Here is a 262,096-nt window from a genome sequence, read left to right as displayed (position 1 = left end):
CAAGCGTGCTGTCCTTAATGCATGTGATAACATTTTGTTTAAAGTCAGCATGAAAAGGAAGTTGCGATAGTCTTGTAGATCAGGACATGATTTTGTCCATCAGAAATTGATTGGATTGTTGGATAATTGTGGTTTACTATTGCAATAGACAATAGACTATTGACTATACTACAGTATATATATCTGTAGACTATACTACAGATAAACAATAGACTTACTGCAAATAACTCTGCTTTTTACTTAATAACTTTTGCAACTTTTATAAGGAATTATCTATATTTAATTTATACAGTGAATACTATGCAGTGTTATTTTACATTTGTATATTACATTTTCAAATGGTTCAAGTCTTACCTTTCAGGTAGGTCCTTTAGAGTGTCGTGGAGGGGTGAGGTGTCGAAGTTACAACATCTATTAACTGGGGTGCCTCAGGGCTCGGTGCTTGGACCACTTCTCTTCTCCATCTACATGACATCAGGATCTGTCATTCAGAAACATGTTTTTTTCCTATTACTGTTATGCTGACGACACACAACTCTACCTCTCATTCCAACCAGAGGATCTGACGATAGCTGCTCGCATCTCAGCCTGCCTGACAGACATTTCTTGCTGGATGAAGGACCACCACCTTCAACTAAACCTTGCAAAGACAGAGCTGATTGTGGTTCCCGGCCAACCCAACACTACACCACAACTTCTCCATTCAGCTTGGTTCGTCATCCAGAACTCCATTGTGAGTTGTGATTGATGATCAATTGAATTTCACAGACCACACTACTAGAACTGCCCGGTCCTGCAGAATTGCCTTATACAACATTAGGAGGATCAGGCACTTCCTATAGGAGCATGCTGCACAACTCCTTGTCCAAACACTTGTTCTATTCAGACTGGACTACTGTAATGCTCTCTTCCAGCATGCACTGTCAAACCTCTGCAACTGATCCAGAATGCTGCAGCTAGAGTGGTCTTTAATGAGCCGAAGAGAGCACACGTCACACCCCTCCTCACAAAATTGCACTGGTTGCCAATTGCAGCTCGCATCAAATTCAGGCACTGATGCTTGCCTACAGAACCACTGGCTCTGCTCCCTTTTACCTAAACTAGACTTAAGTATCATCCAGAAGGTGGATCTGCTGGTGGAATGACCTGCCTATGTCAATCCGAGCTGCTGAGTCCATAGCCATTTTCAAGAAACTGCTGAAGACACATCTTTTTCGGCAACACTTGATCCATTAATACTAACACTTTCTTTTCTTTTATCTTCTACTCTATCAATTTTAAAAAATGGATACTGCGTTAGACTAAACTGGGAGGGGTCACAGCACTTGCATATTGTTGTCCTATTGTTAGTTTAATTGCTTGTATTAATTATCGCGTTGTTTATCCAATGGATCCTGGGATTTACGAAGAATGTTTTTCCTACAAGTCCCATGGGACATACCCTAATGGGTTGAGCAAGACAAAAAAAAAAAAAAAAAACACTGCGAAAAAAATCGCACAACTTTGAGATTGAAGGTAATATGTTTTTATTTATTGAAATTTTAACTTGTGATGTGATTTGTGTGTATGTATATATATATATATATATATATATATATATATATATAGATATATCATAAAATGTTTCATATAAATTTACATTGGCTTCACCCATTCAATATAGGCCTACCGTACACTTTATAGCCTACAGCTCATACACACCGCGTTATCAGGATTTAGTTCAATTATTTAATAGAACAGAATAACAGAATTAAGCTATAATAAAGAATACATAATTTTACTAGTTTTACTTCTAATACACACAACAAAATATTTTTAAATTATATTTTGTTTAAAATTCAGTAGGCTACTGCAGTGTTTAAAGTTCCAAGTTTCCCAATTTATGTGAATGTTTATTTACAGATATGCATATGCAGGGGCGGATATACCAGTGGTCAGGGGCCCATATACCAGTGGTCAGGGGCCCCTAGGCTGCTCTTTGTGCAAAAAAAAAACAAAACAAAAAAAAACTTTTTATATATTCTAATTTTGTCAAGAATTATAAAAAAATCGTCAATAACCTCATAATTTGTGCTAAAATAGTCTAAATGTTTAGTTTTAAAAACGGGTTTGTTCCGATCAGAGCTCGTGAGTGGAGAGCGCATTTCTGAATATTCCGCTCGCTCATTCCGCTCAGGGTCTCGCTCAGCCCGGAATGGCCTGCTGCCTGGTTCGAAAATATGTGGAATAAGGGCTACCTCCGACAAACATTTTTTCTAGTCGATTAGTAGTTGTTCATTTAAGCCATTCGTGGACAAATCGCCTCTAGCCGCACTCAAGCGTACGAACCAGTGGCGGAGCCAGAGCACTGGACACCCCTGACATGCGATTGGCCACCCCGGGTGCCACCCCAAAATTTTATTTGCTACTGGCAGTTGCTGATGCTGATTTTTTTTTAAAAAAAAAATACGTTCGCCGCGCAGTTTTCAAACGGACGAGCAGAGGACGAGAGATGGTTGCAAGATACCGAACTTCACCGAATAAGAAAACATATCATATTTGAAGTAAGTTTTTAAGGTTTAGCATCAGGGTGGTTTGCTCCGAATAGCCTACATTAGGCCTAATACACGCATATGCAGTACCTTGCCGTGTGTACGTTACAGTATACAAATGTTCTAGCTAATGTGAGGATAGGAGATCAAAACGCAGGCAAAGAAGAGCAGAAACAAGTGATATCATAATGCGATCACTATAGGACTATGAAGCTTTATGGGTGTAGGGTGTTGATGGACTCGATCTACTGTGTTTTGATCATCATTATGAATCTGATCTAGATGTAGTCTTTGATAAAAATGCGATTTTCTCAGCTTTTTGCTCATGTTGCTTTTTATGAAACTTGCCAACATTCAAGTGTTGATAAAAAAAGACGCACAAAGCTAGAATAAAACAATTTTTTGTCTGTCCATTCTTTTGGTATGTTCAGATATTCATACAACAAAATATTCTGGGGTGCCATGAAATTGTGAAAATTACCAAAAACACCATTTTTTTTTATAGGCTACTGCGAGAAAGAGTTAAGATAAAAATGTTGGTAATTGGATGATGATTAGAATATAAATATGATTGGAATCATATTTTAAATTTGTCATATTTTTGAACAGGGTCAATTAAACATGAAAAGAAAGGGAGAGATATCAGAGTACTTTTTAAATAAGCACAAACATAGTCCAGTCATTTTATGAAAAAAGGTTGAACAAATTGCAACAGAAGCAAACTCAAATAATTTTGTATCCTCAATATGTCCTGAGTAAGGAAAAAAAGTCTAGAAGAATCCCATTAGGGGAAAGTTTCGAAAACTGTTTCTGGGGATTCACTTTTTATTTTACCTTTTGTCCTTTGCATTCTCCTTACCATTGTCTCCTGTTCTTCCCTCAGACTCGTCCCCCAGACCCAGTCCCAAACCCAATCTCTTGCTTCTGTTGAGTTTGCTTCTGTTGCAATTTGTTCAAGGTTGACCCCCATTTTGGCTTAAAATGACTAACAGGCAGATCAGGTGCAAACAGACCCCAGCCCTTGCATCACCACTGGCTAGTCAGAGTCAGTGTGGTCAGACTTCAGGACCAGCAACAGGTCAGAGCATCTACCAGACACAGGCAGTCAATCACATACCCAATTCAGGAATTTAAGTTGAGATGATTTTGCCAGATTAAAAGGATAGTTCACCCAAAAATGAACACAAAAAAAATAATTTAGAAAGAATAATTATAAATTATTATAAAGAAATAATTATGTTGTATTAAATCTTCCTAGGATAAGATTTTATATTGATGGGCAATACAATTGTTTAAATTTTTCAAGTACAATTAAAAAAACAGTTTTTTTTTTTGCAAATGTGAGTTTTTTTGTAAATAAACGCAGCAGTACATAACAGACACATGCTACGGTATCTTATCTCCTTGGTGCTTAAGCTTTGTTTTCTGCAAATATTTTGGATGTTCAACACTTATAGACACAAACAGAGTGACCCAATTCCTTCCATAAGCTTTTCCACTGTGTGTGTGTGTGTGTACTGTGTACCCCCGAAAGTAGCAGTGGCCACCCCCTGGCCACCCCATGTATAAAACTCTAGTTCCGCCACTGGTACGAACGCATGCATAAAGCTTGCCACAAAGAACCGGTAAAAGTAATGATTATGAATGTGTCTAAAATAGCAAGGAGACATTTAATTGTTTATTAATAAACTGGTGTTTTCTGTGTCGCTGCAAAGATGAAGTTGATGATGCGGATTTGCCATAAACGCCAGAGAGAAATGCATATTTCATACGGATTACATATTCAGAGAGTAGCCTATTTCTTTTGGTTCTTTTAAAAGTAAACATTTCAAGCTTTCTATAATAGATAGCCTATATTTCTCAAATCTGTGAGGCACAAGCTGAGTTTTGGCGCCCTCCAGTTCACGTGCAATGCAAGTGATCGTGTCGGCGCCTTATTACATTGTCTGCTATATATTTGCTTCTTATTTATTAAATGCAGGCAATTGGTTGAAACATTGATCAAAATTAAGATACAATTTATACAAAACGAAAATCTTTTAAAAAGAGACTTTCTACAAAACAAAACTCAATGAAGAGGTCAAAAAGTGATCATGTTTTACCCACTCCATGTCTCCAAGATATATTGCGCATCTCAAAATGTATAATATATTTCTGATGCTGCATGCTCATTTTCATAATCAACATTGATTAAATTAAAAAAACAATGACGTCACATATTTTCTAACCCAGCCCTCAGCCCTGTCGCAACCGTCATTGTTTAGGTACCTTAAACGTGCACGTCCACTCTCGGAGTCATCACTGCAACCAGGAGATGAAGAGAACTGAGATCCACATCACCCAGCACATCTTCATCTCTGCCACCCCAGGATGATAGCGCGGCTAGTGCAGTTGCTAGGAGGGCGTCAGCGCCTCTGCCTCTCAGCGCCTCTGCCTCGCGAGTGGATGATAGCCTAGCAATGGTATACCTTTAGTGGTAGAATAGCTTTAGTTAAGTTATACCTTAAGAGTCTTCGTAGCGCGCTAAGAGACAACGTTATCGGGAAATGCAGCCCAGGTATGATGCGATGCGTAATGGAGATTCCAAAGCGCTCTTCTTTGGTCAGAACCATTGCGCTCTTCTTTGGTCAGGACCTATCCGAACGCGGATAGGTCCGTCCTATGCACCGAAACTTTTTACAATGCAACAAAATATTTAAAGAGTATCAAGCTATTAACATATGTATTATGTATACGCACAGATAATATAACAGTAGGCCTATATTAGTCCGTAATTTTTAATAGGTTAAACAGAGATTGGATAACGTTTTTAATTTAGTGTATAATAAGCGTTAAAATAACTATTAATTAAAAAAAAATGTCTAAGGTTTCTTTACATTCTTAGCTTTAAGTGTCAATTATCACTAATAATTTGTTTTATTTCTATTTTTAAGACGCAATTAAGCAAAAAACAAACAAAAAGACAGGTATTTGCCTCATATATATAGAGAATATGTATTTGATGAACTCTTAAAGCCTATCTTCGTGAAAAAAGGTTAAATATTATTATTTTTAATAGCATTCATGTGCAATGGGGAGAGTAATACAATATTTTCCTATGAACCACAGCGTGTTTAACACACAAACGATAAGTTCAGTTAAATTAAGTGAAATTAACAGTTTTGTTTTGATAGCTGGTAGCTTTATTCCTTACCCGTCGAAGTTTATAGTTTGAATCGCTCTGCCATGTTTTTTTGTGTTTGTTTTTTGCATCTTTTATCCACACTAGTTCATTTTCTGTTAATTTATTTAAGTGTAGACAAAGCTTCCATGCAGGATCTGAGTGCTTGCTGTGTGAAAAATTGATCGATAAACGGATATAGCAAAGGAAGTGCATTTAAACTCGCTTGTGCGTGCACCCGAAAGGGAGTGCGATTTTTCCGGGGAGTCGGATTTCGGTACAACACCTGCAACGGTAAATGGCAGTGAGCCCAGCCCACCCATTCAAGAAGTGTCAGCTCTTATTTTGAAAAGGGCTTATTGAGGGGACGTGACATCACATTGAAGCAATACCCCTGATTGGCTGACGTAGTCACACACACTGCGGAAAGATAGTGCCAAAAAGATCTGTAGACGTGTGCAGAGGGATTTGTGAATGCCCTGTGATCTGCAAACGCAGATTCAACACTTGCATGCTGAGCTTTGCACAGAATGTGTAAAAATGTCTTTTTACAGTGGTTTGAAAATACAAGTTAGACTGTGTGTGTTTGCAAATGGTGAAGGAGGGCATTTGTAGATTTTTAATGGGAAAAAACAGCGAAACAGTTGTGCCAAAATTCTGAAAACAAATGCAACACAATCTACAAACATATAATGACCCTCATGCGCAGACAAATCACTTAGCATTCATTCAAATTCTGGTTGTCAAGTACAAGTCCCTGATTTCTATTTGTGAATCATAAAGAGTTTGTTTGCGGATTTTAAATCTATTTGTAGATCTTGTTTTACATTTGTGGATCATGAGGAGTTTGTTTGCATATTTGGAATCTATTTACAGATTGTGTTTTACATTTGCAGATTATGAGTTTGTTTGCAGATTTTAAATTTATTTGTAGATCTTGTTTTGTGTTTACAAATTGTAATATGCATTTTTGACTCGTAGTCTCTTCATTTTCAATGATTATGGCATTATTTTGTCACAACAGCGATACAATAGTGTCAGAATTCTGAAAACAAATGTGACAATCTACAAACAGAACATGATCTTCACCTGCAAACAAGTCACTTTACATTCATTCAAATTCTGGTTTTCAAGTACAAGTCACTGATTTCTATTTGTGAATCAGGATGTGTTTATTTGTGGATTTTTAATCTTTTTGTAGATCATGCTTTATATTTGTGGATCACAAAGAGTTTGTTTGAGGACTTTGTATCTATTTGTAGATCTTGTTTTACATTTGCGGATCATGAGGACTTTGTTTGCAGATTTTTAATCTATTTGTAGATTGTGTTTTGTGTTTACAAGTTGTAATATCTATTTGTGAATTTTAGTCTGTCCATTTTCAATGGTTTTGGCATCAATTTATCCCCATAGATATGATGTTGTATTCTGCAAAAAATAAATTATGTTTTATAAACAAAGTTCGGGAGGAGCACGTTCAGATAATCAATCCAATCTACTTGTCATCAAACAATTACGTCTACCCTAATCAGCATGACAAGATCCACTCTGTCAACTCACCTAACATTCCTTGACAGTTTTCCAGCATTTGGTCCCGCCCATTGAGATCGAAGTCGAACTCTTCCCGTCTGACGACGACGCCCTCGCTACCCAGGATCCATCGCAGTTTCTCAGCACTGCAACGAGCTCCCATGCTCAACAGGACACCACAACTGAACCTCCAGCAACACCTCGAGGCCGCCGGCCTAGCTGAGCCACTTCCCGTACCCCAAGGCGCCGTGGCTTGCCCTCACCACCACCATCAAGATTTCCACCACCATCTCCAGCTTCATCCTACACTTCAGCACAACCGACCATTCCTGCAATAGAAAAATGGACAGTATTGGGATTGAGACAAGCGCTAATCAGCGCTGATTTTTCCAGGAGAATGAATAAAGCACAACTGTACAACCTGTATGTTTCACTCCAGTCAGCTTTCCCGTCTCCAAAATCCACTCCACCTGCAAAATCCGCAAAAAAGGCAAGTAATGACAAAGCCCCGAACTCACGTTCCCAGAAAGCTCCTACCCCCTCTCGCGCAGGGCCCAGTTTTCCGCGAGCGTCAGGCCGCAGCAGACCTTCAGCTAGCCTTGAGCCGCGCTCCAGATTCCGCCGCTGCTGCCAGGCCCCAGTCTCCTCTCCGCTCCGCCGAGCTACAGACCGCAGCTTTCTCAAGCACCGCGCCCCACGTCTCAATGCCATTTCTAAGCGAAACAGTCTGCCCTTTCAGCGTGAGTATGCCTCCACCAACGGCACAGGCTCAGCTACCATATAATTTTCCTGCCACTTTTTCCAACTCGTTCCCCTGTCCGTGGCCTGCAGCCCCACCTCCAGACTCTAGCGCGAGGCTGCCTCAGCTAGAGACGTAGGCCCAGACACCATTTCTACCTCCCCAGCTCCCTTCCTTTCCCACTTTTTCTGTTCCTCCACAAGCTCCAGGGGTCGACCCAAGTGTGAGGTTGCCTCCACAAACGGCCCCGGCCCCGGGTTTTTTTCCTCATAACACTTTTTCTCAAAATCGTTCTCCTTTCACTCTGTTTTCCGCAACGCCGATGCCCATCCCGCCGAACGCTACAGCTATGGAACTGCCCCCTGTTGCCAGTAACATCAGAGCCCAGATCCTCACAGGTGCGGACATCGATTTATCTTCCCTTCTCTCTTTACTTCCTCCCTCTGTCTCAAACCGTCAAATCGACTGCGGCGATTTTGAAGTCACCCTCAAAAACCCAGTTCACAATTCATCCCGCATTCTTTCGTCCTCTGAATTTGCTATTGCTTTCAGCCGTTATAGCGAAATAATTTGCGCCGCACTACCCCACAGGAGAAGAGAGTTAAACGATTATCTCGCGATAATTGCAGAACTCGCGCTATCATACGGAGGAACCCATTTCTATACTTACCATAAATTGTTCTCTGCAAAGTGTGCCGTCCGCGTAGCCCAGTGGAACCAGTGCCCTTACTGGGGCGCCCTAGACACAGAACTACACAATAGAGTGTTCCTAGGCTGCCGTAACATATCCTGCGCTGTTTGCAGATCCGTTTCTCACTCCACCACAGCTTGTCCCTTGATTAACCCTCCAAATCCTCCCCGCCCAGATTCATCACCAGCTGAAAAATCAACCAGTTACGTCCCGCGGCCAGCAAACATAAATTTCAATGACTCAGATTCCAAAAGAAGAAATTTCCCATCCAACAGCCAAGTTTGCAATAACTTCAACTCAGGACGTTGCTCACGGCAACGCTGCCGTTATTTACACATTTGCAGCTATTGTGGCGGCGCTCACGCCCGCACTATATGCCCTGTAAAAAGGTCCGTAAATAAAGATTCAAAAAATTACTTGTCGACTCCTGTGAATATTTCTCGTCTGTCTAATGAATTGTCCCACCACCCCAACACTGACTTTACCAACTATTTACTGTCTGGTCTCGAGCACGGCTTCAAACCCGGCGTTGAAAGCCTCCCCACTCAAAGTATCATATGTGATAATCTCCAGTCCGCGCTCGCTGAACCCGACACAGTCGACATCCTGATTAAAAAAGAAATCGAATCAGGCTTTATGATTGGTCCTTTCAACAATCCTCCTTTCGAGTGTTTCCGCATCAGTCCCATTGGAGTGGCTACCAGGAAATTTTCAGGCAAAAAACGCTTAATAATCGATCTCTCAGCCCCACACAATTCCCCGTTTCCAAGCATAAACAGCCTTATTTCGCTTGAACAATTTTCTCTTAATTACCACACCATCGACCAAGCTATAACCTTGATTAAAGATGCAGGTTACGGCGCTTGGCTTGCTAAAGTCGACATCACCTCTGCTTTTAAAGTGATGCCCATTCACCCAGATTCATGGCATTTGTTCGGCGTACGCTGGCAAGGAAAATTTTACTTTTCCGTCCGTTTAACTTTTGGCTGCAAAAGCAGCCCCAAAATTTTCGACATGCTATCAGAAGCCATTTGTTGGATCCTTTCCAATAACTACTCAATACCCTACTTAATCCACCTGTTAGATGATTTCCTTATCATCTCACCGCCCGACATAGTCCCAGCCACGCATCTTCTCACAGTCCAAAAAGTCTTCGCTGAGCTCGGGATTCCAATTGCCCAAGACAAAACCTTGGGTCCAGCCACATCCATCGAATTTCTGGGCATTAATTTGGACTCAGTTAACTTCCAGGCCTCACTACCCAAGGAGAAAATCGACAGGATTATTCTGGTCGCATCCACCCTCCTAGAAAATCCAAATTGTTCTAAACGAGAGCTACTATCTCTGCTCGGCCACTTAAACTTTGCGATGCGCATCATCCTGCAAGGCCACCCTTTCATCTCACATCTCCTCTTCCTCGCATCATCAGTGCACGCGCTAGAGGACCAAATCTCCCTAACTACTTCATGTTGCAACGAGCTCAGTTTATGGATAACCTTCCTTAAACAATGGAACGGCCTGTCATTTTTCTATAATGATTTGATTTCTCTCCCCGAGGATATCCAACTGTTTACTGACGCAGCTCCCTCCATTGGTTTCGGGGGGTATTACCAAGGCCGTTGGTTCGCGTCTACATGGCCCGCCCAGCTGTTAGACTCACCGCAGTCACTAACATCCTCAGCGCTGTTTGAGTTGAATCCTCTAGTGGTAGCAGCTTTCCTGTGGGGTAAAGAATGGTCAACTAACAGCATAATGGTACACTGCGACAACGAAGCAACCGTGCATTGCATCAATAAAGGCCGCTCAAATTCCCCCGCACTAATGCCTCTCCTAAGACGCCTCATTTGGATCGCAGCTTGCGATCAGTTCATTTTAACTGCAAAACATGTTCCAGGTTCCAGGAATCAAATAGCTGACTCTCTCTCTCTCGTTTTGCTTTCCAGAAATTCAGGCTGCTGGCACCAGATGCGGACCCATTTCCAACCCCAGTGCCTCACTATTCAGAGCTGATATTCCCATAAACCACCCATTGGAACCACTTCTTGACGCCTCTCTCAATTCCATTCTTCAAGCCGTTTCACCCAGCACCCTCCAATCCTACTTAACCGCATGGAAGTGTTTTAAGTCTTTTCACTTCACATACAACCTGCCTTTTCCCGATTTTTCTTTGCTCACCATCACTTCATTCATATCCTATCTCAACAGCATCAAGAACCTCAAAGCCTGCTCCATCAAGGTTTATCTAAGCGGAATCCAATTCTTCCACAAACTCCTTGTTGGTTCACCTTCCACAGATATAGCAAATTCTCAGACATCAATGCTCATCAAAGGCATCCAAAAAACCCAACCCACCCGCCCAGATGCCAGACAACCAATAACGTTAGACATACTAACTAAATGCATCTCCACCCTCCGCAGAGGTTACCACTCCACTAACACTGCCCGCACACTGGATGCAATGTTCATATTGGCTTTTTTCAGTTTTCTAAGATGCTCAGAACTCACCATCACTTCCAGCTTTAACCCAAAAATCCACCCCACAATCACAGATCTATCAGTGCTAGACAACAAAACCATCTCCTACTTCATTAAGCAAAGTAAGACAGATCAAACCAGGAAAGGCCATTTCATATATATTTTCAATCTCTCATCACCAATCCAACCATACCAAACTCTCTCAGCCTACTTGCTTTTCAGAAATTCACAGACTAAATCTCCTTCCGACCCACTTTTCGCAGACGACTCCAACCGTCCTGTCACACGTTTCTGGTTCCAAAAACACCTAAAATCCATTTTGCTCCATTCAGGCATCCCAGCAGAACACTTTTCCAGCCATTCATTCCGCATAGGCGCAGCTCAAAAGGGCCTCTCTCAGCAGCAAATCCAATCACTTGGCCGATGGTCATCGGAAGCTTTCAAGAGTTACATCCGCTCAAACCGCTTCCATATCGAACAAGCCCAACGAACCCTCATCAGCTAATTATTTTGCCAACTCTTCTTACACCCAACCCTACAGACCACCACTCCTGCAGGAGCCACGTTCCCCACCCTACCTCGCTTTCTACCACAGCAATGCTATTACCGTTCCAGCCGGAGCTCAGATCTCCGCCCCACTCACCTCTCAGATCACAGTTTGAAAGCAAGTTATTTCCAACACCACAGCAGCACCACCTCTTCATCTAACAGGAGCCCTTTCTTGACCCAAATGGCTCTCCAGTCAGTTAAAAGCAAGTCAACAAAGTTCTTCTTCTACAGCTAAACTACTCCTCTACCACAGAAGTTCCGTCACTCCGTCTAAACTTGTTCCACTTCCACAGCAGTATCATCTACTCCGCTCCCGCAGGAGCTCCGTTACTCCGTCCAAACTTGCTCCACTGCCGCAGCAGTGTCATCTACTCCGCTCCCGCAGGAGCTCCGTTACTCCGTCCAAACTTGCTCCACTGCCGCAGCAGTGTCATCTACTCCGCTCCTGCAGGAGCTCCGTTACTCTGTCCAAAATAGTTTGGATATTTGAAAGCAAGTTTGGTCCACTGCCGCAGCAGTGTCAGCTACTCCGCTCCCTCTGGAGCTCCGTTACTCCGTCCAAACTTGCTCCACTGCCGCAGCAGTGTCATCTACTCCACTCCCGCAGGAGCTCAATTCTATGTCCAAAATTGTTTTGGATATTTAAAAGCAAGTTGAAAGCAAGTTTGGTCCACTGCCGCAGCAGTGTCAGCTACTCCGCTCCCTCTGGAGCTCCATTACTCCGTCCAAACTTGCTCCACTGCCGCAGCAGTGTCATCTACTCCGCTCCCGCAGGAGCTCCGTTACTCCGTCCAAACTTGTCCACTGCAGCAGCAGTGTCATCTACTCCACTCCCACAGGAGCTCAGTTACTCCATCTAAACTTGTCCACTGCCGCAGCAGTGTCATCTACTCCGCTCCCGCAGGAGCTCAGTTCAGTTCTAAATAGTTTTGGATACTTAAAAGCTAATTGAAAAGCAAGTTTGGTCCACTGTAGTGTCATCTCCTCCACTCCCGCAGGAGCTCCGTTCCCCGCAGCAGTGTTTACTCTTCCGTTCCCACAAGTACTCTATTATCCATCCTTTGTCATCAGATAGTTGAAAAGCAAGCCAAAGCAAGTTTGATCCAAGGCCGCAGCAGGTTCATCTCTAGAGCTAGTTCTCCATCAAACTTGCTTCCACTGCAGCAGTTATACCATTTCTTCTCCGCTTCCGCAGAAGTACATCACATGTGACCATCCCCAGCCTACCACCTTAGAGGCACACCCATCTGACGTCATGACAACCAACTCCCGTCTGATGTCACAAGAAGCCTTCCAGCGACTTACCCCTTTCCACTTCTGATACCTTAAGCTTTGCACTCTGCAAGTTTTTGGGGGGGTCATCAACATCATCATGGCGGCTGTCCTGCATTTATTTGCAGCTTTTGGGGGGAGTACTCTGGGTTCGGGCCGAATACCGAGCCCGGAGCCCTCTCCTCGGACAGCACGCCAAATACGCATTTATTCTATCTGACTTATTTGTAAGTGTGAACTCGTGAAATGATGTTTTATAAACAAAGTTCGGGAGGAGCACGTTCAGATGATCAATCCAATCTACTTGTCATCAAACAATTACGTCTACCCTAATCAGCATGACAAGAAGTATATATATACCCACTCTGTCCACTCACCTAACATTCCTTGACAGTTTTCCAGCATCCCTCCACCACCCCGACTCATCACTCTTGGCTCTTTCTTCATAGCCAGGAATACGGGGGGAGTACTCTGTGTTCGGGCTGAATACCGAGCCCGGAGCCCTCTCCTCGGACAGCACGCCAAATATGCATTTATTCTATCTGACTTATTTGTAAGTGTGAACTCGTGAAATAAAAAATAAATAAAAAGATAACGATATGAACAGTTTTTCAAAGGTGACAGCAGAGCCATTTCAGAGACTCCATAACAAAGGAGTTGTAAGTTTAAGAATGTACTCCATCTTTTAAATTGAACCACAATGACATGTTAACTTGGGCTCCATATGCATGCATGCAAGTTGATTTTAAATTGATGAGCCTGTATCTCCCAACGGATTTTATAATCTTACCTCTTTGTTCATGGATCTTTCTCAGTTCTTCTAGAAATAAAAAAAAATTAAAATAAAATAAAGTTCATCTACAGGTACATTTGTCAATTAAGATTCAAATCAACAAACTACAAATTACTTATAAATAGTCAACGTCATTCGCACAACTTTACAAAAAAAAACATTTATACAAGAAATTGTACAACCCTCTACGCTACGGACATAATGAAGCTCGAGTCGCCATTGGCTAGTACATTTTTTTATTTTACTCGCCAGACGTTTTACATGGAATGCAAGAACAATGCAAATGAAAAAAAAAAGTAAACAGCAATAAACTAACAATCAAACTACAAGCAATAGCACAAATAAACAAAATAACAAAAATGCTAATTAAATAAACTGTGCTTTTCAGATTTTTCAGGTAGATCTAACAGTAGCCTAATTAGAAACAGATTAGGTACAACCAAGCAGCCAATGTTGTCCGCACACTGAAAAAATGCAATCAGACCAAAAAAAGTCTATCAAAAATGTATATTTAATTTTACTTATGCATGTGAAAAAAGTGCAGTGTCTTAAAACAGACCAGAGAGCAGCCCATGCCCACGCTTTCTTTAGTTTCTCATATGACAAACAGCAACATCACTCTTTCGTGCACAATTAAAAATTGTCACCAGCTGAGCTTTATCAATGAGGGGGAATTACAAAGAACAATTCTATGAATACAAATGAAAAAGAAAGTATTTCACTGAACAAAACAAAAACAGCACAAAAAACAACACATTACAGAAAACAGGCATGATGATAATGGTTTGCCAATTAAGTTCATTTGTGATATGGCTGAACTGATGATTTTATTTTATTTACAATTCGAGGGCACAGCCATGGGTGCCACTATATGGCCTCTGATTATGCAAACCTGTATCTTGGTTATCTTGAAGATTAAGACCAATACATCTGGAATAATAATCATTTTATTGAAAATTTGATTTTGTTTAAAAGAAACACTGATGATTGTTTTGTTACATAAGCTCTGTTAGTGATTAGGAATTGTTGCCTTATATATGAATTGCAACATATATAAATGTATTGGATACAAACATTTCATTTATGGTCAACTTGTCTCTTCTTTGTATAGAAACGAAACAGCTTAAAATAGTCTTTTACATGCGACGAGTGCTTGAAATGTCTTTGAAATGTGGCTTACCTTACAGTCAGTTCATGAGATTTTATCGTATCTGCTCCAATAAGGATGATGTTGATGTTAAAGCCCAGAGTTTACACAGATCACGGGGATATTCAACCAAGTGGTTAGACACTGCATTAAATATAATTTGGTCTTTGTCAGGTAACACCAATTTGATCTCCAAAAATAAGAAGTTCTCTTGTGTTTTTAAATCTACATCCAGTCCCTTGAGTTCAGAAATGGAAAATGTAGCCTAATCAACATCCACTGGCATATCATGCAAAGTGATTGTGAATTGTCAGGTTTGTTTACTGATCCAACTCTCCGTGTCTACTCTAGGAATCCAAACAGATGCAGATACCTTCATCTCCACTCTTAGGACCCTCACAGATGCCCAGGGAAACTTTACGTATAAAGATTTTACTTCATGTTTTTATTATTTAAAATGCAAATCTTTCACACATCCACTTTCTGGCAAAACCAAATTCACAAAAACAATTGGTTTCACCAACCACTCAAAACCAAAACAAATAATATTCCAACAAATCACCGACAGGGGGAGGGTGTTGTGAGGTTTTGTGCTCATGCACGGCTGCACGCGAAGTCGGAGCTGAAGAAGAAGCTGGCTCAAAACCTCACAACACCCTCCCCCGAGCGTGCCCTCGGTCAGGGAATAAAACAGGTCGCAGTGGGACGAGTCGTGGGAGGCAAACAGGTCTACCTGAGTGTCCCCGAACTGGCCCCAAATCAGCTGTACCGACTGGGGATGGAGTGTCCATTCTCCAGCGAGAGGCCGAATCCGAGACAGCTCGTCGGCTGCGAGTTGCGACATACGGCGGGAGCGCAAACCACCCTGATGGTTGATGTACGCTACTGTCGCGGTATTGTCTGATCGGACTAGTACGTGCTGGCCCCTGAGCAACGCACGGAAGCGGTGCAGGGCGAGACGTACAGCCAGCAACTCGAGGCAATTGACATGGCGCCCCAGCCCGTGGAGGAGGCATCTGTTGACACAACAACATGCCGGGAAACTCGTTCCAAGGGCACTCCTGCCCGAAGGAAACTGAGGTTCGTCCACGGGGTGAAGGTACGACGGCAGGCCGGAGTTACTGGGACCCGGAGCGTGCCGTGATGCCATGCCCACCTCGGGACTCGATCGCGAAGCCAGAGCTGAAGCGGTCTCATATGAAGCAATCCGAGCGGCGTAACTGCGGCTGCGGATGCCATATGCCCCAGGAGCCTCTGAAAAAGTTTCAGTGGAACCGCGCTCTTGTCTTCGAACTGGCGAAGACAAGTCAGCAGTGACTGGGCGCTCGCTCGTAAGCTGCGCGCACATGGCGACCGAGTCGATATCCATACCGAGAAAAGAGATCCTCTGCACGGGGCAGAGTTTGCTCTTCTCCCAGTTGACCCGAAGGCCCAGACGAGCTAGGTGCCGGAGCACTAAGTCCCTGTGTTCGCAAACCTGGTCTCGAGAGTGAGCTAGGATCAGCCAGTCGACGATGTAATTCAGGATGCGAACCCCGTGATCCCGAAGGGGAACAAGGGCTGCCTCGACGACCTTCGTGAAGACGCGAGGCGACAGGGCTAGCCCGAAGGGGAGAACCGCGTACTGGTATGCCTGCCCCTCGAAGGCAAACCGTAAGAACGGTCTGTGTCGAGGAAGAATGGAGACATGGAAGTAGGCGTCCTTCAGGTCGATCGCTGCAAACCAATCCTGTGGCCGTACGCACTCGAAAAGGCGTGTGGCTGTGAGCATCTTGAACGGCATCCTGTGGAGGGAGCGGTTCAAGACGCGCAGATCCAGGATCGGTCGTAACCCACCGGACTTCTTCGGTACAATGAAGTACGGGCTGTAGAAGCCGGACCTCATTTCGGCTGGAGGGGCATTGCCACCGACCATAGTGAAGCGGACTCCCCTGAAGCGGGGAGGAGCCCGCGCAAACTGAATCGCGTAGCCGAGCCTGATGGTCCTCGCGACCCAGCGGGACAGTCTAGGAAGCTCTAACCAGGCCTCCAGAACTGTACCAGCGGGGTCATGCGGACCTCGGTGGAGCAGTGAGGCGGAATGACCGGCCCAGGCGTGGGTAGCATAGCGGCCCGGTGCGGGGGCACGGTCATTAGCCGCGTCCTGCCAGAGGAGGCCAGGGGAGGACCAGCGTCCCACTGGGGCATGCTCTGGCAGGGGTCTGGTGACAGAGGGGGACGAGAGTGGCAAGGCTCGAGAACGGCGCGCACCGTCATCCGAGAACTCTGTGTGCTCAGAGATGGGGGTGTTAGTTCTTTCTTTGACCACATTAGGGTGCTGCCCGTCCGGAGAGGAGCAGCGGGAATGGGACAACCAAGGATTCTCTCCCCGCCCCTCCACCAGGGGAAAGGAGCGGCCCTGCTACCGGCTCCTGGAAAGAACTCAACGCCATCTCTGAGCAGCCCGTCTCAGGAGCGCCGCTTTGCCTGGCGTTTAGCGGGGCACGGGGCTGGAGAGGGCTGTGGCGCCTTCCTACGGTTTCCTCTGCGCCGCGGCCCGGATGGAGGCTGCTGCTGGGGCCGGGCGGCAGGGAGGGGAACCGCGGGAGGGCGCCCTCGGCGGCGAGCAGACTGAGGCGCCTGTACCGACGGCTGGGTGGAGGCAGCAGCTGGCCGTCGGGGCAGGACATGTTTGAGAGCCTCAGTCTGCTTCTGGGCAGCCGAGAACTGCTGGGCAAAGTCCTCAACTGCCCCGCCGAAGAGGCCAGCCTGGGATATGGGGGTGTCGAGGAACCGGGTCCGCTCGACCTCCCGCATATCGGCCAGGTTGAGCCACAGGTGTCTCTCCTGGACCACGCAAGTGGACATCACCTGACCCAGGGAGTGTGCGGTCACTTTAGTCGCTCGGAGAGCGAGGTCGGTGGCGGCACGCAGCTGATCAAAGAGCCCTGGGTCAGTCCTCCCCTCGTGCATGTCACGCAACAACTGGGCCTGGTAGACCTGCAGCGTCGCCATGGCATGCAGAGAGGAGGCTGCCTGCCCCGCAGCTCTGTAGGCCTTCGCCACAAGCGTGGAGGAGAACCTACAGGCCTTGGAGGGGTGCTTAGGATCACCGCGAGAAGAGGCACTCTGAGGACACAGTTGCATGGCAACAGAGCGCTCAACTCGGGGAACCCCAGTGTACCCTTTAGCAGCCCCCTGGTCGAGAGGAGGAAAGGCGGAGGAGGTCGCCGAGCGATCACAGGAAGACAAGGGTGCCTTCCAGGACCTCGAGACCTCCTCATGCACGTCCGGGAAGAAAGGCATTGAGGTTGGACACCGACGAGGGTCAGCGGCCGCGCCCAAAAACCAATCGTCCAGCCGCAAGCGCACTGGACCAGGTGGCGGGGACCACTCAAGTCCAATGGCCGCGGCTGCCCGGGAAAGCATAGCAGTCAGTTCGGGATCTGACTCGGACAATGCTGGCACACCCGAGGGTGGCAACACAGCCGAATCATCACTTCCCACTGACTCTTGGCCACCTTGTGATGCTGCTATCGACATCTCGTCTTCCTCTGGGGCGCCGAATGAGACCCGCGGTACCTGTGACGGCATTGCGGGCTCATGCGGCACACACACGGGTTGCACAGAAGTAGAGGGAGGGGTGGAGCGTGGAATAGTCGGCGCTTTGTTCCACACCGTAACCCTCAGATCACCCTGGCCGCCAGCCGAAGTACCAGCCCTAGAAGAACTGGTAGATCGGGGTGCGGATGAGGGGACTCTACCACTTACGAGGTCATTGAGTCTCGATCGCAACTGCGCGATGGTCATGTTCCCGCAATGGGAACATGAGTCATCCACAAACGCTGTCTTAGCGTGGTCAACACCCAAACACACAAGACAGCGATTGTGCCCATCAGAGTCAGACAAAATCTGACCGCAGCCAGAAGTGCACGGGCGAGACATCTTTAAAAAGACGTGCCACACGCAAGCTCTTTTGTGAAAGGAGAAGCTCTACAAGTGCTGAAGCGACCAGGGAGATGAACACACAAACACTGGCAAATCACTGCACAGATAAGCAGGGAATGTGCACTCGCTGGAACTCGTTGTCACACCAACACCTGGAGAGAAGCTCGTCTCGAAGAGTGAAGAGATGAAACTCAGGATTTGGCTGGGAGTGAAGTACATCAACTTGGCTCCGAAGCGAAAACATATCTGCATGTTGCGGCGTACTTCCTTTTATACCCACGCGCTGGGGCGGAGTTACGCTATGCAAATTTCGCAGACCCATGGCATTTCTTTGCCATTGGCTCGTTTTATATACTCGAAGGTGATAGGATTTCTAAGCGAAACCCCATTCGTCCTCATCCGACGTAACTCGGAGTGACAACGAAAGGGAACTACAATTTACCTCAACAAGGCGACATATAATGAACAACACTTGTCTCATTCGTGGAGGTGGAAAAACAAGTTCTTTGTGTCATGCAAGATTTATTGTATTAAAATTTAAATGCAAAAGAAAAGGCATGAGAGTCGGCTGTTTTTGTACGCAGCATTTCTCAGCAGTTCAGAAGTATACTCTACCACCGCAGTCGTTGCGGGCCAGTCTGCTCATCTCAAAGGATGCCCCCCTGATAGAAGCACTCCGTCCCGACTGGACTTGCTGTGCAATTGTGGTGAATGGCAAAAAGGACACTAATGTACAAATAGAGCAAGATAAAGAGCAGACTACACCACCCCGTTTCTATGACCGGGGAAATTTCTACCCAAAATAGGGCACACAGGTTCGTTACCACGGAAAACAGGAGACGTAGATATAAATACAAAATACTTTTATTTCACAACAACAACTATATAAAATGTAGAAAACTGCTGACTCAGAGCAAGAGTTTATACACAACTTCAGTGTGCACCATACAAAAATGAAGAAAGAAAGACAAAAAGAACTTTCAGGCTGAGGCTTACCAGTAGGGCGGCTAGCTGAGCAGTGAGTACCACACCACTCACCCAATTATACTCCACACAAACACACTCTCACGCACACAAAGTGAGGGAGATGCAGTTGCCAATGGCAAAACACACAGGTTCGTTACCACGGAAAACAGGAGACGTAGATATAAATACAAAATACTTTTATTTCACAACAACAACTATATAAAATGTAGAAAACTGCTGACTCAGAGCAAGAGTTTATACACAACTTCAGTGTGCACCAGACAAAAATGAAGAAAGAAAGACAAAAAGAACTTTCAGGCTGAGGCTTACCAGTAGGGCGGCTTGCTGAGCAGTGAGTACCACACCACTCACCCAATTATACTCCACACAAACACACTCTCACGCACACAAAGTGAGGGAGACGCAGTTGCCAATGGCAAAACACTCTGTGAGAGAAACACCACCACCAAAAGGGCAAGGACAGCTAGCTTCCCTACACCGGGGGCCTTCAGCTCCTGAAATAAATATAAATAAAAAAAGAAAATATATTCACAATTAGTCAATAGACATTCATCAACAAATTATAATAGAATAAGTTCAAACCATAAAGGAGGTCAATAATTGGCGATTTACTGGCCACAGGAGTCAGACAGAACTGGTGTAGCCCAATAGGTTTACACCAAATTGCAAGTAAAACCTAGACAGTGGGGAAACCAACTGCTAAAAAAAGGAACAAACAAAATGTGATAACTTGAAAATGTTGATTCAACACTAATGCAGCAAGCTTCCCTTTAAAGATAACAAGGCAAGGCAAGTTTATTTATATAGCACATTTCATACACAATGGTAATTCAAAGTGCTTTACAGAGAAGACATTTAAATAATCAAAAGAAATAAGAATAATTAAAACAGTTTAGAATAAAAAATAAAATAAAACAGTACAAATAGTTAATCATTTCAGTAAATGCACAGCTAAACAGATGTGTTTTGAGCCTGGATTTGAATGTGACTACTGTAGGAGAACATCTGATCTCTTCTGGAAGGTGGTTCCAGCTGCGGCTGGCATAGTAGCTAAAAGCAGACTCACCATGCTTAGAGTGAACCCTTGGTATTTCTCGCTGATGTGATCCTAATGATCTGTTGATCTGTTTATAGTCAGTGAGCATATCTGCAATGTATTGAGGTCCTAGGCCATTGAATGATTTATATACCAGTAATAATACTTTAAAATCAATCCTAAATGTAACTGGGAGCCAGTGTAAAGATCTGAGGACTGGTGTGATATTTTCATATTTTCTGGTTCTGCTCAGAATCCTGGCAGCAGCGTTCTGTATGAGCTGCAACTGTCTTATGATCTTTTTGGGAAGGCCAGTGAGGAGTCCATTACAATAATCCACCCTGCTGGTGATAAAAGCATGCACAAGTTTCTCTAAGTCTTGACTGGAAACAAAGCATCTAATTCTTGCAATATTTTTCAGATGATAGTATGCTGATTTAGTTATTGCTTTGACATGACTACTGAAACTAAGGTCTGACTCTAGAGTCACACCAAGATTCCTGACTTGATTTTTAGTTGTTTGACCCCGAGAGTGAAGGTATGCATTCACCTTGAGAGCGTCATCTTTGTTTCCAAATGCAATGACTTCAGTTTTGTCTTTGTTTAACAACCCCCCTAACAGTAATGATGGAGGATGCGCGGGCAATGATTCAGAATGGGATCCTTACCAGTCCAGCTGCAAACTTTCCCGCCTGATACCAAGGGAATGTCCTCCATCATTAGTATTCTGTCCTCTGAACATGTTTCTGTGGAAATGTCGGGCCACTGGACATCTGAAACAGTACAGTACTGGACACCTGGACACCTACTCAAGGCATCAGCATTTACATGCTCCTTTCCAGGCCTATAAACAATAGTATATTCATACGCCTGCGACATAACTGCCCACCTCTGAATTCGCAGTGACCCAAATTGTGGAACAGCTTTCATCTCACCCAAGAGGGCTAACAGCGGTTTGTGATCTGTGCAAATTGTGAACTTTCTGCCAAACAGATACTTGTGGAAACACTGAATTCCAAAAATCACAGAGAGCCCCTTTTTGTCGAGCTGTGAGTAATTGCGTTCTGCTGGAGTGAGAGTTCTGGACATGAAACTGATGGGTCTCTCTTTACCATCCTCCATTTGATTTGACAAAACAGCTCCCACCCCATAGGGTGACGCATCACAGGCCATGATGAGGTCTTTTTGAGTATCGTAATGCACAAGCACCTCAGAAGACTGAATGAGTTGTTTGGATTTCTCAAATGGCTCGCATTGTTCACTACCCCAATGCCATTTCATGCTTTTTCTCTAGAGGCAATGTAAGGGGGCCAGCAAGGTTGATAGGTTTGGCAGGAACTTGTGATAGTAGTTAAGCAACCTCAAATTCGCTTTCAATTCGGTCACATTTCGGGGAGCTGGTGCTTTGTGAAGAGCTTCCACCTTGTTTGATAGTGGACGAAGACCTGTAGAGTCCACTCGGTGGCCCAAGAACTCTCTCTTTTAGCCTCATTCCGCCATCCTTAAGCCGCTTCAGAACTTCACTCAGCGTGTGCAGATGTTCTTGATCATTCCTACCCATTATGAGAATGTCATCTAGGTATATCGCCACCCAAGGGATACCCTGCAGTAACCCCTCCATGATTCGTTGAAAAATGGCAGGACTGGAAGCCACACCAAAAGGCAATCTATTGACTGTGAATAATCCCTTGTGAGTGTTCAGTGTTACATATCTTTTAGACTCCTCATACAAGATCACTTGCTGATATGCATGACTGAGATCCAGCTTACTGTATTTTTCACCCCCTGCTAACTTTTCCAACAGGTCTCAAGTTTGGGAATTGGATACTGTTCCAGTTTGGATGACCGATTCACAGTAAGCTTGTAATCTCCACAGATCCTCACTGAATTATCTGGCTTAAGGACAGGTACAATTGGTGCAGCCCACTCTGAAAATTTTACAGTTTCCAACATTTTTTCATTGAGTAAGCGCTCTAACTCCACTTCCACTTCGCATAAGGTACCGGCCTGGGCTTATAGTACCTTGGCACCGCATCCTTGTCAACATAAACTTTCGCTGGAGGACCTGTCCATGTCCCTAAACCCTCTTTGAACACAGCTTCATGTCTGGACAACACCTCCTGAAGGGTCAAAGTTTCTGTGTTTACTTGATTCACCGCACTCCAGCATATGTCCAGCTCTTTAATCCATCCCATTCCCAGAAGATTTGGTCATTCGGTGGATACCACCACCACAGGAAGCTCTCTGAACTGATTACCATGCCGAACGATCACATCTGTGGCCCCCATTATCCTTACAGACTCACCTGTATATGTTTTCAGGTTAAGAGAACAATCATTCAAGTCGGGGACTTTGCCCACACTCCATAACTTGGCGTATTCTGTATTTGATATAATAGTGACACTGCAACCCGTGAACCCAACTTCAAAATTTGCCTCCGTGTCATTCACTTTTAAAAGCATAGTAATAGGAGAAACTTTTGGAATTTGAGTTTCTACCACACTATACATAGTGAAGACTTCTTGCCTGTCACTGGCAGCATGTCCAGCACGTCTTTATTTGCAGATAGATCGCCAAACCCACAGATTATTCAGTTACTTTGTCTATAATAGGCAAACCACAAATATGCAGGTGTTCCATCTGAGCATACACATAAGATGTAATACGATAGAAAGTTGCCGGGGGTCACACCAAAACAACCATTAATCCGCTGGAATTGACATGCTGGAGTGTAAGACAGCCAGGACCCAACAGCAAAGTCGCACCAATCCTGACCATAACCTGGCTACAAAGAATACATACACACTCAAAGAGTGCATAATGCACTAGCAGCAACATTAGCCAAACAGCTAGGTACGTACCTCCTGCAGAGCTGCACGCACACACACAAAAGCGATTGTAACAATGATGCGTACCCAGGTGGCATAAACTCCGCCTTAAATAGGCCAGGAACGGCCACCACTAGGCTGTCACACCGTCATTTATGTGACAACAATTAATAGGGCGGGATCTAACCTGCCCTGCTACACAATAATGATTTTACACCCTCAATTTCTTACTCAACTTTTCAGGACAGCTTTGTTCCCTACCGTAACTCAAAGCTCACGCACCTCCTCCAGAACTGCCTCAGAGTAGAATACATGTTTTATAGCCTGTGATGTATTTTTTTTTGCAGTTTTGCAGAATATAATTCTTTTTTTGTTGTTGTTTTTAGAAACATGTCTTATTTCTTTACCTCTGTACAGTTTGATGTTTGTGAATATATCACCTGAGGAGGAAAGCTTCAATGAATCACTCAATTCTCTACGCTTTGCCAGCAAGGTGAGTAATCTCATGCAATCACGTCAATGTTTTTATTTTATAAGAATACAGAACACAGTCTGTAACTCATGTCTGCAGACTGTGTCATCGGAATATCAAATGCTTATTGTACTTTAACTTGTAAGAGAGAACAATACATTTTTCATTTTGACAAAATTGAAGTGCAGTTGTGAGCCTGATTATGATGACATGAGACAGTTTGGACAATTTTGTTCTTGTGAATGCTTAATTTGTTTGCTGTGAAAATGCAAATGAGTTGTTTCTCTTACAAACTAATTACCATAGTAAATATGGTTTGTCAAAATACTTGTTACTACAAGAAAACAGGTAATTTAGCCACTATTATCATTAGAAATTCTGATGTTTTAAAGAGATCCTAAGGGTAATTTTGATAAAACATTGATAATATTAAGACCAAGGAACCAAAACTCCATAAGTTGACAGAATGGAGAAGAATAAAAAACCTTGGGAGATACCAGGCTCAGTCAGGGGGTCAGTTCTCCTCTGGCCAATGAACAAACAGTGTATGATTATGATTCAGGCAGCATTACAGGTCAGAAGTCATTGCATCACATTTTGCATCACTTCTGGCCACAGTACCTCTTGTTGTCTGGACATGTGCCACATAGGATTCTAACCCACGACCTGAAAGGTTTGGGGCTTGTGGCATTACTGATTGTGCCAATCAGTTGACGCTGGTTCACCAGGCTGCTGAGGAGAGCCTTCAATGTGAGAAAGAGCATGCAAGAGCATTACTTAATATTTTAACCAGTTTAAATCAAATCAAATCAAATCAAGTATATTTGTATAGCGCTTTTCACAATACAAATTGTATCAAAGCAGCTTCACAGTATTAAATTAAAATAAAATAATACAACAAGGTTTGTTTCTAGTGGAATTTATTGATTGATAAAATAAAATTAAATATCCCCAAAATATCCCCAACTGAGCAAGCCAAAGGCAACAGTGGCAAGGAACTGAAAAAACTCCATCAAGTGACCTAATGGTGTCCTAAAACTCCATCAGGTGACCTAATGGAGAAAAAAAAAAAAAAAAAAAACCTTGGGAGAACCCAGGCTCAGTCGGGGCCAGTTCTCCTCTGGCATTTATGAACTGGATTGTACTGGAGGCCGGATTGTAGTTTGAACTGTAAGATTAAAAATATTATATGAATGCCTGGCCGAAAAGATGCGTCTTTAATCTAGTTTTAAACTGGGAGAGCGAGTCCGAGCAACGAACAGTATCAGGAAGACTATTCCAGAGTTTCGGAGCCAAATGTGAAAATGCTCTCCCTCCTTTGGTTGATCTGGATATCCTAGGTATGACCAAAAGCCTCGAATTTATTGATCTTAAAGAGCGCGATGGATTATAGGGCGATAGAAGATCCGTTAAATAGACTGGAGCTAAGCCGTTTAGGGCTTTATAAGTCAGTAGCAATACCTTGTAATTAATACGGAACTTTATAGGTAACCAATGCAGTGATGATAAAATCGGTGTTATATGATCATATTTTCTTGATCTAGTAAGAACTCTAGCGGCTGCATTTTGGACTAACTGTAGCTTGTTTATTGAGGATGCAGGACAACCAGCTAATAAAGCATTACAGTAATCTAGTCTCGAGGTCATGAATGCATGAACTAACTTTTCTGCATCAGAAACTGATAGCATATTACGTAGCTTAGCAATGTTTCTAAGGTGGAAAAAGGCTGTTTTTGTAACATGAAATATGATTTTCAAAAGACAGGTTACAATCGAGTATAACACCCAGGTCTTTTACTGTAGAGGATAAAGTAACAGAACATCCTACGATGTCAAAGTTGTATTGTGAGAGGTTCTGTGGGCGGTTTTTTGAACCGATAAGTATTACCTCTGTCTTGTCTGGATTTAATAAAAGAAAATTACGCGTCATCCAATCTTTTATATCTTTAACACACTCTGTCAATTTGGATAATTTAGCGTTTTCATCCGGCCCTGATGAAATATATATTTGAGTGTCATCAGCATAACAATGGAAACTAATTCCATGTTTCCTTATAATATTTCCAAGTGGCATCATATATATTGAGAATAATAGAGGGCCCAACACAGATCCCTGCGGCACTCCATAGTTTACTGAAGTTATGATCGATTTTTCTCCATTCAAATAGACAAAATGGTAGCGGTCAGATAAGTATGATCTAAACCAGCTTAATGCTTGTCCTTAAACACCAGTATAATTTTGTAGTCGATCTAAGAGTATTGTGTGATCTATAGTATCGAACGCAGCACTTAGATCAAGTAAAACTAGTATTGAGATACAGCCTTGGTCAGAAGCTAAAAGTAAATCATTTGTGATTTTAACGAGCGCAGTTTCAGTGAGCCCAGTTGAGCGGACACAACTTTTTCTAGTATTTTAGACATAAATGGAAGATTTGAAATGGGTCTATAATTTGCTAGATTATTATGATCTAATTGTGGTTTCTTAAAGGGTTAGTTCACCCAAAAATTTAAATTCTGTCAGTAATTACTCACCCTCATGTTGTTCCAACCGCGTAAGACCTTCGTTCATCTTCGGAACACAAATTAAGCTATTTTTGATGAAATCTAAGCAATGTTTCACTCCTCCATAGGCTTCTATGTGACCGAAACTTGCTGGCCCAGAAAAGTTATTAAAGAGATCGTTAATATAGTCCAAGTGACTCCAGTGGCTCAATCTTAAGTTTATCAAGCGACGAGAATACTTTTTGTGCGCAAAAACAAACAAAAATAACGACTTTATTCCACTATTCATTTCCTTCTCTCTCGACCTCTAGTTGGTTCGCGTAGTGTTTTTGCGCAGCGCGTCTGTTACACGTCACCACGTAGGCTCACTATTGGTCGACGCCGGTCATGTGTGTGTTGCGTGATGACGTGCAACACAGACGCGCAGCGCAAAAACACTACGAGGCCCAGAGAGAAGGAAATGAAAAGTGGAATAAAGTCGTTATTTTTGTTTGTTTTTGTGCACAAAAAGTATTCTCGTCGCATGATAAACTTAATGTAGTGCCACTGTAGTTACTTGGACTATTTTAACGATGTTTTAATAACTATTCTGGGCCGGTGAGTTTCGGTCACACTGGAAGCCTATGGAGGAGTCAAAATTCTGTCAGATTTCATCAAAAATATCTTAATTTGTGTTCCGAAGATGAACGAAAGACTTACATGGTTGGAACAACATGAGGGTGAGTAATTACTGACAGAATTTTCATTTTTGGGTGAACTAACCCTTTAATGAGAGGTTTTATAACTGCCAGTTTAAATGTTCTTGGAACATGACCTAAAGATAAAGATGAGTTAATAATATTGAGGAGAGGCTCTTCCACTACAGGTAACACTTCTTTCAGTAGTTTAGTTGGTATAGGATCTAATAAACATGTTGTTGTTTTAGATGAAGTGATAAGTTTATTTAACTCTTTTTGTTCTATAGTTGTAAAGCACTGTAATTGTTCTTGCGGGGGGATAATTGAGGCTGAATTATAAGGCGCGATTGAGGATTGAACGTTTACAATTGTGGTTCTGATGTTTTCTATTTTTTCAGTGAAGAAGTTCATGAAATCATTACTACTAAACTGTAACGGGATATTTTGTTCGGGTGACGTCTGTTTATTTGTTAGTCTAGCCACAGTGTTAAATAAAAACCTTGGATTGTTTTGGTTATTTTCTACTAGGTGCTCGGCCCAGGCCGCTTTTAGGGCCTTTTTATAACGTGACATACTGTCTTTCCACGCGATTCTAAAGATTCTAAATGAGTTTGTTTCCATTTACGCTCTAAATTACGGGTTTCTCTCTTTAGAACATGCGTAGTATTATTGTACCATGGTGCTTTAATTTTCTCTCTGACCTTTTTTTAATTTAATGGGTGCAACAACATCCAATGTTCTAGAGAGAATGGTGCTCATAGTGCTAGTTAGTTCTTCTAGTTCATCTGTTTGTTTGGGTTCAGGCAGCAGCTGAGACAGATTAGATAAGCAATTTGAGAAATTATCTATGGTGGATGGAAGGATTGATCTGCCTGGTCGATAACGCGGCGCAGCATGACAAATTACAGCAGTACGTAATATGCAAGTTACCAAGTAATGGTCAGTGACATCATCACTTTGTGGAATGATATCTATATCGGTTGGATCGGTTCCATATGATATAATTAAATCGAGTGTATGATTAAGACGATGAGTTGGTCCGGTGACGTTTTGCTTGACCCCAAAGGAATTTAATAAATCTATAAACGCAGCCCCTAACGCATCATTTGAATTATCTACGTGTATGTTAAAATCTCCAACAATTAATGCTTTATCGACATTGACCAATAGATCTGAGAGAAAATCTGCAAACTCTTTTAGGAAATCAGCGTAAGGCCCAGGCGGTCTATATATGGTAGACAAGGCTAGAGATAATATGGATTTTTTTTCTAACATCTAAGAGCGTAACATTTAGTACAAGTACTTCAAACGAAATAAACTTATAACCCGTTTTCTGAGTAACATTGAGAATATCTCTATAGATTGTTGCAACACCGCCGCCACGACCAATCAGACGGGGCTCATGCTTATAGGAGTATACAGATGGAGTAGACTCATTTAGACCGAAATAATCATTTGGTTTAAGCCAGGTTTCAGTAAGGCAAAGTACATCGAAGCTATTATCTGTGACTATTTCATTTACAATAACTGCCTTAGGTGTGAGTGATCTAATGTTTAGAAGACCTAGCTTTAAAAATTGTTTTTGTTTACTAATAGCAACATTTTCTGTTTTAATAACAATTAGATTTTTCCTAGATCCTGCAGTAGAATTATTATTTGATCTCACTAAACGAGGAATAGACACAGTTTCTATGCAATGTTCTACACTAGTATTTATATCATTTAAATTGGTGCAGGAGAGACTATGATTTGGACTTTTGGTTACTAGTCATCTAATGGTATTTAACATTTTGGAGATGTTATCCGACAGAAGATCCACTCCGAATCTGCTTGGGTGTAAGCCATCGGCACGGAAAAGCCTAGGACGCTCCCAAAACAGATTCCAATTATTTACAAAGAGCAGTTTCTGCTCATTGCACCATGACATTAACCATTCATTTAGCGCGAATAGTCTACTAAACTTTTCATGTCCTAGTCGGTACGTGGGAAGCGGTCCTGACACAATGATCGTTATTTCAGGCGATGTGCTGCGTACCGTATCGATCAGATTCCTGAAGTCTTTCTTCAGAACCTCCGTCTGGCGCAGCCTGATGTCGTTCACTCCCGCGTGCAGGACCACAGTTCCGACGCGCTCGTCACCGTTCAGAATCTCGGGAACGCGAGCAGCGATTTCAGAAACACGAGCACCAGGAAAGCAGTGACTGTGCACCTTACTTTTACCTAACGTAGCGTGTATGTGCCGAACGATGGAATCGCCGATGATCACAGCATCGCGTTCGGTTTCGCGAAGAGGGGAGAAGCGGTTTTGTGTGGATAACTCGAAAACCGGGAGGGTCGGAGAGAGTCTTGGTCTAGACCTGACTCGCGTCTTCCGCTGCGGAACCATCCAGGCTTCGTGGTGGCGTGTTGGAGCCGGAGTGAACGAGACCATGGCTGATCGCGACCTCGGCGCTCGGGACCGATGCTGAGTAACGCACGGAGTAGACGAGGTCGGAGTCAGCGGGTTAGTAACGTTAATCACTGATTTGTGTGCATCGGCGCGTGATGTTTCAAGAGCTAACCGCCGGTCTATCAGCTCGGCCTGTCTCACTAAAAGGTTGTGGATCTGTTTCTCAACAGCTTCCAGCTCAGACTGCAATGCGTGCAGCTCAAATGTGTCCTCACCTGCACCAAGAGGTAGACTACTTACATCTGATATATTCGCCATGTTTGTTTGTAAGTGAGTGTGGAGAAGACGCGTTCAGCCGTGATTCACGGACGTAACCTATAAGAGTATCCGGCGTTGGATCACTAATAGGCTAGAGACGCGTCTGCTCAACAGTCCGCGTTGTAACTATGAGGTTTGAGCAGTAGTGCTTCTCAGTGAGGAAAAGTAGAAAATGTTCGTTGTAAGTGAGTTTAAAGGGAAAATCAAGAATTATAAATCAAATCGAACAGGAAGTGAAAACATTAGAGAAAATCCATATAGATCTGAAGTTTAGCATGCTAAGCTAACGTAATGCTAATGTAGCTTATTAACCTAATAGCTGAAGACCCATATTAGAAAGAATAGCAACTGGTTAGCATGCTAACCAATTAGCATTCCCAAATTTGGCATGGACTCTCAGATCATAGTTCCGATGAAGCGTCCCAATTTTCTTTTCGATTGATCGAGGTTTGGCCAGATACAGCCTCTGAAACAATTTTGGGTCAACCTTGTTAAGTTCGTGACATCATAACTTAATAAAAGCAAATCTGTTCAGTCATTTCTATGTGGCTCAGTCCAAAGATAATCTGAGCCAATTTTCGTAAGAATTGGACAAAATTTGAAAGAGAAGCTTAAAAACTGAAAACTGTACTTTTCAAAATGGCCACTACTGTAATGGGTGGAGTCTTAATGTAAGATGTTGAATATGGTCAGCATGAAGAGAGGAATCAGGTGTAGTTGGTCAGATTACAGATACAATCACTACAAGTGTGCCAAATTTAATCATTTTCCTACTTCAGGGCTTGGCCCCTAATTTTACCAACATGAGACAAATTCTAGGTAAAATAGTTTTAGATGAAGTATAGTTACTGTGACATGTCATATAAACTGCTCGAATGTTGCTCTAGGCAAATATGGTTACCATGGCAATTTTTGGTGGTACATGTTTAGATATTCTATTGTTTCTGGTTCTTTGAAACAGCAGTTGTTGCCATGACAATAGAAAATGGGATCCAGTGTTTGGTTCCTTTTTTTTTTTAGTCGGCCGAGTCTAGAGCAGCTGTCTGGGATTACTTAAAGGTAAAACCCAAACCAGATGTCAGTCCACGGGTGAAAGTACAAACTGATATGAATAAATGATAACTAAACAATTACACTTAAAACAATTAGACTTGCAGAAATCACATACTTTGTGCTCAAAATGAGACTAGAATGTAAAATAAGCCTGATTAGGAATAGTGAACATTCCAAAAAAGACACAAAAAATAAATGCGATTAGAAAAATTTAAATTTATATGTTCTCGTATTTATTTTTGTTTTATTTATTTTTGTAATTTATTTGTTTTATTTTTGTGTTTTTGAAAAATTAGGCTATTTGAATTGTATTAAAGGTGCCCTAGAATTTGAAATTGAATTTATCTTGGCATAGTTAAATAACAAGAGTTCAGTACATGTACATGACATACAGTGAGTCTCAAACACCATTGTTTTCTCCTTCTTATTTAAATCTCGTTTTTGAAAAACACCCCTGAAAAATAGGCTAATCTCCACATAACACCGACTGTGACGCAACAGTCGGGATCATTAATATGTACGCCTCCAAAAATGTGCATATGCCAGCCCATGTTCAAGCCAAGGCCAGGCGGAACTGCGCAGACGAATCATCGTTCGAATCATTTTTCTTCGAGAGACTGTCGGTACACGATCCGTTCCACCTGCACGATCCGTTCTACGCATGCGTATAATGGGATTTTAGCAATATTGCGATTATGCTTTACCTCATGTAAACACAATACTTAATAATGTGATAAGCTCATAATCGCATCAACTATAATCGTATTAAAACAGGTGGGGTACGCCGTTTTTAACCATGTAAACACTTGAATCTCACTAACTGAAGTGCGCGTGTGTTTTTGTCACGCACCTTAAGCGCGTATTCATTTTAAACTTGACATTAGGAAGTTTTCCCTGAACTCTGTCAACACGACTCACTGTCAGCAGTCTACCTTCATCCAGAAACAGCTCAAACAACGTGACAGCGGTGTATAAAACTGTTACAGGCACCGACATAATATTTCTGTCTTCATCACGGCACAGAATAACAAAATACGTCCATAATAACCCGTTTGTTATTTAACGTACGTAATTACACGCATGCGTGAAACGGATCGTGTAGGTGGAACGGATCGTGTACCGACAAACGAGCATAGCATGGCAGTTGCTCAGTGTTTGGATGTACAAATGAACACAAAGGTATTTTTTTAGTTCCTTCATCCGAGCCTCTGAAGAACCAGTGGGTTATGTGAATGTCTGATGTGTAATTGTTCAAGTTCAGACAAGATATATCTTCTTTCTCTCAAAGTCGTTCAATACTGTTTATACATCAGTAAATCAAGCCAGTGACTAAACGATAAACTTCACGTCGTTTCTCTTAGTAGGATGAAAATAATCTTACTTAAACTGTGATTAATATACAGATAGCGATCAAAGAACAATCCCTTTCCAGTCGCCCCAGCTGTCAATCACACAATCACACAGCACCAGTTTATCTGGACACTTGCCAAAACTCGTTATGAAATCAATGACGCTGTTACACTGCACAACGAAGCTCTTACTGTACATACATCATGTTTGCATTGGTGAAATCATTAGTGAGAGTGCAGAAATTCACGTGATCAACAGGCTTACACTGAAGTCTCACAGCAGCCAATCACAGCAGTGGGCGTTTACACTGAAGTCTCACAGCAGACACGCCCCTTTAAACAGACTGTTCAAATCAGAGGCTAAAATCAGGCTAGGAAAAATGCCTTTTATTTCTAAATTATAACAAATTTTGCTCTAAAAAACATACATTATAAGGGCACCCCAGGAAACATTCTAAAATAATAAAATAATCCATGCAAGGGCACCTTTAAAACCAGTTAGGATCAGTTTGACCTGCAAACAGTAGGCCTATATTGTTAATTATAATAATAGTACAAGGAACCCACAACAATTAAAAAAAATAAAAACATACAAAAATGTATTGTCTTTGTTTTGTTTTTATAGATAATGGTGAGATTTCAATGATTTATTGACAACTGAACTAGGAAATGTCCCTGTTTGCCATTTTAGAAATCTAGCAACTTATTACGAGGTCAAAACATATCCACAAATGAATTATTCACAATAAGATGGCGAAAAGAGGGTGAATTTCCAATTAATGCCAACTTTAGTTACTGTGTGATGTGAGTTTTAATGTGTGTAAATGTGATTGCAATGCTATATGGTGTCATATTACACTAAACACCATCAAACATGATAAGTGGATTATAGTTGGCCAGCTTGAAGAGGGATTTGCTTTAGTGCCTGCCCCTGCCACAGTGTGATGAATTGATTGACATCTTCATTCTGTCGTGGTTGTTCATCTGTTCACTCTCTAGGCAGCAAGTGGTCCGTTAACAGAAAGTGCTTGTTTTTGACCTCACTCTGTCAGTGCCACTGAACAGAGAAAGGGCATTGCTGCATGGTGCCGTTTGCTAATATGATGATTTGAAGGTTGAGGGATAAATTTGGTGGTCACTGGCTCATTTCAATGAAATTTAAATTTAATGAAATAAAATCTATATGAATTTAATTTGTAACTGCTAGTGACTTCTGCAATAATTTCAGGCAACACTGGGTGTGGTTATTAAGATATTGGTTGTTTGTGGGTGATAAATATTAGGGGGAAACATACTGTTATTAATTCAGAGAAATGGTTTTGACTATTGGGAATAAAAGCTCATCTACATCCATAAATCTGACAGGAGTTAATAGTATAGTGAGCTGACATTGCTTTCATGTGCAAGGCTCTTTGGTGCCCTAATGTAAACACTGTCCGGATGCCCAATTTTAGAGACAGCAGCAGGCGAAATGACTTATGAAAAGTGGCATTAAATATTGAAAACTGTGCTAGCATGTCAGCTTTCGTTTTCTACTTCATTTGTTTCAGAGTGAAAATCCCATACTGTTCCCAGCCGCCTCCTGAACATTTTCAGAAGTGCCATACTGAGCTTCATTACTCTCTTATCTAATGGGTCTCTGCACCAGCCCAATAACTTCACTTATCAATTACCACGAGATCCCTCAGCAAAACAAACAACTTATTTCTGAGGCAAACTGCTTTTAAATGCAACCAAATATTGGACGTCTAGTAGTATTTCTTCTCACTCAGGCAACTGCAATATCACACAAAGTGTGTTGTACAGCATGCTGCTTTCATACAGTTCTGTAAACATTAATAAGTTAATTGATAATTAACCTGTCAACTGTCAACCCCCTTTTTGAGCATAAACGTGAAAATGCATTATCCAAACTTAAATGCTTGTAGTTCATGAATGCTTTGGAAGGTCGGTCTCTTTTTAAAGAAGACACTCAGCAGATTATTGCCAAAATTGAAAGTCTAAGGGAGTTATATAAGTTTTATGTGTATGTATGGCATAACTGCCCAGCGAGCAAAAAGTCGTCCAGAAGACGTCTAAAAGACGTCATTCTTAGACATCCAGAAGACGTCCTCACAGGAGCCAGAATGAAAGTTTTTTTGACGTCTTTTCTGGACATTGTATAGACGTCAATTAAAGACGTGCTAAAGACGTCATTCTTAGACATCCAGAAGACGTCCTCACAGAAGCCAGAATGAAAGTTTTTTTGACGTCTTTTCTGGACATTGTATAGACGTCAATTAAAGACGTGCTAAAGACGTCATTCTTAGACATCCAGAAGACGTCCTCACAGAAGCCAGAATGAAAGTTTTTTTGACGTCTTTTCTGGACATTGTATAGACGTCAATTAAAGACGTGCTACAGACGTCATTCTTAGACATCCAGAAGACGTCCTCTCAGGAGCCAGAATGAAAGTTTTTTTGACGTCTTTTCTGGACATTGTATAGACGTCAATTAAAGACGTGCTAAAGACGTCATTCTTAGACATCCAGAAGACGTCCTCACAGAAGCCAGAATGAAAGTTTTTTTTACGTCTTTTCTGGACATTGTATAGACGTCAATTAAAGACGTGCTAAAGACGTCATTCTTAGACATCCAGAAGACGTCCTCACAGAAGCCAGAATTAAAGTTTTTTTGACGTCTTTTCTGGACATTGTATAGATGTAAATTAAAGACGTGCTACAGACGTCATTCTTAGACATCCAGAAGACGTCCTCACAGAAGCCAGAATGAACGTTTTTTTTGCGTCTTTTCTGGACATTGTATAGACGTCAATTAAAGACGTGCTAAAGACGTCATTCTTAGACATCCAGAAGACGTCCTCACAGAAGCCAGAATGAAAGTTTTTTTTACGTCTTTTCTGGACATTGTATAGACGTCAATTAAAGACGTGCTAAAGACGTCATTCTTAGACATCCAGAAGACGTCCTCACAGAAGCCAGAATTAAAGTTTTTTTGACGTCTTTTCTGGACATTGTATAGATGTAAATTAAAGACGTGCTACAGACGTCATTCTTAGACATCCAGAAGACATCCTCACAGAAGCCAGAATGAACGTTTTTTTTGCGTCTTTTCTGGACATTGTATAGACGTCAATTAAAGACGTGCTACAGACGTCATTCTTAGACATCCAGAAGACGTCCTCACAGGAGCCAGAATGAAAGTTTTTTTTACGTCTTTTCTGGACATTGTATAGATGTCAAGTAAAGACGTGCTACAGACGTAATTGTTAGACATCTAAAGGCAGCCAGAATAAAAGTTGTATTAGACGTGTTTTCTGTAGTAGAAATGTCAAAGACTGTTAAAGACCCATACTGACATGGAAATCCCATATGTGCATTTTGCAAGGATCCAACTTTAAAAAATATTTACTTACAAATATTTATAAAACAGTGGTTGAACTTGTGAGTGAGCTAGTTCTCACTGAGAAAAACCCAGTTACTCCTTGTTAATGGTTGTCGTGTCATGAAACTGCAGACACACAGACCATAGACCTAAATAAGATTTTAAAGAATATTGATAATATTGTATATTCAATTGAATAACTGTGGTGTATATACTTGCATTTGTATATCTTAACAATATAACTGTAATAAACTGCTTACCATTTTCCTGTAAACCAAACTAATCACTCCAAGAAATCAACTATTTAAATCTCAAGATATATTTTTATTACTATTTTAAATCTTAACAGCCGAAAGAGTAAAGTATAAATTAACACAATAAAACTTAAAAGACAGAACAGTAAAGTTGTAAATTAACACAATTTCCCTTTAAATAATCTATAAAATGTTGTTAAAAAAATATAACATAACAGTTAACAAAATATGGCTGCTATAAGGTTCACAAGCTTCATTTATAGCAGCAAGCAGTTCCAGATGATCGGCTACAGACTTTCTTTGGGCCTCTGTTGCAGCTGGGTCCCATTTCATGACAGCAGCTACAATCAAAGCAAAAAAATCCACATGTAAAATAAATAAATACAAATGCCACTGTTGTGGTTTAGCTTATAGCAGAGATGCATAGTTGAACATTTGAGTACTCGAATCAATTAAATGAAATAAATCACAAATCAAGTAAAATTACATCAAGCCTGATATAAGGCATTCCACACACACACACACACACACACACACACACACACAGGGGCCATTTACAACTTCATGCGATTTTAGTGATCGGATTGCTATATGATCTTGAAAAGACCAGGTGTAAATGCCCTCCGAAACGCATTCGTGACGCATTTGAATCTGAATGCTCAAACCACTTCAGGAGGTGGTCTGGGTCGCATTCCAGAAGAAACTGGACATGCATCTGGTTGTTGAAACCACATATGTAAATTTTACTCCTCCCAAAAACGCTCTAAAATAAAGGTGTGAGAGCGTGTTATAGGCTATATGTCATGTTATAGCCAGTTATGACGACGCTACTGCCGCATCGCCGCTGACCATCTAACGTTATTCATCAAGCCAACGTGCAAACTATCGCAAATCAAAGTGAAAGTAAGTCCCAGATTCTTAACACACAGTTATCATCATTAAAAGTAAAGAAACGAAATGATCTTACCAGGGCTGTTGCGCTCTCTCCTATTGCGGTCTTTGATTTAGAAATTTTAACGGATGATCAATAAAATGCAGCTCATATCTGTTGCTTTCGGTGACGTGAACGCCATTAAATTTGCATAGCGAGGGAATCGAGGGAATTATGTGACCAGGTGTAAATGGAATTGTTGTGATAAAACAGATAGCTATCCGATCTGAGAAAACGCATCAAGTGGCCAGGTTTAAACAGCCCCATATACACACACACACACGCACATATTAGGGGTGTAAGTTAACGGTTCACAAAATCCATGGTTCGGTTCAGTTCAATACGATACACTTGTGTCACGGTTCGGTACGTTTTCGATACAGGAAAAAGAAAGAAATACCAGAGAAATTTCCTTGTTTTAATATTTTTAACTTTTTTTTTGTATTAAACCTAACATCATAAAGTATGATTTTTTTTTTTTACTTTGAGGAATGATGAAGCTATAATTGACTCTTAGAAGCATGTAAAACAGCTCCTTGAAAAAAATGAAATGTAATATTGTAGTTATAAACAAAGGTTTATTTTAGTTCAGATTAACATTTGAGGGCAGTAATTTTATTTATGTCAAAAAAATAAAACCAACGTAATGTAACTTGAAAGCATTATAGCCTACTATTCCTGCCAAACTTCCATGGTTACAGTTAGTGTTACTACAGTAAATCCATGGTGAATGTTGCTGATCTGTGGACACTGGATTGTTCATTCATGGCACAATGTTTCTACGTCAGCGCTGTTTGATCCGTTAATAACAGAGAAATATGAATGCTTCTCACTAGATCTCGCAGCGATGTTATTACTTCAGTGGGGATCTATTAGCGCCGTGTAGTAACAGTGTCGCTTGATCAAGATCGGCTCGCGCTGCACTGGTCCAAACTGATAAACGGCCCGTGAAACACATAATAACAGCACCTGCTTTCTGGTCAGTTAGCCTACAGTACCTGCTTTTTTTGTGGAAACCAAAACTTTTGATTGTGAGAGAGCCATGTGTTAAAAGTCAGATGGCACTTAAGCTACTTTATGATTTGCCCTATGTCTGAACAAAAGAAATAAAAGTTAACTATCTATACCATATTGAATTGCATAGCATCATATTTTTGCAATACGTTGAATCGAAATCGAATCGCACCGGATCGTAATAATAGTGAATCGTATTGCATTGCATTGGTAGCTGGCAGCTGCTTATATGTATCATTAATGTATTGTATCGTTGGCTATGCATCGAGATGCGCATCGTATCAGCCTCAGTTATGGAGATGCACATCCCTAATACCTACATAGGAAAAGTAACTACATTTACATACTGTGAATCGTTTTTTTATTTATCGAGAATCGTTTTTGAATCGAAAATCGCAATTGTATCGAATTATGACATTTTCTTAATCTTACACCCCTAATATAAACATACATATAGTACTTTGGAGACCAATTGTGTTGAAATAACATTGAGACAAAGGAGGTAGAGGACGAATACTCACTTCTCTTGGTAGCTGTTCCGATGAATGACGGATCCTGGCCACAGAAAGATAAAAGAGAGAGGTAAAAGGGGGGAATAAATTAGCATGGGTCACATTTCATCTGTTTTGTCTGGTATCTAAAACTTATGTCTGATAGAAAAATGTGCATCACCAAAAGAAGGAACATGTAGATTAACACAGTGGATCTGTCCAAATGGTAATCGTTTTAATAACGTTGTCATCTGAACAAAGAAAGAACTCTTCCGTTTTTGGTACATTGTTGTTGAGTAAAAGTTCCTTAAGTTTGTGTGTTCTTGACGTCTTTTCTTTTAACCCTGCAGGTAGTTACATTAACGCATCTATTAATAAAAGTTTTACCTATGGAACTTCGGTATGATGAAAATGTGTGTAATATAGCAAACCCAAACAAATGTTAAATGGAACTCTTCCACCATATCTAGTTTTAAAATGAATCACAGGAACTTGCCATCCTAGGTCACATTACCATAAATATAATATAAAATTACTATAAGATAAAATTACTTCAGTTAATTTACCATCGCATGCATGTCCCCCTTTGCTAACCCTTTTGTGGAAGGGCTCTTTGTGAAGGGATTTAGATGTTTGCTTGGAACACCCCTTTAATTGTACATTTATTAAATCACATGTAAGGTTTATAAATAATACTAGGTAAAGGAGAGCAAACTGATTCCCCCTTCATTTTATCTACCTTATGCCGACCGAAAGGTATATGATTTTCTTTCTTCAGATGAAAACACATATTTTAGAAAAAATAAACTAGACTTTTAGAAATATTATCCATCTCTTGTGTTTGTGTGTCAAATAATGCAAGTGAATAGACACCAAAATGCTGAAGGTCGAAAAAGTCCAAGAGCATTGCTCACATGATAAGTGCAGAAAACATCTTGTGTGAACAACACAGCAAGCTGTGAGTAGGCTGTATGAAGTTTCTGGCATATGCACTTGCATTATATTGGCTTAGAATAATGGATAATTAAAAAATATATATTTGTGGAAAGAAAGTCAGATATACATCTGGAATGGCACGAGTGAAGAAAAAAAAGAGATCATTTTTTTAATTTCGGAGTGCATTGTGCCTTTAAAATTGACTGCGGATTTAGATACTGGGTAACACTTTATTTCGATAGTCCACTTTAGACATTCTACTAACTATAAGTAACTTTGCAACTACGTGTCAACTATCTGTCATTAGAGTATTAGTAGACTGTCTGCTTAATATTTGCTAACACTCTGTTTTGTTGGTCCCCTAACAGACATTCTACTGACTATAAGTTACTTGGCAACTACAAGTCAACTTATTCTCCTAACCCATTTCCTAACATCTAAACTTAACCTACCAGTCTATTGACTGTCTGCTACAGCCTACTAATACTCTAATGAGAGTTAGTTGACATGTAGTTGAAAAGTTATAGTTAGTAAAATTTCTAAAGTGGACTATCGAAATAAAGTGTAACCAGACACTGCAGTGGATACTTACTAGTGATGGACTTGTTTCTCTGTTGGTGCCTATTCTGCTCCGTAAGTCCAATGCTTGATCTAAAAAATTTTTTTTTTTTTAAAAGAGTGTTAATAGGATTATTGATCGGGTAACATAGGACCATTTTTTTAATGTTCCATAAGTGTTATATAAATCTGGAGAACCCTTACTAAAAATTAACACTGTTTTGCGACACTAACCAAATGGTAATAAATTATTGTAATACGTAAAATAGGAAAGAGGCCGCACTATGCATAAACTTTTATTTGCAAAAACACGTTTCGGCGTGTGCCTTCATCAGTTTGCACGCGCCGAAACGCATTTTTGCAAATATAAGTTTATGCATAGTGTGGCCTCTTTCCTATTTTACGTATTACAATTATCCAGGCCAGCACTCTAAAACTTTATTAATATATGCAGTGAAGCCTGCTCCTATACTTACTTAATAAATTGTTGTATTAAATCCACCATAAAAACATGGTTTCTACACTATAATAAATAAAACATGGTTAATTTAGCAAATGTCCTTAAATGATTAGTTCACCTCAAAGTTGAAAATTGTGTCATCATTTACTCACCCAAGTTGATTTAAACCTGTATGAATTTCTTTCTTCTGCTGTACACAAAGAAAGATATTTTGAAGAATGTCGGTAAACAGACAGACTTGGGTCCCATTGACTTCCATAGTAGGAAAAAAAAATACTATGGAAGTCAATGGGACCCAAGTTACAGACATTCTTCAAAATATCTTTCTTTGTGTTCAGCAGAAGAAAGAAAGAAAGAAATTCATACAGATTTGAAACAACTTGAGGGTGAGTAAATGATGACACAATTTTTAACTTTGAGGTAAACTAATCCTTTAAAAGAACAGCTCATCCAAAAAAAAAAAAAAAAAAAATAGAGTTTAAAAATAGAACACTCACCCTGGTGTTGAAATTTTATGAGTTTAATTTTTAAAATTTTAAATTTTATCAATTTCTTGTGTAGAACCATAATTAAGATATCTTGAAAAATGCCTTTTATTTTTGTCATACAATGAATATAGGCCTAGTTGTTTTATTCCCAAAATTCTTGTGTTTCACAAAAGTAAGTTATAGAGGTTTGAAAAAAATACTTTCATTTTGAAAGACATTTATTTTTGGGTCAGCTAGGCCTGTAAACTCAAGAAGATAAAGCTTGTCTGGAGGGTTTGAACCAGTGCATTTGAGCAGAGTTTACATGTTCTGCCTCTATTTCACGTGTATTTTATGACAATACTCACCGCATCTGAACATCGTGTGGCTGGATAATATTTATTCCCAAAATGCCTGGATCATGAAGGAAACACACACATACACATCAATATTAGTTATTTGTTTTACTTACTAACGGAGACATTTGCAAAAGCTTGCAAAATTGACTCACCAGCTCCAAAACATATTATTACGACTCGTTAATTTAACTGATCGGTTAGCCATCCCGCGATCAACAATATAAAAGCCTAGTTTGCAGATTCTTATAGTAAGACTGTGACAGTTCCTTTCTGTCTAAAGATACAATATTCTCAGTTCACTCGTTGTAAAGCATTATCATAAAGTTAGACAAGTTAACGTTACACATCCTAGCAGCACATAACATTAATACATTGGGAATACCGTATGCACTAATAATATTGCTCTAATCGCGTTTAGATTCTCAATTTAATACACTATATCTTGATGTAGCAGAATTTGTATAAAATAAAGTTATTTACCTTCCGTAGATTGCAATATGTCCGTTGTTAAAATTCTTTGTCCATTTCCTTGTTTGTTCTTCATTTACACCCAGCAACACCCAGCAACTCGCTCAAAATAAACATTTAGCAGTCCGATGTAAAATAATCCATGTTTTAAACGATGTAAAACCCACAGAATAGGCTAATATTGAAGATCCCGCGCAGCAGCAAAGCAAACACCGACTCGCTCAACTGACGTTTATTCAAACTTGACTCATAAAGGCGCGCTTAGTTGTCATTGGCTAGATTCCTGGATGACAGTCAGAATAAACAGAGAATAACCAATCATGCTCAAAACAGCTAGGAGAGACAGCCAATAGTGTGGCAACATTGCAATTACAGGAAAATATGAATATATATATATATATATATATATATATATATATATATATATATATATATATATGTTTTTTCATTGCAGTGCATGATTAAAAATTAAAGATTAAAAATTAAAGATTAAAAATACTGTAAGAACTTACAGTAACTGACCATATATAATATGTATTTACCACTGTTCTTATAAAGCGCAATTTAATAGAGCAAACAGTATATTAAACAGAGCAAACACTGCATATATTCATATACAATTCTGTATAGATCTATATGAAAATCTAATGAATTGGTATCATGGTGGTGACAGTTACATTCATGTGACCCATAATGACCCTTTTACACTTTCACAAATTCTTGACCTTTCCTTTAGAAACACTCTTATGCCTAATAATGTCAACATCCTTTTTCACCCTGTGTGGCACTGGTACACAACCTGTTGGTTTAGGGTTAATCCTCTGTCCAACGCAACACTTTGGTAACATTGGCATAATTATATACAAGTTACAACATAATACCCCGGGTTTCACACTTTCACAGGCAAGACTTAAGCCTGTAGTCCCAGACTAAAATGCATGTTTGAGCAGTATTACCTGAAAGCAACTTGTACTGACATATCTTATGGCAGTGCCATTGTTTTGTCTCAAGATGCACACCAGTAATGTTTTTTTTTTTCTAAGGCACATTTTTAAAAGCTATAATTAAATACCCAAATTGAACTAAGGACAAATCCTGGCTTTATCTAAACCATGTCTGTGAAACTGGGTCTGGGTTAGAAATTAAGGGTTAAGGTTAACCCTAACCCTAACCTTAAGACTTGCCTACAGACTTTTATTTAACAGCTTGGTGTTAACTGCAGTGGTTAGGCCTTTAGCATTGATAAAGGACAAAAATCTTCTCACTGTGACAGTCTGTTTAGTAAAGATTGTTTGTATGGATTGTCCCTAAACTAGAGCTATTGATGCATTCAAAACATACCTGTATCATAAAGATCGTATTTACAAATTGAACATACATGAACGCCGCCACAATGATGAAAATATGAGTAGGAAGCTTGGGATTTTCTTTTAGCCCGATCTTGAAGAGTTATGAGTGTGTCAGTGAGAAACATGTAATACCACAATACTTTGGTATTTAGCAGTTACATTGTCAGGCTTTTCTATTTACGATGAAGTAAGCTAATGCCTGCACAAAATATGACAGTAGTATTACAATATAACATGTAATGATACATTTTACAGTGGCTTCATAAATTAATTTCAACATAAATAGTAAAATAGTAAAACCTCATGAATACAAACTTCCCAGGAGGACTTAAAAGCATCATGTGTGCATCATGAACCCTGTTGGTGTCTGATCAGCAAGATCAATTTAACAGTTAATGATATAGTCCGTAAATTAACAGTCAGTTAATTAATTTACAGATATTGTTTGTCATTTTGTTCTGAACTAGTTCTGGCTGTCAGTGGACGTTTAGATTATGGCTGGATTGGACATCTTTATTCACGTCATTTATGGACTGTTTCTGGATGTCAACGGACGTCCAGATTATAGTCAGTATGAACGTCTTTTCTGAACTAGTTCTGGCTGTCAGTGGACGTTTAGATTATGGCTGGATTGGACATCTTTATTCACGTCATTTATGGACTGTTTCTGGATGTCAACGGACGTCCAGATTATAGCCAGTATGAACGTCTTTTCTGAACTAGTTCTGGCTGTCAGTGGACGTTTAGATTATGGCTGGATTGGACATCTTTATTCACGTCATTTATGGACTGTTTCTGGATGTCAACGGACGTTCAGATTATAGCCAGTATGAACGTCTTTTCTGAACTAGTTCTGGCTGTCAGTGGACGTTTAGATTATGGCTGGATTGGACATCTTTATTCACGTCATTTATGGACTGTTTCTGGATGTCAAAGGACGTCCAGATTATAGTCTGTATGAACGTCTTTTCTGAACTAGTTCTGGCTGTCAGTGGACGTTTAGATTATGGCTGGATTGGACATCTTTATTCACGTCATTTATGGACTGTTTCTGGATGTCAAAGGACGTCCAGATTATAGTCTGTATGAACGTCTTTTCTGAACTAGTTCTGGCTGTCAGTGGACGTTTAGATTATGGCTGGATTGGACATCTTTATTCACGTCATTTATGGACTGTTTCTGGATGTCAACGGACGTTCAGATTATAGCCAGTATGAACGTCTTTTCTGAACTAGTTCTGGCTGTCAGTGGACGTTTAGATTATGGCTGGATTGGACATCTTTATTCACGTCATTTATGGACTGTTTCTGGATGTCAACGGACGTCCAGATTATAGTCAGTATGAACGTCTTTTCTGAACTAGTTCTGGCTGTCAGTGGACGTTTAGATTATGGCCGGATTGGACATCTTTATTCACGTAATTTATGGACTGTTTCTGGATGTCAACGGACGTCCAGATTATAGTCAGTATGAACGTCTTTTCTTAACTAGTTCTGGCTGTCAGTGGACGTTTAGATTATGGCCGGATTGAACATCTTTATTCACGTCATTTATGGACTGTTTCTGGATGTCAACGGACGTCCAGATTATAGTCAGTATGAACGTCTTTTCTGAACTAGTTCTGGCTGTCAGTGGACGTTTAGATTATGGCTGGATTGGACATCTTTATTCACGTCATTTATGGACTGTTTCTGGATGTCAACGGACGTCCAGATTATAGTCAGTATGAACGTCTTTTCTGAACTAGTTCTGGCTGTCAGTGGACGTTTAGATTATGGCTGGATTGGACATCTTTATTCACGTCATTTATGGACTGTTTCTGGATGTCAACGGACGTCCAGATTATAGCCAGTATGAACGTCTTTTCTGAACTAGTTCTGGCTGTCAGTAGACGTTTAGATTATGGCCAGATTGGACAAAATTACTCCGTGTCATTAATCGACTAATTCTGGCTGTCAATGGACGTTCAGATCATGGCCTGGACGGGCGGACTTGATATCAACCTGTTTTGTACGTCCACAGACGTCGCTTGCTCAGTGGGTGATTATGTATTTTGTCAAGATTAGAAAAAGATTTGATTATAAAAGAGTGCAGTAAGTTTTGTAAACATTTGAATTGTGAGACTGCCCTATGGAGCCAGCATCTGTTTCCATGGTAATGCAATTTCCAATTTTAAAATGTTGTCACAGGATGATTTTTTTAGTGTTCTAAAATATGTGATAGGCAAAAATGCAATAAAAAAGCATGGCAAGTGTCCTGCTATAGCGCTTTGAAACAGTCTGTATTGCATAAATCCCTATGTAAATAAAGGTGACTTGACTTAAAAAAAAATAAAAAAAATCAACATTTCATTGGAAACAGCTATTTGCCCACTGATATGAATGCAGTCTACTAGTGTGAGTGTACTTAATTAAAAAAAATTCTAAATATTTATTTTTATTTGTGTAAAATATTTTTAATACCATTTTTGGTAAAACTTTACGTAAAGCCTTTGTATAATGCATTATAAAGGTATTCATAACATTAAAATGCATTATAATATTTTCAGATTCCATTATAGTTACATCTGAAATTGGTTGTTTGTCTCGTGTTTTTAATGCATCACTCTTTTATAAAGTGTAAAAATTAATAGATTAAGTATTAGCCTATAATGTATTATAACTGTGATAACAATTATTCATGAGACCATATAGTTATTTGTATTAACTCTTTCCCCGCCAGCATTTTTTTTAAAGTTGCCAGCCACTGCCAGCATTTTCAATCATTTCCACAAAAATTTCATGGCCCCCAGAATATTTTGTTGTATGAATATCTGAACATGCAATATATCAAAAGAAAGAACAGACCATCTGCTTTTAAACAAACAAAAGTTTGGCGATCTATTAGAAAAGTTAAATCTAGCTTCATGCAAAATTTTTTATCAACACTTGACTGTAAGTTTAAAAAAAAAAAAAAAAAAAAAGCAATATTTTGAGCAAAAAGCTGAAAAAATCATGTTTTTGTAAAAAAACTACATCCAGATCGAATCCAGAACGATGATCAAAATGTCTCGGTCACGTATGTAACCCTAGTTCCCTGAAGAGGGAACGAGACGCTGCGTTGAAATGCTGTGGGAACGCCCCTGCGTGATTGCGTCATGAAGCACATATGGAATCAGTCCAATGGCGAGACGGAACGCCATAGGCGGGTGACGTCATCGACCAGGAAACTATAAAGCACCCCTGAATCATAATAGTGCCAGCTTCTGATAGGCTGAAGCAAGTCGATCACGGGCATGCTGGGAGTATGGCAGGGCGATGCAGAGTCTTGGGTTCTTCTTCAGGGAACTAGGGTTACATACATAACCAAGACATTCCCTTTCAAGGGAACACGAGCTGCATCAAAACGCTGTGGGAACGCTAATACCCACATCGCCATAAGAGCAAGTGTCCGTCCATGTGAAGTCAGTGTGCACATTCAGACCAAAGCACCTGCACCCCTGGTGTTGGAGGGGGATAACCCTGCGGAGAAGAGCTTCTGCAGGAACTCCAGCAACACACCCACTGGGCAGTTAACTGGGTCCAGCTGGTGCTCTCCACAACCAGGAAGTGAATAATCTCCACTTCAAGAACTTATGAGGTCTACACCATAGCGTCCAAACCCAGAGGGACTGGATGGCTGAGAGAGAACCATAGTGGACATTGTGTTGTCTCCTTGGAAGCGAATAGGTCGACCTCGGCATGACCGAAGTTCTTCCACAGAAGCTCCATCACCATGGGGTGGAGTCTCCATTCCCCGGGCCTCGGCCCCTGCCTCGACAGGATGTCTGCCCCCTGATTTAGATACCTTGGTATATAAATCACCCTCAATGAAAGTAGCTTCCCCTGGGCCCACAGGAGGATCTGGTGAGCCAGCTTGTGTAAGAGGCGCGATTGCAGACCCCCCTGATGGTTTATATAAGAGACCACCGATGTGTTGTCTGACCGAACAAGCACATGGTGGCCCCTCAGGTCTGGGAGGAAGTGTTTCAGAGCCTGGAACACCGCCAACATTTCTAGACAATTTATATCCCACGAGAGATGATGGTAAACCCCTTGGTCCTGAGCCACCACTGCAACAGTCTCATGTACAACAGGCCGCAAGGTATAACATTGGACGCTGCTGCCATCAGACCTAACATTCTTTGAAACTGCTTTACACTGAGCAGCTGGCCTAGCTTCACATGTTTCACGGCTGAGAGAATCGAAGCAATACGAGCAGGAGACAGGTGTGCCTGCATTGTTGTTGAATCCCATACCACACTCAGAAAAGTGGTCCTCTGTAGTGGAGATAGCACACTTTTCTTGGTATTCAACCTCAACTTTTTTATGTGAGCCAGAAAGACATCTCGATGCCGAACCGCCTGATGCTCCGATTGAGCTAGAATAAACCAATCGATATAAGAACGGAGAACGAAAGAACGGCAAGCACTAGCATGGAGGCTGCATGCGGGAAGGCCGAAAGCGTTCATCTAACTTGTTTTTCTGCCTTGACTCTTGTTTGTCCGCTGGCCACTCAACACTTAATTTTTATACAGCACAAGTGAGCACCTCCACAAGCTCCTCAAATGCAGGAGACTGAAGTGACGAGTTTTCAGTATCTCCTGTGCCGATACTAACAACATCCAGCTCCTCAGAACTGGATAATTGCAGTACTGGGGCCTCAGCCTGGGCGGAAGTAACTGCAGTGCGTGCTTCCAAACCCTGAACTGAGGCACTGGATCTGACAGGTAAAGGCTGAGAAAGTGCTGGGCCCGTCTCAAACCCCTCTGTCAGATCCATTTGCGAACCCCACGTCTGAAGTCTCTCTGTTTCAGCAGAAGCGGGACCCAAGCCGCGAGAAGCGCGAAACGAACCGCCCTCCTCGAAGAGCGATCAGCGGGAGCGCAGTGTTCTTAATGGTAAATGCTCACAATGCTCACAACAACGACTTGGCATGCTGCACTCCCCAACAAACAACACATAGTTGGTGTGTGTCCCCACCCATAAGATATCGAGGGCAGGGATGAACACACTTCCTATAGTGCTGTTTCCTCACCATAATATATTTTTTTATATATAGAGATATATATATATGTGAAAAACTGCTGCCTTGTAACTTCTAAGGACAGACAAAAACACTTTCAGACAATTATTCACACAGAGTGCTTGCTGAAGGCACAGAAGCTGTTATGATCCAGGGGTGCTTTATAGTTTCTTGGTTGATGACGTCACCCAGAGGTGTAAAGTCCGGGTTCAGGAAGTAAAAGTCCTCCTCAGTATTTTGTTCCAATTACCTGGATTTGCTAATTAGCACAGTTTTTCAGCCAGGAGATAGAACTAATTAGTAAAATCAGCTGGCTGAGTTCATGGGTGGAATAAACATATGGCAGGACTTTTACTTTCTGACCCCTGGACTTTATACCTATGACGTCACCTGCCTATGACGTTCCGTCTCGCCATTGGAGTAATTTCATACGTGCTTCATGATGCAATCACACAGGGGCGTTCCCACAGCGTTTCAACACAGCTCGAGTTCCCTCTTCAGGAACATAGATGGAGTAGACTGAGTCCATCAACATAATCTTGCACAGTTCTAAAGCTCGTCCTGGGTTGACATAAATCAGCAGTTTTGATTTATATGCTGTCTCATGTTGATGATCGTGTTATTTTACATATGCATATGATTACAAATGATATCGCTTGTTTTCACACAAATGGCAGGGAAAGAGATAAAAAAAATTGTTTTTATGATGCATTATGTATAAAGGCTTTAAGTAAAATGTTGCCAAGTTTTCCTTTGTAGAATGGAGAGAAGTGGCCTGTTTGGTGGTTGTGGAAAGGTAAGACATGGCGCAATTATTGTGGTGAGGGTGACCTTAATGTTGTGATTTACAAGAGCTTGGATGAGCATAGTGGGACTCAAAATATGTCTCCAAATGTAATACACTATAATTCAGGAACACTATTTCTGTGATTAATGTGGCACTAGGGCTGTTTTAGCCCAAGTGCTTGAAAAACTGTTGCCCACAGGAATGAATTTCATCCTTACTTCTTATAAACCATTACTGGAATTATCTAGTTTTTTAGAAGACAGTTGAAGCATCATGGGCCTGATTCCATAAATATTTGCCTGTATTGAAACGTTTTTGTTGATGTTTTTGTTTTTTAGTGATGGCCTTGTTACTGAGAATTAGTTTTGCAACCTCTGATGTCAACACATCACCTCTCTAAAACAGCTGAGACAGCAGGCACCAAGGTTTTTTTTCTGAATTCCAGAAAGAAATATATTTAATCAGTTTCATTATGTTTTTGGTTCAACCATTGGCCATTTGAAATGGGGGTCTCAGCACTGCAGGGTAATTGATTTAATTTTAATAGAAACAGTTTCACATTCATTAAGCTGCTGCACAATCAGTGAACCACCATTAACCTATTTTTTTCCCCTCATAATTACCAATCCAAATTAATCAACTACCTTTCTGCAATAAAAACCTCTGATGAAACGGAGCTAGTTACAAATCACAGCATATAAATAAAGTGATTTTAAAAAATTTATCTCTGGCATTGCCTAATTTATTTCTTAGAGTGCACCAGTCTTGCATTAACTTGCCGTCTGCCTTTGCTGAAGTTCAGAGATTGACTTACATAAGCATCTATGAATAATTTTTGAGCATCGCAGTACATGACTGTGATTCTTGCCATGAGGTCCATCCTATTTAGATGTAAAATACAGCGAGAGAGGATTGTTTGACCCAAAGCTTCGGTCAGGATGCTGGGAGGTTTCAAATTAAAATAAAATCTTGCTTGAAGCAAGACATTTTTTTGCATATTGCGAACAAAAATATCCTCTGATTTCGAGTGTGTTTTGTCATCAGGGAGCTTAATGTGATGGAATTCTCAAATGAGATGTAACCTTGAAAAGACAAAGGCAACTGTGTCATTTGATTGCAATTTGCACCCTGTGTTTCAGGTTGGCGCCCAATACGTTCTGTCTTCGATCATCCCTCTCACACATATAAACAAAGACAACCTGCAAGGATAAATTATGAGTTACGGGGTTCCTTGTGTTACATGTATGATCTGTGTTTCCCCCCTTCATTGTGTTTTTGGTTCAGTCCTGTGTCCTAGTGTTCCATGATTGTTCTAATTAGTCATGTCTATCACCTGTGCATTGTCAATCACCTCATTAGTTATCTTGTTAGTCCCTGTGTATTTATACCTTGTGTTCTCGTTCAGTCTTGGTCCGTTATTGTCAATGTTAGCGTGAGTGTTTGGTGTTTCCCCAGAGAGTTTGGTTATTCAATTTTATTTCTACGTATTCCTCGTCTCCATGAGCTTTGTCCTACACATAATGTGACCCCTTGTTTACCAAAAGAAACAAAGCCAAGGTGGATTTCAATGATAGTTATTTAGTCCCACGTTGATTGATTATAGATTGAGTCTCACTGAAGTAATATATTGAACACATAGAAAGCTTGTAAGATGAGCTCTGTAGAATTTATGTCACTCCTGGGCTTCATTGAAATACATGATAAGAATAAATACTCTGAGGAATTCCAATTTAGACAATAAACCTGACACCTGACATTCTGTCCAGAAACCCTTGGCACATTGCTGCCTGATGAAGGGTCCTTGAAAAGTGTTTCCCTGGTGGATAACTGTATGTCAGCAGAAGGGTACGCTCTGCACGTTTATTATTGGCTAAAGTGAAATGCAAGTTCTAAGGTTACATGTACACTAAAACTTGAATTTGTCACCCAGGCCTTAAGTTTTAAGTAAAACCGCAGTTATTTGAATTTAGAATCTAAGAATAGTTTACGATTAATGCATGCAAGTTGTTTATCTATAAATTGTTTACTTATTCCAAAGAATTTAGTATTTATTCATTACAAAAAAGTATTTTTAAACCTTAAACAAAATGGTCAATTTAACAATTGCAATTGCTTGATCAAAAAAAAATTTTTTTGGTAACACTTTAGTTTAGGGTCCAATTCTCACTTTTAATTAGTTTCTTATTAGCTTGCATATCACAAGGATATTGGCTGTTTATTAGTACTTATAAAGCACACATTAATGCCTTATTCTGCATGACCATATTCTATATCCCTTAATCCTACCCAATACCTAAACTTAACAACTACCTTACTAACTATTAATAAGCAGTAATTAGGAGTTTATTGAGGCAAAAGTCGTATAATTAATAGTTAGTAAATAGTGATAATTCGACCCTAATCTAAAGTGTGACCGAATATTTTTTGTGGAACCCACATATTGATCATGATAAGCCACATATTTTGCTCTATATGAATATAAATGGTGTGCCATTCAGTCATGTTAAATAAGAAATGTTTACTCCGCATATCATGTGTGATAGAGTAGCTGTTTCTCAAGGTTCACTGAAGAGTTAGATTAATGCAATGGCAGCCAGCTTCTCAAAAAAACAAAACCAAAAAAAAAAACATGTAAGTGAGAAAAAATATAGAAGTTTAGTTTACTGTAAAGTAAATGTAATGAACTAAAAAAAAAAATCATACAAAATATATTTTTTACAAAATAATTTGGACTCTAAAATCAAAGCCACGCTAACCAAGTTGTGTTCCAAATTTGAAGTTGATATCACAAAAATGTAGCTATCTGTTGTACTGTTTCTATGGTAACACAATGTCCAATTTCAAATCAGTTTTCACATTATGAATCTATTCAAACTCAAAGTAGTATCCACACATCTAAACATCACTCAAGCTGGTGCTCGATCCAAAAAAAAACTTAGCTGAAATGTAAAAGAACCAGCACAAGATGACCACAAGCGGTCTTTGTCAGGCTGTTCAAAGCCATTTCCACATGCAGTTAAGCCTAAATTTTTTCTTTACTTTTTTCCTACAGCTCCTATCCAGTTCCTGTGACATTCCCATTGGGAACATTTAAACAGTTCACAGTAGCTAGTGAATTAACAGCATAAAACAGCTGAACAAATCAATCAGCATCTACAGAGGTTGTCCTCTCTCTTTCATACCTGTTCCTAATTGATGTCATCCATTAATCCCTGACTTCTTGTTAGTAATGATACCGCTGTGGAGAAATCTCTGAGGTGTTATTCCTGACCGATTGTGAAGTTCTGTTAATGATGTAGTCTGATTCTATCAAAGGGCAATACTTTAACAGCCAGGACAGCTGGCCAATTACAGCTCCTTATCAAGGAAGGAGAAGTTCAGGCTCCTGGAAATAGATCCTCCATGTCAGGCACTATAACTTTTACGGCCATATTTTTACAAACGTCCAACGTGCATAGAGTGCTTAATGAGAATTTTATGTTAGCCTGCATACGTCCAGTTTGTGTGCCAGAGCCCCGATGATGTTGGGCTAATAATATCGCCTCCTCTCGCTTTCAGTGCGTTTGGGACTGTCCTTCAGGACTGTGTGATTTATTAGTCTTGAGACTTCTTTGTTTCAGAGGTAGCGGCAGAGAGCATGTTCACATGGAGTGGCGTATTGTGTGGAATCTGCTTGGGGCCTGCGGTGTATTGAAGAACAACAGACGGGAGGTCCGAGCACTGACAGGGTCATTCTGACTTTCCTTTGTAAGTTTAGACTGCAATTATAGTGATGCCAGGTGGAATTAGTGTCATTAAACTAGTATTTAAAGACATCTGGCTGATGGAGCGACAAGCGTGCTTATGTTTTATATATGATAAAACAAACCAAAAGTAGCAAAGATAGTGTGAACTTCTGTTTGATCAGCAGGATGTAAAGCAAGAAGAATGTAGCTTCCACAGCTTGATAGCCATATAGAAGATCAGTATCTGGAGTATCTTTTCAGGCTGGAAAACATCACTCTTCCATCCTTTGTACATGGTGTAGGTTTAAGGACGTGTCTCTGATTGAACCGATATGTGTGCCGGTGCTTCTGAAACTGCTAGCAATAGATTCACCTTGAAATCTTCCCTGCATTTGGGGTGTTGGAATAGAATCCTGAAATATTTATTTAGATATTTGCAGATAACCTAATTTAAAACAGGGTGACTCAGAGTGATTGTTAAGTATTCTTGTTAGATTCTTTAAAAAAAGATAACACTGTCAGCCACAGATGAAAAAAAACATACAATAATTTATAAGTTTTGTAATTAATAATAGATTAATAGAGTTATTAGTCAAGTCATGCTTTACAGTGATAAACAGGAAAATGATTCAATGACGCAAACAGAATTCAATTCTGCTGAAAAGCAGCTCTAAAAGACAATAGTGTCATTATTCAGCTGTCAGTTCAATGTTGATTCAGTTCAATTCAATAACTGTGTAAAGTTCATCAATTATGGAATGGGTTCAATTCAGCTATTAAGCAGCTCTGCATAAAACACTGATGTCATCATCCAGTAGTGTCAGTGCAGGGGGGAACCTTGGGAGAAACCATGTTCAGTCTGGGGGCCAGTTCTTATCTAGCCAAACGAACAAACATAATGTGATTATGATTCCAGGCATCATCTCAAGTCAGATTGTGGATTGATACCATTCAGAATAATCTCATCCTGCTCCTTCTGCTTGAAGAATCAAGATACAGTATGCCAGCATATGGAGGGGATTTGGTTCTCATGGTCTTAGCTGAGGATCTGTGTCAAGGGCTATCTAGTCAATGAGGTATTTGCAGGGAATCTGTCTTTAAGGCTCATCTAGTTGTTGTGGTCTCCACTAATATTCAGGGCTACGTTGTGGTTGTCTCTATGTGCAGGTGTATCATCTGGTCTGTATATGGACCGGATCTGGCTGACCACGGTTACATCAGGATAAGACAGACTAATATTAGCGTAGATGCCATTCCTCTTACCGATGTAACAAGTACATAGGGTGTTGTAGGAAGTGCTGCCTGCTCTGGTTGACTTTATGCAGTCTAACAATCCTTTAAGGGATTTGAATGATAGAAATGTGTTAGTGTGTTATGTTCATGCTTGGTTAATGAGATGGGCCTTTAACCTAGATTTAAACCGATAGAGTGTGTCGGCCTCCCGAGCAATGCCAGGAAGACTGTTCCAGAGTTTTGGTGCTAAATAGGAAAAGAATCTACCGCCCACAGTCGATTTTGATATTCTAGGTATTATCAACTGGCCAGAATTTTGAGACCCTAGAGGGCATGAAGGAATATAATGCGATAGGAGCTTGCTCAAATAATAAGCTAATTTATTCAGTGCTTTATAAGTAATGAGCAAGATTTTAAAGTGTATACAATGTTTAATAGGGAGCCAAAGCAGTGTTGACAGAACTGGGCATTTTGGACCAGCTGGAGTTTGTTTATTAAGCCTGTAGAGCAACCACCCAGTAAAGCATTACAATAATCTAGCATTGAGATCATGAATGCATGAATTAACTTTTCTGCATTTGTCATAATTTAGAAATATTTTTAAGATGGAAAAATGCGGTTTTACAAATGCCATGTGGCTTTCAAAAGAAAGATTGCTATCGAAAAGCACACCCAGGTTCCTAACTAAAGACTAAAGGCCCGTTCACACCAAACACGATAACTATAAAGATAACGATAAAGATAACTATATATGCGTCCACACCAACGACCGATAACGGTCTTTTTATTCTAAGCACGCGCGCGCCCGGATGATCCAGATCCATTTTAAATGCGCGAGACCTTTAAATTAGAATGGATTCTGATTGGCTGTCAGTGTTTTATCGTTCGACAGCTGGAAAAAAATCGTTCTGAAAGTGATCCCAACGATATCGTTCCTCATATCTTTATCGTTATAGTTGTGGTGTGAACTCTGTTATTCTTTAATATGGAGAACGATTTTTAGAATTATATCTTTATCGTTATCTTTATAGTTATCGTCCTTGGTGTGAACGGGCCTTAAGACTTGACAGAGCAGCCATCACGTGTTAAACAGTTTTCTAGGTTATTATGGAGGTTTTTGGTCCAATTATTAAAACCTGTTTTTTGTTTTGTTTTTTTGAAGTAGGAAATTACAAGTCATCCATTTTTTATAGCAAATGCATTCTGTTAGTTTTTATTGGGCCTCAAAGAAACAGAGCTGAGTAACAGTGTAACAGTCATCAGCGTAACAGTGAAAACAGATGCCATGAATTCTAATGATATCTCCCATGTGTAACGTGTAGAGTGTAAAAAGCAGCGGTCCTAGTACTGAGCCTTGCAGTGCTGAACTTGTATGATAGCTCATCATTTACTGCTACAAATTGATGATAGTCAGATAAGTACAATTTGAACCATGCCAGAACAAATCCACTAATGTCAACCTCATTTTCAAATCTATTCAAAAGAATGTTGTGGTCGATACTATCAAATGCAGCACTAAGATCCAATAAGAGAGATACAGTACAACCTTGATCAGATGATAAGAGCAAGTCATTTGTAACTCTGATGAGAACAGTCTCAGTTAGTCTAAATCCTGATTGGAAATCCTTGCCGTCTTTTTTAAGTTTAGTCATTTCTTCCTCTCCTATAGCAAAGAAAGACTGGAATTGTTCCTCAGGAGGTCTATGGTGCACTGTCCAATGCAACACTAGCAGACGGTTGCACAGTTATAATTTTCTTTCTGATAGTATCAATCTTATAATCTCATAAATTCATTATAAGTCTAAAGTATAAAAAAGAACATTTCTGTTGGTAAATGTCTGAACTTGTTGACGCTTTATTTATTGTTAATTTAGCCACTGTATCAAATAAATACCTAGGGTGTTTGTTAGTCAAAGAGTATGCAGATCTAGCAGTTTTAAGGCCTTTCTGTAGGTAGATATACTATACTTCCATGTGATGCAAAATTGCTCTAGTTTTGTTTTCTTCTAGTTGCACTCCATTTTTCAGGTTGTCTCTTGAGGGTGCAAGTGTGCTTGTTACACAGGGCCGGACTTCTTAATTTTCTTTAAGTGCAAAGGAACAACTGTGTCTAAAGTGCTAGAAAACAGAGAGTCCAGATAATAATCTGAGATGTCATCACTCTGCTGCAAAATTTCAATGCCATCAACATTGATTTCATGTGACAATATTAAATCTAAAGTATGATTACAACAAACCCTAGTGAAAAAAAAATTATACTTTATTGTTTTTGAAATATATTCCCTTTTTCAATAGTAGGCTACATTGCAAATATACAAAAACCCTTTTTTACTATCTTTAAATATATTACAAGTATAAAAAGTACCTATTTTCACAATACAGCTTTTAACACAATTTAAAAAAATATTTTAGAAAAATATACTTGAAGTGAAAATTCTGTTTATTTTTGACATTTTTATTTATTTGCACTTTACTTAAAAATATATTTTAGGTGTATTTTTAACTGTGTGCCGGAAATGATCATTGTAACAATGCATTGAAAGTATACTTTCAAAATATATTATAGTACACAATAGTATATTGTACAAAGTACAGCTAAGTAATATTTGTTTATTAATGTGCATTTGTTATTGAAGACGCAGTGTGCAATTTGTAGTATTTGGAATAAGCCAAAGGTATTACTGAGCATATACTTTTTACTATATACTAAATATAATACACTTATGGTATATTGCTTGTATGTTTCAAAGACATGATGTAATGATCGTAATCAATTCGTATTTGTAATGAATTTGTAATATACTTGTAACACAAAGTATACTTTAATATCACTAATCAAGCATGCAATTAGTCACTACACAGGCATCTACGTAAAGTATACTAAGTATACTTGAAGTTGTTCCAATTTACTCTAAAGTACACAAAATACACTTAAAGTTATCTCTTACTACAATTTAATCACAACTAAAATATACTTAGTACAAAATGAGTTGGTCCAAAATAGCACACTTCAAGTTAAATCATTAACACAGTTGAAGTATACTGAATTAGTTTGGCTGCAAGTATACTTAGCATTTTATTTTATTTTTTTCACCAGGGAAGAGTGGATCCTTATTAGTAAGTAAATCTACTTTGACTTCACTCATTACCAACATATTTTTAAACTGTCAGTATTTGGATTTCATGTTTGATAATCTGTAAATCTGGGGCAAGAAAAATATAAACCTCGCCACAAAATTATGTTTAATACTGTTTACTAATAATGTTTACTGCAAAATGACATACATTTGGCATACATTTTAATTGCTTATTTGAACTAGATTTTCATTTCCCAAAGTAAATACAAGTGCTTGCAAGGCAGCAAATGTGTTAACAGTGTTAAAGGTTTAAATAATGTTAGGTTTTAGGCTTAGTTTTTGTTATGCTATTTTTATGACACTCAGAGTCACTCGTACATAGTGCAAATCATCCTTTACTTGGCAAGAAATTATTAAAAGTAGGCAAGGAAGATGACAAAAGAAATTAATTAATTCAGTATATGCAATTATTACAAAGGCACCATTGCTGTAAGTTACTATTTGAATTCTGTGGCCAATTGCATAAACTTTAAGACTGTGTCTCAAGTACTAGTTTGACACACTTGCAGTTAGACAAGAGGTAACCAGTCTTACTTTTCTGTTTCAAATTAGATCTACCTTTTTATGTAACTGACTTTAAAAAGTTAGGACCAGTCTTGAAGAAAAAAACTTGCCTAAGAACATATAAATGAAAGTCAATGCTTAAATTTTAAGATTTGCTTAAATATATATATTTTTTAAATATCTTACATTTAAGATTTGTAAAAAAAAAAAAAAAAAGGTAAAAAGAAAAAAAGGTAAATCTGCCTTGCAAACACTGTTATTGTTCTGTTAACCAGCCATTTTTTGCCAGACTGCATGGAGAACATATCATTGAAAGTGAAAATTACCATTTCAGAATGATGCTACATATCTAGAATTAAACTACAGGAATACAATCTTTAACTTAATTATTTACAATATTAAACTGACAGGTATACTCTGTTAATAAAGTACACACCTATTTCTTATCACATTGAAGCCTTAATTCAGAATATTTTTGCAGGTACAATGATTCCAAAAAGCCCCCAGGGAAATGGACAGGAAGCAGCCCTCATGCTGTGCTGCCGTAGATGGAAAAACAAGACTGAAAGACTCACACAGAGCATGTCACTGTCACAGAATTCAGAAAGAGGTACAATTTACAGAGCAGTCATTCATGTTCACTTCCGGTATAACATGAGAACAAAACCTCTTGCCTGGTATAGATTCTGAAACTCTTTGAAAGTCTTTCTCGTTTTTCTTTGCTTTTTGTACAGTAATGTGGACAAATATAATACCAATATAGCTATGCTTTTTAGTCTTGGAGACTTGACATATTACACTGATGACATCCACATTTATTTCCACTTCTGTTTATACAATAAAGGACAACGTCACCTCAAATGGGATGCATGCAAACCTTTTTCAAAATCTTTAAAGTGTAATAATGAAAGATTAATGTGGACTTCGGTTCATGTAGAATAGTTTAACCAATACTAAAGCACAATCTCAAGCTTTTTTGTTTTGTTTTTTATAATTAATCATTTAATTCAATGACCACAGCAATTTGTCTTTGTGAATGAGTATATGCCATATTTATTTTCCTCACAAAACCTCAGAACAGATTTGTTGTTTGTTGCCTGTGTGGTGCCCTCAGCATCTTAATGATAAACTTCCATCTTTTCTCCTTCAGGCCTGTAATTATTTTTTAGGTATAGATATAAAATTATATCTAAGATATAAATATAGATATAAATATATATTTATTTAGACAAAACAGTATAATATTTATTGCTAATTGGCCATAACATGAAAATAATCAGCTGCATAATATGAATATACTGTATATAGATATGTTTAGTTGGTTTGTTTTTATATTACTTGTAACTTTATATGCATAAACGTTTCAAATCCAAAAGCGTGGTCACTAAAATGCTTGACGAATACACAGGGCAACTTAGTGTTGATGTATTGTTTACCATCTGTTGGCCAAGCATGCTGATAGAAATTAAAGACACCTGCCCAGTGCCCAACTCTGCCTTTCTCACAGCTAGAAGACAATAAATGCCTTGCTTCTAATAATACAACTATAGGCAAGACACGCTCAACTTGCTGTCACATTATTAGTGGCAATCACTGATGGTCAAATCAGGTGACTGTTTGGAGGGCAGAAGGGATGGGACTGCAACGAAGTGAAGTGTTCATCTTTATGATTGCTTGTATACACTGCATACTTTATTGTAGTGTTCTAATATTGGAGAGAGTTCACCCAAAAATGTAAATTCTGTCATCATATACTCACCCTCAAGTTGTCCCATTCCTGTATGACTTTCTTCTGTGGAACACAGTTTTTTTTCAAGGGGGTCCAATTACATTCCATTGTATTCCATTATATGGAAAAAAATACATAAAACCAATCTTTTCTGACTTAGTAAAGTCAGAGGTTTGGAATGATATGAGGGTGAGTAAATGGTGACAGAATTTTAGCTTTTGGTTGAACTGTCCTTGCTGCCATGGGTTTATTATTATTGAGGACTATTACATATAATATAAAGAGCACAAAGTATACTGCATGAAATATGAACAAGATACTGGAGGATTCATTGCTCATTGATTTTTATGACTATTTTTCTCTTTCATCAAGCACATTTTACAGCAATAAGATCTAATTTATAAAGCATTTTATACAACATTTCATGAAGCTTTACAACCTTTCCAATTTCATTTAATTGAAGTCATTGCAATTCGACTTAATTGAAGTGACTGAAAAGCTCCTCCGCGAGAGCAATAAGGAATTCATCAAAAACGTCTCTCAGCCTCCGTGTGCCTGCATCAGTCCCTAGAGAGACATGAAAGGTACGGACAGCCTACAGCACCAGGTCAGGTCTCTCAGCAAGTTTCAAAGCCTCGTGCATGCTGGCTGCCGAGAGCTTGCGGTTGATGTTCCGATAGCGGCAGCGAATGAGGTTGTGGTAGGTGGTCCTGAGGTCTCTGTTGAAGAATGCATAAATGAAGGGGTTTATGAGTGAGTTGGCATAGCCTAGCCACAGCAGCGTCCTCTCCACCCACAAAGGCATGCAGCTGCATTGCACCCCACAGATGAACGGACGCGCCGTGGAAAGCAGGAAGAAGGGCATCCAGCACACAGCGAAAGCCCCCACGACAATCCCAAGGGTGGCCGCCGCCTTCTGCTCCCTTTTGAAGATGGAGATGTTTTTACGATCACTTTTGAGAAGGCGAGAAAAGCTCACACACTCCTTCACCTCCCTCTGCAGCTTTAGGGCCGCAGTCACGCAGTTCACGCTTTCCTCGTCTTCCGCTTTGGGAAAGCCAGCGATCGTGTGCTTGGCAGCACTCACCTTCGCCACCCTGTATATCCGGTAGTACATAATGAGCATCACGGTCATGGGAATGTAGAAGGCCACGGCAGTGGAGTATATAGTGTAGCCCAGGTCCTGGCTGATCAGACACACATTGTCATCATTGACATTCTGAGCCCATCCGAACAGTGGGGGTAGGGTGATGGAGGCAGAGAGAAGCCATACAGAAAGCACTATTTTGGCCATGCACTTTCCACTCTGTCTCACGGGATACGTCAATGGCTTAGTAATGCCCAGGTACCTGAGAAAATGGAGTGGAGAGTGGGAAAAATGAAAGAAGGCAGAAAAAAAGATTTTCTAAAGTGCATCAGTCAAAGACTGCATAAAGGTTCTTTCTTTCTTCATTATTTGCCCTTCTTTGGAATATTACAATCTAAGCTTGACATAACTTCTTGAAAAGAAGGCTTTTTGTCAAAAGGGCTAAATCTCAGTAGCTATAAGGTTTTGAGTGTTTTTGATATGGCGGTTTTCAACATTTAGTTGAATTTTGAATTCTGTCCTCCAAACTAAAATTTCAGAAGGAAAATTTATTTTTGTAAATATTTGTTTGGTGGACAAGTGAACATAAAACCACAGAGACATGCATTCACACAATATTTAAATATATAAAAAGTGGTAGCCTGCAATACCTTAAAAAGCTATTTCTACCTGATTTAAAATTATTATTATTATTTTACATTAATAAAACCTGCTAATTTAGTATATCCGTTTTTCAGTGTATTGTATGCTGTAATTTTATTTAATTATTTCATCTATCTCTTTCTCTTTACAGTTTGGCTGATTTTATGAATTTTGTTTCATAATTCACACTGGTGGTGGTTAAGGAGAGATTCCCTGATATGATTGTAAAGTGCTTTGGGTGTACAGTAGTACATATGAAAGCGCTATATAAATGCCTCATTCATTCATAATTAGATTGATCTGAAAAGCCTATTATATGCTCCAACTGTGACAATATGCCCGCTGCAGGTAGGCTAAATGTGCGTGCGTGTTTTTTCCTTCTTGGTCAATAATGTTGAAAATGTTGGTTGGCTTAATTGTAGGCAAGTCTTAAGGTATGTGTCTATACAGAAACTGACTTTAAAAAATAAACCCACCCTGAGAAATTTTCACTAAAAGTGTGACAACTTGACCCGGTTTCCTCAACATACTGTATATAGCCTACTGACTGAATAAAACATTTAATCTGAATGTAGTAGTTAATTGATTAGTTTAACTAATCTAACTTATACTTGGTTAGCTAGGCTATATCACACAGCACGTATATCTGGGAGACCTACCTGTCTATGCTTATGACACAAAGTGTCATTATTGAAGCGGTGCAGCACATCACGTCCATGGCGATAAAAACATTACAGAAAACACGACCAAAGATCCACTGTCCTCCTATGAGATCAGTGATGCTGACAAACGGCATGACGACCACCGCCACCGACAGGTCTGCAATGGCCAGAGAAACGATTAAATAATTAGAAGGTTGCTTTAGTTTCTTCACGAAACACACTGAAATGACCACCAGAAGATTCCCGCAAACTGTTAAAAAGGTAAGCAAGGTCAGAACTCCTCCGACGAGCACTTTCTCAACATGTCCGTAACTCAGAATCGGCTCTCCGCATCTGGTCTCGTTGTCCATAAAACTTGGCGCCGGCAAAGTTGTAGTGGTGTCGTGCATCTTATTAAGAAATCGCACATCCATCACTTCAGATGTGAAACTGGTCATGAGTGCCTGCACGCGATCCTTCGTCACCGCCGAGATCATATTGACCGTTGAGAGCTGTCCTTGGTTCTGAAAAGATGTTGCTCTCGAGTCCAAGTTAAATACATTATGTGTAACCACACACCTATACTACACTGATTTTCTGGCTCTATCTGAAATAATAGAAAAACATCCCAGCTACACGCGAAGAGCCACACAAACTGTCAAGTTAACGCTCACAGAATGAACCGCGCGCTCTTCACGGCTTTTATTTCATTGGCGTCTTGACAGTGCGTAATGACGTGAGGTGCTTAGGCGTAACTCTTTAAAAAAATGACTTGTGCTGAAGTGTCTGTTTGCAAATGTGAAGTGTTGTGACTATGACTGTAGCAATTGGATCTTATGCGACAAGACAAACAGGACAATATCATCTGTGTTTAAAAAAAAGAGTTGCCTTTTTTAAAGAATTGGGTGCATGTAATGAAAAAGTAAAATTGCAAATAAGATTTTCTTTGCTTTAGAAAGACTTTTCTCTACTACCATCTCATTACCAATTATCTGATCATAGTGGTATTTACACTTTTATAAAATGCAAACCACTAAAAATGAACAAGTTTAATTGCTACCTTTAAGTAAAATCAAAGTGGTAGGCTACACGATTACAAAGTGCTTTTCATTGCATTTATCAGTTTCAAGTCTAAATCCTCTGAAAAAGTTGAGTAGAATATATTGTGGTTATAATAAGATGTTTTAATTTTTTAATAAAAAATGTTTTCAGGGAGCAATGTAGGCTATTACATAAGTGACCATTCTTTATATAAATTGTTACAGTTTCCTCTGATTGCCTCATGTGAATAACTTTTATAGATGTACTCTTTAGATTGATTCCCCTTAAAGGGATTGTTCACCCAAAAATGAAGAAGATATTTTGAAGAATGTTGGTAACCAGACAGTTGACAGTAGCCACTGACTTCCATAGTAGGAACAAATATATGAAAAATAAGTCAATGGCTCAACTATCTGGTTATAACATTCTTCAAAATATCTTCTTTTGTGTTCAACAGAAGAAAAAAACTCATACAGGTTTGGAACAGCATGAGGGTGAGTAAATGATTTCATTTTTGGGTGAACTATCCGCAGTAGCTTGATTGGCAAAACAAACTATTTAATAATGGAAAAACAGTTAATAATAGGGATGCACCGATCCGATACTGCCATTTTTGGCGGATCGGGTATCGGTCAGACAAGGCCGATCCAAATCCGATATTGTGCGTATACTATTCAGTGTTATTGTTAAGCCCCACAAAAGGCACACAAACATTATAAAGCACCATAAGTTTTTGTGCACAATATTATAAGTGTTCTGAAGCCATTATATAGTATAATGTGAGATATAAATTAATATTTAAGTCGTTAAATTCAAGATCACGTAAACGTTTCCCTCAGCTGCGCTGTCAGTCATTCTCCATTCAGCACTCAAACAGCGCGTCGCGTTCGGTTACGACAGTTAACACGATGAAACTCTCTCCAAGATAATTCAATGATTACGTTTACATGCAGCCAATAACCCGTTCAAAACCGGGATATTAGCATAGACAGTAAAAGAAATGGACACAGCGACCCCATTGGATTCAACGGAGACAAAGTGAAGCCAATTAGAAACTCTTACTTCCTGGGGGTCGAGCGTACTGCGCAGACTCAAACTGAGCTTGACGACGTAGATGTGACGTGAGCAAACCGTCTGTCTTCTAGTAGCTGTGCCAAATCAATCTGAATCATTCCCTTCCGAAACTTGCAGAGACGGAGAGTGTGAGTAGGAGGTGTCCATGAGCTAGGAGCAGGAGAAACTTTTAGTAGGTGTTCTGATTAATTACTTTGTCATTTTGCCTCGACGTCCTCCCGATTGCCCGCGAGCTTCTCCTCCTGTCCATACGGTAATTTCCTACTGTGCGACAGAGAGTCGCGTGGCTATGACGCAATCGTTAGCCTATTTTTTACAAAAATTGCTTCTACGGGGCCATAACGTAAGCTACAAGGTAATGAAGCCTTTTATACATTTTCGTGTTTCTTTAGAAATAAATAATGGACAAATGGAGTCTTTACACGCCTCAGATGTGAAGTTAGTCGCTGTCAAAGTGACGCCAAAATGAATGGGAGTCAATGGGATGCTAACAGCAGGTGGGGGTCCGCTAGCCAATGGCGGCGCCCGGGGGTACCTTCAAAATAATAGAAATCCATGCCCCCCTGGATATTAGCAATAACCCGGTGTGGTATAGTATTCTGTACCCGTATAGTAATGGGTCCGGGCTGAGGACCCAAGCAATCCGATTGGTTCAAAGCCCGTTTTATGGGTAATCGCTTTAGTGCCTGGTTACAAATCATACAAAATCACTTTATTATAGAAGACGTTTGTACTACGTTATAACGAATCATTAATGTATTTAATGTATTCTAAAGTATACGTTTCATATACTAGTATTTAACCGAAGCTATAGATTGTGAAATTAAACATTTCTCGTTGGTAGTGTCAGAGCCCGTCTACGGAGAGCCTGCCCACTCCCTATTAAGTCCTATTGTACCGAATTTTGGTTGTAGTTCCACCAGAGCTCCACTGGGGGCGATCGTCCATGAGTGCAGAATGAATGGGAGTCTATGGGGCTATACGGCTAAATTTGTCTCTTTCACACGATTGCCGTTGAGAAATCTCAGATTTGATTGTAGGTTTTGCAAGTTCAACATGGGTTATAGGTCGAAAGTTGAATGAACGAGTACTTATGTCCTTTTGATTTCTTACAGGTTGAGTTGTTGTTGCCCATAACACGCTAGCATTCTGCTAATGAACGCTGATTGGTCAGTGAAGGACTGATTACGACCAGAGATGCTGCTTGATGGCATCGTGGCATCCGAAGCGGGACCAGAAACAAACAAAACAAAAGCTCTTCTAGCACGTGTATTTACCTGTGTCAGCTGTGTTGTCGATGCCTCGAGTGAAAAGAAAGTGCAAAACGCGAAAGCACCAAAGTGACTGAAGGATTGCCGTAAAGCAGCATCTCTGGTCGTACGATGTGTATGACGTCATTGACACTTTAAAATACTTTTTAAAGCAAATAAGTGACTCTAAAAAATCTAACACCCAGCAATGTGTAATTTCTTTGCATCTCCTTTCGAATACAACATTCAAATTACTACACAAAAAATTATATCCTGAGAAAAGTGGATTTTGATGTGTATAGCGCCATAGACCTCCATTCATTCTGCACTCGTCCTGTGAGCGCCCTCATATGGAATCAGAGTGGAACTGCAACCAGTTCAGAACCCGGAAGTGTACTGAGAGTGAAACTTCTCGCCTTATTAGACATTCTCTGGTAGTGTTTTTTAGTTAGCTTAGATAATAGCATAGCATACAGCTAACGTTATCCGATGATCGTGATTCGTGCTATGAGCTTTTCCTGAGCTTATACTGCACTGATACTGCCTTACCATATTAACAGCCATTCGTAATGCAATTATAATTATGTAATTATTTTTTACACTTTTATTTATTAAAATATTCTTAAAATAATGCTTATTTGTGTATATTACTATTTTTCGTATTAACAGTTTAGACATTTAAATAAATTACAGAATGCTAGCTATGTGTTGTGGGTTATAAATAAATATAAAATATAAAATCTAGCCTTGACTAAAGAACAGTATAATAAAATTATGGAATCACAATTTTTAATGTAATTAATCAAACCCCTTAATTCATATAATAATCTTTTATTTGAAAGAAATAACATTTTTAAAGTATGTTTTGTGACAAAGTTATTTGTTATTCAGCAATGGGGCATAAATTGCTTTTTTATTACAAGCATGTCATTTGTGTACTAATGCATATGATTTATGTCATAATTAATTCTTAATACAGAACATCATACAACACAATAACATTTAATGTAATAAAATGAGAGAACCAAAACTTATATAAAAATTTAATTAAATTACACAATACAATACATAATGAATTCAACTGAATTATGAAATGTAATATATTACATTTTTATTAACACAAAACTACAAGCAAAATGCACATTGTTTTAGGACATTTATAGAGCTTTTTAAAATACACAATACAAAGCAGCTTTAAACAAACATACTCTAGTATGTATTTACTTTCCTAAACACTTTTGTGATAGTCCTCTGGCTATACATTGTGGAGATTTAAAAACAATTAATGTTGAGTTAGCTGTGTTAAAATATTTAATGAACTGTAAGGTTAAAGTTTTTTGAGAGCTAATGAGACACAAATAGATGCAGTGTCTTTTGCTGTATGTAAAGTCAGATCTTTAGTTTGAAGTAAATTCATGTTGTATGTGCAGTCAATTCTTTGTGGAACCATCCTAAGGTCTAGATGATGCAGTCAGTCAGTTTCCCCTTTAGATGGTGCGGTCGTGACCTGGTAGGTGAGGAGGCTGGACTAGGTGTCATGGACTGACTTGAGGAACTCTGTAAAAACACACAAACAACATGTCACATGCAACTGTACACTTGCAGTCCTTAGTGCTATGGAACATCACTCACTGTTTTTGCTTTGATATGCAAACTCAATTTTGCCTTATAGTTTTTTTGGGTCGAAAAATAAAGTTTCTCGGATCTTCTTGAAACCTTGGATTCTGATAGAGGGCGATGAGGCGTAGAGATGAGTGCAAGTCCTGGCTCTCTACACCTCTCCTGAGCTGAGATATGGAGATCCCTTTTTAAATATGTACAAATAACTTTTTAACGTATGCTTTTCTGGTAACAGGGCTGACACAATGAGCGTGTCCCTGTCTTTCAGATATTACATAAACTCAAAGAAAAGAAGAGAACACTTGTCTTCTACCATCAACTTCATGAAAGGCAGATGATACAAGCAGAAGTAGAAAAATCATACTGAGGGACATGCCATTTTCAACATTTCTGCAAGATGCTTTGCACAAAAAATGTGATTAAAATCCTTTAAAAACAAAAGAAACAGAAATTAATTTATTCTTATATTATTAGACATATTACGGAAACTAAATTATAAAATATTTTATTTGTTTTATGGTTTATTAAGATTTACAGAGCTTTTTTCCCCTAAGGGACACAAAATGGCACGTTTACGTATAATGACCCAACTGTGATAGGACTCATTAGATATTGCTTGATGCTGCAATATTTTTTTTACCTACAAGAGTCTCCTAGGATAGAAGGAATGGGTGGATATTCCGGAGCAACTTGGCATTTCTGACTGACCATTTGCCATCTTGGTTTGGAGGGGGAAAAATCGAAACACAACGGCTTGCCACTTGGTTTAAATATATAGGATGATGCACCAGGATGGGTCCACTGAAGAGGATGATGTGCAACTATGCCATCAAAACAAAATTTTATTTTTTTTAATAGCTGTCCACTGTAATGACCACTATGCATGAAAGGGTTAATCCATATAAAACAGCGCTTAATCTTGCAAAGTACGTTTTGGTGTTACTGCTATCATCGCTATGTTGTGAGAAGGTATTCCTTTGCAGAGATCCCAACCCTAACTAAGCATTTAACAAACAGAAAAAAGTGACATCTCATTACCAGATGTTCTCCAGTCCTAAAAGTAAAACAAAAACACAAACAATCTATATTTAAAAGATCTTTTAGAAAGTCATGGTCTCTTTTGAGCCTTTGTCAGTGATGCTTGATTTCTTTCAAGACAACATACTCTGAAATACTTCCCATACATGAAAAGAAAAATACATGCCGTGTTGGTGATATCATATTATATATATATTAAAATATTCTTACATAGGCTATATAAAATAAAATGCCACAACCCTGTCTCTTTTTGTTAAATTTCAGTTTTATTGATCAATAATAGCAATAATGAAAGTATAAGTAGCCATACAAGTCAAGAAATAAAGTAATTAAACGATTCAGTCAAACATAAGTCAGCAGGCACAACGTTAAAGATAAATAGCCTAAACAATTTAACGTTATATAAAGTTATAAAACTAAACTTTGCCCCCCGCCAAAACGAAAACGATAGATTAATGAGATCAAAGATCGTCCGTTAGACATAGCCTACACAAGACGAATTATATCTCATGTTTAACCACTCCACTAGACTCAGCGGCAGACGTCAGCAGCTCTAGCCGAGATAAGACTCTGCCAGGCGGGATACGTGAGCGCTGAGCGCCCGGTGATCCCTTGGATCTCACATCTCCGAAAACGTCAGATCAAAATTTGAAATAGGCGCTATCTGTATAAACAAACAACATATTTGAGATTAAAATAACTACATTCTCGACTGAAAAACTCTTAAAACTACATTTCGTGACACAATAAGAGTAGTATTTTTAAATTTCGCGGTCTTTCTCCTGCTATTGACGCAACTTGAGATTTTAAATATTAGCTATAGAATATACACAATTTACATATACAATATAAAATTTAATTCAATCTTACCTTGCATATAGCAGCGGGATTTAGCATTCTACATAAAGCTACCACATAATGGGTCTCATTCATGAAACATTCGTAAATATACGAGTAAATATGTGAGTGATTTGCGCGTAAAGAGACATTCCCGAAAATTCTTCTCCTGATTCACAAATACTTCGTAAACGTCAGATTTGATAGTGAAATGTGTGTGTGGGTTAATGAATTCCAATCACTCGTAAATGGGACGCGCGTGCACGCTCATTCTCAATTACCATAAATCCCGCCAATTAAAACCGACTGACAGCTATATATGAGCATCATATTATGACACGAAACGAAGGATTTCAACATGTCTTCTCAAAAGCGAATGCTATTGTATTATTACATGTATAATTTTGGAAGAAAAAAAAAAAAAAAAGCGAATGAAGAAGAGAAATTTCTCAGATGCAGAAATTGAAGTTTTATTATCAGAAGTTCATTCAAAACGCCACATTTTATTTTCAAGCGTACATAGTGGCGTATCAGGTCCTAAAAAAAAAGGATTTTTTTAGGTAATAGGCTACATGCTTTAGGTAAAAATGCTTGGCAGCATATTACAGATGCAGTTAATGGAGTTTCATCTTTTAATCGAACAGTCCCAGAAGTGAAAAGAAAATGGTTCGACATGAAGCTTGACTGCAACACTTGTAACTTGCGGACTTGTAAAAAACAAAACAAACAAAAAACAGCTTGAATATAAAAAAATAAAAAAAACTTGTGGACTTGTGTTCCTTTTGCAGATGCTATTACTGGCTCTCGTAATACAAGTAAAAAGAAAAACCGTATGTAATTACTATATATAATACTTTTTCAAAATGCTGTGTAAATATGTACCCGATTACGTTGAATTAAAATGCAGTTTATTAATGAGCAAAACGTTCGGATGTTAAACGTACTATTTACGCGTGGCTGGGAGCAGGTGTAGATTTCTTTCGTACCAACTAACATTTGGGAAATACGAACATTTTAATGAATCCGAAAATTTACGCCAGAACCACTTTACACACGATTTACACAAAAATTCGTTCTGCTCGTGTTTCATGAATGAGACCCATTAACACTTAAACAGCTCACGTTAGCTACAAGTTATCGCGAGAACAGATTTAGATCAGGCATACTACTGGCATACTAACTGGGTCCTCAGGGTTACAGAATACTATACGGGTACAGAATACTATTGAGAATGAGGAGATGTCGTCACGACACAGCGCCCCGCCCTCAGAGACCGCGTCATCCTCCCCTTTCCGCCATTTTGGGAGGATACCCGCCAACGCCGTTCATTGTTTGTATTGGTAGTAGAGGAGGTTGTCGCACTATTTTAGAATGCCTGGAAAACACTGATGTGTAAAAAACTGCTCCAGTGTCTCACACGATTGTCGTGGAAACCGTAGCAACCATGTGTTACAGTTTTTTCGTATTTTAAATTTTAAAAGTAAAAAAAAAAAAAAAAAAAATGTTTGGCATTGGTAGTAAGTTTCTCCCTGTAAGGACCCTTTTCTTTTGCCGCATTCATCTCCATTTCTTCTTAATTTTCTCGTAATTTCTATTATAATTCCTCGAGCCGTCTTTCCTGCTCCGTCTCTGTATTGCTCTTGCACTGTTGCCCCTGGCAACCGATAGCGTATCCTCCCAAAATGGTGGACGGGCTCAATTCGTCACGTGACCGCAAGCTACCTATGAGTATGTCCTCATTCTCAATACCACACCCAGAGCCGCCTTAACCTAATGTTAGGCCCCGGGGCTGAGAGGTTTTGTAGGCCCCCCATCCCCTCGATTTATAGAGTCTCATTTTAAAAAAGTGTAATAGCTTATCTAGGTAATCTACATCACAAAATGCATTAGTTTCTTTCGAGACCTACAACAGTGAGTTTTTTATATTGTTTTTAATTTTAATATTGTTATTAACATATCACTGAGCACATAAACACAAGAAACTTTATTTAACAGCCACACACTGCAACTAAATTTCAACTTTATGCAAATGAGAAGCGATTTTCGCGAGCGACAACCAATAGGAAAGAAGCCTTTCAATGGAGCTCAGCTCCCGTCACCGTCTCGAGTTCAGTGCAGGCAAGACAGAAGAGTTCAAGGGCGATTTCACTGTTTTATATGATTTGACTGTAACTAACCACAAACATGGATATAATAAAATGATGCATGGAAAAGAAACTTTCGACAGTCTCAGTGAGTTTAATTCATACATTTATAGTTCGAGTGTTGTAGTTTTATGATGCAAGTTTAGCACTGCTGCAGTTCATTTTACAGTTTCCCCTGCATTATGTTGACTATTAGGGACAAGAAAATTGATTATTTGTCAAATTCGGATGACGTTTTAGTAATTAATGACAGTATGAGTGAGTTTAATTTGTAGATTGATCGATCGTTAATCTAGTAAATTATTTAATCCACTGAACACTGCTGTGTGGTAATATAAAAACACTCCCAACAGCATACTGTTTCTTTTGAGCCTAATTCCTAGTCAAATTAAAATGATATAGTTGTATAATATCACTTGTAATGGTGTTTTGTATAAATGTGGCCAGACGAGCAATCTAAACGCCTCATTCGCGCCGCGGGACCTCTAGACGCGCATAAACGCGTCTTTGCATTGACTTAACATTGAAATCACTCGCGCCAGACGCTCTATTCGCGTTTGGTGTGAACGCACCATAACAATAACATTAGAGCGACAGCACTACCAACGCCCACAAGCGACTAGCGACAAAATCTGACAAGTTAAAACAATATGACCTTTTCAGCTCATCATGAACCTGAACATGGGAGGCCCCTGAACTTGGGAGGCCCCTGGGCTTCAGCCCAGGTAAGCCCGTGCATTAATGCGGCCTTGACCACACCGGTCGCGCACGGCCATGTAAACACCGGCAAAACCCGGATATGCTCATATCCCGGTTTTTAAAAACCCGGATATGATCCCTGGGATACCTCTTTTCTAACCCGAATATTTGGTCATGTAAACGCGTATAGGGATATCCCCATCAAAAGGAACATTGATTTGTGTTCTGCGCATGTTCTATTCGCAAGGAATCTTGGTCTTTTGAGTAGAGACGGCGCATACAAAAACCCGCGTGCAGTATACCGGAAGTAAACAAGAAGTAGAGGTAAACATGGCGAGACGCAGCACAGCACCACACTTTTGGAGTGAGGAGGAAAGCGCAAACAAAGGCGATCGCTATCTGCCCCGAACTATTCATTATCCGCGTGCTGCTGCTGCTGTTGTTGTTGTCTTTGGAACAGGAAGAAGAATTGGAAATGACGCATATTGCGTCTTAAGGTTGTCCGTACGTCCAGACGCTAATCGTGCGTCGCCGTTTACATCGGGATATTGCCAATTGATTACAAATTCCATGTATACAGGAGTAACTCTCTCTACTCACGCATGTAAACGGGTTATTCTGAATGTTTGTTTCAGAAACCCAAATAGTGACCTTAACCCGACCATAACCCGATATTTGACAGCTTGTAAACGTAGTCAATGTTACTATTATTATACTTGATCTGTAGATAAAGGTCTATGGTTTCGCATAAAACAACTTTATCTTGCTGGACTTTATTGCTGTACCTTAATCATGTTACTTTCTACGGGTGTCTGTTAGATCACAACACTGGAGTAAAGTCAGGTAACGTTACTATTTGTTCTTCACGCGCACAGTAACTGAAATTTAAAACTATTAAAAGAAAATGCTGAATAGACTATTGCATAGATAGATACTGTATAATACACTACGCATCAATATTTTCTTTGTGCTTTAAACTTTTCAATGCGGACTCGACGCGCTGCGCGCTGTGACTCATGTTGCTTCAAGCGCATCATTCTGCGCTCGGGATGCGCATAAAAGCGCTTTGTGCCGCACTGTATAGACCAATTTTCAGTTGGTAAACATGGTGACGTTTTTGTGTGGGCGGAGCTTAGGTGGTGGCAGAACGATCATTTTGGCCGCTTTACTAACGTTAGTTTGCAAGTTTTGTTAGCTTGTTTTTTAATAATGACTGGAGAAAATCCGATTTTATCTTAATGTGCAAGGTCACTCACTGTCCAGGATCGCGATTGTTATTTGCAAAAGTTAATTTTAACGAACACGCTCAGTCAATGGATGGACGATGAGGATTAACGCTACCGCCGGTTGAGTGGCCTGACTTGTACACCTACCTGATAGAGAAACTGAGCGTAAAGAGAAACTGAGGGCATATACATCTTTAGATGCCTATAACTGTACTAAATGCAGAATTTTTGGGATCGGATCGGATCGGTTCTGAAAAAATGGTATTGTTGCATCCCTAGTTAATAACACAACTGTTAAATGATATCTTTTATTTAAAAAGTAGCATGGTGAATAGGTGAATGAAACTTTAAGAAATAAAGAGAACATGATTAAAACCTGTAAACTGCTGTGTATAGCATTGAATAAGATGTGTTAATGCAGAATAATTTCAAATAATCATTTAGATTTGGAGAGAAAGCTGTAGTATTTGTGAATAAAGCTTCTAAAATTGCACTGATGCACTGGAACAGTATTTGGCTTCCGGTCATCATTAACTCATCGAGGTAGGATATGATGGTGTCTTCTGCCTCTACAGAATGACCCCAGCTCACACAACGAGGGACAATGGCAGTCAGAAAAACCCTGCAGGAGAGAAATAAAGAGGTGAGGCCATGTATTATTCAAGAGGAGTAAAATAAATAAATAAATTGACAGCAAGGACAGGTAAGAAAAAGAGAGGGATGAGTGGCTAGAGAACAAGGAAAGAGGGAAGGAAACATGGAAAGAGGCAGTACACTAAATAGGAGGATCAAGATAGTGATGGGGAGACATCAATGACAGTTTAAATTAAGTTATATGTATGTAAGTGGGCATTGTAATTTATATATGTTAAACTGAAAGATGAGTTGTATTAACAGATTATTTAATATTGTGATTATATACACTCTAAAAAGATGGTTATTTAATGGTTATTCACAGTAACAGTTCTATTTAGAACCAGATCATCCCAAATAACTGCTTTAATAATTGCTGTTTTATGCTGAAATGGTTCTTTATTACTGCCTTTTTTGTTAACAAAACTGTAACATTTGTAACTGTCAAAGAATCCTTTCAAACCCTCCTCATTATTGATTTTCTGTAGCTCAACCACTGAACTAAGTCACTCAACGGCTACTTGATATACTTAAAATGTCAATACATTTGTTTTGTCTTTTCGTTTTTTTTAACAGAATATGTGCGACCAGCTCTTAGAGGATACTTCCTCTTCTCCACTAAGCAAGTATATGAAGATACTGAATTTATTATCCATATTGTTAGAGTTTTCAATTATTACTTAGGTTTATGCTTAAACATGCAGTCACACAAAAAAATAATCTTGTGACTTTTAAAAAATAATATTTTCACATACTATCCATTCAGAGTGGCTACTTTTGGCCATGATAAATTTAATTGTTTTTACTTATTTATGTATTTATTCATGTTTAATGTAATTTATGTATTCAGCTAATGTTGTCAGAGCACTGTAATTTTAACTACAATTTCCCATGTCAATAAAAAATAAAAGTACCTAATTGACACAACTGGATTTTTTATGTAAAACCCTGATAGAGGCTACAAAGCATTATAAGACCAGGTAGATAGAGGGGTAAAAAGCATAATAATAAGAAATAATATTTTAAAAACCTAATGAAAATAAGCTATTGTTAAAATTCTCTTTGTAACACCATTAAGGTTCTGTAGCACTTTCAAGGTTCTTTGTGGCACCTTATAAAATAAAGATACCTTACAGTGAAAATGACCCCATTACAAATTACAATTCACCAATTCCAATATAATAATAATAATACATTTTATTTATAATGGACTTTTCTCACACCCAAAGCCCAATATGACTTGAGTTAAAGTCTTAGAGTATCTGATTTTAACAGTACTTCAGTATTTTACTTGTACTGAACGTAGGCTTAAAGATGCAATAGTCCTCAACACATAAGAGACATGCCAGTGAAAAACAAGAAACCGTTATTTGTGAGGAGAGCACCTCAATATTGCAAGAATTCAAGGTCAACACAACAGCCTCTTACTGTAAATGTCTACAAACAAAAAGCTTGAGTGCTCAAAAAGTGCATAAGTAATCCAATATCCTAACCAAGGTTTCTTCAGTATAACAGATAAATAAAATAATGTTAAGTAAAATGTAATAGTCAAGGCCCACTTTCACTGGGCATGCTGGTTTTGGCCTCATCAGAGCCATGTCCTCATCTGCCTGCTACCTGCACCTATCTGCTAATGCACTGGCATTGCATTACTCATCACAGTTGAGTAAAGAGTACATATACTTAAAATGTAGAGTCAATAGAGAGTTGCTAATATCTTTGATACTCAGTAAAAAACCCTTCGGAGTGAACTCAATTCGAAGCTCAATTCCCCCTATGTCAGACCGCTCATCCAGGTAAACAGAAACCGGTGTTAACAATCAGGTCCAATGGCCAATTGTTTTGTAGGCTAAAGTGACCCTTTTTTTTCTTGCCATTCTATTGGGCTTTTGATCACCCTGTTGAGGTTTGCAATAATGACTGATGGACTACTTTATGCCTTATCTACATATTCTTTGAATAGGCAGACTGCATTTCTGCATTAAACCCCATCTCAGGGGTATGCCAGTTATAAGGATTGTCTAAGGAAACTATTAAAGTATATGATCTGGAGCCATTTGTCAGCTGAATTTATTGAAATTAGTTTATCTCTCCAAAAGGCATTCATATGCATGATAAATGTCTGGGCTAGGAGATGTATAAAGGAGAAAGGCAGCTTCAGAAATCTCCACCGCCTGATAAAAACACCCAAGGGATTGGGATTATTTCAAAATCCAAATTATAATACTGACAATGATTCCTGAATTTATACAGCAGAATAAATGTAACCATAAGAGTCAAGGTCAGGTTTTGTATGGATACAGCTGTGGACCCCATTTTCATCCCCACCCCACAACATTCATCCTCAGAACATTTAGCATTAAGTTCTGCACAAGGACAGGTCACTGCTACGGAGGGGAAACCATATTGCTACAAACCCTCTCTATACCACGTTGGTAAAATATATGTGCCAAGAACATAGATAAAGGTGAATACAAATGATTGCTGAAGATTGCTGAAGAGGGCCGGACTTCAATGTCAACCCCTCACCCATGTCTATAGAGGCCTTGTTGAGAGCATCCTCACCAGCGGTATCACAGTGTGGTATGGCAACACCACCGTGGCTGAGAGGAAATCACTGCAACGGGTCATAAAAACTGCAGAGAAGGTTATTGGCTCTAACCTCCCCTCCATGGACACTATATCCTCCTGGGACCCAGGAATAGACTTTTGTCCACTGTAGTGGACATTATATTTTAGTGAATTTCTCTGACACCATACATGTCACATGTCACAACCTGGGTGTCATGTAAAGAGCACATTCAGGACTTTTCAGAGATACCAAATGTTTGGAGGTTTCACCATGAAAACAACTTATCCTTGGTCTTTAAAAATGTCAATGTGATCATAGCACTCTTATGGAAATATGATAATATATTGTAATTATAATTTAAATTGGACTACTTTTCGAATTGTATTTCATAAACCAACATCTTAGGAAAACGTAATGGGGTTTCAAATCAAAAAATGTCTTTCTGTTACAGAACAGGCCATTGATTTCATACATGTCCACTGTAGAGGACATCAGGACTTAAATCATGTTTAAGCGCTGCAGGAGGAAAGCACAGAGCATCCTTAGGGACAAACACCACCCAGCTTATGCTCTCGTTTTAGTGGGTGGACACAGGCTACAATCTGAGACACTGCAGGCCTGTGTGTGAGCATCAGCACTCACAAGGTCTATTTATATATAGTCTCTCTCTTTTTTGCACTTTTAAAATGTTTTTTTGCTCCTTGCTCTCCCTTAAAATATATATATTTTTTAAATAAAAGCTGACTGAGAAACGCACAAGAATTCCAATGTACCTGTACTGTAACGTAACTGTGCAAATGGCAATAAACTTTAAACTTTTTCAACTTTAAATGAAAACAGAGAGAAACATAAACAAGAAGAAGAGATAAAGAATTACAGCACATTACAAAAAATTTAACAGCATTATAGAACCCGAAGATTGCTTTAAATTGTCATCAGTTTGTCACCGCTACCTGATCTGCTGACAAATTCACAGATACCACGGTTCATGGTAATTCTAACTCAATCAGACATTAATTATTAATTTAAGTTAATGATCCTCGCTGTGTAAAATTAGTTGAGTCCAGAATGTGTGACACCCCTATTGTTTTCTTCTTATTTATCCTTTCCCCCCAGTATAGAAACCTAGTTTCCACCACAGAATAAAAACTACAAAAGATAATTGTCAAGTAAAGTTTAAAATAAGAAACAATTTAAAATATAAAAATGCAATTATGAGAAATAAAAAAAAAGTTTTAATATTTCAGACTGTTCATCTATAAAGCATCCAGAAATTACCCTGAAAGAATGAGCAGTTTCAAAAGAGCGACACCTAGTGGTGAAGAAATATTAACTATATAGACTGATACATTGAATTCCTTGGGTTATATGATCTTCCCAAGATCGCCCATTTTCCCTGTCTGTCATTTTAAAGGAAGTTTTTTAGTACATTTTATTATTATTATTATTATTATTTTTAAATCATGCAACATGCCAGCAAAGATGATGGCAACAATGTTAAGCTTGAAGTGAGGTATCTTAATTCTTTGACATAAAAATTAAAGTTTGGGAACGTGGCCTGAAGGTACCATACGAGTTTGGCATAAGACGTTGATACAACTGACATAATTGGACAGTTCTGCAGTACAGTTTAATGATGTCTAAGATGTTACAGGTCTTTTTTCAATAGCAAACAGTCCAAAATATGTTTCAAATCACACTTGTTGCTGAAATAATTAAAGTAATACAAGCTACAGGTGTCACATTAGAAAATACACTTACATTACTAACCTAATTGACATAAAATCCATAATGTTTGTAATAGTATCATCCAGTGTGTTATCAAAAAATGAGATGGAGGAATTACACAGCCATGAGGTTTTGTGCAAGAACAGAGTATGCAGCCAATACAGTAAATGTTCTCACTGTACAATATGTACTAATATAATGACTAATATCTATAGTTGACTTTTAAAGATGAAGGGTGAGTTACAGTAATGTGGCAGTCTTTACCATGGTCATGTAAAAATAATTCATTACATTTGCACTCTAAAAAAAATGCTGGGTTGAGTGCAAATGTAATTCCCAGGGAAAGACTGACAGGGAAATCGTACCGTGGAAGAATAAACATTTATGACTGGCAAGGGGGAATCACAACATATGTCAGCTCAAGTCTGACAGTTTGAGCTCAAAGAGAGCTCTCTGCAGATCAGAAAGGACCACCAAGAGATCCCAGGAGGGGAAGAGGTGGTGCCTGGGAGGATTTAAACTCCTAGTGCCTCTCAGGATCTTGATGACCAGGTTGCGCTTTCCTGACTTCCGGTCAACTACAACGTGATGTGCCGCAATGGCGGCAACATACACCTTCAAGGTAGAGAGGGACAACCTCCGCTCCAACCCTTCTTGCAGGAAGGAAAGCACAGAGCCGATTGTTCATCTCTGGGGTCTACCTGATGGGAAGAGAACCACTCAGCAAACAAACTCCACTTAAAAGTGTATGCTCGCCTGGTAGAGGGAGCTCTGGCTTGGGTGATTGTGTGATAGGGCCCTTAAAGGAGTAGTTCATTTTAAAGTGAAAATTAGCCCATGATTTACTCACCCTCAAGCCATCCTAGGTGTATATGACTTTCTTCTTTCAGAGTGACGAATACAATCGGAGTTATATTAAAGGGATAGTTCACCCAAAAATTAAAATTAGGCCATGATTTACTCACCCTCAAGTCATCCTAGGTGAATATGACATTCTTCTTTCAGACGAATACAATCAGAGTTATATAAAAAAAAATCCTGGCTCTTCCACGCTTTATAATGGTAGTGAATGGCTTTATATTTTTTGAAGTCCATCACAGTGCATAGGTCCATGATAAAAGTGTTTCACATGGCTCTGGGGGGTTAATAAAGGCCTTCTGAAATGAAGTGATGCATTCGTGTAAGAAAAATATCGATATTTAAAACTTTATCGACTAAAATAACTAGCTTCCGACAGACGGCCGTACGCAAGTCGACCCGCCAAAAGAGTAACACTTGACGATGTATGACGTAGGATGTAGGAGTGGTGTAAAGCTTTGACGCCTCTCGTGGTTTAAACAAACAAGGCTGGGCAACAATCTCAAGCTCCTCCGACATCAAAGCAATGCTTTTGTGTAAGAAAAATATTAATATTTAACAAGCAACAAAGTAAAATTCTAGCTTCCATCCAAACGGCCATACCCAGGCTACTTGCGTATAAAGTGTAACTTACGTATGACGTCAGAAGTAGTGCGTCATGGCGTAGTGTAAATATCAGCAGTTGATTATGTTGCATTACTCGCATAAGTTGCGCTTTAGTCTAAGAGGAATCCGTATGTTCGTTTGGCCGGAAGCTAGTTATTTTACTTTATAAAGTTTTAAATATGAATATTTTTCTTACACAAACGCACCTCTTTGCTTCAGAAGGCCTTTATTAACCCCCCAGAGCCATGTGGAGTTCTTATATAATGGATGGATGCTCTTTTTTGAGCTTCAATCTGATTGTTGCAATGGTTGCAATACACTTCCATTATAAAGCTCGGAAGCATCAGGGTGTTTATAAAAGGGATAGTTCACCCAGCGTGTCCGGCCTATCCAGCGGCAACAGCACTGCCCTCAACCGCAAAGTTCTGCAGAGGGTGGTCCGGACAGCCCGTCATATTATTGGAGGTGAGCTGCCCTCCCTCCCGGACATCTACACCAAGCAGTGTGTGAGCATTATTAGGGACTCCAGCCACCCCAGCCATGAACTGCTCACTCTGCTTCCATCAGGCAGATGGTAACGCAGCATACAGTCCCGAACCAAATGGCTAAGAGACAGCTTTTTCCCACAGGCCATAAGACTTATGAACACCAATGGGGGGGAACACACACACTATGTGATTATGTATATACTCTACTTCGAACTTTATTGTGCATTGTATACTGTGTTTATAGTCTGTGTATATTGTACAGTATAAATCCTGTATATTTGTATTGTGTACATTCTGTATGTTTATATTTAGTATTGTGTATATATGTATTTTGTGTACTGTATATTTATTTGTATATTGTTTATTTTTTTGCCTGTTTAATGTAATGCCTTGTACGTGTACTGTTCGGAGCATGTACCATTTCATGTACTTCCATTTCATTGCGACTTTAAAAATGTCTACAAACAATGTATAAATCTAAAACTGTTAAATATAAAATACATGATCCATTATGTAAGCTTGTGATTGCCACCATGACAAATTATGCCCAGATTGTTTGTGTTGTTGTGATTTGAAATAAGAAAAATGCTTACTCATCAATGTCACTGATGAAAGAAACTTATTCTCTAAATATGTTTCTGCACAAAGAATAAAATATGACTTCCAGACAAAAATGCAACACATGAAGCAGCTGACTGAACAAAATATGTATTGCCAACTTCAAAATATTATAGCTTTGAAATCAATTATAATTTGGTCTTTTAAATAATCCACTCTTTGTGTTTGTTTTAGCTCAGTCACAATATAAGTTCTTGTTTGATTTTCACTAATGTAAGCCATGGAATTGTGAACGTTTTACGGCTTAATCAAGCTGTGAGAATGTTGCCACTGAAATGAGCCTTGCTCTTTTGAGGCTGCTTAATAATCTGTAACAAATTTGGTTTTACAGCAATACAAGCTTTGCTCACAGTCACAAGAAGATATTTTTAAAAAGGTTTCAACTGTGTTTGCTCATACAATGAAAGTCAAAAACATTGGACCTCAGTGACTTTTTTTGCATTTTCCAAAATATCTTCTTTTGTATTCCACAGAAGAAGGTAATTTGGAATAACATGAGGGTGAGTAAATGATGACAGCATTTTAATTTTTGGGCGAAAATGAAAAAATGAAAAAAATGAAAATTCTGTCAGTAATTACTCACCCCGTAAGACTTTCATTCATCTTCGGAACACAAATTAAGATATTTTTGATTAAATCTGAGAGCTGTCTCACTCCTCCATAGGCTTCTATGTTATTGAAACTTGACGGCCCAGAAAAGTTAGTAAAGACAATGTTTAAAATAGTCCAAGTGACTACAGTGGCTCAACCATAAGTTTATCAAGCGACAAGAATACTTTTTGTGCGCAAAAAACAAACAAAAATGCTGACTTTATTCAACTATTCATTTTCTTCTATGTGGGCCTCTGAGTGAGTTCACGTAGTGTAACAGTGCAGCGCTTCTGTGTTGTGCGTCACACGCATCACACACATGACTAGCGTCGATAGTGAGCCTACGTGCTGACGTACAACACAGAAGATGAACGAAAGTCTTACAGGGTTGGAACAACATGAGGGTGAGTAATTACTGACAGAATTTTTATTTTTGGGTGAACTAACCCTTTAACAAATTAACACAAACAAAAGAGCAGAACTCTCCATGTACACTACAACATCTTTCCTTACTGATATGAGTCTTAGTGTCATCTAATTATTAATAATAATTTGTTACATTTATATAGCGCTTTTCTCTGTACTCACAGCGCTTTACATATGGAAGGGAATCTCCTCAACCACCACCAATGTGCAGCATCCACCTGGATGATGCGATGGCATCATGCGTCAGAACACCCCCACACATACATATATATGGGGATGATTAGGAGGCTATGATGACGGACAGAGTTTTGGATGCTGGGGTTACACCCATACTCTTTTTCAAAGGACATCCTGCGATTTTTAATGAATACAGAGAGTCAGGACCTAGATTTAAAATCTCATCCGAATGATTGTGTTTTTTTACATTATAGTGTCCCTGTCCCCATCACTATACTGGGGCGTTAGGACCCACACAGAGTGAGCACCCCCTGCTGGCCTCACTAACACCTCTTCCAGCAGCAACCTGGTTTTCCCAGGAGGTCTCCCATCCAGGTACTGACCAGGTACCTAGAGTTGCTGTGGAGTACTTGTATTTAACGTTACCGTCATAAATAGTTTCTCGTTTTCTTTTCCTTGACTCTTCCGACCGCGCTTTCTTCGTCGACTCTGCCATGATTCACGTCTGAAATGTGTGCTTGTGTCTTCCATAGAGGCTGCTTCATGTGTTGTTGATGTATGTGACGTTGTGCCGTAAAGCAAGTCGTGATTCTCGCGAGATTTGGCGGGGCGCTACCTGTCAAACCTGCATTGCTGGTTTTGCCAGCGGCAACGATTCACGTCTTTATATATAAAAAATGTTCAATGGTTAAAAATGCTGAGCACATTTAAAAGAGTAAGTGCATTATATTTTTTAAAAGGGAAAACTATATGCCTTATATTAAGAGCCAAATATTGTGCCTATAAGAGCCTTATTGTGGCCTTCAACAGACAAAATACTCTTCCATTATTGCCTCCAGGGCTTACATGGAGAGTCTGATAATGGAACCAGTCATCTCTTGATATACTGTATATATTGTAAACCAGGGTCTGACTATCATCTGTCTTTTTGTTTTGTTGTCATTCTGCCCTTAGGGAAGTTATTTTACTTCCAGTGGTTGCGAGACAGCAAGACATCATTGCAGCACTACAAGTACTTATAATGTCTCTTGTGTTGTACTCTAGACAAAATTTCTTATCAGGGCTGACACTATATTCTGTAGATGATATTAACTTTTCTAAAGCATAACTTTATAAAAAACATCTTAGAATAACACAAATTAATAAGTAATGAAATGTATGAATAATTAAAATACAGTGTGTGTGACTGCAGCATTGACAAATGAGGGTGGTTTTATTGTTTTTTTGAAAAGAGATCTACCTCAACCTTCACCATAGTCCAGAAAGAAGGTAAAAAGGGTGGAAAGCAAAACACAAACACTCTTCTTTGTCCCTTACAATTGTCTTTGTACAGACAAAGATGAGGTCTAAAATAACATTCTTATGTCAGACATGATGGAATCAGCTAAATATCAACAATCTACAATAACAAATCTATATGTTCTGTAATGAAATAAATAATTTAAAAATTATGGTAGCATACACCTATAGCAGACACTTCTCTTTACACAGTTTTGAGAAATAATTTGCAGATACACAGTCTACACATATTGACACATACAGACATTTCACTGATTGCACTGATTCTATTGCTGTCATACATTCATAGTTTAGAGATATTGCATAGCTCAGTTCATTTAGATTTTTTTTTACAAGACTGTTGTTATCATGGCAAACTATGTTCACAATTTCTGACAGTTTTGAGAGGAGACATTCTGAGGAGAAATATGTGAAATGTAGAAGAAATAAAGCAAAATCTCAGTTTCGTCTTCAATCTCATTGCTGACTGAGATATTAAAGAGGTTTCATTTGTGATTCAGCTTTCCTTCTCCTAAGGCTCAAGATTGAATTTCCAGAAAAATGTGTTGTGGGTAAATCAGAATAGAGTGTGTTTTAAACATGAACCATATGTGTTTTTTGCATGTTAAATATCAATATATGTCATCAAATATTTGCTGCAGCACTATAACCACAACAGATAGCTCACTATGACTCATAAAGCATTTAATGTTTCTAGCGTCATTTTGGATATTTGGAAAACAACACTGTTGAAGTACACCAAACAATATTTGCTGGGTTTTTTTTCAATGTGTCACAGTTCATTCAAGCAATAAGATTAAAGGGTTAGTTCACTTAAAAATTCTGTCAGTAATTTCTCACCCTCATGTTGTTCCAACCCCGTAAGACTTTCGTTCATCTTCGGAACACAAATTAATATAATTGAGCTCTCTCACTCCTATAGGCTTCTTTGTAATTGAAACAGCGCAGCGCTTCTAGGTTGTACGTCAGAACGTAGGCTCACTATTGGCCAGCATCACACGCATCACACACATGACCAGCGTCGGCCAATAGTGAGCCTACGTTCTGACGTACAACCCAGAAGCGCTGCGCTGTTACATTATGTGAACTCACTCAGAGGCCCACACAGAAGAAAATTAATAGTTGAATGAAGTCATTATTTTTGTTTTGTTTTTGCACACAAAAAGTATTCTCGTCGCTTGATAAACTTATGGTTGAGCCACTGTAGTCACTTGGACTATTTTAAACATTGTCTTTACTAACTTTCTGTGCCGGCACGTTTCAATTACAAAGAAGCCTATGGATGAGTGAGACAGCTCTCAGATTTAATCAAAAATATCTTAATTTGTGTTTCGAAGATGAACGAAAGTCTTAAGGGGTTGGAACAACATGAGGGTGAGTAATTACTGGCAGAATTTTCATTTTTGGGTGAACTAACCCTTTAATAACCAAAATATTTGTTCTGCTTTTTTTAAACAGGTGAAAGAATATTAACTTGTAATTGGTTCATGCTGTCTTTGTTAAAATTCCATTCAAAACATGCTATTATATATATTTTCACAAACACACTCACTCACACACACATACATATATATATAAATTTAAGCAAATGCACTACTTAAAAGGCCACTGTTGTCGCAGAAAAAAATTAAAGACAGAATGAAGTATTTGGCAGAATATAAGAAGTTGTGTGTGGAGACACAAGAGTGGTGTCTTCGAAAATCTGGTGAGAAATATAGTACTGGTATTGGTGAGCATCTTCACTGTGAAAAGTAATTTAATGCTTTGGTCATCGTGAAGCCAGTGGTGAAGCGGTCTCATATGAAGAGTAAGCTTGTAAGCCGTGCGAACATAGCGACTGAGTCTTTCTCCATACCGAGAAAAGAGATCTTCTGCACGGGGGAGAGTTTGCTCTTTTCCCAGTTGACCCGAAGGCCCAGTTGGGTGAGGTGCTTGAGCACCAGGTCCCTGTGTTCGCACAACTGTTCCAGAGAGTGAGCTAGAATCAGCCAGTTGTCGAGGTAGTTGAGAATACGAACACCCTGCTCCCTGAGTGGAGCAAGAGCTGCCTCCGCGACTAGAAAAAAGCGTAGAAACGGTCTGTGTCGAGGGAGAATGGAGACATGAAAGTACGCGTCCTTCAGGTCAATTGCTGCAAACCAATCCAGAGGATGAACATATTTGAAAATGCGTTTGGGTGTTAGCATCTTGAACGGAAGCTTGTGTGAGGCTCAGTTCAAGGAACGCAGGTCCAGAATTGGTCGTAACCTACAGAGGAAGTAGGGGCAGTAAAACCTGTACTTCATGTCGGCTGGAGGGACCGGCTCAATCGCACCCTTCGCCTATAGGGCTGCGACCTCTGCTCGGGGGCGTCCTTGCCCACCATCGTGGTGAGGGCGGGGTCTGGTTCCACGGATTGGCAGAGGCGGTGTGAGAAGGCAGCGCATTCTCTCTTTTTTTTTTTTTTATACAGTTTAAAGTTACAGGGACAGTGCACATTAATAAACATTTATGTTTAATTTGGGCCTCTGACTGAGAGCCAGCGACAGGGAATGAGGGGGACGAGAGTGGCGAAACGTTGCATCGCCCACTGTCATCCATGCCATCTTGGAACCGGGAGGTAGAGGAGTTAGTTCTTTCTTTGACAAATTGATCGTTGAGGAACCGGGCGGAAGAAAAAGAGAAGGAGATGAAGTGGTCCTGCTACCATCTCCTGAAGAACATAAGACTCTAGCTCCGGGTTGCCCGTCTCAGGATCGCCACTTTGCCTCACGAGGGAAATTAATTAATAAAAATACTAAATTGTGTTTTTTTGAAAATGTAAAAATGCAGAACGTTTTCTGTGATGAGTAGGTTTAGAGGTAGGGTTGGGGTTTGCAATATACCGTTTGTACAGTATAATAATCATTATGTCTTATGGAAAATCCCCATAAAAAAAAAAAAACTGACAGTAGCCTACCTGTGAAAAATTTACTTCTATCACGCTTATAGTCAAGTCAAGTCACCTTCATTTATATAACGCTTTTAACAATATGAATAGTTTCAAAGCAGCTTTACAGTAATAATAGGACATTACAGTAATAGAGATTGTTTTGGCTTTACAGCAGCTCTAGGATAAAGTTATTGTCCAGCTAAAGTTAGTTTTGATTGATTGATTCACTTCCGTTGCGTAACACAATACCGTTCTAACAGAAAACCCTCAACGCGCTCCGGCCGCCCATCCGCACAAAACAGTGCCTGGTGGCTAGAGAACGCACTCCCGGAAATAGGTTCCCAGACAGCAAGCCAACATTGAATAAACATTGCTTTTCCATCTGAATCATCATCATGGTTGATATTGAAATTTCAATGTAAAATAAATGTTGAATCACCATTACCATATCAATGAAAACCTGATGTTATTAATGTTGATGGCAACAATATTGGAACAACATTGATCTATAGTTATCTTTATGATTGATTAAGCATTGATATTTGGTTTACCGGGCGATCGCTGAATGTGTTGAAAAGTCATTGATTTATAGTTGACCGGGAAACGACACATTGTTGAAAAGTCATCGACATATAGTTGACCTGGAAATGTGATTGAAAAACTATCGATTTTTGGTTGACCGAGAGATCAACACCAACGTACTGCACCGGACACAGCTCATTTCTGGACCCTTGGCACAAGCGTACAGGTAAGCTTGCTTAATGTTCGATATGAATGAATTGTACCTAATCAAATACTGTTAGGCTGATCGTTAACATGATGGTTAGTGTAGTAACCGACGCAGTGCTGGTCACTGAAATAGATTTTTGTTTTACCATGTGTCAAAATCTGCCAAACGTACTTTGTGGTTCTCTTCTAGGTTATAAAGTTAGCAAAACCTCCGAGTCCAGTCTATTTTTGTGATAGCTCAAAATACATGTCTGTACCCATTGCTAGTGTGGTGAAATCTATTAACACAGCACTGCCACGAAATGCAGATTAGACCATCTCGTCGTAATACAAATACAAAATATTAATAATCCTCGAGCAGGGCTGCGATATGCGTGCGATACAGTTTTGTAACTCCATTGTGTTTGTTTTCAGAAATGATAACAGTCGTTTTATACTAGTGCTTATGCGATATCACGATTTTTGATGATCTTGTTCTCCAAGATCTGCTTTTGAGGAAAACATTTCATTGGCGTTCTGTTCTGACATGCACCTTTTGTCACATGCCTGTCCTGTCTCGTGTAGCACATGTGGTGTTTGTGTTCCTGTCTCTGTTTTGACCCCACCCTTCCTTGTTATCTCATTATTGGTTTCATTTGTCCCACCTGTTTCTTCATTATCCTGCCTGATTTGTTCCCTTTTATAAGCTCCTTTGTGTTTGCAGTCTTTGTTGGATCGTTGTCTGGTTTATGTCTCCCGCTTCATGTGTAACCCTGGTATGTGTTGTTTCTAAGTTGTTGTTTTGTTGAGTTCTTGTTTTCCCCCTTGTGGGTTTTTGGTTTCGATTTCTGTTTCAGTTTGTTAATAAATTCTTTTTCTGCAATTGAGTCCTTCCCTTAGTTTTCTTTAGTTTTCATGACAGAACGATCCGACCATGTCTATTCAGCAGAAAGAGTCACGTCACCCACCAGGCCCTCCTGTCTCGTGCCCCCACTACCAACGCATTGTACGTTTCCAGTCATTAAGTGCCCTCCACCAACAAGGAACTGACCTGAGGAAGTTCGCTAGGGAATTCCTTAGAGCGGCGGAGGGTTTAAGACTTAATGACGGGCCTCTTAAGGACCTTTTTTTTACGCTCTTAATGAGCCAATGGATTGGGTTCTCAGGAGGGCGTATGATGGGTGTACCTTTGAGGCTATGGTGGAGGGTCTCGCTCGCTTTCAGGAGCGGGAGGCCAGGAAGGTGGCCCCTGTTCCAGTGGTCCCGAGTCCGGTGGTCCCGAGTCCAGTGATCCCAGGTCCGGTGGTCCCGAGTCCGGTGGTCCCGAGTCTGGTGGTCCTGAAACGGAGGAGGAGAAGGAAGACTTCCTCCATGCCAGTTCCGGTGGTCCCGTTTCCGGTGGTCCCATTTCCGGTGGTCCGGTGGTCCCGAGTCCGGTGGTCCCAGTTCCGGTGGTCCCGAGTCCAGTGATCCCAGTTCCGGTGGTCCCGAGTCCGATGGTCCCAGTTCCGGTGGTCCCGAAACACAGGAGGAGGAGAAAGGCTCCCTCCGTAACTGTTCCGGTGGTCCCGAGTCCGGTGGTCCTGAGTCTGGTGGTCCCGAGTCCGGTGGATCCTAACACGGAGACCATCCCGGAGGTGACTGCCGTCCCTGACGCACCGCCCAGGCGTCTTGCTCTGCCCGCACCGCCCAGGCGTCTTGCTCTGCCCGCGCCGCCCAGGTGTCATGCTCTACTGGCCCCGCCCGAGCTGCTCGCACTGCCTGCACCACCCCAGCGATCCGTCACGTCTGCCCAGCCAGAGAGTGTTCACGTCACGTCTGCCGGGCCTGTGTCTTCGGACAAGATGGCCGCCACAGAGACTGTTCACGTCTGCCGAGCCTGTGTCTTCAGACAAGATGGCCGACGCCGAGCCTGTTCACGTCACGTCTGCCGAGCCTGTGTCTTCGGACAAGATGGCCGCCACAGAGACTGTTCACGTCTGCCGAGCCTGTGTCTTCAGACAAGATGGCCGACGCCGAGCCTGTTCACGTCACGTCTGCCGAGCCTGTGTCTTCGGACAAGATGGCCGCCACAGAGACTGTTCACGTCACGTCTGCCGAGCCTGTGTCGGACAAGATGGCCGCCACAGAGACTGTTCACGTCACGTCTGCCGAGCCTGTGTCTTCGGACAAGATGGCCGCCGCCGAGCCGGTGGTGTCTGTTCCAGCTCCTGAGCCGGTGGTGTCTGTTCCAGCTCCTGAGCCGGGGGTGTCTGTTCCAGCTCCTGAGCTGGGGGTGTCTGTTCCAGTTCCTGAGCCGGTGGTGTCTGTTCCAGTTCCTGAGCCGCCCGAGGCAAAGTCTCCGCCCGAGCCGCCCGAGGGAAAGTCTCCGCCCGAGCCGCCCGAGGGAAAGTCTCCGCCCTGGCCGCCCGAGGGAAAGTCTCCGCCGTGACCACCTGAAGGGTCGTCTCCGCCGTGGCCACCCGAAAGGTCGTCTCCGCCCTGGCCGCCCGAGGGGTCGTCTCCGCCCTGGTCGCCTGAGGGGTCGTCTCCGCCCTGGTCGCCTGAGGGGTCGTCTCCGCCGTGGCCCCCTGAGAGGTCGTCTCCGTCATGGCCACCCGACGGGTCGTCTCGGCCCTGGCTGCCTGCACGATCTCCTCTGCCCTGGCCGCCCGAGGGAGAGTTTCTGCCCTGGCCGCCAGATGGACTGACATTTCCGCCCTGGCCTCCCGAACTCTGTGGTCCGCCCTGGCCTCCTGAACTGTCCATTTCCCCTGCTCCACCCTGGTCTGTCCTTCCTGTTCCCCCTGTTCCATCCTGGTCTGTCCCTCCCATCCCACCCTGGTCCGTCCCTCCCGTCCCTAGTGGAGCGTCTGGTAGCCGCTCCGTAAGGAGGGGGTAATGTCACATGCCTGTCCTGTCTCATGTAGCACATGTGGTGTTTGTGTTCCTGTCTCTGTTTTGACCCCACCCTTCCTTGTTATCTCATTATTGGTTTCATTTGTCCCACCTGTTCCTTCATTATCCTGCCTGATTTGTTCCCTTTTATAAGCTCCTTTGTGTTTGCAGTCTTCGTCGGATCGTTGTCTGGTTTACGTCTCCCGCTTCATGTGTAACCCTGGTATGTGTTGTTTCTAAGTTGTTGTTTTGTTGAGTTCTTGTTTTCCCCCTTGTGGGTTTTTGGTTTCGATTTCTGTTTCAGTTTGTTAAATTCTTTTTCTGCAATTGAGTCCTTCCCTTAGTTTTCTTTAGTTTTCATGACACCTTTTCTGAGATTTCAAATGTTCCATTACTTTTTAACATCCTGGCTGTAGATAAAGCAGGCTATTTAAATTATGGCTTGACATTTAAAATTAACATTTAAAAACGATTGAAATTCCATTGAAATCACGTTGATCCTTAGTTCAGTTGAAATTTCAACATTGTTTCAATATTCCTGATAATTGAAATACCATTGAAATTCCGTTGATCTATGGACAGGATTTCAACGTTGTTTCAATATTAAAACAGGGTGCAAAATGATGTAGAATCAACATCAGAGTTCGATGTAGGTTTGCGCATTTTAATATATATGTACGCAGGCGTGTAGTCCTTTTTTACAAATCAACCCTCAACAAACTACTTGTCTGGCCTTAAAAATGTATAATACAGAATTATTTATCATGTCCGCGTAGCCACGTGGTGACTGTACAGATAAAACGACAACGTTTTATCTCAGAGGTAAAGGGAAGGGAAGGAGTCCTTCACAGGGGAGAGCCTAGTTGACACTTCAGGACTGCGTTGTCGTCGTGTCCAGGCACAGTTCCTTCATCAGATCTGGATACAGCCTGGATCCGGCGGACTGCGGTAAACCTCGGGATAAACAGAGAGACTAATATTAATGTAGACGTCATCCTTCTTATGATGTAACAAGTACATCAGGATTTATGGGAAGTGTTCCCTGTTCCGGCTGACCTAAACTATGCAGCTAACATTGAATTATAGAAGTCTATAATGTGTTATGTGTATACTAGGACTAAGATATGCGTTTTTAGTCTAGATATGAACTGACAGAGTGTGTCTGCTTCCCGGACAATGTTAGGAAGAGGCAAAGGATCTACCGCCAGCATATTCTAGGTATTATCAACTGGCCGGAATTTTGAGATCGCAATAGACGTGAAGGACTATAATGTGTTAAGAGCTCGCTCAAGTACTGGGGAGCTAAACCATTTAGTGCTTTGTAAGTAATCAGCAATATTTTAAAATGTATACAATGTTTAATAGGGAGCCAATGCAGTGTTGACAGAACCGGGCTAATATGGTCATACTTCCTGTTTCTGGTAAGAACTTTAGCAGAGGATCTATGATCTCTGGAAGCATCTCTTTCAATAGCTTAGTCGGTACAGGGTCTAACATACATGTTGTCGACTTAGATGATTTAACGAGTTTAGTAAATTCTTCCTCTCCTATAGCAATGAATGAATCAAATTTTTCCTCAAGGAGACTACAATGCACTGCCTGATGCAATATTGTAGTAGACGGTTGCATAGTTATAATTTTCTCCCTGATATTATCAATCTTGTAAGAAAAGAAGTTCATAAAGTCATTACTGCTGTGCTGCTTGGAAACGTCTGGGCTTGAAGCTTTATTTTTCGTTAGTTTAGTCACTGTTTCAAATAAATACCTAGGATTATGTTTATTTTCTTCTAATAGGTTTGAAAAATAAGCAGATCTAGCAGTTTTTAAGGCCTCTCTGTATGCAATCTTGCTCTCTTTTTTTGTTTTCCTCTAGTTTTGTTTTCTTCCAGTTGCGCTCCATTTTTCTGGCTGCTCTCTTAAGGGCCTGAGTGTGCTCGTTGTACCACGGCGTTGGACTATTTCCTTTAATCTTCTTTAAGCGCAACAGAGCAACTGTGTCTAAATTGCTGGAAAAGAGAAAGTTAAACGTTTCTGTCGCAATACTGAGTTCTTCTAAGCAATCTGGGATGCTGAGATGATGAAACTGATCAGGAAGATTATTTATAAAGCAATCTTTAGAGGCAGAAGTGATAGGTCTAACATATTTGTAACACGGAGTCGGCTTTGCAGCCTTGGCTAAATGAAGTATACACAAGACTAGATAATGATCTGAGATGTCATCGCTCTGCTGCAGAATTTCAACGCCATCAACATTTATTCCATGTGATAATGTGAGATCTAGAGTATGATTAGGACAATGAGTAGGTCCTGACACGTGTTGTCTAACTCCAATAGAGTTCAGAATGTCTTTAAATGCCAATCCCAATGCATCTTTTTCGTTATCTGCATGTATATTAAAATCACCAACAATCAGGACTTTATCTGCAGACAGTACTAACTCTGATAGAAAGTCAGCTAATTATTTGATAAAGTCTGTATGGTGCCCTGGTGGCCTGTATACAGTAGCCAGCACAAATCTCAAATGTGATTTATTATTTACACTAGATAGTGTTACATTAAGCACCAACACTTCAAAATAATTATATGTGAAACTAGACTCCTTAGTAATTCTGAAGATATTACTATGAATTACAGCAACACCTCCCCCTTTGCCTTTCAGACGAAGTTTATGTTTATAACAGTAATCTTGGGGGGTGGACTCATTTAAAGTAATGTAATCGTTTGGTTTTAGCCAGGTTTCTGTCAAACACAACACGTCTGGGTTATAATCTGTAATCATATCATTAACAATAAGTGTTTTTGAAGTAAGGGAATGAATATTCAGCAACCCGAGCTTTAACATTTGTTCATCTGTATTAAATCTGTTTTTTGTTTGTTGAACATCAATTAAAGGTGAACTAAGTAACTTTTTTACCTTAACCGAACAGCTTCGGAGTCATTGGAATAGTTATGACTTTTTTCGGGTTGAATGGTGGTCGTCTCGCACCCCCCAAGCGCCTGTGAGCCGAAAAACCACCCTTACAACTTTGGGCCTCTGCGTCAGGAAGTATCGCGTGATATCAGATCTCGCGATGTAACTTCATTCTGTTCGAACCCGAATGAAGAAGACGTTTTAAAGAATGTCCCATCTGCTTTGATGTCGTTGATCTATAGCCTCTGGTATCTGAGAGTCGCCAACGAGTTTTTCGACAGTGTTGTCAAATATCTATTCCGAAGCTGTAGGGGGAGCTCTATAGAGAAACCTGCAAGCAAAAAGCGAGAATACAGCGAAGAAATTCCCGAAACTGCATAGCCCTGCTTTAAATGATTACCCTTTAATGGGTTTGGGAGTTTTTGTATTTCCTAATTCGGGGAACAAACACAGTCTCTATATGATGATATCTAGGTGAAATAGTCTCTATGTAATGGGATTTATCTGACCTCAGTGACGTGAGACAGCTAGCAGACGGCCGGTTTAGCCAGTGTGTCTGCTTTCTGACCTGAGCCCCAATTCATGTTTGAGCTCTAAGACTATGTGCCATATTACTAGAGAGAAGAGCAGCACCATCCCAGGAGGGATGAATACGATCTCTTTTTAACAGGTCAGATCTGCCCTAAAAATTGTCTATGAATTCTATATTATTTTGTGGACACCATTTAGACAGCTAGCCATTGAGTGAGGACAATCTACTAAGTATCTCATCACTCTGGCAAACAGGAAGGGGGCCAGAGCAAATTTTTTTATAAATAATTTTACAAATAATTTTTGTGATCTCCGACTGGCGAAGTCAAACATCATTAGTGCCGACGTGAATAATAATCTTAGAGAATTTACAATTAGCATTAGCCAGCACTTTTAAATTTGCTTTGATGTCAGGCGCTCTGTCTCCCGGCAAACATGTGACTATGGTGACTGGTGTCTCTATGCGCGTGTGCGTGCGAGAAAAAATCAAATAAATAAAGACGGCAGGCACAGATGGCATGTTAACCGGCTAGCGAATTACTAGCGTGTTGTACTAGCGATAACGATTTAGATTGAAGCTAGCGATGTCAGGTTAATGTGTGGTGATGAGTAAGTTATATTTAGCAATATAAACAGCAAGGAATGATAGTAAATAAAGATTCAAAAGAGAAAGCTATACGGAGTATACAGATGCAAACCACTCAGCAGCAAGGCGGGTGCCCTCTTGAGGCAATAGCGCCCTCTTGAGGCAATACCACTTTAAGAAATGTTAAAGGTCCCGTTCTTCATGATCCCATGTTTCAAACTTTAGTTAGTGTGTAATGTTGTTGTTAGACTATAAATAATATCTGTAAAATTATAAAGCTCAAAGTTCAGTGCCAAGTGAGATATTTTATTTAACAGAAGTCACCTACATCGAACGGCCCGTTTGGAATACATCCCTCTACTTCCTTCTTTAATGACGTCACTAGAACAGTTTTTTGACTAACCTCCGCCCACAGGAATGCTCCCTCAACTCTACCGAAATTCGTTTATGTACTTGTGCACTTCTTATAACTTACTGTGTTTACTCAGCTCTTACGGTGATTTTCTGAAGTAAAACTGACGCTTCATCTTTTGTGTGATGTACAATAAACTTTATTAAACTCATCAATATGTCTGATCATCATTCGGACCTGGTCCGAAACAGCAGACTTGTAGGCTATTAATAAATAATGGATACATACAAGCAGATGACAAATACGTTATAATAACCGTAATTAAACTACTAAACTATACCTGTTCCATCTCTATACACACTGTAAAAAATAATTCTGTGGCTTAGTAAATATTACAGAAATTTTTAACTTTATTAACTTAATAAAATTGTTTACTTGATTGTTTGAGTTAAACATACCAAAATAATTGAGTAAAAATCCAACAGTTAATTTTATCTAAAATTTACAGATATATTTAAGTTTTTTTCAATAAAATGATTTAGTATTTTACAAACCAATAATTTCTTTATAATATACTTAAAGGTATAGTGGAGGATCTTTCTGAATTTTAGATAAGACCCGCCCTCTCCACTTTTTGAATAAGTTTGATTGATTCACCAGAATGATTGACAATTAGGAGGACCAATAGTATAGGTGATCCACCCGGAAGTAAAAAATCCTCCGCTATACCTTTAATATATTTGTAAAAAATGTTATAAAAAATATTTGAGAATGTTGAATTAAACTGATCTGTTTCAAGAAACAAAAATATTACTTAATTCAAATCAATATTATTAATATATTTAACACTCTTAAGAAATTGAGTAAGGGCCCGTCCACACGGAGACGCGTTTCGCTGTATACGTATACATTTTTTATCGTATTGGCGTTTCGTCCACACGGATCCGGCGTTTTGGGAGACTGAAACCGCTATTTTTTGAAACCGGGTCCCAAAGTGGATAAATCTGAAAACGACACCCTTGCGGTTTCGTGTGTACAGCCAATCCGTATATTTTGTGAAACGATGATGTCATCACATCACGTGTCGTCTGTGTCACGCGTAACAGCAACAAAAATAATGGCGGACTTACATGATTGTGTTCGTGCTGCAGAAGCTACTAAGCCTACTAACTTTATTACAGCAAAATATATTGCTTCACTGCAACTGTGGTGAGCAACAAGCGATAATCTTCGTCCTCTTCTTCTTGGTTCGTATACAGCGCGCAAGGTTATGCGCATGCTCAAAGTCTTCTTCTCCGTGTATAGTGTATCTCTGTGTCAGAATTACAGCGCCCCATACTGGTCTGGCATATATACTACACCGTTTTCAGTCGGTTTCAGTGGTTTCGTGTGTACGCAGATATTTCCTGAGACGACGCCGTGTTTACGGAATTTTTTTTTAGAACGAGGAAAAAAAAAATCGGATCGGGAACGCACCGGCTTCGTGTGGACGTGGCCTATTACTCAATTAAAACAAAGCACCCCTCCCCCACCCTCTGACGTGACGACACGGTTGGTTGAGTGAGCGCGGGCTGTTTGAACTCTCCAGTCCAGAACAACAGTCCTCTTCTCAGCGTCGCAGATTTGGTGCATTTCCTCTGTGAAATTCAGGTTTGTGTATATTTTATTTTTATCTATAAAATCATTACTGTGCTTTAAATCATTTTATTTCATGCAAAACAACATACAGAGGCGTAATTCGACACCTAAACGAGAGTCGCGCCTGTCTTTTCGCGTGATTGAAACGCCTTGCATAAACGCACGACTTTATTCCTAATGATAATATAATTAATTTGGATGATAAAATGTCCTCAGAACTGTGCACTGTTTGTTTATTGGCAGGTTATGGAGTCAGTCGCTCGCAGTATCTTTCGGCTGTGAGTGAAACGCAGGACGGCGGGATGAAGTTCAAAGTTCACCCGCAGAGCGCGAGTCCATCTCCGGCTCGAGAACCAGCGCTGATCCGGTGGAAATTGGATAACAGACCGATTGATTACACTTGAATTAGGCTACCTGAATGTTTAAATGTTTAATTTTTACTTCTAAAATGTTTTTTTTTTTTTTATGAGTTTACATGTAGGCAATATTGTATGTGTTAAAAACAGTGTAAAATATGCTGTATTGCTGTACTCATCGACAATAAAGGCCAAGTCATGTAACGTAACGTACTGGTTGTATGGAATAGGCTACTATTTTACAAAGGTTTAGAGACAATTAAAAAAAGTTAATATTACTCATAAATAAAAACAGTTAATATTACTCATAAATATTGTTTTTTAAATGTTTAAATGTTAAATTATTTCTACTCATTTTTATTTGTTAACGTAGCCTACCAGATGCAGTTACTCAGATTTACTTAATTTTTTACTTGAATTTACTCAATTCATACATTATATTTCATTGATTTCACAGCTTTAAAATGTACTCAATATTTTTAAGTGTAAAAATGTTTCACCAATAAAATTAAGTTTATCCCAGTAATAGTTTTTAGAGTGCAGCACTCTGACTCTGTAGGCATTATTGTCCGACTCGAAATGAACACCGTTACTGAGAGTTTCTGATATTATCATCATTCCGTGAAATGAAATTGTCCTGAGAGACTGAGCGCGAGCTCATGAAGCTCCGCCCCCTGGGTCGTCCAGTAGCAGCTTATTTGCATTTAAAGGGCACACGCTAAAACAGCGCGTTTTTCTGAGCCCCAAAAAATGACAATTTAAACATGCTGTAAAAAATGATCTGTTGGGTATTTTGAGCTGAAACTTCACATACACTCTCTGGGGACATAAGAGACTTATTTTACATCTTGTGAAAAGGGGCATAATACGGGACCTTTAAGACGGAACAACAATTGATTTACATTTCATGCTGGTGAGCAAAATGTGCATTTTACATGCTAAATACTAAGAAAAAACCCATGTTAGACCAATAGAATTCCCCAAAATGTAAATTTAACAATATTGAGTTCCCAGCATGCACTATCATTCAAAATTGAGCAGTTACTGTTGTGGGATTATTGTTTCTCTGTTTTCTGGCCTTTTTTAAACTTTTGTTTTGTCATTATTGTTAGTTATTTGTTGTTTTATGAAGTGAAGAGCTCATCTTTTTACATTTGTTTATTGTCCTTGCATTTTGTATGTCAGGCGTTGAGGTCTATGTACAACCTTTAAATATTTTTGCTATATATATATATATATATATATATATATATATATCTACGAAAATATATGCCTATAGGCTAGCTCAATTTGTGTTATTTAATTTTTTGAACATGAAGTCTGTTGTTGCCATTATGTATGCTATAAATGTATAGCTTGCATTAGGCATTTTGCTTGTAATGAATGAACAAATTCCAATTGACAAAGTAGGCTACTTGGGATATTTTTAAGACAATAGTTGAGAGAACCTAAAAATCTGAATGCATTGCGTTATGCAGATTTTTTTAGGTTTTCTCAACGATTCCTTTATACAGCATGGTAAACTGAATATAGGTAGGTAGAAGTTATTTGAATTTTTTTGCATGGTGATACTGACCGCAAACTTTTTTTTGGCTTTCTACTTATGTGGGAATTGCGAATAATTAATTTCATATTCACTTCTGTTATAGTGGCCCAGTTGAAGACTGATATCCAAACCTTGCTCTTTTTGATAATTCCCGAACGCTTTGTCAGCTTTTAAATGCCTGCTGTATGATACATTAGCAAATAGTAGCCTATGCTACATGTAAGTAGGCGGCTCTGAAACATGACGTTTCAGCAGAGGGAGAGGCATTTTCCTTAGTGACGTCGCATGTACCGGCTGTTTGACTCGGAAACAGCCATACAGCGTGTAAAGAAGAAATGACCGACAGTGACCTCGAATAAGATGTTGAAGACCTATCTATTGTCTTCATCTCTTTACAACACATCAGCATTTATGTAGAATTCCGATAAAACAATTGTAGCCTACATTTTGAAGCGCCTTCGAAACGTCGAGTCGCTATACGCATCTGTCTTCCGAGCGTTTACACTTGCTACGTAAATAATGGAAAATGCTGAAACATCCGATCAAAACGGAACGACGCACTACACGAACGGTTCAGTGAACGGATTTCACACCCCGCAGTCCGGTAACGGGGACTGTATTTCGTCTAGCGGAGGTGGTCTGGGTGCTAGTGACAGTAGCGGTGGCCATAATGGTATTGAAAATTTCCACCATCTTCATCAGGATGTACACAACAATGGTTCGCCTGCCAAGCGCTGCAAACTCAGGAGACGCGTGGATTCGGGAAAGAAGAACAGACCACGTAAGTCGGATTTTTCACGTTCATATTAAATTGTAACTTAAACGGAACATTGACAATTAACACAACATAGACATACAGTAAATAAATATTTTTGAGGTATGGTTTATTTATTTTTTATTTTAAAATCTATAATTTAAGCAACTAAAAACGATTCCGGGGCATAAAACTTTTCTTTATTTATTTTAATTTAATCGACGCATTCATTTTTCGTATCTTCATGATAAATAAATGTTATCTTAACGTTAATGTAGCCTACGTTAAAATGTAAAATTTATTTTCTAACTGTTTGACTAAAGTGTTTGTAACGATGAATCAGACTTTTTCGCATTACGTTTTTATTCATATTTGTATCAAGATCCTGAAAATGAGAGCCTGTTCAGTGTCATGAAGTCCCGGAAGTAATGAACCAATTTTATTGTTTTCTTCGCAATTAAAACAACAACAACAACAAGAGGATCATTTAAAAGAGAAATAGCTTAAAATGTATACAGATTTCAAATTCCCCTGTATTAAGAGGTTTATGTATTTCTGAAAGACCGGGTTATTTAGTGTTGTGAAATCAATGTGATGTTTGCTGTGAGGATTCCATTGGCCAGATCAGTAACAGGGGGTGTGGCCAAAACACGCCAGATATGAAAGGCATACTTGATCAGCCAATGAGAGGGAAGTATCACACAACGGGGTGGGGAAATCGCTCCGTATGAGCTTGCAGACTTTACAGTTCTTGTCAAATAAACATAAAAAGGCAATAGCACACCTGCCAGCTAACATGAACACATTTATTCTTCTGACAGCTGCATTTGAATGATATATTCATATATTGATTAGATCGTTGCGTGCTTCATTGCTGTCTGCATAATCCTGTCTGTCTCACCTGAAAGTATGAAACTAATTGTGAAAAAGCAAGGTAAGGTCCTGCATGATATGTAATCAATGACATCAGTACGAGACAGTAAAAACATAAAAAAAAAAAAAAAAAACCTTTTTATGATTAGATTTTTGCATCTTTTTGAAGTTTACTGTCAAACCTACTAATCAAGTAGTTGCAGTAACAGTAATGCATTCATAGCTAGTATAAGTATATAGTTATGCGTTGTTGATATTCAATATTGTTTTAAAATATGTATAAAATATTGTAAACTGCTGTAACCTCACTTTTTGTGCACTATCTGCTGTAATGTCACTGTGTTCTTGGTGACTTTGGAGTACTTTGCTCTCTGAGACAAGGAGTACACACACCTTTCACCCACATGTATGTCTGCCAGCTACATTATCATCAATGATCTAAACGCAGACTGCCTTAACTAATCAATGACATAAGAAACTGCTTTCTCTCAAACAATAAAAAAAAAACATTTCACTGATTCACTAAGGTTACTAAAAGAAATACTGTGGTTATATAAGTAAGGTTTTTTTAAGATATACTTTTATGCTGGAAAGATTGTGTGAGATGGGTAACTTTTATTTTAAAGACAGGATGTTTCTCTGAATAGCTAGGCAATCTCTTTGAAACTGCTGTTACCATGGCAACAAAAGGCTCCACAAGCCACAGTGTGAATAGACCAAAATAATCTATTTTTTCCCTCTGCCAAAGTAGTCATAGTAATTTGCAATCAGACAGTATCATTAATATACTTATATACTAATATACTATAACTAAAATCGTAAAAACATTGAAAAAATTATTCAAGTATTGCCAATAATCCAACATCACTTTTTTGAGTCCCATTTCACACCAATTGATACCACACAGAAATATTCAGGTTATGCTGTGTTTGGAAAGAATATTGACATTTCCCTTTCTAAAACTTGTTTTCAGCCTTTCCATGGTTTGGAATGGATATCGGAGGCACCCTGGTAAAGCTGGTTTACTTTGAGCCCAAGGACATCGCTGCTGAAGAAGAACAAGAGGAAGTGGAGAGCCTGAAGAGCATCCGCCGCTACCTAACCTCCAACGTAGCCTATGGAAACACGGGTATCCGTGACGTTCACCTGGAGTTGAAGAACCTCACCATGTGTGGCCGCAAAGGCAACCTGCACTTCATTCGGTTCCCCACTCAAGACATGCACCGCTTCATCCAAATGGGCCAAGACAAGAACTTCTCCAGCCTGCACACCACGCTGTGCGCCACGGGTGGGGGCGCTTACAAGTTTGAGGAAGACTTCAGAACGGTACATGATCCACAGAGGAATGGCAACATAATAATGGATTTTATAATATTCGCAAAAGATTGAATGCGAAAAATATGTTGAACCGTGCCAGGCTAGTGTTTTGTCGACAATGACTGGTTATCATGCTGCCACTTATCCTATTACTGTTATCAGGACAAGAAATTGCTAACATCGGATACGCCCTTTCACATATATGATTGTGTCATTATTTGTTCCCACAGGTGGCTAGTTTGGAGCTGCAGAAGCTGGATGAACTGGACTGTCTTATTCATGGTCTGCTGTATGTTGACTCAGTCGGGTTCAATGGCCATCCAGAGTGTTATTTTTTCCTAAATCCCTCTGACCCTGAAAACTGTGTCAAGAGGCCATTTAGCCTGGAGAACCCCTTCCCTATGTTGCTGGTAAACATTGGCTCGGGGGTTAGCATCCTGGCCGTCTACTCCAAGGATGATTACAAGCGGGTCACGGGCACTAGGTGAATTCCTGCATCATCTTTTTCATGTAGCTAAGGTGTTCATTTCAGGTTTATGTCACTTGTCCTTGCTTGTATACGTGACTTGCGTAAGAAAAGAAGATCTGGCTACTACAGCGGCAGATATTTTACTTCCTGACTTGATGACATTTTTATCAGATATGTTATTTCAGAACCATAGATAAACCTCAAACCATCATATTTATTCCCACAGAAGTGCATTGCCAAAGTACGGAGACATGTTTTTTACTTGTAAATTTGTTTTGTCATTTTAGTTAAAGGGTTATTCACCCAAAATAATCACCCTCATGTCGTTCCAAACCCGTAAGACTTTCATTCATCTACTGAACACAAATGAAGATATTTTAAATGAAATCTGAGAAATTTCTGTCCCTCCATTGACAGCTACGCAACTACCACATTGACGCTTCAAAAAGTTCATAAAGAGATTGTAAAACTAATCCATATGAATTTAGCGTTCTAGTCCAAAAGACTTTCGTTCATCTTTGGAACACAAATTAAGATATTTTTTATAAAATCTGAGAGATTTCTGTCCCTACAATGACAGCTACGTGACTACCACATTGATGCTTCAAAAAGTTCATAAAGAGATCGTAAAACGAATCCATATGAATTGAGTGGTTTAGTCCAAATTTTCTGAAGAGACACGATCACTTTGATGTGATCACGATCACTTTGACGATCACATATCACACATATGATGAACTGATTGAATTTAGGCTTTTATTCACAGATAAACATTGATCGGCGAACATAAACAGAAGCTCAACCGTACTTGCATGACGTGCAGGAACAAACTTCATTGGTTCTTGTGGAAGCACAAACGTGCTGCGTAACACACGAGAATGAACCTCAAGATAAACGAAAGTCTTACGGGTTTGGAAAGACATGAGGGCGAGTAAATGTTGACGGAATTTTCAGTTTTGGGTGAAATATCCCTTTAAATCATAGCCATGTTGTACTAATTTTTTCCATTGTTTAATTTAAATTGTGTTAACGATTTAACTAAAACAAAAGAAAGAATTTAGATATTGTGGACATTAATAAATAAGTTGTGGGAACAAATTCTAAATTCATGGCCACAGTATCAAATGAACAACAACAACATCAAAACCCCCCTTGCAATTTTATGTTTCAACCACAGATGGCGATAAAGAGGCTAAAGTTCCATAGTGCAGCTTTTTTTTTCTTTTTTTACATTACAAATGTCTTAAATGTCACTTTTTATTTGTATTTTTTTAAACAACAATCAGCAACAAACATATTCACACATCAACACACCCAACAACACAGCATACATAAATACATTGTGTACATATAAAGAAAGAAAAAAGAGAATAAGATCAGTAAATCATAAGCAAAACCTGACACCAGCATCATTCTTCCACTTACAGTTATACTTGGTTTTGAAGATAATTTATGAAAGGACGCCACATGACAGTACATAATGCAGCTTTAAAGGAATAGTTCACATAAAAATGAAAATTCTGTCATCATTTACTCACCCTCAAGTTGTTTCAAACCTGTATGAATTTCTTTCTTCTGCTGAACACAAAGGAAGATATTTTGAAGAATGTCTGTAACCAAACAGTTGATGGACCCCATTGACTTCCATGGTAGGAAAAAAATATTATGGATGTCAATGGGGTCCTTCAACTGTTTGGTTACCAACATTCAAAATGTCTTCTTTTGTGTTCAGCACAAGAAAGAAATGCATACAGGTTTTTTTAGTGAACTATTCCTTTAACTGTAAAGTAAAAAATAAATTATTAATGATAAATTATGAATTTGTTGTTGTGGATGTTATTTTGTAATGAAAATTGTTACATTTGTTACAATGCAACAATCTTTAAATACTCTGACATTCATTTGCTTCATTGGTTGTGATTCAGTTTAGGAGGTGGTACGTTTCTAGGCCTGTGTTGCTTGCTGACCGGCTGTGATACATTTGAGGAAGCCTTAGAGATGGCAGCTAAAGGGGACAGCACAAATGTGGACAAACTTGTGAAGGACATTTACGGTGGCGATTATGAACGCTTCGGTCTCCAGGGTTCTGCCGTTGCATCCAGGTACAGACAGATTTGCCAGCATTCATTTGTAAAAATGATCATATTTGTGATTAAAAAAAATCTTTACACTTCTTTTTTTTCTTTAATTTGTTAGTTTTGGTCATATGATGAGCAAGGAAAAACGTGATAGTATAAGTAAAGAGGACCTGGCCAGGGCCACTCTTGTCACCATCACAAACAACATCGGCTCCATCGCCCGCATGTGTGCAGTGAACGAGGTTTGAAAACATTTTCTCTTAATGCAAAAGCTCACTTATCATGTTTAATAACGGTTTCTATCCATATTTCCAGGCTTCCAGCCACATAGATTGATTTTGTTTTATTAAAAATGCATAAGTTTAATTCAATGGGCATTACCCCATGACACAAACAATATCAAGACCAAGTCTGTGGTACTAAAGATGGGCCTGAACTCTGTGTGCTCTGAGCTTCTTTACAGTGTTGTCTTGTGGCATGGAGATCAAGCAGCATTGTACAGGGCTATCACAGCACACGGAACAGCCACAAGATGGATGAACTTTTTTTCCCCCCTAAAATACTCTGGTGTAAAAGTCAACATGTGTAATGTGGATATTTCCTGTTTTGTCTTCATCAAATTCAAGTTTGGAACAGTATCACTGTTTATTCTGACTGTCTGTTTTTGTTTTTTATATCCTCCAGAATATCGATAAAGTGGTTTTTGTTGGGAATTTCCTTCGGATCAACACTGTATCAACTAAGCTGCTAGCTTATGCCATGGACTTCTGGTCTAACGGTCAACTGAAAGCCCTTTTCTTAGAACATGAAGTAAGTAAACACTTAAAAAAAAAAAAAAAATCATTTTAATTCCCTGTCAATGCTAAAATTAGTTTCATTAATAAAGACTTAACGTAACATTCTCAATAGTGTTCAATCAATGTATCAGCCAAGCCAGTATATGGCATTTTATTACTCTTGGAATCAGCCAATAAGCACACACATATTATTAACAATGTTTTGATACACATGAGATTATTTATAGTGGAGACATTATAGATTATAAATGAAAATTAGATGCTTTGAAACACCCCACGAAATCAGAATTTGAGTTTTGTGGCTTTTAGTTAATTTTCATACACATTTAAAATTTGAAGTCTTTAAAGACTGGACAAAAATATTGAAATATAAAAATTAGTTGAATATTCCGTAAAAGTCAGAAATGTAATTTTGCTGATGTAACTTCTCTTTGAGTCACAACTCCTCACTTAGAAGTTAATTTCAATATATTTACTCCAACATTTTTAATAGACATGTAGGCAGATTCATTGATTATAACAAGATGTTCTAGTTTTTTCACATTGTACATTTCAGTCCCGTTATTCAGATATAGGTACAGGTGAAGAAAATGAGACCAGAAAAGATGGTAAATAACAGTGAAATGTGTTACTAAAGATGAATGAGTATTTTAATATTAGGGATTACGATGAAAATGAGCACCTTTTGCATTAGGATTTATAAAATAAAAAACAACAACAGATGAGTAGCCGTCATGAGTAATATATAGGTATATAATAAAGGTTAATTTGAATATATGAACTTACCTGTCTTTCCTCTCCTGCAATAGTCTGTGCTTGTCGCTGCGTGACTGCTTTGCTGATTAACGGGACTTTTAGCTCCCCCTTGTGTCCAAAAGATCCAAAATCTACCCAAAATCTACTGTCAATGGATAATGTTGATTTCTGCTGTCAAATATTGTGCACTTTAAGAAAATATTATGTAAAATAACCCATTTAGGTTCAGCTATGTTATGTATGTCTCATAAGATATTATTAAATTCTATATTTTATATACACTATAATTTAAATGTATTTTTAGAATGTTTTTAATATTTTCTCTTATGCTAACAAAGGCTGCACTTACTTGATTAAAAGTACAGTAAAACTGTAATATTGTGAAATGTTATTACAATAAAAAAAATTAGACACATTTTAAGTTGTAATTTATTATTGTGGTGGCAAACCTGAATTGTCTCACATGATCCTTCAGAAAAACTTATAATATGCTAATTTGGTGCTCAAGAAGCTTTTCTTATTATTATCAATGTTGATTTTTATTTTTGTAGAAACCATGATACCTTTTCAGGATTATTTTATAAAAAAAAGAGAAGCATTGACGTCAAATAGAAATCTTTAGTAACATTATAAATGTCTTTACTGTCACTTTTCATCAATTCAATGTATCCTTGCTGAATTAAACTATTAATTTCTTTCCAAACTAAATTAATATTGTATATAGAGTATTTAAAATATCAGCCATCAATTGATCTTAGGCCTTAACAGATGCCACATCATATGAAATGAGCATGTATGGAAATATAATAGAATGCTCTGCTTCTGTTCCACAGGGATATTTTGGAGCTGTTGGTGCCTTCCTAGAGCTACTGAAGATGACTGAAGACTCCTGAGACACTGAAGAAACCCAAACCAGAAGCTGCTGTAAGATTTCAGGAAAGCCACATCCCCTAATAAGGAAAAGCCATTTAATAATATGATCCGAGTTTCCCTTCAAATCATCGACACGTTGGCCCGTCTATGCTTGTGACAAAAGCAGGTGACCAAGAGGAAAAGACGCAACAACAACGCACTTTCAGTGTGTGATGAGCTGCACTTCATGTTAAGTGTGCCTCATTTCCACTTCTATAAATCCAGCACAGCTTTGGCTTTGCCGTGTATTGATATTTTGATTAGATGATGATTTAGGACACTAAATATAATGCCTGTATACTCCCTCTACATCCAGTTTGTGAGCTTTATGAAAATAATTGTAACATATGAAAAGGGTTTGGAGGTGAGTGTTATGGGACTTTTCTCCCCCTGTTCTAGTCACATATGAGCATTCATCATATCTGTATTACATTAAAAATGCTAAGTTGTATTATTAAGCGTAAAATCATTTTGGACACTAAAGCGTGAGTCCAAGTTAAAAATTCTAACATCTTTTTAATACAGCAATTGACAATTGAATTTCAGTACTTTTTCAATTACTTACAGAATTAGCAAAAAATCGTCAGGTAGACCTGTTTTATCTTCATTGGGCCTTGTACGATTAGTGGATTGTTGACATGAGTAGCTGTAGTTTCTAAGATATCTTTACCTCCTTTTAACTGGTCTGTCTAATGAACAGTGATCATATGCACCTGAGCTGACACTGATTGTGTTGGGACCAAATTGTCAATATTGACTGGAAAACACAGTATCTTCATCAGATGGAGAATTTTCATAGTTCACTACATTCAGTAAGTCCTTTCTTACCGTGATGAATTTTATTTGGTTTTACAGTCCCTAATGCCAATATTTCTCTGATCTGAATGTGTTAACAGTTTACCCTGTGTATATACACTGTAGTATATAATGTTTTTTGTTTTTTTATTTAATTTAACATTTGCACAAACCATCTCGTCATATTCATGCCATTATGCAAGTTTCATTAGAGACTGCTAACCGAGACTTATATTTACTGTCAAACCTCCTCGCAAATGCCTTCATCCTTTAAACATTTTCAGCTTAAACGTTGTCTATTAATGAAAATATTTTGCCTTTTTTTTTTTCTCATGTATCAACATGAGCATCTCTAACTTTATGCCTAAACACCTTTTAACTCTCTGTATTAATACTGTACAGCTGGGTCTGACTGTGAACTGTAAAAATGGTTGTTCAGAACCAGATGTATGTTAAATACATGTTCCTAAAGCTGGAATCATAAATTCCAAAATAGTTATTGCAGTCATTATAATCTGTCTAAATATGTAGGATCAGAAACATAAGCACTTCCAAGAGAAAAATGTATTGTCTTTCCCTCACTTTGAGCCACAGTATGACAGCAATTATTTTTCTACCAATTGCATTTTAGCATTTGGCTTCAGCAGTGTAAATAGGTACTCAAGACATTAAATCCTTTATTTTTTACAGCACTGATAAAATAAGCAGTTTTCGAGCTTGTAATTTACAATTTTTTTTTTTTGCTGATCATCATGAATGCAAGCAAGACCAAAACTTCTTAGAGGAAGTAAAATGTACATTAAGAATAATTTCATAATGCATTTTTTATTGGAGGATTGACTGTAAAAAATATTCACCTATTGTGCATGTACTGAACCTACTACATGTTCAACAACAGACCTGTGCTGACATTAAAGTGTCTTCTAGCTGCTTGTGACAACATCTGTAGCACATTACGTGCACTGCCTCTATGTCTTTTCCTTCTATCTGTTGATTCATGCTTTACTTCCTCTGCTCAGTCCTTAGAATTGCCTTATGCAGTGGGGTGCCATTTTGTCTTTGGATGTCTGGATTATGCACAATGGCACCCCAACATCTCTCTGAGCCACAAAAGTAACTTCCAAGTGTTATGGGGTGCCTTTTACTGATGGAGACAAGGCTTTATCTCTGTATCCTCTGTATTGTCGCAAATGCTAAATCCAGATGTCACTGTATGTGTATACATCAATCCTTAACAGTATATTTGAGGTGTTTTGAATTTCTTTTGAGAGGCGGGTGGAGGGTGGGGGGATTGAATGCATGTGTCGGTACATTGTATTTTTACTTGGGCAATGCAAAGCATGTAAGCGATTTCTCAACATGGGTGACATTTCCTTAGGCACTTGGATGGATCGCTCCATCTTATGTAGTCAAATTGCCTTTTTATCAGGTTTTGTTCTTGTAAACCAGATCTAATGTCAGTGCATGTTCATTCCTTGCGCTATATGTTAAATTGTACAAAACCTTTCTCCCCTTTCATAAATATATTCTGTCTCTTCCAAACTATACTTGTTCGATGCCCAGTTTTCAGAAAGCATGTCGCCATTACAGCTGAATTATAAGCTTTTTCTAGAGCTAAATTGTGTAATTATAAATCGTATCATTTTAGATAATTAGATGTTAATATTTCATGCTAATAACCCTCATCAATGACCTCAAACTTGTCTGATGTATGTGATCTGAATGAGTATGTATAATTCTATGCTAAAAATTATTTTAACTTCAGTTTCAGCGGACATATGAATCTTAAACAGAATCACTACACAAATTTTAAGTGTATTTCTTATGATATAACATTTGATGTTGATCGTATAGGGACCCCTAATTTACTTGCGCCTCGTAAGGAATGAACTGATCACAATACTCTGAAATTAATGTCACTAAGAGATTTTTATATTGGTTTTGAGTTGTATCATGTGAAAAGCTAACTTCATTTGTCAATAAACTATTTTGTAAATATCTAATAAATGTGTTAATTGTGGAAAATTGTTAACTCTAATGGCTTTTCATTCATTTTCTTTCATTTAATCCAAATATCAACCCTTACACCAGTTTACAGGATATTCACAAACATGCATTAGAATCAGCTTAATTGGCCAAGTATGCCTACACGGAATTTGTTGCCAGTTTAGAGCAAACCAACAGTGCTCATTTACACATACAGGCACGGCACAGCAGTGTTGGACTGAATGAGATATAAACTAATACAACATGATGGCAGATACCACTGTAAGGGGTTTTACAGTCAAAGACCCAGATATGATGAATGAAGACCCGGAGTCAGAATTATAATAAATTAAAGAAAAGATGTACTGAAGATGTACTGTAGTTTGCAGTTTCATCAGCAGAAGTCAGCTTCAAGACTCACATAGGAGTTCGTAGGCCATCCCACTTACAGATACAAAGATCACAGTAGTTCCTACACCAAGGTCTAAGCTACGTCCTTGCTTCAGGTTACAGTTTCCGATTGGCTAAGAAATAGTAAAACATAGTAATTTTCCACACATATACAGATAGACTGAGGCCTATCTCCATCGATTATGCAGCTGACACTCCGACCCTGAAGTTAGGCACGTCATGACCTTCCAGGTCGCAGATTTGGGTTGCCGGGCGCCAGCATGTCCAGAACAACAAATCAGTCAATCTCCAAAAATGTCAGTGGTTCCCTTTCGTGGTCACTACAAGTTACGTCGTGATGACGAATGGGGTTTTGCTTAGAAAGCATCTCACCTTCGAGAATACAAAACGAGCCAATGGCAAGAAAATGCCATGGGTCTGCGGAATTTGCATAGCGTAACTCTGCCCCACCTCGTGGGTATATAAGGAAGCACGCTGGCAACATGCAGTTATGTTTTCGCTGCAGAGCCAAGAGCATTCTTCACTCCACAAGCAATTCTGAGATCTTCTCTCTTCACTCTTCGAGATGAGCTACTCTCCAGGTGTTGGTGTGACGGCGATCTCCAGCGAGTTCACATTGCCTGCTGATCTGTGCAGCGATCTGCCAGTCGTGTGTCCTCCCTGGTCGCTTCAACACTCTGCAGAATTTTCCTCTCTCACAAAAGAGCTTGCCCGTGGCACGTCTTTTTAAAGATGTCTCACCCGTGCACTTCTGGTTGCGGTCAGACTGTTTCTCAGTTTTATGGGCACAATCGCTGCCTTGCGTGTTTGGGCTTAGATCACGCTAAGGTAGCCTTTGACTCATGTTCTCATTGCAGGAGCATGACCATTGCGACACTGCGGTCGAGACTCAATGACCTCACTAGAGCGAGAGTCCCCTCATCCACACCCTGATTTATCCCCTCCTCGAGAGGTGGTACTTTGGCTGGTGGCCAGGGTGACCTGAGGGTGACAGTGTGGAACAAAGCGCCGACGATTCTTCCTCAGCCCAAACCCCCCTCTTGCGTGTTGCAACCCGCGAGCGTCCCGATTGAAACTGTGGGACCGTATTCGGACGTTCCCCCTGTTTCTTTGTGTGTCCATCACTTCATCACAAGGTGGGCAGGAGTCCTCGGGAGATGATGATTCGGCTGAGCTGCCGCCTTCGGGCGTGCCAGCATTGTCCGAGTCAGATCCCGAGTTGACGGCTATGCTTTCCCAGGCAGCCGCAAGCATCGGGCTTGAGTGGAACCCTCCACCCTGTCCTGAGCGCTTGTGGATGGATGATTGGTTTTTGGGTGCTGCCCGCCCCAAATACCTTTCTTCCCGGAGGTGCGCTTCCGTGCGTTGCTCAAGAACCAACACGTACTAGTCCGCTCAGACAATACCGCGACAGTAGCGTACATCAACCAACAAGGTGGTCTACGCTCCCGCTGTATGTCGCAACCCACCCACCACCTCCTCATATGGAGTCAGAAGCATCTGAGGTCGCTTCGAGCCATTTATATCCCGGGAGACCTGAATCGTGCAGCCGACGAACTCTCACGGTTTCAGCCTCTTCCTGGAGAATGGAGACTCCATCCCCAGATGGTTCAGCTGATTTGGTAACAGTTCGGCGACGTACAGGTAGATCTGTTTGCCTCCCACGACTCTTCCCATTGCAGCCTGTTTTACTCCCTGACCGAGGGCACGCTCGGCACAGACGCACTGGCGCACAGCTGGCCAAGGGGCCTCCGCAAATATGCGTTTCCCCCAGTGAGCCTCAGGGAGGATGAGGAGCAGGTCATATTGGTTGGCTCTCATTGGCCCACCTGGACCTGGTTCTCTGAACTAGTACTCCTCGCGACAGCACCTCCCTGGCCAATTCCTCTGAGGAAGGATGTAATTTATATAGACACTGTTTGAAATATAGGTACTATTAGCTGTCTAGAATACTTTACCCAAACTACATTTCTGTCACCATCCTATCGTTCTAAACCCATAGGACTTTCCTTTGTCAAACACAAATGCCGACATTTCTTGACAGTTTTTGCTTGTCAAGCATATGTGTTTGAGCTTCTACTGACCATATTTAATGTGCTCTATGTATATCCATTGATCAGTGTTTATGTGTGAATAAAAGCCTAAATTAAAAATAACAAAAGTCTTATGAGTTTGAAAAGTAAATGCTAACAGAATTTTTCCTTTTGGGGTGGATTAACCCTTTATTTCTGATTGGTCAGCCAGGGAATCCAGCTGTCTGATATTGTCTAGTTGTCTTTCCATGGAAAAGCTTTACCACAGCGCTCATCTGGCAAACTGAAACCATCATTTATTTGGAGTAGGCATGAAATGGAAGTTTCGGAAAGTGTCTTCCCTATAGAGTGGTGCAGGTATAACATCACTTTGTAGGCCAAAACACGGAAGTGAGTTATCGGGTCAATGGGTTTTTTGAAAGGGGTTTTGCTTGAGCACAAGCTCAAGAAACTTTCACGTTTTATTCTGCTACATAAAATACATCAGTGTTACTCCACTTGTGATTTTTTGAAGCTGTAATGCGTCTTGAAAAAGGCAGTTGCTAACAAGTGGCTAAATGGGACTACAGAGGCTGTCGAGGAGACTAAACGTCATCATGCTGAACAGGTAAACTCAGTCCACTTTTACAGCATCGTTATGCTCATAATTGTGCTCTCATAAACTACTCTAACTCAAACGTTCTGGGAAATTCAGAAAGAGTTGTTGGAAGCTTAGTAATGGTGATGTTGGGAATTCTTGGCACTGTGGTGTGGTTCGTTTTATAGCCTACCTTTAGCTTTTTACTTCTGGCAACTGTATTTAGGCTTCAAAATTCATAAAAGTTGTGTTCATCTTGTGATAATTACCTTGATGGACAAAATGGACGAGTATTATAAACTTTTGTTGATCACAGAGCTTGTTTTTAGCAATAATCCAAAAGCCTATGGGGAAATACTATTTGGTTTTTGTCGAGAGAACCAGTGCTAACTGCTGATTGGCCTACAAAGTGACGTCATACCTGCACCACTCTATTGTGATGTGTATAAGGCTCTGTCCCAAATGGCACCCTAAACACTTGCTCGCATCAGTGGCTGGATCCCAAATGGCACACTTCATGTGGACTCGCGGTCTCGTGGCTTTAAAGGGGTCATATAATGGTACATGCACTTTTACAAGTTGATTGTACTGAAATGTGTGTTGGCAGTGCCTGTACACAACCATCATAAAATGATAAAAATCCATCCAGTGTTTTTTTTTTTAATCTTCTTATATGTTTTCCCCTCTCTCAAATCAAGCCGTTCGATTTTGTGACGTCACAAAATCGACGCCCCTCCCACGATTGTTGATTGACAGCAGCGTTTCAACACAGACCCGCCCTCGCTCGTGAGCGAGCTGTCAATCATAGTCCGCGCGGACCGGCGCGGTCATTGTTGATATGCTGGAGCACCGTCTATGAGCAGAATGGCGTCTAAGCGATTGTGGTGTTCTGTTCTTGGGTGTAATAAGGAACACAGCAGTCATTTTGATGTTCCTAAATCCGAACCGCTGAAGACGCAGTGGCTGAGTTTTGTTTTTGAAGGGAATATTCCCCACGACCACGATCAATGCTTTCATGTTTGCGCAAATCATTTTCACCAGACTGCTTTATAAACGAGGGTCCGTATAAAGCTGGTTTTGCTAAGAAGCTGCTCCTGAAAAAAGGATTGGTACCAACTATTCGTGTTCCTGCTGCACCTCCAGAAGAAGAAGTGAGTGTAACGTTTTATTAACCTTTATATTAATATTTATATTAATCTTTGCAAATCGCTTGCTGCACGCTTCACGATGAATGCGGCTGTTTTCACTCAGGGTACATTACGGCATGTTTTCTATGTACGACGTTCTCAATGCGCTTCTCAGTGTCGGAGTGACGTTCTCAATGAGTGTGGCGAATCCCACGTTTATAATGAACAACGCGTTATGGTTATTGTGTTATTGTGTTACAAACGGTGTACGCACAGAACAGAGGGGCGGGGTGAGCAAAGCTCATTATCATTTAAAGACACATGCACTTAAACGGCGTGCTGAAAACAGAGCTGTTTTTGACCAGGTAAAATTAGTGTTTTCTTACAATACTAATGAGAATTTTTAAATAAAGTATATTACAAACTTTTCATTTAGACCCTAAAGAATCATATTAGCTTGTACAAAAATGGCATTATATGACCCCTTTAAATTGCGCTTGGTCGCCAAGTGTATGAGTCCGTAGTAGGGTGTCCCATTCGGCATTTCAGTGCTCAGAAGTGTGCTCGCAAGTGCCGCCTTTGTGCCCTCGATGCAGACTTCGGCGAAGCCCGCACTTTCGCACCCTCCACACGAGTTACCTACCCAGGAATCATTGCGAATGCCCAAACAGATAAATGAGGGGAGGAGTTTCGTGGCTGTTTGACTTTTCGGTGACATGATGTCATCAAGCCTGTCCCAAAATACACTTTCGCATGCCCTCGTGGACCTCGAGGCCAGTGCCCCTTAGGTCTGCACTTCCTGACGTCACCAAGTGTGAACTCAAAGGAGGTCCACAAGGCCAGACTGTGCCATTTGGGATCCAGTGTGTGCTCGGCAAAAGGGCTATGCATCAAGGGCGCATACTGACCGCAAAGAGGGCGCTTGCAAGCACCCTTCTGAAACCTAAAATGACAAATGGGACACCCTACGGTCTCATGGACTTAACAGACATGCGCACGTGGCAGCCATTGTAAGTCCACAAGACCAAAAGTGCATCTGAAGTGTGCCATTTGGTACAGGGCCTATGACCGTGAAATGGCTTCTTGACTTGAACAAGAAAAATGTAGGCAAGGACTTAATTTTGTCCATAGGGAATTAATTAGATCATTGGATGGTGCTATTGCTGCAATCACATGTGACTGACATGTAATGTGGCTGATGGTCACATGACCGCCTTTGCGCCAGTAAACAGGCTTCATGTAGCGCTACACAGAACGATTGGCAGCTGACTTGAAGAAGTGCATGCAGTTTAGAAATTTTGTCCGACTTGAGACTGACGTGACTGACATATGGCATCAAAGTACCGCAAGAGTGATTCGAGAGCAGATGGCTGACTCAGCCGGTGCAGTTTCTCAAGAGCAGCTGCACGAGCTCTGATGACGACACAGCTGTTCCACGATTGGCCAGATTCACCGCATGACAATGATCAAGTGTGTTTCGTGTTTATTCTGACAAGACAACTTCAGTTCCACTAATGCTCACAAATCTGCATTTTTTATAACAGTAAAAGCTCTTTTCTTGTAGTCACGAAGTTATATTGTGTCATGTTTATCAAAATGAAACTAGTCACTAGTCCATTTGGCCTATGTCTTGTGGTGGAATATGTATCATACAAATCCATGCATTAGGTCTTGCCTAGTAGGCAAATTATTTTATATATATTTTTCATTTACATGTTGGTACATATTGTGCAGCTTTATTGTGCAATGGGGAAGGAAATCCTGTATTTGTATTTTATTTTGATTACAGTTTGTAAATATCTCACATGTGGTTTGACTTATGTTTTTGGTTAATATCGCCCAGTTTGGATTGGGTGGATGTAAAAAAAAAAAAATATTGCATTACAATAAGTGTATTGTGATTGTCAAAACGTTTTAGTAATTAAACAGAATTTTATTAGGTTTAGTGACAACATGTTACAATGTTTTTTTATTGTTTTTTATTATTGACACAAATTTCACGATTTCAATTCAATTAAATTCTTGTGATTTGATTAAATATTGACTCATTTGGATAAATATTAGGTACACAAGATAGGCATTCATTTTTCTCAAGAAAAAAAAATCTCACCTAATGCTGGTAGTATTTAGGGTTAAAAATAACTCAAATTAAATATAATGCGTTTTTTATTATAATAACAACTTTATTTAATGATATTTCAACGGAGAAAAGTGAAGCAAATTAGAAGCACTCACTTCCTGATGGCTGAGCGTACTGCGCAGACTCAAACTGAGCTTGACGACGTGGATGTGATGTGAAGTGAGCAACCTGTCTGACAGTTGTAAGTCTTCTAGTAGCTGTGTCGTGAGAAATCTGAATCATTCCCTTCCGAATCTTGCAGAGACGGAGAGCGTGAGTAGGAGCTGTCCATGAGCTTGGAGCAGGAGCAACTTTATGACTCTCTATGGGCTTCTCCCTTGACTTTATCGGACTTTATGCCTCCACGTCCCCCCGACTGACTGTGAGCTTCTCTTCCTGTCTATACGGTAATTTCCAGAGAGTCGCGTGGTTATGACGCAATCGTTAGCCTACTTTTACAAAAACTGCTTCTACGGGGCCATAACGTAAGATACAAGGTAATGGAGCCTTTTATACATTGTCGTGTTTCTTTAGAAATAAACAATGGACAAATGGAGTCTTTAAATGCCTCAGATGTAAAGTTATTCGCTGTCAAATTGACGCCAAAATGAATGGGAGTCAATGGAAATGCTAACAGCAGATGGCTTGTTAGCCAATGGCGGCCCCCAGGGGTGGTACGCTATTCGAGAGCTCGATTACCCACCTGGGTATGCCTAGGCTATACAAAATAATCTAAATAACTATATAAATGCTATGCTATAATACGCTATCCTGATCGTTTTCAATACTCGCAATTCCAACTCCTGACTCGCAGTGGTTTTGACGGAACAAAAGATGCTTTTATAGAGGGGCTGCCAAGGGCGTGGTGAGCTGGTACCCTCTTACGTCACAGGGCACCGCAACTTCCAATAGGAAAATTCAACTGCAGTAGCCACCGTTCAACCTGAAGAGGGCAGCACTCACACCTTTTTACACCATATATTGTAGAATTAAAACACTTTATACCCAAATGTCAAAAAAATTACTGGAATCAATGAACAGCACTAATAAAGCCCCATTCTTACAGATCATTAACTAAAAAAAGTTGTTTTAGTGTTTAGTTACCCTTTAATTAAATAAAAAATAATAATGTGCAAGGATAAATCATTTGTAATGAATAGTGGAAATACCATATAAATATAAGAATTGCCCATTTTAATTTTATGGTAACTTTAATTTATTTATCACCTGCGATGATGAATGCATTGACTTATCTTTTATGTGTCTATTGAAGAATTTTATTTAATGGTAATCAAAACAATTTGATTGACACTAGCAACATAAAAATAGACTGTAGGCCTATTAAATGGTATGTGAGCATGTTTGTAAACAGTGGCGTTGTTCCCCCACAACCAGTAGGGGCAACTCCCAAACAGCCCGTATTTCAAGTGAGAGTAGGAAATCCGACACATGCATACTTGCATAATTTTCTTTTCACGTGTAAGGGGGAGTGGAAACTGAGGTAAGCAGGTTCACAGCTCGCACGCTTAAGCACGTTCAAACGCCGTGGCCCGTGGCCGTGACGTTCCCGCAGCTGCAAACTTGTTCATTGGTGGAAGCCGCAGGATGACGATGAACGCTGCACCAACTCAATTAAATTAATGTACAGAAGAGTTTCAGATGTCAGGACCAGTTCATGTGATTGCAAAAGAGTTGAATGGGGACCGTTTGGACCGTATCTGCGGTTGTTTTATAAAATGGTAAGTGCCTCAATTTCCCCATTTAAGAAGTTTTTCCAAACATCTGGTTTCAACACGCGAGTCATGTTGCAGTTGTGAACTTATATTCAGCTGTTCAAAGAAAAACAAAAAAAATGTCTCAGTTTTCTTTCCTTATTATTATTATTATTATTATTATTATTATTATTAATAATTTCTTTAACATTTGTTGTATTCTTTTAAAGACAAACAATTATTTAGCTAAATGTTAACAAATGTCAAGAACAAACCTCTAAAAAATAGTAATAATATGTTGTGTGCCAGATGTAATGTATTTGCAATTACTTTTAGATAAAAAAAAATAAAACATAAAAAAAAACCTCACACTAAACTGTCTAAGGGTTTAACCTATTTGATAATTAGGCAAATGTACGACAAATGTTCTTTAAAACTTGGAGGTGCGAAATGAAATTAATGCAAATCTAAAAAAAACAACTAAAAATAAAATGTTCTCCAGTGACTCCCATATTGGTTGTTTTTTTCCACCTCTCTTGTAGACAACTTCTGAAGGGAACCACTTTAAATCCACCAATGCGGCTCTTTGCAAGTCCTAGCATGTGACTGGATTTGCATGTCAAAGATCAGATTTGAGACACAGACACATATAATTTGCTAAATACTGACATGGCATACTTTGAATAGAGGGAGAGGAGGAGTGCATAAGCAGTTGTCAACTTGTCACAATTAGACAAGCCTAATTTCAAAGAAATCTATTGAGCTGACGTGTGCTTTTCATGCTGCAGTGAAATAATGTGGAATTGGGACTGTTCCCACAGTCAGCTGATATCTAGACAAGAAGACTCATAAATTACAAGTTCAGTTGCATAATAAGGGAAAACAACTGGATTCATCTTATCCTTACTGTGTACATTGTGTATGACAAAGCACATTGCACATGACACAATTTGAAGAGTTCAGATGCAAAAGCCTCTAAGTGCCTCTTTATTTTTATCAAGCTCGTATATTTAAGTTCAGTAATTTCACTTAAATGAAAATGAAAATTACCTACGAATTGTCATTTAAGTGAAATTACTGAACTTAAATATACAAGCTTGATAAAAATTATCATTCTAGAAGAAAATTTCAGATGGCACTTTGAGGCTTTTGCATCTGAACTCTTCATTTATTGTTTTTAGCTCTTAATGGCTCTAGTTTGGATCAAATTTTCCACACCGGTGTCACTGATTTTAAGAGATTGAAAGTAACTCGTGTCAACATCTATTTTTTTTTTCAGACACCAAAAACATGTGGATTCCACACGTGCCAGATGTGGGCCGGATCTGGGCGAAACTATGTTGCTGTCTGGGAAAGAGCTAGGCCTATGTCAAAATTATTTTAAAATCATAAAAAAAAAAAATAGATCAATTCTATTTTTACAGCTTTTACAGCTTTTCAATTGGGCCAAAAGAGTCAGAAGGGTCAGGAAGGCAAACTGCAAGGTCTCAAGTTAATATGGCAACCCATCAGTTAGAATGGGCTCAGAAACACTTCCCATGAATGCAGTCATGCAACATTTCACTTTTCTCTGTGAATCATTTGTAAGACCAAAAAGCAGCTCCAAACCTGTAAGATGTCACATTTTCTGTGTATTAACAGAAGATGTGCATCACCCATCGCCATCGTGCCTGTTAATCATTTTAGCTGAGCTTGTTACTTATTCCTGCCTGTTTTGCTGTGTGTGTCATCTTGCGCTCAGCGGACTCACTGACCGGGCCTCACATCTGCAGAAGGAATTCCATGACCAGTGAGTGTGGCGGCAGAGAGGTGTTGCGTGTGTTTGGGACTGGGAGTTCTGGAGTTTGAAGGAAATAAAAACGGTGGGAAGGACAGACTCCATGGCTCAGGAAAGGAAGAAAGGTGGGGTCCTTCCTCCGGATGGAGGGTGGGGATGGATGATCGTGGCTGGCTGCTTTGTGGTAACTGTTTGCACAAGAGCTGTTACAAGGTAAGCTTTTTTTTTTTAGTGTATGCTGTTGCTAAATAGAACTAGAACATGTTGATATAGGGATAGGTGTTTTGTTTTCAGCTATAATTAAACCACAGGTTTTAACCTGCCTTTTTCTTAATAAAAATGAATAGCTGAAGAATATTGTTGCTCTTAAACTTTCTTATATTAGTGACCAAAAATTTATATTGAATTTAAATCTTTAAAAAAAAAAAAAACACTTAATGCAAATATAAAGCAAACATACAATAAGAACAAACAGTCTCGTAAACCTTCTGCCCTTAAAAATGTCTGGATTTATTCCTCAAATGGGTTTAACCTGTCAAATAGTACATACTCTTGTATAGTACAGTACATGTGGCACAACAGAACGCTATATTTAGTTCACACTGAGAATTAACTATAATGAGTCATTGGTTCACAAAGTGACAAGCGCTATCTGGTGTTTCTGCTGCAGCCTTCGAGGTCAGGTTACATTTGACTGACTTGTAAACAACTTCCAGGCGTTCGCACTTGGATATAGATAACAGTGTTGTTTTAACATATTAGCCTCTTAGAAGTGTTTTTTACTGCTTTGACTGGTTAACACATTTGTGTTGTGCTGTTGTAAGTGTCATTTGTTGCTACTATCGAAGATTTTTCTATGTACAGTACTATGTGGTGAGAGGTAAAGTTTTCCTTTTATACTGCTTTAGACGAGCTGTTCCATTTAGCAGTATTTTGGCGTTACCCCTGGGGTGGTGAACGTATTCTACCGACTGTGCTGTTTAAACCCTGTAATTATTTCATCATAAATTTAAATGTGCAGGCACATCATCTGACAGGTAAAGGTGTGAAACACGAGAACCTGAAGAACAGGTCTGCAAAGTCTTTTGTCATTTACTAGGATGAAATTGCAAGCAGGCTGGCAAGAACAAAACCTCACCTCTGAAACAAGCATTATTTTGACCATTTCTTAAGTCCTGCTGAGATAAGTGGTAATAATCAACCTGAGGATTACCAGATGATGAAACTCTTTTTGAGCTTAAAGTGCAGCCAGTGGTTTTCAGATGTGCCTTTTTAACCTCTTTTTTATCTTATGGATATTCTGTTCTCTGCCCTCAACTCCTTAAAAAGCTCTTATCATTCAAGTATGTGTGTGTTACACATGTGTGGCTTACTTTAGTCCTAAAGTAAGATTTTACCCTTTGGGTCTGCACCTTGGCTAAGCCAATGGCGTTTTCACACTAATTGTGGAATGGTTGCCTGAAGGACATCTCCTTCTTTAATGGCCGATGGCCAGACACGTCTGTATCAGTGGCGGAAGACGTGAGAGTTGCTGGCTGTCATAACCACACTGAATGCTCTGACCCGAGTGACCTGCCTGGTGATCTAGTTTTGTTTGTTCAGGTGCTGAACAGGCACTGCAGAGGCTTGTGCCTCATTACCCCGTCTCAGCCTTTCATATCCAGACACCCACGATCTGCACGGCTGTTCATAGTAACTGGTTGTGAATGGCACTGGACTTTAAAGTGTGTTGTTAGTCTGAAGTGTCACAATATGGTCCTTTAAAGATCACAAACTTGTGTGTGTTCTGTCTGATCAGAGTTGTTTTGTCTTTTTCTCTTTTCCAGATGCATCTCTATATTCTTTGTTGAGTTTCAAATGCACTTTGGAAGAGATTACTCTGGGACGGCATGGATTCATTCATTAGTGGACTGCACAACCATGCTGTGTGGTAAGGAAACGTCATACTTGACACTAAAACCATCACACATTAGCGCATCACAATCATCATCATTGGCTGGTCTAAAATAGGGTTTCCATCTGCAGAACTCAGTGAGAAAGTTTTTGCACATCTGAGACAATACTGTTACATAAGAAACTAAGCAAGACCTGCAGCCTGTGGGAGGCTCAAAACGTTCTCTTGAAGTCAGCAACACACAGAGAACATCTTGAGAGGACACGCCAGTGTCGCAAGCTTGACCCAAAAAAACAGGCCTGTTTGCTTTCCTATACACCCGGCGCTGTCTGCTGTTGACAGTGCAGCAATCTTAAGAATTACATTGCAAAGGAAAGGCCTTCTTAAGGCTGCTGACTAGTAAACAAAAGACGTAAGAAATGCTGTTATTACATAAAGCTTTCCAATTTCATGTTTGGCTGACATGTTCTCTTTTATCACAAGGCTGATTTGTTTTTGTCAGGGGTCTGTGGAAGCACATAGTTTCCAAATCATAAACAGTATGTTGTAATACTGTATGTTGTCATGTAATAGGAGAGAGCAGCTTAATAATAGCGGTAATAGTGACCAATTATCTGAGCGAATTTTGTAATATTTCAAAATTTGTTCAAAAGTTTGAGGTTTCAGTTGCAGTTACTCCAGTATTCATTGTCACATGATCCTTCAGAATTTATTCTAATATGCTGTTTTTGTGCTCAAGAAACATTTCTTATTATAAGCAATGTCAAAAACAGTGGTGGTGCTTAATATTTTTGTAGAAACCTTTTTTTCAGAATAAAGTTTTTTGATGAATAAAAGTTCAAAACAACAGCATTTTTTGTATGAATAAGTCTCTTTACTTTTGAACAATTTATAAAAGTATTATGTATCTGAATAAAAGTATTACTGAGTCACATGGAGCCACATTAACATGTCCATATCTCTGGGATTGAACCATCGACAGTCTTTAAAGTTACCAAAAGGAAAGTTTTTAAAGAACCAGAATCTAAAAGGATATTAATACATCTTTAATACTTCTTGAGTCACAGTGCTTTTTGACATTTTTTGAACTGTCACTGTTGGCATATAATGCAACACAGATTGCTAAAGTCAACAGATTTTACTAATAGACCTACCAATCTATGTGTAAAAAATAAAATAATGATGCTGCCATCTTTCTAAAGTCATTTTTACACCCCTGTAATTTGGCTCCAAATCTCAGATGAAGATTTTAATTTTGACCCCCCTCTACAAAATCGTGGATTACTCAGTAAATATACATTCATGACATTTAATATTTTGGCTTCCTTCTTCATTTATATATCTTTCACCAGACAAAAAATGATCAAAATCAAAAATTTGAGCCGGGGACACGGAATGACAGTAATGTTTACAAAGTAGTGGCTGTGGATGGAAACCCTGCTTACAATAAATATTATTTAAATATGACTTTTATTATTTCGAACATATTGTTCAGTGTGAGCACAGCATTTATTCACGTTACTTTTGCAGCTCCACTCGGAAGCCTGATTGGGAATCAGTTGTCATGCCGTGTAGCTGTAATACTAGGAGGATTCCTGGCCTCAATAGGACTAGTCCTCAGCTCCTTCGCCACCAGTCTGGAATATCTTTACCTTACCCTGGGAGTGGTAACCGGTAAGAGCCCCAAGATCCCTAAAACACTGATCTACAGACCCATGCACGGCACTTAGAATGTTGCAAGTTCAGCATGTTTACGGTTTTATTTTATATCCTTCTTTTTTTTAGGGCTTGGCTTTGCCCTTTGCTATACTCCAGCCATCGCCATGGTTGGGATCTATTTCTGTGAGAGGAAGGCTTTGGCCTATGGCATTGCCATGTCTGGCAGTGGCATCGGGACCTTCATCCTGGCCCCAGTAGTGCAGCTGCTAATCGAACACTATTCATGGCGTGGAGCCCTCCTCATTTTAGGGGGCTTTGTGTCTAACCTGTGTGTATGTGGAGCTCTGTTACGGCCCATCATTCTAAAGGAAGAGGAGGCCTGTCCTCTTCCAGTGGACTCAGAGTGTGGGTATAGCATTAAGTCGCCTGCGGTAAATGGCGCACATACGGGGAATGCTGCAGGCAATAAATTAGAAGTGAATGCGAAACAACGCTGCCTTCAGTCCATGCAAGAATACCACTTCCTCCTTATGCCTGACTTTATGGTGTTGTCTGGCTCCTTCCTGCTGCTGGCCAGTGGGTGCAGTCTTCCATTTGTGTACCTAGTGCCCTACGCGCTGGATGTAGGTGTCGGTCATCAGCATGCTGCGTTCCTGATGTCCATACTAGGGGTCATTGACATCGTTGGCAACATCACATTTGGCTGGCTCACTGACATGAGGTATGTTGTTTTGTGAACTGTGTTAATATTACATTAGTCAAAAACAGGAATAGGTAATTTATTGACTAAGGAAAATTTTTGTTTTTTCTTTTCTTCAGATCTAATTATCTGTTTTTTCTAAGAAACGATTTTGTTATGCAATAAGCAACTGGGTCAATGGCATGACACTATGTTTTTGTCCAGATCTCAATACAGTGACATTAATTCACCTATTCTAAGATTAATTAAATTCTTGGAGGTCATAAGCCTAGTAGTTTAGCATCATCGTTTATTATTATTTATTAAAAAAAAGTTAACAAAAAAGCTTCACTTCTTTTTATATTTGAAAAACGTTTAATTGCCTAATCAAAGTCATGTGGTACGACCAACAAGCAGAAATGAATACAAAACAGGAAATTATGTTATAGAGAAGACCCCTGCAGACCCTCATGATTATGTAAATAAGTCTCTTAAAATATCAGGTTGTAAAATGTCATGTTGTGTGACTCCCCAAAAACTTTTGATGAATTATGAATTATAAATTAAAATAACAATACATATTTGTAAAAAAAAAACAAGGAATAAGGAAAATATGGTGACATTTTTGACATTCATTAAATTGAAGCCTTTTTAAACGGCGTAAAAAGTTGTGTAAAAACACCCTCAGGTTTTAGGAAACCAAACAGAATGTTGATCGTTTGCTTATGGGGATGGTTGCATAAACCTTTAAGACTAGTCTTACAAGTTAGACATACACATTTTTTCTTTAAGACTGTTCATAGGTTTTTAAATCAGTAACATAAAAACGTACATTAGCCTAATTTGATACCTAAAACTAGGACTAATTGCCCCTTACTAACTGCTAGTGGGTCATACTAGAACTTAACACACTGTCTTAACATAATGGCTATGTTTATGCAACCGGCCCCAGATCATGCTGACTAACCCTTTCTGTATTTCTCCCAGGTGTCTAAAGAAGTACAGGAATATATGCTACATGTTTGCTGTGGGAATGGAGGGACTATGTTGTCTTTTTATCCCCCTTTTACGCACATTTGTCTTGCTGGTACCCTTCTCTGTGCTCTATGGGTACTTTGATGGAGCCTATGTTGCCCTTATTCCTGTGGTAACATCAGATGTTGTAGGGACAACATACCTCTCTTCAGCTCTCGGGGTTGTGTACTTCCTCCATGCTCTTCCCTATCTGGTCAGCCCACCCATTGGAGGTAAAGGCCTCAAATTATTTTATTTTGATAGGTTAAAAACTACCTGGAATGTTAAAGAAAAAAACATTAACCACAATTGTCGCTTTGTAATGACGTGCCCAATTAAAATAGCCCAATAAGTGGTAAACTGTTAATGTGCAGAGACATGCTGTGAGGTAATCATGTGATTTTTTTTTGTTATTTATTTTTTTGTTATATAGGTTGGTTGGTTGACACCACAGGGACTTACACGGCGACATTCTTTTTGAGTGGGTTCGCCCTGATCGCAAGCTCTCTCCTGCTGTTCTCAGTTGCCGTCATTCGGCATTGCCGGAGAAACCGGAAGAACAGCCTGAGCAAAGACCCAAAATTGGTGTCATGCGAAGGCAAACAAGTGGACTATTATAGTTCTAAAAATAAAGACTTGATGATAATTATACCAGCAACTTCATAGCGTTGGAATAACAATTTGTATTATTTTTTTTAAATGTCTATTTCTTTGTTTAATCAATTTTATGAAATACTGTTAGATATATAGAGTCATTAATAATGTTTAATTGAGAAAATAATTGTTTGTGTATAAAAAATTTCTCATGCCTTTTGTTGACTTTTTGTTCAAAAGCATTTATTCTCATGTACAGTTGCATGCTTTAAAGAAAGTGGGTTACAACACTAGACTTACATTTTATCTATTTTCTTTGTGTCTCATATTTTATAATAATGCGTCAGTATTCAGTGAGTTTTTCTTGTGGACATTTTTTTCCTGTGGACATGGAATTACAAATGTAGGTTATTATACTTGATTATTATACTCCAGTTGTAGTATGTTATTTAAGTCAGTAGAGGACAGTGCTGAACCCTAGATATCTGGACAGTCTGAGCTGCTGTATTGCTGCAGCATTTGCCCCTGTTCTGCGAATGGTTTGTAAAGGTCTGATATTTTTATTCAGCAATGCCTTTTTATGTTTGCTACAACTAGCAGTTCTTCAACATTTCTTTGGATAACAAATGAGTTTATTGAGACTTATGCAAGAGACTGAAGATATAATGGATGCTATAAGGCATGGGGCTAATTTATAACCTTTAGAACTTGATGTCAACAGTCTGAACTAAATGTTTAGTAATGTTTTAGTAATAGTGAATTTCATCGATTTCATTGGGTTAAAAAATTAGACTATATAAAACCATAAAAAATATATATTGGTAATGTTCCATTTTTAATTTTCAAGAGTATAAAGTGTGGCTTGCATCATCTCACAATTGATATTAGTTACTGGTAAAAACAATTTTCTTAACACGCAATGCACACAAAAAGCAGTGTTTTTATTTTTCAAAGAAATACAGGTTTAAAAATGTATAGCTATAATGTCTGTGTCACAGGTCTTAGAATCCAAAGATACTTGAAACAGGATATCTTGCAAAATAGTCCTTTAATAGCAAACTCAAATACTCAGGAAGGTAGCCAGTAACATAAACACAACTAACATTGACAATGACCGATATTGAACTGAACCAAACAGGAAGTATTTGTACACCAGGGAAATTAGCTAATTAAAGGAGAAGTTCACTTTTAAAATGAAAATTCTGTCATCATATACTCACCCTCATGTTGTTTCAAAGCTGTATGAATTTCTTTCTTCTGCTGAACAGAAAGGAAGATATTTAGAAGAATATCAGTAACCAGACAGTTTTTGGGTCCCATTGATTTCCATAGTATATTTTTTTCCTACTATGGAAGTCAATGGGACCCAAAAACTGTCTGGTTACTGATATTCTTCTAAATATCTTCCTTTCTGTTCAGCAGAAGAAAGACATTCATACAGCTTTGAAACAACATGAGGGTGAGTATATGATGACAGAATTTTCATTTTAAAAGTGAACTTCTCCTTTAAATGAAACTGGGAAATTAGGTCAAGACAGACAAACTAAAAACAAAGAGAACTCATGACAACCAACTGAAAGTCCATAAACATGACAGTCTGTGGGGCTTCTTTGTCCATCACTCTTAGAAGAGAAGGTTCTGCATAGAACCATAAAGGGTTCTGTCAGGTGCTTCATATATAGAACCTTTTAGGGGTTCCCATCAATTTAATTTAAAAATGTTTAATCCATTTTTTATTTTAATAAAAGTTTATGAATTTAACAGCTCGTAAACATACTTTACCTCTAGAAAAATTTAAATAGCCCATTAAACATGAAAAATGATGCAATCGTTTAAGACATTTCTCCTTCTTGGATAAAAAATTGAGCCCAGAACCCAATGGTTTTATATAAAACCCATTAAATCTTTTTTTTTTTTTTTTTTTTTTAAGTGAGTCAACCACTGTTGGTTACCAATACTCTTCAATATATATTCTTAAATGATAAATGATGACAAAATTTTCATTTTGGGTGAACTATCCCTTTAAACATGTAACATCCTTATGTGTTCTCTATGCAATGTCATTTGAAGCTACTGAAAACCAAATTTATTAAGACCACCTTCAATTCATTTAACAATAAAAGAGATTCTCCATTTTGAACAAATATCTGGTGACACATTTTTTTATATATATATTTTATAACATTCTGTTCAGTAAGACAACCGACTTAACAGTTTTCCCCACAAATGCACAAATTCTACCATTCTAACAACTGAATAAATTAAACAGATCTGTAAAGTAAAAAGTAAAATATCAGAGGTAACTAACCACTATCGTCACTTGTTATTGAGTATCCTTCACTCTGCACAATTTTAAATCTGTGTACGAATGTTTTCACATCAAAATTATGATTCATCAATAATTGCTCACTAAAAATAATTTTACTGTAATTGTATGAAAATTTGTTCTAGACCCCCCAAAAAAAATTCCCAGCTGCAGGGACTGCTTATGCACCCGTTTTCCTGCACACTTAAGGAGCCTATGCAAATGAGGACTAATGTTTTTAAATCATTAATTATATAATTCACAAAGATTACTGAGGAATTCATGATTTTCATCATTGGCTGAAGTCTCTGCATTACTCTCCGTGTCAAGGAACATCTTTCCATTTTCTTTATAAATAAATCCTTGTTTGCCTTGTTCTATTGTATGAAATGTGAAAATATTTAAAATTTAAAAATGCTTATTCGTAAATACTCTAAGATTGTTATTCACGTCGGCACTAATTATGTCCGACTTTGAAAGTCTGAGATCACTAAAATAACATTAAAGGGGTGTGTGAACTTGCCAGTACGATGTAAGACACTAATTTGCTCTGAAGCTGAATCTTGTCTGAAGTTTAAAATCATTGGTTACCCATAAGCCAATCACATAACGTTTGGTTATGGCGTGTGTTATGCGCATGCTCAGCCGCATCTAACTTCCACTGTAAACACATGTATGATGCGAAAACATACTGTTCGTTGATTGGCCGGCTGTTTTCAGGCCGGAGGAAAACGGAAAGCTATTACGCTGTCTCGGACTGAGTAGGCTACAGAAGCGAAATGAAATTGAGCGGAAGTACGAAGTCTGACGTAGTCAGGCTAGTGCTCTTATATCGCCTCATTATATTGTTTAATGCTGAGGAGGACTCTATAAAACTCCAGAGGACTTTGCTCCTGTTCTTCAAAGGGTTTTAAAATCATATGGTGTTTTTGCTCAGTAATGCCTTTTGTTATGATCATGAGTTTGCTACACTTTAACAGTTCTTCAGTGATAGCCTACTTTAGATGGTTCACGGTAGTACCAGAGACAACATACGCACTGTCAGTGAAAATAATTCTTTGTAACTCAAAAAAGATATTGACTGATAAACTGTGATTGAGGTCAGTAATGTGTCATGTTCAATTTAATTTAATAATACAATACCAACGTCTGACAACCAACATGATTGTGATCAGTGTATCCTGTGAAACAAACCCTTTTGCTCGAATAAACTTACAGAATCATACATGACATCAAGTGAAATTTTTTATTGGTAAAATCAATACAGGCAGGTCATTATGTAAATTTTCAAACACAAAAAGCACACAAAAAGATTTTGCATCAAATATTTTCACTATTTGTAAAAGTGATACAAGTTTAATGTATAACTAAAGCCTAGCCCACATGTTAACACAAATTATAATTGCACTTATAATGACACATCCAACATTCCTACAATGTGTTCCCTACAATGACACATTAAAATACTCATTACTGAACACCATATTCAAATTTTCAAAATTAAAATGATTTTTATTTTATACATCATTTCAAAAGACACGTTCTGAGTTGCTAAAAAAGAAGACAAAAAAAGCATTATTTTACTTTTATTACGACTCATTTAACTAAGTGCTATAAAATCCATTTTTAAAAAGCACTGGCAAGTTTTTTTTGTTTTTGTTTTAGGATTAACTGTTTTGGATTTTTACCCTTCAGACTGTAAAACTTGTATACTCATTTGCAAGTACTGATAGTATATCTGGCTTTTGTAAAACAACAACAGTGTTCCTGTAGCTCAAATGCATGGCGTTAATAATGCCAGGGTCATGGGCTCTGTCGTAACAGAATGCAGGAGAATATATACCTTAAAAGCATCTGTGAAATGCATAAATGTAGAACATGCATAAGTGTAACAGAATTTTGATGAAAATTAACTCTACAACATGTTAAAAAAAATGGATTATAACATATGCAAAAAAATAGGCTAACAAAATAAATGAATAAGATGAACTGACCCTTAAATTTAACCATATTTTAAAGATTGTTTTCTACATTTTCTTAAAACACAGTTTTCAAGTAAATTATACATGGTCAATTATAAAATAACCAGTGAATGTAAATTTATTAATGAATTTGTGTACAATTAGGTTAAATAGCCCACTTTACCTGAATTCACCATATGTCTTGCAAATGCAACACTTTACTCAAAGATCTTCCTCTCAAGCGGAAGCTTGCAAGAAAAAGAGGGATGTGAGACGCAATGCCTTTATATGGACATAGTTTGGGCATGTTTTATGCAAATTACTAGCTGCGGGGACACCCTCAGTTGAAATCACCTGGATTCATCATGAGGATTCACCAGGATTTCATTAGAACGAAAGTAAGAACAAATTTGTGTCTATGCACATGTTTTCTGAGCACAATTAAGGCCCATTGGTTTTTTAACCATTAATTGTGCATCCTTTAAGGCACTCACTAAGATTACTATGGTATTCATCATCTTCTTCGCTATCTGAAGTGGCCGAATAGCTTTTGGTCTGCCCAAACATTTCCCCTTTCATTTGATAAATGAATCCCAGTATTTCATTGGCCTTCCAATCATCTGGGCGAACCTTGATACATCTCTGGGCAATGTTCAGCAGTTTCTTTGCACTTCTTTCCCCCTCACTAGAATGTGGATTCATTGTCAAACACTCCTTGTAGTGCTTGATTGCTAAGTCCTCACTTCTAAAACTGTACAGCTGGAACTCAGCATAGTAATAATGCACTACATGCACACAATCATTTTTCTCTCCAGCTGTCTTAAATGTTCTGTGGAACAGACTGTCTGCCCTGGACACTTCACCTCTCTCTCCGTATTGAAGTGCAAGCTCACTCATGGCAATGATAAAGTAAGCTTTCAGAGAAGTTGCCTTTTCTAAGTAGTAAATGCACTGATTTCGTGCATTGTTTACCTCAGTCTGGCTTCCTAGTCGTTTTTCTTTCTGTAAATTAATTTTCTTGGTCTTGTAGCACATTGCCAATTGATGATGTATGAAACCTGAGTCTGGTGATCTTTTAAGTGCTTTCATCAGCAGTGCAATGGACCTGTCTACAGATCCTTGATTCCTGAAGTATTTCCCAACATACCTTATGACATGTGGATCTTCTGGAGAGCCATTCAGAGCTGTCTCCATTAGTTTCTCAGACTCATTCATCAACTTTTTGGAACATAACAAAAGTTTAACTCCTAGAAGAATTTTCAAGGCATCATCATCTGGGTTGTCGTCAATGGCCAGTCTCAGCTGTTTGATCGCAGGTGAATCCACAGTGCAAGATGTACCAGATTCAATGCGAAACAGAGTAATGGCATAACCAGCGTTCCACTCGCTATTTTCTGGATCCAGTTCCACGGCCTTCTGGAAAACTTCTACGGCTCTGTCATAATATTTGCGAGAGAATTTAAGATAGGCCCATCCTTTCTCACCAAGCACCTCTGGAACAGGTGAAGACTCGGTTGGAAATGTTTCATTAATCTTCTGAAGCTTCATCAGGTAACTTTCACACTCTGTGTAGTTCTTCATGTGGTAGTTTATCCAGGCTAAATTTCCATAGGTGACAATTAGAGTCTTGTCACAGCTCTCTCCAAGGTTTTCTTTAATGAGTGTCTCAGATTTCAACAGGTGGGTAAGGGCCCCTTCTTTGTGCTCAAGAAGGAATTTCACATATCCTAAAGAGCAGTGAGTTCGTGCGACTCCTAGCTCCCCCCCTAGACCCATCTTGACCTGTTCCTCAAGCCTATTGACGATATCTGTTAAAACTAGATCAACTTTTTTAATGTTCCAAGTGAAGTGACACTCCAGCTGATCCAGTTTTGGTTGTAAACTCTCCTGGATTGAACTGACAAGAAAACAAATGAATTAGCAAACTCATTATGAAATGAACAACTCATTACCCTGCTGAAAGAGGCCACTTCCACCATGGAACACCATTGTCATGAAGTCAAGTCAGGTCAACTTTATTTATACAGCGCTTTATACAGTACAGATTGTTTTAAAGCAGCTTTACAGTGAAAACAGGAAAATGAATTCATTTCATCTGTACAGAAGCTCTAAAAGAAAATCGTGTCATTGTTCAGCACACTGTGTGTTTTGACCAAGCGGCAATTCATCGACTGGCTGCTCCCCCCCTACTGGACCACTGCTGGTAAATTCTCACCACTGTTGACCGGGAGCAACCCACAAGCCTTGCCGCTTCAGAGATACTCTTGCCTGTGTCAACTTTGCTCAGTACTTTAACTGCCCTTTTTTCCTGCATTCATCACGTTGATTACAAGAACTGATTGTTTGCTTACCATCTAATCTAACCAGACCTTAATATTTGGCCTTGTTAGGAGATAATCAACGATATTCGCTTTATCTCTGACGGGTCATAGACTCATAATGGCTCATCAGTATATCCCACCACTATACTAGTAAATGTGGATGCAAAGAGTGCGCCCCCTGCAGACCGTAGTAGGCTAATATTTCTTCCAGCAGTGGCCTTAGTTTTGCAAGAAGTTTGCCATCAAGGGATTTACCCAAGTGGCTCTCACTGCAGAGTCAAATGTCACCCAGCTCCACCTCTCTGGACGTCTAATGGGGTGGAGGGATAGAGTTGTGGGTAGGGTTAGGGTGTGGTTGGATACTGTATCTCCACCCATTAGGACCAAATTACATTCGCTCCTCCTCGCTGGACGTCTAGTGAGGGGGAGCTAGACATAAGCTCCACCCATTTGCTCTGCAGTGAGCAGCCTCTGATTTACCTGGCCAAGCCCTGATTATCTTCAGTAGAAACCAAGAGAAAGCTGCACCGTCATAGCTGCTGATTATGGGAAAGAGTCTGTCTGAATAGCCATTAAATTTCTTCCTTTTTTTATTCTTTTTTTTACATGGAGCCTAGATGAAAAGTTGATGTGTTATATCAACATAAGATTCAGATGATACCATTCTTTTATTTAACCAATTTCACAACATCATTTTAAACTTGAAAAGAAATTATAATTTCGTACCACATATTTGGTTTTTGTCCTGTAGATCGTATTTTTAAGTCAAATAAGGCTATGCATTTTTTTGTAACTATGTCTCTCTCCCTCGGTCTCCTCGACCAGATTTCAAAACTTTCCAGACTGTTATAAAGCATTAACCTTTGTAATTTAGTTTCATAATCAAGACAAATAATATATAGAAACAGTATTTACCTCATCTCTGACATCCTTTTTCTTTTAGCTTGCGGGAAATGATACGGTACAGCTCTGCTGCACAAGCTCAGGTAGGCTATGCTGCGTATAACTTTCGTTTCCTGAAAGAAGCGTCGGGCTCGATTAGTTTCCTGCTTGTGTCCGAGCACTTTTGGAGGCAGAGCAGAGGGATGTCACGGGTGGCACTGGACGCCCCTGACATCTGATTGACCACCCGGGGTGTTACCTCAAAATTTAATTCGATTTACTGGCAGTTTGATGCTGTGTGAAATTTGATGCTGTGTGAAAAAAAAAAAAAAAAAAAAAAAAAAAACACCGCTGCGTGCCGTGCTATTTTAAGATTGAAGTTCGTCACACTTGTATGAAAAAGCGCAGAGCTGTTTAAAATTATGCAGCGCCAGAGTGCTCTCATAGTTTTCCATTAAGTTACATTGTATCCTATTTATCCCAAATCGTTGTTAATGTAGCTGCTCAATGACTTCACCCTAGGCTGGAAGAGTGTAGCTCCATAGCCTGTAGCTACCTTTTTTTAAATAATCGATAGTTTTGTATTCCTGTGGAATGTGTGGATTAAATAGCCTAAAGTAGGCTATATATGTTTTATATAGAGAGATATAATAGCCTAGCCTACTATAGATCGCCCTTTCGCTCTAATGTTTTTGTTTTGTTTTGTTTTTTTTAAAGTGAACTTTCTGCTTGTATGGTGATTATCCGTTTAATTGCACGCAAGAAAAAGTGAGGGTACGCTGCAGATTAGTATTGCAAACGGCGTCATCTGAGCAACACCCTTTTTTATGAATTTTGACAATGCATGGTTGTGGGAATGTGATGGCTTAGTGCGATCATCAAATCGCTGTTGTAATCATAAACATAGGGTGACGCGCTGCATGTTTCAGTATGTTCATTTTCAGTTTCAATTCACAGTAAATGCTACTGTGTGTGTTTGAGTCGCTTATAATTTGCATTTGGGGACACAACATGCGCAAATCATCTTCCCAAATTCGTAATAAGAATCGTTTAGAAATCTGTTCAATGGTTTAACGTTTGACAGCAGAGAAATTAAATCAACTTTAAATGTTAGTATTGTAATTTTACTGATGTTCAGTAAAAAAAAAAAAATTATTGCGATAGTAATTACTAGTTTTGTTTTAACATATATTGTTATTAAATAGGCCTATTATTATTTCTAAATTCTCTATTTTTTATTTTCCAGTAAAATGTTGCAATAGTAAGATATTTATTTATTAATTTAATACAATAATATTTTTAATAATAATTGTGTGGTTCAGGTTTTTTTTTTTTTTTTAGTCTTCAACTGATCACATGCTTGTCCTTGTGGGGACATTTTTGGTCCCCATGATAACAGCTTATAAATCTTACTAAGTTATGTTTTTTTGAAAATGTAAAATCATGATTTGAAGCCAGCATTCTGGATCACTTAACTTCTTACCCAATGCACTTTGTACAGAGGACAAATCTCTCAATGAACTGGCCCAGCTGGATCACATGCAATAAGAAAATAAGACAAACATAGCTCATCTGACTAAACCTCAGCACAGCTATGATGCGGGATGAAGGCAGGACCTCACAAATGCAACTCTTTGTTATTGCAAATGTCCTATATTTTTCCAATTATGTGACCGTAGGCTCTATATTGACCTATAATCCGATTCCCAATCCTTTAACCCTAAAGACCCCAATAGGCTACTTAAAGCGAAATCGAAGAACAAACTAGTGTTGCGTCATTTCGAACAAAATCAGGGTAAGGCAAGTTTGTTTTGTGTTCATTCGGGAGCTCGAAACAGCTTGCCAATGCTAACTTTTGCTCTGGCTAGTAAACACCTCTACCATTGATCCTTGGCGATTACGTAATAGGTAGGTGTGCTCTGAGGCTCTGCCTTCTCCGGTTAATTTCTTCTGTTTAGTCCAGTCAGGATGTCCGCGAGTAAAAAAAATATGAACACTCTGAGCTCATGAGCTGCTTTATAGTAAAAAATTCTGCTCTACTATGAAGAAAAGTTCAAATTGTAATTGTAAGAGATACTGACACTTTTTTTTTCTTTTTTTTTTTTTTACTGTAAGGCTAGGCCTATATAGCCTGGTAATACCAAACTCTGCTACTTCGCTTTGCTTCGTAGACAGAGTCTGGCATGGCATAATTGAAAAGCGTTTTCTTTCTTGCGGGGGGGTGGGGGGGGCGCTTGTCTGATGTTTAAAATCATTGGTTACCCGTAAGCCAATCACATAACGTTTGGTTATGGCGTGTGTTATGCGCATGCTCAGCCGCATCTAACTTCCACTGTAAACATGTATGATGCGAAAACAAAACCATCGAGCGAAATACCGGAGTAAACATGGCTGTGAACGACTTTTGCAGATTATGTGAAGTAAATCTATGCATCCACGGTACAATCAGCATCTACGTCACGGCTCTCAGCCCGCCCTCTGTTCGTTGATTGGCCCGGCTGTTTTCAGACCGGAGAAAAACGGATAGCTATTACGCTGTATCAGACTGAGTAGGCTATCAGGCGGGAAGGAAGTCGACCGGAAGTTGAAGCCGGCCGCGTGCCACCATCTTGTAGCAGAACTTCACCTGCAGTTAGCATCCCATTGACTCCCATTCATTTTGGCGTCACTTTGACAGCGAATAACTTTACATCTGAGGCGTTTGAAGACTCCATTTGTCCATTATTTATTTCTAAAGAAACACGACAATGTATAAAATGCTCCATTACCTTGTAGCTTATGTTATGGCCCCGTAGAAGCAGTTTTTGTAAAAGTAGGCTAACGATTGCGTCATAACCACGTGACTCTCTGTCGCACAGTAGAGAGATTACCGTATGGACGGGAGGAGAAGCTCGCGGGCAATCGGGGGGACGTGGAGGCAAAATGACAATATAATTAATCAGAATACCTAGCAAAAGTTGCTCCTGCTCCAAGCTCATGTACAGCTCCTACTCACACTCTCCGTCTCTGCAAGATTCGGAAGGGAATGATTCAGATTTCTCTTGGCACAGCTACTAGAAGACAGACGGGTTGCTCACGTGGTCCGTGTAACGCTTTGCTCGGTTTGAGTCTGCGCGTCAGGAAAGGAAGTGCTAAGAAATCGCTAAAAATGGGCTTCACTTGTCTCAATTGAGATCCAATGAGATGGCTCTGTCCACTTCTTATACTGTCTATGCTGAGTACAGAAGCGAAATGAAATTGAGCGGAAGTAGGAAGTCTGACGTAGTCAGGCTAAGGCCTATATACTTGCTTTTAAACAATCTATTGTATAAAGTGACGTGACTAGAATGTTGAATGCGCAGAGCTCGTGGAAACATCCACATCACTAATGATCAGTCTTCACTACTGTTATCTCACATTTTTGTGCTTTTTGTGCTTTTTTTTTTTTTAAAGGAAAGCATGCAGAACATATTCATCTAAACGCTGCTCTCAGCAGCCTAGGCGGCGTCATGATGCTCGCTATTTCAAACTTCTTTTTACCCCAAAGCAAAGAACTAAAAAGAACTTTGCCGTGAGTAGCCTATATCTGGGCCTTAACCCTTTCGTCACTACAGCGCTTAAGGTCACAGAATTCGGTTGGGTCACAGAATTAGGTAGGCTATAACACCTGTTAACATAAACTGAATCAAAAGGATATGTCAGCTATATTTAGCAACTCAAGTGAGCAATAGAAATGAGTCCATATGTCGATTTAGGTCTTTTCTTTGAGACTTCCTGAGTGGTGGGCATGCCAGTTAAATAATCACAGTGGAATCAAACTACTACTAATCATAATTCAGTTTTTGAATGCTAACAAATAATTTTAAATTCATTTTTTTGTACATTTGAGGAAGCAGAGCTATACAACTTGCCTACTTGCCAGTGATAAAACATGTAAATATTGTTAGAAAGAACAATGTTAAATGCAATATACTTATGGCATTGCTTTTTCATTAAGGACCTGAAGAAATTGTGCCACAATTAAAAAGCAACACTTGAGTTTACAATGTAGAATTTGTGGCAGAATGAAATATGATCCACTCAATCTACACCTCAAAATGTAATCAAACACAGCACTGTGTTACGCTCAGTTAATATTAAATATTTAGGATGTGTTTGAATATCCGTGGGTGAGGCTGTCATTTGGATTGTATTGATCGAGGTCTCTGGATGGTAGTTTTAAAGGTAGCTTTTTGCAAGCAAATGTTTTTTACCAGCTCCTGATTTATGTTTTCTTTTATGGATGGCATGCACGTAATAACATTAAATTAATGATTTTTTTACTTGTTTGCTCCAAGGTGTTCTGATGTATGGAAGAACATGCATGCCACATTGAAATGCAATCATTACGTTACACTATCTTAGGGATTTGAAAGGAAACTATTTAACTCTAACTGCAGCATAGGTTTTGATCTGTATGGACAATAAATAAAAAACAGACAAACAAACAAGCATTGTATACATTAAGAATTTTATTTTATTTCAACTTTCAAACTCTTAGTTTAAAGTGCCTTTTGAATAAAGTATGACAGTTAAAAGTAGCCAATGACATAATGTTTAATATTTTACAACTATGTTAGGCCTATGTTAGTCAAATCTTAAAACATAAAGATACATTATATTATATATATTCTGACAATATTTTTCTTAATCTCCTTTATACAGTCATAAATAGTCATAAAGTGCCATTTCATGAAGCACACACAAATGCATATTGCATAATTGTGTAATCATATCATTTGTAATGACTTTACTGTAAGGACAGCCTGAGTGCACAAAGGTTACTGAGGAACTCATCTTTGTCTTCATAACTCAGAGCTTTCTCATAGCACTCAATGGCTTGACGTGTCTCTCCTTTTTCTTTATGAAGGAACCCTAGTATCCCATAAGCCTCCCCTTCCTGCGATTTTCTCTGAATCCGTTTCTCAGCGATCCACTTCAAATTTTTGCCGCTTCTCTTCCCTTCGAATGAATTTGGGCTCATCTTCAGACATTTCATGTAGTGTTTGATAGCTAATGGCTCAAATTTATGGCAATGTAGCTGGAATTCAGCATAATAAAAATTAACCACATGTAAATTATCGTTTTTCTCTTCAGCTGTTTTGAAAGTGACCTGAAACAGCTCCTCAGCCCGAGGCATGTCGTGGTTCTCTCCGTACAGCAGCGCTAGGTCGCTCATTGCAGAAATGAAGGAGGTCGTCAGGCTGGTAGCCTTTTCTAAATGGTAGATGCATTGATTACGAATCTGTTGAATTCTTGAACCCTTGGCATGGTGACTTTGTTCCTGCTGAAGTTGGATTTTCTTCTGCTTATAGCAGAGAGCCAACTGATGATGTATGAAACTTGAATTGGGTGAGTGTTCAAGCGCTCGCTTCAACAGAGTGATCGATCTGTCCGTAGACCCTTGATTCCTGAAGAATTTCCCAACATATCGGTTTACATGTGGGTGATCTGGAGATCTTTCTAAAGCCTTTTCTACCCAGCTTTCAGCTTCTTTGTTCTTCTTGTAAACAATCAGTCGCAAGCTTAAGAGGACCTTGATGACGTCGTCATCTGGATTCTTGTCAATGGCCCGTCTCAGTTGCTTGATTGTTGGTGAATCCTCTGCAGTGTACTCCATATTCCCAAATTCGGTGCGATACAGAGCAATGGCATAACCAGTGTTCCACTCGCCTTCATCTGGTTCCAATTCTAAAGCCTTCCTGAAACATTCTTTGGCTCTGTTGTAATATTTCTGTGAGAATTTAAGAAAAGTCCATCCCTTCTCACCAAGCACCTCTGGAACAGGTGAAGCCTCTTCTGAAAATGTTTCGTTTATCTTCTGAAGTTTTTTCAGGTAACTTTCACACTCTGTGTAGTTCTTCATGTGGTAGTTTAACCAGGCAAGATTTCCATAAGTTACAATCAGAGTCTTGTGAAATTCATCCCTTTGGCATTCTATGTGGAGCTCCACGGATGTCATGAGGTTGTTATGTGCCTCCTCGTGGAACCCCAGAAGGAATTGGACATATGCCAAAGCACTGTAAGTTCGGGCAAGTCTTTCTTTCTTGCCAAGCTCCATTTTAATCTGTTCCTGCAGTCTATTGAGAACATCCTTTAGATCTAAATCATCTTTTATCAGAGCCCAGGTGAAGTGACATTCCAGCTGGTGAAGTTTTGTTCTCAAAGTTCTCTCAGGTTCCATACTGAAAAAACGAAAAAGATAAGTAAATTCCCATATGGAAAGATATTCAAAATATGCAAAACTTTCCAAAAATAGATATAGATAGAGATCTAATATCGATTTTAAAGTATATTATTTGTAGTTACCTGTATTTCCTCATGTATTTTGGCTATTTTTATTAATATATTTTTTATTTAAATATATTTCTTTTCACCAAAATATTTTCAAAAGTTTTCTTGCCCCTAAAAAGTACATTGTATAGCGCTTTTTACAATATTGTTTCATAGCATCTTTACAGTGATAACAGGAAAATAATGCAACAATACGTATCCTAAATAAATAACTTTTGTGCTGACCAACTGCAAAACCTTTGTAATTGTAGGCATATTTACCTCAACATCGACGTCTCTGCGATAAATGTTTCAGAAGTCTGATGAGGATAGTGCGGGCAGGCTTTATTGTCTTCTCCAAGAAATGGGAGGGTCAAACTCAGAATAGAAACTGAAACCTTGGCTGAATACATTTGGAAAGAGAGAGCTAAAGGCTGCCTCAGGCGATGTGTGATATTTGCTAGTTAAATAAAGGATGGTCTAAACCATTCTCAGTCATCTGGTATCTGGTGTCATGCTTTTTCTACATATCTAATTCTCTCATTTACTGTCATGTTCAGCTTTAGATATGAGGCTTAACAGATATCAGAAAGTAACAGATATATATATATATATATATATATATATAGATACTGTATCTTTTATTTGTTACTTTCTGATATCTGTTAAAGGCAAAATATTTTTGGATTAAAATATCCAAAAAACACTAAAACAATGTTATATATTTTGTTGACTTTTGTACTTACATTATCCCAAATGTTTTCTACAATGTTTAAATCCAGAGAAATTAGCTAGTTTAACCAGTGTAACGGCCCGTGTCTATCAATGATCGCCTATCAATGATGTCATATCCATGCTATACCCTTGATTTTTCATAGAAACCATGGAAACAACAAAGATGCTTTATATGTTATGCATTTTATTAGACAGGTTAGCAACTATGGATACTTTTATAGACAAAAAACAATTCATTGTTGTAGTTCAACGCGGAAGTTATATTGTTTAAATCGCTTGATTTACCGCAAGTAACATGTTTGTACCATGCTTTAGAGACAACACTATTTTGTCAAGTGGCTAACATAGCATAATCAGAAAGAGCTTTATTTGTAGTAACAGTAATACAGAGTTTTCTCCACCATACAATATATTTTTACAATGAATTGCATTCCATTTAGCAACACAAGCCATGCAGCTTTTTTTAATATGATATTCTAATATCGATCTAGCTTACTGCAAAGTGCAACAAGTGTCTCATACCAGCCACAAAGCTAATGCACATGAGTCACGTTATAACAACTTTCACCACACTCAAACATATTTTAGATTGTTTTGACCAAGTAAAACAGCACTGCATCACTCTCCCCAGCCTTGTTCACCCTGTACACCTCAGATTGTGTCACATGCAGAAGTATCTCCGTAGTTATCCCTAAAACACAACGTAATTAAAGTGCAAAATTAAAAAAAATACAGGTAAAACACCACAAAAAAACAAAAAAACGGAATATTCTGATAAATTAATACAGTACATTGTGTCCTATTTTTACGGATTTTTTTAGAGTGCATTTCACTGTAACAAAGTTCTAGTTCAATCATAAAGGTAATTTGATAAAAAAAATATTATTTAATCGTAACTTTGATCATAAAATATGCATAAAAAACAAAGCAAAAGGAGCGGCAGAGGCTGACTTATATATGTGTAATAAAAACAGCAACGTGTCTCTCAGCCCTGCTCTGCTTCCACAGTAACGCTAGGCCTGACTATTCATGCTAGTAATGCTAGGCCTGAATATTAAAGTGACTTTATTCTGATTATAAACTAAGTATTACATTATTGATGCTGTTAAAGCTCCCTCAGGACATTTCACCAGAAGTTTTCAAGCTAGCTTATATAATTGCGGAAGTTCTTAAGAACGTTCCGTGCATTTCGGCAATTGTAATTTACTTTGTGTTTTAGTTTCCTGATCCCAATGTTCCAGATATGTATTTTTAGATTGGTTTTATAATTTGGTTTATTTTGATGTTTGATGTTTGAGTGAGAAGCAGTGCTGATCTGAGATTGGTTAGTGTTAGTAGAGTTAGTCAGGTTAGTAAGACTAAGTAATGTTTTATTTTTTACTTTTTTAAATTTTATTTCTGCTATTTTGTACTGTTCTAGCTTATGACATTGTGTCCTGCAAATATTGTTAGCTCTTATGAATAGTGTGCAATGTTCCTCATTTGTTGCTTTTGATAAAAAAGCATCTGATAAATAAATGTAAATGAATAAGTAAATATTAGTAGCCTTATATTTTAATAGCCTTATATACGTTTTTTTGACAAATATATGGACAAGCAAGAAATTGGTTAAGATTTCAGTGCCTTAGCACAAGTTTTTTGACAGCTCCTCATTATGAGTAGTGTTGCTGGTGGGCAAATACTCCTTTGCTTGCGTCTCCTGCTTGTCTTCAGAAGATATGAAGGCCAAAATCTCAGATGCTTCTCTGACTTTCTTCTTGGCCTTGAGATTCCTCTCTGCGATCAGTCTGAGCTTCTTGCCAGCTTGTTTCCTTTCATAGGTGTTGGCTGGAATCATATATGCTGCTTTGAACTGACCGACTGCTTTGTCTTCATTCTTTTTCTTGTAAAGCAAGAACGAACCATAGCATGTGTGGCAGTGCTGCTTATCAGACTCACTGAGAGCTTTGTCATCTAGCAGGCTGCTAAAGATCTTCTCTGCCTTTCCAAGTTGCCGGTTCTCACCATATGCCGTTGCTAAATTCACTTTGCCATAAATATTGCTAGGCTTCAGCTCGACAGCCTTTGAGAAGTGATGGATACATTCAGCCACCTTAGAGGCTTTTTGAGCCTCAGGAATGTGCCTCCCGGCCCTCCTCTCCTCAGACATCTGAATAAGCTGTTGTTTATGGCAAAGGCCAATTTGATGGTGCAGAAAGGAAGAGTTTGGAGCTAGCTCTACTGCCATCTTGAGGACAGACAGTGACTCTTCAATGGATCCCTCGGCCCTGAAGTATTTGGCAACGTATCTGGTTACTTGTGGAACACCAGGAGACATCCGGAGGGCCGCTTTTATAAGGTTCTGGGCTTCCTGTCTTCTTGACCTCTGGAGTTTCAGAGCCAAAAGTACCATGATCTCAGTGTTTGTGGGATCCAGGCTGAGAGCTTTTCTAAGCTGTTGGGTGACTGTTCCAGTGTCTTCTGCTTTGTTTATGCCGTTTATCCTGTAAAGCACTATTGCGTAGCCCACATTAAACAAAATGTTGTCTGGTTCTGCCTCAAGAGCCTTAGAGAAACTCTCTTTTGCTTGCTCATAGAATGTTCCTCCAAGTCTCAGAAAGCTCCACGCTTTCTCACCATGTACTACGGGCAAGCTGCAGGAGTAATCTGATGAACCCGTTATGTCCTTGCAGATACTTTTAACTTTGTTCAAGTAATCGTCTGCATCATTTAGCCTCTGTAAGTGATAGTGCACCCATGCAAAGCTGGAGAATGTCACCAGGAACTCAGATTCCTTTTGCTTGTCTTCCTTTAATGCCAATTCAGCCTTCTGAAGGTAGTCCAGCGCAGTCTCGGTTTTACCCTCCAAGTGGCTAATAAAAGCCAGAAGGTTGAAATACGTGGCATGGTACTTTTGTGGAAAAAATTTGACCCTGTCATGGAGTTTGTCTGGTAAGCTGTTCAAATCCCTTATGTCTGATTTTTCTACACCCCATGTAAAAAGACACTCCAGCTGCCTGAGCTTTGCTTCCATGTTTTCGTTGCTGGAGACATGGAAAAAAAGAAATAAACAATCTCTTCATAACTGAGGAATTTGTTAGGTTTTAGATATGCTAAAGATGTAATGGTAACACTTTACAATAAGGTTCATTAGTTAACATTAGTTAACTACCTTAGTTAACATGAACTAAGAACAATACTTCTTTAGCATTAATCATAGTAAATATTAACTTTAACATTTACTAATATGTTATTAAAATCAAAGGTTGTATTTGTTAACATTAGTTAATGCACTGTGAACTAACATGAACAAACAATGAACAGCTGTTTTTTTATTAAATAACATTAACAAAGATTAATACTGTAACAAATTACAAAAACATTAACTAATGTTAACTAATGAACATTAGGCTATTGCAAAGTGTTACCGATATAATAACTACGATATATAGGCCTATATTAATCGAAGAACATAGAAATAGGCTATATGTTGACATTCTGCTATTCAGTCTTTCGTAGGCGTGTTTTAGACAGCATTATGCAAATGCAATAGGATACATTTTAACTACACGTTTAGTTTATAAATGTTGCAATGGGTGCTTCTCCTACCTCATTTCACGAGGGTGTTCTTTTCTGTTGAAACTGCTAGCCTTCTGAAAAATGTCGACTTCACGAAAACGAAAGCAAAAAAAGAGAGAGATAAGTTTCGCTTTCGTGATACGCTGTAAAAGAAGATGTGTTGTTGTAAATCACTTTTGATTTTTTTTATGTCATTAACCCGTAATGACGGTAGCCTATATTGTTAATTTATTGTCCGGTTGTCGGTTATCTTGTTGAATGAATGAATGAATGAATGAATTGTGAAGTAGCCTAGGTAAAGTAGGATTCTAAACACTGTTTAAATAGCCTAGATAAATCTAAAATAGAAATCTAAAATCACTTGGATATCATACATTTTTATTTTTTATATTAGGCCTATACACTGCAAAATTTTCCCAGTAATGCAATAGCCTAGGCCTATGTGTAATTTTATCATAAGTAACTCAATTTAATAAATTACATTCTCGCATTTAGTGGGCTATATTTTTAATGTGCTGTGTAGTTTTAGCTAACTAGCCTATAGTATTTGTCTGTCTGTCTTTCCATTACACTTTTTTTTCACAAGCACACTGTCGTGTGTGACAACTCCAACTGACGTAGCAAAAATCTTGAATCGTTTCAGCATCTGCAGTAGCCTGTTATAAACAGCAGGCAGCGGTGTTACATGGTAAAACTGAAATAACTGTCCCACTGTCTCATATTCCTCTAGGTAGGCTACTCTATAAACGTTAAGGTGACGCACGGACATTTTAAATTCATATTTTCGTAGGATTAATGAATATTTTGCCAGGTTTACAGTACCAAAGTGTTGAATATGAATATGAAGTGGGACTGGGCGATATTTACTCCTTGAGCTGCTTTCTAAACAGAATAACTGCAGCTGTGCCATTGACTAATCGTAAGTTCGTTTACAGGTTCTGAATTTTAACTTAGCCTACTCTTTGTGTTTGTTTCGCTATTATGTCTGCACTGTGATTTAAATACACTGTCTTTCCATCCTCGTTTTCAATTATACAATTGTTGTAGTAGGCTAAACCAATTTTTTTTGTATAAAAAAAAAAGTAGTTTTCAGTCTCTACAGCATTTCAGGATTTTTATATTTATAAATTATGGTTTATCATTACCTATCTGATTAATATATGAGCTAAGCAGATAACTTCTCTTAGATCTTCACACACACACTAGACTACCACAAAATTTCCTGGAAATTCCAACAGGAAGAACCATTTAGGGCAGAGAGCGTAGAGTAAAGGGGCGGGTCTTACTACATATAAGCTCCACAGAAGCCATGTGCTGCCATTCAGACACAGAACTGCCAAAGAAATTAAAATGTTTGAACTACAGAACATCTGGGGCTGCATTATGCAGTACGAGGCTATGCTAAGGTCTCCATATTTCCCTGTGCTCTTCTCTTTTACAGTCTACATGAGCTTCTGCCTGCCTTTTGTCATTCTGGATGCCCTGTCTCCTAGGGTAGCACTGATAAGGAGATACAAGATTCAACAGAAAACCAACGTGTCTTGGACTATGATTTGGAGCTGCCTCGCGCTCTCCCTCTACAACCATGCTGTGTACATCTTCCCGCTGAGCGTCCTGAACTGGTACTGGAGACCCGTCAGCTACCCAGCGATGGCACCTGGGGTCCTGCGAGTCGTCTGGGACCTCGCTGCCTGCCTGCTTCTCTTTGACTTCCAGTACTTTGTATGGCATCTTCTGCATCACAAAGTACCCTGGCTCTACCGCACTTTCCACAAGGTGCATCACAAATACACGTCCACCTTCGCCCTTGCCACTGAATACTCAGGAGCTTGGGAGACTCTGTCTTTGGGTTTCTTCGCTGCAGTGAATCCCATGTTACTGGGGGTTCATCCTATGACAGAGATGCTTTTCCATATGCTGAACATGTGGTTGTCAGTTGAGGACCACTGTGGCTATGACCTGCCATGGGCGACACACAGACTGGTGCCTTTTGGACTGTATGGAGGAGCTCCACACCATGATGTCCACCATCAGAGGTTCAAGTCCAACTACGCTCCATACTTCACTCACTGGGACAAGCTCTTTGGGACACTGCACTCTGAATGAACTGAATAACTGGAACAAGCTACATGAACTGATTTCATTTGTCTTTTTTGTAAAAAGTGCATTATCATTCTATGAATGAATACCTTTGACTCTAAAACTGTTATAAAAGTTGCATTATAGTTTATGTGTTAAATTAATGAAACTGTCTATTTATTGAGCATCTGTATTTAAGTGTGACTGTAAGAAAAATTATAAGAGATATGAAAAAGCTATGTGTAAGGACTATATGAAGCACATTTGTTAACCTCAACCTGCTTTTTATTTATTTTTATTATTTTTTTAAAAGCCTGTTTTGATACTAAATGTTTTGGAACATGAAATATGTGTGGATCATGAAGAACAGATTTTACGAAACTAACAGAAATAAAACTATGAAGTAAATACTATAAATACAGTGTTTGTGTTTACTTTCATTTTGCACAGTAAGAATACTTTAATAAAAATGTTTATAGCGCAGTTCTATGAGTAAAGTCTGAATAAAGTGAAAATATAGATAATAAAGGGAAGAGACGTTAGAGAATAAATAGAGAATAATAGAGAATAAAAAGAAGTTAGCTAAAATAACGAAAATAAATAAAAGAAGTATTAATAACTTCAATTAAGTTAATAGTTAACTTCAAAAATGCTACAATTAAGTTAACTTCATAGTCCTAGAAATTGTGGCACTGGAATTGTTTCTATCACCAGACATAAAAAAAAAGAAATATTTGATCAGATTCCATACATTTTAATTTTGCCAAAAAAAAAATTCCCAGTGACGCAAAGATGCATAACTTAAAAGACTAAAATGAAACTTTCTGAAATGATAAACATCAGTGACTGAGTCATAATTTTCCTCACTTTAATTCCAGATCCCGCTCATATCCCTAGACGGTGAAAGTAGGCTACATCCTGAAAAAGACAATGGAGAATTTCCCAAGTTAAATGAGAATTCCCATAACTTCCAGAATTCCCGTCATACACTTGACTTCCAAGCATTGTTTTGTCTTTGATTATTAGGTAGATGGAGTTAATATTTAGTATTTGATAGGATAATAAATGGATGTCCCCAAACAGTATTTGGATACCTTTACACACATAGGCTTTAAGGTTAAAGTGTTCAATTACTTTATCTGGGCCATTGAATATAGACTATTATTTTTTACTCACTTCTAATCCATCTGTTTTCCATGTAAACAGCACCACTTGAATGTTCTCACACTTTTTTCTTTTCTTTTTTTTGGCATGTATATAAGCATTAAGCAGTCACATTTTTTTATCAGCAGAATTTCCAATCAGCCTTGTGGAACCTGTTCATCTTCATACATGCTTTTCTGCCCTATTCTTCTAGCGGCCTGTGAAATACCCTTTAACTAATTGGCTACCTTGTACACTCCTTAGAAAGCGTTTTGTGTATGGGAAGAAGACTTTGAATGCTTTAAAGTTTATCACTCACCAAGAATTTCAGAGGAAATAGCAGGTTTATACAGCATGTACACCTGTCAAGATAATCATCACTGTAAACTCTTGATTTCAGTAACCTGAAACAGATCTCAATGCACGTGAACATTTTTATTTATCATACAAAAATAGAAATACAAGCATTATTAGATAGAATTTTGGTGGACCTGTATATGTCATTCAATGATTTAATGTTATATGCTTACATATTTGAACTATTAAAATCTGTTTTAGCTGTAAAATGTTCTATTAATAACATAATGGAAGGACTAAAGTTCATCAGATTAGCTTTTCCAGCATTGGTGGCCAATAATAACAGACAGAGCATGGGGTTACCAACACAAAGATAAAGCACCATTGCTGAAACACACATAAAAGGAAATCAACATTTATTGAATAACATAATAAAACAGAAAACACCCTGATAAACATAAATGATAAAGAATAAGAAACAAAGGCTTTTTTTTTGTATTATTCTTCTAAATAAATGTGATGTGTCATGCACAGAATTTCTCAGAATGCCCCTTTCCCCATGAATGAGGGGGTTTCATATTTTTTACTTCAACAATATCAACAATATTTTATTGTAAATGTATTGCCTTCTATAATATGATACAGACACATAATTAAGTGCTAATAAACATAACATAGCTAATAAATAATTTTGAAAAGGTATACATTCTTTTTCATTTAAAAGCACTTAAAGTGTAGTTTATCGCTAATTGTTTTCAATACACAACAACATTAAAAATTAAAACGTACAATAGAATACATGGTTTGAAATAGTATTTTATAAGTGTAGTGTAAAAAATTATGAATAGGCCTACTCAATAAAAAAAATTAAAAAGGAAAAGGAAAGAGATAACTGGCCCTATGTCTTGTCTGATATCTGTATAGACCCAGGTGTGTGGTTTTCAGACGTATGGGGTACTCCGACGTGAGGTCGCACATCCTTTTTAGAAGACAAAACCCCGAGCTTTATGAAAAAAAAAGATAAAATCAGTTCTGATGACTTATCAGAAAATGTGAAACTGTAAAATTAATATGCCAAATGCTTGTGCAAAGTTTGATGCTTCTAGCACCAACAGTCACTGAGTCTGCTACATAACATGACACATTTCAAAATTCAGGCAGAAACGGACAGCTATTCTTATTCAAAGTGTCCAAAAGATGATAAAAGTGAAAGAGGAAAGACAACAAGAAGAAACCGCAAAAAAATGAGAGTACGCTAAAAATTCAGTTTCCTCTGAGCACAAAACACACATCCTTATTTATCATGAAACTTGCATAATACTTAGAGAACAAAGTGTTGGACTTTGATCTTGCCTTAGGGGATGCTGAATCAAAATGACACATTGTGCAACTTCCTGTGCAAGTACAGACAGACAGAGTTCTGTAAAAGGAGATCTGGCTCCTACTCGATTTTTGTGTGTGTGTGTGTTCCAAGCTGTGGACACAAAGAAATGCATTCTAAATCTTTTGGGGATTTTGACATTTAGACATAGCCAAACACATACTTTGATTACAATTGCGTTGTGTTTCCTATACATGTATAAGCGATGTTAATGTTAACCAAGATTCGTCAGGCAATATTAGATTCAACCCAAGCTAATGTTAAAGCATAGATAAGAAGCTAAAATTCAGCTAAATGTCTCGTGTCCCTGCCAAAAATGTAAATATTTTATTTTAATTAATGACAGTGCATGCATCCTGACAGAGTTTGTAAATACATGAATATGATATCCGTATGTTATTATAGGTAAGGTTTAAACTGTTCCATCTAAGAGGTCTTTGGCTTGATAAAGGTTAGTGACCCTTTATCTAATGTGTACAGTGATGCTGAAAGAGCAAACATCTCTCACATTTTCCACTTTAAGATAGGGATCGTTGATGGGTAATGGGTAAAGATTCCCCTGTATCTGGTTATGTGACTTGCAGAAAATGTCAGAGCAGAATTCTTGAGTATTGGGGTTTTGTTGTGGGCAGGAAACATAACTTAAAGACCACAGGGGAAAACACTGGTTCTCAGCCAAACTCCTACTAAACTGTGGTTTGATCTGATGAAAAACCAAAAGTTTTCTACATTAAATACTCGAGGAAAATGAAGACAGACATAAAACAGCGGTTTTCAGATTGTGCAGTGAGGGTAATTTTTTTAACAGAAATAAGGTATTTGTGCTCAGACAATAATCAATCGGCATGTGTAATGTCCTTGCGTAAGGGGGTTTCCAGAATCAGGACCAACTTGCCTCAGGCATTTATGGGCTATAAAGTAGACAGCCGTGTTTTATTCAGCTCATTTCCTGAGAATGTGCAAAATATCTGATTTATCAGCCAAAAACCAATACCAGTTAACCAGCAACATACCGGGCTGATTCGTACAGCTAAAATAACTAGAAGTGGCTGAAACCAGAAGTCTTGCACATTCAAGTAAAAAATGGCCGCATTCGCTCCAGGGTATGTTCAAGTTCTGTGCGGAGACAATTATCACCACATGTCGTCTGACTGTCAGCCAGGTCCTTATTGTGAAATGAGTTGTGACGTGAGCAAGGTGAATCATCATGCTTCTGTACAAACGTCTGCCAAAAGTCTTCATTGTAATTGAAAGTGCTCCAGCACCCTTTTTTATTTTTATTTTACAAATTTCCATGCCTGAGAACATTTCACTTGCTCTCATTTGGCAGCATATCAGGAAAAGCAAATCAAGTTTCTACAGGCAGTTTATTCATTTAAAAAAAATGTAATTTTGTGGACTGATTGACGGAGGTATCAACTGTAAAATGTTTAAACATGTTTAATTGTCAAATTATTCCAATTCTGTGTAATGAAAAACACTTTCACTGAAAACTTTGTTAAGAAACATTTGACCCTTTTAAAATGTATGAGTATTGTAAAAGGATGCTTTGAGCCATATCAAAACAGACAGCATTCCTGGGACAAGCACATGCAGATGCAATGGATAAAGTAGTGTTCAAATTGCACAACAGATGAACCCGGAGAATGGCAGCCTGATCCATATTCCATACTGAAGATATTCACACAAATATCAGAGCCCACTTTGTGCATTTTTCATGCTTAGTGAGCACTGTCACAACACAATTCTTTAGTGACGTCTAGGCCTACTAAAAAGATGTAGGCCATGCCAAATCTTTAATGAACTCCATACACCAGCTGTTCATTGTGAAGGATTAGAGTTTCCCAGGAAGCCATCATCATCATACATGCGTCATAGCTGTAAATTATACAAACTGTAAGTATACAATATGAAACAACACATTTTAAGGAATGTTTATTTCTATATCTCGCAATCATTATTGTATTGCATTATATTACATTGCATTATACTGGATGTTTTGATCATTGATTGGAGCATTGATCATACAACTAAGAATCTAAATAAGATATTTATTGGGACATGCAGAGCTGATTTTTCTATACTTTTTATGCAAGTACATAGTTTGTTACACTGTTATAAAGATGTCATTACTGATGTATTACATCAGAATTTCATCTTACCTTTTGACCGTATAAAAAACAGCAACTGCACAAAATTGCATGTTTTTGCAGTTTGGGCTTCTAAATAAAACTGAGGTGCTCCATAGTCTCACTACAGTCATGTGAAAAAGAAAGTACACCCTTTTTGAATTCTGTGGTTTTACGTATCAGGACATTATAAAAAATCATCTGGTTCTTTGGTCTTAAAATTAGGTAAATACAACCCAGATGAACAACAACACATGCCATATTACACAGTCTCATTATTTATTTCATTAAACAAAAATTGGGCCAAAATGGAGAAGCCATGTAAGAAAAACTAAGTGCACCCTTACTGCTTCCACAGGAATTAGCAGGGTAAGTAACAGTCAGGTGCTGCTAATCAAATGCTCTTGATTAATTGATCATCTTCAAGTGTGATCACCTCTATAAAAGCAGAAGTTTTGGCAGTTTCAGGTGTGTTAACACAATGCGAGGAAGGACATCAGCAATGATCTTAGAGAAGCAATTTTTGCTGCTCATCAATCTGGGAAGGGTTATAAGGCCATTTCCAAACAATCTGAAGTCCGTCATTCTACAGAGAAGGAGATTATTCACAAGTGGAAAACATTCAAGACAGTTGCCAATCTTCCCAGGAGTGGACATCCCAGCAAATTCACCCCCTAGTTCAGACCGTGTACTGCTAAGAGAAACTGCACACAAAAAAAAAACAAGAACTACACCTCAGACTCTACAGGTCTCAGTTGACATGTTAAATGTTAAAGTTCATGATAGTACAATTAGAAAAAGACTGAACAAGTGTGGCTTATTTGGAAGGGATGCCAGGAGAAAGCCTCTTCGCTCTAAAAAGAACTTGGCAGCACAGCTTAGGTTTGCAAATTTGCATCAGATGTGTTTTGCTTTTTTGTTTTTAATTAATTTATGAAGCCACTGTAAACTTTATCGGTACGCCACATATGCCTATTGTTATATTACAATATTACTATATTTTGTGCAGGCAATTATCTTATTTTGTTGTAAATAAAAAAGCCTGAGACTGTCACTGCTACCTATGAGTAGGCCTATTGTGGTATTCCGCCATGTTTCTCACTGACAAGCCCCCATCCATAAACTCAGGGCTCAAAGAAAATCCAGAGATTCCAACTAGTTATTTATGACTTTGGCATTCGTGTGCGTTTAACTCGTACAGTAAATACGATCTTTCCGACATGACTTGAACACACCGTAATTTCCCATAAATTTTGATTGGATGTTTGGAATGAGAAATAAGTCTCTCATAAGGATTTGGAGAGAGATTTGTATGCCGCTTTCGCTGTAATTGCTGTCTTTATCTTAGATTATTAAAGGATTATTTGTAATGTTTTAGGCATTTACATTTTACACGCAGTAACTAGAAACACTTTTCATGAAATTGCTTAATACAGTGCCAGTCTAAAAAGAAGATAAGGCTATTGTCACAGAGTCACCAGATCAGCACGCTCCACCCACTCGTTCACTTTCCCTGGAATTATGATTCATTGCACCTGCACATCATCAACAGCACACACTATAAAGAGGCACTTCCCCTTCACTTCCTTGTCTGGTCTTGTTCTTACGTACACTTACAGATGATACCTACTGATACCTCTGCTACTACCTGTGTATAATTGCCTCAAGGATTCCTTTACCGAACTCCATCTTCTATGATCCGTCATCTGCCTGCCGCCTGCCGCATCCTCTTTGACAATCTACAATCAAGTAACCAAAATTAACACTCAGCTAAGTTCTTCAATCAACTCTGATTCTCTACCATACTCACCAGTCTCAATTGCTGTCCCACTCCGTGCCTCTGATCAATAAAGACCTTGTTAATATACTTATTTACCTGTCTGTTTCCTTCTGTTCCATGTTTAATCATGTGCCCTCATAATCTTTAATCAAAATAATTCCCAATGACATCTCTAAAAAAAAAGAAAAGAAAAAAAAAAGAAAAGCATATTGCTTTTTTAGGCTTGGAACTGTACACACAGACCAGCCACTGGTCATGAGACCCAAACAGCACTTGATCACTGGGTTTACAGAAATTTTTATTTCACAAACACATTAATCATTATTTAAATCTTTAACCTAATACATTTACTTGAAGTACCCCCTGCAATTCTAAGTTAATAAGTTAGGTCAATAATAAGTTAATAATAATAAAAATGAAGTTCATGGTTCTCTGATGTCAGTTAATGGTCACATGAAATGCGCAGGTAAACAAATAAAAAAATTTCATCTTTAAGTATTTTATTTAAATTTTTTTTTTTTTTTTTTATGCTTTAACTGATAGCTTTTTTAATTCAACTTATGAACACCTGCTCCATCACGAACTCCAGTTTGGGATGCCCTGAAGTAATGTAATAATGCACTTCATGTTGTTAACGAATGGAATTGTCTTTCTCTTTGTATTTTTATATCAATATGGTACAAGATTATCCTACTTGGATCAATGTGATAAACTAGGTCAAAAAATAAATTGGGTGATAAATTAGGTCAAAAAGTAATCTAAAAGTAATCAAAAAGTAGTCAGATTATATTATCTTAAATGTCTAATAGCCTATTGGATTACGTTACTAACTACAATTTCTGTCATGTAATTTGGAATTAGTAACCGACTACAATTTGTAAGTAGGCTAATCTACCCAGCACTGGCTACTAATAGGACCTACCTACAATAGTGAAAAATAAAAATAGCAAGCAGTTATACAGGTGAAACACTGAGGCTGCAGATCAGTGTAGCACATGGGCAGATAAAGGCATGCACTAATGGCAGGTTAAGTGGGTCATGCTTTGGACCGTGTCCACTGTCGGATTTTCAAATCATTGAAAAATAAGGACTGTTTGATCATGCCACAGAAGCAGAGTTTGCGCTTAGTCAACCTGGAAGCCTACTTATAGTTTGTCTCTGCATTTTATTAAACTGGAATAAGGGAACGTTTTTAAACCTCAAATAAATTACTTTACCTTTTAATATAAGTGTGGATCTAATGCACTCCTGAGGTAAATGCCTTCTGCAGTCAGTAAAATGCCATCAAAAATAAACACTTTTCTTTAGGAACTCATAAAACAGAAGGAAATGACAAGTTGAGTAAAGAAGGAAATTCAAAGGGGAACCTAATGACTGGCAAGCCACAAGTGGAAAACAATGAGAGTGAGGTGGAACAGCCTTGAGCTTTTAACCCCAGTGGAATCTATAAATAGCGTGGGTGACTTGAAAACAACAAGATATTACACCCAGTTTAATTAAAATACAACACTAAACCAAAATTCTGAAACACTCCTTAACTGACATATATTGAGTGTTGTCAGCACTAGGACCAGCTATTTTTACTTTCACAGAGAATAATCACTGTGAAGTCAGTGCTGTGCAGTGGTGTTCTGAAATGAGGAGGCAAAGTCCTCAAAGCTTTTTAAAATGTATATATATATAAATTTACAGGTATAAAATTTTTTTTATATATGACATGAAAAATGAATGTCCAAGTAAACCGGTAAAACTGGTTAAATAAACATTACATCAAAAAAAGAGAGAAACCAAATACAATATTTAGTTTATATATTAACTATGTAATTAATGTTATATTTCAAGTATTTCAAGGATCAAATCAAGTATAAATCACATGAAGTTAGTTTTTCTTTAAGCATTTTTTACATTCATTCCAAAATAATAACTAAAGGCAATAAAAATTTAACCTAGGCCTATATATATATATATATATATTGTGAACTGATGTTCAGCTGTTCTTTTTAATAGTCAACTTATTTTCATCAGTCATCAAGCTTGGTAAACACTGGTCACAGACATGGAGATAAGAGACACGGACCTTTAATTTCCCCAATTGCTTAATAAAAACCCCCACAGTCATCAGTTTGATTTTGATGTGACATAAAGCGGTGATATGAGTGAGCTTTTTACTTACTTTTTAATTAGTCATCCCATTAATGCCGTAATTTTGTTAATTCAGACCGATTCGTAAATCGCGTATAATAACGAGAGAGGGAATTTTTATGATTGGATATGATCGCACTAACCAATCATGTTCAGTCATAAAACAATCATATCCAATCATATAGCGCAATGGAGGCATTGCCTCCACTCATGTGACTTTCCCCCATTCATTGTCAATTATTTACGCCCCACCAAATCCACTGCACGCTTTAGGGGGTCTGTTAAAACTCAATGGGCTCAGGGGAGGCAAGAGTGACGCGCCTCCTGCTGTAACTTCACTTGCTGGTGTTGCTGTTGGACAGTATTGCCTTAGAAAAACAAGTGATTTATACACATTTTATACATTTTGTACACATTTGCATGGTTTTATTTTTGTAATATGGATCATTGTCTCATCCAATTTTTTGAGGAGGCACTGCCTCCCTTGCCTCCTCAGAGAAAATGCCCCTGACTGAAGTGTGATGCTTACTATGAACTCACTCCATGACCAAACATCATTTCAGGGTTGGATCATGACATGAAAGGGCCCTGGGGCCAATTTTCCATCTGGGCCCCTGGTGTTCATTGTCCAATGGCCTTATCCGACATTTTTGTCATTGTTGATATGGCCCTCTTTACCACCCTGGACCCTCAGGCCCCTGTTAGTCATTGGAATAGTCTGTAATACCCTGGGGCCAATTGCATTAACATAACTCCTTAATTAAGACTGAACTCTAAGAACTAGTCTGACTAACTATAAATTAGTTAGGGCTAATCGGTCTTACTTTTCTGATACAAATTTGACCAATCCACCTGTTCATGTAACGGACTTACAAAGAATATTAATAAATAGAGAAATAGAAAAATTGTACCTTCCCACATTCGTCTTGAAGGAAAAATATATATATTACTATCTTATAAGACTATTCTAAGCAGTTTATGCAAAATGCTAGTGTAACTTTTCACAGTGCAAGGCTTGTTAAAATGATTGAAACCATTTTGCAGCTGTGGGGGATTTTTTCTCTACAAATTAATGAGATTGACATGTGTGGTCCAACAAAAATAATTCTGCAATAAACCTTCAGATAAAATACTGTGATAGAAAATTAAGACAGGCATGTGAAAGCAGCAGTCAGTCAGCAGTCTGCTTAAAGAGGCTTTTATTTTAGTACAAAATATGAATGTAGGGTGTGATAGGGTTCATGTAACATCACCCAGGCCAAATACTTCCATTTAAAGCTTTTTTTTTTGTCAACCTTTTGCAACCTTTAACCTTTAACTGCAGAAAAACTTAACCTGTTGTGGCCTTATGAGATCACATACATCGTTGTGAAAGCCATCAATCCTCTAAAAAAACAACTTATTTGTCATGTTTCTTAATTACCAGTACAAATATTCCATCACTTATGTGACAAACACAATAAGGGGATTAATTAGTGTGGGAGTAGCAAACTGAACTAGAACACTATGAAGACTTCAACACATCGAGTCTGAATCTTTTATGATTCTTTTAACTGATTAAATGAATGAATCAAACTTTCCAATAGTTTATTAGACTACAAATTTCCATACAAGATATGTAATAACCAATGTCTGCGAACCAACAACCCACTCCAACCCATACTCTCTCCATCATTCACTCTGACTGTCAACCTGGTTATATTGAATTTATATACATCTTGTGTCACTATAAAACCTAATTTGCTCATTAATTTATTTATAATTATTACTGGTTTCCCCGTATTGTTTTATGTTATCACACAACACACCTTGTATTACTCATGTACATCTGTGTCAAACGACCCAAACTGACTTAAAGGGCCATTTACACGACACCATTTTCAGGGGGCCTGAAAATGCAAACTTTTAAAAACGGGTTTCAAAGTGCAATTTTTAGAAAACGATACCTTTGTTTGTCTCCGTGTAAACTACAAAAACTAGAATTTTTGAAAACAGTGATGTCTTGCGCATTACGTGTTCGGGCACATAGTGTTTCTTTACAAAGTGACATCGCCAACTACTGGCCTGGCAGCATAATACAGCGTTTTTAGTCATTTTCACGGATCCGTTTGGACAGGGATCGTTTTGATAATGGTGTCGACTGTAAGCAAAATATGCAACAAACATTTTTTTCTGTTTTTAGTACATTGTTGTTGTGTAAACGTATCATTTGTATCACCTTAATTCCCTTGACGAAGAGCCAATAGGATTTTTCCATTGACTTTTGGATTAATGCTGAAAATAAGCTCTGTGAGCAACAAAAGTTTATGACGCCTAAACATCTCGGTCACTAAACTAATCTTCACAAATGAACACCAACTGACTTTGGGATGAAAGCTGTTTGGCATTCAGAACACTGCTAAAGATAATTGCTTTCTAAAAGACATATTCATTCACAGAAGTTATCATGCATTGAATCTGAGTTTTAGAAATGTGCTACAATACATATAATAAAAAAGAGACAGAAAGAGACATGCTTAAAGTTGAATGGTTGATGGAGTGTAAATAATATCAATATGAATCAAAGCTTCCTTGTACAAACTTGTTCTTCTTGAGACTTGCATTCAGATGCCAATAGGAGACATAAAGCTTATCACACATATCATGATTCGCACTGCCTACTCAGTTCATGGCCTTCTGGTGTGATTTACTGGAACTCACATTACTTGTGTTATTAGTCGAAGTATAGTGCTATTGAGAAATCTAATGTTGAGGCCTGTTTGGCAATGGAGATGACAGTTCACAGGAAAGAGAGTTCCAGCAAAAATAACAAAAGTGATCAACAACAACATTCATTTCTGAGATAAAGCAACGGATCAAAGATTATCATAACAGTCTGATACTCTGCATGTGGCCTTATTTTTGGACACAAAATCTCCTGAAATCTTGTTTAATTCATTTTTGCATTTCTCTATTTGTTTGAATGTATGGATTAGCATTAGTCTACAATTGAAACGGTGGCATGTGGTTTGCCTATACATAATCAAATAATGTGCCACTGGACAATATTTTGGCAATATCTTAATGGTCTAAATTTAAATACATTTGAAATACCCTTCAAGTCTTTTTTCCACATGAAGGGAACCGCAATGTAAGGCAGAAACAGAGGGGAAATCAAGCAGATGTAGCCTACATAATGACCACATAATAGGTGAATACACTAATGTCTTCCGTCTCTAATATTTTCCTTCTGATGAGTGCGATAATAGGTGCGAAGTTTATTTTTATTTAAGTTTAAAGAGAATAGTCAGAGTAACATGATGTGTGCCCTGAAACAAAATAAATTGTTTCTGTTTATGTATTTGTGTATTCAATGAGTGTGTGATGTAAAACATTTTTCTCTGGCATATTTTTCACGGGTAGTTTGTGGTGTCTTGAAACATGTCACATGTCACAACCACATTCATGAGTTTCCTGCTTGTGTAGACCACAGATCATCTAGGTCAAATGATTATTAAAAATTACAAATTTGTAATATTTACAAATGTTTAAAACATAAAAAAAAAAAAAATAAAAAAAAAAAATAAGATTTGGAATGGAAAAAAAAGACTGCAAGTAAAGTTGTGGATTAACCACATTTCATTATGATTATCAGATTTTCACACTTTTCTCAAAAACAACTACAATCAAATTGTGCACATATTTACAATTATATTTTTTAAAAAGTTAACATTAATTCATTAATGAATTAATGTTAACTTTTTAAAAATATAATTGTGTAGAGAAAATATCTCAGATAGGCCTACGAAAATCTGGAAATCCACACAGTCCCATCACAATGAAGGGTGAATGCAGCGCCCCTTGAGAGGCTTTGGTTTATCTGCAGTCTGTTGATCCACGTGACAAAGCGAAACTGTGGAAAGTAAAACGCCTTTCATCATGTTCAACCACCTCGAGGGGAAAGTCCATGACGTGTCCGCTTTCTATTCAAGGTTTCTTTTTCATAATTCACATCGTGATGAAATACGCGGAAACAACATATGATGTCAAGTTAAACAAGTCAAACGAACATCTGCACTAGAAAAAAACATTAAGTGCGCTATTACTGATTTATGAATATGTTAGGTTAAATAATTGGTTAATTTTGTTGGAGAGACCGGAGCTAGATGCTATATATCAGTAACTTGGCAATTCAGGCATTGAGTCTACTAAAAACTTAAATATCACCAATAGACACAAGTCTATTAACATTATTTTATGGTGTTAAAATTATGTGTTTATTTCAATGTCTGACTAGTGCAAGATGTCACATTTTAAATGTTATAAATGTATGTTGTAAATTTATACAATTTATTAATTACTTATTGGGCTGTGCGGCTGTTCCATTGTAGCCTACATGACAACATGCCCCGCCATACTTAAAAAACATTTTTTTTTTTGACCTTGTAGGGGGGAGATTTTTTGCCAGGAAAACAGCTTATAAATTATATTGAATATGAATATATGAATGCAGAGAGTTTTTGGGGAGTGTTTTGTTTAGGGGTATAGGGTTAGGGGATATAATATACATTTTGTCAGTAAAAACATCATTATGGAAACCCAACGTTCAAATTATGTGTGTGTGTGTGTGTGTGTGTGTGTGTATGCTTGTTTATATGATTTATGAGGACACAAATCTGTATGCTGACATGGGTATTACACTGTTATTACAACATAAACTTTATGAGTCCTCGTAATTAAAAAGGCTTAAAAACATACTTAACAATGTTTTATTAAAAATGTAAAAACGCAGAAAGTTTTCTGTGATAGAGTTAGTGTAGGGGAATAGAATATACAATTTGTACAGTATAAAAACCATTACGCCTATGGAATGTCGTCAAAATGATAGGTGCACTTACATGTATGTGTTTTTTTCTATATTTCTTTATTCCATCATTAAGAAGTTGCTTGAGTATCCTCACTGTCAACACTATTGATTTCTGCTTAAAATAATAGCCACAAGGGGGCAAAACAGGAATGGATGCAGCGAGTGGACATGAGTATTTGACAGGTTATGAGTATTTGAACTTTGGTTAAAAAAAAATATTAGGAGACAGGAAACCGGTAGGCAGGCATTTTGCCATTTTGTAAGCTAACTGAATTTATTGCTTGCAATGCATAGACATATGGGGAAAAAAAACTCCCTCTGTCTCAGCATCCTTCCCTTTTAGTCTCTATTTTCATCTCTCACGCACTTTCAAGTTTTAAAGAGTTGAATCATCAATGGGGAGTTTCTAATCACGAAATAGCACATTGAGGATTGTGAGATTGAGGAACAGTGATAATGCACAGCATTGCATGCTACTGTCATAAGGCATTCCAGAGCTGCTTGTGAGTAGATGCTTGTTGATGCTAGGTGTCCAATAAGACGCAGGCTGGACTCCATTAAGAGCACAGCTGCTTTGCCATTTTCGGTCAAAGCACATTCCAAATGAGCAGAGGTTTTATCCACCGCCCAGTAGCAAACTCTTCTACATGCTGCTACTGATAATAGGCTCTGTCAATATCAAGCTCAGCTCATCCAAAAACAAAAAAGTGGTCATTATTTACTCACACCCATGTTGTTTCAAATCTGTGTCATATTTGTTATTCTGCGAAACATAAAAAGAAGATATTTAGAAGAATGTTTCAAATGTTTTTGTCCATACAATCAAAGTAAAAGAGGTCCAAAACAACACGGGACTCAATTGACTTTCGTTGTACTGGCAAAAGAATAGAGACAGTTTTCAGTAGCATGTTATTTTACAATCCATTGTAAATTCTGCATGTACATACTATGTACTTATTATAACAATTACAATAACTGAGTACAATTACAATAACTAGGTACAATTACAATAACTGGGTACAATTACAATAACTGGGTACTAACCCAGTTATTGTAATTAACTGAACCTAACCCTGAACCTACCCCTAAACCTGACCTTAACCCAAAAAGTACTTATATTGCCAGTACTTTCTTGGGTAACTACACTGTACGTACCCTGTAAGTATATACTGTATAATATAGTGTGACCAATTTTTCAAAATAAGAATGTCATACAGATTAGGAGCATTGGAGTAAGCTTCATTTTTGGGTGAACTGTCCCTTTAATGCCTAGATTTATTGGCTTGAAATACTGGTTCATTTTGTGTTGACAAGGTGTGGTTGGCTCACCGATGAAGGGGAAAAAAGACATTTCAAAAGCAGTTAGGAAAGTTGGCCCAGTGCACATTGTAAGTGTGATATACAATGCATAAACAGATATTATAATTAGTCAGACAATGTTGGTAAAATTGTATGACGCAATTGTATTGTAGAAAAAAATATGTGCCGGCCAATGTTACTGCATTGAAATACTATCTCTTATGAGTCTGAGTCATACTGTACTTCCAGAATACGAGGCATTAGGATGGGAGACTGAAGTACATCTAAACATGGCAATGAAGCTGCTAGAGGCGCATAAAGTATATCTACAGATTTAATTTTAGGTTGACCAAACAATTCTCTTCTTCTGGCCTTTCCCCCATCTGTGGGGTCTTCCTCCATACACGCAAGGACAGAGACATTTGTATACAACATGCACTGTATTTCTCTGAAACTGAGTGTTTTGTGTGATTTCCCAGACCACACCTTCAGAGGGGTCATTTCTTGCCTTACATGCCTCTGAGCGCAGTGGACTGCCAAGACTCTTCTTATTTACAGAACAGTTCCTTTTTTGGTGCGACAAGGCTGCGCTCACTTCTGAAGGGGAAGGGAAACGCGAGCTCTTGCCTTGAATGAGGAGAGCTGAGCAGAAAATGGCCTAAAATGAGACAGACACATTCTGCAAGTTTGTTTACTTGAGAATAATCCTGGACAAAATGGAATGTATCCGAAAAGAAAAAAATAGGGTCTAACCGTGCCTAAGGTGAACTGGTGTAACTAGTTGCGTGTGTGTTGCATCACAGGCTTCCCTTTCTCTAAACTATTGTTGTGATTGTGTGTTCCATGCATCTGTGTGAATTTTTTGCATTTATCTGCCACATTATCTGACTGTTGGTTAATCTGATTGAGCATTCCATGACATTTTTCCATTGTAGGCTTGAGCCAGTATATCACGTGATCCAAGGACAGATAGAAACTCTGAAATTAACTACATGAAACTGTGGTTGTAATTAGTTTCTTTGAACTGAAACTCCTTTGAATCCCTAATAATATATTACTTCATGGGTGTATTTTTAGCATTTCAGACATCAACAGGCAAGGCAACCGGTTGGTTGATTATGCAAGATTTAACTCTCCATAATTCAGCATAGATTTAGAATGTCTTTGTTGTTCTACATCCTTCTATGACTGGATCTTGTTTTGTATTTTCCCTTTCTTACTACCTTAAATTTGGCTTCAGTGTTGGTCAAGCAAATACTGTTGTTCCAAACAGGTCGTCTCAGGCGGAAAATTCTGCAGCTTTAATTGTCCTGATGATAAAAACGATACACAATGAATAAAACTTCATAAAATTATTGTCTAAATATTATTATTATTATGTTATGTCTTGACATTAGGCAGATATTTGTTTAGCAAAAATGTAAGATTTCCACTACATACACCTGTAGAAAATTTTGCCACTGAATGTAACACTTTAATTTACTGCATTCAGTTTACTGTCCATGATGTTTTCAAAATGTGTTATTATCTTTCACAGAATCAGATCTCTTTAGAAGACCTTATCACAGCTGAAACTTGTCAGTTGATGCTACACCTGAAATTCCTACTTTTTTTTATTATTATTATTATTTTTAATCTAACAGTTCTAGTCTTACATAGTGTTTTAAACATATTTAAGTTGGCCAAAATGCCTATAGCCTACAGTATACCATTTAGAAAGTTTGGGATCAGTTAATAATTGTTTTTTTTAATACCTTTATTCAGAGAGGATGCACTAAATTGATCAAAAGTGACAGTAAAGACATTTCAAGCTAATGCTGTACTTGAGCACCAAATCAAAACAGAATGATTTTCGGAGGATCATTTGACACAGAAGACTGGAGTGCTGCTGAAAATTCTGATTTTCAATCACACAAATAAATTACACTTTAAAATACTAAAATAGAAAACGGTTCTTTTAAATTGTAATACTATTTCACAATATCAGAACAAGAATGAGTTTTATTGCCAAGTTTGCTTACACATACAAATAATTTGTCTAGTGACAGAAGCTTCCAGTGCACAGGCAGAATGACAGCGACAAGACACAGATGATAATAATAAAATAAAGAATATATATATATATATATATATATATATATATATATTATGAGCATGATGAGCATGAGGCCTCTTTCACAAACAATATAATATCTTACTGACCCCAAACTTTTGACCATATGTGTACAAATAGGTTGCAGGTTACCAGTTCTCTAGTTGATATATACATAAAGACATAGCAGTTTGAACTTTTCCACTCCCAGGTACTCCCAGGTGTGTGATCTAACTCTGTAATGATGTGATCCGATTAATTGTGCTGTTCTTTCTCTGTCTCAGGTGTGGACCTTGATGTGTGTCCTATAGGGCAGGGCCCAGCTCTGTTTATGTTCCTGCATGGTGAGGTCCCCAAAATTTCGGAGGAGAAAAAACAAAAAGGGCCATTGGAATGCCCTGAGTGATGAGGCAGGAGGGCTGCCGCCCGGATTGGAGTGTTTTCTCCCAGTCATCCCTATAAGGCTTTAGTGGAGTGAGGCTACCGATCTGAGTGCAGCCCAGGCTCCTTGTTTGGGATGTGGGAGGGTGCGGTGAGCAGGGATGGGAACTACATAAGTACACCACAAGCCAGTGAGTAGCACACCATCACCAAGTGGCTAAATCCCCTCCCCCGGCCCAGCACTGTCAGGGTAAGTGTCATTTACCTCACCTCACACCACTCACATCCTCGCTCTCTCGATCTCCTTCTCCATCTGTCTACCCGATTTTGTACTTTGCAAGACTCAGATAATGTTTTATGAAGCTTTAAGTGCTTTAACATGAAATTTGCTGTCTATATCTAATTGTATAGAGAAATGGTTTCTGCACAGGTGTAAGCTGCTTTCAAGATGTGTTGGTTAGTTTGGTCGGTGTTTTGTGAGAAAAGATTAATCTTCATTATTGTGTAATGTTTTTACACTGATGATAAATCAAGTGTTTCTAAAGATTAGCCTTCTGCAGAACAATTTCACCTACACTCAAATTATATTTTCTAAAAGCATTTATGTTTTAGAACTATTACATATCTACATGTCTGGGGCGACATCTTTAGTGTCTGTAATGTGATTTCATGATGATGCTAAATGTTAAAGGCTCTGATGGCGCGTGTGTGTTGTTAAATTAAGGTGAAGGCTTCGAAAATCTGGACGCTGTGGAAGCCCATTTGATTTGTGAGGTTTATGACTAAATATGGTTCTTCTGGACCACTGACCCATCCCCTCTTTTTCTCACCCACTCTCTTTTTTCATAAAATATTGTAGAGAGGCAGAGGCAAAGGGAGGGAGAGTCCAAAGACAGACATGCTTCTCCATCATTTCCAAATTAGGAAATTTTCCCATAGTGCACTCAGTAAGGGCTGCAGGACGGATGTTTAGAAAGTGTGTGTGTGTGTGTGTGTGTGTGTGTGTGTGTGTGTGTGTGTGTGCACATTTTCTCCAAATTATTAATGCATTTTTGTATAATTTCTTGCATTACATCAGAGTTAGAGTTAGCGATACAAAATGTTGCCAAAGCAAAGGTTAAAGCAATATTTTAAACAAATGATGTTCCCTTTATGCTTAACAGGAAAAAAACAGGTGAGTATGAATTAGTTTATGAATGAACCAGGTACACCTTACATTCTTTGTAGTATTCCTCTTCATGGTTCAAAAGGGTGTGGTGAATACTTTGTTGTTAAACACGTATATGGTTATTTCCCATGTAAATGAGCGCATACCATTGACTTTTAATGTTTTTATATTAAGCTAATTATAATAAATATATAAACTAACCCTACATCTTAAAGAAAACTGGCATTTTTTTGTACATATTTTTTTCTTTTTATTTCATTTATGGATCATTTTTCCAATTGGGAGCCCAAAATGGGATTTACGAGTCCAAAAGGGGATTTAGAACTGTTTAAAAGTATGTATATAACATTAATGATGACACTTTCTTGCAGTGATTGTCTCCTGTTGGAGTAAGGAAGGAAATCTGAGCTGAAAATGTGTGACGACGAAGAAAGTACTGCCCTTGTGTGCGACAATGGATCAGGACTGTGTAAGGCAGGCTTCGCCGGGGATGACGCTCCCAGAGCGGTGTTCCCCTCCATAGTGGGTCGTCCCAGACACCAGGTGAGCGTCCCTCAACACAACACTAGGGGCCGATATGTACTGCAGCCTACATCAATGAGTACATTTGACACAACAATAAAATGCTTTGATTGAGCTTGTATTTGAGGTTAGCAAAGTGCACTTGCAATCCAAGTATATTTCAATTATAATGTACATTTTGCTTACATAACCTTTCAAAAGTTTCTGTTATGCCCTGCTCCTCTTACTTATTATTCTTGATCTGATTCCAAATGTTTTATGGAAAGTTGGACTACATCCCAGAGTGTCTGCATTCAAGTATAGAAGAGATTAAGATAGAATTAACTAGAACTCACTCTTACTTTTTGGGGCTGTTCCTTGTGTACGTCTTGTGTACGTGCTTTGACCGGTTTTACTTTTTCCTCAGGGTGTGATGGTGGGAATGGGGCAGAAAGATAGTTACGTTGGTGATGAGGCTCAAAGCAAAAGGGGAATCCTGACCCTAAAGTACCCTATTGAGCACGGCATCATCACAAACTGGGACGACATGGAAAAAGTAAGCAGATCCTATCAAACAAGCCAACAGATAACAAACCAAAACAAGATGAGTGCAAATAAGGAAGACATCTAAACAGTCTACTAAAAATATCTCTCCTTCAGCAAACATGGCTTATCATAAGGCTTGAATTTATGTGCTGCAATCTTTCCATAATTCTGTTGTACATTTCAATATAATGGCACTCAAGGTCTGAGATTTCATCAGAAACACCTGCATCACCACTAGTCTCAACACATACATTCTCGAGACCTACATCCATCAAAAGCACGTTTCCGAAAAACTCAAACTATTCCTGCTAATGACACACTTTCACGCAACATGGTGTCATCATCAAACACATGCATACAACAGATGCTAATCTATCTCGTGCCTAATCTGTTGTTTAAACTGCGAGAAACAGCTTTCACATTCCACACTTGTGCACAAAGTGATTCATATGCCCTTCTATCATCCTTAATTTGATCCACATCAACATTTATGTTTAACAGATCTGGCATCACTCTTTCTACAACGAACTCCGTGTGGCTCCAGAGGAGCACCCCACTCTGCTGACAGAAGCCCCCCTCAATCCCAAAGCCAACAGGGAGAAGATGACCCAGGTTAGAGCTTAATTGAATGAGAAAACTGATTGTGTAAGATCTGTAAGATATACAAGGATATAAAACAGACAAGCATTTGCTCTGACGTCTCCATTAAGTCCTTAGGGTATTGAGATGTTTATCAGATACACCTACATTAGTTTCACCAGACAAACAGTGATTTCACTCAACACCCGCAGCATTTAGGGTGTACAGTAGTATTTCAAAGCAAAAGGCCTTTTGTGTCTGTGACAAAACAAGTGCACATACAAATAAACTTGAATTTAACTTGAACTTGAGTTGTTTAGTTGTGACACGAGTTTGTAAGTAAAATACTTTTTTTTTTTTTGCTCTACATAAATGAATAAACATGAATGTTTAAGCTGCTGTGTGTATGCTTTATATGTAGGCATAAAAATTATAATTTAACTGCTATGACTGTCAGTAGTAGAAAAAAAATCTCACAATGGCTTTAAATGAATGTTTGAGGTATGCCTATGTGTAATTTATGTTGTAGGCTATAACATAATATGAAAGTCAAGTCACGTTAACCACAGACCTTATTTCATTTTAAATAAAAAATTGCTATTCTAAAAACCCTTAGGAAATTCCCAAACTACTAAAAAATGCTAATTCCAGTTCCATCCATCTCTCAATTTGGTTCCAAGTATATTATAATGTCTGTTTTGCTTACATAACCTTTCAAAAGTTTGGGGTCGGTAAGATTTTATATGGTTTTTGATAGAAAACTCTCTTATGCTCACCAAGGCTGTTTTATTTTATAAAAAAATAAATAAAAAAAACAGTAAAATGAATATTATGTGAATATTATTACAGTTTAAAATAACTGTTTTCTATAAAAGTAAATGAATTCCTGTTATTGCAAAGCTGACTTTTCAGTATCATTACACCAGTCTTCAGTGTCACTTGATCCTTCAGAAATCATTCTAATATGCTGATTTAGTGCTCAAGAAACATTTCTTATTATTACTAATTTTGAAAACAGATGATTTTTTTTTCAGGATTCTTTGATTATTATACAGTTCAAAAGAACAGCAGTTTTTTTATTACATTATACATGCCTTATACATTATACTTTCTTTTTTGATCAATTTAATGTGTTCTTGCATTGTTTTGTTTCTTGTTATATTGATTTATTTTTCGTTGTAAAATAAATTTCTTTAAAAACAAAAAATACGGACCCTGCTAATGAATTAGCAGAGAGCAGTTAGTTATAATGTGTTTCAGATTGCTTCAAATTGCATCTTGTCAGGGTTTCACTATTCATTTAAAGGATTGACTCATAAGAGTGAGTTTTTTAGGGAATTTTTGATTCACTAAAACAACCAGCCAATCAGATAATACTGATCAGATTGTATGTTTCTTCAGCCAGAGATGACAGTTCTATAGAAATATGCATTGATGCAGTATACACAGAATGACTTATCTTAAAATCAATCTTGATGATTGATTTTAAGAATCGTTCTGTTGGGACTGTCAAAAAGAAGATTTGGGTAATCAGAAAATCTCTATTTTTACCTAGCCTTTCAGTAAATCTGAAAGCACTTGGTTGATTGTTGGTTCTCACTTTGCAGATCATGTTCGAGACCTTCAATGTTCCAGCCATGTATGTAGCTATCCAAGCGGTGCTGTCCCTCTATGCTTCAGGGCGTACAACAGGTCAGTTCACCTGTCAAACAGGTCACAGCACATATTTGACTTAAAATGCTGCGAGTGTGCATTACCAAATGCTTTCTTTTTCTTGACCAGGCATTGTCCTTGACTCTGGTGATGGTGTCACCCATAATGTGCCCATTTACGAGGGCTACGCTCTTCCACATGCCATTATGCGTTTGGATTTGGCCGGCCGTGATCTTACTGACTACCTCATGAAGATCCTAACTGAAAGAGGCTACTCATTCGTCACAACTGGTGGGTCTGGACATACACAGTACCAGTATAATGATATGAAACATCATACTATAATATATACTGTCATGAAACTCTTGATGGCACAGGCTAATAGGTCTTTAACTCAATCTGCTTGCAATCACATCATTCTCTATAGGGCACAGCTGATTAGTTCCTGCTGTATCAGTAGCCAATGAGCTCGCTGCTCAACCTTCAAATACTGGTCAGCATTTTCTGTAGAATTTACAGGGCACTTTCAGAAACCCTCCACCTTCCCCAGCTCCACCTGTACAGATCTGCTACGGGTAATTCATGTATGCTATATTGTACAGCAGCAGCATGTCTTACTTGCTCACAGCAGCAGCAGCATAGCAGATCTATTCTCTCAGTACCAAACATATCAACATTGTCATACCCATTACCAAGTCAAGTTAAGTCACCTTTATTTATATAGCGCTTTTTACAATACAGATTGTTTCAAAGTAGCTTTACAGTGATAACAGGAAAATAATGCAACAAAGTTTGTTTCTACTGTACAGCAGATAATAGTGTTATAGTCCAGCTTCAGTGATGGATAATTTTTGTTGTAAAAGTTACTAATTTAGTTAATTTATATGTTGCCGCTCTGAAAAACAGTGATGTCATCGTCCAGCTCAGATCAGTTCTCATATAATGATGTCAATGCAGGCAGATCAGTAATATTGTTGAACATTAAGTGTCCCCAACTAAGCAAGCCAAAAGCCAAGGCAACAGTGGCAAGGAACCAAAACTCCATCAGGTGACAGAATGGAGGAAAAAAAAAACATTACCATGCCAAACACGCCAAGAGCTGCCATGACAGGAATATATATACTGGAGGATGTACAATACAATATATATATAAATAACCAATAAACAATTTCCAGTGGCATAAGAACAATTTACTTAAATTATGATTAAAATAAATAAAAATGTTCCACTGATTTGCATTTCTGTCATCTGCCTTCTATAGCTGAAAGAGAAATTGTCCGTGACATCAAGGAGAAGTTGTGCTATGTCGCGCTGGACTTTGAGAATGAGATGGCCACCGCAGCCTCTTCCTCCTCCCTGGAGAAGAGCTATGAGCTTCCCGATGGACAGGTCATCACTATTGGCAATGAGAGGTTCCGCTGCCCTGAGACGCTCTTCCAGCCATCCTTCATCGGTGAGCTTTTCTTCCCATCTCTTTTCAAACGATGAATTCAGAGCACTTGATACACGTGCTTAAATGCATTGATTTGCGCTTTGTGTTAGGAATGGAATCGGCCGGCATTCATGAAACCACTTACAACAGCATCATGAAATGCGACATTGACATCCGTAAGGACCTGTACGCTAACAACGTGCTGTCCGGTGGTACCACCATGTACCCTGGTATAGCAGACAGAATGCAGAAGGAGATCACTGCTTTGGCCCCCAGCACCATGAAGATCAAGGTCTCAGGCTGATTAGGAATATCTGATTAAAATCTTTTTTTTCTTTCTAATTAATCAGTTTCTCTTTGAGCCAGGGTTATCGTAAAACTAAAGTTGAAATAAAAAATAAAAAAACACGTTACTTTAAAAAAAATATATAAAAACTTTTTTTTCAGAAAACACTTACACTGATTCTACCCTGTATGTACACAGATCATCGCCCCACCTGAGCGCAAGTATTCAGTATGGATTGGCGGCTCCATCCTGGCCTCTCTCTCCACCTTCCAGCAGATGTGGATAAGCAAGCAGGAGTATGACGAGGCCGGACCGTCCATTGTTCATCGCAAGTGCTTCTAAACGCCACCTTCAACCCCTTCCTGGTCCCCTAATTCTGCTATTGCTTCATAGCCTGTAAACTGTGAACGTACTTCCCTGTATTGTCTTTGCACTGCCCACATCTGTTTGAATGTTTTGAATTAATTATGTTAAGTCATGACGATATAGTGTTGTTTTCAATGGGTTCAAAAGCTTGAATGTGCTGCCAATATGAAGGATTTGGGAGATTCTTTGGGGTGACGAGACTCCAGAGATGAGGAGAGGGCATGGAGGAACAGGGCTCATTCTCCCTTTTGTGTTAAAACGCTACGAGGTAACACAACTGCATGTCAGCTTTCAGGCAGTCTGTATGGACATCATATCTCCATGAAGGAATAAAGCTCTGCAATAATAAACTGTATTTCACCTCTTTTGTTTCTGCACCAAAAAAAACAAAACAAATCGGGCTTAACGTTTTCACAAATAAAAACCTTATCTAAATTATATTCGTTAAATTAATCATTTTAGTGGAAGTGGAAATATTTCTCTACACTGTCATTCACTGTAAATGATTTATAATTACTGTACACACAGGGCTCCTACAGTCATGTAGAACCTGGAACCTTTAAAACGGTTGGTTTCAAGCCTGAAAAACCCACGGAAATCTTTTTTCCTAGTTCATCTCTGTAGTGACTGAGACAGATCAGACACAATTATTTGTTATATTTAACAAATAATCCATTATTAATCCATTAATAATCCAGAACCAGGTGTACAGGACACAAAGACGGTTTACGACGCAAAATAATTTCTAAAGAGGTTCGACTCAGTTAATTCTTGTTGAAAATGACAAATAAACCCTTTTAATCCTATATATAGCCACTTGAGAAATAAACGTATCCAATTATCCCATCTCATGATTTTCCTTTTATAGGGTTTGGCCCATGTTTTAATTCAAACTCTTTTGGATTAATGGTTCAGAATTGCATACCATGGTTAATTAAAATCAAATGTGTAGCATGTTTGGTAGCTATGAACTCCATTTTTTGCTCCCTATTTGTTAATTTATATTACATTTTGCTAACTCTGTGACACATTAGTATTATAAGAATCGTGAAGGTTCTTCTCCTAAACACCCAATCAAATTACAAACGCAAATGGCCTGCTAGACTTAATTTGTTTTAATTTAATTAGCAATGTTAAAGAAAAGTAAACCGTTTGACCAGGAAAATAAAAGATCAAAAATCAAATGCACATTAGGTTCAAAAGAGAAAGGATATGTTGAAAGCATGTGTGAGCAATCTTTTACCGGTGATGAATCCAGGCAAATAATTGCTCCACATTTCATCATAATACATGCATCACTTCGCTTGGGAAAATGATGATGATGACACGCTTCACTTCAGTCTAAATCTTTTACAGATTAAAAAACTCATGTCATTTCATAGCAGAGATTCCCCCCCCCCCCCCCCCATTTTATTAACAAATGAGGAGAGGAAAGAAAGGGTGCATGTACAAACACATATTAGGCTCCTTGTATTGTCCTGTGCACAAAGCCACTGGCACACAGCCACACACTGGAGAAACAATCTAATGCCACACTGTACCAGAAATACATGATATACTTTCAGAACTGCATGGATAAGATTATAACTTGTCATCATACATGAAATTTCATCATCTGCTGATGACAATAAAAAAATTATTCTCAAACCATGAAAGTAGTGGTGACAAAAATCAGGCAGTTAAAATGTGGGAATGGTACCCTGAGATTAGTGCAGTCAAGGCCCTTAGGTATTTGCTTATTCTGTAATGGGAGCTTTGGTGTGGGCTAAGAGATCCCAATCTTGTTTATGCTTTTCAAAAGTCGCATCACTTGTAATCAGATCCACACTGTGAAAAAAACTGAACTTGGAAAATAAAACAGTCAGCTCACTAGCCAACTTGATATTGCGTCACTGGGCTGAAGTTGGAAAATACTTCTTTTTTTTGCCTGATATGGTCTCTGAACTGAAAGCTTGAACTGAAGTATGTGTTGCATTATTATAAGGTAGATTTCGTGCCTTATAAAGAATAATTATTAGCCATTCGATCACTAAAAATGATACAATATGTAGTAAAGCCAAAAAATGACTAGCAATTCATTATCTTTTTGTACTAGAAAATTCAGTTAGTTTTAAAAAGAAATATCACTTATCCCGTGTATATTGTGTTACAGTGAGAACTGCAAGAGATACCAATGGATATCAAAGGCAAATCACACATGTGCGCACACACAAACAACATCCTTTTAAAAATTCCTGAAAACAATTCACATTGTAGCAGCCTCATAGTATGCCTTGATAAATGACGCCACCTTGAGGACAAAGAACCAAAACAGCAGTCAGATCATATTACACAGTACAATCTGACAACAATATTTTTTGAAAACACCTGGCCACAAACAAAAAGCGCATGATGATCTTAAAAAAAACACAAAACACCATTGGAACATCTTAGTAGCTTCACTAAACCTGCTCACAGCAAACTGTGCAGCTGAGGGATTCTGTTTCACAGTACCTTTTTGTAAAATAAATAAATACAAAAAAGCCTTCAAGTAAAGAAAGATATAAATAGATATTTTCAATGGTTTGCTGATAGTGAAGTATTTCCCCTCTTCATCTGTCACCTGAGATCCAGAACTGTCGTTTTCGAGTCTTTCACCACAATGTGCTTGCAAATCTGCAAATAGAAAAGGCCATTTTTCACTTCTCTAATGGCGTTTCACTTTTGATGTCAACACTCACACCAGAAGGTATAACAGTACAGATGTTGATTTTCATATTCACAGTTAAAATAAATGGTTCTTACAGTGAACAGAGGGGGGTCTTTAGAGTGGGGGTGAAAACCTTTCAATCTGCATCCGGCCACTTCTCCCATTCCAGCACTGGTCAGTCGGAACACTCCAGTGCTAAAGCAGAAAAATTACAATCTCAATGATATAATATCACATCACAGCATTTATTTCCATCAAGAGGTGCATCACTTTTTATTTCCTACATGGTTGCTTGAGAAAGCTACAGTACACACTCCATTAATTAGTGTTTGAAAGACGGTTAACAAACATATACTGTAACATACTAGAAACATAATAATCACTGCAATAATGATCCAATCATAGACTCTTAAGCATTTGCCTATTTGTATCCAAACAGCAATTTTTTTTTAGCTGGGCAGTATAAAATGTACATATATAATTTAAATATTAATTTATTTTAAACTTTTTTAATATTATATATATATATAAAAATACATATAATAATAATAATAATAATAATAATATTATATATCCATCCATCCATCCATCTCATTTCTTCATTACAATGCAGCAATCTGGACATTAAAAATGTTACTGCATCCAATGTTACTGCAGAAGACAAAATATAAAATATATTTGCATGGTGTAGTTCAATCATTGTCAAACGGGAGACATTCATTGAATTTATTTGCCTTGAATAAATGTTGGTCTTTAACGACAAGAGTACTGAAATGATACATGGAGGTTTAAATGTATCACTTTTCAAACAATCAAAAATCTATTGTTAAAAAACACATTAATTGGCACTGATTTGCAGTAGAGCTTTATAGGCTGTGGATGGAAAAAGCCTTGAGGTTGTGTGAACACAATGCAGGGTGTGGGAGTTTTGTGAGTGTTATACTCACTCATTATGTTTAGGTGCGCAAACAATGGCGATGGCCTCAGGTAGCATGAGCTGATAAGAGCTGTGTGTGTGTAGATCCACGCTGGAGAGGAAGGCCGTCTGTGTCGGGTGTGTCTGGGAGTTAAACATGCAAATATTCATATTAACACCAGTATTATTCTCCTTATTCTCATGCAGCCATATATTAATTCACCATGCAAAATGAACAGCAGGTGACTTGGAGACTATGGGGCCAGATTTACTAAACAGGGCAAATTAGCGTGAAACTGCAATTCGATAAAAGCAGAGATGGAAGTGCAAAGTTCTGCGGGTGATCTACTGATAATGCGCAAATTAAAGGTACACAATGTAACTTTTGTACTTAAAATTAACAATTTAAATAACGAGTCAATACAGCAATCCTTCCAAAACGTGTTTTTATCTTATCCTGATTCACTATGGTAGGCCTACAAGTGTTTATATTTAAGACCAGGCTGGATGATTTTCTCTGGGAATTGCGTACATCTATCACTCGCCCGTGTATGCCTCGCCATATCCATAAATAAAGAAAAGTTGCTCCATCTACTTTGACGTATGTATGGTGTGGGAGTGGCATAGCTTAGTTGTCACATGAACAAGAAAGGTTGACATGGAGCACGCTAAATCTCAAACCTCCAGGGAATCACCAGTAAAAAAAATAAAAAAATATATGTTAGAAAAAAGAGATTTGTAATTCGCCCTCATTCCCATAGTACCCAATTTAAACGTCTTGTGGCTTAAAATGCACTTGGCTTCATTGCCGTCACTGTTGCCACCTATTTCCGAAATCAGTCATTTTCGAGCCATTGAGAGTTCAATCTGCACTTTCCATTTTGCTCGAATTTGCCCGCTCTCTTCTCCCAAGCGACTCACCCTCTCCGACTCTCTGGTGAAGCGCGCACTGTGACGTACGTAAAAAAAGACGCAAACATCAAGGTGCAAACTTCGTACTACCAAAGACAGCCTAAAAAGCATTTAGCTCTGTAATGTTTTATTAGAAATGACCAGGCCCATACAAAATCTGCAGATTTTTTTCCCATTTTCATGAGAGAAATATGCAGAATTGGATTAAACAAACAAACAAACAAAAAAGTTTTAGAGTAAATAGATAAATGGAGATTATTCTCTTATTGCTATAATAAAATCGCCCAAAATATATTACGTGTGAATGATGGCTACTCAAATTCTGTGGAAATCTTGTGGCACTTTCTGCAGGCTCAGATTCTGTGTGGGTCTGACAGCAAGATTTTCACCTGCATGACAATAAGTGAGAGCCAAAAAAAGAGACACACTCACATGGATCCAGCCCAGGGTCAGGAGGTTATGATGGTCCTGGAAACTGAACAGCTCTTCCACGTTCTCCATGTCACAGTAGTCAGGACCGGCGGACTGCTTGGGGACGATCACATGGGTCAGCACAAACTCATTGTGCGTCTGCGGGACAACAAAACACAGATTTCAGTTTGTCTATTAACACACTGCATATCAGGCTGACACAGCATCCCACAATTATACTATGTGTCCGTCCTCTGACAAGTCAAGTCAAGTCAAGAGATATATATATATATATATATATATAGCGCTTTTTACAATACAGATTGCATCAAAGCAGCTTTACAGTGATAACATGAAATAAATAATACAAGAAAGTTTGTTTCTAGAAGAAAATTGTGTCATCGTCCACCTTAAGTAAGGCAGATCAATAATATTGTTGAATATTAAATGTCCCCAACTAAGCAAGCCAAAAGCCAAGGCGACAGTGGCAAGGAACCAAAACTCCATCAGTACAGGTCAGAAGTCAGATTGGATCAGAACATTCAGAATATTATCCAGTTCCATCTGGTTGGAAGTCGGAGTCATCACGCCGGTATGGAGACGAGTTTATTGAGGATACAAGTTAACAAGTTGAATGAGATGAACAATTCATTCTCTATTGGACCTGAGCAGCAGGTTCACATAGAAGATTTTTGGATTGACAGAGAGGTGAAAAACAAGTGATAAGAGTGTAAAAAGAGGATAAACTTGAGACAAATAGATAGATACAGATACAGTAGATGGATAGGATATGCAGGTGGTTGGTAAATAAGAAACTGAAACACTGTAAAGCCCTGTATGAGGAAGTCCACATCCGCACCTAGTATTTACAAAGATTGTGCAACACCTAAGCTCACATTTTCACAGTGCATGAGAAAGACTGTATATAAAGAATGTTCACAATTTACTATTAACAGTCATCAAATCATATTCACGCTCACTTCCAGGGAAGGATCATAATGATTCTGGAAATTCAGCTTAAATGCAGCCTTAGTCACTAATGGAACAAAAGAATCTCACACCTACAGAGAGGAGGTTTGCATCAGCTGAGGCCTTACCAGTTTTCCACAGAGAACGCCACATGTCTCAATTCCTCTCGCCGTGTTGCTGTCAGCCAGCAAAAGGAACCTGTAAGTCAGGTCTCGTGGGATTAAAACCCGCCTCAGGCCTTCCACACGCTGACCTAGAAACACACAGGAACAAACTCAGTCTAGTACTGCTAATAACACAAGTGTTTGATCATGTTCAGTGAGACAGCCAAAATAAAATTTGTATCATCCTGAAGGGGTTTATTTTGCATTAATGACTGTCTGATTGTACATTATCATGTTTGTTGATGAATGAATACACTGTTTAAAATTTTGGGGTCAGTAAATTTTCTTATTTTTAATAGTTTTATTAAGCAAGGATGCATACAACGGATCAAAAGTGTCAGAAAAAGATATTTATACAAAAGATTTACATTTCAAAATAAATGCTGTTCTTTTTAACTTTCTATATATACATTTAAATATTATGTATACATTTAAAAAGGTTGTGGTCTTGGAGATCACAGTTTTCCCAAAAATATTAAGCACTGAATCAGCATATTAGAGCAAGTTTTGAAGGATCATGTGACATGGAAGAGTGAAGTTTGGCTTCTGAAAATAAATTTTTGCCATCACAAGAATAAATTAAGGCAGCTTTTATTTACATTAAGTGCAAATAGCAATAGTTTCTATTGAAACTATGTAAAAATAGCATTATTTTCTTTGCAACAAGTGTAAATAGTAGTTAGATACTATTTGCACATCAGTATTTTAATACATTATAAAACAGTATGCAATAATAACATATTGAGTGTAGCCGCCCTAAATGATTATATTTATTAAATTAAAGCTGCAAGCAGCATTTATCGGGGTTCAAGCCTTTAAGGTCTTTGAGCACATAAGCATTCAAACAGTAAGTTTTATTGATAATTATTGATCTAGGGAGTCCAGAGAACTGTCCTAGACTGGTTTGGTTGCGATCGGGCGAAAAGCCTAGGACTAGTTCGCAAAAGTAGGTTTTTGACATAATCATGAATATTCAATGAACGGTTTGATTGACAGCAGTGGTCCTTGAGGCAAAGTTGTTCAGGATGAGGAGATCTATCAAATGATATGCATTATGTGTGGATGTGTGTAACACCACGTGATTACAGAGGGCGTAAATCTCGTTAGCGCCAACTAGTGGCCGTTTTCTTTCAAAATTCTTACAGACCTCTAGGACCATGAGTCGAACATGCCCACCGAGTTTCGTTCCGATCGGCCTCTGTTAACCTTGTCTAATAGGTGCTCAAACTTCATTGGCCGATGACGGCCATGGTTTTTGAGATACGCCAATGTCCTCATAGACATACGTGGCACCTTGGACCAAGACACTGCATACCAATTTTCAGGTCAATCGGACTAACGGTCAGGTGGTTGTAGCCTGTTTTATGTTATAGTGCCACCATGTGGCCAATCGCCGCTTTTTTTTTACTGTGACCTCAGATTTTAAAATATAAAACCTTGTGACCTTTTACAAATGTGTACTGAGTTTGGTGAAGATACCTCATTTACTTCTGGAGTTATAGCCATTTTAGTAAAATAGGCCCCTCCCACAACGTACGTTTTGGCGCTCCTTAGCGACCGTGAATCGAAATTTCAACTTTTTTTCGATAATTATTGATATTCAGACTCCAGAGACTCCATTTCTGCACTGGTTTGGTTCCGATCGGGCAAAAAACCTGGGACTAGTTCACAAAAGTAGGTTTTGGACAAAAGTCAAGATGGCAGAAAATTTTTCCTGCCGGAATCGAAATTGCAGATATACGTCCGGCTTGAGCCAATGATCACATGGATATAAGACACTTGAGTCTAGGACAACCGTCCAGGAGTTATGAGCAATTTCATACTTTTGCTTGCTGTAGCGCCACCTATTGGCCAATCGAGGTCATACTTTGATAGGTTCTCCCCAAATTGAGGACTACCATTTGGCCAAGTTTCAAGACTCCAGCTTTTACGGTTTGGGCTGCACAATGCGTTTTACGGTGGAAGAAAAATAATAAAAATCCTTACAATTACAATAGGGTTTCAGCACTTCGTGCTTGAACCCCTAATAAATGCCACCTTATTAGGACAATAAAAGCCCTCCCTACACCTACCTGATAAACACTTTATTATTAAATAACCATTAGGCACTTAATTCCAATTGTTATTTCCTTAATTCCTTCATATTTATTGAAAATAAATGCCTTTCCAATCTGATATGTGATGGGAAAAGGGAGCAGAACGAGTTTGGCAAAAGGCGGATTCGAACTCTGGTTTCTAACTCACGTCAAAATTATCATGCAAAATCATGCTGACCACAAACAGTAGTGTAAATAAATGAACATTAATTATTTGATTATATGAGAACATAAACAGAGCAGTGGTCAAATATGCAGTTTAACAGACAGTCCATTAAAAAAAAATAAAAAAATACCACAACTGACTAATAAGAGCAGTGTAATAAATCACAAAATGAATAAGCAAATAAGCTAAATGAGGGCACTCACTCTGTACAGCTGCTAAGGTGGCTGCTGGTTTGGGGATGGGGGCCGCTGGTTTGTTACGATTGGGGTCAAGGCGTACATGGTTTCTCGGGGTCTGGGATAAGCAGGACCCGTCGGTTTGTTCAGGCACTTTAGGGACAGCCTCATCCCTGCGACTGGCCATCTCCTGTCTACGCAGCTGGTCCTCGAAGAAGCGAAACTGTTCGGACTCGATTTGCATCTTCCTGAGCTGTGCCACACGTTGCCGTTCCTCCTCCATCAAAGACATCTTCTGCAGCCGTTCACCACACGAGTCGACAGCCATGGCTTGCGTCTGCACAAATAGTCACAAACACATTATGACCGGTATTCACGATAACAAAATGAATCTGAAATTTGATTAACAGGCGTTTAATCAGCAGTGATAAAATTGCTCAGTCTAATGTACCTGACTCTTCAGATATTCACTGTGTTCTTTGCTGTATTTCTCATGGAGAAGTCTCTTCAATTGGTCCTTTCGTGGAAAAGCAACCTCCTGTAATTTCTGAACATAATGAACAGATAATGGAACAAACATTAGGGGTTGTGTTACAGACAGCGAGTAGATCATTATGTGCCAGCTTCAGCTTTCAGGGACATAATGATTTTTCTAAAGCTGGGAATAGAGACACAAACTACTCATCTTTTTTTGTATTTAAGGACCATCACGAAACATTAAGATCATTAGGTTAAAGACCCCATGTAATGAAAATGTTTGTGGCTATTAGTCACTGTCCGCTACAATTGAAGCTATTTATATGCTAGTGGACAAAACAACTCTTTTGCAGATATTTAGCTATATTTAGACAATTTTTCTCCAAACCAAAACATTGATAACTCATGTTGCACTAAATATTTTGGTTCAATAAAAACCTCAATAACCTTCAATAAAAGCCTTTTTAGCAATACCACTTGCAACAGACTAGCAATAGCAAGTAGCTTATAATGGTTAATGGTTTTGACGTAAACATCAGGGTATTGAAACAAGTTCCTAGATATGTCCCATCTTTTAATGTCCCTTTTCAATAGGAAGACAACTGTTCGTCAAGCCATTTCATGGAGTATTTAAATATCCTAGTGAACTGATAAATGAACATAAGAGGTCCATCAGGCACAAAACGACAGAGACAAAATGCATTTAAACATCCACAAAATACTTAATCAGAAATTTGTCTTTTAAACAATGTTTGAAACATCAGGTGACAAGGAACAACCTTTTGACTGAAGTCATTTTCATGTCAGCATGTTGAAATGAAAGCAGAACATGTGCCTACAGAAGGCAAACCCACCATGTGAGCAGCTGGGAGCCTGACAAGGCCAAGGTAATTGAGCATGATGCAAATCAGATTTACAGTGGGCTGAGCGCCACAGGGCTCCATCAGTTCCTGTGAGTAACATGCCAAGGGCTTACCTTCATTATCACTTGCTTCTCAGGGACGTTGCACTGCTGATAGTCCCTGTGACTGGGGAGTTTCTCAACAAATAAACTGCACAGGAGTGAAATAGGAAAATAGAGCTGAGGATTGATGGCCGTGAATTACACAATGCATATTATGGCAGAAGATATGAGGAAAAATTAAATTAAAGACAAAAAACAAAACAAAAAGGCTGTGACCCTACATCGGACAATCGATTTGGAAAATGAATTGATGGAAATTAAATCAAAACATACGTGATGAACTTATTGTAGAGGACAAAGGCATTCTCCAGACTGCCCTCCTCTAGATAAACAGCTGCCATACGCTCCATCTCCACACCAGAACGAAAGTAGCGTCTCGGGGCGATGTCTTCATTTATTTCAATGTTATAGCCCATTTTACTGAGGGCCCGTACACGCTCCACTGCCGGCAGAGTGACGTCAGTGTGATCCGGCTCGGCCGCTAACTTCTTCTGCAAAAGGAGAGGACAACAAAAACCATAATAACACAGAGCAGTGGCATACCACAAGTCTTGAGGAACCCTCTGCGAACCATGAGACCATGGTGACGTAATGGACAAGCGTTTTTTGTTTTGTTTTTTATCAGCTACGAAATACTATTGCTGATGGAGAAATATAGTGATGTTTTTCTGGACAATTTAGCCCTCTAATTTCAATACTTTTTAGGATTATTTTGTGTCCTGCTCATCTTTTTAGATTTAGACATTTAGAAAGTGTCAATCTGGTGAGCCACTTTATAGCTCTGTCAAGTAAAATTGCTCTAGATAGACAAACTGAACCAGCATCTGTCCCAGTACGCCAGCGACACAGGGAATTTGGTCCCATAGACATCAGGCCTCCGACTCACACAACATAAGCTCTGTTTATCACCCAGCTAGTGCGAACCGGAACACACGGCAGCACCCACGCGGAGTTCGCTTCCAACTCCCAAACTAGTGACTAAACAGAGCCTCTGTTTTAGGGTCACTGGAAAGAGTGGGCGTCTAATCAACATGCAGCAGGACACCAATGGACACCAATAAGGGCCTGCCAAGCTGTTAGACTTGCTGGATATGACAGCTTGCTTGACTTTTGAACAGTATGCAGTACGCACACAAAAATCTGCGAATGCTGGTGGACAGCCAAATTAAAAGTCTCTGGGGATTCTGGGTGGCCAGAATAAGACTATTTTGATCACGCATTCACGAAGAGGGGAAGCGAAGTGTGAAGGGGGCTACATCCGTTCTTCCCTCTCGCCCACTCCAGGATGGAGGGATCTGAATGACGGAGCAGCTGCAATGGGAATACTAATGGGAGTGAGTCAGAGGAAGCCATTCTGTCCCTGCGACCCACCTCCGAGTGATATCAGCTGTCCCCCACCACCCTCCTCCTCCTCCTCCTCCCTCAACGCCACTCACCAGTGTGCTGAAACTGAAGCCCTGGTCCATGGTGAGTTTACGACGTTGCTTTGCAGGCTTCGATCCTCCCTATGCATCCATCTGTCATCTCCCAAGATGATTCCAAGCTGAGGAGCAAGAAACATCATATCTGGCATCACAGCAGTGCTATTAAGAGGCCACTGGGTCGATACCGCCTGAGTCTTTTTGTTTTCAGTTACTCAACATTGGATTTGGCTACAACTCCATGCCTTAGAATTCCTAGTTTATTCTTCCTAATCTATTAACACGGTTACCGTGCCCTGTGCATTTCCATGGGGATTATCGAATATAATTCAGCATCCTGGTCCAAATAACATGGTTATTCGTTCCAGAATCTGTGCTACAGTTGCTATGACAGCTTGTTACCATGCAGCAAAATATGGTGACTCATGGATATCTTCAGCTGTGAAAAAAAAAATCCTTGGTGTGCTTTTTCACTTAGCACGAAAAATAGGTAGATTGGACAGATTCTCTCTCCAATACACTTTGAAAGCTGAGAGTGCAGTCACAGTGCCATCCTTTTGCAAATTAACAAATGGAAAAGGTATCACCACCACAGAAGAAAATATTGATGCACTGTTGCACAGATGCACTGTTAAAATTAGAGTGCAGGAGATGTGACAGATTTAACACTGAGCAATCTCTCTTAATCAGGGCCTTGTATAATGTACATTTGCATTTGATTAGCTAGATCATATGAATATAATACATAAGGCGTTTAATATTCAACATTTTTGTAAACTTATTAAAGAGCAATTTCACATTGGCTCATCAAATAAAGCAAATGATTCAGTATTCCATAATGAATCAGCAATTGTCTGGATTCTCATGTCTTTAACAATACTAGGGATTTTAAAGGGATTGTTCACCTAAAAAAAAAAAAAAAAAAAAAAAAACACTTACTCATCCTCAAGTTGTTCCAAACCTGTGTACGAGTTTCTTTCTTCTGTAAAACACAAAATAAGATATTTTGAAGAATGTTGGCAATCAAACAGTTGACGGAAGCTATTGACTTCCATAGTAGGAAAAAAAAATACTATGGAAGTCAATGACTGCCGTTAACAGTCTGGTTCCCTTTTTTTTTTTTTTTAAATATCTTCTTTTGTGTTCAACAGAAGACAGAAACTCATATAGGTTTGGAACAATATGAGGGTGAGTAAATGATGACAACATTTTCCTTTTTGGGTGAACTATCCCTTTGAGATAAGATTTAGGATTTTAAGAATAAAAAAAACAAATGCCAAAAATACCAAAAGATGTCTAAAAAAATAATGGTATGTGCTATGGACTGACATAATAGCCCTTCAAAATGCTAATTTATTATAGTGTTCTGTGGAAGTCGAAATAGAGATTCTAAGGTTAAAACACAAGCATGTTCAAGGAGGGATGAGCAGTTCTTCAACATATTTTAAGAGCCAAGTAAATTAAAACCACATGTCTACATCTGCAAAACATGTTTGTATTAGGTATTAAAATACAATTACTATGACTGCGTCTCACATCAACACACACAATATTTGACTATTAACATAATTATTTGTGTTCTAGGTTTGTCTAGCTATCAGTTGACCTGACCTGTATATGAATAAGTTGGGCTGTTATATTGTTTATTTGTTATTAGATACACCATTTACACAGTGAGAACTGTATGTAAACGTAATATTACACTAACGTAACTTTATTTTATAACTTTATTACTTTCTAATATCCTCTAAATCACGACTTGCCTTTAACTAAGTAACTTCTGCTTTTCTCCATCACTAAAAAGTTATGACACAAATGCATTTTTATATGATCAACATCTAATGTGCTCAAACCTGGAGCTCCTCCAAGACAAAATCAATAATGTTAAGATGACAAAACAATCGAACAGCATTATATATAATCAAGCATATATCAAATACAAATGACATTGATTTTGTCAGTGATATTTTTCCCACCTGACAAGACTGCAATTGCAATTTAATTTAATTTAAACACAAAACAGTAATAATCATATAGCCTAGGTCTAATTTAGTAGCACCAAAAAATAAATGTATAACTACATATAATAAAATCCTCACCTGCGAGTGAATGGCTGTTGTGATCCCATGCTCCACATTCCTATAATCGTCACATGTGGCACATGCTAGAATCCAGCGCGAAAACAGGCAACTCGCGTAAATAAAAGAGCAGGTTTTTATTATTGTCTAAAACTCTCGGCCTTTTGCCTTTGTGCCTCATGAAAGCTTTGTTCTTTTTGGCATATACGCGCAGGACTAAAATGGCTGATTGCTGTCTTTCTGAGCGAATAACCCTTCGATGTCAGATGGTTCGCCCGAAGCTCTGTGAGTGTGTGTGTGTGTGTGAGAGAGAGAGAGTTAGATAAATGCCGCTGAAGCAGCTGTGCTGTGAATGGCTGTTTCAAAACCTCACGAGCCGCCCATCTAGACATCATCCGGATTCTCTATGATTCTCTATTCTCAGATACTGATGCTCATTGTCCAAAACGATATCTAGTTCACTTTGAGAAGCAACCATTGTGACAGCTAGGGGTGGGGATGACTGGACGAATGTATAATAGATGCATATCACGACATTTACAAGCTGACAGATACCATTAGACATAATTGTATTCAAGCACATGGCGCGATTATGGAGTCCACGATCATTCATTTACATTCTAAAGAGAGTGAAGCCTAATGATGGGACACGCTCTTCTTGGATGTTTACGTTACGTATTTTGTCAAATGTTACGCTACCAAAAAAAGAAAAGAAAAAAAAGACATGGGACATCCACCAGATGGGGCACAACTCCTCCAAATCGCCAAATTGCATCTGCGCAGGTCTACTGATACATGCATTAAACAAAGTAGGCTAAATCTCCTTTTAAATAATAAACATTAGCTATACCTCTATCAAAGCCCGTTTCTGCAGCAGTTGAGTAAAAAAATACGATTATGTAAACCATAAAAAAATCTATCTATCTATCTATCTATCTATCTATCTATCTATCTATCTATCTATCTATCTATCTATCTATCTATCTATCTATCTATCTATCTATCTATCTATCTAATATGTGTGAATCATAAAGAAACAGATCTCATGTATAGGCCTATACAATAACATCAGCCTGTGAATTCTAAAGGGATATGTCAGAATGAAATAAGTTCTTTGCCAAGTGTCTTTTGCCCTCCAACCTTAAGAGAACATATACTAATATAGTAGGCCTAATATTAAAATGTTATTTTGATTTTTTTTTTTTTTAATTGTGGTAGTTGAAGTTAAAGGAACACTCCACCATTTTTTGAAATAGGGCTTATTCACCTTCTTTCCTACATTTAGATAGGTGGGCAAATGCATTTTTGTCTCAGTGCATGCATTGTTTTAGTTTGACAGGGTCGGCGCTAGCTTAGCTTAGCATAATGAATGGAATCCTTTGTTGCCAGCTAGCATGTCCTTAGTAAAAGTGATATAAAAAAAAAACCCCACCTAATTACTTCTTGTGGCCTGCGTATTCACAACGAGTACAAATAGCGATGCAGATTAACACTAGGCGATTTCCTAGGCAGATATTGACTTATATATTAAGGACTACATTAGGGGGAAGCACAGGCGAAGCACTGCTACTTGGGCGTGATATCTCTGCGCCCAAGTAGCAGTGCTTCGCCTGTGCTTCCCCCTAATATAGTCCCAAGTCAATATCTGCATAGGAAATCGTCTAGTGTTAATCTGCATCGCTATTTGTACTCGTTGTGAATACACAGGCCACAAGAAGTAATTAGGTGGGTTTTATTTATATTTTATATCACTTTTACTAAGGACATGCTAGCTGGCAACAAAGGATTCCATTCATTATGCTAAGCTAAGCTAGCGCCGACCCTGTCAAACTAAAACAATGCATGCACTGAGACAAAAATGCATTTGCCCACCTATCTAAATGTAGGAAAGAAGGTGAATAAGCCCCATTTCAAAAAACGGTGGAGTGTTCCTTTAACTTTCTCATAAATTTACCAAAGGCAAAGGGATCTGAATAAAATGTTATCCTAAAATGTATAATCAGATTCCTTTGATAAATTGTGGTTTGCCAAGAAATTGGAAACTAGGCTATGAATGCATTATGAGTAGGCTAAAAACTGCAAATTTGTAAAATCATTGCCATCAGAATGACAAGTCCTTGTATCATTGTTCAAGATAGTCAAAAGGCTTAGTCATATTGTCAATATAACACTGTACGCTGTCAGTATTTTCAGATGAAAACTATGGCTTCAATTTTGATGAAAATGATTGAAAATGCAAAAGACTACTTGTATGGCATATATAAATTTTAACAGTACAAATTTACACATTACTCTATTGATTGCAAGAGACTACAGGATTCAGTCAAACATTTAGCCTACTGTATAATGTAAAATGCAAGTGGACTTGCTATAGTCTACTAATATAACATTAGAGTATAGCCTATACAGTATTACAGTATAGTGAACATTGTCTGATTACCTGTTCTAAACATCTGAATGACTGAGGACACGGTTGTTCTCCCAACATTCAACTGTACCTTTCAACCCGCCTCATAAGGTCATGATTGAGAACATTATTTCCCTTATTTCATCAGAACCCTTATTTCATCAGAAACATGTCTACAATCTTGGCCTTTTCTACCTCATTTTGCCTCTGTGCTTTTCACCACACATTTTTACTCTTCTTCTGAGTAAAAGCTGATGTTGGCCCTGTTTTTTTTCCTTGTTCTTGTTCATTGGCAGAATTTGTAACACTGTGTTGTTCTCTCTTTAAATGCTTGCCAAACAAATGCTTGCACATCTGAGCTCTTTTAGTGAACTGGTGTGTCATTGGTTGATCTGCTTTACATTTCCCTTCATTAGCGAAATTCTAAATTCTCCTCTGCAATTCACATTGAGGAATGTGCAGAGGAATGTGCAACAAATCACATTTACAATTTCTTTTTAGAAAATATAGGCTACTTGACGCATATGACGCATTTGAAACTTGTCTATTTAACCATTTTGCATTTAGCCTAATGCCTTATGCAAGGAACTAGATGTTTTGAGGGGTATCCTATTTAACACTGAACCAGTATATTTTGATCAACATGACATAAGCAGTCGATAATATAGGTAGCCTAGGCCACATAATTAATTGCATGGATGTATTAAAGCATTTGCAATTTGTTCGAAAGAACGAGAAATTGCTTTTATGATGTGCACAGGTGACTAATGATGTGGAGGTTGAACAAGTAGGCCTAGTTTTGAGAATTTCAGATGTGATTGAGAAATGCATCAAAACGACCAAGAAAAACTAGTTTTTTTGAGTGAAATGACAGGCCATTTATTTATTTTCTTTGCTTACATTTAAACCAGGAAACCGTACTATAACCGTTTCATTACAAAAACTATTACAGTCAGTCAGTCAGTCTATTCTGGATGTTGTTGAGAGGAAATGAGTGTATCAACAAGAACGGAATGAATCCACCGCTACACCTCCATACCTGAACGACACGGATTGCGTTATTGCGTATGCCTGTATGCGTCATCGTTAGCTAAATGACCACACCCTTATCTGGACTTGAAGCGCTGTTTAACACAGTTCCCACAGGTAGAAAGCAAGTTAGCAAAGGGCTGTTAGTTTTATAACTTCAGAGTCCTGATTAAGGATTTACAAGTTCGTTTTCCTTTAGTGACAGAGGAAACCAAATGGGGATCTTGTACTCAGAGGTGAGTAACGTGGGCTATTTTGCCGGCTCTTTGAAACATGTCTTGATCTTCATGTCTTTAGAAATGAAATGGCTCATGCAACTGATGATTATGATAATTGACTGGCCGTGTTATGCTAAATTAAGGCGATTTAATATCTAACAACTTAATGAGTTTCGTTCTTTATACCTCAGTTCCGTGTCACTGTCAACGTAATGTTTTTCTACTGAGTAAAAATGTAATTATACTTATCATCTTTTCTTAATTTTTTAAGAGATGTCCATGTTGAAATCATTGCCAACTTCTGTTGGCATTTTCATTAGTGTTGCATTAACATCTACATCTCCTTTACACCCTAAAAGACATAAAAGACAGTAATTTACTTAAGCATGAAAAGGAAAATACAATACTGCTCTTGGAGCTTTATGTTCAGTGTTTATGTAAATAAAAACGTAGCATTTGTTATTTAATCTGTCATTTTGTGTTTGGAAAGGGTGTGTTTATGTGTTAAGAAGTTATTTGTCACCAGACCTGTTTTGCTCTTCCCCATTATCTGATATCAAGTCATGGTTCTAACTAACTTCACATGCACATGTGATTATTCTTTAGTCATCTTACATTTACTAATGTAGATATGAGATAATTAGTATTTTCATGTACATTTTCGTAATCATTTTGTGCTGCTTCCTTTCCACAGCCCATGTGTCAGGCAGCTTATGATGATGACGTCCACAAGTTGCATGAACTAATCTCGGCTGATGCCAGAAATGTGAATGTTCAAGATAAAGGAACAGGAGACACGCCGATTATAGCCGCCTGTAGACGGGGAAACCTCAGGAGTGTCAAATACCTTCTAGACTACAATGCAAATGTGTCCATTAGGAATAAGGTATTGCATTAGTCAGAAGACAAGAAAAGAGTTCTGTTTTCGACTATCATAATGCTACCGCTGTTTGTTATGAAGGAGTCCCGTGTGCACTTGATTCACTTTAATAATTTTCTCAGACTCGCCCTGGTACATTTTATTGATGATTGTTTGTGTGGTCAGCTTGCTTGTTTTGCTTAAAAATATATGTGTTCCTTCTTTAGAAAGAAAGGACCTGTTTGCACTATGCTACGAGGAGAACATTCTCCTTCCTGGATTACCTGATGATTGCCATTTTAATGCCTATCTTGTTAATTGGTTATCTAATAATGGTAAGTTATTCCTCAGTCATAGTATTTCTAGAAGAGACTAATTAATGTCTGAAAAGAAGAGAATTGCTGTAGTAGCAAAAATTAATCTTAGCATGCAGAGTGAGATCAAGAATGTCCTTGAGATTCATGTATGGGGTTAGGAAATATTTTGTGGAGTTTTATGGTGTTCTTGCCCATCACATATACGATCTGACTTTAAATGTGATTGTCCTAAATGTGTGTCATTATACCATATTAAAGCATTGCACCTGTTCTCTCTCAAAAGGAAGAGAAGCAAAGAAAAAATGTGAAATTGATGGAGTTTCTTTTGGCCACTAAGGTGGATGTTAATGCTGTAGACTATGTAAGTATAACAATTTTCATTTTTCTTTTTCAGGCCAGTGTTAATTGAGAAATCGGGCAATTTGTGTAGACATAACCCTGCCAAAATGGATGTTCATTGTATAATCTGTGTATCTTTGCATCTTTTTAGAAGGGGAACACTGGACTTCATTATGCGTGCGAAAGAAAAAGTCAAAGGATCGTTCCATTGTTATTGCAGAAAAATGCAGATGTTTCTATACAGAACAAAGTAAGTTAATTAGTTTTGGCAGTTATTTCAGCATGAATTGTCTAAGAGGATTTAGTAATCATTTTGTCTTGATATTACAGTAACTTGTACATATACACATTGTTGTATGACTCTATTAATAGTTTGCCATTTTGTTTCTGTCTCCCTCACAGAAAAGTGAAACTCCTCTAGATATTGCAAAGAGACTACAATTCTACAAAATTGTTACAATGTTAATGAAATCAAATTAGTATTAATGGAGGACATGTTGTACATGAGACTTGTTTCATGTGCAGAAGCAGTGCGGTCCTTTACAATTCACCAGCTGAGTTTAGATTGGGTTTTCTCAGATGAACGATGTTGCCATTCTAATTTATATTTAAGTATATTTGATTTACTGTTTTGTTAAGTAATGAGTAAAAGTTTCTTAAAGATTGTATATTGATAATTTAATGTACTGTATATTCAGGTTGTTTTAAAGTGTGTGTTAAAGTTTGTTTTTTTATCACTGTAAGGTATCATGGATTTAGTTTGTGCCATGTTGTTGGTAAAAAAAAAAAACCTCCCACTAAATAAAGTTATTTTCTGTATACATCTTATGCATCAATGTATGTTTATTGGGTTTCATGTCATGATTTACAAAATCCATTACACAAGACCATAAAGGGCCATTCACACCAAGGACGACAACTATAACGATAAAGATATAGTTCTAAAATTGTTCTCAATAATAAAGAACAGCAAAATCCACACAGTTATAAACCACAGTTATAAAGGTACAAATAAACGATTTCGCTGGAATCCCTTTCAGAATGATTTTATCCAGCTGATGGAACAATAAAAACATTGACAGCCAATCAGAATCAATCCTGCTATAACGCGCTGGACCATTTAAAGCAGCAGACGAGTGTGCGCTTAGAATAAACAGAACGATATTGTCTGCTGCGTGGGCGCTAATATAGTTATTGTTGTTGGTGTGAACCAGGCCTTAAAAAAGGTAATGAAATGCTACAGTAAGGTAAACTAGTGGTTAGTAAAAGCTAAAGTGAAAAACACATTAAACAGTGTATGTCCTTTAAAAGACATTAAAAGGCAACACCTGATTATGAGTGTAAAACTCAATCTCTAGGTGACGGCTCAAAGGCTTAAATCAGTTTGTAATACCGAATATACATAGGTAATTGCAGATTTGGTTACCAGCACCTCAAACAAATGGTTCATCTGCTTAAAGTATGAATAAACAAAGAGGTAGAAAAGAATTTTCATTTTTGGGTGAACTATACCTTTAAGCTCAAAGCATGGTAAAAACAAATTGCTGATAAAACCTGCTGCTCAATCAAAATGTCTCTTCACACATGCTCCCTCATAATTTCAATCATTTTGCTGTACATCTCTTGTGGGGCGTCCAAGCCCCAGATGAAGTCCAGGTGTTCCCAGTGCTCAATATTGCGGTGGTACATCAATTTAGGTATCTGTGTGAGCAGTAGAGCCACATCCTGAGGATCTGCCAAAGTGTCCTGCCCACCAGACCACAAAGCTGTAGGTACCATCATGTCCCTCACGTTGTACAGAGGAGGGGTTGACTGGGAAGAGAAAGCAAGAAGAGACCTTTACACTTCAGGCACTGGTCAATTTTACTACTGACTTAGTACTCTAGTCCTCTGAATGACAGAGAAAACAAGACAAAATTGTCGTAATAAGAGTCTTGAGTATTTCCAAAATGCCCCGGATAGGTGTGTTAAATGTATTGGGGAAAACAGCTTAAAGGGATAGTCCATCCAAAAATGAAAATTTGTCATTTTCTCACCCTCGTGTCGTTCCAAGTTCCTGTATGACTGTCTTCTGTTCATAAAAGAAGATATTTTGAAGAATGTTAGTAACTTAACAGTTTGGAAGTTAATGGGAACTGTTTGGTTACTAACATTCTTCAAAAAAAAATCTTCTTTTGTGTTCAACAGAAGAAAGAAATGCATACAGACATGAGAGTAATTAATTATTTTCATTTTTTGGGTGGACTGTCTCTTTAAGGGGAGAAATATATAGTAGCAATAGTCTTCAACATTACCTGATTATAATGTGCCATATTTCCATCTTTTCCATAATCATATGCCATAAGCTTACTGGATTTCACAGCCTGTACACAGAACACAAGATGTGTATTAAAAATCAGGTCAAACTACAAAGGAAGTAGAAGGTACGTTTGTGTGCCTTCATTATCACTAATTCACAACACCAAATTTCAGTGGTTGTTGGGTTTTGTTAGACTGTTTTTTGGGTCAGTGTGAACATGACAGTTGTTATAAATCCAATGGACAACTTAAAAAAAAAATTAACATGTTGCTGTTTGTGGGTGTTTAATGGGGCAATGTGAGGCAGCCCTAAGACACACCGAGAAAGGTGTGTATGCAACTTTATTATCTTAAGTAACTGATACTACTGTATGTATAATTACAATCTTATTGGAATCATTTACATTACATTTACGCATATAGCAGACACTTTTTTCCAGCTTTTATCACTCAGACTTTTGCAATATTTAGAAAGACATTGATGTGTTCAAGCTGGAGTCCTATCTGTCCACTTCCCAAACAGCAGTAATGAGTCAACCCAAATGGGACATAAATAACTGTATTCTATTATTATTCTATGCCTATTATTCAAAAAAAAAAAAATTGGATGCCTTTTATTGTCCAGATTATTTCTTTTTTAAAATTCTAGAGTAGAAAAAAGGAGAAGGAGAGTAAATGTAACTTTGAGGAAATAAAAAGCAAAAAAAAAAAAACATTTGATTGCATCTGAGAACACAGGCGGGGCAATGTGATCGAGCAGGTCCAGAAAAATGTCAAATTGGACTTACCCAAAAGCCCCTATTGTGACACTGCTCTATTACTTCACACTGATATTGTTTACTCTGAGACAGATGAAGGAACTGTCACAACCTCTGGTGTTTGTGCTTTCACTCATTTTGAGGAAATAATGTGTGGATGTTTTAAAATGTATTACAGATGGAAAGGGACATTTAGCAGGTCACATGCACATGTCACTGTGAGTTTTCTTTTTTTTTTTACCTGAGCCCAATGAACCATGTTCTGGACTGAGGTTCCTGCTGGGCAGTGTGTTGTGTACACGGGTGTTCTGGTCTGAAAGATAGAGACAAACTCATGAAGGAACATTCCAAAATCCATTGCGATAAAAGAGCATAACTGAACAATGTTATACCATGTTCAGGTTCTTCTCATCAAAACCACAGAGGAGAAAGAAGATGTTTCCACACAGCACACTCAAGGGCTTTCTGCTGCAGAATTCAGTGGCAAAAAACTTAATCAATTCGTTCTGAGGCATGAAGTCTTCTCTTCCAAAAAGATCCTGCAAATGAAAAAATGATTGGTTGATATGAGCTGATAAATAATCATTATGCCTATATGTGCCTTATGAGTTGATTCCAAATCAGTGACTTATGAGGTTTCATGGCAGTTAAAAGGCAATAGGGTTTTTTTGCTACAGAGCTACAGTGTCCCTGTCCCTAATGGAACTTTAAGCCCTTGTGATCTTCCTCTGAGTCCACACTTTTGTGATGTAATGCCACTTTGACTGTCAGGTAGAAATTGTCTAAAATGACAAATGGGACATCCTATGGTCTTGTGGACTTAGCGGACACGCAGCGGCCATTGTAAGCCCAAAAGAACGCAAGTGCAAATGAAGTGTGCCATTTGGGACAGGGCCAGTATAGTGTTTTAAATAAACTGCTCACCCAAATGAGAAACTCTGGAATAACAGACAGTTTGGTCATGGGGCTTTTAGTCAACCCCACTGTGGCGACAGGAGCCAGGGCAAAGAACATCTTGATTTTGCTGGCCAGCTCCGGCATTGTTGAGAAAGCCATGAATGCTGAGAAGCAAGAGAGTGAAAAACAGGAAGTTACTCAGCAACAGTTAAAGAAGAAAGAAATAAAATATATAAGGCTTGGAATCACATGTCATGCATAGCTAAAAGTGAGAAGTACTGTAGCAGCTGTGACCTGGGAGATGTTCCCACATGATAACACATTCAGCATTTGCCTACTGTCAGTGCAAGAGGATGCATAATGCACAGCACATCTCTGAGCATATTTTGTAGACCAGTGATTTGATGAATAGTCACCCTGGCTTACATTTCCACATTTCAAAATAATGAATCACTCTGAAATGCTTAGAGGATGGGTGATACCTATAGTGGTTCCCTGGGAATGGCCCACATAAAAGATTTGCTCCTGGCCAGTTGTCTTTGTAATGAAGTTTATCACTGCGGGAAGATCCTTCTTAGCCATTTCATCATGACTGCCACACACACACACACACACACACACACACACACAACACAGAGAGAAAATAAAAAATTTGAGCTTAGGATTCTGGATGAAACATTATTAATCCAACTGAGAATTCCCAAGATAAGAACTAGATTTGTATTTCCTGAAGGAAATACCAAAGCTTGTGAGGCAAGAATAATAATAATGTTACAATTTGAGGCAAGACAAGGTTTTAATTCTTTTCACACAAGTATCATGAGTTTAAATGAGGTAATGAACGCTTAAATATATACAATCAAAAAGTCAACCTTTATATCAAACTCTAAATTTGTAAATATACACTACTGTTCAAAAAGTGACAATACACACATTTATAATATTACAAAAGATTTTTTATTAAATGCTGTTCTTTTGAACTTTATATTCATCAAAGAATCCTAAAGAAAAGTATCATGAGACTTCTTTCAAAAACATTTTAAAAAATCTTACCGACCTCAAACTTTTGAATAGTAGTGTATGTCTGAAATATGACCAATTACAATTCAAGATATAAATATTATGATCATGACATGGTTACAGTTTGAATTCTGAACATTCAAACAATGGAAGTGAATTTTATGTATAATGTTTATTTTAAATGTCTTAAAAAGTGTAAAGGTTGGTATTTGTTGGGGAAGTGTGAACTGAATAAACGTTGAATATCACACACCACTTTCATAAAAACCTTATCCTTGTACCTGAACTTCCAGTATTCTTTCTGTTTAGGGTCAAGGCTGACATGTTTTCTGGACCAGGTGTTCCCACGACTGTTGCCCATCCACACGTCAAATCCAGCATCGGCTAGGAGGAAACCCAGGCTGGTGTTGGGCAGGTTTGTCACCCAGTTACTTCCAGCAGCGAGAAGACCATGTTGGAGGAACACTACAGGCTTGGCTTCTGTCATAAACATGAATCAAGAGTCCAAAATAGGTCACAATACCTTTAAGTGAATGTGAATATAATCAATCAAACACACACACACACGCACACACACACACACGCGCACACACACACGCGCACACACACACGCGCACACACACGCACACACACACACACGCACACACACACACACACTCCACTTACACAAAACCTTTAAGTGGATGTGAATATAATCAAACACACACACACACACACACACACACACACACACACACACACACACACACACACACGTACGTTTACTTAGCCATCTAAATGGGGACATTCCATAGACGTAATGGTTTTATATTGTACAAACTGTAGCCTATATTCTCTCCCCTCACACTAACCCTACCATAAACCTGCCCATCACACAAAACTTTCTGTATTTGTACAAAAAACCTTTATATATTTAATTTTTATACCAGATTTTGGTCACTTCTGGGAACAAATTTGTCCCCAAAATATAGTTAAGTAGGTACACACACATGCACGCACACATACGTACATACATAGCCTACATACATACATACAAACAAACATACGTACATGTCTATGCATGTATGTATGTCTGTCTGTATGTATGTATGTATGTATGTATGTATTATTATTATTTTTATTTTTTTGAGATTATGCATTTTGCCAGCAGAGGGAGTATGTGCATTAGCTTTATACTGCTAATGCCATCCTTTCTTTTTTTGGGACCTTTATCGTGAATATCTGTCAGAAACAGGAAGTGAGCTGGTCCTCTTAGTAGCACAAACAGACCTTGGGCTGATAGCATTGTTTGACTTCATACCAGTCATTCCTTCTACCCCCTTAAAGCCTGCAACTCACACAGCAAGACTTTAGTAACAGTGTGGAGACTTTACAGTTTACATAACTGCAGAATAAGAGCAGTTGCACGCTGAGTCACGATAGAGTTGATGGGAAATGAAGTTCAAATCAAGGATATCAGTGCTTTAAACACAATTTTAAAAACATTCTCATTACAGAAGTCATTGTGTGCATGAATTGCATTTTGAATGTATTTTTGAATTGATCAATAGATTCGGAGAACAAAATTAGTGTGCACTTTCTCAGGTGAGACTGTCTTTATGAAACCTCAAAAGTAATTCCCCGGTGCTCTTCTTTCGATCCACCAGTGTCCCGTGTGACATGGAGAATTGGGACAGCATGAAATGAATTGCATCTTGTGTGTGCCACCTCAAAGCTTCTGTGCTTATAACACCCAACGTCACAGCACTCAGCACCAGCCATCCACTGAAACAAACAGCTTGATGGCTCTTTACTTATTTATCACAGATCAGAATTCATTATTAACATTAACCAGCTCCCAGCGCACGCAAACACACACAGCCCGAAAACCACCATAAAACAAAAACGACACACAGGGTTTGTCTTGGTCTTCATAATTCCCTGGCTTCCTGATTAAGTATGGTTATAAACGTACAGAACGCATTTCCACACATTCATTTGCATAAACCAATTTTATTCTGAAGGTCAAACACGAGCCAACAACACCCTTAATCTAATACAATGAGTAAAAAGCAAAGATGCACAAGGCCAAAGTTTCTCAAAGGCCCCTCAAATCCTCCAGCAGAGGGATTTGTGTCGGGGAAATGTATTCTCATTTAGAATAACATGAGACATTGTGTTAGCACAGCAAGGGAGAGTGGAAGCTGATGTATGGCTGTTGAATTGGTTTTCCGCTCCAGTGGCGTCCCTGGCGAGATTAGTGTGAGAGCATGAGCTTTTGAGATCTCTCTGCTCATTAATGAAATATGGGGAGTGCTAAATATCAAACTGAATACTGATTTCAGAGGAACTAATGAATAGTGAATTGAACATTAACACCACAATAACACTCATCTGAACTGAACTGATTTCAGCCTGCTGTATCTTCACAGAGATTCCTTTGTTTTACAGCTGATGACATCATACATGTCATTGATTTATTCTAGTGATACATCTATTACAATATATTCTGATATCAGTTCACTCATTGTGCATACAAAACTTTCACTGGATTAATACAACTAATGGCAAAATGAATGTTTGGAAATGTAAACTTATATTTCCTACTGACATACTACAGCAAAAGATATATATATAAATAACTGGCTTAATTATTTTTTAATTATTATGTAAAATATAAGTTTACATTTCCAAACATTCATTTTGCCATTAATTGTATTAATCCAGTGAAAGTTTTGTATGCACAATGAGTGAACTGATATCAGAATGTATTGTAATATAGGTTTTAATATTTAATGTTTTTATTTTTTCTTAATTTAATTGTTTAATTTTAAATTTGTATTAATTTAAAATTAAAATTATTTTATTTTATTATATTTTATTTTATTAAATCAAATGTTGTATTTGTTAGCATTAGTTAAAGCAACACTATGGAACTTTTCCTCTGCAGTTGCCCTACAGGTTGGAAGCGGAATTGTCCATTACCGCTGTCATAAATAATTTCGCCGCCCGCAGCCTACTGTCGCACCAACGCTCGCTGTTTATCCAGCACCGGCTTTGGAATGAACGATGTCCACAGACAAGTTAGAGTATGTTGCTTGATTTCATGAAAGTATGATGTATTGCGACATCAGAAATGAAGAAAAACAAAATAATGACTATTGTAACGTTCTAATGTCTCATTAGAACTACAGAAACGCGACCCGATCTGGCAATCTTACATAGTGTGGTTATAGCAGATAAAGGACCGCAAAGCGGAGGCATAAGTGCCTTTCACCCTGTTACGACTTGATGAACCACTGAAACTATTTTGGAAACATTATTTTAAGGTAAAAAATGTTACATAGTGTTGCTTTAATGCACTGTGAACTAACATAAACAAAAATGAATAAATATTGAAGCAAATTTGTATTGCTCATTGTTAGTTCATGTTAGTTAATTCATTAACTAATGTTAACAAATGAGACCTTATTGTAAAGTGTTACCAATTTGTGAAACCCGCAGCATCACGAGAGGTCATGAGATCTGGATATTTATGAGATGAAAAACACAATGAAGAAATCATGTGTGGGTTGCGTTATATGACCCTGTAACAGGAGGTCCTCCTCCATATGAGACAGACTCATCTAAAACCATTTCTTTCCCCTCTTTAAATTGCTACGTGACTATTAAAGAGCACGGGATGTTAAGATGTTAAGCTTCAGATGTGAACATCTCACCCATTGTGTTCATGTGACTATGTATTTCGTATATTAAAGTGTGTATTTTTGGCTCCAGCTTCGCAAAGTTTTCAGGTGACACCGATAATTTACTTTCAGATATTATCCTAATACTGTATATTGTAATCATTACTAGCACAAGTTGTAATTTCTGCCTAACATTAGCTTAACTGAAAACATGAAGTTAACTAACCACATAACATGTATTAAAACAGTATATTAATACCATATGGACATTACTTTGATACACTCATCTCTGGCTGATAACAGAATACAAGTAACATCAAAACAAGTATTTGCTGTTAAACTGCTTTGAAACAAATGCATTGTGAAAAGCGCTATACATGTAAACTTTAATTGAATAATGGCAGCACAGTGAATCTGTGAATGGTGAGGATTCAGATATCATCTTACAGAGATCCCTCTTTCAGATGGCCATGTCAGTGAAAACAGCAAGATCCCATCTTTAATAATTCACACTAACACAGGCCAAACAAAAGCATGAATGGGCTCATTCAAATATTTTGGCTATCCAACTTAAACCATTACCTTGTCCATCCTTGTTTTTGAGCCCATGTGGGATTCGGTTGACGCTCAGGATGTACCCATCCTCGGTGACCACTTCGAATTCTTCCGCTGTGTAGCCCCAGTGTGTGATGATCTCGCTCTACAAGAGACAAACACAGTGGTGAACATGGACAAAGTCCATGAGAAGCATGACAGCATGGAGAAATCAATGGAAACACACCTTTATGTAAGATAAAGGAAATAATATAGAATAGCAAACACTTCAGCGAGTCATTCTTAGGCAATACAACACTTCAAAATAGCACAAGCATTGTTCTTTTCTGATGAAAGCAGTATAATGTCATCCATTTGAAGAAGAAATATAAACCTAAGAATAGCTACATTTCTTCTTTGCCAAGGTCTACAATAAATATCATAAGCGTGGCAGCATTTTTTTTTAAATGTAATGACAAGAGAAAACACCAGTTCAGCTTAAATTCTTAGTTTAGCCATTTGTCTTTTCAAGAGCACAATTATTTCAGCTGTATGGAGTCACACTCCTCCTCCTCCTCCTCCTCCTCCTCTAGATATGAGATAAATTATAATCAGAGACTTCAAAGAAACTGTGTGAGCTTGTTGGTTCCAGGCCTGCCATGCAATCTCCCCATGCATAATTAAAGGCTCTGCAGTTTCCCACTCCCCCTGGGTCTTCTGTCTGCTCATTCTACTTTAGGCCACTTAAGGATAAACCCACTGCTGGCTCAACACACATTAAGGGGAGGGTAAGCACTGGGGGTTGTGCTTCTTTCTCTCACTCTCTGTCGTAGATGGGGTATTTGTCCTCTTTTCATGCAGAGATAGTGTGTGTTGGAAAATCATTAATGTTTCATGCACTTCTGCGGAGTGAAAACGCAAAAGGAATTAAGTCTGATAAAATGCAGAATGTGATCAACTATTGAAAATTCTGAGAACTTTAGAGCCGCATTATAAATAATGTCATTTTCCTTGAAATCAAGAGCAAATATGACCGAGCTCAAAATCATTCGAAGTATATCTTTTTCTTTCTTTTTTTGTCAGAGCTGCACCTTTTTTCTCTCTTTTTTTTTAAGATTTACGAATTTAAATTGAATAGTAAAATTCCATCAAATTGAATTGAATAATCCGTACATATTATGAATTAAGAATCACATAAACTAAATGGTCTATTCCCTTGTTCCATTAAGATTTACACAAAATGTTTTATTCAACTCTAGTATTTTTTTTTTTTTTTACTCATTTCAAATTCTTAATCTATAATGAATAATATGCAAGGATTATTCAAATCAATTTGATGGAATTTTACTATACAATTGAAATTTGTAAATCTTAAAAAAAGGCTTACTTTTTTTTTTTTTTTTTTGAGTGCACCTCTTACTAATAAAACTAATAAAGTTGCTAATATATTTGATACTCAGTAAAACTACAAAGTGGCCAAAAAGTAACTAATTATATTTACTCAAATACTTTACAACATTGATTGTTTGTGTGTATTTTTTTTTCTTTTCAACAACCGATGGATAGAACCAAGTCCCCACCCTACATTTTTTTACTTTTTCTTCATTCCGTTTCACTCGGATGAAAAGAAAAAAAATCTGTCGCTACTTTCGTTACATTGAACCTTTCAAGGCATTGTTGACCCAAAAATGTTGACCCAATTTTTTACTCACCTTCACCGATGTTTTTCTTGGAATGGATTTTTGCTATTTGTGTGGCTTTAGAAGACATATGGTGTACAAGTTATGAATTGTCTTTTTGTCCTTTATTGATCTTGACAGACATGTCCACTACAAACTGAAAAGAACTGGATTAAGAGTATTTAAACTCTCCTAACGTGTTCATTTACGGGTTAAAATATTCCTTTAAGTAGCCCAAGTGAAACAATTTTAAGGCTCAATCGTCTCCTTATGAATGCAAGTATGTGAAACCCAGAGTATAAAACCCAGTTATTGTATTAAAACCAACAAATTACTGTCTTATCAGCGTTTCTGCAAATGGTTTTCCGACCTGTGCAAATTATCAAACAATGATTATGAGATATCATTATTTAAACCAAGAAGTCTTGTTTCATATCTAACCACACATGAAAGTGCATAAATGTCACTTAGAGTACAATTCCCTTTCAGAGTCTGTGGGAAAAGATTTTACATAAAGCTGTCTAATCTCAAATATGAAAAAATTGCTGAACTCGTGAATAATGTTTCTCTTCCCATTTTCACACACTGAGAAAAAAAAAAGGTTTTCTTAAAAACACTTATGAAACAAGATATACACTTTTACAATTGTGATAACATGATGATGTGCTCTGCATTCAGCTCCCAAGACTGTACGTAAATGTAATATATGACATATGTTACTATATCAAGAGTGGTGTTGTCATTTATGTTTTCATATAAACCAATACATTATTTCCACATATATACATCCTCAGGATATATAAAGATATTAGTTTATACCATATATGAAATACCCATAGTAAAATTAGTTTATATAGCTACATGAAACAAAATATTTAAATGATGAATTTTTACATGGTACTGTATGTTAAGACCAATATACAATGGGAATATATTTTGTGCATGGATATTTCATATATGAGATATACATGTCAAAATATGCATTATAGATACATAAACAGATATATTTATAAGGGATAAATGAATATGTCGATATATGTAATTGTTTCAATTTCGAATAAGTTTCATATATAGCTATGAATGTTATGTACATATTGGTATATGTTTTTACTCTATAATATGAGCATATATTTCATATATGGATATTTCATGCATGTACATATTTGCGAAGGGGGCGAGCCACAGTGAAATGTGGAAGGACAAAGTGCAACATGTAGTTTGTTATAGAGATGGTCAACTAATGAATCCACTTCTCTCGAGAGCACGTGTCAAAACAGAGAACTGCAAATAATATTACAAATCTAGTGCAAAGTTCAAAACATGACATGACATTCATGTGGTCAGCTGAGTTACAAGTCCTTATGTAGTATAGGTTTACTTCATTATCCATACATAATTGTTTAGAAAAGTCATTTAAAAATCATCTTATTAAGACTATTGGGAATATTATTGGGAGATACAGAGTGACAACTGATATTTCTATGAATTTTTTCTGTAAGTCTGTTATACTGTTATAAAAATCTCATTGATTTATATTACAAGCTTTCAAAATTGCAAAAATTTTTGGTCATGTAGCTAAACCAAACTGCATAATTTTGCTTAGTTTGGCCTCTGAATTCTCCTTGAGTGTAAGCCTCATATTCTCACTGTATTACGGAGCCCCACACATAAAATGCAAGAAAAAAAAAGTATATCGTGGCCACAAATTAACAATTTGTTCCCGCAACTTACAAATATGTCAGCATGTTTTACTAATTTGTTCATTGTTTTAAGAAGTAAATAGTGCGCACAATTTATTAATTTACTAAATCATGGCCATGTTGTACTAATTTGTTCCCTTGTTTTAGTTAAATCAACAAGGACACGATTTACTAAAACGAGAGAACAAATTCTTAATTCATGGACACAATTTACTAAAATGAGAATTTAATTCTTAATTAAAATAACTTAATTCATACTTACAGGTTGTGATTCTGAGGAGCAAGTTGGTCCAAACAAACGGTACTACTACCGACCCATATTTCAAGCGAGCATTTTGCGAATCCTGCGTTGAACTCCGAGATTTGAGAAGTAGTCGTCAGTAAAATTACGTGTTTGAGGTCGGGTCAAGTTGTATTGGACCACGGGTGGTCATTATGCAAATGTATTTTCTAGTGACGTAGAACCGTCACACAGTGGGATACGAATTACAAACACCTCGTATAGGCGGTTCAGAGCTGATTTAGTTTTAACAACTTTTGCAGAACATTTACATTCACATTTCACAAAAAGGTTTATGCAAGATCTAAAGTGTTTGTTTCACTTCAATAACTCTGCATTTCACAAAATAAACAGTATTGTCCACAAAGCTGATCAGCTGATGTTGTTGAATAACTTCATTTTTGTCACCACTGAGATGAAGGACAAAAGTGACCCAATTTACCAGAATTTGTTCTATATTCATGGTGTTTTAGCACTCATTGACAATTTACTGATGAGTAATGAAAAACACTCATTGCAGCTTGTCTTGTTACATGTTGTATTGGTCACTTACAATGTTCATATTGACTTCAGGGTCCAGTCCTGACTCGTCCTGAAAAGGCGGCCTGCACTGAACCAGCCCAAGTGTAAGCAATACCAGAGACAAGACCAGCCATGATATCTTCTTTCTGCTGAACATTCACAAACAGTGAATTAACATACAGGGTTTCCCAAGACTAATCTAAACCAATGTTAAAAAGCTATGCTTTTCTTCAGCAGCCATCAATACATTGTTTAGTGTTGCTCAACATGTGTGACTGAAAGGTAAACAATTAATACATAAAAAAAAAAAAATCAATGTAGCTAAATTCTAGTTTGTTCAGACGAAATAAACTGTAAAAACAAACATTGCTAAACATCACTGTACTTTATTATACAAAAGCAGTTTGACTGGTAAAAAAACAAAACAAAACAAAAAACACTTTTTTTCTATTCAAACATTTCTGCCACCAAAAATAGTGTAGGTGCTATATATAATTTAAGCAACGTTTAATTGTACAATTCTGCATTTTCACAAAGCGAAAGCAGTTCAGTTAGCACATCCAAGTGGTATGAATGACAAGAAGCCAAGCCAGTGCTTTTGAAAAAACAAACTTTATGCGTTACAAATACATCAGAAGTCAGCCAGTGCAAACATACAGTAGTTACATTGTCGTACAGTATTTTCGTTCACTGCTAATTAATTTACTAACCTGCACTATTCTACATCATTCTTTGCAGCACACGAATAAACATGTTTGTCTTATTATAAGCTGATCGAGATTAATGCTCTAATGAACCGTGTTTGTTGAAGGGTCCTGACTCCTGAGCATTGAATAACGAAAATAATGAAACTCACCCAATGTCGGACGAGCTCTCCATAGCAGCGCACTGAAATCAAACGCGTGGAGAGTTAGCTCAGTACTAACTACTAGCTAACCACATAGACTGATAGCGATGATAATGTTTTAACATAACATCAGCTGACAGTGACATCATGACATGATCACTGTTCTTAAACGCCTTTAATCAATCAGTCCCCCTCCCTGAAGAAGCTTCATGCATGTATTAGCTGCTTTCTCCTTTGATTCAATATTCCTCCATTATTATTTAAATGTATCAAACTGACGTCGTCATTTGTTTTTAGATAATGAGTCTAAATAAATTGTGCTTTACGGTGGTCAGTTAAGCCAAGTTTTTTTCGACTACGAAAATAAATTAATTTAAAAATTACACTAAGTGCAATAAGACATTTGAGTGCGTACTCTTCAAATAGCTGCAAAACTGACATATAACTTTATTATTATTTTGAAGTTTGGATATTATGTGCATACTTATCAGTCAAACATTGAACAAGCAAAGGGAATGTTTTAGTTGGCCAACAAAAAACCCTTCAGCCTTTCATAATTCTTAAAGTGACAGTAAGCCATATCGAGAGAGATCTTCAAACTAGCAAGATCAGTTGGCTAATTCACCTTAAGTAACGTTAGCTGCTTACTTTACATTCTCTAAAAAAATGTCTCGAGTTCTAATAGTTGGTGCTGGACTTACTGGCAGTATATGTGCCTGTTTGCTGCGGAGGGAGCTGCCAAACAAGGTTAATATAGTCGTGTGGGACAAATCGCGGGGTTCAGGTTAGCGTCTTATTTGTTTTGACATACAGAATGCTTTTATATATATATATATATATATATATATATATATATATATATATATATATATATATAAACTATTATGAAACACTTTATTGAGTGGTGAATGTTTCGTGTGTTGGAATCATTCCATTGGGTGGTATGTGCTGCAAATCACTCATTATGGGTTAACCATAAATCAAAAAGCTGCTAAACTGGTGACCTGCTCCTCTACAAGGTGAGCAGAAAATGAACTGATATAAAGTAACTTAAACTTTATTATACAAATGTTTTTTAGTTTTTTTTTAATAAACATTAAAAAATTGACTCTGCCTGAAAGGACAGAATGAATGAAGTAACGTTACTCAATAATGTACTTCAGAACACATGACCAGAAAGTAATGCTGCCTTCACGTGCTATCGGAAATTTCCTACTTTCCACTTCAGAAGTCGTCATTATACGAGCTAATCGCATTAACATTTTTGAGACTTGAGATGTCCAATTTTTTGTACTAGGAAACTAATATTTAATTACGATAATTGTGATGGCATGATGTGAAGGCAGTATCTCTTGAACTTCCCCACTTCAAACACTCCCACTTCAAATATCGTCAAATAACAATGATTAGAATGTGGTTGATTAAGATGTTAATGGCACAGAATAGTTAACGCCAAATTACAACAGCTGTTTAAAACAATTAAAACTGGGTTAAGATGGGAAAAGATGCCGCCTCTGTGTAAACTTTTACTGAATGTGTAAATAACTTAATATCATTTCTATTGAAGGGGTCATGAACTGCATTGATTTATTGTTTTATAATGTTTCCTGTGGTGCACTTATAATGTTAGTATGATTTTTACACCGAAAAATTGTCATAATTTAGAAATAAAAGGCATTTTACTACCCTGATTTTAGCCCTCTTATTTGACCGCTCTGTTTTAAGGGGCGTGTCTACTGTGGGACTTCGGAACAAAAGTGGGTGTTTCTAAATTTGTGGGGTTTTTTTCAAACTGGTGGGTGTTTATAAATCATGCAATGAAAATTATGCCCTTCACCCAACCCCACCCTTAAACCCTCACTGCGACGTGGGCAAATCAGTTAACAAGGTTGAAAACGCCCCTCTGTTTATGGCCTCGCCCATTGATCTGGTAACTCCTATTACTGTCCTATACTTGCGTCAGTGTAAACGCCCACTGCTGTGATTGGCTAATATCTTTACAAGTATTACATGTTTAACTCTCTCAAAAACTTTTAGCAAGTTTTTACTATTACAGCTCTCAAGGTTAAAGCTGAATTCCGTAACTCTATCGGTTAATAAACATAACTGCATGCGTCTAGTGGAAGAACATTGTAGCCGGAGCTACTTCTCTCTGTTGTCTATGACGAGTCACGCAGGTACTTGGCTACTCCGCAGTGGTACGACCCGATCCAGTCTAAAATAGTCTGAAAATAAACACTTATTATAGGTGTTCCGTAGTGATTCAGGATAAGACAAAAACGCAGTTTGGAAAATGGATTCATGATGTATTCGCTCATTATATAATTTTTGTACATTTTTAACACAAAAAATGTTACGGACTGCAGCTTTAACTAATCGCGAGACCAAAAGTGTTGATTATAGCATTGAATAGATCTATAGCATTATATTTAGATTGTGGCATGATTGCAGCATGAGCATGTAGCTGATCACAGACATGGGCTGCGTCCGAAATGGCATACTCTCTTGAGTAGGTTCTTATTTTGAATTTGAGTAATTACTTCAGGCCTGCTAAAAAAGTATGTTCTATATAGTATCATATGCACACCTGAATCTCGCTGGAAGTTGGAAGTCTTTTATCAGTCCTGTGAATTTGGACATACTGTTTATTATTTCGTCTACTATAGGGAAGTATGCGATTTCGGACGCAGCTATGTTGAGCGCCTGAATGCAGCAATCTCATCATTGTAACTCGATTTCTGAACAATAACGCATGCTTTCATCATAATCAACAGTGCAAAGTACACAATGTAAATAAGATATTTGTTGATTATTACGTGAGTTTTGGTGCAAGTCCAGAAATCAGTCACTGATGGGGCAGTTGTGGCCTAATGGTTAGAGAGTCACGGGTTCGAGTGCTACCGGCAAGAAATGTAGGTGGGGGGAGTGAATGAAACAGCGCTCTCTTCCACTCTCATTACCCACAACTGGGTGCCCTTGAGCAAGGCACCTAACCCCCAATCGCTCCCCAGGCGCAGCAGCAAAAAATGGCTCAAGGTGTGTGTGTGTGTGTGTGTGTGCACTTGGATGGGTGAAATGCAGAGCACAAATTCCGATTATGGGACACCATACTTGGCTACACGTCACTTTCACTTCACTTATAAACTCGCTCTGTTTGATTGACAGCTCCAGCGATTGCAAAGGGAGCATTTTTTTGATCGCTTTCTATATATAACTTAATCACAGTTTAAATAACAGCTTAATTTCATCCTACTAAGAGAAGCATTGTGAAGTTGACCGTTTAGTCACTGGTTTGATTTACTGACACATAGACATAGACATCTGACTGAATCATGACATATCAGAAATTACTGGTCACAGATCATGCATTAGAATTAACACGGTTACTTGCATGTTGTTACTGTCGAGTCCATAGCGTAAAGTGTTTACAAAGCCTGCGCTGAAATTTCGACTGATTTACTAAAGAAACCACAGTGAAATGTAGGGCTGGGAGAAAAAATCGATTCACCTAGCTATCGCAAATTTTTTTTTTTTTTACAATTCTAAAATCGATTTTTTTATTCCAGAATCGATATTAATTCAAATTCAATTGCTTTATTTTTGTCCTTGCTTGTAGATGAGGTTGACAGAAGGTTGCCACTTTCGTTCCAACAGAGGATGAAATGTGTCGTTATCTATGAGTGTTGAGTGACGTAATATCCCAAGTGGACGCGTGATAGTGACGTGAGACTGAAAGCATTGAAAAGCCCTCGCGCTACTCATATGCTGAGGAGAGATAAGACAATAGAGACAACACGATTCATCTTTAAAAGACTGTGATCTCGATTCAAACACCCTTGCGATCTTTCAATTCGTCTGTCTTACACTTTTATGGGATTAATATCCTGCCATGATTCAAAACTGAAAATAAAGTTCTGAAAGGTTGAAACTAAGTGTTCGAAAACTCAAAATCTTACAAAAAAAAGATCGAAAAATAAGTTTTGCAAGATCGAAAAATAAGTTTTGCAAGCTTGCAAAATGTAAAAAAAATATATATCTCTGCAAACATTATGTTGTTTTTGAGATTTCCTTCTGGGTGCATATTTTTCCTCCCATCTCATATTTTTTTCCATGTCCGTATAGCTTGTAGAAGATTGTGCACAACAGGCTTTTTACAGCAGCTTTGATCATGTTGATAATTTAGAGGCCGTAGAAATTTATAGGGTTATATCCCAACATATTTAGTGATTAAAAATGATTATATCCTATTTTTATAAAGGCATTTTATCAGATTATATAAGCTTTTTTAACAGTGAATTTCAAAGTGTTAAACTTTTAGCCTTTCAGCTTTAAAAGCATATGTACTTTTGTACTTAATTATAGTGGTGAAATTTCTCCCAATACTGACAACGTTCATAAACTCAGCCATAAATATGGTAAAAATTCCTGATATTGTCATCAGTGGTTTCCAAAACCACTTTCAAGTAGGAAAAAATAGGCCTACATAATATTATGATGATATTAATATGTCATATCCATTTATGTCCACTCATTTATAATGCACAACATATTGTTTTTACAATAATTGTAAAAGTTTGATGTCTGATTTCTTATTTCTTTACATTAATGCTGAATCATCATTGTTTACATTCAAATGTTTATTTATTTTTTTAGCTCTAAAGATTAAAACAGTATTTTTATGTTTCACATTGATCGGACCTGATGATATTTAATTTTATAGGAGGAAGAATGTCCACAAGCAGAAGTCCAAACAATCCTTCATGCACGGTTGACCTTGGTGCTCAATACATAAGTGCCACACCATACTACGCTCGTATTCACAGCAGGTGGGCTACTTCTCAGTACTATATCTGATCTGTATGGTGTGGATATCATTTTTTGAAAATGCATTTTCTTGTATTTTTAGTTTTTATGAAGAACTCTTAGCACAAGACATTTTAAAACCTCTCGTTGCTCCTGTTGAAGACATGATGTCTAAGGAAGAAGGAATTATGAACTATGTGACACCCCATGGGGTCTCGTCCATCGTCAAACACTACCTCAAAGAGTCAGGTAGGTCATTTGTATTCAGGTTCAACTTATTTCCTAGCATTTCATTTCTGATTTCTTCTTCTGGTTCTGGTTCTGGTACACTACCGTTCAAATGTTTTGGTGTCAGAAAGATTTGTTTTTATAAAGAAATAAATACTTTTATCCAGCAAAGATGCATTAAATTGATCAAAAGTTACAGTAAAGACATTTATAATGTTACAGCATATTTCTATTTTAAATAAAATGCTGCTCTTTTTTAATTGTATTCATCTAATAATCCTGGGTAATCCAAACAAATATTAAGCATCCCAACTGTTTTCAACACTAATAATAATAAGAAATGCTTCTTGAGCACCAACTAAGCATATTATAATGATTTTTGAAGGATCATGTGACACAAAATTCAGCTTTGCCATCACAGGAATAAAAAGATTGTAAAATATAATAAAATAGAAAATAATTATTTTAAATTGTAACAATAATTCACAATATTACTGTTTTTACTGTGTATTTAATAAAATAAATGCAGCCATGGCAAGCATAAGAGACTTTTAAACCTGCACTTTTTCATAATTTTTTTTTATAATGTATAAATTACATTTATACATAACATTATAGGTTGTTATAATGTAACATAAAGGTTGTTATAATGTTATAATATATAAATTGTATTAAAATAGCAAAAAAAGTGCTGTTGCATAAAGTTTTTTTTTTTCCATCAGGGCAATTTCACACAGAAATGCTTTTTATTTATTCACACTTCAGAGAAGCAAGACAGATTAAATAACCGATTTTATCGCTGTTCATAAAGCAGCTGTTTTTCATCAGCTGTTTAATAACAGCAATGTGCTGCCAGAAAATTATTTTTGGGTCAGCAAGACCCGAGTCTTCCAGCTGTTTTGTTCCATCTAAATGTTACCTTTCTAGAAAAAAAAAAATCAGATTTCCTAGAGAGAGCCCAGAAGAATTTGGCCAGACTGCAAGCTGATTTATGAACTCAAAGATCACAGCTCTTAGTCAATAATCTGACTGAGTCTTTAGAAACAGTTCAGGATGTTTTCATGTTTTGCATGTGAACAAAAAGCAGCAGTCAGATGGAACTGCTGTAATGTAGCAACATTGTGAAACAACACAATTCAACACAGTTATTCAAAGATCAGCAAAACAGTAAGGGATTTGCATGAAAAGTGAATTGTGTGTATTTGCACGCTATTTACCACCATTTCCATGATGTTAATTTCATTTACTGTTGTTTTTTTCTGTCATCTTAAGCCCTTCTTAAGCCTAATTCACATAAGATATATTAACTGGAATTGGGTTTCTTTTAGGGGTGTAACGATATATCCTTATGGATGCAACAAATGCCTGCATTGAAAGCGTATTACATTAAACTACTGTACATAATGTTGAATATAAATTATTATAATGCAATGGGGGACTATTTGTGGGTCCTGGTAATGTCAAATGTCTGATTTTACCAGTAAAATGGGGCCTACATTATCAGAATCAGAAAGAGTTGTATTGCCAAGTGTGCTTCACACACAAGAAATTTAACATCCTATTGAAGCTTCCAGTACACACATAAAAATATAACAAGTCACTTAATAACATTTAAGAATAAAGAAGTATAAAGTATATCTGTAAACATTTACAGACAACGAATATATTTATAGTATTGTGAATAATAACATGAATAAATGAGAGAAATTAATTTCCAAGGATATTGCACAAAAAAGTATGGTATTACACAAGCATATATGTCTTACAAAATCCTGTATTTTCAGCTTCAGAATAATGAATATTTTTATTCTGGTGTCACCATTGCCCTGTGCATTGGGGACCAGGAGGACCAAGTCCTAGCCTATTCAAGTCCACCCCTGATGTAATGCCAAATTTAGCATTTTAATAAACAGTATATTTTGTAAACTGTTAACCATATGTCTTAAAAGTAATTATAATAAAAAAACTCTTCTTTCTTTCGGCTTGAAGTATTGCGATAATATCGTGATTTTAGTGTTGTGAATTAAATCAAATTACATGAGAGTATTGTTACACCCCTAGTTTTTTTTTCACCATTACTCTTGTTTCTAAAATTAGGGATCATGTAAAACTATTTGCATGTGCCATAAACCAAATCTTGACTTTTCTATGATACATAATCTTCTGAGTGACTTTCTTTGGAATTCTTTCCTTCTATGTTTCTCTCCTTTTTTTTCTATTTTCTACTTCTTTTGCTATGTGCAAAATTGCCAACTGTGCCCCTCCGCACTCAAGCAGGAGCAGAGGTGCTCTACGACCGACACGTCACTCACATTCACCGGAAAGAGTCTGGCTGGGAAGTGTGTCACAAAGGGGGAGCATCACAGCAGTTTGACGTTGTGGTTTTAACCATGCCAGTACCCCAAATACTTCAGCTGCAAGGAGACGTGGGATCTTGTGAGTACATTACAACACCACCACAAACGCAAATATACACGCACACACTTTGGCCTTCAAATTTAAATATGACTTTTGGTTTTGCTGTCTGCCATTGTTTCTGTTCAAAATATCCTGTGAAATGGCATAATTTTATTAGTTTATTTAATTTTAGAAATAGCGACAGAGCTGAATGGAAATTCCTAATAAAAAAATATTCCCTTTAATGCATTGTGTGAACTGCAGTGGACAGATGTATTTTTAGTTATAGAAACTAAATTACAACAAATACATCAATTATAAAACTGTTTCTTACATTGTATTCTAAGGGAAAAAAATATTTTTACTGCATAGATCTCCTGGAACAAAAGATAAAGGTAGATATACCTTGATTGTTCACCATTTTTGTCAGCCATTATAATTTGTCTTGTCATAAATTAAAGACAAAACACACATACATACAGTAACAGAAACAACTAAGCTAGGGTAAAAGGTTAACTCCTATGGTGGTTTACATATACTGTATCTTTACATCATGAATGCTTAAAAGTGTTGGTCTACCCAAACAAAAATTTAAAATTAAAAAAATTATGTCATCATATACTTACCCTCTGTGGTCCAAACCTGTATGACTTTTATGTCTCCTGTGGAACTTAAAAGGAGATATTTTGAAGAATGTTGGTTACCAGACAGTTTTGATTAAAATGGACTTCCATTATATGGACAAAAAAAAATACAATGGAAGTCAATGGGAACTGAAACTCTTTGGTAACCAACATTCTTCAAAATATCTTCCTCTGTGTTCTGGAGAAAAAATAAGTCATACAGGTTTGGAACGACATGATGGTGAGTAAAATTACAGAATTTTCATTTTTGGGTGGACTGTACCATCAAAAATGTTTAAAGTTCCCCTATTATGATTTTTCTAATATTACCTTTCATGTCGTGTGTAATACAGCTGTTTGTAAAATGTAAAATGTCTGCAAAGTTTTAAAAATCAAACAAATAAAGTTATAGTTTCCTAAAAGAAAGGATAAATTCCGAACTGTGGAAATGAGTCGACAGCAATTCCAGTCTCACTTCCTGTTTGTTACATACCAACATACTAACATATTTGCATAATACCAGCGTATGATCTTCACTGGCTGCCCATGAACAACGTCTACTTTGACCCGTTCTCAAACACTGTAGTTGTAGCTGAGGCCTAGAAGAGGTTGGTTTGTGTTGTCGACAGGTCGAGATGATGCTGTTTTCTGTGCTGTGAATCCACTTTGCATGCTTTTCAAAAGGATGAGGACTCACGCTGGAATTGATACGGAAAAACTAACGCCATCGTTACTGTTCGTATTACTGTGCCTCAAGCACTGAGGAAGCCTCTGAAGCTGAAATTCAGATTTCCAACACGCGCTGTAAGTGGTCAACTAATCACAACAGACTGGGCCGCCTGACCAATCAGAGCAGAGTAGACTCTTGTGGCGCCTTTCCACTGCATGGTACGGTACGGCTCGGTTCGGTACGGCACGCTTTGGCGCTTTTCCACTGCATGGTACGGTACGGCTCGGTTCGGTACGGCACGCTTTGGCGCTTTTCCACTGCATGGTACAGTACGGCTCGGTTCGGTACGGCTCACTTATGGCGCATTTCCACTGCATGGTACGGTACGGCTCGCTTTAAATGGTACCACCTCTGTTGAGGTTCCAAGCGTACCGTACCGATACTAAAATGTGACGTAAAAACACTGCAGATCACTGATTGGTCAGACAGAATCATCACTACCAGCGTCATTGTATTTACGACACGAGACACTAAACCCGCTAGATTTAAATAGCCAGTAGACAACAGCCAACGCTGTAGCGCCTGTTTTAAAAGTATTTGCTTTAAAAAAAAAAAAAAAAAAAGAGTATAAACTTGAGAAATGGAAATGGCTGAATCGTGGTCAGTGGACGAGGTGCAGACGTTCCTCTCGTTGGTTGCCGAGGAGTGGATGGGGAAACACAGAATGAAAAATTCGCATTTAATATGATGATATCATGGCAGTAGAGACAGCAACTATAACGATCAGTCCCCACCCACTTTGAAGCGGTACTAACTGCAGTGGAAAAGCAACCGAGCTAAAGCGAACCGAACCATGCCGTACCGAGTCGAGTCGTACCACGCAGTGGAAAAGCGAAGCGAGCCGAACCATACCGAGCCGAACCGAGCCGTACCATGCAGTGGAAAAGCGCCATTGGAAAGGATGGGTTTAGAGAGACTGAATCTTCGAACGAACCGTTTTCAGACTCTTTTTATGTGCATTATTATGAGAAAATTAAAGTGTTTTTTTACCTTGGATTCATGTAAACCTACTGTAGGAGACCAATTAGGAACCTTTAAAATAGCATAATATGGGCACTTTAACCATCTTTTTATTGTAGTCAGAGGGTTTAAATGAACAATAGCCAGTTTGTATGTTCAATAGTCTTAGATCTGTTTTCAGAGTCACAGGTCCACCTCTCCGTTATATCCATTCAGTCTTGCCCTGGGCTGGTGGGCTTCAGAGACCCCATATCTCCATCTTAAACTGTTTTCCAGCTGCCACATGACTGCAGGTCTTGCATCAATGTCCAAATTGGTATTCTCAGTATGACGTGTTTGAAATGGTAAAACATAAGTCCTTAAGTAGAAATATGGAAATGGAAGAGTCGGGTCTAGGTCTTCTGGGTGTTGGAGCTTCTGAGAAACTGTGAATAATGCAGGGTGCGAGGAGAAAGTCGCAGGCTCAGAAAAAGAGCTGCATCGCAAATTAAGGGATAAATGAAAAATGGAATGAGACAGCTGAAAATGGTGGAGGAGTCGCTAGCGAAAAAACGGCGCTTTAAATGGTTGTGGTGTCACGCACAGAGCAGCAGAAGTAGGGCAGAGGCGGATGGGTCTCTTCACTGTTGATACGCTATGAAACGGCTGCAATGGAGCAGCTGAAAAATTCATCTGAAGTGGTCTGGATGGAGATGGAGGCCATGTGATCAATGTCACAGTGCAGTTGCACAGGACTCCTCATATCCGAATACAATTTAGAAGAGGGTCGAAACTGTAAGAGGTTGCACTGCCCTTAAGATTGTGCAAAAAAAAAAAAATCCAAATAAAATCATGCCCAAATAATTGGCTGGTTTTCTTCTTAAATACCCATTCAGATTTGGAGGTGAGGATGTTTTCCACAGAGATTTAAGTTGATTTATTCTCTGGCTGGCTCCAGTCAATGTAGGCTCTCATTTAACTGCTTCTCTGTCAAATCATAGTTATTTTAAAGCCACTTCAACAAGACATGGCTTTTTGGACTCTTTTAAGTGTTATTCTGTTTTGTGTCAGGACTGTGAGAAAACCCATGTGTTCAGAAAAACACTGCTCCTGGGAGAGACATTACAGCTATTTCTTGAAATTCCTTAAACCCCTCTGATCTTTCATTTTTAGTGGGCTATGTTTCTCATTTGTAACTTTTTTTCTTCTGCGTACATCTTTGTTTTCTAGAACATATTATCATATTCAGTTGGAGGTTTTGTAACGTTTTGTGACCCGGCTGAATCTATATTCTTTGGTTTGTGTTCATAATTTTAAAGCAAATGAATCATCTAGCAGAGGTGCAGTTCTTATATTTAGGTTCTTCATAATTTTAGATGTAGTTATGGTGCCTTTGGGACTGAATTATGACTGAGCTGACTATCCAGGGCAATTTGTGTAAATTGTCCACATAATTGCAGTGCGTACAATGTATGCCACATCATATAGGCCTACACTATTGTTCAAAATTTTGGGGTCAGTAAGATTTGTTTTTTTTTTTAAAGAAATGTATTCTTTTATTCAGCAAGGATGCATCAAATTGATTTAAAGTGACAGTAAAGACATTTATAATTTTACAAAATAATTATATTTCAAATAGATGCTGTTCTTTTAACTTTCTATTCATCCAAGAATCCTGAAAAAAAAAAAAAATGCATCCCGGTGTCCACAAAAATATTAAGTAGCACAACTGTTTTCAACAATCTTGACAATATAATGTTTTTTTTGAGCACCCACTCAACATATTAGAATGATTTCTGAAGGACCGTGTGACACTGAAGAATGGAGTAATTGCTGCTGAAAATTCAGCTTTGCCATCACAGGAATAAAGTAAATTTTAAAATATATTAAACTGCAGAAAAAGTGTTAAATAAATTGTAATAATATTATTTATTTTATTATTTTACTGTATTCTTCTTGATCCTTTGAACCTTGGTGAGCATTAGACTTTTAAAAACCTATAAAGAAATTGAACCAACCCCAAACTTTTGAATGATAGTGTATATACAACTAGAATGGTTTGGAAAAAAGCTCATTCTCAAAATTGATAGTACTAACACGTAGATAAAATATGTTCATTTTGTCTTGATTGTGCTGTGCCATGATGTCACTGTTTTAGTGGTACTGTTTGTAGTGTCGGCTGCTGGACAGTTGGGGGCAGCAGGCAGGTATGAGCCACTGGCACTTGCAAGATGCAATCTGGAAATAATTTTCACAGATTCTAGCTGCACACTGAAAAAAATGAATGCCTCACGCTTCCTGCTTCATTTACAGCACGATTTCACAGAAGTATTCATTGACCTGAAAAAAAATTATCAATGGAAAAGCAAAATGATTGGAATTGTTTTAATGTCAATTTTGGACGTTGAAAGAGTCATGTAAGCAACCATAACTCGAAGAATATGTTTTTTATTTTACTTTGATTATTCACTCCAAAATCTGTGCTCTCTTTGTCAGATTCCATGCAGTTTAGTGGACAACACTAAACACAAATCTAAAAAAGAAAAAAAAAAGAATCCAACAAGAAAATCCAAAATGCCCCAGAAAAACCTGTAGATGATAAAATTCAATAATGATATTCAGAAAATTCAAGCTTTACTTTGTCATAGCAATTTTTTTATATCATAGACTTGCAAAGATATTTATTGCAAGTTATAATTTTTTTTAAATTTTTTTTTATATCAAGGTCTGATTATGAAGTAAAAATAATAATAAAAAAAAAAGATATTTAAAATTGCAGCATGTATAAGGAATCACATAAATGTTGTCTATTCTCAGCTTTCAGCAAAGATTGCATATGTTTTGTGGTATAATGCCGACCTGAACATTTTTTTTACAAATAGGATTTGCAGAAGTTTGCAAAGTGCAAAATGAGCGCAATTTAAGACGACCTACATCTTGAACAGTTCTTTACATGGTTGTTACATTCGCTCGTAGTTTGTATGTGGTTGCAGTATATTAGCAGAATAGCCATAGAAACCAATGAAATCCAGAGCAGCAATATTTCTTTTAACCTGAATGCAGTGACAGTCACGTCCTTTCATTCATTGGACTTTAGTTTTCCCAGCGGCTTTCCATGTGCTGAGGAAATATGAGCGTGTATCATTTGCAAAAGATGAATGAACTCTATGCGTGCCGCTGGGCTGTGGCGTGCCTGATGTGGATCGGAGCCCTCTATGGACTTGACTCTGATTTGTTTCCTCTAATATATTACTGAACATTTTGGGTTAGCGGTTTGACTAGGGTTATGGAACATACGTTTGGGCCAGAGGTGCTTTGCCAACTCTAGTGCGTTCTGTTGCAGCCGACTTCCTGACAGATTCTGCACTTTTCTTGGCCAGAAATTCCCCTCCTTAACGTTTGGATGTTTTTCATTGTGTTCTGCAACACTTTCTTCCTTAATTTTTTCATTCGAGCTTTCTTCTGTCACTGACGTGCTCCACCAGCTGTCAGAAATTAACATGAGAGAATGGGATGCAGCTTTTGCAAGCACTGAATTGGAGTTACATAACATGTTTGAGCGCTCTCAGACGTCTGATTTCCTTCATAGTAACTCCACAGTCACTTTGGGGAAGTTTTTGCCACACGCATACACACACACCCTAATGCAAACTATGAAGAGTGCATTTTTGAACATAAAACGCTGGGTCTGGCTCTTCCTGCTCATCAGAGTATGTAATCTATAACAGGTGGTCGGGCCTGTTCTCCAGCGACACAGTAAGAGGCTGAACAAGTACATTTCAAAATTAGAATCTGATCAGAAATCACTTCCACTTTGGCAAGCTTGCTTAAGCCTATGCAGAACCATTTCTGCTTTTGTGGTTAAAGACAGAGAAGACCTTAAAGAGGAAGTTGACCCAGTGCCTATACAAAAACGGTTTAGATGTTCTGCTCTTTAACCAGAGTAAAAATTTGAGTAAATGCTTCCCAAACTATCTAGTTTTTTATTATATACACTACTGTTCAAAAGTCTGACATTAGTAAGATTTGGGTTTTTTTAAAGCAAGGATGCATTAAATTGATCGAAATTGACTGTAAAGACATTTATAATGTCATCAAAATACTGAAAAAAAAACTTCTTTCATCATTGCTAATAATAATAAATGCACTAAATCAGCATATTAGAATGATTTCTGAAGTCATGTGACACTGACGACTGGAGTAATGGCTGCTGAAAATTGAACTTTGCTTTATTTACAGAAATAAATTACATTTTAAAATGTAAATTATATTTGGCAATATTTCTGCTTTTACTATATTTTCGATCAAATAAATGCAGCCTTAAAGAGCATTAGAGACTTCTTTCAAAAACAAATCTTACATGCCACAAACTTTTGAATGATAATGTATTACATGTTGGCCCCGACTGAGCCTGGGTTCTCCCAAGGTTTTTTTTCTCCATTCTGTCACCTTGATGGAGTTTTGGTTCCTTGCCACTGTTGCCTTGGCTTTTGGCTTGCTTAGATGGGGACATTTAATATGTGGCTTTTGGCTTGCTTAGTTGGGGACATTTAATATTCAACAATATTATTGATCTGCCTTACTTAAGGTGGACGATGGTGCAATTTTCTTCTAGAAACAAACTTTGTTGTATTATTTTCATGTTATCACTGTGAAGCTGCTTTGATACAATTTGTATTGTAAAAAGTGCTATATACTGTAAATAAAGGTGACTTGACTTGACTTGACGTGCTAGTTCCCTGCTGTGAAACTATTTCTTTAAAAAAAAAAAAAAATTTTATTAACGCTTCATGCTCATACTTGAGGATTTGGTTTGTGATTCCAAGCAGCTGTTTAATTTTAAGTCACACTCTAATCTAGGGAGTCCAAAATTTACATTCGCCTTCCATGTGCTAAATGACCACTTCTAACCTCTTTATATGAGATTAAAGCTGTGAATCATAACTCCTGATTCACTCAATGGTAGTTTATGGACCACTTAGATGCATTTATGCAAACTGCAGCTTGATATGTAAGGATGACAAAGGCAAAATTGATGTCTGCATATAGAAGCCATTGACTCAATTGCCCGTTCCGTTACTCAGTTACTCGTGCCCACACCCTTTCCTATTATGTGCTTTTACTTCCTGTCCTGCCCGCGTGCAGGTCTGTCAGGGTGCCTCATCTTAGCAAGCCTTTGTGCTATAAGTGATTACATCATTGTGCTGAAATAGGGCATTTTTGCAGCTAACCTCCGTGTGGCCGACAGTAACACACAGCCCGGATCCCCTGACGGCCTTGAAACTCTGCTGATGTTGAGAAACATGATTCTTCATTTCTAATGAAATTAAAGCTCTATTTTTGGCAGGCTCGCTTTCTCATGTGGTAATCAGTCTTCCTGGCTGCGTTATTTGATTTGGGGCCTGGCTGTGCGAGATAGGTAGCATGCTGATTATTTCCTTGTTTTAGAGTTGAATTTAAAGAGCGGTTGTTAATCAGCAGATATGATAAAAGGCATGACAGGATGCGCCATTAAACTTAAAACGGTGCTTCTTTTGTTCCCCTCCACCAAACATAAATATCTGAGCATTTTGTTAGGCTAGCAATTACCTTGAGCTCCGTCCCGTGCTCGGAATACAATAAATGTGTCAAGTTACATCATCCTCCTCTTGGTTAGAGATTCTCTTTTTGTCTCTCATCGAGTGGCTGTCTGGGTCTGCTGCTTTCAAGTCTGGCATGATGTAATCCCTTGTTCTGACTCCTGACAGAAAGGCACGCTTATTTCCCCTGCACTGTCTGGGTGTTGTGCGCTAAAAGGATACTTAGTCCTCATCTCTCCACAGTTCTCTCAAAGGCACTCAGGAGACCAAACAATGGAGGCATAGGTTTTTTTTTCTTTCTCATCACTCTCTCTCTCTCTCTTTATAATTGGGTCTCTTAACCCTGTCAAAGGAGCTCTTGGTTTGTTGTTGACACTGTGATGTACCTTTGTTTTGTGAGTCACCTTTTGACACATCAAACTGATTTGACAGATCATGTAAATTTTGTATCAAAACAATGCTGTATGAAAGTTTTTACCTTTAGTGAATAAGTAGTTAATTTGGAGTAATATGTCTTTTATTTAGAATTCAGAATAGGAGTGCCACTTGAAAATAAAATGAAGAAATCAGTGTATTTAAAAAGAAATAAAAATTGACAAAAGAAATAAATGACATTAATTGACATCTAAAACGGTTGCTTTAATTCATATTTAAAAGTAATTGTTAAATTGTGAATTGTGAAAATAAATAATGTCTATAGATGTGCATTTAAAAAAAATGAAAAATTGCATTTTTATAAAGTATTTACAAATTGATTTTCTTTATCTGTTTACCTTTATGGTAATGTGGTGGCCATCATGCATGAAAGGGATGTGTCTTCATTGTTTGGTCCCATGTGTCAAGTCACTTTCATTTATATAGCGCTTTTAACAATATAGATTGTTTCAAAGCAGCTTTACAGTGATAATAGGAAATTTAATTAACAGAGATTGTTTGGGCTTTACAGCAGCTCTAGAATAAAGTTATTGTCCAGCTAAAGTTAGTTTTGATTGATTCACTTCCGTTGCAAAGATCATTAGTTATTAACTTAGGGGCCGCTAACACGACACCGTTCTAACAGAAAACCCTTAACGCTCTCCGGCCTGCTCATTTGCACAACAACAGTGCCTGGTGGCTCGAGAACGCAAACCTTGAAATAGGTTCCAAGGTGCAAGCGTTGAAAATTTTTGAACAATTTTATCATCTAAAAATTGAACTGGTTGACACTTCAGGAATGCGTTGTCGTCGTGTCCAGGCTCAGGTCCTTCATCAGATCTGGATACGGCCTGGATCCGGCGGACTGCGGTAAACTTCGGGATAAACAGAGATTAATATTAGCGTAGACGCCATTCTTCTTATGATGTAACGAGCACATCAGGATTTATGGGAAGTGTTCCCGGTTCCGGCTGACCTAATCTAGCAGCCTAACATTGAATTATAGAAGTTGATAATGTGTTATGAGATGTGTTATGAGTGTTAAGAGATGTGTTTTTAGTCTAGATTTAAACTGACAGAGTGTGTCTGCTTCCCGGACAATGTTAGGAAGACAGTTCCAAAGTTTAGGTGCTAAATAGGAAAAGGATCTACCGCCTGCAGTCTATTTTGATATTCTAGGTATTATCAACTGGCCGGAATTTTGAGATCGCAATAGACGTGAAGGACTATAATACGTTAAGAGCTCGCTCAAGTACTGCGGAGCTAGACCATTTAGTGCTTTGTAAGTAATCAGCAATATTTAAGAATTTATACAATGTTTAATAGGGAGCCAATGCAGTGTTGAGAGAGCTGGGCTAATATGGTCAAACTTCCTGGTTCTAGTAAGAACTCGAGCTGCTGCGTTTTGGACCAGTTGTAGTTTGTTTATTATGTGTGCAGTGCAACCACCCATAATAGCATTACAATAATCAAGCCCTGATGTCATGTACGCATGAACTAACTGTTCCACATTTGTCATTGAAAGCATATGTCGTAATTTCATTTAGATATAAGTTGGAAGAATGCGGTTTTACAGATAATAGAAACGTGACTTTGAAATGAGAGATTGGTATCAAAGAGCACACCCAGGTTCCTAACCGACAACGAAGACTTGACAGAGCAGCCATCAAGTGTTATAATCTAGGTTATTACATGAGGAAGGTTTTTGTCCAATAATTAGAATCTCAGTTTTTTTTTTCAGAATTAAGTAGTAGGAAATTGCTAGTCATCCAGTTTTTTATATCAACTATGCATATATCAGCTATGCATGTGTGAACTTTACAATGACATTTTTTTTTTACAAATTGATAAAAAAGAGAGATTTTTTTTGCTGTTGTTGTTAAGAAGATTTTTAAAAAAGCGGTAGTTCACCCAAAAATGAAAAAAAATTCATCATTTATTCTCACCCTGATGTTGTTCCAAACCTGTATGAGTTTATTTCTTCTGTTGAACACAAAGATATTTAGAGTAATGTTGGTAACCAGGCAGTTAACAGCAGCCATTGACTTCCATTGTATTTTTTTGGAAGTCAATTGCTACTGTCAACTGTTTGATTACCAACATTCTTTAAAATATCTTCTTTTGTGTTCAACAGAAGAAAGAAAACTCATACAGGTTTGAAACAACTTGAGGGTGAGTAACTAATGACAACATTTTTTTTTTTTTTTTTTGGTGAACTATCCCTTTAAGAAATGCAACAGGCCAATGCAGAAATTTAAAAATGCGTTACTAATTGTATTATAATTTACAGTTATTAATTTGTTACATTTAATTAACATGTTAAACATAAATATAATAAATGTTTCTATATATATTTTTAGTCTAAAAAAGTGATTTAATTTATTATTTAACCAACAGTTACATTTTACTACACTTAAACATGAAAGTGATAGTTCACCCAAAAATGCTAATTCTGTCATCATTTTTTTTTTTCATCATCATTCCAAACCTGTATGAATGTCTTCTCTGGAACATAAAAGAAAATATTTTAAAAAAATGTCTCAGTGGTTTTCTTTTTTTCCATCCATAAAATAGAAGTCAATGGTCACCAAAAATGTTTGGTTATCATCATTCTTCAAAATATCTTCTTTAATGTTCCTTAAAAGAAAGAAAGTCATATAGTTTTGAAATGACATTTGCATTTTTGGGTGAGCAATTAACAGTTTTAAGTGTAGTATCCCTTTAATTAATAAAATAATTTGAAATATACATTTTTATTTGTTAGTTTAATAAGTGGTTTGTTTATTTACCTTTTTTAAATTGATAAATTGATAAACTGATAATTATTTTCAAGTTGAACATCCAACTGAGAACAGGGCTTGTTTAAGGATATCAACCAGAGCATGCATCACACATGTTTGTTGCAGAAACATATACACATTTTTTGCATACATTTCAACGTTTCTTCATACAAACCTCATTCAGGAAACTGTGCATAAAAAGAGGAAGATGTAAAATGCACAAAGCTAAAATTAGAGGCACACCCAGAAAAGAAGACACCATAGTCAAGCATGTGAGAAATTGAGGCCAAACCTCAGAATTGTGAGTGTAAAATCCTCCGCTGCCTGAAGAGCCTCATTGTGACTTCAGAGGCTTGAGATAATCTCACCCCTGGTGTGCCAAGAGCGAATGCCATTTTTGGGTAGTGCCATGATCTGTATTTGGATTAGAACAGAAGATTAATGAGCAGTGAATTGCCCTCTAAATTAAGAGGAATTTGTGATGCAGAGAAAGAGCTTCTTTTGACAAGGCCGGTAACGGCTCTAGCTAAGTCGTGCTCCTAATAGCAGTTCCCTTGCCAAGCCTTCTTAAAACTGAAATGATCTTTCATGAGTAATGGCGGCTCTTGCACATTTGCATGTCAGTTCTCTGCTTCGTCTGTTTCATCATGCGCTCCCGATTTAACTTCAGCTATGCTGCACAAAAAATAACCGTCTGCCCTTTTAAAATAGAGCTTGTTCTGTGCGAATTTCTTTTTTTTCTTCTTCTTCTTTTAAATACAGGAAGAATGTGTGTTTTAAACTGGTTAGTCATATATTTGAGGAAGCACATAGTACCACATTATGATGTTTTTGTAAAAGCTCTTTGTACACCCTTCTCTAAGACCTGCCTTAAAACGTTACTTGCTACCTTTATAACTCTTGCCAATCTCCGTTTTGTCAGCTTTTGTTCTATTCTAATGGAGAATATGTGTATTTGGATAGTTTTAAACACTATTTTACATAAATTATCCAAAAATATGGCGTTGCAAGGTCACTTATTGTCACTTTTTTGTTTCTTTTCATGCTATGAAAAGGGACGAGGGATATTTTGTCATCAAATCTGTTATTGGCCGTACCATGGTTTTAGCAACCTAGTGAACAAATGTGCCTCTCTACCTACATTTCTGCAAAACTTCAAAAATGTATCTGTACATACAGTTCACTGCTGTTTCTAGGTGATATGAACACTTGTGGCAGTAAAACACCAATAACTTTAATTCCTTTTCACACAAATTATGATTGCAGGGGAGTATCAGCAATTTAATAAATACTTATTTTTACACAGGTCCTATATTATGTGATTATGTATAATATGTAAAATACTATGTTATGACCTCAAAACACTTTTACCATAGTGCAACGAATACATTTTGATGTTTGCATCACATAATCAACTCCATATTGCTTTTCTGACTTAGTAAACTTGCTCTGTAGCTCACCTGGTATACTTGCGAGGTGGAACGCTTGGGTACAAGTCAAGTTTAAATTAAATGTTTGCTTTTGTTAATGCTATCGGTTTAGGTTAAGGGTAGGGTTTAGTGTAGGTGATGCAATATTTTCAAACCCAATAGACCAATAACATTTTGCATTTTCGAACTGCCATGATACGTACAACAAACAACGTCACAGATCCACAATCATCTGTTTCCTGAACTCGCTTTTATCGCCACTCACTATACAATCACATTGAAAGTTTCGCAAAAGATGCAAGAAGCAACATTATAATTTTGCAAATGTCGCCACAGTCACGTTTTTACAATGAGCCTTGGCTGGATTTTAGATAGTTTAAAAAATTTTTTTTGCATTACATCCGTAAAGCATTGTAACACTCCTTAAGTAATTTACTATAATTTAGATAACCAAACTGATTGCGTTGCCACACTAAAGCAGCTTTTATTTGCTCTCTGAATGAGTCTGGAGTTAGAAATGGGACATATTGATTTCCTATACCACATCACTGAAAGTCCACTGCAGCGCCAGACACTCCATACACATTTATGATGAAGGCTTTTAGCATTGTCCATTAGTTAAAAACAGACTTTTACACTATAACATAGATTTCAGTTCACCATGTTGGGGCAAAATATTCTGTAAAAGAAATAGGTCACCTTTGACCCACTGCTTAAAATAACATGTGGCTTGACGTCAGCGCCGAAGCCCTCAGGTAGCTGCCCTAAATGTCTCTGTTTGGTCCCAAATTACACTCGAGCTATCTATGAAACAAACCTCACGGTCGTGTTGGCAGTCGCCTTGTTTATCCAGCAGCTATTTCAGCTGACATCAGAGCGGTTTCGTCTTCATTTACCTGGCTGCACAAAAGTGTCCATTATTGCCCTGTTTGCAGGGAAACCGAAAAAAAAGTCCCTCCAGCGAAAAACATTAATAAACATCCCTGAAAACCTGTGCCGCTTTAAAGTGGCCTGCAGCTGTGGAGGTACATCCGTCTCTCTAGCGGCCAGGGCTCAAACTCCGGATATAAAGAGCTGAGAAATTTTCATTTATAGCATCGGCCAAAGCCTGCGGTTTATGGATGATCTGTAGTTGGCCCACAGATTCCTCTGTGTTCTGGGCCAGTGCTGTAGGAGAGAACCTGGATATGTTTTTCAGTGAGGGCCATTATCTCTAATGTGTATATAAGCTTCTTTAATAGATGGAGAACATCCTCAAGAACATCTTGTTGTGGATGAATTACAGCGCACACTACGGTTCTTTGCATGTTTAATCACATTTGGCAGACATATGAAAAGATTGAGCATGTGTTAAAGACTTTGCCGCATTTTCAGGCTAAGACTTGAAGGGCAAAACCTCATTCACAAGATAAGCATTTAAGTGAATCCAACGAACATGGAGGCCTATTTATGAGTCACCTTTAATAAAATCACATGGCAAATAAGAGTGATGATTTATCAGTGTTTGGATACTAAAAGTTTTCAGACAACTTGGAGGCATCTATAATGTCGCTTTACTTCTTTAATTGCGTACATGAGATGAAGTGCTTTCACATTCAGGTGGTTTGGCAGCGCTAGCTTCAGCTTGCCTTGGCACCAGGTGCACATCACATTGGCTTTGTTTTTTCAAGTGACTCATAGTTAACCTGGCTCTCGGTGAGCAGTTGGAAAAGCAATTCAGGTCTCTTCCCTCCCAACGTGCTGTACATCATCCCAATCACATGACATTTGAGCAAATGCGTGTTGAAACGTGGTCCATTAGGAGCTACGGCTAATGATGGACCTCTCGCTCCTGTTCAAATCCCTTTTGAAGCTGAATGGTGTCAGGCCCCCTCCACTTCACCCAGACTAATAAATACTTCTTATTTTTGGACACAGTTCACCAACAAGTGCATTAAATGTTAGATAAACAACACTCGACTCCCTTTTTGGTTTTGTTTTATTTGGGGGGGGGGGTTTGGGGTTCTCTCTTTTTATTTTTGGGAAGCTTTCCAGAACCTCTCAGGCAAATATTAAATCAACCTTTAAAGGGCTGAGAGATCATAAATTGGGAAATGGTTCAGCTCTCTTGTGCACTCTGTGTAGCCTTCCAGTATGCCGTGCTGCTGTGTGGCGTTCCCAGAGGGAAGCAGCAAAGGCCAGCCCTTCCAGGGAACAATGATGAATGCTTGGGAGTTGGTGCGCTTGCAACAATGTTGCCTCAAACAATCAAACAATGCCAATGTGAAAAAAATGACCACCCAAATTCAAAAATAAACTTGTTTTGGATTTCTCTGCATGCTGGATGTGGCATTTTATTTCATTCAGTATTTTAGTTTGAGTCAACCCAGTATGTAATTTATCATTTGGCCAAATCTGTATGCAGTCCACGATACTTTGCTGCACATTTGAAGATAGCCTTTTTGTGAATGCTGTTTCTTCTGAATGACATTAAATAAACGATTAAAATTTAATGTTGGGCTTTTTACTTTGCCATATTTCTGCAAATTTGTATTAATTAATGCTGCTAAAACAACAGTTCACACAGTAATGCAACCTCTTTCATAATTTACTTACCTGTATGCTGTTATTTTATTTATTTTGTTATTATTTTGTGCATGAGACTTTTCTGTTCGAGGAAAAAAAAGTCATACTGGTTTGGAACAACACGAGGGTGAGGTATACTCCACTCCAAAGTGAAAATTCTCTCATCATTTGCTTACCCTCATGCCATGCCAGATGTATAAGACTTTCTTTCTTCATACGAACACAAACAAAGATGTTTGGAAAAATAATCAATCTGTGTGAGTCCATATAATGCAAGTGTACGGGACCTCCAAAGTTGATGCTTCAAAAACAACACAAAGCAAACACGACGGTAATGTTCAACAACTTTGTTTGAATGGCTTAACCTCATACTCTCTTTGTGTGGTTTTTAAAGTGTTAACTTTGAAGGTCCCGTACGCAATTTTCATTTTGGTGCATACTGCACCTTTAAAACCGCTGCAGAGTTGACCCCTCATTTTTCACAAAGGTCCCTTTTGTAATTGCTTCCCCAGCGCTGAACACCAATGAGTCCTAATTAGTCTACTTGACCATGGGACAGTTACACCTCCTAAAAGAGGTTTATATCACATCCCCTGACACCCTGCACTGATGTCTCCAATTAGGCCAATTGTTGAGAAGAAGAAAAACTTGATCCCCAAGACCTATTCCTTAGAGAATATTCACATGTATTCCATAACCACTGCTGGAATGGTCCCAGCTGACTCTGTGTGCTTAGAAATGACACATTAGCAGCCAAAATATGCACTTTGTTTCATGAGAAAATGCCCTTGTATAGTAATGCATCACCTTCTGCCTTTTACCCCTCAATGATTGCCTGTGAACCAGAGAGCTTGTCGCAAAATAACACTAGATTTACATTTTCAAGCCAAGCAGCATTTATGATGTGTAACCAGCCCAGCAAATGACATGTAGCTCTGCATGAAATCACAACCCAAATGTTTACATGCAAATTGCACTTTTCATCAGCGTCATTTGTTATGTTAACTATTGCTAATTATATCCACACAAGCTCATTTGAAAATGGCACATTTCCTTGTTCTAAAATAGAGGCTTCCTGATATAAGCAGGTTTGAAAAAAAAAATATGGCTCTGTTCCAAAACACAGTGAGCTGTCTTGCTGTCTACAGCCTACAGAGGCAGCCATTTAAGGGAGCATTCTGAAATGGAATCTCATGAGTGACTGATTTGAAACTTTCTACACAACTCTATGTGTCAAAAAATGTGTCATCATGAGCAATGCATGTGTTACAATATACAGTGGGGAGAACAAGTATTTGATACACTGCCGATTTTGCAGGTTTTCCTACTTACAAAGCATGTAGAGGTTTGTAATTTGTATCATAGGTACACTTCATCTGTGAGAGACGGAATTAAAAAAAAATCCAGAAAATCACATTGTATGATTTTTAAATAATTAATTTGCATTTTATTGCATGACATAAGTATGATCACCTACCAACCAGTAAGAATTCCGGCTCTCACAGACCTGTTAGTTTTTCTTTAAGAAGCACTCCTGTTCTCCATTCATTACCTGTATTAACTGCACCTGTTTGAACTGGTTACCTGTATAAAAGACACCTGTCCACACACTCAATCAAACAGACTCCAACCTCTCCACAATGGCCAAGACCAGAGAGCTGTGTAAGGACATCAGGGATAAAATTGTAGACCTGCACAAGGCTGGGATGGGCTACAGGACAATAGGCAAGCAGCTTGGTGAGAAGGCAACAACTGTTGGCGCAATTATTAGAAAATGGAAGAAGTTCAAGATGACAGTCAATCTCCCTCGGTCTGGGGCACCATGCAAGATCTCACCTCGTGGGGCATCAATGATCATGAGGAAGGTGAGGGATCAGCCCAGAACTACACGGCAGGACCTGAAGAGAGCTGGGACCACAGTCTCAAAGAAAACCATTAGTAACACACTACGCCGTCATGGATTAAAATCCTGCAGTGCACGCAAGGCCCCTGCTCAAGCCAGCGCATGTCCAGGCCCATCTGAAGTTTGCCAATGACCATCTGGATGATCCAGAGGAGGAATGGGAGAAGATCATATGTGGTCTGATGAGACAAAAATAGAGCTTTTTGGTCTAAACTCCACTCGCCGTGTTTGGAGGAAGAAGAAGGATGAGTACAACCCCAAGAACACCATCCCAACCATGAAGCATGGAGGTGGAAACATCATTCTTTGGAGATGCTTTTCTGCAAAGGGGACAGGACGACTGCACCGTATTGAGGGGAGGATGGATGGGGCCATGTATCGCGAGATCTTGGCCAACAACCTCCATCCCTCAGTAAGAGCATTGAAGATGGGCCGTGGCTGGGTCTTCCAGCATGACAACAACCCGAAACACACAGCCAGGGCAACTAAGGAGTGGCTCCGTAAGAAGCATCTCAAGGTCCTAGAGTGGCCTAGCCAGTCTCCAGACCTGAACCCAATAGAAAATCTTTGGAGGGAGCTGAAAGTCCATATTGCCCAGCGACAGCCCCGAAACCTGAAGGATTCTCCAGGAAGGTCTGTATGGAGGAGTGGGCCAAAATCCCTGCTGCAGCGTGTGCAAACCTGGTCAAGAACTACAGGAAACGTATGATCTCTGTAATTGCAAACAAAGGTTTCTGTACCAAATATTAAGATCTGCTTTTCTGATGTATCAAATACTTATGTCATGCAATAAAATGCAAATGAATTACTTAAAAATCATACAATGTGATTTTCTGGATTTTTGTTTTAGATTCCGTCACTCACAGTTGAAGAGTACCTATGATAAAGAGTACCTATTGGGCGGAATTGCCAGAACTGAATAATAATTTTAAAAATCCTTTCAGTTTTTGCCTTCCTTTTGCCCTCCTTCATCCAGTTTGAAATATTTGACTACAAACATGGAGGTTTTTCAAATTTTCCATCGTGGGATTGCTCAATGCAGCCTCATCTAGCCACTGTCTACAACACGCTGGAGCCTTCACTGGGAACCGGAAGTAACTCACTCCACTAAATGTTTCATCTGTGAATTCTTACATCCGAGAACAGTACAAGTTGACACCATTATAACATTAAGTTTGCTAAGTAGTATTTCCTACTAAAGCAAGGCAGTATTTGTGGTAAGCATATCCATAGCAGATTGGTGGGTGTGGTTTTGAACGGCAACATGCTCAGTGCATTATAGGTGTAGAAGTTTTCATAATTATTTGGCAAAAGGGAAGACAACAGCTTTTTTTCTGTTTTTACTAGTCAGGTAGTTTTTTTTTTTTGCCTTTACACTGAAACTTACGCAGCCAAGTTTTATTGAAGGCCCATTTTTCCAGCAGTGAAGTACCCCTTTAATAAAAATTGTTGTTTATTATATATGATTTTTGTAATTATATTTGTCTTGCATTGTCCACCATCTTGGATAGATTTTTGGTATTTAGATTTTGGTATTGCCTATGATGGATACATTCAACACTTCTTTCGAATTTAGCAAAAATAAGGTGTCTTAAGAGGCAGGATTGTCATGTGCCAACCTTTTTAGAACAGCCCACAAATTGGTAGCGTGCCTTAAAATGGTGCCTCTTTAGAAAGCTCACTAGGTTTTGGAAAAGAATGAATTCATGTATATATTTAAAATATATTTCTGAATATTCTCAGTACTGTAAACATTATGCATTCATCATGAAAGACTTATACATGTATACACTGAACATAAGCATTTGGATGTGGATAAGGTTAAATACCTATTTAAGTTGAGATACTCCTCTCTGGATCCACAGCATTACTGCTCATGAGTAATTTGAGATTCTGTGTGTGTGGGGTGGGGGGGATGTAATGCAGATGTGCATAACTTCCTGGGCTTCAGCCAGATTCACTCCTACAGGTTCCCTTGGGTCCTTACTTTTCTAATCACCCCGTAGCTCAGTAATTCTCTACCTCCTTATCCGAACACACACACATGCGTGCTTAAGAGAGGAAGATTTAGAAGGAAGCCTCATATCTCATGCTTTAGCATGAGACCACCAGACCTTTGGTACTTTTGTACACACAACCTCTGCATTTAAGTTCTAGATTAAAGGAAATGCTAGATGTCATTTTTTTAGTTAAAAGTTGTTTGGTGACTATGTAAGTGCAGTCACTGTGCAGAAACATATTGTAGGACTCACTGTATTGATTAAGGATCGCTCTGTCAACATGCTGAGTTTCATGAACGTTTCACCCACTCCCACATCAAAGATCCAGGGGCCACAAGTGCAGGGTTCAACACATGCCCCCGAGCGGCCAACTGGAAAATGTTAACCTTCTCGTCCCAGAGCTGCACGCACACACGCTCACAGATACTAATGTAGTCACTCGCACAGCCAAACACGTGTCAATGACTAGCCTCGGGTTCCTGCTATAGAGCTGCGTACAGTTTGCTTTTTCAGGTTAGAAGAGGGAAACGCTTACAGTCAGGTGGCGGCTAATTTGCAGTCAGCTTATGAGGCTTTGGGTTTTGCTGGGAGTAGCTTGAAATCCAGGCTTTTGTCTTTTAAGTGTGCTGTCAAATGTGCTGCATATGTGTGTCGGAAAGGTGGCGGTTAGCATTGCCCTATTTTCCTTTCTTGGTTTTATATACACTACTGTTCAAAAGTTTGGGTCAGTAGGATTTTCTTTAAAGAAATTATTATTTTTATTCAGCAAGGATGCCTTAAATTGATAGCCTGGGTTTCCCCATGCTGCCTTGCGCGCAGCGCGATTTTATTCACGCTGCTAGGCAGCCTGGACACCATGGACCAGATTTTCCCCTCAAAAAGGGAACCAATCACAGAACGGGGAGGGAGCAGCAAGACGATGACGACGTCTATGCGACACACCGAAGCAGTTTGTTTATATCTATGGATCCAACATGGCATCAGACGCGAAGTTACCTTTCGATGCAGCCTTAGATAGTGTTCTAAGTAGTTAAGTCGCTGAACACCATCGTGTACACATAAATCTCTGACCCATCGTCTTCTTCCTCATCGAATTTCTGTCGCTCTACATACGTCATCTGGTATAATTGAAACGATTGGCTATGAGCTACGTACAGGCGCATTTGATAGACATTCGTAGCGCCCAATAAACGGCTCTGGGCATTCGTAAACCACGCCTCAAATACGGGAAAATGAACATGTGGTTCCCAGACCACGTCTCAATGAGACGAGGTCTGACGTTAGCCAGGCTATTAAATTGATATAATTAAAATAAAATGCTGTTCTTTTGAACTTTATATTAATCAAAGAATCTTGAGAAAAAAAGAAAATTAAGCAGCACAGCTGTTTTTAAATGTTTCTTGAGCACCAAATCAGCATGTTAGAAATGATTTCTGAAGGATCATGCGACTCTGAAGACTGGAGTAATATCTGCTGAAAATTGATCAAATAAATGCAGCCTTGGTCTTTCCAAAAAAAATCCCATATTCCAAATGTCCACAAAAAAAATAATAAAATCGTACCACCCCAAACATTTGAGTGTAATAGCAGAATTCGGCATTCAGTTTTATCTGGAGTGCTAAATATGTTTGTTCACACCCAGATTTGGTTAAAGTCCCCATGTAGTCAATAATTTTATCCCTTAAAACTCATCTTTGATCACCCATATTTAAAACTTTTTTCCTGTGAAAAAAAATTATTCATGCCTGAAACTAGCTTGAATGTAACTCTTGCTTCATTTAGTATATGCGGAAACATGAATATGCAAATTAGCCCTGCCTCCACTAAATCACCTTTTTACTTTAGTAAGCCTGCACAGTGGCAAGTGGAAAAACTGGTTCAATACCATATATTTTTGAACCAGAAACTGATTCATCAACAGGTTGTCTACAAGTCAATGTATCAGAATTGTAATGTGTTTTATGTATCGCTCTCTACAACGTCGGACACATTACGGTAAATTAATATGATTAGCTTTTTGCTTGACTGCATTATCAAACAGCTAATAATGTGTTGCTAATGCTACACAAACGGTGAAAAAAAAGGTTCCTGTTCACCATCTCAGAGTCAGACAGCTGCCTTCTAAAAATCTGAATCCTTAGAAATGCTTTGAACAACTTAGAACGTCAGTGGAGAAAGGCATATAGTTCATCATAACATCGTAATATTACAATATTCTTACGGCATTCTTAAAGCGATTGTTCACCTAAAAATACTGCCTTGTAAACTCACAATCAAAATTGAATTGTGAGTTCTAAAAATGTAAAGCTAAAAGTAAAAGTTTGCTGTGAACGTTTACTTATATTTACTCCCCCGCATGTGACTTGTATGGCTTTAACTTGTATGGTTTTTGGGTGAACTATCCCTTTAATTTTTTTTTATATTATATAAGCCGAACCTAGTCAGGACACAACAAAAATGCTGCACTCTATACTCTTTTAAAAATAAAATAACCAGATGAAGATGCTTTTGGTGATTTGACAGATTTTTACATTTAGCTGTCGTCATCTAACAAAAAAAAAAAACACTCAATTAAACATGCTAATAATTTAATGTAGAAGAAAATTTCAAAATTAATCTTTCTGAAGTGACTTTTTTTGGTTTTTAACTTATTTAGACAAAATAGTATAGAATATTAATATCAGCCATTTAACAGCATGAAAATTACTCTATCAACAAGACTTTTAATGTACATCTCAAGTACATCCCAACACCTGTCAGTATAGTTGCACAGGAATATAAATGCAGCTTCACTAGGCAGTATTTGAGCTGCCCCTGTAAGCTGTTGTATGAACAGGACAGTTTCAGAGTCACATCTGTCAGTAAATACAGTTGCCAATCACTGACTTTGTGAATGTAGCTGGTGTGAGGTGGTCCCGCACATACAGCACATGCTGTCAGAAGCCTCTCCGCTCTGCCCTGATTGGAGATTTATAAGGTCCAGACAGATGTAAAGCAGACTCTAGTGGTGACAAGTGTCTGAAGAGGAAGAGGACATCAGGTGCGTGTGTGTGTATAGCCCAGTAAGTGAATGTGGTTTCGTGGAAGGTATGTCTCACATTGAGGCTATGCAGGGCTCACTTAGAGCAACTGTTTTTTTCCCTTCAGGATATTGAAAGAACTTGACTGTTCTTGTAGATTTGTGCTCATGTGGATTTGTTAGTCCTTCGACCGGAGGATGTGTCAGGGAAGGAGGCTAAAGATCACAGATGTGTGTAATGAAATCAAATCCCTCTGGTCTAAACTAAGAGGACATTTTTTACTGAAGTGCTCACTAGTGCTCTCATTGCGCATTAGTGCCATTACTTATCATTAAGCAAGGAAACCATCAGAGTGAGCAAACAAAGGATATTCATCTTTTATAAAGAAGTGGAAAACGTAAAACTGCACATTTTAGTGAATAATTTATATATATATGCTTTATATATATATATATATATATATATATATATATATATATAAAGCATACATCATCTCTCCATGGGCTGAGGACAACTGGGAGAGGAAAAATGGATAATATTCCACCAGGTGAATATCATTTGTGCAGGTGGATGTATAATTCATTTTAAGTATAGCTAAAGCCAACTCTTGCTTCCTTGATGAAGAACCTTGATTAAGGAAAAAGCCACATACCAAGAGGACTCTGGGAATAATTTTGTAATATCGCTTAAGTTAACTTGCTTGAAGTACACTACTCATAAGCATTTCAAACATTGCCCTTTGTCCTTAAAATAATTTTCTCTAGAAATATATTGTTGGTCCAAACATCTTTCAATTTAAAATTTAATAATATTTTTTTTCTCATGCTTTAAGAACTGGAGAGAAGTTTTAGGATATTGAAAAGTTTGAAAAAAGAAAATTTATGACAAAATAGAGATGGAATATTTTAGGCATGCACCAGTATTTTATTTAAAAAAAAAAAAAAAAAAAAATCTGATTCTGTCCGATTTTTTGGTCACTAATCAAATGTAAGCAAATTTGTGACATTGACCTTGTGAAAAAAGGCCAGATTTTCTTGTTTCCATTGAATGTCAGCCAGTAAAGCAAAAAGCTGTCATAACAGATATTTAAATATATATATATATTTTCATTTTATTGTAATTATGTTGACAATATCATTTGTAATGAAAAAAAAATTAAATACTGTGTCTATAAAATATGATTTTAACCTAAGTAGGAAGCAGTATGTAGATTATTTGCTTTGCTATTTCTCTCAGTTCAGCTGGTTTGTGAGCTCTGTGCATGTGATTGAGCTGAAATCTAGAAGACCCACAGTCCAAACCTGTCAGAGGTAATTGCCAACCTGAGCGGGCAGGAAGGGATTGGGGGTAATGTAGGGCAGTATACACTTTACACCATGACGCAGAACTTTACTTACCATAGCAGCCAGAAAATACATAGTCCTGTGCTTTTCTATTTTAAATGTGCAGCTCTAAAAACATCTCAATAGTTGTGGCTAAGCTGAAGTCATTCAGACCACCAAATAGGTGGTCTCGTTTTACTTGAAATGGAAGTCATAGCCTTTTGAAAGGAGATGATTCATTAATGTGCATCTGCACTCATTGTCTAGCTCTAGGGAAAGTGTTTTCTGACAACTTAAATGGGTTAATGTGGTAAAAAGCGTTCTCATATCTGTATTAGATAACCCTTCCCGCGTCAAGATCTTTTATGCCGATTAACAATGGTGTGTTCTGTAACCAGATTCCATTACCATGAGAAAAAGAAAGCCTCTTTATGGATTCAGCTGACAGGGTTTGCATTATCCTTGGCTTTCCACGCTCAGATGCTGTAGAAGATTGTCTCTGTACCAAGGGGCACATTTACATGCTCCTAATCTTCCCCAGATGTTCCGCAATGACACAAACAGTGATAAAAAGGACATGTCCGGGGACAGTCATGTGACTGCTTAACATCTATTGTCGTATTCCATCATTGTCAGTTGGTTACTTTCTAATCAAACTTACAGTTGGTGAAGCGTTTCTTGTGACAACAAAATTACAGCAGTGGTTCACTGTCATTCGGCGAGCCAGGTGCCAGTTCCATTTTAACTTTGGGATTGGATGTGTTTTTTAAATCTTTTAAAGGGGTCCTATTATGCTTTTTTACATTTTCAACTTTCTTCAGTGTGTAATGTTGCTGTTTGTGCTTGAAAAAGTTCTGCACAAATTCCACTCCAAAAGGAGTAATTCTCTATATCAGTTAGCACTGTTTTTGAACTCCTTGAAATGCCTTGCTTGTAGCCTTGAGTTTTCTTCCGGGAATGTACATCACAATTTTCCTTATTTAAATAATTCCTAAATGCATCTGGTTATTTGATCAGATAGCAATCTGATCAGTAAAAACGCATGAAGTGACCAGGTGTAAACAGGCCCATAGAGACCAGAACTAAACAGAAAGTTAATGACAGACTGGGAAGAGAGGTGCTGCATCAATATGTGAAAAATATAATTTTTTTGAAATATGAAGCATGAAAACCTTTTCTAGTAGACCCTCAAAAAACAAAATCAAGACTTTGATACTGGGCATAATAGGTCAACTTTAAAAACGTCTGTTTCCTGAAGGAGGGAAATAAGACATTACGTCAGAACTGACTGAAGCATTGGGATCTCGCCTGAGAGCCCAATCACCTTTGAGTGGTAACAAAACAAGCCAATATACATTGGTGAGTGAGATTTGCATGGCAAGCTCACTCATTCAAGTTTGCGCTGAGGAGCCAAAACGGGGGTCCCGACCATTCAGCTGTGGTACAGCGGTTGTGGCAGGCAGGACGTAACATCTTCATTCCGTCCTTTAGGGAAGGGGGGTTACATTAGTAACTAAGATGTTCCCTATCAGTCAGTCACGTTCGACGTTGCGTCAGAACTGACTGATGCATTGGGATCCCTGTGGAAAGCGCCACAATCGCTGACCCTTTCCAGTGCCCCGTGTAAGCCTCATAGACCTGCGTACCTGGTGGGACGGAAGGACATCATTTTCCAAGGGGAAGGTCGATAGCTGCTGTTCCTTTCGGTTTACCCTATACAGCCATGACTGGTTGGATAACACTGGGAAAGCGTGCCGAATCCAGATGGAGAGGGACGCAACAGAGACCACATCCTGCCTGTAGGAAGGTAACATGGAAATACACATATGGACTAAACCTCAGGGCAGAAGCCAGCTTCTCCCTTAGATTGTAGAATCTCGCGAATGTGTTAGAGTTGCCCAGACCTCAGCTCTGCAGATGTCTGCCAGAGAGGTGCTTTGCGCCAACACTCCGAGTGGAGAGAGCCCTCAGCCCAAGGGGGCATGGCTCGCCTTGGGACTGAAATGTCAAGACGATGGCAACCACTATCCAGTGGGCCAACCTCTGTTTGGAGACAGCCTTTTCCTCCAAAACCTCCAAAGCAAACAAAGAGTTGCTCAGAGCTTCCAAAGGGCCCTCTCTGTAGGGCTGTTAATACCACAGAGAGGTCCCAAGAGGGGATGAGGCATGGTCGATGAGGATTCAGTCTCCTCTATCCCTGTTTTTCCACAGACTTACTACTGCGTCGTAATAGCATCAACATACACTTTTAAGGTGAAGGGAGATGGCCTTTGCTCCAATTCTTCTTGCAGGAAAGAAAGCACGGCGCTGATCGGGCTTTTATGGGGTTCTGCCTGACGGGAAGAACACCAATCAACGAACAAACTCCACTTCAAGGAATAAGCTTGCCTCGTAGAGGGGACTCTGGCATGAGTCATTGTGTCAACTGCTGGTGGTAGATCACTTAAGTCCTCCTCGTCCCATCCAGATACCACCCATGGAGTTTCCAGAGCTCTGGCCACGGGTGCCATAGGGAGCCCCGTCCCTGAAAAGCAGGTCCTTCCTCAGTGGAATCCGCCAGGGAGGGGCCGTAACAAGGAGCGTCAGGTAAGAGAACCAGGTCCGGGTGACCAGTAAGGCACAACCATCAGAAGCTCCTCCCCAACCTCCCCTTGCGGCTCACTGGGGCTAGCTGTGTGCCAGTGTTTTCGAGCCGAGGGTCCCCTCGGTCAGGGAATACAAAATCTAGCAATTGTCCTGCAATAACAGTCGAATTTGGTGTAGGGCCATAAGTACTGCTAGCAACTCGAGGCAATTGATGTGCCACTGCAGTCGAGGTCCTGTTCAGGATCCTGAAGCTGTTCACTCATTGCCTACAGCGCCCCAGACCATTCTGGAGGCATCTGTTGTAACAACAACGTGCATGTACACTTGTTCTAGGGGCACTCTGGCCTGTAGAAAAGCAAGGACTGAAAGTGCGACGACAGAATGGTGTGTTGGTCACCCGATGTTTGCCTCTGCGCCATTCCATGTAACAAATTAGCTCAAAGAGGAAATATTAATTGTTTATATTTGGATCAGTTCATCTGATTAACTTGATGTAGCTAACTTAATATTACAATCAATTAATCCGTTTGTCCCATTAATTCTAAGAAAAGGGTATTTTTCATAGCAACAGAAAAATAATTCTGTCTTAACATGTACAGCGCTTCGAGTATGTAACAAGACCAGAAATCGTTAAATTGACTGCCTAAAACAGAGAATCAGAACTAAATATGTATTGTGCACAAGTTTTATTAACTAAATCATTAACACAACTAATCTAAACAAAACACATACACACAATTATAATACATGGGTAAAATGTTAAGCGACAGAATGAAACCGGAAACGGAAACAGGGAATGAAGCTATGGAAAAGATTAATTCAACTATGAAAAGAACCATCAGCTTTTTATTTTCAAAGCCTGGTAGAAGGCTTCACAGCTTATTACTAAACCTCTGTTTAGTCAGTTAATTGTACAATACTTGCATTGCCGTTGAAGCAGTTTCATAAAGTTCCGTGAGTCGATGGAGTTGAAGTTGCAATCGATTTCTACTGCATTGAATGAAGAAGATATGATGAACTTGCATTTTTAGTTCAACTCCGTCATGGTCGAGGAAGTTGCACATGGCTTGATGTGTTGGTACGACCGCGTGGTAGGACCGAGTTTCCGGTCCCACACACGCACAGCGACCAGCAGAAGCAGGAAGAGAGAGAGGAGGAACTTGTGTGGAGGCTTTTAACCTCTGAGGATGGCCTCTCCTCCTATGGGATCAGTGAGCCAATCGTACTTAAGCTTTCAGAGGGAAAGTGAGCTGAGCTAGAGTGAGCCAGAGTCAAGATAGTTGAGAATGCGAACGCCCACTTCCCTTAGCGGGCCAAGGAGAGCCTCCGCGACTTTTGTGAAGATGAGGGACAGCCAAAAGGGGAGGATCTTGTATTGATATGCCCAACCTTAGAAGCAAAGCGCCTGTCGGGGTAAAGTCAAGACATGAAAGTACGCGTCCTTCAAGTCGATCGCTCAATCTTGGGGGCGAACACATGAGGATGCACTTCTGCGTTAGCATCTTGAATAGGAAGCTTGTGAAGGGCCTGATTCAAGACACGCAGATCCAAGATCGACCATAACCCACCACCTTTTTTGGGTACAATGAAGTATGGTTTGTAAAACCCTGACCTATCTCGGCTGGAGGGACCGGCTCTATTGCGTCCTTTGCTAGCAGGACTGCATCTCCGTAAGCAGGACAGGAGCATGCTTGTCTGCCACTGAGGTAAACAAATTCTTCTGAACCTGGGGGGACGCCAGGTGAACTGAATTGCACAGCCTAGTCTGATTGTCTGGATGAGCCAACGAGATGGGCTAGGAAGCGCTAGCCAGGCCTCCAGACACTGTGCAAGCGGCACCAGCTTAACCACAGACGCAACCGTGGAGGGGCAGTAGGCCTGTCGCGATAATTAAATAACCGTCTGATCGCGATTATTTGATCTAACCGCGATTGTTTTAGACAACCACGATTATTGCGCTCTTTTATAGGCCTACGGCACATGGGGAGGATCTTGTACTGATTTGATCTTGTACTGGCAATTAATCGGCATAACCGCAATTATTTTTTAGACAATTAATCGTCACCCAAATTTCATAATCGTGACAGGCCTAAGGGGCAGTGAGGTGGATCGCTGGGGCCCAACCAGGGAGGCGTAGCGTCCCGAAGTAGAGGAAGTGAATGGCTCCTTGGATCCCTTTTATGATGGATGGAAGCATTTTTTTTCTGGGCTTCAAAATTTATGGTACAATTCACTCACATTATAGTTTGAAAGAGCCAGGACATTTTTTAATATAACTCAGATTGTGTTTGGCTGAAATAAGTAAGTCATATACACCTAGGATGGCTTCAGGTTGAGTAAATTATGGGATTTTTTTTTTTTATTGAGAACGTTCCTGTTCTGTTTCGTGCTGCAGTCATCAAGTCTAACGAAGGTAGTGTACATTATAGTTTATATAGATTTTAGGAGGCAGAGCTTAGAAATGCCAACAAAGCACCTGGCTGACGACCTTAAACAAAGCATGCTTAAACCCGCCCCAGACTCTGGAGTGTCACCAGTCCTAATCCAATCATCATAACTATTCAAAGAATGGGACAGTGGCTCCAAGAGCCATTAAAGACATGGGTGAGATTGTCAGTAATCTGACTCGAAAACAGGACTGACAGGAACCTCTTGATAAAATCTTTGCTTAAACGAATCATTATTCTGATGTCATCATCTTTACCTTAAATGCTAAATACAATGTACTTCCCCTTAGTTTTTCATGTGATGTTATGTAAAGATGACTGACTGAGAGGGAACTTTGAGATCATCTATATTCTACTGTACATTTATTGTCTATATGCTTATTACAGCTATAAGTGACAGAATACACTTTTAGCAGATATACACATTTGAAATGAACAGCCTTTTTCTTCTCGGAAAACAGAGCAAAAAATTGCTGACTCATCTGCACAGATTTTATCTGAATTAAGAACTGTTTACACAGTGGAAAAAATACTGGAATCAAATTACGTTTGTTTCATTTTTCGGTTCTTGCATCTGTATTCTTTCAGTGATACAGACAGAATCAACAAAATCATACAGGTTACAACTGTGCAACAAATTAATATTAATAATAATGAATCTTAATGTAATGTTAATTAAATATATTTCATAATTAAATATATGTAAAATAATAGGCTTTTTGAACAATTTTAAAAGAAGAATAAAAAAATTCTGACTTATGCCTTTTTTTTCTTTGCTTTTTTATAAAGGACAGGCCATTCGATAAGTCCCACCTAAATTTCCTGTTTCAATTGGAATTACATCAACACAGGAAAGGAAACTGATTTCATGAGGTCTTTAAACGGTATATGGATTTACTGGGGCCACAGAGGGGTGCCCGAGCTTGTTGACACTGACACTGCCCTTTGGAACTGAATTACACATGTGCAAAGGGAAAATGATGAGTTAGCATTCTGTTCATCACTTTTCACCAAACATCTGTTTGTTGCTTCAGGAGGGGAAGATACTGCTCAGATAGACTAATGTTGATCAAGTCTATCTGTCGGTTGTCCGTGAAATGCTTTCTTCCTTACTGGAAACAGGGGTGTCTTTGAGTAGAAATATGCATTTGATTCCACAAGGGCTGACCTTTGACCTCCACTACACTCAGTACCTGTGGGCCCTAAATAACTAAAGCAGGCCTTAGTGTGACTGCTTGTTTCCAATAAATAACAGATGTTCCAGACAGGAAACAAGGACAGCATTTTTCAACAACAAAAAAAAAGAGCCCCACATGCACAAGCGAATCAGTCCATGCACCGCGTTCTCATTAAAGTGTCACTCACTGTCCATTTCAACCTCTGCACGGCTCATCTCAGCTGCAAAAAGGGGCTAGTTGGTTGTGTTTTATCGGCACTACACATCAACCACACACTCAAATCACACTAACCCATGTGTGTTATCAGACTTGGTGCTGTAGAAGCTCTGTGAGTTGACGGCACAGTGTTTCCTCATTTGATCTCTGCGTTATGAATGCTATAGGCCCGTTCTTCACAGGCACCAACTCTGGCGTCTGTCTGAAGTGAACAGAGAGATGAACTAACGGAGGCCCAGAGGCTTCATCCTGTGCTGTTGTGTTTGTGTGTGTCTGTGCAGTGATGGGGGAGAATCAGAGGAAGAAGCTGGAGGCTGTCAGCTACTCTTCCCGCTACGCACTTGGACTCTTCTACAAAGCCGACACACGAATCGACGTCCCTTGGGCGGCCAAGTACGTCTCCAATAATCCCTGCATTCGCTTCATTGCCATAGATGATAAAAAGCGCAATTTAGGTCAGTGCCTTCATATTTTCCTCCTCTCATCTCCAACTCCCGCTCTGACGTTTCGTTCTGTTTCTCTGCATTTTCTGTTTCTTTCTCTCACTGTGTTTCAAGATCTTTGTTCACACTGCACACAAATCTGATTTGGTTTTTAAATCCGATTTATTTTTTCAAATCCAAACTGATGCCCATTGACTTTTACACATGGTCATGGTCATAATCAGTTTCAGACAGTGTCAAAAATGACACTGTTTTTATTTTCATTTTTTGGTTGACAGCCCTAAAGACATTTCTAATACCCTGTCCCTATTCCACCCTGTTCCTGTCAGTGTCTGTCCTTTTCTGCCTTTTCTTTAAATTACAGCACTAAGTTTGTCTGCCTTGAAAACGTATCAAGTCTAGTCAAATTTATTAGCAAGTCAAATTCACTAGTCAAATTTAACAGCGCTTTTCACCATACACACTGTTTTTAAAGCAGCTTTACAGAAAGTCATACTGTTATGTCTATTATGCCTTAGTGCTTTACTATAGAGCAAGATTTAGAGCCTGGTGATATTACAATATAAAACGATGATATAGATTTTAGATAAATAGCTATATTGTATTTATAATTTTGTCTAGCACATATAAAAGTGCTGTAACAAAGGCAATAACAGAGATTTATATCCTGGTAAGGATTTTTGTCATATCACACATTTAAGTAATTAAAACAGGGAGCTGCTAGAAAGTCAACAGATGAAGAGCCAGAGGCGAAATGGAACGAAAAACTCAGTTTTGTCACTGTTTGTGTGTCATTTGTGTTAGACCGTTTTAAAGCATTTCATTTTATTAGTTGGTTTTGTTTTTTGTTTTATTAAGTCTATGTGGACAGCAAACAGTGAGGCAGCTCACTAGGTTTGGGAACAGAGCTCATGTGTATTCTAGATATGTGGGTGTGTGCGTGTCTTGTTGTTTATGATTTTTGTGAATGCATGACTAAAAAAAGCTTTTTTATTTGTGAAGAATTTTGTATGTGATTTGTGTTTGTTCCTGTGTTTGTGAGTTTTTCCTCACAAAGCCTGTAAGTCCATGACGGTGTATCTGCAGTAGCCCAGTGGAAATAGTCTTGTGAAAACAGCCTCTACACCTGTCACCTTTCATCCACTCCAGTGTTTCCGAGGGCAACATCATAATTAGGGGAGCTGTTAAATTTTGCATTCTGCTGTGCTGTTCTTTTAGCCCGGCACACTCCTTCCAGCCTCCTCAGCTTTCACACGACCATGCTTTAATCTTCCTTTTCATTTCTGTAATGTGTTTTGCTTGTAGTTCCAGTAAAGTAGGTCTGAGTCTGATCTCACAGAGCACCCCAAGCTCTCTTTGAAAACTTTTTGGCAGGCCGCTAATGATAAGCTATTACTGTGTTCCTGAGCGTCTGGCGAGAAACCCATTTATGCCGTTCAGTAAATGTGGAATGAGGTAGATCAGGGCTAGATGATGGTTTCCCAAAAACAGAACTGGTTCATAATTGATATGAATTTGATTACATATGAAGTATGAAACTTGCTACCAGAATGCAAAAAAAAAAAAAAAGACTATTCAGACAGGATTAATTTTCTAAAGGAAGTTTGGGTCAGATGGGTTGTACTGGGTCAGATGGGATTGGAATCACTGAAGTTAATACTAATGTGTCTGGATGTGGGCGTTATGGATGTTAATGTTCTCTGGATGTGATTAATTATCTAATTAAAACATTATGTATGTAATTAAGGGAGGAAATTGTAGGTATAGTCCAATCAATAATGAAAATTCTGTTATTTTTACTCACCCTCATGTTGCTCCAAACAAGTTTGACTTTCTTTCGTCTGTGGAAGACAAAAAGAGAAATTTGCCAGTTTCTCTTTTCATTGAATTTAGTACCCATGGCTAATGAGGCTTTCAAGCTTCGAAAAGGATGCTAAAGCACCATAAAGGTATCGTAAAAGTGGTCCAAACAACTTGCTATATTCAGAGTCTTCTAAAATCATATAGCTTTTTGTGAAGAATAGACCAAAGTAACTCAGTAAAGATCCTTCCCTCTAGTGAGCTGCTGTAAATCATTGAGTTGTACTCGAGAACCAGATCAGTCAGATTTGGGAAAGAATTTTTCAAGTTGGTTTTGTGAGTTGTATTCATTGAAAAGATTTGACCCAACAGATTTGTTGAATAATATCAAATATGATGAATCAAATATCACTACTTCTCTTATGAACTCTCAAGAACAACTAGGGCTAACCGTATTATCTACTTTTATGATATCTTTATGGTGCTTTTACATCCTTTTTGAAGCATTTAAAAAGTCCCAATTCAATAAAGCCAAATGAATAGAATTTTTATCCTACAACATTTCTTTGTTCGTGTTCAGCATAAGAAAAAATGTCATACACGTTTAGAATGTCATGAAGGTGAGTGAATTTCTTGAGCCAGTGTTGTTGTGTCAGGGAGTATTTTAGCATGAAAAGTTACACACTTCACTAATTGTAGAGATGATTTGGTTGCAGTCAGACTCTGCATGATTCATTTATTCCACACGCGAAGGGGTTATCAAGATGAAGTTATTAGTGTTTGACTGATGCTCTCAAATTACTAAGCAACCACTGAATGGAATAACACAAAATATGTATCACAAAATCATGTATCACAAGCTTAGAAACTTTTTAATGCTCAGCTTTTTAATGCATCTAACCACTTTGATCGAATAGTCCCTCTAAAATGGAGTGTTCTGCCGGCAGGCGCCACCTAGCTACGGAAAAATTTATAATAATATATTTCAAAATAACTGCCTTGATCAACACAAAAAGTGTCATTTGAAAGCTTAGAGTCTGAACTTTACGATGCATTTAGCCAATTTAGTTATTTGCTGATATATAAAAAGAGTTTTCATAATTTATTAAATACTTTTTTATACTATGCGTGTAATATGTAAAAAACATCATACAGCTCAGATAGTCATGTGTCATATTTCATTAGAAAGGTATCACAGAGTAGAATACAAGCATAAATGTTTTGGGCTTTGACTAAACTTGAACGGGTTTTTGTACGTGAAGCCACCCCATGTAAATAATATACGGATGCAGCATTTATGTTGTTTTCGCTCATAACTTCATGAAACATGCTCCGATCGTGGAAAGTGGCACATCATTATTTACTGCAGATCACGATTAAAAAGAGCCCAAACTCACCATAATCTGTCATTTAGATCTGAAGATATACTCTCATGGAGTTATAACACATAAAACTCCATAGGTGCACATTTAGCTATGTAAAATCAAATGTAGCTTTCATGTGGCGTTTACGCTTGTAACTTCATGAAACATGCACAGAAAATCGCATTACAAAAAATCATTCCTTACAGTGGATGCTCCCGATTCTCCCGAGTCCAAAATCAACATAATCCATTGCGTTGATCACGAGATATTCCTCACGGAGGAACAACAATTTTAAAAATGCCTTCCGGGTGTCAAGGGCTAAACAAAAAAGCTACCTTGGTTCCAAATGCTGTAACTTTTGATTACTTTATGCTATCTCCACAAAATTTGATCCAGATGCAGCTCGTCCTCCTATACCTTATTTCCTTCCTGAGTAATTGCATATCAAAATAAGAAATATATGTAAAATTTCACTAGAGCACACATTTTTTGTTGTTGTCTTTTATCAGCATGAGAATGTAATTATTTTTTCCCCTAAAAATGTATGGTTTTCTATCAAACGATACATTTGGACTTGCTTGCTATAGATTTGGAGTTATGAGTCTTTACTTTTGTGTATGTCGCTTTGAAAAAAACAACTCTAAAAATGCCTTCAGGGCTTAAAGGGTTAATGAGGAAAAAAATGACTATATGTTTAATTCATATGTAAGTTATTTTCTGTCAGGCAGTACATGCAGTTTCCTATTCACCCTGTGAACTTTGTGACAAGCTCTGCCCCCACCAAGAAATAAGTGACTCAACCAGCAGGCACGATGCCAGCCCTCTACCCACGCTTTATGACCTCTCTCTCTCATGCACAGTCACATTCTGGCACATGCACACTTACAAATAAACACTCAAACTCTTTTTTTGTAAAGGAAGGTCTCTCTCTCTCTCTCACACACCCTCTGCTTCTCCTTTTCCCCTCCTCTCTGCCTGGCACTGTGCCAAACACGTATATAGTCTGACTGCTCTGCAAACGGAAAATGACCATGTCTCTGTGTTTCAGCCCTGTTCTGATATTCATAATGGTCAGACAAAGTCAACCTAGACTGGTTAGAACAATAATTTATTATCTCTTCAGATACTTTGTTCTTTTTACAAAAACAATTCTCTATAATTGTGAAGTTAATCCTTCCATCAATCCTGCCATAAATTTGGCTGATTTGAAATGAAATGAAAAAGTTATGTGGTAATCTCTTTAGGTTTAGCTTGTAATGCTTGTAAACTCTTACATAAGCAAGAGAATACCACTGAAAAAATGACTTCCTCTTTCCCTCGCTTGAACCATGCCAGCATTGCAGCTAATATCTGAAACCTTTTCCTACATCCTCAAACAGCATGTTCTCATGGTTTGTGTTCTCTAATTTATTGCTTTTTTCATATTTGTATTTAAATGGTTTTAAGAAATAAGAAAATTATCCAAACAAACTAGTAAGCCATTTTAACACAATCAAAAGCCTAATTAACCCTCTGGTGGTCTTCACGTTTTTTAATTTAATATTTTGTATTTTTTATGGTACTAAATAAATTATATTTATGCTGTAGTTATTATAATCCATTTATTCATTAGTGAGCATAGACCTGAAAATGAAATTTCCAACTTAAACTGTCGTAAATCTTGAATGCTTTAGAGCACAGACTTAAGTTTGATCTCTTTTTAAAGACGACACTGGGCAAATTATTGCTGAAGTGGAAAAAGTTTTAAAAAGTGAACTTAAAAAAGTTACAGAATTTTACATTTATTGTCATGAAAAATGCACAAAAATACTGTTTTCAATTGTTTTTATCAAATATATATTTTCAAAAACACGTTTTACTCTAAAACCTCAAGAAAATCAAAGCCATACATCTAAACAAGTTGTGTTCCAAATTTGAGCTTGATATCTTTAAAAATGAGCTTTCAGTAAGATTTTGTTTGAGTGCAGTACCAAAAGCTTCCACTAGATAAAATTCATCTCCCATTCATTTCCAATGCGGTCATTTTTTATCTTGAGTAGCTCAAGTGTGACTATTTTTTTCAGGACCATTTAACCTTTATGGATCATCTCCATGATTTGTTTTGTTGTTGTTGTTGTTGTTGTTGTTGTTCACATAGCAAGTGTCAAAACCTTTAACAAGTTTCGTACCATTCCGATTAAGTAAAAAATTCTTTAAAAAAAAAAACTATTATTTTTAGGTCAAAAATGACCGAAGAACAGAGGGTTAAGTAAACATACTGTAAGTCAAACACAAATAAATGAGTTACAAATAAATTGGCATTGACATATATTAAAATGATCAATATTCTATTCAAGTAATTAAATTAAATGTAAATAATTAGTCTGTAAAAAAGTGTTCAAAAGTTTTGTTCAAAATACTTTTATTCAGCAAATGATGCACTAAATTAATCAAAATTGACATTAAAAACTTATACATTAACAAAAAAATTACATTAAAATAAAGCTGTTCTTTTTAACCTCATATCTTTCCGTTTCCACAAAAATATTAAGTAGCACAACTATTGTCAACATTAATATTAGTAAGAAATGTTTCTTGAGCAGCAAATCAGCATATCATGATTTCTGAAGCATCATGTGACACTGAAGACTGGAGTAATGGCTGTTGAAAATTCTTCTTTACCATCAGAGTAATAAATTAAAATTAAAATTTTAAATATATTAAAATAGAAAACAGTTATTTTAGGTTTTAGGTTTCACAATATTACTGTTTTTACTGTATTTTTGATTAAGTAAATGCAGCTTTGGTGAGCATAAGTAACTTCTCTCAAAAACATTAAAAAAATCTAACCAACACTAAACTTTTGAATGGTAGTGCAAACATGCAGGTATATAACTATGAGGGCACAATCTAGTATTTCATGACCTGGAATTTTGGACAAGAATTTATATCTATCCATTTTCTTCTGTTATTTATCCAACAGAGGCACTTGATTCCTCACATGTACCTCCTCTGTTGACACAGTCTGTTACCTGTGGCGGTACTGACTTAAACCAGCCTTTTCCTATAGACTTTTCACAATTGAAAAATGTGAAGTTGAACCCTGGGTCATTCTTAACTTTATCTTAAACTTTATTCTCTTGTACTGTTATTTATCCTGGGTAATCTTCAACATTTCACACTGAAAACTGTAAACTGGGTTATTTATTGCATATTTTTGAGGATAATAATCATATTGATTATGCAAATGCAACATTCAACGACTTTGTTTTAATAACTTCTTGTCTATCTGTGGAAATTATTGCCATGGAATTTTGTTGTCTGAAGTCTTCTGAACCTCATCAAAAACTAGCCTTATCTGTAGTTTAAAAAGACTTAAATTCACTGTTAAGTGTAGTGTGGAAAGTCCTGTTTGGATGCTATTAGTCATAAACTAACCTTAATCATTTGTTATTCATCAAGGGTTTTATCCACAACTTTATTTTCAGGCATACTTGATTTATTTATTAGCCCAATATTATTTAAGGACCAGGCATGGGTATAGCATGTGGATGTGATTTGCTTGACTTTTTCCACATTTATGCCAGTGGTCATGATTTAAATGGCTCATCGTTCTCTGTTGGTCCATAAAACTTTACTGAACAGAATAGATCTTACTTAAGTATAAAGCTCCTCCTCACAGGTGATCATAAACTCAATCTGTTACCATGTGAATCTGCCAGAGGCTTTAATATTAAGCTTTAGCTAGTCTCTTGGGTTTTATTCAGACCCAGCCCTCGTTCCTCAAGCATTGATCAACAATGGCTTTCAGCATCATCATCCTACTTGGAGTCATTGGGCCGAATCACTCCAGCTGCTCAAACACAGGCCCATGTTTATGGAGCCTAATAAAGCATGATTTCCTCCAATCATATTAAATATGTGTTTTAAAACAGTGTCATTAGAGAAATGACTACACTGTGCAAGGCTGATATATCAGGCCTGTTCTCAGTCATGGGTCATGTCTCTGCCGATGAGCTCGGCCCGTAAAGCATTAGATCATGGGGTTTGGTGTGCCCATAGATGATATCACTAGGAAACCATTGTCTGGAGAAGGGAAGGCTGCTAAGTACTGTTACTTAACACTACTCACACTAACTTGTTGTGACTAACAAATAAAGTTGGTCATGTTATATGTGCAGTGAATATGCAACAGCTAGCTTGACTAGTTTAAGAGATACATTTTACAAAAATGAAACTTTTGCCATCATCTACTCATCCTCATGTTATTCCAAACCTGTATAAATGGAAAAAGATACACTATATTGCCAAACGTTTTGGGACGTCAGCCTTTACATGCACATGAACTTTAATGACATCCCATTCTTAATCCATAGGGTTTAATATGGAGTTGGTCCACCCTTTGCAGCTAAAACAGCTTCAACTCTTCTGGGAAGGCTTTCCACAAGGTTTTGGAGTGTGTTTATGGGAATTTTTGACTATTCTTCTAGAAGCACATTTGTGAGGTCAGGCACTGATGTTGGACGAAAAGGCCTGGCTCGCAGTTTCCGCTCTAATTCATCCCAAAGGTGTTCTATCGGGTTGAGGTTAGGACTCTGTGCAGGCCAGTCAAGTTCCTCCACATGGACCTTGCTTTGTGCACTGGTGCGCAGTCATGTTAGAACAGGAAGGTATGTCCATCCCCAAACTGTTGCCACAAAGTTGGGAGGATGAAATTGTCCAAAATGTCTTGGTATGGTGAAGCATTAAGAGTTCCTTTCACTGGAACTAAGGGGCCAAGCCCAACCCCTGAAAAACAACCCCACACCATAATCCCCCCTCCACCAAACTTTACACTTGGCACAATGCAATCAGGCAAGTACCGTTCTCCTGGCAACCGGCAAACCCCAAGTCGTCCATCGGATTGTCAGACAGAGAAGCGTGATTCGTCACTCCAGAGAACACGTCTCCATTGCTCTAGAGTCCAGTGGTGGCATGCTATACACTGCATCCGATGCTTTGCACTGCACTTGGTGATGTAAGGCTTGGATGCAGCTGCTCGGCCATGGAAACCCATTCCATGAAGCTCTCTACGCACTGTTCTTAAGCTAATCTGAAGGCCACACGAAGTTTGGAGGTCTGTAGCTATTGACTCAGCATGCGCTGACCCGTTCTGTGATTTTTACATGGCCTACCAGTTCGTGGCTGAGTTGCTGTTGTTCCTAATTGCTTATTGCACATGGGGCAACCACCTATCACAGTACCACGCTTGAATTCACTGAGCTCCTGAGAATGACCCATTCTTTCACAAATGTTTGTAGAAGCAGTCTGCATGCATTGCCTAGGTGCTTGATTTTATACAACTGTGGCCATGGAAGTGATTGGAACACCTGAATTCAATGATTTGGAAGGGTGACCCAATACTTTTGGTAATATTGTCTATATTGTAACGTGTGTCTATGTTTTTTGTTAATGTAATCAAGTGTTGTTTATTTCCCACTGACTTTCATTCTTTTGTGTTACACCATGTCCTAACTACACGCGACGCCGCGACACGCGATAAAAGGTATCTTTTCCATGTTAATCAGAGTTTTTGTCCTAACCAGCCACGACGGTGACACGCGACAATTCTATTTTAGAAACGGTTTCTATTTTTCTGCAACGTCGCGGCTGGAACAAAGTGTGGCAATGATAATCTCAGGTACTGTTTATGTGCTTTATTTAATGTTAAAAGCATGCAATGTGTCTTTGAATATCATTTAGTGCTCCCAGCTTTGTAACTGTAAAAGCAACAATGGATCATTCACCTCAGATCTTGAAATTAAACAAATGGAAACAAGAACGTTCAAACTGTGAACAAACAGGTGTATTCTTTGACAAAGATTGTTTTAGTAACTCAGTAGCCTATGTATTTTTAATAATGTTTAAATGGTGTAATATTTGTGAATTTGATTATGTAGCCTACTTATCCATTTTCTTGAGAGAGCCGTCAAGATTACTCTATGGTGCTGTGCACTTGCCGCGAGACTCTGCCCACATGCTGTTCTGATTGGCTGAGAGTTTTGATTGATTTTGATGCATCTCGCAGTCGCGTCGCTTCTTGGGTGGACAGACAAATTATTTGTCGCTGGAGTCTTATCGCATCACGTCTGGTTAGGACACGGTGTTACACAGAAGAATGAAAGACATAGATGATTGGAATGACATAAGGGTGAGTGAATGATGACCGAATGTTCTGTTTTTGGTGCAGTGTCCCTTTAAAACTTGCATAACATTATGTCAAAGACATCCTCCAGTTGATGTTTTATATGACATGCAAAATAAATTAAAAAAAATATATACATTTTTTAATAAAGAATAAACTGTTTGTGGCATTTCCAGCTTTTCTGCTGCTGTCTTTGTTGTTTATCTCACCATCATTTCTTCCTCTATTTGAAATTTCCTTACTTAACTTTTCGCAGTCCTCCTCTCACTGTAGCACACAATGTTGGATCTGTGAATTAGGTACTTCATGACTTAAGCAGGCACATGTGAGCCTGATGATTATCTGTGTATCATTGGCAGCATCAAAGGACTGCGGACCTTCTGTGGTGGTCCACACCAGTGTGCCCTTTGGCATCCAGCACCTGGAGGAGGAAAATAATGTGGTACAGCCCATCATCCTGGAAGAGCTGGAAAAGGTGATGCCAGAGCTTCCTAAACCTGACAGCATCAAGTGTCAGAAATGGAGATACTCACAGGTGAGACGACATTAATCTGTGTGTGAAAATTTGACTGAGAAACTCAAAACACTACCATTCAGAAATATATATATATATATATATATATATATATATATATATATATATACAGTGAGGAAAATAAGTATTTGAACACCCTGCTATTTTGCAAGTTCTCCCACTTGGAAATCATGGAGGGGTCTGAAATTGTCATCGAAGGTGCATGTCCACTGTGAGAGACATAATCAAAAAAAAAAAATCCAGAAATCACAATATATGATTTTTTAACTATTTATTTGTATGATACAGCTGCAAATAAGTATTTGAACACCTGTCTGTCAGCTAGAATTCTGACCCTCAAAGACCTGTTAGTCTGCCTTTAAAATGTCCACATCCACTCCATTTATTATCCTAAATTAGATGCACCTGTTTGAGGTCGTTAGCTGCATAAAGACACCTGTCCACCCCATACAATCAGTAAGAATCCAACTACTAACATGGCCAAGACCAAAGAGCTGTCCAAAGACACTAGAGACAAAATTGTACACCTCCACAAGGCTGGAAAGGGCTACGGGGAAATTGCCAAGCAGCTTGGTGAAAAAAGGTCCACTGTTGGAGCAATCATTAGAAAATGGAAGAAGCTAAACATGACTGTCAATCTCCCTCGGACTGGGGCTCACCTCGTGGGGTCTCAATGATCCTAAGAAAGGTGAGAAATCAGCCCAGAACTACACGGGAGGAGCTGGTCAATGACCTGAAAAGAGCTGGGACCACCGTTCCCAAGGTTACTGTTGGTAATACACTAAGACGTCATGGTTTGAAATCATGCATGGCACGGAAGGTTCCCCTGCTTAAACCAGCACATGTCAAGGCCCGTCTTAAGTTTGCCAATGACCATTTGGATGATCCAGAGGAGTCATGGGAGAAAGTCATGTGGTCAGATGAGACCAAAATAGAACTTTTTGGTCATAATTCCACTAAACGTGTTTGGAGGAAGAAGAATGATGAGTACCATCCCAAGAACACCATCCCTACTGTGAAGCATGGGGGTGGTAGCATCATGCTTTGGGGGTGTTTTTCTGCACATGGGACAGGGCGACTGCACTGTGTTAAGGAGAGGATGACCGGGGCCATGTATTGCGCGATTTTGGGGAACAACCTCCTTCCCTCAGTTAGAGCATTGAAGATGGGTCGAGGCTGGGTCTTCCAACATGACAATGACCCGAAGCACACAGCCAGGATAACCAAGGAGTGGCTCTGTAAGAAGCATATCAAGGTTCTGGCGTGGCCTAGCCAGTCTTCAGACCTAAACCCAATAGAGAATCTTTGGAGGGAGCTCAAACTCCGTGTTTCTCAGCGACAGCCCAGAAACCTGATTGATCTAGAGAAGATCTGTGTGGAGGAGTGGGCCAAAATCCCTGCTGCAGTGTGTGCAAACCTGGTCAAGAACTACAGGAAACGTATGATCTCTGTAATTGCAAACAAAGGTTTCTGTACCAAATATTAAGTTCTGCTTTTCTGATGTATCAAATACTTATGTCATGCAATAGAATGCAAATTAATTACTTAAAAATCATACAATGTGATTTTCTGGATTTTTGTTTTAGATTCCGTCACTCACAGTTGAAGAGTACCTATGATAAAAATTACAGACTTCTACATGCTTTGTAAGTGGGAAAACCTGCAAAATCGGCAGTGTATCAAATACTTGTTCTCCCCACTGTATGTATGTATGTATGTGTGTATATATATATATATATGTTACCGGCAAAGTGTGTAATGCGGCATTCTATAGAATGCCTATGTAATGTTTAGAATTAGGTAATGTATTTTTTGCAAAAAAACATCAGGAATTCTATACATTGCCTAGGCATTCTATACAATACCGGGATTTCACACTTTGCCGGTAACATATATATATATATATATATATATATATATATATATATAAAATAAAAACAGTTGTTTTAAATTGTAATATTTCACAACTGTTCTTTCAAAAACTTTTGGTAGTGGTATAGTAGTGCAATTAATAATGTGTTTTGTTATTGAGTGTTAGAATGTTTTCCATACTTGACAACTATTTGGTCTGAAACAGAATTCACTGTACACTTTGATGTTAGATAGATAGATAGATAGATAGATAGATAGATAGATAGATAGATAGATAGATAGATAGATAGATAGATAGATAGATAGATAGATAGATAGATAGATAGATAGATAGAGAAATAGATAGAGAGATAGATAGATAGATCATCTAAAACTGAGCCACTGAAGGCAGTACCATAACTATATATATATATGTGTAGTCATTTTTTATCATCCAATTTCATCCATTTCATTTTTATTTTATCTAATTTCTTTTAGTTATTTTATCCCTACATTTTGAATTTTGTGGAGAAAAATAGTTTTTCTTTAGTAAGGCTCCACTCTAATCTGTGTAATCATATATATAGCAAGAGCGAAACTGAGATGTTTTGGCAAGTGCTACTAATAAAAGCCTCCCTGCTATACAGCAAAAGACATACATTTTTAATAAAGCCAGGCTGATGGCTTCTTCAAACCTCACTATTGAATGTAGAGAATTTCCTGCACTGCAAAAAAAAAAAAAAAAAAAAAAAACTACTGTATAGTTACTGTTTTCCAGTAAAAAAATATCTAAATGTCCTTAAAACAAGATTTACTTGAGAAGCAAAAATGCATAAGATATTAAGACTTATTTTCAGATATTAAAACTTTGACAAAAAGTTCTTTAAGCATAAACCTTACTAAATGTTGTTCGATAATAAACCTAATTTATGACACATTTTGTTTTATTATCTTGCAATTTCTGGCAGTTTTTCTTCTCTAATAAATTAGAAGTAGATGATGAATAAAAATATATATATTTACTGGAAAACAGACAAAATACAGTTTAAGGAAAAAGTAGTGTAATTTTTTCAGAAGAGTCTTGGTAGATTCACACACATAGAAATCCATACTCTCCCCCCACTCACTTGGCTCACACACACACAATCTTACAGTAGTACTTTATGCATTCACACACTGTGTGGGACTGCGCCCTTTCTCGCACAGTTGCATTCTCTCTCACACACACACGCACAGACATTTTCTTTCGAAGCCCCCACACTCTCAGCTCCTCTGTGACATGCAGCGTTGGGCCTCAGTTTGAGGTCAGAGGACATAGAACATCTGTGTGGGAGCGCTGAGCTCACTGAGTGCCAGAGAGTGGGCCAAGGCCCGTTTAGACTGCACAGGCGGGAACACAACGCTTACTCTCTCACACACACACACACACACACACACACACACCTGTGCATGTGCCAGTTCCCGGTCAAACACACAGAAGGCATGGAGCAGGAGTCGGTCTTACAGTCATTTGCCACATCACAGTTTGCTGAGCATAAACCGGCAGCACACATTCGCACTCACCACATGTCAAAGTCATTGACTCCTCCGGACTAATGGCTGGAAAGACTCTTCATGAGTCATGACTTTCAATCTACTGTAAATGTAGATGCTTTTTGCAACAGACACTACACTGTTTGAGCGTAGAACATGTGCATTCCTTTTGTTATCACTCATGCTTAATAATGCATAACTTCAATTCATAATTAAAAGGCATGGTGGAGTCTAGGTGTATCATTAATTTCATTAAAAATAATACAAATAAATTTGTAGGATTTAGGGCTGTCAATTGAATTTGTTGATTTGGTGTAATTATTTTTAATTATACAATCATGTATGCAATTAATCATGCTTCTTAGCCTGACCTGTCTATAATAAACATCATATCTAAAAACCTTATACAGAAAAGTTTGAACATTAAGTGGCGACCCTACATAAGATATAACCAAACAGTTAATGTACCACATTGACTTCCATAGTATGATTTTTTTCCTACTATGGAAGTCGATGGGGTATATCAACTGTCTGGTTACTGGCATTCTTCAAAATGTGTGAACTATTCCTTTAACTTGAGAAAATACTTGTAATTATCTCTAATAATGTTCTCTAATAATGGCTTTCTTAAGGTATAGTTCACTCAAAAATGAAAACTCTGTCACTATTTACTGTCCTTCATGGTGTTCCAAACCTGTATAACATAATTTAGATTTTTTTGGGGGGGTAAACTATCGCTTAAGGAGATTGTTGCAACGGGCCCTGCAGTTTGATGCACCAAAGTTCTGACATGCTGGAACTTTAATGTCTGAATGTACACCAGAGGAACGTTGGGGTGAAGCAGATTTAAGGAGGTTAAGGAGTTCAGCCCTACTTACATCAGCGTACCTCTGAAATAAACCAAACAATTTGTTCTTGGCCATGTTTCAGGCCAAACGTTTATCAATTGATTTACACACAGATTACCATTTAAAGATACAAGAGGGGAGGGGGAGTTTGGACAGAATGATGATAGCGCTCGGTCTGTAAGATGCCTAGTGAAAGCCCCAGGAAATGGACACTATTTCCTTGGCTCTAGTGCGTTGCACCTTGATGTTTATCTGGCGGAGGTTTGGGGCCGGCTGAAGCCTTTGTAATGGGCCGTGCAGGGAATGTGTTTACTCTCAGTAGTCATTTACATGCTGCATTTCTACGTTTAAACATTGTGCAGAGACGCCATTCTAGCTGTGGCTCTTTTAGAGTTATCTGTAAATGTGGATCAGATTTACAGTGAGGACCTGTATCATTTACTGCTGACTGTAGAATACATACATCATTTTAATGAACCATAGAGGCAGTTTATAAAGAAGTTCAACCCAGATATTTAGTTTGCAATGCAACATGTCTGTCCTCTGTAAATATTAATATATAAAAACTACACAGCTACAGCACACCCATCATATACAGAGCAGCCACAAAACATCTGTCGCTTTTTAAAAACATCTTACTTTCTAAAACTAAATTTCAAAGGCTTAACTTTCAAAAAACGTTTTAAAGATTTTTAAAACTTTTTTGCTTTAAAGTAGGGCTTTGAAAAACGTAGTTTTTCTAGTTATAACCTGGGTCACACATACCATTTGCTCTTTAGAACCCACAACCCACAGAGACAGCGAGTATCCTCCAAATTCTGCTCATTTTACCATTAAGTCTATTCTTGACTCTGGTTGACCCAATGAAGGCGCCTCCACTGCTATTAAAAGCTCTATATTTAACCAAATATATTAACAGCCCTTTCCCTCCCTCATCTCTTGTGAGAATGTTCATTATGAGGAAACAAATCTGCAGTACAACCAGTAGGGTTGGCTTGATACCACTTTTTCATGTCCAAAACCAATACCGCAATATTATGCAGTGTATCTGCCTTTACCAATACCAATCCTATACCAGTACAGTTTTTTTTTTCTTGATCAGTTTAGAATTTCTGTACCTCACTAACTACTCATTACTTCATTACAAATAAAGAGAAAAATTTATACACACACACACACACACACACACACACACACACACACACACACACACAAACACACACATATAATATACAGTGAGGAAAATAAGTATTTGAACACCCTGCTATTTTGCAAGTTCTCCCACTTAGAAATCATGGAGGGGTCTGAAATTGTCATCGTAGGTGCATGTCCACTGTGAGAGACATAATCTAAAAAAAAAATCCAGAAATCACAATGTATGATTTTTTAACTATTTATTTGTATGATACAGCTGCAAATACGTAAGTATTTGAACACCTAAGAAAATCAATGTTAATATTTGGTACAGTAGCCTTTGTTTGCAATTACAGAGGTCAAACGTTTCCTGTAGTTTTTCACCAGGTTTGCACACACTGCAGGAGGGATTTTGGCCCACTCCTCCACACAGATCAGTCCACACTCCACACTCCACACTCCACACTCTAGATCAGTCAGGTTTCTGGGCTGTCGCTGAGAAACACGGAGTTTGAGCTCCCTCCAAAGATTCTCTATTGGGTTTAGGTCTGGAGACTGGCTAGGCCATGCCAGAACCATGATATGCTTCTTACAGAGCCACTCTTTGGTTATCCTGGCTGTGTGCTTTGGGTCATTGTCATGTTGGAAGACCCAGCCTCGACCCATCTTCAATGCTCTAACTAAGGGAAGGAGGTTGTTCCCCAAAATCTCGCAATACATGGCCCCGGTCATCCTCTCCTTAATACAGTGCAGTCGCCCTGTCCCATGTGCAGAAAAACACCCCCAAAGCATGATGCTGCCACCCCCATGCTTCACAGTAGGGATGGTGTTCTTGGGATGGTACTCATCATTCTTCTTCCTAAAAACACGTTTAGTGGAATTATGACCAAAAAGTTCTATTTTGGTCTCATCTGACCACATGACTTTCTCCCATGACTCCTCTGGATCATCCAAATGGTCATTGGCAAACTTAAGACGGGCCTTGACATGTGCTGGTTTAAGCAGGGGAACCTTCCGTGCCATGCATGATTTCAAACCATGACGTCTTAGTGTATTACCAACAGTAACCTTGGGAACGGTGGTCCCAGCTCTTTTCAGGTCATTGACCAGCTCCTCCCGTGTAGTTCTGGGCTGATTTCTCACCTTTCTTAGGATCATTGAGACCCCACGAGGTGAGATCTTGCATGGAGCCCCAGTCCGAGGGAGATTGACAGTCATGTTTAGCTTCTTCCATTTTCTAATGATTGCTCCAAAAGTGGACCTTTTTTCACCAAGCTGCTTGGCAATTTCCCCGTAGCCCTTTCCAGCCTTGTGGAGGTGTACAATTTTGTCTCTAGTGTCTTTGGACAGCTCTTTGGTCTTGGCCATGTTAGTAGTTGGATTCTTACTGATTGTATGGGGTGGACAGGTGTCTTTATGCAGCTAACGACCTCAAACAGGTGCATCTAATTTAGGATAATAAATGGAGTGGAGGTGGACATTTTAAAGGCAGACTAACAGGTCTTTGAGGGTCAGAATTCTAGCTGATAGACAGGTGTTCAAATACTTATTTGCAGCTGTATCATACAAATAAATAGTTAAAAAATCATATATTGTGATTTCTGGATTTTTTTTTTTTTAGATTATGTCTCTCACAGTGGACATGCACCTACGATGACAATTTCAGACCCCTCCATGATTTCCAAGTGGGAGAACTTGCAAAATAGCAGGGTGTTCAAATACTTATTTTCCTCACTGTATAAATACTTTTGTAATATGCATAGGAGTTTAGATATGCAAAGGAGTTCTTAAAAACATAAATAGCTGACATTTAAATGGATAATTAATGCATATCTAATTAGTTTGTAAAACTCTGTTGTGTTATGTTGACAAATTAATATTTTGTCAGATTTTGGTCGATTCACCCTACCACCCACATACAAAAATTCCTTGGTTCTACCTAAATCTAAATGATATATATTTGGACTTCAAAATGACGATGATTGTGGAAATTTGGGAATTATAATTTTGTACAGTACCTCCTAATAATTGTGGAAAGTAATTATCAAAGGTAAAATTATAATTTGGCTAAAAAAGAAAAAAAACCTGACAGGGCACCTCTGGCGGAACCTTCTTTTAAATGCCTTTACTGTCTACATTATATGGATGGACACTGGACAGTCTGTCCACCCTCCTCTCTTATTGTGTCTTATAGATACTTTAGGCAAAAAAGTATCTCCACAATACTTTCCACTGTCTTTGAAGCCTGGACACCATAAACCACAATGTGGTTTTCCTGATATTGAATAAAAATGAAGAATTTTTTTGTCCAACTAAACTATTTTAATTAGTTTAACATTTTCCATGTGCTACATTCAGTTGTCAAACAGGGCTGTCAGGCAGCATTCAGAAGTGCGCTGCATTTTAGTACTGTCATGCACTCAGACCAGCTCAGTGCTTGTAATCGAGCCGTTGATATCTCTGTTCTTTTGAGGTTATTCAAAACATTACAATTGACTCCACCCTCATAGTCACCAGCCAGACATATAGTAATATTTCTGTCGTAAATGAGGAAAGAGATAAGAGAGAAGCCTTCCTGTAAACACTGTGCTGATTGAATTGAGGTCTCAAGAAACTGTACATACTTTCAATAATCGGTTTCAGTACAAGTCTGTAAGATGCTTAGTTTAGTATTTATTTAAAATATGAGAGACAAAGAAAATAAAGTGATGAGAAATTATCTGAAGTCTTAAGGAATGTATTTACATATATATATACACTGCCGTTCAAAAGTTAAAATTTTTTTTATGTTTTTAAAAGAAGACTCTTATGCTCACCAAGGCTGCATTTATTTGATTAAAAATACAAAAATAAAACAGTAATATTGTTAAATATTTAGAAATTTAAAAAAACTGTTTTCTATTTGAATATATTTTTAAAATGTAATTTATTCCTGTGATGCAAAGCTGAATTATCAGTATCATTACTCCAGTCTTCAGTGTCACATGATCCTCTAGAATCCTGGAGTAATGATGCTGAATATTCAGCTTTGCATCACAGGAATAAATTACATTTTAAAAATATATTCAAATAGAAAACAGTTTTTTTAAATTGTAATAATACAGTCGTACCGAACTTTTGAATGGCTGTACTGTATGTACCTGTATATACATAAAGCTGCTTGGTTCCTGTGTTTTGTCTTCTTGAGTATCAATGATATGAAATAAACAGTCCAATGAACATATCCAGTGTTATACTATGCATCACCCACAAATGTTCCACTTTCAGTGTGCATTCATTTGCATACACACACACACACACACACACACACACACACACACACACACAAAGACGGAACTACTCCGGCCTTATTCACATTTTTTTTTTTTTTTTTGCTCAATATCAGAGTAAAAATGAGGTTGCATCAGTTATTGGACATCCAATCACTCAATTTTGTTGTTCTCTAATTAGGTGACCAGATCGGTGGCTGATTGCCCTGGGCAGATGACACTGCTCTCCCAGCCTCTGCTGGTGTGTGGGGGGGACGGCTTCACACACTCCAATTTCGACGGCTGCATCGAGTCCGCCCTGAAGGTCTTTGATGTTCTGAAGTCTTCTCTCTAAAAGGGGGGTGGGAAAGTACGCCTTTATTTTTGGTTTTTGTTATGGAGGATGGCACATTGATTTAGATTTAAGCCCCTCCCCTTAGGAAGATGGATGTACTGCACAAAGAACAGTAGATCTGTCTGGCCTGTGTCTGCAGACATGCATTTTGTTACAAAAACCAATTATACCGTCTGTGCCGGATGCTGAGGATTAGAGGAAAACAGAGCACTGCGCAGGTTCAGTTGTGTCGGAGGCTGGTGCCTCACACTGGCTTTGACACAGTATCTTGGACTATGGTTTTCTGATGTGTAGCAAACATTCTGTATGCATTCAGGTATTCTCAACCTTCCCCTGTGATTAGTTTCGGATTAATAAAATTATTAAAACATGCTTGAATGTGTCGCTGTACATGGGTAGTTGACGTTCTGCTATGTGACCAACTATACTCCATTTAAAATGTTTTATGGTAATTATAATATATGTAAAACTCAGAGTAAAAAAAGTTAATGTAAGATTAAGTTTAAAATAATTGTGAGAAATAAAGTAATAATTGTAACGAAATATGCCACAATTGTGAGTAGTAGTTAAATATGAGATGTAGGGCCCTATTTTAATGATCTAAGCTCATGGTCTAAAGCGCACGGTGCAAGTGCACTTAGGGTGTTTCCGAATCCACTTTTGCTAGTTTAACGTCGGGAAAAATGGTTGGCGCGCCAGGCGCATGGTATAAAAGGGTTGTTCCGATTCTCTTAATGAGTAATGGGTGTGTTTTGGGCGTAACGTGCAATAAACCAATCAGAGTTTCATCTCCCATTCCCTTTAAAAGCCAGTTGCGCTCGCGCCATGGCGAATTCACTATTTACATGATGAAATTTGCAAGCGGAAAAACTGAATGCTTCTCCAGAGAGGAAATGGTTATAGATTTTAATCTACGGGACAAAGTGTACGCACGTTGTGGACCCGCCTATAGGCGTGTATTACTAACGCGCTCTTTAAATAGCAAAAAAATATTGCGCCATTGACTTTAGACCAGGTTTTTGTTGGTCAATGGCGCAGTCTATTTCAGTTGCCTCAAAATAGCAACACACCAACAATGTGCCTGAACACACCACGTTTTCAGACCAGCATGACCATGTGCACACAAATGGGCGCAAATGCATTTGCTATTTAAACAACGTGGCGCAGGACGTGAAAATGATAACTGCGTCGGGCTGAAACTAGCAAAAAACACTTTGTGCGGGTTGTATGATAGGGCCCATAAAGTCATTTTGTAACATAAGCTACCACTGTGAGAAATAAAGTCAGAATGAGGAAGTATAAAGTCACAATAATTGCAATTGTAAAATAATATGTATATAATCTTTTTATTATTATTATTATTTTAGGCGTAAAGGGGTTTCCATACATTTATGAAAATTTTTACCTACAATTTTGATGTTTTAAAAACAGCTCAGAGATAATTTGTGCAAATCAGACCCATCTTGCATTTGGTTGTTGAGTGCAGGAGTGGGGGTGAAAGTTGGCCCAGCTAGGCTGCCACCCCCTACTGATCTGTGTACAGTAATTCTGCTTAGAGGAGCGAGAGCAGTCATTGACCGACTTGTGCAGCTTAGTGCTGCTGCATCTGGGCCATAATCTGGGACAAAATGTTTGGCAGCCAGTCTGGAGAGAGAGTCAGTCATAATCCAGCCGTAATTATGGCCGGGTGGGCCCGGGGCCCACTGCACAGCTGGGCCTACCTCATTCTCTTTCTTGATCTCTCCCTTTCTCTCTTTCTTTATCAGTTACTCCCCCACTCCAAACTCCTGTTCTCACTACTAATATTAGCCTCTGTGCCCTTACCAGGATTACATTACTTCCCTCCTGAGATACACCACACTATCATCAATACAGAGTCAACAAACCATCTCAAGATGGATGGGTTAGACCCGTGTACATTTTGCATTTATCTTGCATCCAATGACTTATCATTGTTTTGCTTTCCTGTTTTCTGAGGCAGTTGATAATTGATAGTTTTTAACTTGATTCATTTGAATTGCTTTTGCTTTAATGACAGCAGCAGTCAAGCTGCATGAACCTAACAAACCTGATGATCAAGTTCAACAGCATGATTTTAGAATGATCTAAAGAGCACCTTAAGCTTCAATGGAATGGATATCACTAATGTACTTAAATGATTATTGACTTAGAAATAGTGCAGAATATTATATATTTATAATAAACTTTGTTTTAAATGTTTCAATATCCTAAAACCTTCTGTTTATTTCTTTTTTAAAATTAGATTTTCAATCTAGTCTCATACTTTCAGACCCCGCACTGTATATATTGGTATATATTCTGAATATCTTTTATTTATACCCTGCTTTAAAGAGTTTGACCATGTGCCACTGTGATTTTCCAATATAAACTAATCATCCATGCCTGCCATGTTAAACAAAAAGCCGGGCCTCAGCAAGAATTTCATGTGGTAGTTACTTTCAGGAACAAAGCCAAGAGTATATGTTGAAAAAGGCAAGTCATCAAGTCACCACTAGCATGTTCTGATTTAAAAGGAACTAAAAAGAAAAGGTTATACAGAAAAAACTAATCCTTTCCACTTTATTATATATGAATAACAGCCTTTTGTACGTGTTCCTCTTTCTCTAGCAGTGCTGGTCTGATCTGCTAGAAAGAAACGGAGAGCGGGAGAGAGAAAGAGCGAGGCTTTACTCTAATGGATACATTATTCATACAAGTCATCCTGCAAGGAATAGAGCTCAGCTGCCTGGGTTGCAAAAGCCTTGCCACAATGTTGCATCAGCCACCTCACTTTCATTAATACGCACATTACCGTCTAGGGCTCTTTGATCTTTTTTTAGCTGTCGATAAAAAAGAATGGGCTATGGTAGAACACTCCATTGCAGGGGTGACATTGTTAGTGATTTGATTTGGGTTGAGGATGGTCGTCCTAACAGACTGATGGACAGACATCGGGGGGTGATCGTGAGGCGGGCGAATGTTGTGCCACTCTTGCCGGCTGCTCGTTCGCCTGGTAGATGACAGTCAGGCAAAGCCTTTGTTTTGCTGCCAAGACTCATTTCAAATGTTCCCCTGACTCCTTTCGCTTCTTACTTTCATCCCTGTCTGAAATATTCGTGCTCTCATTTTCTTTTATCCCCTCTCTTCATCCCTGGTGACAATTTGCATGCTCACGAGGGTCCTTCCAGACTCTTTCGCTTCCCCCTGACTGTTCATTCCCCCCTTTTCTAAAAGCGCACGCCGTAAAGCCACAGAGCGTGTTGCCGCAGACACAAGGATCATAGCTCCACTGACCTATTTTTATAGGCTATCCCGACGGAGTGTGGCTGCTGTGCATTCTGGGTATCTGATTTGCATTTTTGCAAAGTCACTGGCAGATGGCACCAGAGCTTGACGAGACAGCGGTAGGCTAATCCCTACCCAGTTGACACAGACACACACATACAATCCTTCTCGGCATCATACACAATCCCATCCCCCACTCCGAGGCAGATCATGTGTGTCCTCTTTAGGTAGACCCCCCTAGAGCCGGATGAAAAGCGCTGGCATCATATCAGAGGTGCTTAGGCTATCACTCACATTCAGAATTGGAAGACTTTTGTAGCTGGATTCAAGGGCATCACTAATAAGATTCCCCCCCCCCCCCCCCCCCCCCTCATATTTGGTTAGAGGGAGAGATGTTTTCTGGGAGGAAATGAAAGGAGATAGTGCATGGGTTTAGGGATATGAGGATCCTGTGTGGTTGTGTGTAAGCGGCAGACAGGAGATTGGGATGTTTAGACTCCTCTCCCTCTCTCACATCTCTAGGGAGCTCAGGCTTGTTTAATTAGAGGGGTGGTGCCATGGGTAATGGGCGCTGACGTCATCGGCCCCTTCTTCTTGCTCTCCCGCTTCTCCTCACAGGCCCAACAGCATGGCTTTCTCAGCAGTCGTCCAAAAGCTCTCTATTGACCTGGGAGGGACGGATTCACTCACATGGCAGCAAACTACCCTTAGCTAAAGGCTGGAATACACTCGATGACATTGCACAGATTTTTTCCCTCCGATTTACAGTCTGGAGGAGTCACTAGTCAGAGGATGTCAGTCGAAGTTGACAGTTTTCACAGAAAATCACAGTGTATGATGGGCACAGGCTTAGATTTTTTAGCTTCAGACTATGATTCCATCCAGTCCGAGGATATCAAACGTGTTTGACATTTTGAGCCAATTATAGAACACCTATTGTTTTCGTTTGTCAGAATTCTTCTGGCAACAAGGCATATATTCCAGCGTGAGTTTTATTGTCTTCTGAATGACTGTAACCATTTTCAACGTTGGCAACTGTATGTTTCCTGGTGCTTTCTAATCAGTTCGCATTTTAAAAGTCGTATAGTGTTCCAACCTAAAAGCAACCAGCCCAGGCTCATTGGAAATGCAATCCTGTGGTGACATTTCTGGAAAATTATATTACACTGATAACTGCACATTTCACAACACTTTCTAAGTGGAAGTGAGTGGCACTAACAGCGTGTTCCTTTCTATCCAAAACAGATTAACATGAATCTGGCAAAGTTTTGTTACATTGGTTGTTGCAACGTGCTGCCTACACTAAACCCTACCCTAAACCTAACGAAACCTAGCATTAGGACTTAAAACAAGACCTTTTCAGTGCCAGTAGTTAGCTACCTTACAAGCTAATACAAATGTAATTAACTAGCTAACTACATTGAATCTATTTTGGCAATAACAAAGCTATTGTGTATAACTATTATAGCATTTATTTAGGTTATTTATTGTTTTATTTATTTATCTTGCAAACAGACCCTGCATCCAAATATTCCTACTTCCTTACTTTGTAGTGGGCAAAAACAGTATACGAAAAGAGTAGGAGAGAAGTAACCGGATGACCCGCTATTTCCGCCGAGATTCTAAACTACTTTACTATCCTATGAGGCCATGGGAGATGAGTTGTGAATGACAGTAAATAGCGATTTAGCGTTTAGCAATAAACTCATCGAAACAACTAGCTTGATACTGCAAAGGCTGTTTTTTTTTTTTTTTAAAAGCCAGGTTTCTATCACTCTGTTGAAAAATGTGGTTAAGTTAGTAGCTTCCCAACATCTCAGGACTGATAGCAGCATGCCAGCTGTCAATCTGGTATCAGCAGCTGCACACTAAACTGTCATTTCGGTCCTCTGTCCTGCCCACAGAATGGCAGAAAGCTAGACATCAAGGTGACTTGAGTACAACCCGTCCAACTAGTGCAAGCCTCCTGCCTGGGCTCTTCTCAGGAGTTGTTTTGAGAGTGCAGAGAGTCATTAACAACCCTTATGCTTTGCGCAATGCTAGCAGGATCCGCGCCATCTGTAGCTTGTGAAATGTTGCCACGCCATAAAGTAGGCCTTGTCAGGGAAATGTGTGTCC

General features: G+C 38.3%; 12 protein-coding genes across 20 annotated transcripts; 6 read left to right on the top strand and 6 right to left on the bottom strand.

The window, feature by feature from the left end:
- Positions 1-59,635: 59,635 nt before the first annotated feature.
- On the bottom strand, positions 59,636-62,396 carry htr7 (5-hydroxytryptamine receptor 7). The gene is made up of 2 exons (XM_084135530.1): positions 61,643-62,396; positions 59,636-60,603 (listed from the first exon to the last, which is right to left on the bottom strand). Exons 1-2 carry the CDS (start codon positions 62,119-62,121, stop codon positions 59,850-59,852), a joined length of 1,233 nt encoding a protein of 410 aa, XP_083991656.1. The 5' UTR covers positions 62,122-62,396; the 3' UTR covers positions 59,636-59,849.
- A 34,846-nt stretch (positions 62,397-97,242) lies between these two features.
- pank1b (pantothenate kinase 1b) lies at positions 97,243-107,741 on the top strand. 2 transcript variants are annotated; one of them, XM_084135832.1, is made up of 7 exons: positions 97,243-97,746; positions 99,566-99,918; positions 100,140-100,393; positions 102,304-102,480; positions 102,575-102,698; positions 103,141-103,266; positions 104,843-107,741. In XM_084135832.1, the coding sequence occupies exons 1-7, from the start codon at positions 97,485-97,487 to the stop codon at positions 104,900-104,902; spliced, it is 1,356 nt and encodes a 451-aa protein (XP_083991958.1). In that variant the 5' UTR covers positions 97,243-97,484; the 3' UTR covers positions 104,903-107,741. The 2 variants fall into 2 exon arrangements, with proteins under 2 accessions (XP_083991958.1, XP_083991959.1); XM_084135833.1 differs by lacking the exon at positions 97,243-97,746 and adding an exon at positions 98,480-98,653.
- Positions 107,742-115,511: 7,770 nt separating this feature from the next.
- Positions 115,512-123,514, top strand: slc16a12b (solute carrier family 16 member 12b). 2 transcript variants are annotated; one of them, XM_084134167.1, is made up of 7 exons: positions 115,512-115,708; positions 117,423-117,671; positions 119,285-119,388; positions 120,883-121,026; positions 121,138-121,732; positions 122,678-122,937; positions 123,138-123,514. In XM_084134167.1, exons 2-7 carry the CDS (start codon positions 117,562-117,564, stop codon positions 123,368-123,370), a joined length of 1,446 nt encoding a protein of 481 aa, XP_083990293.1. In that variant the 5' UTR covers positions 115,512-115,708; positions 117,423-117,561; the 3' UTR covers positions 123,371-123,514. The 2 variants fall into 2 exon arrangements, with proteins under 2 accessions (XP_083990293.1, XP_083990292.1); XM_084134166.1 differs by having other exon boundaries at positions 115,600-115,708; positions 116,961-117,671.
- Positions 123,515-126,835: 3,321 nt separating this feature from the next.
- Positions 126,836-131,084, bottom strand: LOC311095990 (interferon-induced protein with tetratricopeptide repeats 5-like). Its single transcript, XM_084134893.1, has 2 exons — positions 130,801-131,084; positions 126,836-129,461 (listed from the first exon to the last, which is right to left on the bottom strand). The coding sequence occupies exons 1-2, from the start codon at positions 130,812-130,814 to the stop codon at positions 128,024-128,026; spliced, it is 1,452 nt and encodes a 483-aa protein (XP_083991019.1). The 5' UTR covers positions 130,815-131,084; the 3' UTR covers positions 126,836-128,023.
- Positions 131,085-135,246: 4,162 nt separating this feature from the next.
- ifit10 (interferon-induced protein with tetratricopeptide repeats 10) lies at positions 135,247-137,494 on the bottom strand. The gene is made up of 2 exons (XM_084135716.1): positions 137,341-137,494; positions 135,247-136,970 (listed from the first exon to the last, which is right to left on the bottom strand). The coding sequence occupies exons 1-2, from the start codon at positions 137,469-137,471 to the stop codon at positions 135,536-135,538; spliced, it is 1,566 nt and encodes a 521-aa protein (XP_083991842.1). The 5' UTR covers positions 137,472-137,494; the 3' UTR covers positions 135,247-135,535.
- Positions 137,495-137,957: 463 nt separating this feature from the next.
- Positions 137,958-141,473, bottom strand: ifit9 (interferon-induced protein with tetratricopeptide repeats 9). Of its 2 annotated transcripts, XM_084134550.1 has the most exons (3): positions 141,382-141,448; positions 139,417-140,816; positions 137,958-138,484 (listed from the first exon to the last, which is right to left on the bottom strand). In XM_084134550.1, exons 1-2 carry the CDS (start codon positions 141,384-141,386, stop codon positions 139,418-139,420), a joined length of 1,404 nt encoding a protein of 467 aa, XP_083990676.1. In that variant the 5' UTR covers positions 141,387-141,448; the 3' UTR covers positions 137,958-138,484; position 139,417. The 2 variants fall into 2 exon arrangements, with proteins under 2 accessions (XP_083990676.1, XP_083990675.1); XM_084134549.1 differs by having other exon boundaries at positions 137,958-140,816; positions 141,382-141,473.
- A 720-nt stretch (positions 141,474-142,193) lies between these two features.
- On the top strand, positions 142,194-143,847 carry ch25h (cholesterol 25-hydroxylase). Its single transcript, XM_084135588.1, has one exon. It carries the CDS (start codon positions 142,702-142,704, stop codon positions 143,455-143,457), a length of 756 nt encoding a protein of 251 aa, XP_083991714.1. The 5' UTR covers positions 142,194-142,701; the 3' UTR covers positions 143,458-143,847.
- A 17,096-nt stretch (positions 143,848-160,943) lies between these two features.
- On the top strand, positions 160,944-167,801 carry acta2 (actin alpha 2, smooth muscle). The gene is made up of 9 exons (XM_084135926.1): positions 160,944-161,170; positions 162,460-162,631; positions 163,017-163,145; positions 163,637-163,747; positions 165,322-165,406; positions 165,497-165,658; positions 166,629-166,820; positions 166,910-167,091; positions 167,284-167,801. Exons 2-9 carry the CDS (start codon positions 162,503-162,505, stop codon positions 167,425-167,427), a joined length of 1,134 nt encoding a protein of 377 aa, XP_083992052.1. The 5' UTR covers positions 160,944-161,170; positions 162,460-162,502; the 3' UTR covers positions 167,428-167,801.
- Positions 167,802-168,545: 744 nt separating this feature from the next.
- Positions 168,546-181,196, bottom strand: stambpl1 (STAM binding protein-like 1). 3 transcript variants are annotated; one of them, XM_084135924.1, is made up of 12 exons: positions 180,912-181,048; positions 179,752-179,794; positions 178,828-178,934; positions 177,665-177,882; positions 177,404-177,479; positions 176,402-176,497; positions 175,978-176,287; positions 173,477-173,601; positions 172,401-172,538; positions 171,088-171,200; positions 170,236-170,335; positions 168,546-170,106 (listed from the first exon to the last, which is right to left on the bottom strand). In XM_084135924.1, exons 3-12 carry the CDS (start codon positions 178,855-178,857, stop codon positions 170,050-170,052), a joined length of 1,263 nt encoding a protein of 420 aa, XP_083992050.1. In that variant the 5' UTR covers positions 178,858-178,934; positions 179,752-179,794; positions 180,912-181,048; the 3' UTR covers positions 168,546-170,049. The 3 variants fall into 3 exon arrangements, with proteins under 3 accessions (XP_083992050.1, XP_083992049.1, XP_083992051.1); XM_084135923.1 differs by lacking the exon at positions 179,752-179,794 and having other exon boundaries at positions 180,912-181,196; XM_084135925.1 differs by lacking the exons at positions 178,828-178,934; positions 179,752-179,794 and having other exon boundaries at positions 180,912-181,193.
- A 3,033-nt stretch (positions 181,197-184,229) lies between these two features.
- Positions 184,230-186,880, top strand: ankrd22 (ankyrin repeat domain 22). The gene is made up of 6 exons (XM_084135567.1): positions 184,230-184,562; positions 185,239-185,430; positions 185,631-185,738; positions 186,004-186,081; positions 186,211-186,309; positions 186,462-186,880. The coding sequence occupies exons 1-6, from the start codon at positions 184,542-184,544 to the stop codon at positions 186,537-186,539; spliced, it is 576 nt and encodes a 191-aa protein (XP_083991693.1). The 5' UTR covers positions 184,230-184,541; the 3' UTR covers positions 186,540-186,880.
- Positions 186,881-186,884: 4 nt separating this feature from the next.
- On the bottom strand, positions 186,885-200,527 carry lipf (lipase, gastric). Of its 2 annotated transcripts, none has more exons than XM_084135562.1 (10): positions 200,269-200,527; positions 199,444-199,561; positions 195,280-195,397; positions 191,314-191,512; positions 190,495-190,604; positions 190,040-190,176; positions 189,508-189,654; positions 189,357-189,428; positions 188,354-188,422; positions 186,885-187,871 (listed from the first exon to the last, which is right to left on the bottom strand). In XM_084135562.1, exons 1-10 carry the CDS (start codon positions 200,289-200,291, stop codon positions 187,638-187,640), a joined length of 1,227 nt encoding a protein of 408 aa, XP_083991688.1. In that variant the 5' UTR covers positions 200,292-200,527; the 3' UTR covers positions 186,885-187,637. The 2 variants fall into 2 exon arrangements, with proteins under 2 accessions (XP_083991688.1, XP_083991689.1); XM_084135563.1 differs by having other exon boundaries at positions 199,444-199,558.
- Positions 200,528-200,840: 313 nt separating this feature from the next.
- On the top strand, positions 200,841-257,065 carry rnls (renalase, FAD-dependent amine oxidase). Of its 3 annotated transcripts, none has more exons than XM_084135566.1 (7): positions 200,841-201,043; positions 204,980-205,085; positions 205,166-205,311; positions 207,568-207,726; positions 237,701-237,874; positions 247,549-247,724; positions 256,541-257,065. In XM_084135566.1, exons 1-7 carry the CDS (start codon positions 200,926-200,928, stop codon positions 256,691-256,693), a joined length of 1,032 nt encoding a protein of 343 aa, XP_083991692.1. In that variant the 5' UTR covers positions 200,841-200,925; the 3' UTR covers positions 256,694-257,065. The 3 variants fall into 3 exon arrangements, 2 of the variants coding, with proteins under 2 accessions (XP_083991692.1, XP_083991691.1); XM_084135565.1 differs by having other exon boundaries at positions 207,565-207,726; XR_014609028.1 differs by lacking the exons at positions 247,549-247,724; positions 256,541-257,065 and adding an exon at positions 238,349-239,416 and having other exon boundaries at positions 207,565-207,726; positions 237,701-238,293.
- Positions 257,066-262,096: the final 5,031 nt, after the last annotated feature.

This window comes from Abramis brama (assembly GCF_963993115.1).
Source record: "Abramis brama genome assembly, chromosome: 14".
Taxonomy (NCBI): domain Eukaryota; kingdom Metazoa; phylum Chordata; class Actinopteri; order Cypriniformes; family Leuciscidae; genus Abramis; species Abramis brama.
The sequence above is the reverse complement of the archived record's forward strand: the minus strand, read 5'-3'. Positions and strand labels throughout refer to the sequence as shown.

Excerpts from the sequence above, each read along its gene's own strand:
- htr7 (XM_084135530.1), bottom strand. The coding sequence starts at position 62,121 with ATGATCTCGGCGGTGACGAAGGATCGCGTGCAGGCACTCATGACCAGT. Across the intron at positions 60,604-61,642 it reads TGTGTCATAAGCATAGACAG|GTACCTGGGCATTACTAAGC; the intron begins GTAGGTCTCCCA and ends CCATTTTCTCAG.
- ifit10 (XM_084135716.1), bottom strand. The coding sequence starts at position 137,471 with ATGTATTCAGCCAAGGTTTCAGTTTCTATTCTGAGTTTGACCCTCCCA. Across the intron at positions 136,971-137,340 it reads GCAGAGACGTCGATGTTGAG|TATGGAACCTGAGAGAACTT; the intron begins GTAAATATGCCT and ends TCGTTTTTTCAG.
- stambpl1 (XM_084135923.1), bottom strand. The coding sequence starts at position 178,857 with ATGGACCAGGGCTTCAGTTTCAGCACACTG. Across the intron at positions 177,883-178,827 it reads GCTTCAGTTTCAGCACACTG|AAGAAGTTAGCGGCCGAGCC; the intron begins GTGAGTGGCGTT and ends CTCCTTTTGCAG. Across the intron at positions 170,336-171,087 it reads TGCGCACCTAAACATAATGA|CACTGGAGTGTTCCGACTGA; the intron begins GTGAGTATAACA and ends TTTCTGCTTTAG.
- ch25h (XM_084135588.1), top strand. The coding sequence starts at position 142,702 with ATGTTTGAACTACAGAACATCTGGGGCTGCATTATGCAGTACGAGGCT.
- slc16a12b (XM_084134167.1), top strand. The coding sequence starts at position 117,562 with ATGGCTCAGGAAAGGAAGAAAGGTGGGGTCCTTCCTCCGGATGGAGGG. Across the intron at positions 121,027-121,137 it reads TACCCTGGGAGTGGTAACCG|GGCTTGGCTTTGCCCTTTGC; the intron begins GTAAGAGCCCCA and ends TCTTTTTTTTAG. Across the intron at positions 122,938-123,137 it reads GGTCAGCCCACCCATTGGAG|GTTGGTTGGTTGACACCACA; the intron begins GTAAAGGCCTCA and ends TTTGTTATATAG.
- ankrd22 (XM_084135567.1), top strand. The coding sequence starts at position 184,542 with ATGGGGATCTTGTACTCAGAG. Across the intron at positions 184,563-185,238 it reads TGGGGATCTTGTACTCAGAG|CCCATGTGTCAGGCAGCTTA; the intron begins GTGAGTAACGTG and ends TCCTTTCCACAG. Across the intron at positions 185,431-185,630 it reads ATGTGTCCATTAGGAATAAG|AAAGAAAGGACCTGTTTGCA; the intron begins GTATTGCATTAG and ends TTCCTTCTTTAG.
- lipf (XM_084135562.1), bottom strand. The coding sequence starts at position 200,291 with ATGGAGAGCTCGTCCGACATTGG. Across the intron at positions 199,562-200,268 it reads GAGAGCTCGTCCGACATTGG|CAGAAAGAAGATATCATGGC; the intron begins GTGAGTTTCATT and ends GTGAATGTTCAG. Across the intron at positions 187,872-188,353 it reads ATATGGCACATTATAATCAG|TCAACCCCTCCTCTGTACAA; the intron begins GTAATGTTGAAG and ends TTCTCTTCCCAG.
- pank1b (XM_084135832.1), top strand. The coding sequence starts at position 97,485 with ATGGAAAATGCTGAAACATCCGATCAAAACGGAACGACGCACTACACG. Across the intron at positions 99,919-100,139 it reads TTGAGGAAGACTTCAGAACG|GTGGCTAGTTTGGAGCTGCA; the intron begins GTACATGATCCA and ends TTGTTCCCACAG. Across the intron at positions 100,394-102,303 it reads AAGCGGGTCACGGGCACTAG|TTTAGGAGGTGGTACGTTTC; the intron begins GTGAATTCCTGC and ends GTTGTGATTCAG.
- rnls (XM_084135565.1), top strand. The coding sequence starts at position 200,926 with ATGTCTCGAGTTCTAATAGTTGGTGCTGGACTTACTGGCAGTATATGT. Across the intron at positions 237,875-247,548 it reads TGATAAAAAGCGCAATTTAG|CATCAAAGGACTGCGGACCT; the intron begins GTCAGTGCCTTC and ends TATCATTGGCAG. Across the intron at positions 247,725-256,540 it reads AGAAATGGAGATACTCACAG|GTGACCAGATCGGTGGCTGA; the intron begins GTGAGACGACAT and ends TTCTCTAATTAG.
- acta2 (XM_084135926.1), top strand. The coding sequence starts at position 162,503 with ATGTGTGACGACGAAGAAAGTACTGCCCTTGTGTGCGACAATGGATCA. Across the intron at positions 165,407-165,496 it reads TGCTTCAGGGCGTACAACAG|GCATTGTCCTTGACTCTGGT; the intron begins GTCAGTTCACCT and ends TTTCTTGACCAG. Across the intron at positions 166,821-166,909 it reads CTTCCAGCCATCCTTCATCG|GAATGGAATCGGCCGGCATT; the intron begins GTGAGCTTTTCT and ends GCTTTGTGTTAG.